We start from the raw sequence: 276726 nt of genomic DNA on the forward strand, positions 1-276726 counted from the left end.
AGAGGGTTGCGGCTAATCAAATAAAATTATTATTATTTATTATTAGCGCCGAAAGGGACAAAATCCAAACTTGGCAAAGAGCCACAGTATACAAAATAATGATAAGAGGCAAAGAGCTGCATTCATTTTGGCCGGGAGTCGCATGCGGCTCGAGAGCCACGTGTTCGCCACCCCTGATATAAGCTGTTCCAAGTAGGGTGTTTTTTTGTAGAGTCAGAATGTTCAAGACAGGTAAATTTAGAATTTCCAAATAGCGAGGTAGCCCTTTAGGTATTGCTCCAAGGGCTCCAATTACAATTGGGACAACACACGATTTCTTTTTCCACAGTCGCTCAACCTCAATTTGCAAGTCCCAGTATTTTGTGATCTTTTTCTTGGTGTTTATCTTCAATTCGTGCATCACCAGGTATTGCAATGTCAATGAACCATACTTTTTTCTTTTCAGTTATTGTTATGTCAGGTGTGTTGTAGGCCAAGTGCCTGTCAGTCTGGATTCTGAAGCCCCACAAGATCTTGCCTTTCTCATTCTCTAAAACCTTCTCAACCTGATGGTCCCAGGGGTTTTTGCTGTGCTCAAATCCAAACTTTTGGCACAATTTCCAGTGAATAATCTTAGCAACGCGGTCATGGCGTTGTAGGTAATCAGTTTGTAAAATTTTGCTGCACCCGCTGATCAAGTGGTCGGCTGTCTCATCTTTCTCATAACAGAGGCGACATTTGCTTTTCAAGTATTGGCTATGCATAGCTTTGCTTTTCTAATTTTCAGCTCGCTTCTCAATTACTTCTTTCTTTTAACTTAGTTGTCTTCAAAAGGCCTCCTTTATTTACTTCCTTAATCATTGGTTCTTCACTTTTCTGGATGTAATCATTCAAGCTGTGTCTTTCTTCTTCCACAGTCTGCTTTACTTGTAGGAGTCCTCAACCAACCTCTTCTATTATTGTTGTTGTTGTTATTATTATTATTGCAGCACTTGTGAAACCTTGATTTAGGAATGTGTTCATGCTCTGATTATTCAATCATGGAATGCCATGCCCTAATTTTGATCCCATTTCTCCTGAATTAATTGCAATAGTTTTGCCTTGTAGTAAACAGCAGCAAAAAAATTACAAGTGTGCCTTGTAACTGTTGAACTGTAGATAATTATAAAGGGCCTGGATGCGAAGAACCAGGGTTGGACTCAGTCCTAGCAAGGGGTCCTGTTTCCTGGCTCCTCCCAAATATGGTTCTCCAACCAACCAGCACTGTTGAGACGACCCAATGTCTTAATGCAAACGTTTATTGAGTACATCATTTCAGCACAGAACGAAAGCAAAACCAGCTGTGGTGACAATGGTGAAGGAATTATTTCTTTAGCTGAGTGATGACATTCGGGGGAAAACTGTCCTTGTGTCTAGTTGTCTTGGTGTGCAGTGCTCTATAGCGTCATTTTGAGGGTAGGAGTTGAAACAATTTGTGTCCAGGATATGAGGAGAGTGTAGATACTTTCACAGCCCTCTTTTTGACTCGTGCAGTGTACAGGTCTTCGATGGAAGGCAGGTTGGCAGTAATTGGCATAATTACAACTGTCCCTCCTGGCAAATGTATTAACTGGTTATTTTAGGGGTATTGTTTTTAACTTATTGTGTGTGTTTTAGGGGTTCAAAATCCTATATTTATATATATTGCTTTGTACAGTTCTTTTAATTCCATTTTTAACCTCCTCCATTCCAACTGTACATATTCAATTTTTATTGTATTTTGATATATTTTGCATGGACTGTACACCGCCCCGAGTCCCTTTTGGGAGAGGGGGCGGTCTAGAAGCATGAATAATAAATAAAATAAAAATAAAAATAAATTGTTTTTTCTGCAGATCTAATTATCCTCTGAAGTCTGTGTTTGTCTTGTTGGGTTGCAGAGCCAAACCAGACAGTTGCAGAGGTACAGATGACAGACTCAGTCATTCCTCTCTAGAACTGAATCAGCAGATCCTTGGGCAGTTTGAGCTTCCTGAGTTGGCGCAGAAAGAACATTCTTGGTGTGCTTTTTTTTTTCAGGACAAACCGAGAAACTCTCCAGGCTGCCTCTCTGGGCCCTGCTGTGCCTTAGCCTAGGGGGAAGTCTCCTTCTTTCTGGCTGCATGGAACTCATTCCCATGGAGAAACCCAGCAAAGGTACCATCCTAAGGAAGCCCTCTGAGAAACCTAACACTTCTTATTTCCTTCTCCTTCTTCCCCAGGTGAGATCATGAGTTATCCAGAGGAACAGGGTGGGATTGCCTTTTACAATAAAAGTAATAGAGAATACTGACACTGGGACTTCTGAATGAATGACCCTCCTCCTTCCCTCCCCTCCTCTCCCATCCTTTTGTCAAACACCAGACTGTTATTCAATTATCACCTGTTTTATGACAGCCAAGAATTCAGGGATGAAGGCTTCATTCCAAATTCCTGACTCTTGTGCTCCTCCCCATGCTAACTTCGGGTCAGTCCAGAAGGACAGCCTGGTCAATGGAATCAAGGCTGGTAAGAGATCTGACAGAAACAGAATAGTTGCACCGCCTTCATCCTGATCCCATCAAAGGTCATTAGCCTGTGGTTGGTGCAATTTCACTCCCATATCAGTCCTGAATCTTGATAGAAAGGGCAACACTGCTTCATACAAGGTTCTGCCTAACTGTGGTCCAGCCTCCATCTCAGCATCTCCAAAGGGATGGAGAGCACCTCTGTAATGAACAATGCATTTACTACCACCACCTCCATCCCTCCAACTAGCACCTGCCTGGTCACTCTGGTCAACCAGTAGGACACAGGGATCTGATCCACAGGTGACTCAGCTAAGACACAATGGGACAACTCACCACAGCTGACTTGTCACAGCCAACTTGCTGTGGGACAACTCACCATGGGACATTTCAACAATCAACGTAATTTTTTAAAATAATTTAAAAATATGTTACTTTTTGTTAATTCACATTTCATTTTGTCCCTCCTCTGGCATCGTTTCTTTAATGATTCTATTCCACCATTTCTTTGTAACTTTTGTTCCATGGTGAGTTATTCTGCGGTGGCAAGTTGGCCGCAGCAAGTTGTCCTAGACCCCGGCTAAGAGTCCAGAGGTTTTCTCAGGATCCACGGGTTGAGATTGATTCCAAGTATTTCCACAACACAAAGCCTCTCTCAGCACAGTCAAATTTGCCCCGCTCAAGACAGAATGTCTGGGGAGAGGCACGAAGAGTGGTTGGCACAAAGTGATCCCACAGGATCAACCTGCGTTTCCACTTTGAGCCCACCTCCTTCGTGAAGGCATTGAAGGACGAGACATGAAGGAAGGAAGGAAGGAAGGAAGGAAGGAAGGAAGGAAGGAAGGAAGGAAGGAAGGAAGATAAATATTGCAGCCAAGTTTCCCCTTCTCCTTTTGCACCTTCCAATCTGCTCTAACTGGTGGCCCCTTGACTTCTGGTATCTTATATCTCCTAAAGCTCAGCCAACACCTTGGTTTTCTTCCCAACAGCTGTAGGAGGAAGACGACTGGCCCAGCCCTATGTTGGACCCACATGAGAGAACTGGCTCTACCTCCTGCCCCTTCGTTCCAGATGCCCATGGAGATTTTGGCAGCTTTGAAGAGGAATCTTTGAGAAAAGGATGCTTTTGTGGACAACCCAATGAAGTCTACTACCAATTTGGCTAGTGGAGGGGAGAAGGTTCAAAGGGTAGTCAATGTTGCTTTTCTGCTACTGCTTTCACTTCTGCCTTGTGTAGCCCCCAAAGAGCCCCTCCCCAGCAAGACATCTACTTCATTATTTAATATTAAAGAATTGAAGGGTGTGACAGAGAAGACAAGCATGGAAAACAGAGAAGCTTTGGCCACAAAAGAATGACGGCTTGAATGTGGCCATCTTTAAGCCACGTGGGAGGATAAGAAAGATAAGGTGGGAGGTTTGAAAGAAAGCAGAGGAAATTTTGTCTTATCGCTTTCCAGTAGTTTATAAACTTTTCAAATCTGAGTGACTCTTTCCTTTAAATGTGTGTCCCTGAGTTTCTGGTGGGCTTTGATGGTGTTATCCATTCAGTTGTCTCCAACTCTTGGCAATTCCATGAGCCAGCGCTCTCTCCACGTCGTCTGATCTTGCACTGCTTCTAATGGGCTTTAGTGGAAATGAAGGGAAATAGGAAAATTACACTTTAGTGTATGATGGTTTTAATGCTTTCACATGTTAATGTTTATATACTTCAAATATTTGAGAACTTGACATTCAACAAAGGCTAGCCAGGTTTCTTCTTCTGTATATTTTTTCAATAAAGAGACATTCGTTTTCCTTTTTGAAAATAGTCGGTATGTTTCTTTGCTAGAAAACAAAACCTAATCCCCGTTTGGAGCAATTGACCTTCCCCTAATACCAGTCAGCTGTTTTACTGGCTGTTTTTAAATTGGTTTGTGTTCAGGCTTAGCAAACTTTCAGAAGATTGTTTTAAGCAATTTGTTTACCTATTTTTGATTTGCTTACTTTCTTATTGTGTATTTGCCAGATCCCTAAAAGTGATACTGCCATTCAATTTGGAGGAGGGGGGCCTTGGAGTTGATGTATTAGCAGTGCCTATGACAACTGATATTTTACAACTGGTTTCCTGGCACCGAAATGCCTGAGATCCCATCACCTTTTGGGGAATGTTTATGATGGCCATGTGGTACACTTCATTTTAATGTCTAACGGAAGGTAGCCATGGGAATGTATGTTTATTCGGCTCTCGGGGCAGTTGATAAAGGAAACATCTTCACACTTGTGTATTGGCTAAAATCTGCATTCTAACAAATGGGAGGGGTCTCTACTGCTTTAATTCTACTTGCATTGCCTAAGGGGATTCAGACATTGCTTTGAACTTAATGGTTTCCCTTCTACTTAATAAAAGCTTCCTTTTGAAATACTTCGTTTCAAGAGTCTTCACTTTCTTAAGATAGGAGAAGCAATCCTTACAGTATTTCTGGCTGAGTAATCTACAACCCACTTCAAGGAGGCTGGTTCATCCTTTCTGGGCCTGTGCAAAGTTAATAGAAAACAGACTTTCCAATGACTAGAAGGAAACTTCTGAGCTCAAATGTCCAATGGAGCAACTCGCCCCTTCAAAGAGGCTGCACAATTTTGTAGCTACAATCTCTTCTTTATGGAAGACGCAGTCCTTGTACATTTTGCAAAAATTAGACTAAGCTTCTCTTCACTTTTTCTGGAATGCCAGTTGCTGACATGTCACACAAGATCATTCTTAGCTTGTGGTTCCCAATCCTTCCCTTAGGGAAGTTGTATGTCAGGGTTCCAAATAGCATCCAAAATTAAATCAGAGTTTGAGGCAAAGTATTGCTCAAAATTCCAATTTATTAATAGAGTCATGTTGGAACATCTGGGAAAACCTGAATCTGAAAGCTTCCCGGTTTTCCCCACCCAGTTGAAAGTTCAAGATCTTGCCCCCCACACCCCCAAGTCCATCACATGGTCCAATCTTCCACTGCCATGCTGGCAGTTGCACTCATCCAGTCCCGGTCAGGTGCAAAGGTGTAGAGACAAAGGATGACCTTGGATTCTAGAAAGGAATTTTATTTTGGGAACATCACATTCTACTCCTTACTATTCCCCCTCCCAATTCCCCACTAATGAAACAGCATAGTAGAATAGAATATTAGTGTGGCAGGCCAAAGATCCCAAAAAGAACCAGGCCTGACATTGTGTTTCTCTTGCTCTATTTCTAGCTTCAGATACAGCATCAAAGCGTGGCTGAAGTTTGGGCCCCAAAACATGATTTGTTTCCTTCACTCCAGGCAGGATCTTTACTAGAATAGATATAAAAGTTTGGAGGAGCTTTCCCCCCACCCCCACCCCACCCCAAAGGAGCTAATTTAGCAACTTAGCCATACTTTGGTCAAATGCCTTTGGATAAGAGAAGGATGATCTACAAAAAATACTACCTTTATTAGGATCACAGGTGAGCATATTGTTCCATTTTGAAAACCTTTTCTGGAAGACTAAGAAGTACTGTAAATAAAATGGTTTAGACTGCTAAGCACTCTAATACAAAAAGTAAAATAGTAAAATATCTGAATACCTGAAACTAATTGACTATATAACAAAACAGTATTAGGAATGAAGTCCTGAATCATGAATATACGAACATAGAAAATTACGAAAGTACTACATCAGAATCAGAGTCTTTTTTCAGAATAACAAAAGGCTTCATCTTTTGTGAGCTTTTGATAGCTTTAACACTCGCAATGGAGCTGCTAGAGCCGACCAAGGTAGGATTTGACCTGGGATGAGAAGGTGGGAAGGGAGGGGAGGACAGGTGGGTTGTGTAGATGCAGGTTACATGTGAAGGAGGTTGCAAGAACTTTATTGGAGATGGTTGTACTGTCAGCCATATTGTTTACACCACATTTGGGGTTTTAATCCACCCATGGAGCAACAAGGATTAGGGGTCTGGGGGCTAAAAACAGATTGAACATTTGAAGGAACTGGGAATGTCTTGTCTAATGAAGAGAAGGACTAGGGATGACATGATTGTAGCATTTGAGAAGTTGTAACAAAGAAGAGGGGGTCATCCTACTTATACCCATGGTACTTATTTGTGTCTTTTCAGGGAATCCATTAATAAGGGCTGGATTTCTCCAGGTTCTGAACTTTCTGGTAACACAAGGACCACAAGGATCATCTAGTCCAACCCCCGGTAAGAAACAAAAAACCTCAGTTAAACTACTCAAAGATGGTTCTAGTCCTTCCCACCTTGCTGCTTCCACCCTGCTTGAGGAGTAAAATTAAATTGGTGGCAGCCAATAACAGCTGCATCAGGTGGGGTCCCAGGTGAAGGGGACCAGCCTGGAGGCAGAGAGAGGATAACCCAAGTGGTTTAGGTGTCCCCCAGGTTAGTCCTTCAGGTGGTCTGGTGAGCCTCAGGCTTGGTGGAGCTTTAGGTCCCTCTGGTGGGGCAGATCTTCATTTTGAGCCCCAAGGGAAGGACTCAACTCCCATATAGGACATTTGAACCCCTCTTGCTACTCTAAGAAACAAGGTCTACCAGCCAGAGAGACCCTACCATGTTCTCCAGCTTGGAATCACTCTGCCTTTCTCAGAAATGGACTTCCTGGAGTTTAAGCATCAGAAATGAGGTTCTGGGAAGGTCTCTTGTGATCCAACCTTGATGACTTCCTCACTCTTCTCTCTGCCCTCACAGAAGCTTCTTTGAGCAGAAGAACTGAATGGAGTTCTGGGGGAGTCTGTCGCTTTCCAAGTGAAGACCTCCACCATATGAGATGATTTCCTGGAGTAAAATTGTAGGCACCAAGTATGGGATTTTTCCTGCAGTGACCTTTGGGGAGCCCTGTGGCCTCCTCGAGTGAGAGTGAACATCTCCAAAGACTGCAGAGAATTACATCTCAGCCAACTAGACTAGAGAAAGAGGAAGCTGGCAGAAATTGTTCTACAAAGCAGAGAGTCTGTGGACGAGTCCTTTCATCTGCCAGTTTTCAGTAAGTCTCCCAGCCATGGAGTAGATTCCTGGCCTCCCTCCTTTGAAGAGGCCTGACCTTTCTGCGGTGGTGAAATCCAAAAATGTTCCCTACCGGTTCTGTGGGCGTGGCTTGTCTTCTCAGTGCTGGTGGGTGTGTTTTTGGTGATTGTTTGATAGGGGTATTGTCCTTTCTCCAAAATTTGAGGATCAGAAATGGGATGTTTGGAAGTTCTCTTGTGAAGCCATGTTGAAAACTTCTTCCCTCTTCTCTTTGTCCTTGCAGAAGCTTCTGGAACAGAAGAAGTGAATGGTGTTCTGGAGGAAGGTGTCACTTTCAAAGTGAGGAAAACGCCACCATATAAAAACGATTTCCTGGAGTAAAATAGACAGCAACAAGACAAAATTGCTGCCGTGCTCTATGTGGAGCCCTGTGGCCTCCTGGCCACCCTCCCAGCCTTTCAAAAGGATGAGTGAGTCCTTTGATCGGCGGGTTTTTAGTGAGTATCCCAGCCGTGGCAGGGAATTCCTGGCCTCCCTCTTTTGCCCTGGGTGATGTGGACAGGTGGGGTTCTTTTGGCAGGTGTCCACTTTCAGAAGAGACACTGAATGGAGCCCAGGGTGGCTCACCTATTCCTCTCACCTTAAGGTCTGTTTAAGCGCACTCAACTCATCTGATGTTTGGGCAGAATTTTGTCAATTTCAGCAATGCAAATTTGTTCCAAGATATTCTGATCGGGCTTGTTTCCTTGCTGTAAACCAAAACCTGACCTACTGAGGATATTAGTCAGGGGTTTTGTGTGTTTGTGTGTGGTTTTTGTGGAGTGTGTGGTTAGCAAGATAGAGACATGGAGTAATTACTGAGGCAACGTTGAAGTGCTCAATTCTCAGTTCACTTTCTCAAAACCTCTACGGCAACACAACCAACGTGTTTCTTTTTATTAAGACAATAATTCTCTCATGAAGACAGGAGCAGGAGAAGGGCGGGAAAGTAACTTTAGGTGCACATTGATTAAATAAATAAGTACTGCGATGAGACTTGATTATTGGGTTTGGGGTCTGGCACTTGATTCCAGAGAGATGGACTTCAGAAGTGAGATTCACAATTTTCTGCCTGCGATTGCTGGATGACTATAGACTGGCTGTTGTAGTGAGTTTGATCCCATTGCTTTCCCGCTGTCGCGTAAGAGCCGCATTTAGGATGTGTGCAAGGCAGCAACCTGTGTTTAAAAATCAGTTTTGGGTAGGGAGGCTTGTTGAATGTGTTTGGCCCCTTTTCATCCCAATTCTCAGCTGCCCCTGTCCTGCTGCCAGCTCAGCTGAGCAGTGACCAAGGGGGGGATTTGGCTTTGGAGGGGAGAGTGTGATCTTTTTGGGTTGAGCAGAGATTGCTCTGTGTTTAGGAAACACCTGTTTGGACCAGGAGCAGTTAAATACATGGAGCATTGGAAAAGCAACTCAGTGGTCACCCTGTGCCCAGTAAGAGGACAAATACGCTGGATGCCCTTCGTGGGAGGAGAGGTAGTTGCAGTGGGTCTCCTTTTGACCAAAGGTCTGGTGCAAAGTGAAAGGCTGGGGGGAAAATCCACTCCTTCCCTTGATCTACCAGCTCCATCCCACTTTCGAAGAAAGAAGGGTGATCTGGTTCCAGGGAGCAGCCATGGGAAAGCAGGGTGGGAGGGCAGGACCTGCAAGCAGGCAGGCGCTTCCACCTGCAAACATTTCACCCATTGGAGAAGGAGCCAAACACAGCTTTGACACACAAATCACATCTTCAGGAAGGAACTTGTCAGTAGGGAGGGGGAGGCAAAGCCACAGTGGTTCTCCACTTTGTGTGAAAATCAGCTGGACTGCAGACAGTGAAATCACACAGGCACAAAACTCAACCCATGAAGAGCCAACAGAACTGAAAGCAGATGACACCACCGCAGAAGCAGTTGGACTGTCCCCTTTCATAGAATATACGATCCTAGGAAGGGACCTCAGAGGTCTTCTAGTCGAACCCCCTGCTCAAGCAGGAGAATCTATCACATTCCAGACAAGTGGTTGTCCAATCTCTTCTTGAAGACCTCTAGCGATGGGGCACCTACAACTTCTGAAGGGAAGCCCTTCCACTGGTTAATTGTTCTCACTGTCAGGAAATTTCTTCTTAGTTCTAGGATGTCCCAAAAGTGCTTTTTTAAGTCCCTTTGGGGAGAGGGGGCGGTATAAAAATCGAAATAAAAGGTAAAGGTAAAGGTAAAGAGGCAGTTAGTTGGACTTTTTGTTTTTTTCTTTGAAGACATTTCGCTTCTCATCCAAGAAGCTTCTTCAGCTCTGAAAAGGCTTCTTGGATGAGAAGCAAAATGTCTTCAAAGAAAAAAACAAAAAGTTCAGTTCCTCTTGAAAAAGCCACCAAGGGTAAACCATGTCCTGGGTGACGGAGAATCTCCACAGACATTTAGTTCTAGGTTACTTCTCTCCTTGATTAGTTTCCATCCGTTGCTTCTTGTTCTGCCTTCAGGTGCTTTGGAGAATACTCCCTCTTCTATGGGGCAGCCCCTCAAATATGGAAGACTGCTATCCTATCATCTCTGGTCCTTTTCCCCCTAGACTAGATATAGCTAGCTTCCCCCAACTGCTCATCATTCAATTCCTATTCTGTCTTCAAATAAATACTTTTATCTTTTAACAATACTTTCAATTCCATATCCTTGGTTTCTAAAATCCTCCCTCTTGTGGCTAATGTTGAAATAATACTTAAATGTTAGTGTTTTGCACCCCCTTATGGCTAAACTTTAAAAAAACTTTAAGTAAACTTTAAATGTAACACTTTGAAGGCAAAGCAGGTCTCCTTCAAGATGTAGTTTATAATCCACGGAGAGATGAAGCAAAAAGAATAAAAGGGGGGAAAGTTTCTCCATTTGAAATTATCGTGGAAAGTACAGAAAAATAGTAAATTCTCAATTGTTTCTAGTAGTTCCAGGCCAGTCTTGTTTTTTTACAGTATTATTTCTAATTATCAGAACTGCCTCGAACTTGGGGTTCTAAGTAAAAATTGATCCTTTGGTGAGAAAGGTTTAGTTTACTAGAAGTCGAGCAAATTGCAAGAGAGCAAAGCTAGAACTAAAAGTCCACGTGCCAATTTCCCCCAGTTAACTCTCCTCCCTTGCTCCCTTCCCATTGTCTGTGTCTCATTGTCCAATCAATTTTAAAAGGGATGTTTTGGGAAAAATCACTCTGTGCCAGCATTCTGCTCCCAGGGAAACGACCTTGGAAACTTTGTGGGTTCTCACAGAGAGCTGCTCTGCTTTCACAGTCCAGTTCCACTCTCCCTCCAAGCCTTCACTCTCCCTTCCAGCCCCCCCCCTCCCCTGGTTCATGGCAGATTGACATTGAGGAGGCAGTTCTGACACCAATTTGGTGTGAAATTTAGAAATCTTTGGATCCTTTCTTTCTTTTAAAATTTAAGGAGCACAACCAACGTGTTTCTTTTTATTAAGACAATAATTCTCTCATGAAGACAGGAGCAGGAGAAGGGCGGGAAAGTAACTTTAGGTGCACATTGATTAAATAAATAAGTACTGCAATGAGACTTGATTATTGGGTTTGGTGTCTGGCAGTTGATTCCAGAGAGATGGACTTCAGAAGTGAGATTCACAATTTTCTGCCTGCAATTGGCGGATGACTGTAGACTGGCTGTTGTAGTGAGTTTGATCACATTGCTTTCCCTCTGTCACGTAAGAGCCGCATTTAGGATGGGTGCAAGGCAGCAACCTGTGTTTAAAAATCAGTTTTGGGTAGGGAGACTTAAAATTTATTTAATTTTTTGTGTTTCTTTTTTTTTAAACAAATTAGTTTTATGAAGCGTTTAATTTTTTATTAATAAATTGGTGGGGGGGAGGGTTAGTATTTGGGTCCCTTTTTTCTTTAATTTTTTAAAAATTCCAAAACCTAAAAAAATTTAAATATTTAACATTTAAAATTTAAATAGGTATCTTGTATTATTGCTCTGTTGTTCTTTTTTCCCAATAACAAATTATTGTACTATTTCTATCAGAACTTCCACAGCTTCAACCTCCTAAGTAAAGATGATCCTTTTTGGGGAAAGGTGTATTTTTTATTCAAATGTAGGAATGCGAAGCCAGAACTAAGATTCTTGTGCCAAAATCACTAAGTTCTACTCCCCCTCCCCTTATCTGCCCCTCGACTAATCCTGTTCATGCAAGAGGTTTTCATAACAGCCAGCCTGAGTGCAGGTTGGTCTGCGTCTCCCTCCTTCCTCCAGTTATGTGACCTTGAAGCAGCTTCCCGAAGGAGCACAGCTTTCAGTTTCCCCAAAACATCCTCCTCCCATCGTTCACCCTCCCTCCAGTTCATGGCAGGCTGTGGAAGCAAAGTACAAGCGAAGCATAAGATGGCAGTTGACAGTTTCTCTTTTTTACTGTAAAAGCTGGTCAAAGACTGTAAAAAAGATAAAGTAACATAAAATAAAAGTCGTGGGTTTGATTTGATGTTCATCTTGCAGCATCTTTTCTCACTCACACTTTTTTCTGCCTTTACATAAAACATATGAATTCAGAATAACAGAGTTGGAAGGGGCCTTGTAGATCATCTAGTCCAACCCTCCAACCAAGAGGAGACCCTACACCATTTCTAACAGATGGCTATGCAGTCTCTTCTTGAAAGCTTCCAGTAATCCACAACTTCTGAAGGCAACTTCTGTTCCATGAGTTGATTTCCACTGTCAGAAAATTTCTCCTTGTTTCCGGATTGAATCTCTCCTTAATCTCCCTAATAACCCCAGAAGTTGTGGGTGCTCCATCACTGGAGGCTTTCAAAAAGAGATTGGGCAACCATCTGTCTGAAATGGTATGGGGTCTCCTTCTCAAGCAGGGAGTTGGACTAGAAGACCTCCAAGGTCCCTGATTTCACATGGACAGAAGAAAAAAATACCGATAAACCATTATTTTTCAATAAAGTCAAGGTTTAATATGTTGATTTTTCTCTGTTTGTATATGTTTACAATGTAAATATTTATATTATCTAGGTATTTTTCTCCCTTTTTCTTAATTTCTTACTTCATTTGTTTGTTTTCCATGATGTTTCAATGTCCTTTGTTCTCTTTTCCTCTTTTGTAGATTAAACACAATTTTTAAAAAGCCTTGAATAATGCCTAAGTGTGATGCTCAGCTGATGAGGATCAAGCAAAGCCAGTCAGATGCCTCCTCCTGTGGATCAGAAGGAAACTCAACTCGTGGACTGAGATTCATCTGTTTGGGAGTGGAATTGTGCACCTCAAAACACGTGTCTGCCTCCATTGAGGGCTCCATTCTTAGAAGTCCTGAATTTGTGGATGGGAGTTGTAGCCGGGTGTGCTTTGGCTGCATGTGCTCTGGTGGTCACCCAACAATGGGCATTTCCATGGGATTCACCCCTTCCTCCGTGTACAACCACAAGAGCATTTGCCAAGCAGAAGCTTCCTTTCCTCTGAAGGGGATCCATCGTACTTCCTCATCTGGCGCAGATATGTAACACAAGTCACTGTGGGAGGGGAGAGATATCTGACGCTGCCTTCAAGCGCCTGCTCTCCTGGCATGACAGTTGGACAGCAGGACTGGACAAAGGAGCCAAAACAGAGAACTAACATGCCAGGAATTATGCTAGGTAATGGAGGCCCAGCTCAGCTCTCTCCAGGTATCCCTTTCCATGGAAAACAGGCTGTGCCCGGACCAGACCAAGTGGGTTCCCACATGGGATGGCAGGAAGAGAGTGGCCGCAGAGGTGGTAATCAGCCAGTTGTGACAGGTTCTGGAGAAGTAACAGAAATTTTGAGTAGTTCGGAGAACCGGCTGGCCCCGCCCCCACTGCCTCCCAGCTGAGCTTCTTCTATTGCCCTGAACAGGAGAACGGAGCTGGAAAGCAGGTTAGTGGGGTGGGGTGGGAATGGGGATTCTGCAGTATCCTTCCCCTGCCATGCCCACCAAGCCACGCCCACAGAACCAGTAGTAAAAAAAATGAATTCCACCATTGAGTGGCAGGTGTGCTTTGAGGCTGGTTCTCCAGAGAGATGGCTTGTGATCACCACAGAATGCCACCATTTTCCTCCCTGTTCCACCCTGCCCACCATCTTCCATGCCAGGAGCTTTGGCACAGCTGAGGATTTGCATTTCTATGATGGGATAGAAAAAGATCTCAAGTCCTGTTAGTCTGCCCACAAGACCCAAAAAGACCAAGTAAAAGGAACAATCAACCTTCGGCACTCCTGCTGACCAAATCCAGGAGAGCCAAGCCAAGCAACACAAAACCAGACAATCCACAACAAAAGAGAAAACATCAATTACTTCTCAATGTCCTACATGAATGATTACTATTATACTTAGTAAGCACTGGATTGTGCTTGATCTGAATTTTCCTTTCCCTGATCCCTTGCACAGCAGAGGAAATTGGAGAGGAAGGGATTAGAAGAGAATAGACAGGCACAAAATACACAGCAAAAGCATTTAAATAAATAAATAAATAAATAAACAAACAAACAAATAAATAAATAAATAAATAAATAATAGCTCCAGCATCCCCAAGCACACTACACAAATACCTCAGTGTGTTCCCTGTTGTGTTACTGTTCTGTTTCAATTTTGCTGATACACAGAGAGATTACCTATATAGAAATCATTTGGGAGGGGGTTCTCTCCCTCCCCCCACCCCCAGACTGTAGAGATTGCTCAACCAAGCAAGGAGAGGGGAAAAGTCACCTCTTTAGTCAATCTCTCCTGTGCCTGACTCTTTTTTTCTCTTCCCCATTGCAGAGTGGAGGGATTGGAGAGGAAGGGATTACAAGAGGCCAGACGAATCCTGTGGGTCAGAAGAGAATTGGACTCAGGGGCTGAGATTCATCTGTTTTGAAGTACAATTGTGCATCCCAAAACACAGGTGGACAACCATGGAGAGGTCCTTCCTTACAAGTCCTGAATTTGCAGGTGGGAGTTGTGATGAGACAGGCCTTGCTCTCAGATCCTGAGCATTACTATAGGGTTGGGCTACCAGTTAGTGGTCACTCAGGCCCAACACTGGGCCTTTCCCATGGAGTAAAACCTCTTCCTCTTTGTACAACGACAAGGCCTTTTGCCAAGAGGGGACTTCCTTTCTGCAGAAGAGAGCCCATCATCCTTCCTCGTGTGGCACACGGAAAACATGTAACACAACACGTTGCTGCTGGGAGGGGCCTTCAAGCACATGCTACAGCAGTCAAAACAGAGAACCAACATGTCAGGAACTATGTTCACCAGATGAAAACAATTGCAGTTTGCTTGTGAGGACGTTGTTTTAAGTACGCAACGGAGTAAGGAAGGCTCTTCATGGAATCTTCAGGTTCAAATCATCTAATCAGTGGTTCTCAACATTGGCAACTCGTGGTCTTCCACCCCCAGAATTCCCCAGTATGTGTCCTCACATCTCAAAGTTGCCAGGTTTGAGAACTACTGACCTAGTCTAGCCCCCTGATCCATGTAGGAGCTATTTAAAGTATTCTCAACAAAGGTCCATGTTCTGTGTGAAGATCTCCAATGAAGGAGAACTCGGGGCTTCCTGTGACAGTCTGTTCCACTGACACACAGCTTGTCCAGTCAGGTAGTTCCTTCTAAGGTCCACCTTTAATCTTCTTTCTTGTAGGTCTGGCCCATCTGTTCTCCTCCTAACCCTGGGCAACAGAGAATAAGTCCACAGTTTTTCTTCAGCTCTTCAGATATTGGAAGATTGCTCTCATAGCTCCTCTTGGTCATCTTTTCCATAAATACTCAGTTCCTCCAGAGCTTTGTTTCTTGAGCCTTCACCATCTTGGCTTCCTCACAGCTTGCTCCAATTGGTTGTTTTCCTTTTGGAATTGGTGTGCCCAGAACTGGACCCTAAACAGGATCTGGAGCCCAATTAATACACCAGAAGATAATTTTGGCCTTGGGGCAGCTGCATCTCACAGTTGGCTTTTCCCTACCACAGTCACACATGCTGAACTGCCTTATGTTGGACCTGCCTTTGTAGACCATTCAGGAGCTTCAGCTGGTCTTCCGAGTGTCAGCAGAAGCAATTGGAGGCACGCTCATAAAGGAGGCCATTTATAGCTCAGGGTTGAAATGATGGGTCCTTGTTGCTCCCCGAGTTTTGTGGTTTTCTTGCAAACGTTTCATTACCCAAACTAGGTAACATCATCAGTGTACTGATTTTGTTACTTAGTTCGGTAATGAAATGCCTGCAAGAAAACAGCCCAACTCAGAGAGCACCAAGGGCCCCTCACTTGCTCTACCCTGGTGACACCTGGTGACACCTTCTCTGGTTGCTGGATAGACTCATGGTTGGGTTACGGGTTCTGTCCTCTGCCTGGGGCTGGTGGCTCTTCTGCAGCAATGCAGCCAGGCACTGGTGGTTCTCCACAGTGGTGCAGTGGCCAGAGGGCAGTACTGCAGGCTCCTTCTGCTGCCTGCCGACTACCTGCAATTTGACAGTTCAAATCTCACCAGGTTCAAGGTTAACTCAGCCTTCCGTCCTTCCGAGGTGGGTAAAATGAGGACCCAGATTGTTGGGGGCAAATATGCTGACCCTGTAAACCATTTAGAGAGGGCTGTGAAGCACTGTGAAGTGGTATATAAGTCTAAGTGCTATTGCTATATATATTCTTTGGGGCCTCCTGAAAGGATTAACAATGGCCACTGCTCTTTTTTCAGGACAGACCGATAACCTCTCTGGGCTGCCTCACTGGGCCAAGGTGTTCCTTAGCATAATGGGAAGTCTTCTCCTTCCTGGCTCCACAGGGTTCATTCTCATGATAAAATTGAGAAAAGGTATGGATGATCTCTGGGGAAACCAACCCTTCCCTTCTCTTTTCTTGCTTCTCCTGCCCTGTGGGAGATTGTGGTGGTGCAGTGGTTCGAATGCCATGCTACGGGCTTCTTTTTTTGCCCCCACCCCAGCTTTCCCCCCTTGGACCTCTGCCTCCTGGCACCTTCTGTCTCCTAAAGCTAAATTGGCTTATTCCCTGCAGGTGGAGGAGGAAATATTTTGGTTTAATTCCTGACTGATAGGCCATTGAGGGATAGACTTCACTGACGGATGCCTGATATGAGTCTTCCTCCTGCCCTGCACTTCCGGATGACTATAGTCTTCCTCGATGGCTTTTAAGAAAGTCCTTTGGGACAAGGGTGCTTCCATGGGCAACACAAGGAAGTAGATTGCCAATTTGGCTAGTGGGAGGGTCCATTTTGCTTCTCTGTAACTGCTTTCACTTCTGCCTTGCCTGGCCCCAAACAACCCCACCCCAGCTCCACATTTGCTTCCCTATTTAATATTCGGGAGTGAGGGTGAAAGCATCACAGCCATCATTAGAAAGGCACAACAAAGATTGTTCTTCCTGAGTCAATTCAGAAAGCTCAGACTGCGCAAGGATCTGCTGACACCGTTTTATAGAGGAATAACTGAGTCTGTCATTTGTACCTCAATAAGAGTCTGGTTTGGCACTGCGACTAAACAAGACAGACAGAGACCTCAACAGATATTTGGAAGTGAAGAAAAAACTATTGCAACCAGCCTGCCTCTGTTGCCTCGCTCCCCCCCCACACACACACACATGTATGGCAAGAGTTCTACAGATGTTTATTAACACCCCCCCAAACAGGTCCTTAGAAAGCACCTCTGTTGCACACTATTGGCTCCTGTTTAACTGGTGGTCCACTAAGACTCCAAGATCCCTTTCAGAGTTCCTGCTATTAAGAAAGGTGTCAGACCTGGAAGCCACCTTTTCATTTTTGGGTTTCAGGCCTGCCACACTTTCTACTGTGGGAAAATGGGAGGGGGGGATTATACAGAGTTGGATGATGTATTGCCATAACAACATTCTTTCTTAGAAAGTCAAGGCCACTTTTGTCCCTGCACCTGGACAGATGTGGATGGAAGAAATCTTTCATTGGGGTGACATACTTTATCAGCTACCCTGAACCTTGGGGTGCTGTCCAGGGTCCTGAGCCCCAGCACCGACCTGAAACCAGGCGGTGGGAAGACTCAGGGAAGAGGGAGGAAGAGAAGACACCCATAGGTGACAGCTCGGTGATTTATGTCGAGACCATCTACTCTCCTTCCCAAGCCATGGTGGAAGCTGAGGAGGCAGCTGAAAAGGAAGGCCAGCTAGGAGCCAGGTGCAAAGAGCCGGCTCCTGGGCGAACCTTGCAACCGGACCTGACCCTGCAAGGTGAAGCGGTGGGATTCCCTCCCCTCAGGAGATGCTGTTTGGAACCACAGACAAGTCCAGGACTAGTCTCGACTCACAAATGGAAAATGCCAAAGCAGACGCACAATAGGTGTATACTTGGACTTCAGTAAGGCATTTGATAAAGTAGACCACAACCTACTTCTTGGTAAGAAAGAACAATGTGGGATAGACAGCATCACCACCAGATGGATTTGTAAGTGCCTGATAAACCACAGTCAACGTGTAGCCCTTAGTGGAACTACTTTTACGTGGAGGGAAGCATGCAATGGGGTACCCCAAAGTCCTGTCTTGGGTCCAAAACCCTTCAACATCTTCATAAATGAGTTAGATTAGGGAATAGGGATATTGGAGGAGTTGTCACAGAGAAACATGACTAACCTATTCTCCACAGCATCAGAGGGAAGGACAAGGAGCAATTAATGGAATATATCCAGGAGAAATCCAACCTAGAACTAAGGAGAAATTCCCTGACAGTGAGAACAGTTCATCAGAGGAATGGCTTCCCTTCAGAAGTTGTGGGGACTCCCATCCCTGGAGGTTTTCAAGAAAAGATTGAATAGCCATCTGCCTGGAGTGATGTAGGGTTTGGACTAGAAGACCTCCAGGGTCCCTTTCAACTCTGTTATTCTGTATCCTTCCCACCCCAGGTGCTCAGGCAGGGGGCACTTCAGCCCAAATAGACCAGAGCAGTAAATACCCCGCCCCAAAGACCACCAAAGGGACCAGGAATTGTGGTCTCTCTTGCAAAAGGTATTGCTTACATTCTTATTTTGTATGCTGAGCACAATATTGCCCTATATCAAGCAAAAAAAATGCAAAAAAAATGCAAATATTGTTTCACGTAGGACTAAGATAGCTGCATAGTTTTGCAGCTGAATCTCTCTCATACCAAAGAGGCAGTCCTTGCGTGTTTGCAGAAGTTGCCCTAAGCTTCTCCTCACTTCTTATTGAAATGCCAACTGCTGCCATGTCACACAAGATCGTTCTCAGCTTGTGGTTCGCGATCCTTCTCTTAGCAGCTGGTAAGTTGTGTTTCTCTTACTGCATTTCTGGCTTCAGAAGGAGTTTCAAAGCAGGATTGAAACTGGGGCTCCCGTATGCCAAGCCAGAAGATTGGGGGCTGCTGAGTTAAACCATTCAGAGCCCCCATCTTTCCTCAGTGCCCTTGCTCCTGCCAGGCTGGTTGAAGGGGAAAATTAAATTGGTGGCAACAAAGAGGAGGGAAAGGTATATATATATATATATATATATATATATATATATATATATAATTTTTATTTTTTCACTTTCATAACATATAATCAACATAATATTATTAAATGTTTACATCAATTCTCCTTACCATCAGCTCCCCAAAACAATTATTGGCTCTTCTGCTCTCCATACACCATATTTGTACCTTATCCATCACTTTCTTCTCCCTCTCTCTCCTCCCTCTCCCTACCTCCTTTCTTCCCTCTGTCACCCTTCTCTTCTCTATTTCCCCTTCCTCCCTCCTTCTCCCCTCTCCCCTTTCCACTCCTTCTTTCTCTCCTCCTCTTCCTCCCCCTTCCCTCTCTCCTATCCCTCTCTTCTTCCCTTACTTCTCTCCTCTACTTCACACCCTTCATCTCCTTTACTTGGTGCATTTCAACTTCTGAGCGAGCTCCATTTTATGTTGATGGTATTTATAAATCCTTTTCAATATACATATTTAATTTTAACATATATTCTCCTTTCTTTAAAACAATAGAACAAAAAAGTAAACATATATAGTCATTGTGCTTTTAAAAAAATCCCTCCCCAGCCTGATTTTGGCCGAGATGTAGACCTGGGTACAATTCCCAGCTATTCTCATCATTATATTTATATAGTTATGCATCCTTACACGCCCCCAATTTGTGATTCTGTCTTTAAATCTCAATAGTTTCCCATTATATGTATATTTCATGTTCCCCCTCCATTTTTCCCTATCTTGGATTAGGTTAATTCCATTGGGTAATGAAATGTTAACAAGAGGAGGGGCAGTTGAAGGGCTGCAGCCTGGTGGCAGGGAGAAGATAACCCAAGTGGTTTAGGTGAATCCTTCAGGTGACCTGAGGCTTGGAGGAGCTTTGGAATCTCTGATGGGGCAGATCCTCCTTTTGAGCTCCAAAGTGAAGAACCTTTGAACCCCTCTTTCTTCTCTAAGAAGGAAAGGCCATTGCCCAGAGCACCCCCCAACATGTTCTCTGGCCTGGAGCCATTTTGTTCCTTCTTGGAAAAGGTTTTCCTGGAATCTGAGGGTCAGAAATGGGATGCTGGGAAGGTCTCTTGTGCCCCAACTCTGATATCCTCCTCTCTCTCTCTCTTCTCTCTGGTCTTTCAGAGACTTCTGGGATAGAAGAACTGACTGGCATTCTGGGGGCATCTATCACTTTCCGGGTGAAGACTTCTTCACCATATGAAAAGATTTCCTGGAGTAAACTGGACGGCAACAAGTCAATCAATATTGCTGAGGTGACCTTTGCACAGCCGTGTGGCCACCGGGTCTTCCTCCCAGCCTTCCAAAGCAGAGTGAACGTCTCCAAGGACTGCAGAGAATGGCATCTCAGCCATCTAAAGCAAGAGGACGCCGGACAGTACTCTGCACAAATGGTTTTACCGAGCAAAGCAGTGATGGTTGAGTCCTTTGACCTGAGAGTTTCTAGTGAGTATCCAAGCCATGCCAGCAAATTCCTGACTTCCTTCCTTTGCCAGGCTGATGAAGGGGGGGGGGAGAGATGTCTGTTGGGGGGCTCCAGGTGTCCAGTTTTGAAGAGACACACTTTCTGGATGGATCCCAGGGCTGCTCACCTGTGGCTCTCACTTTAACATCTCTCAAAGCTTCATCTGCCCATCAGAGGTTTCAGCAGAGTTCTGGCATTTTAGCAATGCTGATTGGTTTCAAAAAAAATATATGATCAGGTCTATCCTGGCTTGTACGCACACACCACATATGCCACCATTTTCCTCTGGGTTCCACCCTGCCCGCCATATTCTTTACCAGGAGGTTTGGCACAGCCCAGAACTTGCATTTCTCTGAGGGGATAGAAGTGGAGCTCAAGCTGTGTGTCTTGTGAAAAGGGAGCAGGTAGGGCCCTATCCCAGATCTCATTGGCCTCCCCTCTCCATTTGGCCGGGCCCAAAGGGGGTTCCCAGATGGGGTGGCAGGAAGACAGACAGGTGGGTTTGCTTTGAGGCTGGGAATCTCCAAAAGACACTTTGGGATCCCCTCTGTGGATCTGGTGGGAGTGGCTGGACCCACAAAGTCTTTGGGAAAGAGTCAGGGGGTCCTTGAGGGTCATCCTCTTGCCCTCAAAGGGAGTAAGGCAGAGGATGCGGGGTCCTGTTGTCCTCTACCATGGTGGGCCTCTCATTCACTCCCTTCATAGGTGAGGTGGGAACTGTTGTGGGATTGCTATTTGTGACCGAAATGAATAACATGTTATTTTCCCTGCTCTAATTTAAGCTAAACCATTCATTGAGCCTCAGCTGTTGCTGCTTTTCCTTCCTCTTTGGCCTTCCTGTGTGTTTGTGGTCTTTCACAAATAGAGTCTCTCCATCTCCTGCTCAGGTTGTTTGCTGGATTCTCAGCTGAGGCTGAATTGCTTGTGAAAATGGGGCTTGGCAGCTGCATTTCCCAAATGGACCTCCTGGGAAAATGGGCTAGAATTCAGCTGGACCTCAGCCGTCCACCACCTGAGGGTTCTGGGATCAAAGCCATCTCCTAAGATCTTGATCTTAATGTCAACCAGCAGAAAACCCCGCTAGGCAGCCCTCCAGGGTGGTTGCCTTAAAGTATATTTGTGCAGGTAGAACATAGTGTTAGATACTTGCTCTAACTACAGTGGTTTCCACCAAGGTCCTCTGTTCCGGCGGGAACAGAGGTTTAATCCTATTGGTCGAAGGGTCTGACAGCTCCCTTGTCAGCCGCAGAGCGGAACTACAGCCAGCTGAACCGTGAACCTTTGGCTGCAGTGGCCAGATGAAAGAGGTGCCATGAGTATCTTTATGGCCGGGACTTTGAACTGGTTACAGACCACAAGCCGTTGTTGAGCTTACTGGCTGGGGACCGACCGACCGCAGTGTCATTATCACCCCACATGACCAGATGGACCATCTTCCTAGCTGCCTACTCCTACCGTCTCATCCACCGACCAGGCTCCACTTTGGGGCACGCTGACGCTCTCAGCCGCTGCCCGCTGCCTGAACTTCTCGCTGACCCTACCCCCGAGACGCCAGTCCTCCTCATTGACTGCCTTGAGACTGGGCGTGTCTTGTCCAGTGACGTTGCCCGTCACTTTGCAAAGGACTCCACCATCAAGCAAATTTTGAACTGGGTGTGGGGTGGGTGGCCCAAGGGGGCCTTTTGGGGATGATTTCAAAACGTATTTTGACAAACGCGATGAGTTATCGGTTGTAAATGGCTGTTTACTGTGGGGGAACCGGGTTGTTGTTCCACCCAAACTGCGCATTGCAGTATTAGAGGCTTTACACGTAGGGCATCCTGGAATTGTCAGGATGAAGTCTTTGGCTAGGAGTTACGTGTGGTGGCCTAACATGGGCAGGGAGATCAAAGAATTGGTGGCTACCTGCACACCGTGCCAGGAGTCCAGACCAGCTCCCCCAGAGGCACCCGCTAAGGAGTGGGCCACAGTGACCTCAAGCACTGTGGTCTAGGGTGCACATTGACTTTGCTGGCCCAATTCATGGCCAGACATTTCTCATAGTTGTGGATGCCTACTCGAAATGGTTAGAGGTAGTCCTGATGACCTCCACAATGGCAGAAGCTGTCATCAAGGTGCTACAGAGACTTTTCTCCACGCACGGCCTGCCCGACATCTTGGTCTCTGACAATGGGCCCCAATTCACGGCCATGCAATTTGAGACCTTCCCAGCAGCTCAGGGAATCAGGCATGCCCTGATCGCGCCATTCCATCCGGCCTCCAATGTGAGGCGGAGAGAATGGTGAGATCTGCCAAAGACGCCCTGTCTAGGATGGGCCCAGGAGATTGACAAACACGGGTTGACCACTATTTGCTAATTCAGCACATCACACCCAGTGCCACTACAAGGAAAAGCCCTTACGAGCTTCTCATGGGTCCAACTTAGACCGGCTACACCCCAAATATTCTGCCTCATCGCCCCCAGACTCCACAAGCAAGATTTCGACTTTTACCATAGGGGATTAAGTATACGCCTACAACTACTCCGAGGGAACTCTGTGGATTCCTGCCACAGTGATAGGCATCACTGGCCCTCGCTCTTACCTCCTAGAGCTCGAGGACGGTAGGAATTGGAGAAGGCATATTGACCAACTCTCCTCTGCCTCTCCAACTCTGCTCTTAGACAACCAGAGGTAACTCCTGCACGAGTTAGCCAAAGCCCTACCCAAATGGAGCAAACACTCACTCCTTCCTTGGCCAGCTCAAGCCCGAGGTACTGGGAAACTTATCTGGCTTTGTTGCAAGCCCGCAACGAGCTCTGAGCGAACCGGCTCTAGAAGCTCCAGCCGTGGCCTGTGAAGGATTCCAGGAGTTTCCACCAAGCAGAGCTGTGGAGCAAACAGATCCATCCGACCTGTCCAAGGAAACCCCTCCTACTGAACTGTGCAGGTCAGGCAGAATTACCGAAAAGCCCGTGTGACTACGTAACTAGTAGGATTGTTCCATCCAAGAGGGGAGGGGTGTTAGATACTTGCTCTAACTACAGTGGTTTCCACCAAGGTCCTCTGTTCTGGTCGAAGGGTCTGACAGCTCCCTATAAAAGGGCTGCTGTCAGACTCAACCTTCCCTGGATTGTTCTCACTTGTTGTACTTAATAAGGAGCTGTTGTTACCGTTGAGCCTGTGTGTGCCTCTCCATTACCCAATCTAACACATAGAATCCTAAGGCTGGAAGGGACTTCAAAGGTCTTCTCACCTATCTCCCTGCTCAAGGCAGGAGACCCTCTACCATCCCAGACAAGAGCCTCTCCAAGTTTCTTCTTAAAAGCCTCCATGGGTTGATTGTTCTCACTGCCAGGAAATTTCTCCTTAGTTCAAGGTTCAAGGTGGTTATAACTCTTCAAGAAGTAGAACACAATCTGTATAAAAGGTAGAAAATATATAAAAAGAAAATCATGAAGTAATACAATCTTTATAACAAAGTAGAAAATATTAAAAAGAGAAAGGGAAAATTATAAAAACACATACAAAAATCACTAAAAATGTAAAAACCACGCATATATGATATTAAAAATGTAAGAATATATATATATATATATATATATATATATATATATATATATATATATATAGAGAGAGAGAGAGAGAGAGAGAGAGAGAGAGAGAGAGAGAGAGAGAGAGAGAGAGAGAGAGGAGGAGAGAGAGAGAGAGAGAGAGAGAGAGAGAGAGAGAGAGAGAGAGAGAGAGAGAGAGAGAGAGAGAGAGAGAGAGAGGCACAGGCAGTTCTTATACTTTACAAGAAATGGGCTGATAAGAGTCTTTTTAAGCAAGTCTTTTTCTCCTTCTCCTCCCTCTCCTCTCTTAGGAAAATCAGCAGGCTCCTTAGGGGGAGAAAGATCCCAGATCACGCTCCCGAATTGATGGGGCTTCAAGCAGGCCGGTTCTTCCAGATCTGGTGGGATGTGGGGGCCCAGTCAGGGAGAGGCATACAAACACAGGAGTGGCAAAAAAGATACGGATTAACTTTACCCAGAACCACTGAGAATGTTCTTAGAATCTATTGTAACTCATGCTGACAAACCCATTAGAATCTCATGCTTAGAATCTCATGTTGACCTTTAGATTCCCTCCGCAGGGGCTTCATGTCAAGCGTTGAAGGAAGGGGCTTAAGGAAAGGATTAACAGGGGATGCTGATCTTTTCCAGACCAGAGTGTCTCCGGGTTGCCTCTCTGGGCCCTGCTGTGCCTTAGCAAAATGGGAAGCCTTCTCCTCCTCGGATGCTTGGGGCTCATCTTGAGAATGAAATCCAGAAAAGGTACCACTTTAAGGATGATCTCTGAGAAACCCACACTTCCCCTTCTCTTTTCCTGCTCCTTCTGCCCCAGAAGAGTTCACGGGTTGCCCAGAGGAACAGGGAGGCACAAGAACCAATGGGCACCATGGATATCTCCTAAAGCCAATGGCCCCTATCTGGTCATCGGAGCTAAGTGCAGAAGTCCATTGGTTCAGATCCTGGTAGAAACTTTTAAGCCCGGAGAACAGGCTCTGGCCATGTATGTTTGACGGTTCCTAAAATGGATAAAACTGATCCCATACTACCTTCTGGTCAATCCAAATATAATCTCACTCTCTCCATCCTGGTCTCACCAAGGACACCAGTGCATGACCGGTGCAGTTTCAGTCTCATACCAAGACCTGAGTGTTGACTCAGAGTCTGATAGCCTTCAACCACCATCTCTGCATCTCCAAAGGGAAGATCTCTTCAATGGACGATGCATTTACCACTGCCTGCATCCAGCCCCCTAGCCCCTCCCTGGTCACTCTGGCCAGCTGGTGGGGGAGAGATCTAATCCACAGGTGGCACAAGTGAGAACGGGACCTCCTGATCTACAGGCTGAGAATGAGCTCATGTACCGCCACAAAAACAAAGCCTCTCGGTGAGGTTTGCCCAGCTTAAGATGTCCAGGGGAGCTAAGAGAGAGAGAGATTGACACAAAGTGATCCCATAGGATTATTGTGGGTTTCCAGTTTGAGCCTACCTCCTTCATGGGAGCAGAAATACAATAGATGGATGGATGGATGGATGGGTGCCCCTTCTCCCTTTGCCCCTTCCCACCCACTTGGACCTCTGTCCTCTGGCACCATCGGTCTCCTAAAGCTCAACCGTGGCCTTGCTTTTCTTCCCAGGAAAAGGAGGAGGGAGTCTGCTGGGCCAATTCCTGCCAGCCTTCCTGAGGAGCCAGCCGCCACCATCTCCGTGGGCCAAAGCTTGCGAACTTCCGAGCTCCATTTCGGACCCTGACCTTCCGCAGCGGCATTTGAGACGGTTCTTCGGGACAAGGTGGCTTCCATTCCACCGGGGGGCAGCCCAGTGAGACCTTTCACCCGTTCGGTTAGAGGGAGGGGCTCCGAGAGCGCTCTGTGTTGCTTCCCTCTGGCTGCCTTCACTGCTGCCTTGCCTGGCCCCCAAAGACCCTCCCCAACAGCCCCACGTTTGCTTCGCTGCAAATAGTCCTCAACTAAAACAGTTCATTTAGTGACCGCTTTTCAGCAGCACTGAAAAAAAGGGACTCTTTTTTCACTCTTATGACCGTCACAGTAACCCCGAGGTCACATGACCAAAATCCAACCGCTTGACCACTGCCCTGTATTCATGATGGTCTCTGTTGTTCCAGGATCCTGTGGTCCTTTTTGGCAAATTCAACTGGGAAGCCGGATTCACTTAGCAGCTATAGGGATTCACTTAACAACTGTGGCCAGAAAAGTCATAAAATGGGACAAACTCACTCACTGTCTTGCTTAGCAACAGAAATTTTGTTGTAGTTGTAAGTTGAGGACTACTTGTCCTTAATATTCAGGAATTGAAGGGCAAGACTGAGAAAACGCCCATCAACAATTCACCATATTTTTCGGAGGATAAGACGCACCAAGATTTTGAAGAGGCAAATAAAAAAAAAGGTTTTGCACTCTGCAGACCTCCCCAAAACAGCCCGTTTTTTGCGAAAACAGGCCCGGTTTTTTTTTTTTTTAAAGGGCATGAATTGCCCTTAGGAGGCTTAGACAGTGCTCATGGGAGCTGCAGGGGGAGGCAAAATTGAGCAAAAAACAGCCCGTTTTTCGCTCTTTTCTGCCCTCCCCAGCCCCCAAGAGCACTCTGAAAGCCTCCTAGAGGCTATGCACGACCGTTTTGGTGACGGGGACGGGCTTTCGGGAGGCCAAAAAAATGCTGTATTCAGTGTATAAGACACACCCTGATTTTCATCCTCTTTTTTGAGGAAAAAGGTGCATCTTATACTCCAAAAAATACGGTACTTTGTTATTGTGTATTTCTGACTGAGTTGCTTGCAATGCACTTCAGCTGCTTCATCCTTTCTGGGCCCGTGCATAGCAAACAAGCTTTGCGGTGACTAGAAGGAAACTCCTGAGCTCAAATCTCCAATGGAGCAACTCAACCCTTCTCAGAGGCCCAGAGACCTCTGCAGTCTTTGTTTCAAATATGGACAGCATTGGAGTAATGAAATGTGTTTAAATCTTTTCTTAAAACAAATGATGGGAAATTCAGATTTACTACTGAATGTATATACACACAAGATATTAAATAAAATATTACATCCTATGGGGCCCTTGGTTGTTTTCTTGCATTTCATTACCCAACTAGGTAACGTTATCAGTGTAGAAGGGAGTGGATTTTCTATCTATATATAAGTCGCTTGCCCTGTCAGTGTTGGTAGGAGCATAGTTTTCTTCTTGGTGGATCCTTGAATAGCCTGTCATTTACTGTTAGCTAGTCTGAGTTAGGAGTTCCTTTACTGGGGTAAAAAAAAAAAGAGCAAATCCCCTTCCCTTTCAGTACTGATGAATCCAACAACATTCAATCATGAGAAAAGGTAGGTCCGAACTTGGGCAGCGAGAGAGTTGGAAGTACCTGGTTCAAGAGGAGGGAGAGGGGTCTTGGAGTCCTAGTGGACAACCATTTAAATAGGAGCCAGCCGTGTGCAGCAGCTGCCAAAAAAGGCAACACAGTTCTAGGCTGCATCAACAGAGGGAGAGAATCAAGATCACGTGAAGGGTTAATACCATTTTATAATAATGCCTTGGTAAGGCCACACTTGGAATACTGCATTCAGTTTTGGACACCACAACCCCACCCCAAAATGATGAGATTCTAGAAAGAGTGCAGAGAAGAGCAACAGAAAGATAAAAGATCTGGGCATTTGCAAAGGAGTCATTCAGAGTCTAAAACAATATTAATTAAAAATGCAACGAAATCATAACTTTAAAAGATAAGGTTATACACTCAGTGTTTCTCTACCTTGACCACTTGAGGGTGTGTGGACTTCAATTCCCCAAATTCCCCAGCTAGCACGATGTCCAGGGAATGCTGGGGAATGAAGTCCACACATCTTCATGTGGTCAAAGTTGAGGAACACTCCTCTAAGCTATCCACCCTTCTAGGTGCCCTGAGATCCTTGAGAGAAGGTGAGGATGCTGAACTCTCATCTTGACCCAGATCCTTCAAAGCTGGACTTTCCTTGGGGACCAATGGCCACTTTTGATGGTCCTTTCGGTTCCTCTTTGGTCTCTTTGAATCCTAACCCTTATCTTTATGCCCAACAATTATCTGGTCTTTATAAAGTCTCATTTAAACTCTTGAACTCTAAAAACCACTTTGGTACTGGAGGAAAATGGTCATACCAGAATATAATATGCTGGAATACTAGAATTAGTAGAAACTTGTTGTTTCCTGTATTTCTTGTAACTGACATTATGCCTTTGGCTTTGTAACACAAATGTATGTTCCTTGCCATTTGAACTCTTATCAATCTCCTGCAATCTATGGGTCCAGAATGGAATGCAGCTGAAAACAAGGCAGTGTTACAACAGCAGGAGGAAGGGATGGTACATAAAGCAACCCAAACTGTACATTATAACCTATTGAATGAAATGATAAATGTATAAGAATGATAAATGTAAAGAAGAAGAACAATTATGTAAATGTATAACTTAAAATGGTATGCAAGAGAACAAAAAATAAAAAATTATTTGGGGGAAAAATGAATGGAATGGAGCTGTAAAAACCCAACCTTTGATCTGTTCCTTGCAACAGGGGGCTAAGCAGCCAATTGTAAAGACAAAGGATCAGGAAGAGGCTCTATCCTGTTCCAGGGGATACACAAATCAGTGATGCCAGAATTGGAGGTTTGACTGATGGTTTTATAACATTTCTATATACAATATATAAGGGCTTACATCTTCTCTGGGGTTTGTAGCATATCCTCTTGTGTGTGTTGGAAATGGCTAACCTATGAACATAGAATAAATACTGCTTCTTTCTCAAGCCTCCGTTTCAGTTTCTTTTTGGCTCTTTTGACCTTAAACATACTGTCGGACCTAACAGTACTTATTTGTGTCTTCAGAGCCCATCATCCAGGAACAAGGCCGGGGCTTCTCCAGATGCTGGACTTTGTAGCAGCATAAAATTGTAGAGTTGGAAAGAGCCACAAGCATCATCCAGGCCAACCCTCTGCAAAATACAGGAAAAACAGTTCGACCATTCTGGGGCTCCTCTCTTTCTCCACTTCTCTTCCAACCTAGTTGAGGGGAGGAAAATAAATTAGTGGCTGCAAATAACAGGGGCAACACGTGGGGTCCCATTTGAAGAAATCAACCTGGTGGCAGAGAGAGGTTAAATTCAAATGACCCCATCAGGTTTCCTCCAGGTGAGTCCTTCAGGTGGACAAGTCAGCCAGAGTGTAAGGACTGCCATCCTTCCCTCCCCCCCCTCAACCTGTCCAGTTTCCACTCAGGAAGCTGTGCCAGGGGGACTGTGTCCAATGGGAAGGTAAGGGCCCACCTTTCGGTGTGCAGATTAGCTGCCGGGATGGCCAACTCCTTCTGCCATACTGGGAATTAGCCAGGGACAAGTATCCACAGCAAATCGCCCCATCTACCACCATTCTCATTCCCCCAAAGTTCCAGTGATCAAAGTCACTTCCCAGGATCCGAATGTCAAAGTCACCTGCAGGGCAGAAAATCTGATTAGCAAGGCATCCAGGAGAGTCTTCCTGAAGGATGTTTGTTCTGGTAAGTTCTTCTCTCCATGAAAAAGGCCTTGGGACTTTTTCTCGGGTTGTTTTGGAAACAGACCCTGCCTTGGGGGCTTTCCCATCTCCGCCTTCCTTTGGCTGACCTTTTGTTTGATTGGTGCTCCTGTCAATCTGGGCTGGCTCTGCTTCAATCCAACCCCCCCCCCCCCCCATTTGTCTCCCTGTCACCGTCTCTCCGGGACGGTTTTGGTCCATATGGACCGTGCAGCTGGCAAAAGAATCAACGGCGGTCTCAGACTACCGAGACCGCACTTTGTGTCATCGCGACAGCTGGTTCGTTCTCCAGAACTGAAGAAGTTTCTTGAATGAGAAGTGAAACATCTTCAAGAAAAACCCAAGAAAGTCCAGCTGTCTTTTGAAGAAGCACCTTTGGGACAACCATTCCAATCCAAATATGGTTGTGGTCTGCTGGCAGCCTGTGGAGCTGGCAGCAGATTCAGACAGTGGGGAGGGTTGGGGAGGAACATGGGCCAGTCCTGGAGTCTGGGGAAAGCTCAGACAAGGGCTCTGCGTCAGAGGCAAAGAGGGGGCCTGGGACATCTGGGAGTTATGTGCTTCCTCCGGAGCCTCCAGTGTCAGCAACGCAGAGGAACAGGCTCCCCCTGTTCCCAGTGCCCACATGGGCAGAGCTGCCAGAAGGCAAGAACAGTTAAAACAGAAGGGACGACTCGGGAGTAAGGCTCCTCCCATAGGATATAAAGGAGAGGCAAAGGCACGTGAGCCTTTGCAAGAAGCAACTTGGTTCATGCTGGTCAGTTTACCTTCTGAAAATACGTTTGGACTCTGTGCTCCGTGTGGCCTTGCCAAGCTAATTGCCAATTATGTCTTTGGCAGCCTTTTCAAAGAAAATAAAGGTTGGTGCCTATCAGCCTTATCCCGACTTTGGCAGCCTGCTGTAGAACTCTTTACTACTATTTGGAACTCATTATGGGCTGTGAATGAATATAATTCACAGCCTTTGAAATGAAAAGAGGGTTTTTGGATTTAATTGTGTGCATTTGACTGTATCAGGAAGCCTAGGTCAGAACAGATATTCCATCCAGGAGGTTTTGTACCAGCTGAAGGAAGAAATTGCCGGAGGGAGGCAGTGCCAGCCCTTCCTGAACAAGAAAGGGTGAGGTTCTACCTTGGAGACATTGGCCTGCAAAATACATTCAGCGTTCTGAGTAACTCACCCACCGAAAGCAGAACTCCAAAGCAGGTAGATTCCTCAAAGAACAATTTCATTGGATATATCATATTGGTACAACTGGTGAAAACCATCTCTGAAAGTTCCCACGGTTTTCACCTAATTAAAAAGTGAAAGTTTTCCCTCCCCCCCTTTCGCCCCCTCCCCCCCCCAGCTCATCAGTCACATTGTCCAATAGAGGTGCTGGCCAGTTGCTTGGTTACTCCCCTCTCCCCCTCTCTCAGGCACCTGCTGGAATGACCTTGGTGCCCACAGGAAAGTTTTTGTTTCGGAGACCAAACCACATGATCTATTTACCCCCACTCCCTGCCCCGTCTTTGGCCTGGTGGCAATCATGAAGCCCCCAAGATGGCCTCAGCCAGGTTCGCTTCAGGGTTGACACAGAGTTTCGAAAGAAGCTAAAACTCCAGGAGCAATATTTGGGGCAGGGAAGCTTAACTTGGTCCCCCTCCAGGTAAGCAATTTGCATACGATGCAGACTGAGTCACCGGATTGTGAGGTCTCAGCCAAGAGGGGCCAGTGGGAGCCACCGGTGGCAGGGAGCTGATCTTTGCTTTGCTTGAACCCAAGCAGGAAAGTGCCTGGCATGCAACACCGGGATGCTTTCTGGGTGACGCTCCTACTTTTTTACTTCCAAGCTGGTAACTTTTGTGATGGTTTCGATTGTGTGTGGGGTGGGGGGAGTTTGGCCCTTCTACGTTCCCTCCCAGTCGAGGCTCAGAACTGGAGCAAGCAGGAGTCCACACTTGGGAGCAATCCTGTACAGCTCGACAATTACTTTACTTTACTTACTTTACTTTATTTCGTATTTCTAGACCGCCCACTCTCCCAAAAGGGACTCGGGGCGGTGTACAGTCAGGCTAAAACACAAATAGGATGCATATAAATAAATACATAAATACATAAATGGAGGAGGCTATATAAAACTGTACCTTCAAGTAGAGTATTAAAAGCAGTATTTAAAAACAACCCCTAAAAATACCCCCAAAAATTAAATTTAAAATAATTACCCATGAAATTCCCCAATTAAATATCTGCCAGGAGGTAAAATAAAACTATAAGTGGGCCAGGCCGGCTAATCGAAACAGGTGAGTCTTTAGTTTTTGTCGGAAGGAGCGGAAGTCGGTGGTAGTTCTGATGTTGGGGGGGAGGTCATTCCAGAGGGTTGGGCCCATCACAGAGAAGGCTCTACTCCTAGGCGCCGCCCGTTGGCATTGCTTGGTGGACGGCACCCGGAGGAGTCCCTCCCTGTGAGAGCGAATTGGTCGCAGGGATGTGTGCGGTAGGATGCGATCCCGCAGGTAGCTAGGTCCTGTGCCATGGAGCGCTTTAAAGATGGTGATCAACACCTTGAAACGCACCCGAAAAACCACAGGCAGCCAGTGCAGCTCGCGCAGGAATTGTGGAAAATAGTTCCTACGTGAATGAAACAAGTCCGAAAAGTTGGATTCCAGTGTCAACCTAGGATATTCAATTTTACCAAATTGTTTATCTCCCCAGATTAGGCAGAATTACCTTTATAGGTGCTAATTGCCTTTTATTAGAAACAACAACAACAACAACAACAACAACAACGCTTAATCCCTTCTATGAATGAATGGAAAATGCTTCTATGTTCCCAAGAATGTCCTGCCTTAAAAGTTAACTGGACATTTCTTAAGCTATAATAGTCTTTGACATAATACCTAACTGGTACCACGTCCAAAATCTGGGCTTACGTGTGCATAGAATCAACATTTTAATGTTACAAGAATCCGTTTGGTCAAATTTATTTATTTATTTATTTATTTATTTATTTATTTATTTATTCACATTTCTAAACCGCCCCCTCTCCCAAAAAGGGACTCGGGGCGGTGTACAGTTCACAATAAATCACAGATAAAATACAAATATAAATAGGGCTATAAATATATGTATGTATGTATGTGGAGGAGGTTAAAATTAAGAGTCCTGTACAGAAGAATAAATAAATATGAGGCTAAAAGCCGTAAAAACAATTAAAACTAAAACATTACCCTTAAAATAACCAGATGAGAATATACTACCAGGAGTTCATAGATGTAACATTTATAATCATGCCAGGCCAGCTAGTCGGAACAGGTGAGTCTTCAATTTTTGACGGAAGGAGCGGAAGTCCGAGGTGGTTCTAATGTCGGGGGGGAGGTCATTCCAGAGGGTTGGGCCCATCACAGAGAAGGCTCTACTCCTCGGCGCCGCCCGCTGGCATTGCCTAGTGGACGGCACCAGGAGAAGTCCCTCCCTGTGAGAGCGGACTGGCCGCAGGGATGTATGTGGGAGGATGCGATCCCGCAAGTAACTAGGTCATGATGATGGAATCAGGCTAGAAAGCAGGAGGTGGGGGTTAGAGTGCAGTACTGCCCACTGCCGGCTGCCTGCAATTTGGCAGTTCGAATCTCACCAGGCTCAAGGTTGACTCAACCTTCCATCCTTCCGAGGTGGGTAAAACGAGGACCCAGATTGTTGGGGGCAAATAGGCTGACCCTGTAAACCACTTAGAGAGGGCTGTAAAAGCACCGTGAAGTTGTATATAAGTCTAAGGGCTTTTGCTATTGCTTTTAATCTTTTTTCATGTTGATCTTTGCATTTGTTTATGCATTTTTTGAAGTGTCCAATAAAAAATAAATAAACCAAGTTGGCTTGGATAGTTGTGTCACTTTTTGCTTCTTTTGTCTTCCCTTGGCTCTGACAGAAACTTTGGCCATACAACTGAATGGCATTCTAGGGGAATCCGTCACTTTCCAGCTCAATGAATCAAAACCATTTGCAACCATTTCCTGGTCCAGGATAGAGAAAAACAGTGGGCTCAGGACTCTCGCCCTGGTGGCCCCCTCGAAGCCCTGCAAACTTTTCATCCCCCTCCAAGCATTTAAAGAGCGCATCAAGTCCACCAGGGACTGCCGTAATCTGCAGTTCAGCCATCTAAAGCAAGAGGACAGTAACAGATACACGGCAAACATCGCTTTAACAAGTTCAGAGTCAATCAACGAGTACTTTGACCTGAAAGTTTACAGTAAGTAACTAACCTTCTGAGTAATCCAGGGGCTTTAACATTTTCTTGTGAGCTCCTTCATTTTGGGCTGAGGGGAGACCTTTCTAAGTTGCCCCATGAAACGTCCACAAGTCGAGAATTTCTTTAATCTCAAAGGGCTCTTCTCCCTCGACCATGATAGGCCGTGGTGCTTGGGGAGCTGCTAGTCTCAGTGGTGAGGTTATTTCTGGCTTCAACAAGCTGCAGTGGGATAGTGGGTGAATTTGCCTTAAGGGTCTTGGGAAGTTGGAATTCTATCCTAACTGGATTTGCATTGCATTGGCATCCATCAGTCTCCAAAGACGATAGTATCATGCTTTGGAAAGAGGTCAAAGAGCTGGAGTGTCCTCTCCAGAGCACGAGGCCTGGGTAGATTAATATGGAGGATAGACTGTGACCCAAGCAGCAGTTCCTCCCTCTCCACGTCACTGAAATACTTCAATGGAACAGCAGAGCTGATACGATGGGTTCCAGCTGCGTCGCAGGAGTTGCCAGAACGTGGTTGTACACAGTCACAAACTGCTTCCGGGACTCCGGATTTTGCCTGGAGGTTGACTCCTGAAGCCTTTTCTAGAAGGGGATGTAGCCACAAGGCAGTGGAGGTTTGTCATCGGAGTTTCCCTTCTCCTAGAAGAGGGTTCTGCCGCTTTATCGGCCGCTGGGGCGTAGAGCCCTCTTCTGCCTTCAAAACCGTTGACCCTCTGCTCCTGTAACCCTGGAAAGGGGCCCTTACGAGGTGCTACCAGCCGGGCCAGCTGGACCAAGGTTTCTTTAGCTGGATTTATGATGCGTGTAATAGGGGAAAGTCCCACAAACCTTGGCCCTAGCCTTTTGGAGGGTTGCAAAGGCTGTAGAAACTGGGTTGAAAGATATACTCGCTCCCCAATGTTAAAGGGTTTAGGTTCTATTCTCTTTTTATCGGCTAGGGCTTTGTAAGTGGCATTGGCTTCATCTAAGGCAGTGTTTCTCAACCTTAACGACTTTAAGTCCTGTGGACTTCAACTCCCAGAATTCCCCAGCCAGCTGAAGTCCACAGGACATAAAGTCGCCAAGGTTGAGGAACACTGAGGCTTCCTGGACTACTCGCCAGGTGATTTTTAATTGGATTCATCCACTCCTTTAAGGAGGGGATGGTGGGTTCTCTAGCAACATTGGGTCTTGTCCTGTGGCCACTTGGAAAGGAGTGGAACCAGTGTCGGTGTGCATAGTATTGTTGTAAGCGACTTCAGCAAATGGCAGAAGGTGGGTCCAATTGTTTTGTTGTTAGTTAATAAAGCATCCAAGGCAGGGGTGTCAAACTCAAGGCCCAGGAGCCACATTCACCCCATGGGGAGCTGAGATCTGGCCCACGGGGCCTTTCTGGAATCAGCAAAGAAACAACCCCCAGTGCCTCTGCCAGTGAAAATGGCGCCCGAGTTCTGTTTTAGCTGGCAGAGGGTTACAGGAAGCCATCAAGTCAAAAACAGAGCTTGGGAGCCTGTTTTCTCTGGCAGAGCGCTTGGGACACCACAGGTGCCCCTACACGAGTGACATTGAGCTGGCCATGCCCACCCCACCCCACCTGAGGTCAAACACAACCCTGATGCACAATGAAATCGAGTTTGACAGCCCTGATCTAAGGTTCTGCTCCAAAACCAGGTTTGTCATTCAATGGTGAAAAGAGTCAGGTTCTACACTTAGGCAAGAAAAACGAAATGCACAGGTACAGTGTAGCTGGTACCTTCCTCAATAGTAGTAACTGTGAGAGGGATCTTGGAGTCCTAGTGGACAACCATTTAAATAGGAGCCAGCCATGTGCAGCAGCTGCCAAAAAAGCCAACACAGTTCTGGGCTGCATCAACAGAGGGAGAGAATCAAGATCACGTGAAGGGTTAATACCACTTTATAATTCCTTGGTAAGGCCACACTTGGAATACGGCATCCAGTTTTGGTCGCCACAATGCAGAAAAGATGTGGAGACTCTGGAAAGAGTGCAGAGAAGAGCAACAAAGAGGATTAGGGGACTAAAACATATGAAGAATGGTTGCAGGAACTGGGTGTGTCTAGTTTAATGAAAAGAAGGACTAGGGGAGACAGGATAGCAATTTTCCAATATCTCAGGGGTTGCCACAAAGAAGAGGGAGTCAAGCTATTCTCCAAGGCACCTGAGGGTAGAACAAGAAGCAATGGGTGGAAACTAATCAAGGAGAGAAGCAACTTAGAACTGAGGAGAAACTTCCTGACAGTTAGAACAATTAATCAGTGGAACAGAAGTTGCTTCCAGAAGTTGTGAATGTTCCAACATTGGAAGTCTTTAAGAAGATGTTGGATAGCCATTTGTCTGAAATAGTGTAGGATTTTTTGCCTAGGCAGGGGGTTGGACTAGAAGACCTCCAAGGTCCCTTCCAACTCTGCTATTGCATTGTATTGTATTGTATCCCCTCATCCGTTTGAGGATGACGACTCAAACACAGAGCCTGATCTGTCCCTAAAAGGTTCAGATATGCCCTCCAGGCCTTTGAGGTGAATTGGGCACCCCTCTTGGAAAGGATGCGTTGCAGGGCACCAGGCAGTCGGTATATGTGATGTAAGAAGAGCTTCACCAAGGGCCCTTCTAGCACTGCTTTGAAAAGAGGACCCGCTTTCCTGGGCAGTTCTTCAATGACCTCCGTGGGCATCTCTGTCCAGGGTGCTGAAGGGCCGGGCGTTTTCCCTTGCCTCCGTTTGGCCGCTGCACACGTGGGCAGCTGGCTACGTAGCTTCCGATGTCCTTCTTGAGGGACGGACTCCAAAACTATCTTTTTAGGCGGGGTTAATCAATCCAGGGTCAAACTATTCTCCAAGGCCCCTGAGGGCAGAACAAGAAGCAATGGGTGGAAACTAATCAAGGAGAGAAACAACTTAGAACTGAGGAGAAACTTCCTGACAGTGAGAACAATAGTGCTCCATCACTGGAGGCTTTTAAGAAGAGACTGGACTTTATCCGGAATGGTAGAGGGCCATGATTGCGAACCTATGACACGTCTGCCACAGGTGGCACATGGAGGAGCCCTCTCTGTGGGCACGAGAGCAGTTACTCAACTCAGCTCCACCTCCCACTGGCCAGCTGATTTTTGGGTCTCTGCCACGCATGCGGTAGATGCAAGCGCATGCACGGAAGGGGAAGGGGAGGTCGCGCGCATATGCACAGGGGGAGCAAGTGGCAGGCATGCATGCACATGGGGGTGGCCGCATTGCATTATGGGCGTGGGCAAACACATTCGCGTGACTTCAGCATGTGAGGAGAAAAGGGTTAGCCATCACTAACCTTTCAGTGGTATAAGGTATTCTGCTTGAGCAGGGAGTTGGACTAGAAGACCTCTAAGATCCCTTCCAGCTCTGTTATTCTGTTATTTTGATTAGGTTGGCCAGGCTGTCTTGCCCACAGTCTACAGGAAGCACAGTAGGTCAGGGCAGAGGAAAAAGCTGCTATGGCTTCCTTCTTCTGGGTTTCAAGGTCTCAAGGGCCCTGGGAAAATCCTCCCTTAAGCCGCTCCTTTAAATCTTTCTTCCAACCATCCTTTCACTTCCTGTCCTTTCTGTCTCCTGCTCAGAACGTTTGCGGAGTGCGGACCTGTCCGTCGACTGCGTCATCCAAAGGGGTCAGACAAAATCGTTGCAGTTGAACTGCTCTGTGGAGCGATGGAAGGACAAGCTGAACGTGCAGTGGTTTGTGGCAGAGGGGGTCGTCTTTTGGGTCATCCAGGAGAGCTTGCTTACCATCAATTACACCAGCAGAGAAATCTTTGACCAGGAGGTCAGCTGCAAGGCGGAAAACCCTGTTAGCAAGGTATCCAAAACCATGATGCTCAAAGAAGCATGTACCAGTAAGTCCATCTCCTTAAGGTCTCTTTATGGGGGCTGGCTGGGAAGAAACCTGACAAGGGTTGGCCTTGGGTGAGGTTTAAGGAAGGAGCAGCTCTCCACGATGACTGTGGAATACAACAGTTGCAGTTGGCCAACAACTCACATCCCCCGAAGCAATGCAACATTTCCTTCTACTCAAGTCATAAATTATGGAGGAGACATTTCCAAGAGGCCCCTGGACTTCCTTTTGTTTTTTTCCCCTTGAAAATTTCCAGTTCTCACCCAAGAACTGGACAACCTTCAGGGACAGCCTGTAGGAAGACTTTGGGAGAACCATGGCCTGGATAATTGGGACTCTCCACAGACACTTGACTTCATGACCTTGCTTGACAACTGTCTATGGAGACGTTCAATCATCCAGGTCACAGTTGCCCTAAAGATGCTTTTTCAAAAGGCAACCGGATTTCCTTCCTTTTTTTCCTTTAAAATGCTTCTCATCCAAGAAGCGTCTTCGGGGGCAACCTGTAGGAAGACCTTTGAGAGAACCATGATCGGAATGACTGAGAATCTCCACAGAGAGATGCAGGGGGCAGCTTCTGGAAGGGGAGGTGGAGCTGGGGACACAGTGGGTCTCATTCCTTCTAAAAGCTTTGCCATCCTGGTCTGGGTAGAGGTGAATGTCAGCACTGCCAAAGACAGGAGAGGAGAGTGATAGACTCCTACCACTGCCTCTTCCCCTAGTGCAGTGAATAATAGAATGGAATGGAAAGGTAGAACAGAACAGAATAGAATTATTTATTGGCCAAGGAACACATCAGGAGGGTCCGCAAAATATTAAAATCAAAGCTGAATGCTGGAAACATAATTAAAGCCATTAATACACAGGCAGTTCCAGTGATATGCTACTCAGCTGGAATCATCAACTGGACTTTGGCTGAACTGGAAAACACACAAACTTTTGAATATTTACCACGCTTTACATCCACGAAGTGACATCAATAGGTTGTACCTGCCACGAAAAATAGGAGGCAGGGGGCTATTATAAACCCATCAAACTGTAGAAGAAGAAAAATGTAGTTTGAATGATTATGTGAACCAAAGTACAGAAAAAATGCTACAGGCTGTGAAAATGGAGAACGATGTAGAAAAGATGCTGAGACTCTAGAAAGAGTGCAGAGAAGAGCAACAAAGAGGATGAGGGGACTGGAGACTAAAACATAGGAAGAACGGTTGCAGGAACTGGGTATGTCTAGTTTAATAGAAAGAAGGACTAGGGGAGACATGATAGCAGTCTTCCAATATCTCAGGGGTTGCCACAAAGAAGAGGGAGTCAAACTATTCTCCAAGGCACCTGAGGACAGAACAAGAAGCAATGGGTGGAAACTAATCAAGGAGAGAAGCAACTTAGAACTGAGGAGAAATTTCCATGACAGTTGGGGCATTCACAACTTCTGGAGCTTGCTAATGGTTGATACCTGCAGTTTCAGCTCCCTCTATCACTTCTTCTCTGTTTGTAAGTATTACGTGTCCCTCTAGTTCCCTTCTCTACCTTTTGGGCAATAAAGTTGTCAGCTAGGTTGGTTAGGAATCTACTTGATTTCTCACTTGGTGCAGAATTGGTTTTCCAATTGATATCAGGGTATTTGAAGTCCCCCATTACTATTATAGTGTGTTTCCCACATATGTTTTTTAGTTGGTTGGCAAAAAGAACAACTATTTTTATGCTTGATTGGGTGGCCTATCGTATACACCTATGGCCATGTCATTCTTTTTTTCTTTTAAGTTGACCCATATGCATTCTAGGAGGTTTTCATCTTTGGTTTCATGCAATTCTGTAGCAATATAGTGATCCTTTGCATACAGTGCAACTCCTCCATCCTATGAATGGCTGCTGGAGGAATGGGGCATCCCAAAGACTTTTAGAACATAGGAAAATAGCATTGGAAAGGACCTTGGAAGTCTTCTAGCCCAACCTCCTACTCAGCCAGACAAATGGCTGTCCAGTCTCTCCTTGAAAACCGCCGGTGTTGGAGCACCCACAACTTCTGGTGGCAAGCTGTTCCACTGGTTAATTGCCCTCCCTGTGAGGAAGTTTCTCCTTAAGTCCAGGTCGCTTCTCTCTTTGATGAGTTTCCACCCGTTGCTTCTTCTCGTGCTGCCTTCAGGGGCTTTGGTGAATCGGTTGGTCCCCTCCTCTTCTCTGTGGCAGCCCCTCAAATACCCTGTTCCCTCCATCGTTCATCCTATAGTTTAGCTCCCCAAACCCTTAATCGTCTTTGTTGATCTTCTCTGCACTCTGTCCTGTTTTTTGTGGTTTGTGGATTTATTACTGTGGCGAGCCACAACAGAGTTGTACTCTAGGAAATCCTTGGAATAAACCAATGGAAGGTTTCGTACAATTATCCTGTTACGTGTGCAAGAATGACGGATGCCCCTTCTGCTTCTTTCACCAGAACAAAAGAGATTCGTGGACAGAAAGGACGCCGGATTCATGATTGCAGGTCTTTCGATGTTGTTTGGCATCATTGCTGTGGTCGTCATATGGCTGATGCCATGCCGCGCAACACGCCCGCAGTTTCCATGCACCACTTCCCCAAGGACCGCTGAAGGAGCCCAGCCGGACCCAGAAGACCCTCTTCCTCTGCCACCGCAGCCACCTGGGTGAGAAAGAGGAGCTGTGAGGAGGGGGCTTCCCGTGTGGACAAAGTAATAAACATTCACACAGGCTCTTCCAAGGATCTCCACCTCCCCTGGTCTCCTAGCCTCAGGTTTCCTTTTCTGAAACACAGCCTGGCCTGATATCAAAAGCAGCAGCTATAGTATCATATATTATTATTATTATTATTATTATTATTATTATTATTATTATTATTATTATTATTATTATTATTCGATTGTATCACAGCGGCCAGTTGATTCGCCGGATTTGGCATTGATTACTAGTCGGGCCCCACCCAGGGGCCTAGGACGTCGTAACGTATTTTCGTAATATACGTGCAGATCCAAGCAGTGCAGCTTTTTGCATTTGACTGATGGTGATTTTGTCAAGTTTTAACCGTTTTAAATGTAATTCCAGTGCTTTTGGAATAGCACCCAGTGTGCCGATTACCACTGGAATTACCACTGCTGGTTTGTGCCATAATCGTTGGATTTCGATTTTTAAGTCCTGGTATTTCGCATTATTATTATATTATAATAATAATCATCATTATATTATTATAATTAATATAATAATATTATAATAATATATTATATTATTATAGTATTATTATAATTATTAATAATTATATTATTATTATTATTATTATTTAATCTTTGGTGAGATTCACAGTCTTTGGGGCTGGTTGATAGCTCAACAGCTCAAGTCCTAACCGAGGCACTAGGAACTGTTAAGGTAACGTCGGAGGATATAAGCTGTTCCAAGGAGGGTGGTTTTTTGTAGAGTCAGAATGTTCACGTCCGATAAATTTAGAATTTACAAATAGCGAGGTAGCCCTTTAGGTATTTCTCCAAGGGCTCCAATTGCAATTGGGACAACACACAATTTCTTTTTCCACAGTCACTCAACTTCAGTTTGCAAGTCCCAGTACTTTGTGATTTTTTCTTGCTGCTTATCTTCAATCCGTGCATCACCAGGTATTGCAATGTCAATGAACCATACTTTTTTCTTTTCAACTATTGTTATATCAGGTCTGTTGCGGGCCAAGTGCCTGTCAGTCTGAATTCTGAAATCCCACAAGATGTTGACTTTTTCATTCTCTAGAACCTTCTCAACCTGATGTTCCCAGTGGTTTTTGCTGATCTCAAATCCAAACTTCTGGCACAGTTTCCAGTGTGTGATTTTAGCAACTCGGTCATGGTGTTGTAGGTAGTCAGTTTGCGAAATAATAATAATAATAATAATAATAATTATTATTATTATTATTATTATTATTATTATTATTATTATTATTATTATTATTATTATTATTATTACTATTGCTATTACTATTACTATTATACTGGGTTTGGCATTTTTGTCTCTCGAGTCCTTACCAAGGTCCTGGGATAGGCAAATTTGGATGTTTGATGGTGTTACAGGTATCGTCTCAGGATGGAAGCTGTTTCAAATAAAGCTACCTTCTGCAATTGACTGATGGAAAGAAGGAGAGAAGCAACTTTAGAACTAAGGAGAAAATTCCTGATAGTTAGAACAATTAACCAGTGGAACAGAAGTTGCCTACAGAAGTTGTGGGGGCACAACTTTAAGAAGAGATTAGGCAACCACCTGTCTGACATGGCATAGGGCCTCCTGCTTGAGGAGGGGGTTGGACTAGAAGACCTCCAAGGTCCTTTCCAATTCTGTTATTCTGTTCTGTTATCTTGGATTTCTGAGTTCCTCTTGTTTAGAAATGTTACTGGTCTAACAGAGGGTCCTCTCTGCACAATTTCCTGTTGCAGCAGAAAAACAGCAAGTCTCCAAGTATTTTGGAAGCCATGATAGGTCAGTTGCCTAATCTCAGTTAAAGCCCAACTGGCAGCGTTTGCAGTCAAAAAGTGAGCAGCGATAGAAAGGACCAGCCTAATTTAGGCTGGGGGGTGGGGGGTGGGGGTTTAAAGGCACAATGAGAATACATGTATACTTTTTTTGTTCTATTTCTTTAAAAAAAGGAGGAAGATAGATGTTAGAATTACATATGTATATTGAAAAAGAACTATAAATTCCATCAACACAAAATGGAGCCTGCTCAGAGGCTGAAATACACCATGTAAATGAGATGAAGGGTGTGAAGTAGAGGAGAGAAGTAAGGGAAGAAGAGAGGGATAAGAGAGAGGGCAAGGGGGGAAGAGGAGGAAAGAAGGAGTGGAAAGGGGAGAGAGGAGAAGGAGAGAGGAAGAGGAAGTAGAGAAGAGAGGATGACAGAGGGAAGAAAGGAGGGAGGGCGGGGGAGGAGAGAGGGAGAAGAAAGTGATGGATAAGGTACAAATATGGTGTATGGCAGGGGTGTCCAAACTTGGGAACTTTAAGACTTGTGGACTTCAACTCCCAGAATTCCCCAGAATTCCCCAGCCAGCCATGCTATGTAATAGGATACGTGTGATTATATGTTGTGAAAATGGAAAAATAAAAAACTTTAAATGAAAAATGAAAGGACCATCCTCTGCTGCAGCCTTCAGTTCCTTCCCCGCTCTTTGTGGAAAAGGTCAAAGCAGTCGGTGGAAGTTGCCTTTTGTCTTACAGTCTGCATCCCTACGGATGAAATGATCTGGTGTTAAGACAGCTTTGCAGGAGGATTCCTCCACCCTTCATCTATCGGGGAACTTCAGCCATCCAAATCCCTGCACAATAACTTCGCCTAACTGGCTCTTGGGTGTTGCTCAGAATCCATCGCAAATGGTCCTTGATTTATAACTGCAATTCAGCCTGGAACTTTGTTGTAAGTCATGCTGGTCATTAAGCGGGTCACCACCTGAGGGCGCCTCATTTTATGACTTTTTTGCAGCAGTTCTTAAGTAAATCGCCATGGTCATTGAGTGAATGCGGCAGTCATTAAGCAAATCCATCGTCTGCAGTAAGCATTTTTTTTTGCCAGAAAGTAAAAGCCAGTTTCCAGGAACAAATGTGGCAAATTGCCGTCATAGGATCAGAGGACACTGTAAAATGGCCATTTCAGGGGGACCAGTTGCCAGTGCCCAAAATGTCATCACATGACCATGGGGGAGGGGGGAGCATATGAATTTGAAATCCAGGTCCTAAGTAGCCTAGGAGAGGTCACTTCCACAACTGGTTATAAGCCAGAACAGAATAACAGAGTTGGAAGGGACCTTGTAGGTCATGTAGTCCAACCCCTCCAAGGACTTCGTGTATTAAATGACTTGGGACTCCATGTGTTCCCTACCTCTGTGCCCCCCCCCCAGATGCCCCCAGCAAACCCCCGGGTGTGGTAGGAAAGTCCTCCAGATGCCAAGCTTTCTTTGTGGGCGGAGGAGGTGGTGGGACCTGAGCACCCCAAATACCCCCTGCCTTCAGGGTGACTGCAGCCCTGAGATCCGGAGGCCTACAGCGCTTGGAAGAAGCAGCTGATAAAAACTTATCAGAGGGGGACCCTACTTAGAACTAAGGAGAAATTTCCCGTCAGTGACAACAGCCCTTCAGAAGTTGTAAGTGCTCCAGCACTTTAAGGAGAGATTTGTCCAGAATGGTCTGGGGTCTCCTGTTTGCGCAGGGGGTTAGTCTAGAAGACCTCCAAGGTCCTTTCCAACTCTGTCATTCTGTTAAAAGCTGCAGTGTCTGGCATGAATAACATCTGGAAGAGCAAAGGCATCAGCTTCACAACCAAATGCAGTTTAATAAATGCCATAATTTTCCCTTCCTCTATTGAACTAAATCAGCAGCTCTTTGGGCAGTTTGAGCTTCCTGAGTTGGCGCAGAAAGAACATAGTTGTGCTTTTTTGATGACATTTTTGATCTTGGGTGTCCATTTCAAGTCCTGAGATTACGATAGAACCTAAAAACGTAAAGGTCTCTACTGTTGATACTGTGTTGTCTAGTATTATAAGAGGTGGTGGTACAGGAGGGTTTCTCCTAAAATCTACCATCATTTCTACAATTTTGAGTGTGTTTAATTCAAGATTGTTCCAGCTGTACCACAAGGTATTATTGAGTCTGTCACCTGCACCGCTATAAAGGTCTGGTTTGGCTTTGCAACCCAACAAGACAGACGGAGACTTCAACAGACAGTTAGGACTGCAGAAAAAACAATTGGTAACCAACCTGCCTTCCACTGAGGACCTGTAAACTGCATGAGTCAAATGAGGGCTGTGGAAATATCTACAGACCCCTCGCATCCTGGACATAAACTGCTTCAACTTCTACCCTCAAAACGAGGCTATAGGGCACTGCACGCCGGAACAACTAGACACAAGGAGAGTTTCCCCCCCATGCAATCCCTCTGCTAAACAACCCCTCTGCCCTCTGGACTAATTCCCACAACACGGTCAAGCTATTTACTATATTACTATTATTCTTCTCATCCTTTCTATTAGCTATCTTCTTTTCTACTTGTGGCTATAACTTTGTTGCTCGTATCTTTATGATTTATATTGTTTTATTTAGTATCCTAGCATAGTTTATGTTGATTGCTTATTTAGCATCCTATGACTATCCCTAAGTGTTGAATCTTTTGATTCATGATTAAAGTATTTAGGATGATTATGATCGTAATTTATCACATGGCTTTTATGTACAATGAGAGCTTATGCACCGAAGAGAAATTCCTTGGGTGTCCAATCACTCTTGGCCAAAGAATTCTATTTCTATTCTATTCTACTTTTATGGCTGGGAAACCTGGACAATGAAAAAGGCCAGAAGAAGGACCTCACCAAAAATATCACTGGGGGCCGAGACCTCTGAACAGGGGCTGTCCTGCTTTGGTCGTGTCATGCAAACCGATCCCCCTGAAAAGTCAATCTTGCCAGGAATGACCAGTGGAAAAAGGAGAAGCCCACCCCCCAGGAGCCACTCTCTTGGCACTGCAAAGGCCAGCACTGCGATGACCCTGGTGGGTCTGAAGGAAGCGGTGTGGGTCAGAGGAGCAGGGAGGGACACGGCCGAATGGCTGATGATGAATGACAGTGGTTGAAAGAAGAAGGCATTTGAGATTTCTTTGGCCGGGTGGGGGAGGGGGGGATTTAGGCTTGTAGGTCTCTGAGGTCTTCATGCTTTCCGCATTGGGGGAGGGGGTGGTAAAGGGCAGAAAATAACTTGCCTAGTGGGGAGCCATTGGGTGACACCCCCTCTCCACCACCTAAAAGTCCGTTGGCTCCATCCTGTGAAATAACCTGCAGCCTTTCCTGGGTTTTTTTTCCCTTTATTTCTTTTTTTCTAGAACATAAAACTACACATTTCCCCAAGTGTCTTACAAAGGGAGCAAAGTTACAAGCAGCTTCAGTTGGGGGGGGAAGGGGAGGGGAGGGGTCCTCTGGGGGCTGCAGAAACGCTGATGGGCTAGACGGGCCCGTAGAACTGACGATAAGCTTCTTGGAAGCCGATGAGGTCGGCCAACTCGTCGCAGGCGGGGCTGAGCTCGCAGACCTCCCGCTGGGCCTCGAGGGGGTTCACGGCCACTTGAGGGGCAGCCCCAGCCGCATCGTAGCCACTGCGAAGGAAGCAACAGGGAGAGGGTGCAGGGGGGGGCTTCGCTGGGTCAGGGCTTGGTCACTCTGTGGTGGAAGGCAGGGAGGTGAGCAAGCGAGTGGGTGGGCCACCAGGGGGGCATGGAGAGGGCTTGGAGCCTATTGATGGGAGTGGGTGTCTCCTCTGCAGCCCCTTTGTGTTACACACACCCCCAACTGCTTCCCCTGCTTAGGGGGCCTGTGATGTGACCCCCTAAGAGCAGAGTTCCTCAAGTTTGGCAATTTTGAGAAGTGTGGAACTCCCAGAATTCCAGAATGCCAAGTCTGAGGAATTTTAGACAAAGAGGTTGGCCTGCTGGATTACTTCTTCCTCGGGGCCAGGAGGCTAGACTAGATGGCCTCAAGGGTCCTTCCAAATCAAGGTTGGACACACACACACATGCCAAGTTGTGGCTTCTCACAGCAATCTGGAAATGCCCATGGAGTCCAATTGCAGGGGGAGGGGAGGGGGACTGGGGATTTAGGGAGTTGCAGACTGACTCCCACCCCCACCCCCACCCGGGGAAATTCAGGGATGGGAGGGGTCAGGCAGCCCAGGTGGAGAGCCCCCACTTGTCCTGTACCTGTTGAAGTTCCTCTTCTGTCGCTTCACCATTTCAGCCCCTTCACGCTTGGAGATGAAAGCTGCAGGGAAAGGGGGGGTGTTTAGGTCAGGGGCCCCTCCCCACCTGTCAGCAAGGGCAACCGGGAAACTTGGAAGTATATTGTAGGATTCTAGTCCTCATGGTTCGAACCGAAAACAGACCTCAGAGGTCTTCAAACTTGGCAACTTTAAGACTTGTGGACTTCAACTCCCAGAATTCTCCAGCCGGCGTAGCTAGTTGAAGTCCACAAGTCTTAAAGTTGCCAAGTTTGGGAAGCCCGGATCTAAACCCTTCCTGCAAAGCAGAGCAAGTAAAGACCCCCAGGCCATCCATCCCCCACCCCTGAGCGGAGACCGCCGCTCTCCCGCCACTCTCTAATTCCCAGCCAGTGCCAAAGGGCACCATCCCGACTTGCGGGGCAGGGACGGGGGTCTCTGCCGCCTCCGCAGCCCCCTTTGGCACGGCTCCAGCGGAGAGGGGCGCTTCGAGTGGGGCAGCGCCAGAGGGGCGCCAGCCTTACGGGAAGATGCCGGGAGCCCCAGAGGCGCCTCGAGGGGGCTCCTCCCCTGGGCTGGGGGCGAGGAGAGGGGCTTGGGGGGCCTCAGAGAAGCCGCTCCACTCACCTGCCGACTTGGGCGACCCGTCGACACTCCGGGACTGAGCGGCGCCTGCAAAGGAGGAGGCGCGGGAGGGGGCTGAGCGAGGGGCTTCCCTCCGCCAGCCTCGTCCTCCTGGGGGGCTCGCTGCCTTTGGGGAAGGGAGGGAGCCCGAGGGGGAGCGGGGAAGGGGGGCAGGCGGGAGGCTGCACACACCCCGCCGCGCCCTTCCCTCCCGGTGGAGCCCAGCGCTTCTCCCCGGGGCCCCGCTGCCCACCGGCCCCTTACCTGCGTGGGCGAGGCCGAGCGCGGCCAGGGCGCAGAGGGCGGCCAGCAGAAGGGCGTTCATGGCGAGGCTGGGATGCTCCGGGCGGTTCTCTCGGTCCGGGCTGCCCGGCGCCCCCTTTATACCCGCCCGAGCCGGCCTTGGCAGCCGAAGGGGCGCGTCGACAACGCCTCCGCCGCCGGCTCCCGGGGGCGTTGCGGGAAGGCTGCCAGGCTCCGGGCCGGGGGAGGCTGGACCAGACGGGGGCTCCTCCGCCAAGCGCCTTTGGGCAGACTCTTCGGGAGTCTGGCGGGGCTCCGAGCACTTTGCGGGCTGCCGTGAGTCGAGCCCCCCTTCAAGGTGGGGTGTAAGGGGAGATGTCAATTTCAGGTAGCTTTCATTGCCGCGTATCTGGAGGGGAATTCAGAGGTCATCTAGTCCAGCCCCTGCTCCGTGCAGGCTCGTTTCTCAACCTTAGTAGTATTTAAGTTGTCTGGACTTCCACTCCCAGAAGTTCACCCATTCTTCAGTTTGCCAAAGTTTGAGAAAAGACTTGGGGACTTCAACTCCCAGAATTCCCCAGCCAGCAGGTCCCCCAGTCTTAACGTTGCCAAGACCAGAGCATCCCCCAAGACGAGGTGCGGGGGGGGGGGGCGACTGAGGCCTCCATCAAATATGTGCTGTGACGGAGCTTCCATTCCGCCCTCTTGACTGTATCCGGTGGTCGCCCTGGGCCAGTTTCCTTGCATGCCCAACTGCCTTGCAAGACCCAGGTTCCCCCTTCAGCTCCCATCGCTTTCCTCCCGAAAGGCAGCCTGGATTGCCCTGCGCTCTGCCCCTCCAGGGACTGGCACCGTCCAGCCACCCGCTCTTGCCAGGGCAGAGGCTGGACTCCAACAGCCACTTCTTTCAAGCAGGGATTTCCACAGAGGGCCAAGAAAGTTGAAGGCTTCAAACTCCCCTCAAAGTGGATCGGCAGGCACTAAGCTGGGAACTTTCTAATGTCGATTATGGCCTTATTTATCAACATTTAACTGTGTGGAGTTAGGCATTGCTATAATTTCATTCTGTGCCCTTGTTTGGTATCATCTTTTTTTTTTTGAAGAATTGGTCTCGTGAAACAAACCAAATTTCCTTTTAAATTGCTGCTTTTATTTTAACATGCATCTGGATGGATGGATGGATGGACGGACGGACGGATGGATGATGTACTATCCAAATGATTTTGCCCATCCTGGTCCTCCAGGCACCCATATTCCTGTAATGCATCTCAAATGGCCATCCAAATTTCCTTCCTTCCTTTTTCTATCTTTCTTTCCCTCTTTCCTTCCTCCCTCCCTCCCTTCCTTTCTTATTAACATTTTGTACCAGACATCTCCTCCCTACAAGGTGACTCTGGGTGGCTTACATTACAAAAGAAATAAAAATAATTAAAACATTAACACCTTAAAACCATGCAGATTAAAATACTGTTTAAAAAAGCTTTACTAGAACCGAAACCCAGAGACAGGCAGCGGTTCTCTCCACCAATGGCTGCGTGTGCAGCTTGTTAGCAAGGCAGGAACCTGGAAGGAAGGTGGGATCACTGAGGCAACCGTGAAGTAAAAGGTTCTCCTTGACTTGCAACCGTCCACTCAGTGGCTGTTCAAAGTTACAACAGCACTGAAAAAGTGACCATGCTTCACACTTGTCACCTTTGCAGAATCCCCGTGTTCGTGTGATCCAAATTCAGCCTTAACAACCGTGTTACTATCTTAACAGCTGTGGTGATTCACTTAACAGCTGCGGTGAGAAAGGTCATAAAATTCTTCACTTAAGAAATGTGCCTCTTAGCAACAGACATTTTGGGCTCCGTTAGGGTCAAGGACTGCTGGGGGTCAGTTCTCAGCCCCCTTCATCCAAACTGTTAAAACTGGTGTGTTTCCATCTTTCCGGCATGCTCCCACCTCCTCCAAAACCTCTTTTTTCTCACACTTGGAAGCAGCTGCAGTTTACCAGCAGACACACAGCGCAGGCCGCAGCTCTCAGCTTCTTTCGCTGTGGCACAAGTGTTTGTGAGTCCCCGGGGAAAGGGGGGCCGGTCCTTGGCCCAAGAGACTGGGCAAGAGTGAGGCCAGGAGGCCCCAGGGCTGCAATTACCCTCAATCCGTGTGGTTTTCCTGCCCGTGCAGATAAGCCGGGACAAAGTGGAGGAAAGCCTGTGATTTACGTCCCGGCTTCCTCCGTCTTTTCCCCGCCAGGCATCCTGTCTGGGGCAGCCGCACTGCTGAACTTGAGCCCTGGGAAGGCTTCCAGATGCGGGGAGAGGAAACTCGGTGGGGCTTCTTCGCATCAGATGCCCCGAGTGCCACGTGTGCCTGTTTTCCTCCGCTTCGAATCTGGGCAGCGCCCGAGATACCAAGAATAATGACAGGCTGGGCTTTGACAGCTGGAAGTTACTCGTTCCCCAAATACAGGGCTGCTCTGGAGGGCCTCCGGTTCACCCCAGGGCTCTGGCCGGGTTGAAAGATGCAAAACACCCAACCTGAGAGGCAGAACTATGAATATCCTGGGCCCGTTTTCTCCTAGCCTGGCAAGTAGAGCCAAGCCGGCCTAATGCAATGCCCGGGCTGCTCCTCCGTCCACCCAACGCGTCTCTCCAGACAGACGTGGCACTTTGACCAGCCTCTCTTCCCCTCCCAGCCTGGAAGGAGGATTCTCAAAACTCAAAAACAACAATTTGGTGCCAGTTCAGCTGTCCTAATGAAGGTGCCGCCTTTGCAGCCAAATGTAAACGGTTCTGAATTAATTGGAAGCAAAAGGTAGCGATTTAAAGAAAGTGTAACCCGATAGTCAAGCTAACACCGGAGAGGCTCCAAGGCGCAACAGAAGGAGCCGGAAATAACCCTAAGCGGCTTGTCCGCTACTGAAGGCTCAACCGGCCAGGCTTCACCCCAAGGGGCCCCGAGTGCAGACTATGGAATGAGAGAGCTGGAAGGGACCTTGGAGGTCCTCTAGCCCACCCCCCTGCTCAGGCAGGAAGCCCTACACCCGTGAGGGGGAACCTATGGCACGTGCGCTTCGGCCGGCTGATTTTTGGCCTTCTGGATGGCAGAGGGAAGCCGTTTTCACCCTCCCGGGGCTTCAGGAAAGTCTCCGGAGCCTAAGGGGGAAGGTCGTGCAGGCATGTGCCGGGGGGGGGGGGGATTGCATTGCTGTGGGCACGCCATGAGAAAAAGGTTCGTCATCAGTGCCCCATGTCATCCCAGATAAAATGGCTGTCCAGTTTCTTCTTGAAAGCCACCAATGATGAACCTCTGGAGGGAAGCCCTTCCACTGATGGTCCTCACTGTGGGAAAGTTGCTTCTCTCCTTGTTTCCAACCGGTGCTTCTGCGAGGTTTGAGAATGCGTTGAGATCCAAAGAAGTTTGAGAACACGTCCAAGTCACAATGAGCCAAACCTGAGACTTAAACGGAGGCTTAAATAGCAATCAGCATTTAATCTTTGATCAAAGTTTAAAGACATGGTGGACAGTTGTTCCCAACATACCCCAAGGTTATGCAGGGAAGAGCTGCCCTTCAGAGAAATTAGATACAGTTAAGAGACATCATAGAATAACATCCTGGCTTTACCATAGTCCTCACTTAAAGCCTTATCAGCATTATCCCTTTCCTCTCTTCCCAGGATCGGCCATTTGGCCCCCTGTTGTGAAGGGCACAGATCAAAGGTGAGATAGTTCTCAGGCAGAAGGGAGGACATATCAAAGGTGTCAGTTTTGCAGCTCTTTACAGCTCCATTCGAGGATAAGTTTTCTATGCCCATAGATTGCAAATTGATAAGAGTTCAAATGGCAAGGATCACACATTTTGACATTTGCCAGATATTCTACAGACCCTAATAACAGGGCCACAGGAAGTCAATTGCAGGGAACAAAAGGCACTTACAGCATGCAAGCTTATATGTTACAAATACAATACAATACAATACAATACAATACAATAGCAGAGTTGGAAGGGACCTTGGAGGTCTTCTAGTCCAAACCCCTGCCTAGCCAGGAAACATGAACTGGAAGAGGTGAGCAACACAACGCATGGCTGTGTGAGGAACGTCAGATGCTGGGGAAGCTCTTCCTTCAGGGGAAGCAGCGCCAACTCCCCTTCTCACCAACCGGCAGAGGTTCAGCCAGGAAGATGGAGGCAGCAAGGTCTTTTTTGGCATCTCCCAACGTCCCCAGGAAGCCCGGCGTGGGCCGGCCAGCAACTCTGCCCTGGCATCTCGTGTTACATTCACCACGGCCTCAAGGCTTTGTGTTTACAGAGTCTGAGCTGGGTCAGCCTCCCTCCCAACCCGGCTTCTCTTTATCAAAAGCAGATGTTTGAACAGAATGAAAAAGGAGAAACAAGATTGGAAAGAAAAAATATAGGAATTTCAAGAAAAAGGGGGAAAAAAACAAGGTAAATGGGTGGAGAGAAGAGAATATGAGAAAAGTGCCTGAGAGACTAAGAGAAAATGGTTGAAAGGAGGAAAGAAAGAAAAGGATTTACTAGTAGAATAGAATAACATCTAGTAAATAGAGCCAATGGTATATATGCAATACAATGCGAGGGAAATAGATTAAAACTATTACTTGTGGATAACTAAATGGAAAGTTTACTTATGTAAAATTAAATCTGAGGATATATGTTATTAACAATAAAATAGACTCATAGATGGAAACGATATGTTAAAATTTGATTAATTTGGAGAGACAATTAATGATATTGTCAATATAGTAAGAAGAAATTAAAATTAAGTGGAAGAATGTGGAACGAAAACAAGATGACTGAAATGTAAAATGGAGATAGGATGTAAAATGTACTATGCATAAATAGAAGATGTAAAGGGGGGGAATCAGGACAACACTTTGTTTATAAAAGAAGTTAAAATATGTAACAAAAAAAAAACTTTGTTAAAAAAAAAAAGGCAGGTGTTTGGTGGGCAGCAGAGTGCCAGTCTCGGGCCACCTTGTCAGGCCTGCAGTCATATTCCTTTTAGGATCTTTGGCCTGCCACACTCTCTATTATTTTACTAGTCTGTTTCATTAGTGGGGAATTGGGAGGGGGAATAGTAAGGAGTAGAATTGTAGAATGTGTTGTAGTCAAAATAATAAAACATTCCTTTCTAGAAGCCCAAGGTCGTCCTTTGTCTCTGCACCTGATCGGAAGTGGATGGGTAGAAATGCCAGCGTGGCAGTGGAAGATTGGGCCATGGGATGGACTTGTGGGTGTGGGAGGGGCAAGATCATGAACTTTCAACTGGGTGGGAAACCCTGGGAAGCTTTCAGATTCGGGTTTCCCACAGATGTACCAACATGTCTCTCTTATTAAACTGGAACTCTGAGGAAAGCTCTGCCTTGGACTCTGATTTAATTCTGGATGACATTTGGAAGGCTTGCTCTCTACGAGGGGCCTAGTTGGGGTCCAAGAGGTCTGCACACATCAAAGCAAAACGGGGGAGACATTCAGGACCCAGACCAGAAGCCCCTGGGAGCTTTGTCTCTGGGAGGGGTTCCTCTGCCATTGGTATACAAGCCACTGAAGTCGCCTGAAATGTGAGCCAGACAGCAGATACATTTGATAGAGAACAAAAGAAACCACCCTGAAGAGCTGCATGAAGGACTCTGCAGAAGAAACAGGCTTTTTTAAAGAAAATCCTAGGCAGCCACTTATCTGACATAGTATAGGTTCTCCTGCTTGAGCAGAGGGGTGGACTAGAAGACCTCCAAGGTCCCTTCCTACTCTACTCTACGAATCCTAAGGTCTTCTCCTAGCAAAATCTCTTCCATGCTTCCCAGACCAAAAAAGTGTCAGTGAAAGCCAGGCCTCCGATTTCAGAGACATGGGAAGAGTTTGGAAAAAGGGGAGAAAGAAGACCAGCCCATCAAGGCCTTGGGAGGAAGACGGCTGAGGGTGAGAGGAAGCTCTTCAGATATCAGAAAAGATGTTGAAGAATGAAAGGAGACCATCTTGTCCAGTATTTTTTTCAACAACTGACAACTTCAAGAGGTCCAGATTTCAACTCCCAGAATTCCTCAGCAAGCATGAATCTAGAGGCAATCTCCAAATGTATATCCGAAGCAAGCACACATCGTCCGACTGCCTTGTTTGGCTCTCCTACGGCCACATTGGTACAAGTCCATGGCTGTCAGACAAGAGAGCTTGCAGAATTAATATTCTGAGTGAAAGAAATGCAAAAGCAGGAGCTGCAATATTTTAATCAAAATAAGTACATAGTCACATGCAACCGCACTCCCAGCCTCCCACCCCATAGTCAAGCCGAGAGGGAGCAGCCTTTTCCCACAGATTGGCTGCTCTGGAAATCTGGCAGAAAATCCTCAGGCTCAGTGCATGGCTCTCTCAGGCCTTTCTCACATCCTCGCCCCCAAAAAGCAGCCAGGCCTAATCAGGAGAGATCATCAAAGGTCTCCATCATCTTCCGGCCTTCGATAGCAACTCCCTAAAAGGAGAGCAGAATAGGTCAGTCCGTTGGCAGAGCAGCCTCTGAGTAAGAGGAAACAGTCTCTCTCATACAGAAATACTCACACAGAAATACTGTGGACATAATATACTTAGACTTCAGCAAGGCATTCGACAAAGTAGACCACAACCTACTTCTTGGCAGCATCACCATCAGATGGATTCGTAACTGGCTGACAACGAGTAGTCCTTAATGGGCCTACGTCCACACGGAGGGAAGTAAGCAGTGGGGTACCACAAGGTTCCATCTTAGGGCCAGTACTCTTCAATATTTTCATAAACGACTTAGAGGATGGAATAGAAGGGGGACTTATCAAATTTGTGAATGATACTAAACTGGCAGGAATAGCCAACACCCTAGAAGACAGGCTCAAGGTCCAAATAGATCTTGACAGACTTGAACACTGGGCCCTATCTAAGAAAATATAATTCAATGTAGTACAGTCCTACGCTTAGGCAGGAAAAACTGAAAGTACGCCTATAGACTGGGAGAAACCAGGCTTCATAGCACAGTGATTGTGAGAGGGATCTTGGAGTCTTAGTGGACAACCAGCTAAATAGGAGCCAAAAAAGCCAACGCAATCGTAAGTTGCATTAACAGAGGGATACAATCAAGATCACGTGAGGTACTAATACCACTCTCTAAAGCCTTAGAGTAAGACCACTAGAGTACGGCATCCAGTTTTGGTCACCCACTATAAAAAAGACGTTGAGATCCCCATGAAGGCAGCACCCACCTGCCACTCTTCCTTCTGCCGGCGGATCTGCTCCTCCAGCTCTGCAATCCGCTGCCGACCGGCCACCACAGCTGCAGCCAGCTGTGAGTTGGTCTCCTGCTTTTCCTTCAGGGATTTTTGGAGGAATTTGCGCTGCTTTAGAAGGTAGGGCACGACCACCCCGCGGACATCTTCCTCAGGGATGCCACTTGGGCGCCTGGATTCAGAGAGAAGGTGCACATCAGGAGCCACCCGGAGGCATCCGCTCTCCTGGTAGGAGAGGGCACCATGAAAGTTCCCACCCAGCATTTGGCAGTGGAGCCACACCTCTGCTGTTAACAGACAACGTTGCTGCCTTCAGAGGCATACCATCAGCTGCTCCAAAGCTCAGAAACAAAGGGCAGCGAGAAGGGGCTGAAGAGAAACGGCAGGCTGCAGAGTCGTTGGGCTGAATCCCGAGAATGCAGCTGCATGCACAGGAGCCTCACCAGGCAGGGCCTTCCTTGTCCTTCGCTTCTTTCTGGAGCTTATCCAGGGACTCCAGGAGCAACGGCAGGTTCCCTTCCTCCTTGAGGGCCTGGGTCTCTTCCTGCGGAGACAGAGGCAGTCTAGTGGCTGTGGCAGAATGATCGCCCGGGGTTGGCTTGCGAAATGTTAACAGCCAGAAAATGGCACCAGGATAGAAAGTGGGAGGGCTGGAGTTCTAGTTCTGCCTTAGGCATGAAAGTCAGCTGGGGCACGTTGGGCCAGTCTCTCTCCTTCAGCCCAGCAGAGGGTTGTGGTGAGAAACAGAGGAGGAAGGAGTTGTTTGTAAACATAGGAGAGGCAGCATACGAGTAAATAAATACATCAAAATTTAAAAGCAGCTTCAAATGAAAGCATTTCTCCACTGCAATCAAATGGCTCCTGGGGGCTCATGAGGCCATCCAGTACACAACAATGCACACACAAAAATAGTACTAAGTAGAAAGAAAGCACACATGGAACAAAATATACTGTATTTTTCGGACTATAAGACGCACCAAGATTTTGAAGAGGTAATTTTTTAAAAAAAGTTTTTGCACTCTGCAGGCTTCCCAAACCCTCTGCACGCACCGTCTTTTGCAAAAAAAGAGATCATGTAGAGGCTTTGGGAGGCTTGCAGAATGCTCCTGAGGGCTGGGGGGAGGCAAAAACGAACAAAAAACATCCCATTTTTCGCTTGTTTTTGCCCCCCCCCCCCTTCCAGCCCCCAGGAGCACTCTACAAGCCTCCCAAAGCCTCTACATGGCCCGTTTTGCGACAAACAGGATGGCGGGGTGGGGTTTTGGGAGGCCAAAAATTATGTATTCAGTATTTAAGACGCACCCAGATTTTCACCCTCTTTGGGGGGGGGGGGTTGAGTGTTATACTCTGAAAAATATAGTAATAAGCATAAACACAAAAGTATAAAAATAAAACCAATAAATACGCGAATAAAAGGGATCAAAACTCAAATGCTTTTCTGAGTAACTCAGTTCTGAGCCATTTAGGAAATGCTACTAAAGGGAGGGCCTGCTATTTCTCAAAGAGAAGGGCAGGCACCTCAAAGCTGAAGAAGCTTCCAGTTCCTTAACCTCAGAAAAATAAGCTTTCAATATTCCCCAAACTGTCCAATATTTTTTTTCCAAAGGGAGAGAGAATGTTGATTTTCTGATTGACAGAATATGCAATTTTCTCAATTTGTGGTATTCCTAGGGTATAAAAATATATTTCTTCAGATCATGGTAAGTTTCAAATAGCTGATAGATAATTTAATACAATACACATGTCTTTAAAAACCAAAGTTTTCCCAATAATTTTTTTAGAATATGATATAACATTGCTCCAAAAGGAACACTGACAATGAGTTGAAGTTCCCTCAATTTTCTTCCAATGCCAACACAAATAATTATCAACCCATCCTTCCCAACATTTTCTAGATGGTGTCCTATAAATATGAAAAACAAACTTTTGGAAGATTAATTTCAACTTTAAATCACAGGATCCAAACTTAATATTCTTCAAGACTCGAGTCTGTTGGTATGGAAGGACTGGAAATTCCAGTTCCCGATTCCAAAATTCTTGCAAATTTGTTTTTGATGTTTTGAACACTTCCTTTAACTTTTTATAAAATGTGCAAGTACGTTTAGATTCTAAAATTGAAGTGTTCTGCATTAATAATCAGGTACTTTAGAAAGTGCTAAAGCATTGGCTCCATATTAAATTGTCAAAGCAGGTTTTAACTGAATTGATGGTTTAAAGAGGGCTGTACTTGCTGAGAACTTTTAAAGTTATAATTAAGCAACAATGGAGGGAGTGTAATTACATCCTTTTGCATCCCTTCTTTCCAGAAAAAAGTTTTAACATCAATTTTAGGAGTAGTGTTATTCTAGATTTAAGTATTTATCAAATTAAATATCTCACTTAATAGGGCCCAAATACATCTTACTGCTGACAAAGGTGGAAACCCTAAATTAGTCGTGGTAAATTCTATACCTAAGAATGCCATGATTTAAATGGGTAACTAAAATAGCTTTCCAAACTAGCCTGTTTGTAAAAAAAAATTTACAAACACTTTACAAAAAATAAAACACTTCCTAAAATATAAAGAAAAAAAATCAGAATCCCCCATTCTAAAATACATCTGTCTGTAATGGAGGAAGGAATTGACTTCTCCTTCATTGTCCTGGAGGGAAACAGAAGAACTGATAGGTTGAAATTGTTGGTAAAGGTTGAGGTTAGATATTAAGAGGAACATCTGTCAACCAGCGGAACGGATTGCCTCATGAAGGGACATGATCCTCTTCACTGGAGGTTTGAAATGTTTTAGATAAATCTCTTATTTAGCAGCAATTCAATTAGATTACTTCTTCCCATTTTTATAATGCTGTCTTTATTGCCAATTGCTTTGGGAACAGGGAGTATAATCACCAAAATAATACAGTTCGTAATTACACAGTAGTTTTTAACAAAATAACAGAATACCAGAGTTGGAAGGAACCTACTCTAACCTCCTGCTCAGGCAGAAATTGTTGTTAGTTGCAAAGTCATGTCCAACCCATCGCAACCCCATGGACAATGTTCCTCCAGGCCTTCCTGTCCTCTACCATCCTCTGGAATCCATTTAAGCTCACGCCGATGGCTTCAATGACTCCATCCAGCCACCTCATTCTCGGTCGGGCAGAAAACCCTACACCATTTCAGACAAGTGGCTGTCCAATCTCTTCTTGAAGACCTCCAGTATTACAGCACCCACAACCTCTGGAGGCAAGTCGTTCCACTGGTTAATAGTTCTGTCAGGAAATGTTCTCCTTAATTCTAGGCTCCTTCTCTCTTTGATAAGCTCTCACTCAATGCTTCTTGCCTTACCTTCAGCTTCGGAGATTAGGCTGACACCCAACCACCCTTCTTTGTGGCAGCCCCTGAGATATTGGAACACTGCTATTATGTCACTCTGGTCCTTCCATTCATCAAACTAGACCCCCAATTCCTGCAACCGTTCTTTGTATATTTTAGTCTTCAGTTCCCTAATCATTTTTTTCAAATTGAGAATCTTTGCTTCCAACTAACAACTGTCGGGTGCTTTGAAAAAAAGAAGGAAATTGTCCCTGTTCTGGCACTTACCCGTACAGAATTTTGCAGATGGGATATGAACTGATTATAAATACATTTTGTGAATTCAGGATGGGCTTTGTAGAGGCTGCTGTAGCACTTGGAGAACAGGCGACATCTAGGGACAAAAAAGGGAAGCTGCCAATCAGGTTATGAAACACAAAATATTCTTTTTCAGAAGGACCCCTGTAATGCTAAACCTCATTTGCTGGATGAAGTTTACAACATCCCCTCTACCTTTCTCGTATGCCGAGCCTACTCATAGTTGAAAACCTCCTGAAGACAAAACTTGTTTGGGACTCACCAATATCTACTCTGGTAGCACCTTTTCCAAATGACACACCTGAGTCAAAGGTGCAGGTTTTCTGTGAGCTGCTGATAACCATCTGATACATGGAGCAGATGAGCCAAAGATCGGCAAATTCTTCAGCTCACCGGCCAAATCCAGGCCAAATCCGTTCTAAACATCTGGCCGACTGTACAACCAACCCAAATAATAACAAAATTCATTCTAATATCCCAAAGGTGCTTTTTCAGGAGGCAACTGGACAGTTTTTTTTCTTTGAAGACGTTTCGCTTCGCATCCAAGAAGCTTCTTCAGCTCTGACTAGGATGGAGGGGAATGGAAGGATTTACACTCCTTGCAGACCGCTGGTCATTTGCATCCTTTTTAGAGGGTCGTTGAGGCCACTAGGAGGTTTTTCTGTGTCCTCAGGGTCACCTGAGTGGTGCAAATGGTTCCTGCAGTCTGCAATTTTTCCTCTGGAAATCCACTCCAAGGGGGGTCATCCCAAATTGTATAGCTAAAAGTCTGTAGAGTTTCTCACTCATCATCCAGTCCTGGTTGTCCCAAGGGTGCTTTTTCAGGAAGCAACTGGACTTTCTGGTTTTTTTCTTTGAAGACATTTCGCTTCTCATCCAAGAAAAGAAACCCCAGTTGCCTCCTGAAAAAGCACCTTTGGGACAACCAGGACTGGATGATGATGGAGAACCTCTGCAGACTCACACTCTAATAACGTTTATTAATAAACCCAAACTCCAGTAATATTAACTCAGCTCCACCATCTCTGGGCGGCTTTTGCTGGCTGCTGACCACCCAACCCTGGACCCCTGACTATCTCTCTCAGTACGAGGAGCAGACCCCAAAAGGTGATGCCAATTGACCCTCCCTCGGGGTTTTTTTGCCAAAAGCTTTATTTTTTAACATACACATAATATAATCAAAAGTATATCATTACATCTTAACAAACATGTTTTAAATATTCAATAATATATCCGTTCCTCTTGCCATTAAGCCTCTTCAATTTTTATTTGCTCTTCTGCTTTCCATACACCATATTATGGTCTATTTCATCTTCCACTCTTCTCCTCTCCCTCTCTCCTCTTCCCTACCTCCTTTCTTCCCTCTGCCCTCTTCACTACTTCCCCTTGCTCTCCTCTTTCCACACCTTCCCTCTCTCCTTCTCTTTTCCTCCCTTCTGCTTCCCTCTCTCCTGTTCTCCTCTCTCTCTCTCTCTCTCTCTCTCTTTCCCTCTCTTTATCTCCCTTCCATTCTCTATTTTACGTGGCGTATTTCCACCTTTTAGCAAACCCCATTTATTATCAGTGGCATTAATAATTATATCCCCAAAGGGAAAAAAAGATTATTTTGCACATGGCTAGTTTTTCTTCTCAAGGTACACCTTTATACGAATCCCATTTGTTCCTCCCTCATTTATTGACCCCCAGCCCACCTACCCAGAGGTTGACTGGCCCCCTGGATACTCCCACTGACGCTTGGGGGGTCGATAGGGACCCCTTGGGGAGCCCTGGCTGGACTGAGCTGAAGGGGGAATTCTGGGGGTTGAAGTCCACGCAGCTTCATAATCCCACAGTTATTTTAATTATTAAATAATCCCAGTTACGTCATTCCTTTAGAGCAGGGGTGGGTAACTATGGCAACTTGAGGGCCTGTGGACTACAACTCCCAGAATTCCTGACCCAGCAAAGCTGCCTCAGGAATTCTGGGAGTTGCAGTCCACAGGCCCTCCAGTTCCCCTCCGCCGGCCCAAGCCCATCCTCCCCGTCCGTCTCGCCGCTCTCACCCGCCGGCGTCCAACGCCTCCAGGAACTGATTGATCACGTTGTCCAGGATCTGCTCGCGGCCGATTTTACCCTGAGGATCCGCGGCAGGATCGCCGCATTCTTCCTCCTTCTCCGGCGCCGGCGCCGGCGCCGCCATCTTCTTCCCGCCAAAAGCAACGGATCCAAACTGGAGAGCCCCGCCCAGTTGCGGCCACGCGGACTCTTATTGGTGTCCGCCGCCCGGCTCGCCCGCGTGCGGCGATCACGTGGCTCGGGAAGGCGCCGCCCCTCGAGAAAAGCTGACAGGACCGCTGAGGAATTGTGGGAGTTGAAGTCTTCAAGCGGCCATGATTGGGAAACACTGATGCAAACTAGGATACCTTGCAGGCCAACATACCATCCCTGCCCACGTGTTCACCAGTTAATGCAGTGCGCTGCCGCACTCAGGAATTCTCATTTCTTTTATTAACAAGAGGGTTGCATGAGCAAGAGGCTGTAGCATTATTACTGATTATTGTATTATCTTCTTTACCTCCCCTTTTCATAGATATTATTCTTTCTCTTACTTTGCATTGAGTGGTTTTGTGTACCAGAGACAAATTCCTTGTGTGTCTCATCCCTTTTGGCAAAATAAAATATTCAATTCAACTTAAAACTTCATTTCTTTTTCTATTGGGGATACGACCGTATTTCAAGAATATATCACCAAAACGTTTTCCAGAATATCTGGTCTGGAATAGAGATTACCCTAAAACATTCTTTGCAAAATCAAAACTTTTCCTCATCAGCTACAACAACATGGTCAGAACTGCCTCTCATGTGTGGAAATAGTTGCTGCTGGTGCTAGGAGAACATTTTGTTCTCCAGATGTTCTGGATAACTCAACAATGAGACAGCAATGAAGCAAGCACTGCATTTTCTGTGTCACATAGAACAATTGACCAGTGGAAAAACTTGCCTCCAGAAGTGCTCCAACGCTGGAATTTTTAAAGAAGAGATTGGACAACCATTTGTCTGAAGTGGTGTAGGGTTTCCTGCCTAAGCAGGGGTTGGACTAGAAGACCTCCAAGGCCCCTTCCAACTCTGTTATTCTATTCTACGTGAGAAAAGTATATCTGCCTTCTCCGGCCCTTACCACTTTCTAAAGAGCATCCTGTCGTATGGCATTACTTACAACAACTTTTGTCACTTTGGATGTATGCTAATCGACATACATAAAAATGAAATTTCATTGCATACAGCTCTCAAAGGATCACTACCTCCAATAGACACTACGTAAACATGACAAAATAAATAAATACAGAAGTACGCATATACCCACATATACGGTCTGGATTGGAAGCATTGCTGCTTTGGACAAGGCGGCTGTGAAGAACAGCGAGGATGGCAAAGAAGATCATTGGGAGTTCACTTCCTTCTCTTCAGGACGTGGCATGTAAGCGACACTCGAGCAGCCTCCACAGTTTTGCCCAGGATGCTCCCCATCCTCTTCATGACCTGTTTTCCTTGTTACCTTCTGGGAGGAGGCCGCCTGATCTCCGAAGCAGAACATGTAGACTCAGCTTAATATCAACCTTGTGGACTCTCAAGTCTCTTCTTTCCGCAATGTATTCAAAATGGACAGTGTTATATGTACTTTCTTTTGAGAGCAGGCAACAGAATTTCATTTTTAATGTGTACCAGTGTCCTCACAGTGAAAAAACAACAGCAATAAAGGTTATCTTAATCGCTCCCAGCAGCACAATCATTGCTTATGACCAGGGATGATGGATATGATAATGGAAGACACGGAGGTGGCCAGGCTTAGTTTGCGTTGGCTGCAATAGCTCAACCATCATTTCAGAGGTGCTATTAGGCCCAAAAAAAACAGTTGTAAGAAAATGGCTTAAAATGAATGGATTTAATGGTCAATAATTTGAACCAGCACATCTGTATTGTTTATACAATACAATACAATAGCAGAGTTGGAAGGGACCTTGGAGGTCTTCTAGTCCAACCCCCTGCCTAGGCAGGAAACCCTATACCATTTCAGACAAATGGCTATCCAACATATTCTTAAAGACTTCCAGTGTTGGGGCATTCACAACTTCTGGAGGAAAGTTGTTCCACTGATTAATTGTTCTAACTGTCAGGAAGTTTCTCCTCAGTTCTAAGTTGCTTCTCTCCTTGATTAGTTTCCACCCATTGCTTCTTGTTCTACCCTCAGGTGCCTTGGAGAATAGCTTGACTCCCTCTTCTTTGTGGCAACCCCTGAGATATTGGAAGATGCTATCATGTCTCCCCTAGTCCTTCTTTTCATTAAACTAATTATACCCAGTTCCTGCAACCGTTCTTCATGTTTTAGTCTCCAGTCCCCAATCCTCTTTGTTGCTCTTCTCTGCACTCTTTCTAGAGTCTCCACATCTTTTCTACATCATGGCGACCAAAACTGGATGCAGTATTTCAAGTGTGGCCTTACCAAGGAATTATAAAATGGTATTAACCCTTCACATGATCTTGATTCTATCCCTCTGTTGATGCAGCCTAGAACTGTGTTGGCTGTTTTGGCACCTGCTGCACACGGCTGGCTCCCATTTAAGTGACTGTCCACCAGGACTCCAAGATCCCTCTCAGTTACTACTATTGAGCAAGGTACCACCTATTCCTGCCATCTTGGTGTCATCTGCAAATTTGATGAGTTCCCCATTTATTCCCTCATCCAAATCATTGATGAAGATGTTGAAGAGTCCTGGACCTAAAACAGAGCCTTGGGGTACTCCACTGCATGCTTCCCTCCCTCCATGTAGATGCAGTTCCATTGAGGACTACACGTTGAGTGCGGTTGGTCAGCCAGTTACGGATCCATCTGGTGGTGATGCTGTCTAACCCACAATACCTTGGAATCACCGTGAATTCCATCACCGGGAGGAGAAATTGCTAATATGGCCACCCCAGAATGTGGAAGAGGGATCATTGTGTTTTGTAAATAGTGATTGTGAGGGAGAAACAGGGTGTGTTCTAAATTTAGCAGTTTATCATATTGTGTGGCCCAACACACAATATGATAAACTGCTAAATTCTATTCAGGAATTCTCTTCAAGTATACGCGGGTTGAGACTCATCCATGTGTCACCCCTGAGCATTTTATTTTATTCATTAAATAAATTTATATAGCTGCCCAACTCACACATAGGTGACTCCAGGCGGCTTACAAAATGTTAAAAATCCATCAGATAATAAAATTCCACAAACTTCCTTTTTGATAACCAAAAAGGGTTTCCTCCTTTAGACAAAAGGATGAAGGCTGTGTGTGCAACAAAGCCTAGTTTTAAATTATTTGTGTCTGCAGTTTCGGAATCACCTGCTCTGGTTTCTTTCCAGCTATGTTACAAATAGTGAAACAATGCTTTTTCTTTCCTTAAACTCCGTCTCCATTCATTCTCCTGAATGATGGTTCCCCTCACTACCATTTTGTGAATGGGGTCTCTGGAGGTCTCTGGGTGGGGAAATCCTGAGGACATCCTAGGACGAGGCCTGCTCTTCGCCTTAACCACACAAACGAAACCCCTCCACCAAATAAATAATAAAAAACTTTTAATTATACTTTTAAAGACTTTTTACAGTGCAAAATTGAAACCAGCTTTAATGTACTATACCAAATACATTCAAACTCCATATTGAAAGGCGGGCACCAATAATAGAGACCCTCAGAATTAAGTGTTAGCTGGACAATAAAATAACCCTTATTTTAGGATGCTCTATGTGGTTTCCTCTCAGCCTTATTCCACCACCACCACCCTCCCATCCATCCATCCCCCCTCCCCACTGGCATAAAGAGTCTATGTGGCATTGTTTAGGTCAGGAGTCTCCAAACGTGGCAACTTTAAGGCTTGTGGACTCCCTGAATCGCCCAGCCTGTGTAGCCAGACGGGGAATTCTGGGAGTTGAAGGCCGCAGGTTTTAAAGTTGCCACGTCTGGTGGAGCCCTTCAGCTTCCTGAGAAGTTCACAGCAGTGCTCCCCACAGACAATTTGGATCAGAAACATATTAATTCAGAGTACCGTTACATCAAAGAAAGAGGTCCAAAACAGTGTTTCTCAAGCTTGGCCAGCTTAACCTGGGCAGAGTTCAATCCCCATAATCCCCAGCCGGCTGTGCTTTCTCCCCCCTCCCTCTCTCTGTCTGGGAGCCGAGATCCACCCAGCCGGAACCTGACACGCCTGAGAAACAATTGTCCTGGCTAAAGAATGGAATGAAATCTCAGTTCAGTAGTTATGCTTGGAATAGTGCTAAAGGTCCAGTAGGCTCACCAGGAAAAGCCCATCCGCTGCGGGCAAAGCATTTTTCACGATTTGGCTGCAAGGGGAGGGGGCGGCCACTGACCTCCAGCCCCTCTTCTCACCAGCCATTTCGTTTGGCAGAGAGCCTTGTGCATCAACACTCGAGGTAGCCCATCCTCACAATCTTGGTATTTTCAGGAAAACAGGGGGGGACGGGGGCAGCCTGGATCAGATTTACAGATTCTTTTTCAGCAGCTCAAAGGAGGTTGCCGTTTTCTTGGGGGAGAGGGAGGGTGTTTCACTTCACATTCGACCAAATTTACACTATTTTTCTTGGCTATGGCACAACTGCACTTGGGATAGAGTTGTGAGGTCCTCCGTGGAGAGGGAGGGGGTCTCTTCTGGCCACCCAACAACCTACTTCCACCAAAGGCCACCAGCAACCCCCGAGTACCTTCATCCAGGCTGAGCTTGAAGCACCCATTCAAGTTGCAGATGTGGCACCTCTGGAGAAAATGAACGAAGACCGAGAAATCTTAGGACCTCCAAAAGAAACTGAGCTGGGCCAATCTAGGAAGGACTAAAAATTGTGCAGGCCCCGGTTGCTTCTGCTGAGGGCTGATTTGGGGGCCATGAGATATACACTTAAGAGGAACATTTTCCCCCAAATTCCCAGCCCTCCAGGAACTGCCAACAGCCTCTCCTTCTCCAGGACTCACTTCCCATCACCCTTTCCCAGTGTTTCTCAATGTCAGCAACTTTGAAATGGGTGGGCTTCGACTCCCAGAATTCCTCAGCCAGCTGGGGGGTTGAAGCCCACCCGTCTCAATGAGGTTGAGAAACTCTGCTTCAGGTGAGAGAGAGTGCTTGAATTTGGGGAGGGGGTTGTTTCCATAGAAGTCAGTCTGGTGGAGTGGCCGGCAGGTAGCTTTGGCGCGCTGACCGTGTGCTCCACAACATACATTTTCTCTACCTGGGACAGGGGTCCTACCTAGAACAGCTGGGGAATTCTGGGAGTTGGAAGTGTCTTAAATTGCCCAGTCTGCAAACCGTTAACCTAGAAGGGCCGTTCAAGGACTGGACAACTTTTAAAACATGCAGACTTCAACTCCCAGCATTCCCCGGGCAGCTTAACGTTCCCTGTCTTTAAGTGTTTATAGAGGTCCCTATGCAGCCCACGGTTAGGCCAGCTATAAACCCTGTGTGACGTTAAAAAGCTGCTGGCTTGGAGAAAAGTAAGTGCAGAGAATAACACCTCACACCAGCATTGCTTCAAGCCTCCCTCACCCCCCACCAAATACTTCATTTTAAAGCAGGAGAGTTTACTTGCAGCAACTGCAGCCCCTCCCTCTGCCTTATAAGGTCTTCCTACCGGCATTTGGGGCAAAGATCAGCTCAGGGAAGAATCCCCCAAACCAGCACCAGCAAATCAGCAGTAGAAAAATGGTGGCCAGGCGGCAGGATGGAGTCCACCAACGCTGCTGGGCCTGGGAAGAGGCTTGCCTGCCGGGGGCCCTGCTTTGCCATCGGCTGCACGGTTTTAGGCTGGGTTTAGGAGCCCAGCTGTCTTAGTCCAATGCTCTGCATTAGAATTAGCCTTCAAAGGACTTCTCCCCCCAAGAAAATCCGATCCCTTCCTTCCTCCCTTCCTCCCTTCCTCCCTTCCTTCCCCCGTCCTCCACGTTAATGAACGATTCAGTGATTCAGACAGTCCCACTTACACGAAGATCAAAAATAGCATTATCCTCATTTTTTTCCAGCCTTGCCTTTCAACTGAAGCCCCCCCAAATAAACAACCATCCCACTTCTCTGTGTGCGCAGGGTACGGAGGAGACGAGGGATCTGATTATTATTATTATTATTTTGTCTACGCTCACATGGGGGAAACCCTGGAGAATAAAGTGCACCTTTCTCTCTTCTCCCTGGGTGGGGTGTAATCCCCCTGCCCAGGTTTCTCTCTCTCTCTCTCTCTCTCTCTCTCTCACACACACACACACACACACACACACACACACATGCAGTTGGGCACCACAGCTGTACAGAACAAGAAGGGCGCTTCCCTTCAATCACCGTTGACACAATTAGAAACATATAAACAAAAATCCTACACTTCGGAGAGGGAAGATCAGAAAGACGGCTTCCAAGTTTATACAAAGTAAGAGGAGGGAAATCTCTATGTACAGATCACGTTGAGTTCTGAAAGAAAGGCTATAAAAAATAACTCCGGGGGTTCGGTGCATCCCCTCGTCCCCAAATATTCGGTTAAAAAAAAAAACACCTTTTCAGAAGCACCAGAAGGCGAAGGGTTTTCTGGACTGCTTTCCAACACAGAGGGTGTGTGTGTGTGTGTGTGTGTGTGTGTGTGTGTGTGTGTGTTGTGTGGCTGCGCCCGGAGGATCCTTTCCAAGCAGCAGGGAAAGTGAGGGAAAAGCGAGTCTCCCAATAATGCAGAAATTCTGGCAAAATACAAAAAAAATAAAATAAAAAATCCAAATCCCTTGGAGAAGAAAAAACGGCTTTGCTTCAACCAACATCTTTCTTTTTTTTTCAAAGGGACACTAAGCAGTGCCAAGTTTAGTAGCCAGGAAGTCTTACGCCATTTTTCGGGACACGCAGAAGTCCCAGGCTAACCCTGGGCCAGGGCGGTTGGGGGGCGGGGGGGGGGGGTTTGGGAGTCGGTGGCAGGGATCGGCCACTCACGTCCTGCTTTCCGGTGATTCTTCCCAACCATCCAGGGGGTCCCCGAAACCGAAGCCTCTCTCCTCCGGGCACCCTACCAGTGCCGGGAGTCCACCAGCTCCGGACGCAGGCTGATCTTCTTCAGGGTCTCGTAGCCCACCACGATGACGATGGTGGAGGGGGTGGCCGAGATGATGCGAGCGGAAAGGCCCTTGGTGAGCCCCCAGGGACCCTCCTCAGCCATCAGCTGCTTGAAGGTCAGGATGATGGAGCTCTTGCCCCCCACCTGGAGGGAGGGAGGACAGGACACACTTCTGAGGTTCAGGAATCCCGGGAGAGACACTCCTTGACTGACAACCGTCCAAAGTCGCAAACACAACCGAAAAAAGTGACCCACGGCCGCTTCAGCATCCCCGAGGTCACGTGATCAAAATTGGGGCAACCAGCTCCTATTTATGACCCTCGCAGTGTCCCGGGGTCATGGGATCCCCTTCGGTGGAGATCCACTGATTCCCTTTCTGGCAATCAGTGGAGAAGCCGGGACAACAACCCTGTGACTAACTTAACAACTGCGGCAAGAAAGGTGGTAAAATGGGCACAAGTTCACTTAACAACAGTCTTGCTCAGCAACGGAAATTTGGGGCTCAATTGGGATCGTAAGCTGGGGGCCCCCTCTGGGCCGGTGCTTCTCCCTTGGAAGATGGGTGGATCCCCAGAGTCACGAGTTCTGGAAGTTCACCATCTCCAAGTACTCCAACAAGACCCAGGTTGGAGAAAGGAGCGAGATTAACAGGGAGCCCTCCCCGCCCCCCAACTCCACCTGCCAAATGTCTTAGTGGCTTCCGCCCCCCCCCCTTTGCCCACGGGGGAGGGGGAGGCAAAGCCAGGACCTGCGTGGAGGGGGAAGGGAGTCACGCAAAGAAGCCACTCAGAGGCATCACCGCACCCAATCAGTCTCCAGGCCTCCCTGCAGGGCCCGGGTAGCTGCTGGAGCAGGCTCAGGCAGAAGAGGCACTTACCTGCACCCGTGCCCGGATGACGTCCATGGGGTTAGTGAGGGTGGAAGCGGTGGCAGCCGCCATGGGGCCAGAGATGGCCTGGAGGAGCAGGTGGGGGCAGTCCTTGGGGGTCATGCTGGAGAGCTGTTCTGCAAACAGGCAGGGAAACCAGGTCAGGGGCTGAAAAGCTGATGAGGAGCCACACTGGGGACGGAGGGGGGGGCTGTAAGTGTCCACCTAGGGAGCCGCTGGGGCTCCAGTGTTAAAGGCCCTGGGCACCTGAGGAAAGTGGGGCCTCCCTCCCAGGTAAGGTGGATAGGGCTGCAGAGAAAGAGGCGTTTCTGCAGACAGCAGGACTTCACTTGAGCTTGCAATAAATCCTTGTGTTCATTTGAACTGCCCGGATTTCCTACCCTGGACAGTGATTGATCTGAGTAACATCGCTGGCTTCCATGCCCTGGGCAGGAGGCCTCTCTCTCTCACCTCTTCCCCCTCCCTGCAAACCCTGCCCCCTTCTAGCACTGACGAGCACTGATGATCTAGTTTGGGTCATAAAATGTCTGCAAGAAAACTAACAAGCTCAGAGAGCACCTCACAGTCACAGTCCAATCTGCAAACCCTGCCTCCTTCTAGCACTGACGAGGTTACCTACTGTATTTTTCGGAGTATAAGATGCACCTTTTTCACCAGTAAGAGAGGGTGGAAATTTGGCTGCGTCTTATACACTGAATGTAACCCCACCCACCCACCAGCCCCCACGCTTTGGCCTCTGCCTCCCACCAAATTAACTCCTTGCAGCAAACGGGGAAAATGGGGCTTGCAGAGGCTGCAATAGGCTATAGCAATCCCTGCAGCCTGAAACAGCTGATGATCGGGATGTCGACTTAAACTGAAAGTGAAACTTGCTGTTTGCTCCACATGGCAAATTGCTGGGAGGCAGGTTTTTTCTTCCTTGTGCTAATCAGTCTGTTTGCTGCAAGGAGGTGAGTCAAGAACTATGAATGCCTCTAGAATGTTCAAATTATTAGACTTATTTTTTAAAGACTGCTTTATTATTGTTCTAAACAGCTTAACAAAATGAAGAAGCTTTTTGAAATAAATGCTCGATCTGAAGAGGCCCAGTGCTATTGTATCTTCTTTTCAATAGCAGAGAATAACTATACTTCCAGAAAGCACATCAATTTTAACAGCATCTGTACAAGTATAGTCTGAAATGTAACACTACAAACAGCGTATATCGTCTGTACTGTTTGCCGTTTGTTGCAAAGAGGCAAATTGCTGGGAGGCAGAAGCAGATTTCCTCCCCAAAATCTAGGTGTGCCTTATACTTTGGAGCGTCTTATACTCTGAAAAATACGGTAGCCTGGTTCGCGAAACGCCTGCAGAAAAACCACCTACCTGCGTAGAAGTGGTAGAAGGGCCACCAGGCGGCGCTGTTGGGAATGTAGGTCAGGAGGGAGGCCACGTAGCCCCTGTAGAAGCCCCTCAGCCCGTCGGCCTTGAAGATCTGGGCGATGATGTCCCGGGTCTGGCCGAAGACGGGGAACCGCCTGTCCTGGTGGGGCTGCACGCGGAAGCGGCCCATGCTGTTGCCCATGCGCTGCATCATCAGGTGCTGGGAGACCACGTCGATGGGCACCGTGATGCTCTGGGCCACCAGGGAGGCCGAGCCGCCGGCCACCAGCGACTTGATGGTGTTGCTGCTGCTGTACTGGGAGACGTACTTGCGGGTCAGCTCGTAGGTGGTCACGTAGCACTGGCCGGAGATGAGGGTGAAGGTGTTGACCAGGAAGCCCCGGTAGAGCCCGGCCGCCCCTTCGGCCCGCAGGATCTTGACGAAGGCGTCGAAGGTCCCGTTGTAGAGGCTCTTCCCCAGCTGGACCTGCAGCCGCGTCCGTATGAGGGTGAACGGGTAGACGCTGATACGAATCATCATAGTCATGCAGACCCCGAAGACGTAGAACTTCTTCTTGTCCAGGTGCTCCCACTCGATGATCTGGATGTTGCGCTTGTCCTCCATGGTGGGGGGCGCCCTGCGGAGGAGCAAGGGGGAGGGAGGTGGGGGGGGGTGAGCTTCTCAACGTACCCGGGGTCTGCCAGAAGGCCTCTCAGACCCTCCAACTTGCGTCTGGTTGGACTACGTGGGAGACGGTGGGACTTCCAGAATTCGGAACCTGGGAATCTGTGGCACCACAGCCGGCCTGGATGGATGGTGGGATGTAGCCTGGGTTCCTTGGGGGGGGGAACGGGGACTGCACCCCAGAGGGCAAAGAGGCAGCGGAGCTTAGAATGCCTGGTGGGCAGGAAGAGGGTCAAGATGGCTCTTCCCTAGTGATTCCCAGAGTACATTTAGGGCAGGGGTCTCCAACTCCCAGAATTCCCCAGACCCCTGATCCAGAGCAGGGGTGTCAAACTGGTGGCCCATGGGCCAGGTGCATCATGGGCAGGCAACGCCCACCCAGCTCCGCAAAGGGGGAAAACGTCGCGGTACGTCACATGACACAAATACTTGCTTTAGTTTTGCAAGAGGCCGTCTACAGGCAAGGAACAATAAAGGAAACTACTCCTAAGTAACTCCCTGAGGGCCTGACCCCCCCCCCCAGACTGCTCAAGCAGAGGCTAAGATTCCCAGGCTCTCAGAGAAGGGGGGGGGCTCTGGGGGGGGGCTCTGAATTTGGTTGTTTCCTGGCTGACGTTTCGTTACCCAAACGAGGAAACATCATGGGTGCAAAAGAATGACGCTCTCAACCCTCCGCTGCAAACATTCTCCTCTGTCAGATGGGTCATTTCAATTACAGATAGTCCTTGCTTAATAACCACATTTGGGACTGGCAACTCTGCCGCTAAGAGGGAAATCACGTGAGCACCAATGTGCTTACTGGCTGGGGAATTCTGGGAGCTGAAGTCCACCTATCTGAAAGGAAGCCCTGCCCTCTGGGCAGCAGCTCCGTGGCCCATCGCAGAAGATGCATTCGACACTCTGAAAGCCCTGAAAAACTCTGATCAGCTCAGAGAGCGTGGCAAGGCAGGAATAAACAGAACCCCTGAAGCAAAACCATCTCCGACTGAGCCCTCCCTAAACTGAGCCTCAGCAGTACCTTCAGTGAACATGCGGTGGGAGAAGATCTGGGGATTTCTGGTGGATCCAGTTGATCTTCCTCATGCTGGCTTCCGACTCCTTCTCAGCCTTGCAGATCCTTCCTTTCAAGGCATCGCCTTCCTTCAAAAGAAGGGTGTAGATTGTATTTCAAGATGCTCCTCAAGGTCTCATCCTGCTTCATAGTCTGACCCTTCCCAGCTACTGGTATATGATTACTAAATACACCAGACTTACAACAGTTCAGGCACCTGGCTAGAAAGCGGGAGGTGGTGAATTCTAGTCCCGCCTTAGCCATGAAATGGAGCCGGGAGAGTTTGGGCCTGTCTCTCCTCCTCAGCCCAGCCCACCTCACAGGGCTGCTGTCGTGGGGAAGGTAGGAGGAGGAAGGTATGTTGGGTACATTGGCTGCCCCGAGCTATTTGTAAAACTAATACAGGAAATAAACAAACACAAACACACCAGGCAAGGAAGTGTCTCAGGCGGTCCTATCAGATAGATTAGATTAGTTTAGATTTAGGATGGATTAGATAGATTAGATAGAAAGATTCGATAGGTTAGAGATTAGATTGGATTGAAAGACTAGATAGATAGATAGATAGATAGATAGATAGATAGATAGATAGATAGATAGATAGATAGATAGATAGATAGATAGATAGATAGATAGATAGATAGATAGATAGATATAGATATAGACAGACAGACAGACAGACAGACAGACAGACAGATAAAGAGAGTAAGATGATATAGATGATATATGTATGTTTTCGTAGATTTTCACGGGTGTAAGTATGTTGGTCTTGTTGTATTCAGGTCTTTTCCCGTGTAAAATCTTACACGGGAAAGACCCGAATACAACAAGACCAGTGTATGTATGTATATATATGTATGTATGTATGTAGGCAGGCAGGCAGGCAGGCACATAGAGGATAACAGATAGAAAGATGATATATGTATGTTTTCGTAGATTTTCACGGGTGTAAGTATGTTGGTCTTGTTGTATTCGGGTCTTTTCCCGTGTAAAATCTTACACGGGAAAGACCCGAATACAACAAGACCAGTGTGTGTGTCTGTGTGTGTGTGTGTGTGTGTGTGTGTGTGTGTGTATGCATGTAGGTAGGCAGGCAGGCACATAGAGGATAACAGATAGAGAGTAAGATGATATAGATGATAGATAAATAGATAGATAGATAGATAGATAGATTGATAGATAGATAGATAGATAGAAAGATGATAATGAGATAGATAAAGATAGATAGACAAGATTAGATGGATGGATAGACAGACAGACATATATAGAGACAGACAGACTACCATGCAAGAAAGTGGCTCTTTAGTTGGAAGTCAACCCTTCTGCAGGTGGCTGGGTGCATTTCTAAGGACAAAAGGGACAAGCCCCTAAAGGGGTGGGGGTGGGTGGGTGTCTTGAACCTGATCCATGGGTTTATACCCTGGGTCAGATGAAACGTGAGTGTCGCAGGGACATTTCCACCAGTCCCTCCCTGGGGATGGTCTTTTCCTCATGGCGGTGGGGATGACTGGCCCCACCAGCGTCCACAAGGAGGATGAGGCGACTCAGGGGAGCAAATCCTCAGGCCTGATGAACTGACCATACTAAGAGGTCTTAAGAGGACAACCCGGAGCTGCCCAGAATCAATCACTGAGATGAAATATAGAATATTAAACAAACAAACAAAGAGGGAAGAGAAAGAGCCAAAAGTGAGCATTCACAGGGGGGGGGGGGGGCTGTCGTCTCCACTGGGACAGCTTGTTTCCCCTGGCAACGGGAGTTCCCCCACATCTTGAGGCTGTAAAAGTCAGGTTTTCCTCTTTGGGATCCGAGCGCTGCATTATTTATTTACACTTGCTTATTGAAAATTATACATTGTGTTTCTGTCTGTATATTATTATTATATACTTTATTCATTAAACATGAAACGCAGCCAACTGAACATTCAAAAATGCATCACAAATACCAGTGACTGGTGCTGATGGTTGATACGGACTGCTGCCGGCGTCCTAGGGATCAACCAAGGACCTTCTTAAAATATAAGGTGTTCCGAGCAGCGCAGTTTTTTGCAGTTCCGCTGGTTTTATTGCAGGAAGCTGCAATTTGTTGATGTAGCTTGTAAAATTCTTGGCCATGGTGCCAAGTGCCCTGATGACCATGGGTATGCCTGTGACATGCTTCATCCAGAGCCATGTTGTTGTTGTTGTTGTTGCTATCCCTTTTGCTTTTGTATAATGCCTGGCCCAGGGTGTCCAATTGTGGCAACTTTAAGACTTGTGGACTTCAACTCCCAGAATTCTCCAGCCAGCAGAGCTGGGAGTCTTAAAGTTGCCAAGTTTGAAGACTTCTGGTTTAGAGGCTCTTTTTGGCCCTTTCGACTCTACTCTCCCCCCCTCCCCCCACCCTTTAATATTATTAAATTAGATTAATATGCCTCCAATGGGGCCCTCCAGCAACCCCCCTGCCTAAGATTAGCAGAGAAATCTTCCCGCAATCTATTTCCCCCATTGCTTGTGGATTTATGTAAGTATCAGATGTTAAATCATCACATTAGTACCCTCCTATTCCCTTTTGTGGGATGGGGGAGGGGCATCCGTAAGCGATATCTCCTACTCGATTTACAACCATCCATTTAGTGACTGTTCAAAGTTTTACAACGGCGTTGGAAAAAAGGGGCTTTGGGCCATTTTTTTACCCTTATGCCCGTTGATCTCATTGCCACGTGATCACATGGGCAGCTGACTCGTACTTACGACGGTCACAGCGTCCGGAGCCCTGCGATTCCCCGACAAGCAAAGTCAATGCGGGGGGGGGGGCAGATTCACGTTATTAACGGCCACAGAGATTCACTTAACAACTGTGGCAAGAGGGGGGGCAAAATTCACTTAACGACGGTCTCATTCAGCGACAGAAAAGTTCGGGCTCCACTGTGGCTGGAAGTGGAAAACCGCCTCCATCGGTTGGCTGAATATTTGAAGGGAATCTGACCTCCGCAGAGGATGAATGAAGGACGTAAAGCGGGAAACGAATGGGGGGGGGGGGGTTTCCTGGGAAGAGAGGCCCGCTTCCCTCGGCCTTCGCCCGGGGTTCTTCGCCCCAGGAGCCTTGTGTCCGCCTCAGCAGGGGGAGCCCAGGGCGGAGGAGGCGGAGGAAGAGGAGGGGGGGATGTCCGGAGCCTGGTCCGCTCAGCACCGGACGGAGAGCGGCCGAAGCACCGGAGGGGAAGCCGCCAGCAGTAAATAGCAGCAGCAGCAGCCGCTCCCGGGCTCCGACCTGGGCCTGAAGACGCCGCGGGAGGAAGCGCCGCTCCAACGAGCCATGCGGGGCTCCCCACGTGACGGCGGAGACACGTGTCGCCCTCCGTGTCGAGGGTCTCGTGACTCCCCCTGCTCCTCCGCCCTCCCCTCCCCTGGGGGGCTCCGTCCCGCGCTCACCTGCCCGGAGGCTGCCTTCTCTTTCCGGGCCGCCCAGCGCTCCGGCTCAGCACGCCCTGCGGGGCCCCGAAAGCCTCCGCCGCTGCCACTTTAGATCGGGGCAACCGCGCTCCTGCCCTGCTTCCCGCTCTGCTGCCCTGGAGAAAGATGGCCGGCGGAAAGAGAGCGGCGCTTCCGGCGCGCGGATGGCGTCACTGAAGGCAGCTGGGCGGGGCGGGCGCTTGCGGCCTCGCGGGAGGGGAAACGGGGGAAGGGGGGGGAATGAGGGAGGTTCTTGGTCCCCTCGCTGGACTACCGCTCCCATCAGCCCCGGCAGCCTCTGCTTTAAACAGGAAGACTAAGTGTCACGCCTCAAATTCACACCTGCCGCACCTGTTCAGTTAAAGTTCAGTCAACCCCAAATACTTCATTGGAAACTTTAGAGGCTTCTTTGCAAGTCAACTGTGACCTCGATCTATAAGAGGGAAACAAGATGTTTATCTGCTTCTTGCACAGTAATAGTAGTTTATAGATTATGTGACCAATTAACGCAGACATAGTACATTTCCGTGTTTGGCTGCTTTTCAGGAACATATAAGAACTTGCTTCTCCATAAAAAGGCTGTTCGGATGTATAGATGTTGCTCTGAACTTTGGTACCAAAATAAAGCTGCTACTTTTGATCCCGAAGTCTGAGTCCCTTAATTTTCTGCAACAACATGATAGCAGCCTTCCAGTTCTTGAGGGGCTGCCCCAAAGAAGGGGAAGGGGTCAAGCTATTCTCCAAAGCAGCAGAAGGCAAGACAAGAAACCATGGGTGGAAACTAATCCCGAGAGAGAGAGGGAGGGAGGGAGGGAGGGAGGGAGGGAGGGAGGGAGGGAGGGAGGGAGAGGGAGGGAGGGAGGGAGGGAGGGAGGGAGGGAGGGAGAGAGAGAGAGAGAGAGAGAGAGAGAGAGAGAGAGAGAGAGAGAGAGAGAGAGAGAGAGAGAGAGAGAGAGAGAGAGAGAATATCAACCTGGAATTAAGGAGAAACTTCCTAACAGGGAGGACAATCTAACCAGTGGGACAGAAGTTGCCTTCAGACGTTGTGGGTGCTTCATCAGCGGATGTTTTTAAGAAGAGACTGGACAGCCACCTGTCTGAAATGGTATAGGTCTCCTGCTTGAGCAGGGGGCTCGATTAGAAGACCCCCCAAGGTCCCTTCCTGCTCTATTCTGATACGAATTGCATTTCAACAGGGCCAGGTTACCCTGCTCTCTGGAGAAACATGACTGCTGCAGAGGGAGTGGGGACACCGCACACACACACAGAGTGCCAAGGGGCACCCATGAAATAATCCAGCCCCAAGTAAATCCTCCCCCAAGATAAACAGGAAATTGCCTGTCCAAAGCCAGGAACCCCTCTGGGTGCCTCAGGTGGCCTTTTCCAGCCCAGCTCAGCGGCTTAAAGGGTTGAGGGGGGAACAGGAGAGGAGCTGCTTTCAGTTCAGCAAAAAGTGTGGGAGAAGTGCAGCTAGTCCTCAACTTGCAACCACTCGTTTAAGGACCGTTTGAAGTTACTGAAAAAAGAGAGCGATGGCCATTTTTCCCATTTATGACTCTTGTGGCATCCCCAAAGTCACATGATCAAAACTCAACATACTTGGCAACCGACTCGTATTTATGACCGTTGCAGTGTCCTGGGGTTACGTGATCCCCTTTTGCAACCTTCTAACAAGCAATGTCCATGGGGAAGCTGGATTCACTTAACAACCACACTAGTAACTTAACAAGTGCAGCGATTCACTTAAGGGTAGCAAGAAAGGCCGTAAAATGGAGCAAAATCCCCTTAACAACTGTCTCACTTAGCAACTCAGGTTTTGAGCTCCGTTGTGGTTGTAAGTCCATTTACTGCCTGTAAATGGAAAAAATATTTCACGGCAGGACTGGATAACTAGCATCCTTCTAAGAAACCAGCATTGTTTTCTGCTGTTTGGGCAAGAAAGAAAAGGAGACCACACAGAGAGAATGTTGGCACCTAAAGCCTGTAAAATGCCCCTCTCTTATTTGCAGAAGCCCCGCCCACTAAGTTCCAGTTTACTGTAAACTGCCCAGTCGCTGTAACAGTGAGGTGAGCAGCAAATAGATTTAATTAATAGATAAATAAGAAATGTCGGTGAGTTTTCTCCCCATCCCGCTATGAAGCGCCTCCTTGGGAGGCCATCCTGGTTTTTAACTTGCTTCTCTTCTGCTTGCCTTGCGGAGAGCATTTTGTGCCAGCTGGGCCCCAAAGGAGCAACCGTCATGCCACAAGAAGCCAGTGGACAATCGCACAACACTTTTTAATAAAAATAGTTTGTATAAACACAATGATTTACATCTTTTTTTCTTTTAGGAAAAGAAAAAAAAACAAGGTTAGGAACAACATTGCAACAAACAGCCAGTCATGAATGAAGGTGCCCTTCTTTCCATGGAATTGAGCCGAAAATGGGCACTTTTTAAAAACCCTGCAAATACTTTGACCAAGGAGCCACGGTACAACTGCTCTTCCTTCCTTCTCTGACCAAGAGAGTCACGGAGGTGTTTATACTTCAAATACCCAAGCAGACTATTTTCAGCTCCTTGCAAAATCCTTTCCCCTCTTCAGCTCACAAAGGGCCAGTGAGATCTTCCAACTTCTTGCACCCAAACATTTGAGGGGCGGGAGAAGAACCGGCCACCTTCTAGTTTTAAATATATATATTTTTTAGTTTTACATCTGCCGGTTGAGATTGAGCCTCTCTCTGCCACCAGGTGACCCCCTTCTCAGGTTGCCCTTCCTTGGCAAACAGGGGTAAAGGAGAAGCTCTCCGCCCCCCCCCCTTCTCTAGATCCCTTCTCTGACCCCTTCTTAAAAGTCCCTTTTTCCCTCTATGTATTCTTTCTCCTTCTCAAAATGGGTGGCAAACAAGCTGGGTGGCAATACGGATAATTTCTTGAACTGGAACGGAGTACCGACTTTGTTCTTCAGAAGAGACATGCTGCTCCAATACCACAATTAAACACACCACTCTCTTGCACAAACACACACACACACACACACATACACACACATGCACACACCAAGTGTTTAATAAGGATCCGGGGTAGCCGATCTACCTGTTTTTTTTTTGCTTTTGCAACCCAGGTCCTCTTCACACCTCACATTTTTAAGGGTAGCTCTTTAAACAGACGAGATACAAACTGGTTTTTTTTTTTTTTTTTTGCAACAATCCTTGCATGGCACTGAAGGGCAGACCCAGATTTTTGGCAGAATATTGTCTGAAACAGCTTTCGGGAGTGAGAGGGTCTTCCCCAGCTCCCTTCCCTCCCTCCCACTCATTCTGCAACCTTGAAGCTGCTCCCAAGGGCCTTCCGCTCAACTAACACTTAAGTGAAACCAACAACAAGTGGTGTGGATCATAAACATTAGAAATTAATACATTCTGCGTGCCCTCGGTGGGGACCAAGCAGTAAAATTCTCCAGTGCCCGGCAGGGAACAAATACCTGCTCAGGTGCAGTTCTCGTTTTATTCACCAGAGGGCAGCAGCTGCAACCATTAGAAATAGAAACTCAACCTCTGGCTTTAAAATGGGTAGACTTCAACTCCCAGAATTCCCCTGCCAGCTGACTAGGGAAATCTGGGAGTTGAAGCCCCCCCCCCCATCTTACGAAGTCGCAGAGGTTGAAAAACGCTGATCTAGGCACACATAAAATCCCAGCTCCCAGAGTAATGCCCTCAAAAACGTCCCCATGCAGCTGTGCCGTCTCCTCCCCAGCCGGGACAGGCATTTTGGAGAAACAATGAAAGGAAAGGGAGGAGAAAGAGGGAGGGAACAAGCAAGGAGTGCACCTGCCTGTCGAAAGTCAAGCCCCGCCCCACCCCCGGTGCCCCCTCCCCTAAAGCACTGGGCAAAGCTCAGATTAAAAGGGGGGCAGGAGACCCCCACTGACAGGCTGGAGGGGAGCCTAACCTTCGACTGGCACAACCGGTGCGAAGGAAACCTTTGAAAAACTGAATTCTTAAAATGATAAAAACACATTATTGGGGGGTGGAGAGGGGGGGGCTGTGGGAGTTGCAGAGGGAGAGAACCAGCTTTCATCTGGGAAGTGTCAAGGCTCTGATCTTGGCAGCTGCCAAGGTCATGTGTGAATGCAGTGTGAGAGGCCGGGGGGGCCATACGGCACTTCTAGGGCAAGGGAAGCTGGAGGGAGGGGGGTGAGAGATCACTTAGGACCTTGCATAGCTGCTTCTTTGGCCCCAAAACCATTTAACAAAAGACAGAACGTGGCAGCGAGAGGGAGGAGGACAAAAGTGAAGCAGGAGACCCTGTGGCAAATGTTCCCTTCTGGCTGCAGCCAAGAGGGACTCCGAGTGGTTCTCACAATCCCTGGAGGGGCTGAAATGACCCCAGAGCAGCGTTTCTCAGCCTCAGCAACCAGAAGGTGGGGGGACTTCGATTGGCAGGGGAATTCTGGGAGTTGAAGTCCACCCACCTCCCAGTTGACAGATTTGAGCAACGTTGCTCCAGAGAAACAAAGGCAGCCCAGTTTCTGGAGATGGGCAGAGGGTCAGTCAGTCATCCACCGATTCCCCTTCAGCCCTCCCCTCCCTCGTCCCCGCGGAGCTCCCCAAGCGAGAAGCCTCCGAGGGCCAGCTTTGCTTTTCCTCCAGTTGCTGCAAATCTCTGCCGATTGGGCTGGGGGGAAACAGGTGGAGCTGCTGCTGCTGCTTCGCAGGGGAAGACAGAAACGAAGGAGGTGGGGAAGAAAGAGCCATCCGGATCCCCAGCATCGCTTCTGCAGCTGGCGGGGCGTCATACGAAACACAACCGAGAACGAACGACGTTTAAAAAGGGGCCCCAGAGGTAACCTCGCCCTGCTTGGGAGCCACGCTGCAAATCATGCAAGGCGTTTTATGCTCATCAGTGAGTCCACAAAATCCTCCGGTCGAAACTGAGTTAAATGGCTTCCACGGCTCGGGCCTCCTCCCCGTTCATCAAGGGGCAGTTCAGGCGGTTGTTGTCCGTATCCACCGCTCGGCTCCCACCTTCCACCTGGACGCAGCAGGACTTGGTCCCGTCGGTGGCCTCCTGCGACTGGTAGTTCCTGTCTCCGGGGGGGTTCTGGCTGCCGTTGAGGGGGGCCTTCTCCTGCAGGAGAGTCCTGGTGGGCTCGGGAACGCTACAACCCTGCACTTTGGTCTTGGCCTTCAGCTTGTCGTGGTAGGAGAAGAAGCCCAGCGCCATGGCCACCGCCAAGGTCATGGAGAGCAGCACCGTCACAGTCACAAACTGGACCCAGTAAGAGCGCCATTCCCCCACGGGCACCGCCTGGTGCTCCGGGCTGCCGTTGGCGCTGCTGGCGCCGCCCATGGGCAGGTCGCTGCGCACGTCGTACCAGGCCACACGATGGCGGTAGCCGTTCTCGCTGGCCCAGCAGGCGTACTCGCCCAGCGTGCGGCTGTGGACGAAGACAAGCAGGCCAGTGTGGTCTCGGACGGTCAGCCCCTCCTGGGATGGTAGGCTGCCTTCCGGGTAGGTCCAGGAGTAGTTGGCCAGGGCAGAGACCGGCGGGCAGGGCAGATGCACCATGGAGTTGAAGGGGCCGGTCAGCACTGCAAGGAAGGAAGGAAAGCAAGAGTGAGGGTGTAATTCTGCTCCCCGAGGGAGAAAAACCACTCCGTGGAGGCCTCTCGGTGGGTGGTGCGAAGGCTTGCAACTTTAAAAACCTCCCTGTGGCTCTACGGCCGGAGAGGTTGGCCCTCAGGCCACAGGTTCTGCCAGAGGGGCAGACGGGGGCCCAGCTCCCTTCCCTGCCGCTGCACCCCTTGGCCACAACAGTCAGGTGCCAAGGGAACTTGCGCAAAGTGAGTCAGACACGGTCTTTCTTTTGGAGAGTAAAAGAGAAGGAAGGCAAACACGTTGACCTTGGGGCCAAGCCCTCCTCCCTCCTCTGCCCAGGGGGAGGCATGCCAGGGCCTCGTGGCACCCGCTGGGGCAGCCTTGGTGCATGAGGCTGATTGGACCGGCCTGAGCTAAACGCCATTCCTCGGCTGCTCTGCTGCTGCTCTACCTTTCAGTGAGACTCCATCAGAGTCGTTCCTCGACCTTGGCATGGCTCGCCCCTTCCCAGTCTGGCGCTGGCACGTGGCCTCGGCCTTCCCCTGCTCAACGTCCTGCAACCAGTCAGTCCTGGAAGGAAAAAAGGAAAGGGGGGGGAGTCACAGCAGGGCCTCCTCCGCACAACTGCGAATTGTGAGCAAGCCACACTTGGGGCAGTCCCACAATGAGCCTGGACTACCTGCCCTGTGGCTTGCCCCATAGCCTGGCACGGAGGCCACCCCCCAGCCATTTGAGCCACAGCGGCACGGTGGTGAGAAGGCAGTACTGCAGGCTGCCTGTGATTTGGCAGTTCGAATCTCACCAGCCTCAAGGTCGACTCAGCCTCCCGTCCTTCCGAGGTGGGTAAAATGAGGATTGTTGGGGGCAAACAGGCTGACTCTGTAAACCGCTTGGAGAGGGCTGTAAAAGCACTGGGGAAGCGGGATATAAGTCTAGGGGCTATGGCTATTTTCAGACTGAGCCCACACAACTGTTATCCCCACAAAGTACAGATAGCATAGAATACTGAACACAGAATGGAAGGGACCTTGGAGGTCCTCTAGTCCAACCCCCTGCTCAAGCAGGAAACCCTATATATCACTTCAGACCGTTGGCTGCCCAGCCTCTTCTTGAAAGCCTCCCGCGGTGGAGTACCCACAACCTCTGGAGGCAAGTCCTCAACTTACAGCTGTAAGTGAGCCCACAATTACAGCCATTAAGCAGGTCACCAAGTGACTGCACCCAGTTCTTTGACTTTTGTGTGGAGTCCATTGTCTGGGTTTCTTTTGCCTGAAACCGGAAATAAATGCCAGTTTCCAGGGGGAAAAAAAACATTGCTAATTGTGGTCAGGTGAGTGTAAATGATTGCACAATTGTCTTCTGGGCCTTCAGCAGCCAGCCTGCACCTGAGCCCCCCCAGCCGGGGTCTCCCTTCCAGGCCAGTGGGCGGGTTCTAAACATACAAGATAAAGAACGCAAAATCCCACTGAAAAAAAGGACATTCTCCAGTCAGCATCTCCACTGCCCAGCAGGTTCAAGGTCAGGGGACTCCACAAACCATGGGAATCCTGTAGAACAGGGGTCTCCACCCATGCTGGCTGAGGAATTCTGGGAGTTGAAGTCCACAAGGTTGGAGACCCCTGCTGTGGAACCCACACACACACACACACACACACGGGCCTCCCTTCTGCTCTCTCGTAGGTGGTGCTTCCCTCCCGCCCTTGCTCACCTATTTCTGGTGTCCTCCCAAACCGCTCGGCACAACCGGCCGTCCCAGGCGCAGTACGGGTCGCGTGCCAACAGGCAGCTGGCACAGGTGGCATAGACACTGCAGTTGGCCACCAGGACCTCCAAAATCCCTTCGGAGTAGCCCACGTACAGGACGCCCTAGGAAAGAAGGGAGAAGCACTTGGCATTTTTCAGGAAAATCCATTCTGGCAAAAAATGGAAACGTTCCTCAGTTTAGGAAATCGGTAACTTAAATTCATTTCTTTCTATCCTTCATTATAATTATTCGGCTTGAAGGTTTATAGAAGGGGGAAAATTAGCCACCGTTTTATCCCATGAATTCAGGAACATTTAAATGAACTTTCGTACAAGTAGCCCTTGACTTACGACCACAATTGAGTCCAAAATTTCTGCTGCTAAGTAAGGCAGTTGTTAAGTGAATTTGCCCCATTATACGACCTTCCTTGCCACCGCTGCTAAGTGAATCACTGCAATTGTTCAGTTAGTAACATGGTTGTTAAGTGATTCTTCCCCATTGACCTGGCTCGTCAGAGGATCGCAAAAGGGGATCCACGTAACGCTGGAACCGTCATAAATATGAGCCAGTTGCCAAACGTCTGAAACTTGGCCATGTGACCAAGGGGTTGGTGCAACGGTCACAAGTGTGAAAAACAGTCGTAGGTCGCTCCTTTCAGTACTTCAAACCGTCATGAAACAATCTGTTGTTAAGTTGAAGGTTGCCTGCATTATGCAAACCTCTTTCTGAAGGCTTCTTGGATAGAAGAAATAAAGAAAAAGAGGAAAAAAACCCGAAAGAGGCACAAAAACACCGGCTATTTTTAACGGTCCCCTTTTTGGGAAAAAGACAACCGTTTTGTTCTGGGTCGGTGGCTTTGTTTCCAGGCTCCTTTGGCGCGTAGGAGCGTCACGTCAACAACGGCTGTGAGGCTGCCTGTGAGGGCCGCCCCCCCTGCACGTCTCCGTCTGAGCTGGGGGTGGGGGGGGGGGGCGCCCAGGAAACCTCCAAGCCAGCCCAGCCCTCCCGTGGCTGAAACTGTTGGGGCAGCAGGGGGGGAAGACGTCCTGCAGGTTCACAAGGAATGCCGGGGAGGGGGGGAAGCGAGAGAGCTCAGAGCGAGCAGAGGACGCCGGGGTCTCCCAGGAGAAGGGAGGGGAAGGAATCGGGGCGCAGCGGCTCCGCCCAGATCTCCAAAGGCCATTTTTTAAATTTCCCCCCTTGTGGTTGAGGAGGAAAAGCCCCCCCGGGTTCCTCTGGGAAAGCGTGAGGAGCAACGGGAACGAAAGGAGGTGCAAGCTGGGGAGATCAGAGACCCATTTAGGGGAGCCTTGCAGAGAAATGGGCCTCACGCTTGATTCGTGGCCCCTGGGCCAACCTCCTCCAAGCCCATCAATCTCCCATCAGAGCAGAATTCGACACCTTTGGCCCGGGTGATTTTCCACCCATTTTGGGGAGAAACCCACGAAGTTGGTGTGGCAAGAGTTGGCACTTTCCAGGACTCTTAATTTTGCTCCGACTGATGAGGTCGCGTGGATGAGCAAAGAAATGTCTCCGTTTTGAGAAAAGTTTGGTCCAGTTGCCCTGAATCGGCCTTTAGACACCTTTGTCGCAATATGATGTTGGGTTTGCAGGACGCTCCCACAACCACAGTCAGCCGCCATTTATCTCCGATGCTGGTTTAAAGTTACACACCAGCCAGCTGCTCTTCTCCCATTTTTTCTGACCAAAAGCCCTTGGAGCAGGGGTGGGTTTAAACTGGTACGGACCGGTACGACTGTACCGGATGGTGAAATTTAGCGTGCCTTGCCATACCTGTTGGTCAGGAGGCCCCGTACCGCAACGCTCCCTCCCATTGTTTGCTCTTTCACTCGCCCCGCCTACCGCACCATGTGCAGAAAAGTTCTCAGCAGAAGAACCAGAAGAAGAAAGAAATGGTGAGTGGCTGGGGGCCGGGGAGGATGTTGGGGAAGAGGGAAGAGGCAGAGGGGCTGGAAGTGTGTGTGTGTGTGTGTGTGTACGCACGCGCACACACGCAGGCTGTGAATTTTAAAAACATCTGAGTGAATCCTGGAAGAGGGAAGAGGCAGAGGGGCTGGAAGTGTGTGTATAAGGTGGCCAGTAATGTTGAAGACCAGCAAGGACAGCCATATTTCCTCTGTAAGTCACTGTTTTATTGTTTTGTGTACTTATTTTATTCTTATTTAAGTAGTAAGTGCAGAAGATAATAAATGTCCTTTTCTTATATCTTCTTTTTGTAGGTCATTATTTGGGGCAAAGACTTCAGTGACATTGACTTGGCCACTCCCACCCAGTCACATGACTGCCAAGTCACTCCCACTCAGTCACATGACTGCCAAGTCACTCCCACCCAGTCACATGATCACCAAGCCACTCCCACCCAGTCACATGACTGCCAAGCTACTCCCACCCGGGAACATGATCACCAAGCCACTCCCATCCAGTCACATGACTGCCAAGCTACTCCCACCCGGTCACATGATCACCAAGCCACTCCCACAAAACAGGCCACACCTACAGAATAGGTTCTAAAAAAAATTGAAACCCACCACTGCCTTGGAGGGAGAGTTGGGGCAGAAAAGGGGGTCCCAGCAGAGCTTCCTCTCCCCCCCCATTAACACAGGACCCTCCCCAGCTGATGATGAGTGCCCACCCGAGGCCCACCTTCTCGGGAACCAGCAGCAGGTTCTGGACAGCTTCCGGCTTCTCGAACAGCTGGATCTCCTCAATGATGTGGGCTCTGTGGCCGACCACCACCGCCTTGTGCAGGGACCCTCTGTCTGCGGGGGACAAGCAGAGGTTGGGGCCGCCCGTCAGAGGAGGGGGGCTCCCACTCAGCCTCCCCCCAACCCAATGATGGGGGTCAGGTTTTGAAAGAAAAGGCAGCACAGGAGGGAGAGGTGAACTCCCCAAAACAAGCCATGGCCGAATGCCGAGCAAAGAAGAGTTAACTAAACAGAACAACAGTTTTCCAACAACAGTTTGCAAAGCAAGAGTTGGAGAACAATTCAGCTAGTCCTCGACTTACGACCACAATTGAGCCCAAATTTTCTGTTGATAAATAAGCGTTGTTACGTGAGTTTTTGCCCACTTGACAACCTAGTCCAACCCCCCCTCCCCCCCCGTGCCCATGGCAGAGATATCTGTTTCTCGCTTTAGCTTTTTTTCCCCCCCTGCTTTTACAATTCTGTTTTATTCTTTTTCTTATTTTGAATTTTCAGTTGATTTTTTTAAAGGTGCAAAAGAAACCCCAACTCCGAGCTCTTGTCCCCCAAAGGGGCATGACTCAAACCACGCTTCAGCATTGGACCAGGGTTCGACATGACAGCAGTCCTCCAATATTTGGGGGGGGGGGGGGAAATCAACCTATTCCCCGAAGCATCAGAAGGCAGGGTGGAAATTGGTGAAGGAGAGAAGCAACCGAGAACTAAGGAGAAGAAAAACTTCCTAACGGTGGGAACAATGAACCGGGGTAATGGCTCTGGGGCAGCTCCACCACTGGAGATTTTGAAGAAAAGACTGGGCAGCCACTGGTCACAGATTGGGTAGGGTCTCCTGCTTGAGCAGGGGGACAGTCTAGAAGACCTCCAAGGTCCCCTCCGACTCGGTTATTCTGGGCGGAGGGAGCCCTACCTGTGCCCAGGAACAGGACGGTGCAGGCAGCCCCACAGGCCTTCTGCGCTTGGTGCACTGCGATGCGGGTGTACTTCACGTCCTCCTTCACCAGCAGGGGCTGGTTGTGGACGGGAGCCACCTTCTCGTCCATCAGGAAATGGTCCTTCATGAAGGTCAGGGCCTTATCGGAAGAGGGGCCCACCAAGCACTGAAGGAAAGATCATCAGGAGGTGAGACCAGGTCCCCCCATTCCTCCCCTGCAGAGATGGTCCAAAATGTTGCTCCCAACCTTCGCTGGGTCTGCCTTTGCCAGCAGCGTTGCCAAGGGGGGAGGGGGGCACTCACGCTGCCAGGCCGGGGGTCCATGGCGGGGCCACTGTAGGTCATCCACCGGGAGCAGTCCTTGTTGAGCTCCTTGTACTTCCCGTCGAAGGCCTTCTGGATGGCGTCCAGGCTGAAGGCACAGACGGCTGAGCTGCCGGAGCTCCCGGTCTGCCTGCGGGGAATGGACAGGCGAAATGCACCTCAGCCATCCGAAGCCCTCTGCACACGCTCGGGGGTCTTTATCGCAGGGGTCTCCAAGCAACTTGATGGCTCCTGGAATTCCTCAACCGGCAAGCCATAAAGTTGCCCCGTTTGGAGACAACCGGCCCCTGCTTTATGCCCCCCCCCTCTGTGCAAAGCGCCCCCCCCCCCTCTTACCACTGAGAAGCGAAGATCCCATAAAAGAGGGTGCCGCCCCTCGGCTGCGGGAGAGCGAAGACGTGCTGGAGGACGGTGTGGGGCAAGAGCCCTGCCTGGCTGCAAGAGAGCTGAGCTTTGAGGAAGGTTGTCCATTTCTTCTGCAGGACCTTGTCCCCCCCGACGTCATTCTGCGGAGAGAGAGAGGGGGCGGAAAAGACCCACTCAGGAAGGGGCCCATGCTCCACGGCAGGAATAAGACGGGCCGTTTGGGGCGCAAGGTCTGGTGGGAGCCCTGGCCTCCTCTTAGCCCTTTCTGGAGGCCACCATCTTCAGCCAACAGAAGAGGCGTTTGAGCCGAAGAGACGATGGTTTTAAAGCTGGACTGAAGTCCGCAGGATGGACTCTCTTTCTCAGCCTTGGCCACGTGAAAACGGGAGGACTTCAACTCCCAGAATTCCCCCCGGCTGCCGTGTTTGACCTAAAGGTGCTTTTGCTTTTCCCGATGGTGCCTCTCAAACCTTCAGCCTCAGCCTCCTCTGCAGAGATGCCCGGCTGAGCCTGGGCGCCAACTGGGGACGGGGGGGAGCCTCTCACCTTGCAGACCCGGGCGACACGGGAGACGGTCAGCTTCTCCACGAAATCGAACTCCTTTGCCGTCTCTTCAAAGAAGAAATAGATCTTCTCCTCACCCGGAGGCCCCGGGACGTTGAACGAGGCCACGAAGGCAGCATCGTCTATGGCAGAAACAGGGAGTCAAGAATCCTCCATCCTCTCCCCCTCTCTCCCTTCCTTCCTTCCTTCCTTCCTTCCTTCCTTCCTTCCTTCCTTCCTTCCTTCCTTCCTTCCTTCCCCCGTCCTCCACGTTAATGAACGATTCATTCAGTGATTCAGACAGTCCCACTTACACGAAGATCAAAAATAGCATTATCCTCATTTTTTTCCAGCCTTGCCTTTCAACTGAAGCCCCCCCAAATAAACAACCATCCCACTTCTCTGTCTGCACAGGGTCCGAAGGAGACGAGGGATCTGATGATGATGATGATTATTATTATTATTTTGTCTACGCTCACATGGGGGAAACCCTGGAGAATAAAGTGCACTTTTCTCTCTTCTCCCTGGGTGGGGTTTAATCCCCCTGCCCAGGTTTCTCTCTTTCTCTCTTTCTCTCTTTCTTTCTTTCTTTCTTTCTTTCTTTCTTTCTTTCTTTCTCTTTCTCTTTCTCTTTCTCTTTCTCTCTCTCTTTCTCTCTCTCTCTCTCTCTCTCTCTCTCACACACACACACACACACACACACACGGACGTGCTCTTCCAAAAGGCAACTGGATTTTCTAGGTTTTCCTTGTTTTTTTCCAATTCTTCAAAACTGAAGAAGCTTCTCGGATAAGAGGTGAAATGTTTTCAAGGAAAAAGAAAAACCAGTTGCCTTTTGGAAAAAGCACCTTTGGGACAACCATGACCTGGGTGATTGAGAATCTACACACACACACACACACACACACACACACAGGGGGCCTTGGGCCCCCAACAGCAGCATCCGTTGCTTAGGAGATGCATTTCTCCTTGTACCCACCAGGCCTTGGTTGCCAAGACAACAGCCAGTCCCCAAACGATGGAGGCAGCCATGGGAGGGGCTAAGACCCTTCCCCCTCTTCCCCTCCCCCCCTCCCTCCGCCACTCCCCCCTCCCTCCGCCACTGCCCTCACCGTGCAGCCAAGAGAGAAAGCTGTCCGTCTTCAGAACGGTCCGGCTGCCCAGAGTTCGAGAGATGACCGGCTCATTCCCCTGGAAGTTATTCATGGTGCCCGTATACAGCTCTCCACCTGGGGGGGGGAGGGGAAGCAGAACATGAGTTGGGGGTCCCTGCAAACCTCTCGCCTGCTTTTCATCACTGCAAAACTTCACCGGGGGGGGGGGGGGGCATCCCTCTGAATGCAAGCAGGACAAAGTCTTTCAAGAACAAAAGCCTCTTTTGCAAAGGATAAACTCCCCAGGGACGCTCAGAAAGTGAGAGGGAGGGGCATATAAATTTAGTAAATGAATAAATAAAATAATGGCAAAAACTTGCAAAGGAAACCCATTGCTAGGTGACTGAGCGAAAGAGTACGTAGAAGCCCATGAAACGGACAATAAAGAATTATAAATAACAGTAAGAGACAAAAAAGAGCAGTGGCTGATAAAAGAAGCTCTACCAACAGGGGATTAGGGGACTGGAGGCTAAAACATTGGAGGAACTGGGAACATCTGGTCTAACCAAGAGAAGGACCAGGGGAGACAGGATAGCAGCCTTCCAATATCTCAGGGGTTGCCACAAAGACTTTAACATATACATTTAATAATGCATGTTTTGATGGCCAGTGAGAATTGTATTTGCTCAATATTGGAAAAATGAGGAAAGTCAGATGAAAATATAATCAAAAAAATATTAGACTGTGCGGAAATGTATAGGTAATTTAAATTAAAGGTAATTTACCAAAGGCTAGATAATAAAAATAGAAATGGGAAATTGGAAGAATAAAACAAGCAAAGAATATTACCATCACTATTATTATGTATGTGTTAAATGACGCAGACACTACACTGTTTATTAAATACTTACATTTGTTAAAGTAAAATGTAAAAATTAAAGTAAAAATTAAAAAAAAATGAAATGAGAGCCTCCCCATTCTACTGGGCTGGACTACACAACCCAGAATCCCCAGCACTGCAGCCTTGGGATCTGAGGAGTGAAGGAGCGATGCAGGGCAAGGGGGCCTGGGATGCTGTTTGAAAGGATGCAGCCTTCGTAAGAACCAGGCTGCAGCCCAAACGCTTCCCTGCTTCCACCTGGCCTCCTTCCTAGGTGTAAGTAGTGAGAATCAGAACAGAGCTGGAAGGGACCTTGGAGGCCTTCTAGTCCAGCCCCCTGCTCAAGCAGGAGACTCTCTAGGGCTAAAAACCTCCAGTGATGGAGCCCTCAAACACTTCTGGCTACTTCTTCTCCTCACTGTTAGGAAGTTTCTCCTTAGTTCCAGGCTGCTTCTCTCCTTGGTTAGTTTCCCTCCATTGTTCCTTGTCCTGCCTTCTGGTGCTCTGGAGAATAACTTGACCCCTTCCCCTTCTTTGGGACAGCCCTTCAAGTACTGGAAGGCTGCTATCATATCCCCCTCTTAGTCCTTCTTTTCTCTAGACTGGCCAGACCCAAATCCTGCAGCCGTTCTTCGTATGTTTTAGTCCCCAGGCCTTTGATCCTCTTAGTTGCTCTTCTCTGCACTTTTCCCAAAGTCTCAGCCTCTTTTCCGTCAAGTGGCGATCTCCCCAGGACCCCCACACCCCCCTCCCCCCAGGTGCCCAGCTCTGCTCACCCACGATGAGAGCCGTGCTCTGGTGCTGGGGGTCGAAGGGGCAGAGCCCTTTGCCTTCCTGCAGGAGGGGCTCCCCCTTGGCATCGGTCACCAGGGTGAAATTCTCCAGGTCCTGGCAAGAGAAGAAAGGATGAGGAGGTGGAGGAGAACCTCCCCCACGGGACCCTCCCTGCCTCCCACGGGCCCCCTCCTCCTCACCCACGCTCACAGAGAGAGCAATCCTTCCTTTCGCGACCATTCCAAGTTACAATGCAGGACTGCCCGTATTTTATTTTATTTTTTTTCAGGATTAACTTGCAAGAGACAGCCTAAAGATGAGGGAAGGGGGGCGAAGGAGGGGAGGCCCTCGAAATCACACCCTGGGACCCTCTTGAAACTCGGATCTCCTGATCACAAATCCCCCCCCCGACCCCCCCTGCATCTGGTGGCATCTGCTCTAAGGACCCCCCATTGACTGAAAGGGCTAATCCGGAGACGGAGAAGAGCAGGGAAGTCTCTGCAGAGAATTGCTGGCCTGGCAGCTCAGCTTCTCGGACCTGGGTGCAAAATCCGAGCTCCCCCACAACCCCAAATCCTTCCACTGGGCCTCCAGAGGCTGCTACCCCATTGTCACCCCTGAGGGGGACAGAAAGGAAACTGTGGAACCCATGGGCCTCAATTGAACTGGGCTCTCCCACACCCCCATCCTGCAGCAAAACCCCTTGGCATGCCACTTGACTCTAGAGGCGAAGACGCTGGCCCAGAGACCAGGCACCGGTGAGTTCTAGTCCCGCTTCAGACACGAAAGCCGGCTGGGTGACTTTGGGCCGGTCTCTCTCACAGTCCAATCCACCTCGCAGGTGGGGAAAACAGGAGGAGGAGGAGGAGGAGGGAGGAATATGAGCTATGCTTGCTGCCTCGAGTTATTTACAAAATAATAAAGGCAGGATAAAAATCTAGTAAAGGAAAATAAATAAAAAGGCCAGGAGTATGCCACAGAAGTGCGCATTCCTGGCCTGGAATTCCTGCCCTGCTTTCAAGGCTCTCTGCCAAGGAATGCAACGAATTCGGGCTCATAATTAGTAATACTGAATAGGAATGCGAGGCCAAGCAACAAAACCATCACCTGAAACCCCCCCCCTTTTTTTTTGCACTTCAGGGGTCTCCCATTTGGGGAGAGGGTGTGTGTGTGGGGTAAGAGAGAGGACCCCGCTCCACCAAAACAGCCCCCCCCGGCCTTCCCCCCAGGAGCCGCTATGTACTTATAGGTGGGGGGGAACAATGAGAAAGAATAATAAAGGGCTTGGTAAGCGTGAGGGACCCCCCCTGCAAGATCCATTCTGCTGCTCCCCAGAGACTCACGATGAAGGCACAGGTGGGGCTGAAGGCGTAGGTGCCACAGGTGTACAGGTGGGTCTTGTTCAGCTGAACCAGGATGCGGATGAAGTTGAAGCATTCCGTCTGCGGAAGGAGAAGAGGGGGGGGGGTGTCAGTTCCCAGTTCAATTTTGCTCAGCACACCCCCACACACCAGAAACGGCACTTAAGAAGCAGAACTGAGCCGGAGGGTAGGAAATTGAGGGGGGAATCAGAACTGGCATTTTACTTCTCAGTTTGATCATTTCCTGAATTTATCTTCCCTTTATTTGTTGAATCATTTTCCTGGCAGTCTGCAGTCCCAAAGCCTCTTTCTGAGCATCTCTGGGTGGCCCCGAATTCCCCAATTTCCTAAGATAGCAATTCAGGGGAGGGGGTAGGGTACTATGTTAAATGCTTTATTGAGGAGGGGGGAGGTTTGCAAACCAGTCTACAACTGGTCCTCAATTTGCAGCCGGTTGCTTAGCAATTGTTCAAAGTTTTACAAGGGGATTTGCTACCTAGATCTGAAATTCTGATGGCCGCCCCTCCCCCCCCAATCCATCTTATGACCCCGTTTTATGACAGTTTAGCTGCAGATTGGCACAGCCAACGGTCGAAAGCAACAGGTTCATTTATACAACCATATTTTAAACCTACAGATGTCACATTCGCTCAACGACTGCTGTAAAAAGGTCGTAAAATCAAGGTAATCCTCAAGTTACAACCATTCTTTTAGGGACTGTTTGAAATTACAACAGCACTGAAAAGAGACAGGATCATTTGTGACAATTACAACCATTTTCGCATCCCCTTGGTCATGGGATCAAAATTCGGACACTTGGCTATTGACTCATAGTTATGACGGTTGCAGCGTCCCTGGGTCACGTGATCACTTTTTGAGACTTTCCGACAGGCAAAGACCAGGGGGAAGCCAGATTCACTTAACAACCATGTTACTTAAGAACTGCAGAAAGGAAAGGTTATAAAACAGGGCAAAACTCACTTAACAACCGTCTCGCTTAGCAATGCAAATTGTGGTCCTATGTCGAAGACTACTTATAACTATAGCTTATGACCATAATGGGCAGGGTCGTAACTTGAGGTCTACCCGTGCTTATAAGTGTACAAGACAACCTACCAGGGGAACTCAAATAAACGGGTTGTCACAGTAGCTGGGTTGAGATGAATGAGACTATTGGGTAACGTGATTTATGACACAGACCGAAGGGAGGACAGGAACACGGGCAAAGTTCAGAAGCAGATAAAGAAAGCAAAAAAGATGGTTGCGAATAAGAATGCCTAATGAAGCTGTTAATAAATCACTGCTTTTTGTATTACAATATGGGGTCGCTTATTATGAAGCAGGCATCATTAGGTACTTTACAGACAGCCATCTTTTTTGCTTTCTTTATCTGCTTCTGAACTTTGCCCGTGTTCCTGTCCTCCCTTTGGTCTGTGTCATAAATCACATTATCCAATAGTTTCATTCATCTCAACCCAGCTGCTGTAATCTGAGATCCGGCTCCGCCGACGCTCTGCAGGGAATGTCAACACAGAGAGTTGACATGGGTTTTATTTCAGGAGCCAGGCGGAGGCGTGCCTCTCCTCACCTCGTTGCTTTTCTTCTTGAAGACGCACTCCCTCCTTTTGCCCGGGCTGGGGCTCCAGGGGATCTGGGGGAGGAAGAGGTGAAGAAGCAGAACATGAGAAAAAGGGGAAGGAAGCAGAGAGCAAAAGCTGGCAGCCTTCGACTTCCTCATCAGCAACCAACATCATTTATGAGAGAGAGCTGTATGTGCTTAAAGTCCAGTGTTTCTCAACCTTGGAGGCTTTAAGTCCTGTGGACTTCAACTCCCAGAATCCCCCAGCCAGCTGGGAGTTGGAAGTCCACAGGACTTAAAGCCTCCAAGGAACACTGGCTTTGACAGTAGCTGCATATAAACAAGGCTGCACTTCCATGGTTAGATGGCCCAGGCGTTGGTATTGGAACACAGCTCTTAACATTCGTATTTCATTACGTGTTTTTTTTTTAATCTTTGACAGGGGTGTCAAACTCAAGGCCCGCAGAGTGCTGCTGGAGGCTGAAAATGGGCCGGGGGGGAGGGGAGGGGAGCCTTGGGAGGCACCATGCAGAGTCCATCCTGTCTCCAACCCCCCCACATCGGACCGCAGAGGAGAACCGCGGTGCTGATCCAGCCCTGGAAGAAACCCAGTTTCACAGCCCCTTTCATCTAGGTGAAATGTGAATCTATCTTGCAACCCCACGTGGGCTAAGTAAATGAAGGCGAGAGCTTGGTCTCAGAGAGGGCTGGATAAGAGAGGGTGAACGGCAGCCTTGGGGAGCTTGGGGCAGAATAACGGACACTACCTCCGGCTTCATTTCAGGTTACATTGGCAGAATCTTGCAATGCTGAAGGCATTTAATGGGACAGCAGAGTGGGAAGGGACCTTGGAGGCCTTCCAGTCCAACCCGCTGCTCAAAAAGAAAGGAAAAGTCTCCTTATAGTCCTTTTAAATCTCCGGGAAGTGTAGGGAGGGTCCCTGCCGAAATGCATCCCACGCCCCCTTTTCCTCAGGAAGGAAGCCCTGGGGACATTATCGGAGGGAGGTGACATGGGAGACAGCAGAGATCTTCCTTTCCCTTCAACCAGGCGCCTGCTGCAGAAAAAACGGGGCGGTTTTCCAGAGAAAAACTGGCTGGAAAAGAGACACGGAATGGCGAGTCCGCACAGCTCCCTCATACCCGATCTCCCCAAAAGATTTGGAGCACTCACAAATTCAGCTTCCCTTCTGAAGTCCTGGGTGCTCCGTCCCTGGAGGCTTTCAAGAAGAGACTGGACATCCAATTGTCCGGAATGGTAGAGACCAGTGATGGCGAACCTTTTTCGCCTCGGGTGCCAAAAACACGGGGGGGGGAGGTGTGCGCTCGCAGGCCCACCTCCATAATTTAATGCCCACCCCTGTGCCATCCCCCCCCCACTGCCCCTCGCAAGCGCGCATGGCTTTCTTGGAGCCTAGGGAGGGAGAAAACTGCCTCCCCTGCCCCCCCCCCCCCGGAGACCCTCCAGAGGCCGGAAACGGACTATTTTCTGACTTCCGGTGGACCTGATGGGTCCGTTTTTCACCCTCCCCAGGCTCCAGAGACTTTCTAGGAGCCTGGGGAGGGCGAAAAACATTCCAACATGGAAACCGGAAGTTCAGGAATGGTTTTTCAGGCAGTTTTTCTCCCTCCGGAGGCTTCAGGGAAGCCTCCGGAGGGCGAAAAACAGCCGAAAATCAAGGCTGAAAATCAAGGGCGAAAATCAGCTGGCCAGCCTGCAGATGCGCACTGGAGCTGAAACACCTCGTGTGCCCTCAGAAATGGCTCCGTGTGGCACCTGTGGCAGGCATGCCATAGGTTCGCCATCACCGGTATAGAGTCTCCTGCTTGATCAGGGGGTTGGACTAGATGACCTCCAAGGTCCCTTCCAACTCTGTTATTCTTTTATTCTGTTAAAAGTTTTTTTTTAGAAAGGAAGCCACTGTTTCTCAGCCTCTGCAACACTGAGGCAGCTGGACTTCAATTCCCAGAATTCCCCAGCCTTCGGCTATTCTGGGAGTTGAAGTCCACCCATTTTGAAGCATCTCCTGGGCACGTAATTTTCTCTACCAAGTTATATTTGGCAGCCCTCAGCCGCTTTCCACAACAGGATGTCAGCAGCTTCACTTTGAGGCAAAGAAAAACCCCAAGGAAGCAGAAGACCCATTTCAGTTTCTGAAAGAATGGAAGAAAAACCAGAGGTGGGTTTGAGGCTCCTGGAGGAGGAGGGGGGGGGACTCGGGGACCCCGGCCCTTCCTGGCTCACTGGGTCTGCCACTTAAGGAAGCATTTTAACACTGCCCGGATTCATCCCAGGGCAAGAGGGGGGTGGCCAATGCATTTAATTAATGAATAATGAATAGGACTGTCTTTCTCCATCCAGATGTGAGAACAGCAGCTTCCATTTGGTCTTTGAACCCGTGGCCTTCCCGGGGTGTAATTAAGGAGGAAAAAAAGGCGTGTTTATTGGTGTGTTTATTTGGACCCTGCCTTTACTGTTTTTATAAACAACTCATAGTGGCAAACATGTCTAATACCTCCGATTTTCTCCACAAAAACAACCCTGTGAGGTGGGCTGGGCTGAGGGGGGGGAGGCTGGCTGAAGGTCATCCAACCGGCTCTCATCTGTAAGGCAGGACTAGAACTCACCATCTCCTAGTGACTGGCCCAGGGTCACCCAGCTGGCTTTCAGGACTAAGGTGGGACTAGAACTCCCAATCTCCCGGTTTCAAGTCTGGCGGCTTAACCCCTAGGCCAGGATCTCCTCCCCTCTCCCCCCTCTTCCAAAGGGGAAACGGACTCCGCCCCCACCTTGCATAACCTCCTGGTCTCCCCCTCCCCAAATCCCCCCCTGCTTCCACTCACCTTCCCCTTCAGCCTGATGGGGGAGCTGCTGATATTGAGGGCCAGGATGGCGTCCCTCCCTCCCACGTAGAGGGTCCCACCGTCTGCACTCAAGAGGAAAGTGTCATAGTTGAGGATTCCCTCCTGGCTGAAGGCGCCGACCTCGCGGCTGGGGTCTCCTGGAGGAGGAAGGAATACATACATACAGATTAACAGAGTTTGTAGCGACAGAAGGGACCTTGTAGGTCATCTAGTCCAACCCCCCACCCAAGCAGGAGACCCTAGGCCATTTCTGACAGATGGCGGCAGTCCAGTCTCTTCTTGAATGATGAAGCTCCCACAACTTCTGGATAACAGAATAATAACAGGATAACAGAGTTGGAAGGGGCCTTGGAGGTCATCTAGTCCAGCCCCTGCCCAAGCAGGAGACCTTACACCATTTCTGACAAATGGGCAGTCCAGTCTCTTCTTGAAAGCCTCCAGGGCTGAAGCTCCCACAACTTCCAAAGGCAACTTCTGTTCCACGGGTTGATGGTTCTCCCTGTTGGAAAATTCCTCCTTATTTCCAGGTTGAATCTCTCCTTAGTCAGTTTGCATCCATTGTTCCTTCTCTGGCCTTCGGGGGCTTTGGAGAATAGCTTCACCCCCTCCTCTCTGTGGAGGCCCCTCAAATATTGGAAAATGTCATGTCTCCCCATGTCCTTCTTTTCATTAAACTAGACATACCCACTTCCTGCAACCATTCTTCCTGTGTTTTAGTCTCCAGTCCCCCAATCCTCTTGGTTGCTCTTCTCTGCACTCTTTCCAGAGTCTCAGCCTCTTTTTTATAGTGTGGTGGAGGCATCCTCGGAGCAGAGGCAGGCAAATGTGGGGGCCATCAAACCCCCCTCCCCCAGGAGGCAGCCTGCTTTGCTCAACCTGAGCAAGACCTGGGCGCCTATTTCTTCTCTTGCAAAATCTGGGGCTCCTGGTTCCCCCATTTTGGGGCATCCCCTTTCGTATGGCACTGGTGTCTTGCTCAGCCAGATGTTAACAGCTGTCAAATTTTCCAGCAGCTTTAAGAGAAAAACATCAGGAATCTCAACTGGCCGTGAGTGGGTGCAAAAGTGGAATCCCAGGCTTAGAAAATTGCAAGCCGCCAAGAGAGAGGAATGAAGAAAATCACCCCCAAAGAAAGGCCAAAACAGGGTGTGCGTGTGTGGGTGTGGGTGTGGGTGTGTAAGACACAACCAAGCACTTGCTCCAAAGAAGTCCCCCAACCAGAATAACCAAGAGGGATATTTCCTGAGTTTCTCTCGTAAGGTCAAGCCCAGCCTCTTTGAGATGGCTAAAATTCCCAGAATTCCCCAGCCGGCGCTGATGAGCCAGAGGCGGCCTTCGTCCAACCAGACACTTCAACCAGCCGTGTGAAGGATTCTCTTGACCAGGGATGTCCAATCTTGGGAACTTTAGGACTTCCACTCCCAGAATTGCCCAGCTGGCTCTGCCACCGGCAAGATGGGTGGCAAATAAATGTAACAATGAAACGTGATATAGATCAACTCAACATACAAACCCTGCAAAAAACCATTTTTTTTCATCCACCAGTAAACAAAACGAATCAGGCCCCCGTGTCAGCCAAGATCCCCAGTATTATGATTCATCACACCGTCAGCCAGATGTTCAAACTGGAGTTGGTATTTTTACCCACCTTCAAGTCTTTCCCAAGAACCTGGGATAGGCAGATATAGAATACCAAATAGAGTTGGAAGGGATCTTGGAGGTCTTCTAGCCTGACACCCTGCTCAAGCAAGAGACCCTATACTCTTGTAGACAAATGATTAGGGGACTGGAGGCTAAAACATGAAGAACGGTTGCAGGAACTGGATATGTTTCAATTTCAATTTCAATTTATTTGTGCTTCTAGACCGCCCCCTCTCCCAGAAGGGACTCGGGGCGGTGTACAGTCCATAGAGAATATCACAAAAATACAATAAAAAATTAAATATGTACAGTTTGGAGGAGGTTAAAATGCAATTAAAAGAACTGTACAAAGCTGAATAAATATAATTTTTTAAAATCCCTAAAACAGACACAACAGATTAAAAAAACCCTAAAATAACCAGATAATAATACATTTGCCAGGAGGGACAGTTGTAATTATGCCATGTCTAGTTTAATAAAAAGAAGGACTAGGGGGGACAGGATACCAGTCTTCCAATTTCTCGGGGCTGCCACAAAGAAGAGGGAGTCAAACTATTCTCCAAGGCACCTGAGGGTAGGACAAGAAGCAATGGGTGGAAACTAATCAAGGAGAGAAGCAACTTAGAACTGAGGAGAAATTTCCTGACAGTTAGAACAATTAATCAGTGGAAAAGAAGTTGCCTCCAGAAGTTGTGAATGCCCCAACACTGGAAGTCTTTAAGAAGATGTTGGATAGCCATCTGTCTGAAAGGGTATAGGGTTTCCTGCCTAGGCAGGAGGTTGGACTAGAAGACCTCCAGGGTCCCTTCCAACTCTGCTATTGTATTGTAGATGTTGGTGTTTAGCCCCTCTACATGGGGCTCCCCTTGAGATGCACCCGAAGACTACAGCTAGTTCAGAATGCGGCCGGGCGGGCTATCATGGGGAGTACTAGGTACTCCCACATAACACCTCTCCTGCACGAGCTGCACTGGCTGCCTATGGTTTTTCGGGTGCGTTTCAAGGTGTTGATTACCATCTTCAAAGCGCTCCATGGCACAGGACCTAGTTACCTGCGGGATCGCATCCTACTGCATACATCCCTGCGACCAATTCGCTCTCACAGGGAGGGACTCCTCCAGGTGCCGTCCACCAAGCAATGCCAACGGGCGGCGCCTAGGAGTAGAGCCTTCTCTGTGATGGGCCCAACCCTCTGGAATGACCTCCCCCCCGATATTAGAACTACTACCGACCTCTGCTCCTTCCGACAGAAACTTAAGACCCACCTGTTCCAATTAGCTGGCCTGACCCATTTATAGTCCCATTTATACCTCCTGGCAAATATTTTTATTCTGGGAAAGTTTTTAGGGGTGTTTTTAATGTATTTTTAAATTCTTAAATTTTAATCTAACTTTAACTATTGTACAGTAAATTACTGCTACCTCCTCCAGCCACACCTATATTTATTTATGTATATTTATTGTTTTAATATGACTGTACACCGCCCCGAGTCCCTTCTGGGAGAGGGGCGGTCTAGAAATCAAATAAAAGTTAAAGTTAAGTTAAAGTGTTTGATGGTGTTAAAGGTCTCATCGCAGGACTTAAGCTGCCCCTAATGAAACTGACTTCTGCAATTGTCTGGTGGGGATTTTGTCAATGTCGACGATGTTCAGGTGGTGGTCCAGATGTTTTGGGATTGCACCCAAGGCATCTATTGTTACTGTTAATATTGTTGTTGTTGTTATGTTAAAGTCTCCCTTATTTTGGCCATGCCGTGTGGGGAAATTCACTGGAGAAAGAAATTAGGACTATGGTTAGCGGTGAAAGGAAACCAGGCCGCCGATGACCACAGTGGCTGGACAGCCTCAAAGCTGACCCTGGCCAGAGCGGAAAAGACTGGACGGAGCAACAGTGCGAGATGGGAAGAGCGGGAGGGGCCCAGAGAATCGCCCAGAGCCGGACTCAGCTCAACGGACCACTTCATGATTTCTTTGAATGTCACGTCCACTTAATGACTGCCACAAAAAAGGCTGTAAAATACAGTGTCCGACGTACCACCAGTTCATTTAGAGACCGTTCAAAGTTATAACAGCCCTGAAAAGAGTGACCTATGACCCCTTTTCACACATGGCAGCATCCCCATTGTCATGTGATCAAAATTCTTAGCAACTGACTCGTCTTTATGACTGTCACAGCGTCCGGGGAGGGGGGAGGGGCACATTTTCCACCTTCTGACAAGCAGCGTCGATGGGGGAGCCAGGTTCACTTAACAGCCGTGTTCCTCACAACAACTGCAGTGATTCACTTAACAACTGCGGCAAGAAAGGTTGTAAAATGGGGCAACGCTCACTTTACGAACGTCTCACTTATAGCAAGGCAAAATTTGGACAGGCTGCCTATGGAAATGAAGGAGAGGGGAGAAACCGAGTATTTGGAATAGCTGGTCTTCCTGGCTTGAGAGTAAACGTAAAACTTAAGGTACAAACAGTAAAAGTATAATATGTGGAGTGTATTTAAATAAGCATATAACTTAGATCAGGGGTGTCCAAACTTGGGAACTTTAAGACTTGTGGACTTCAACTCCCAGAATTCCCCAGCCAGCATAGCTGGCTGGGGAATTCTAGGAGTTGAAGTCCACAAGTCTTAAAGTTCCCAAGTTTGGACACCCCTGACTTAGGATGATGACGATATAGAGATAGAACTTTTTGTAAATAAGATTGTTACGAAAGATATGGACACTGATATGGAAAAGCTGTTGTAAGTGTACATTGGTGTTTTGTCTTTTAATATGTTGGACAATTCGATAAATGCTAATTTTTTAAAGACAAATTTTGGGCTTCCATAACTCGAGGAGGGCTGCCTGCGCTTCAGAATGGAGGCAGAGAACTTTTCCCCCTGGATTGACCGGCTTTGCTCTTTTTTCCCTGGGCAGCAGAAGGGAGGAGAGGAGCGAAGGAGAGGAGCTTGCTCAGTTCCGCCTGTCAGCCTCTGCTCGGAGGAAGGAGGGCAGAAGGAGCTCTGACTCCATCAAGCCTTGAAGGGCAGGAAGCCAAGGAGGGGCAAAGGAGGGGAATGCCCAGCTCCGGCCCAGGAAGGAAGCAGAGCCCGATTAAGCCTCCCAGGGCAGCCTCAACGCCAGCCTTTTCTATCGCCTGGCAAGCGCCAGGGAAGATGCCGGGAATTAATCGGTAGAGGCGGCCCAGGGCGCCCCTTCTCTCCTTACCCCCACCTGCCCAGGGAGGTGCCAATGCTGGCAGGCGGCAGGACCAACCTTGGGGCTGGCACCTACAGGAGCTGCGTTCGAAAGCTCCTGCAAGCGGCTGGATTAATTCACTTCCATTTTGACAGAAGGAATCCATGGCTGGGGGCAAAGCAAGGCTGGCTGGCCGACCATCAGCGTGCGAGGCAGTGCAAAACTTCTCACCGGGGATCGTTTCTGCAAACATTGCCCGGATTCTAAGTTTAAGCAGCGGTGATGCCGGTCAGTGGGTGGCAAGGAAGGGCGACTCAGAGCCTCCCCCCCACTGCACCGGCCTTTCTCCGTTCTCTTGGAGGGGCTGCATGGACTGGGGAGGGAGGTCAGGAGAGGGATCCATGCATCCGTGCCAAGAAAGGTTTCAGCAGACGGAGGGCACGAGGGAAAGGTCCTCCCTCATGGGCCAGAGGAGGGCAAAGGGACGAGGGCTTCTAAGCCACCTCTGCCCACCGTTAGGGGCCCTAGGGCAGGCAGCGACCCTGTAGAGCAGGGGTGTCAAACTCATCCAGCCCAGGAAGTGCTTAAATTGAGACTATGGGGCTGGCCTGGAAATACCAAAGGACCGGCCCTCGGTGCCTTTGCCAGCTAAGGCGCCCCCAATTTTGGCCTCCCTGGCCCCCAGCACCACTCAGCTGCCCCAAAAACCAGCCACACGGACAACCTGCGAGGCCCCCACGTGGCCAGTTTCTGGCCCGTTTTCAGCAGGCAGAGTGCTGCAGGAGGCCACGGAGGGCGAAAACAAGGTGTGGGGTGGGAGGGGGGCTGTTTTGACCGGTGAAGTGCTGCAGGAGGCCGTTCAGGAGGGAAACAAGCAGAGGGCCGGTTGCGACAGCCCCCACGCCCCGTTTTGGCCAGCAGAATGCTGCAGGAGGCCTCCGTCCCATCGTTCCCCACTGCCCCCACGCACACACAGAGGAGAACTACAATGCTGACCGAAGAAACCCAGTTTAAGACCCCTGCTTGAGAGAGAGAGAGAGAGAGAGAGAGAGAGAGAGAGAGAGAGAGAGAGAGAGAGAGAGGGGAGTGGCATGTAGGAAGAGGTTTAGGAGACGGGTGGAGAGATGCTGCCCAGGGAGTTATGAGATAACAGACAGTGGAGCCCACAGCTGCAAAATGGGTGGAGGAAAAGGCGAAGAAAAGGAAACATCCACCCACCCCAAACAAAGAATTGGAGCTGTAAGTGAGAAGGTGGGAGATTTGTCCTTTCAGACTCTCAGGATTCTGTTCATGATGCCTTAGAATTAGCTCCTCTGGTCATGTCTCCCCTCCGGCCTCCTTGGAAAGCCTGATGGAGCCCTACAAAGCAGGGTATCCCCCCTGGGGTCCCCTGGCACATTGGCAAACCCCAAACTTCAGGGCCTTTTGAAAGAGTGTCAAGGTGGGGCCAATGCTGTCTCCGCAAGGATGATGTTCCACAGGGAGGGAGCCACCACCGAGAAGGCCCTTCTTCTGGGTCCCTCCAGGGGGGTCTCCATCCTTGCCCTGCTGGGTTGGGTGGATCTAATGGGAAAAGATGGTCCTTTGAGTAACCGGGCCTTGAGCCACAGAAGCTTTGAGGGGCACAATCAGCATGTAGAAATGCCACGTAAAGGCTGAAAATACAGCAACACCTCTTGGGAAACGGGGCCTCTGATTCAGGAGTTGGCAGGGAGGAGTGTGGGGCTCCTGAAATGAACCCTGCGAAGCTCTGATGCTTCCCCTGAAGAAGGACATTGTGGGAGACGTGGTGGTGTCGGCTGGGCACCCCAACTTCTAATCATTTCAGTGTGATTTTTTTCCAGTGTGTCTCCGGAAAAGGAAAGGTTTGTCATTTTACAATCAAACCAACACGCTGCAGGAGATGCTGTTTAAGGAGGTCTCACCCACTTGCAAGGGGTCCAAATATCCTACTGGCCTTAAACAGGTTTCCGGGTTTCCTGAGAGAAACACAAGTGGAGCCCAGGTGCCCTTCATTCAATGTGGCTGATTTTTGGCATATTCTGCATTGATTCATTCCAATTAGATGCACCTGAATTAACAGAGGCTTCCTACAGCTTACAAAACAACAACAACAACAACAACAACAACAACAAACATCCACACCAGTAAAGAGGTGGATAAACATCAATTTAAAAAAGCAACCCTTAGCTAATCAAAGTCACAACACTACGGGGATAAATTATGACAGTGGCAATGAAAAGTGAATAAGACCGCGGAAGCGATTCAAAGGGAAATGATTTAAGGAGGGGAGACCCTGACCAACCACAGGCTCTTGGGAAGAGCTTCCCCCTCGCAGAGCCCATTCCAGGGGGGCTGGAGAGGGTCTGAGTCCCCTCCTTTTCCCCAGCTGAGTAGAATTTGCATCCTTGATTTATAACCATTTGTGTGGCTGTTCAAACTTATGATAACTAGGGAAAAAATGATTTATGGCCAATCCTCGCATTTATGACCATTGCAGCCTATTCTACAGCAAAGTTTTGCAGATTGGGGGGGTGGGGTGGAAGGGGGGTAGGGGCTTTGCACAAATGGAGTGCACAGGCACACGCTTGCCCGCCTCTTCCGTGACCCGGTTCCAAAAAGCTGAAGGCCTGGGGGAGGGGGGGGGGCTCTGGCCCAGGGTTGGGGGCTCCTGTCCTACAGTAACATGATCAAAAGTTGGGCACTTGTCAACCAGCATGCCCGGGGGGGTCATGTGATCTTCATTTGAGACCATCCCTCTCGAATTCTGAGAAGCAAAGTCACTGGGGGAAGCTGGGTTCATTGAATGACCCCATGGTTCACTTAATAACTGCAGTGGTTTGCCTAACAGCAGGGGTGTCCAAACTTGAGAACTTGAAGACTTGTGGACTTCAACTCCCAGAATTCTGGGAATTGAAGTCCACAAGTCTTATAAGTTCTCAAGTTTGGACACCCCTGCCTAACAGCCACGGCAAACTCTCTGCAACCGCCTGAGTTAGCAACCGAAATCTCGGGTCCCAATTCTGACCATTATTTAATTGTTACAAGATCATAAAACCGTGTGGGACTCACTTTGCCACCGCCTTGCTTAGCATCAGAAATCCCGGGTCCCAATTCTGTTCCTTATTTAATTGTTACAATTAAATATATCTTGTTCAATCTCTGTCCATTTTAACAAATGTTTCATGCTTTGCTTTCTTATTTTAATGAAAGTCACCCAGAGTCCCTTGCTAGTGAAATGGGTTATAAATCAATAGCAAACAAACAGCTTGCCCACTGCCCCACTCTCGTGCAAACGGCTTTGTCGCCTTTAATGAGATGCTCCGTAACGTACTTTGAATTGTGAAGGTGCAACCGGAGGGTGGGAAGAGCCGTTCTCGGCACCCGTTTCTGCCTGCCTGGGGCCCTCCGTCCCCCTTCCTGGCCCTCCCAGGGAAGACTTCCCCAGGGACCATCCTGCGCTGTGGCTCCTTACCTCTCTGAAAGGTCACTCTGGGCACCACCTTGCCAGCCGCGGTGGCTGCAGCCGCCAGAAAGCATCCCAGGAGGAGGCAGGGCAGCTGGCCAGGTTTCATGGCTGGTTAGCAGACGTCCGTCACCGAGAAGCCTGAAGGAGACGGAAGGGGGCCAGTCCTGACTCGGCAGCTGTTAAGAAACGGAGAAGGAGGAAAAGGAGGAGGAAACGGATGTTAGAAGTTGCCCACTTTGGCAATCCAGGGCCTCCCTCTTGCTTGGAGCAGAAGTGGCTGAGACAATCCGCCCGAACTCTTGGGCCGGCCCTTCTTGTGGCTTCTTGTGAGATTCTTCGGAGAAATGAGGAAGGGGAAGATGTGGGTTCAGGTTGAGGGCAGAGGCTTGAGCAGGAGAAGGTGGCATGGGACAACACCTGCCGGAAGGCGTCTCCGCCCTCTGAAGCCAGCCCGCAAGGGGTGAGGGCCCCTTTCTCAGGGGTGGGGGGGATCTGAGCCAAGCCCAGGGGCTTGCAAGCTCTTCCTCGGGGGCATTCGGGGAGGGGGCTACCCCTGCAGGCTTTGCAAACCCTTCTCTGCCTCGCCAGATGGAAAACATCTGTACAAGAACCACTGCGTTGTTGTTGTTGTTTCAACGGTGTTCAGCTCCACCGTTTTTTTGGGCCAAGTTGCCGGTGACACCTGTCTCTCCTTCTCAAAGCCTCTGAAACAGCCTTGGAACAAAGCTTATTTTTGTTTCACATCAGACAAAGAAAAAAGGAGAGGCGAGGTCTTGTTTGAAGCAACAGTGCAAAACGAGGTGAGGATTGGAAACTGCTTTTTTGGGGGGGGGATAATTAAATAAAATAAAAAGCTCGGTCCTCCCTGCCCACCAACCCTTGGATGCCTCTGTGTGGTAGAAGGGGGGAATCGGGAGATGGGAAGTAAAAGCGAATTGGAATTACCAATTCCAAAAATTCCACGTTAGGCGTGCTTTGTTTTAGGTTGAAAGGAGTGAGAATGCAGAAGGTGATGGGGGGAAATTCACTCCTCAGTGTTGAAAGTTCAGGGATGCAGGAGCTCCCTGCAAAACTGCAGACCTTGCCGTGTGTAGGGCAGGAGTGGGCAACTACGACCCCTTTACCACCTGTGGATGACCTCTCTACTCCCTTTTGGCTCTTCAAGGGATCTATGGAGAGCTGCCAATTGAGGAGGAGTAAATGGAGGGTCGGCCTTCATTCAGAGTAGCTTCCTTTGATCCGAGGTTATTGCAACTTGTTTTCAACCACCTGCCCGTTGTCTAGTCCAGTGGTTCTCAACCTGTGGTCCATGGGCCCCTGGGGAGGGGGGGGCTGCGATGTCACAGGGGATCCAGAAAGTCTTGGGAAAAATGCTAAGACTGAAACGTTGCCTTACGTCTGGCATGTCCGTGGCCATGACCGTGAAGGGGGCCTCTGTGGTGAAGAAACGGTTGGGACCCCCCTGGCCTAGGCTGTCTATGCAGGTCACCCCAAAGATGCCTTCCCAAGGGGCAACTGGAGTTCCTGGTTCTTCTTGGGCGACGTTCCCCTTCACATCCAAAAAGTAAGAAGCTTTTTGGACGAGAAGCAAAACGTCTTCCAAGGAAACCCAGAAAATCCAGGGACCCTTTGGGTCTAGTCCAATGTTTCTCAAACTCAGAAATTTTAAGATATGAGGAGGACTTCAACTCCCAGAATTCCCCATTACACATCTAGATTCATGCTGGCTGTGGAATTATGGGAGTTGAAGTCCTCATATCTTAAAATTGCCACGGTTGAGAAGTGCTGGTTGAGTTGACTCCATGGCTTGAGCTGATCTCTCATCAGGCCATTTCCTCTTTACACGCACTCCGAAGTGACCCTCCCCCCAGTGCAGCCCTCACATCTGTATCCCTTGGGAGAGCCTGACCCATGGTCCTCCTTTGGCATCTGCCACAGAGACACAAACCACACCACACCCAACTTAGGAGTAATTTCACAAACTGATCTACAGAACGCTGAAAGTCTTGCAGTCTGTGAGATTCTGCAGGTCCGCCTGCTAATTGATTGACCAGAGTTTGCAAATGCTTAGAAAGGAACAAAGCACCACACCTAACAAGGAAGTTGTGAAAAGGAAGAGGTGCTCAAGAACGCAGCAGGAGCCCCACCAGACCTAAAAAGACAATACGAAACCAGTTGGGGATCTGCTGTCTCGAAATCTCGCTATAGCCCAGCAAACATGACATGGTTGACATTACTGAAGCCTGATAAGATGGAACTCACCCCTGGAGTAAAATACTAGAAAGATACAGTCTGTAACTGCATAATAAGATCCTTTGCCCTGAGCAGGGGGTTGGACTAGAAGACCTCCAAGGTCCGGTCCAGCCCTAGGATTCTATGCGGAAAACGATTCACGAACATCAAAACTGTGGAAATTAAGACGGGGGAAACCCAACAACAACACTGTTTTGAATGCCCACCACAGGTCACCTGACCAAGCGGAGGCTCTGGATGAAACCGTCCCAACCGCTCTGGAAAGATACCAGCATGGAAATGGGAAGCTAACATCAAACTAGGAATCGGTTGTATAAAAAGCGTCCTGATAAACTGAGAAACAGAAAGCAGAAGCTTCTTAAATGCGGGAGCACTAACAGATATCTGGAAATACTCCAGGATGGGACCAGGAAAGCTAAGCCAACTTGAGTTGTGGCTCGCAACAAACACAAACACAACAGAGAAGGCCTCCTGGGGACAGTATGTGCTGAGCAAAAGGAAAGTCAAGGAAACACCAGTCTACTAGCTGCAGAAGAGGGCAAAATGGTGGCAGCCAGCGTGAGAAGGCAGAGCTGCATCTGTCTGGCTGCACTGCCTTCATTCAAAGCCTGGTCAAAGAAGGTCACATCACACAGAGCTAAAAGGGTCCTGGAAGCCAACAGCTGCAATTTTGGGGATTCAATTCAGTTCAATGGAAGCCACAGAAGACGAGACAAACAACTTCCTTCCTATCTTTCTAAAGGGAACCCAGGAAACTCCAGACTGGCACAAGTGACGCCAGTGCCTGGGGAAATCCGGGGAGAAGATGCTCAATCAGTCGGCCTGGAAACACTTAGAAGAGCCGGCATGGGGTTGTTAAAAATAACACATGCCACATTAATCTCGTCGCTTCCTTTGACAGTGATTAGATTTGCAAGATGAAGGCATGTGGTGAAGATTGTGAACTTGGACTTCAGAAAGGCATTTGATAAGGTCGACTGAGCCTCTTCCTTGCTAAGATGGAGCGAGATGGGTGGATGGTGCCACCAGCGATACACAGTGGGTTGAAGACCCATATCCAGTACACGAGGTATGCCATAGATCTCTCTGAGCATGGGCAGAAATGGAAAGACACGTCAATCCCCAGCACGGGAGAATGGATGGGAACCAAGGGACGGAGGTAGCAGAAAGGGCCACATTGACTGTTTCAGTTAGAGAAAGGAATAGACTCCCTTCTGTTTCTCCTTGGAAACCACTTCTGCACTTTGTGCTTGAGAGAGAAGAAAACCAAGAAAACTCTTGACTTTGGGTTTTGCTGATTAATAGTGATTGCTGCTATAGAAAGGACTATGTCAAATTGGTAAACTTGTCATAGTTGTCCACCTTGCTCTAAAGCAGGGGTGTCCAAACTTGGGAACTTTAAGACTTGTGGACTTCAACTCCCAGAATTCCCCAGTCCACAAGTCTTAAAGTTCCCAAGTTTGGACACCCCTGCTCTAAATGCATGCTTTAATTCTGGATTTCCTCCCCCCATGGACCAACACCGCCATAATTGCTATTGATTGCTCTTTTATAAAGCCAACTGCGTGTCACCAGTCGGTCCACACAGCTTGATTTCCATCTGGCTCCCGATCTGAAATTTATGGGCATAAAAACACCCCCATTTTGAGCCTCACAAGTATTTCAGTTGACACTTTCTTGTTTCCTCTTTGTCCCCGTGTTGCTTTCATTCTTGCAACGGCCACTTTTTTCCTCTGCCGCAGAACAAGAAAGACACACCACAACTCCAGAAACTGCCAGCTTTTGCTAAGCATCACACAACAGCCTCTTTTCTAGCGCTTTGCTGCACCACAGGCAGAGCCAGGCATCCGTTCCCTCCCCGCTTGGTTGTTGCTGACACCAACCTCAGGAGGAGAGAGCCCACGACGGGCGATTAGGCGGTCATCTCCACTTCCCGGCCTGGCCGACACGTCAGCAGGCGTGGAGATGACCACAGAAACCCCCGCTGAAAAGCTGGCAGCTGGCGGTAAACCCCCTACAGACCGAGGGGGACTCTAATTGCTCGGGCTGATTTCCAAAGAGGCACAAATGTTTGCAAGGACACTCACTGCGTTGCTTTCTCTTGCCAAAGTTTGCCCACACGTGCAAAGCGATTCACAACGAGCTTCCCACGGCCACACGTCTTTTGCGACTCTCATCAACTGTCGAGTTGGAAGACAATTCAAAAGTCCCAGAGCAGAAAATCCCATGGCTTCTGAATCTGCAGACGCGTCTCTCCAATCAAGCAAATATTTCAAGGTGGCCCAGTGGTTAGAATGCAGAACTGTGGGCTACTTCTGCCGACTGCCGACTGCCAGCATTTGGGCAGTTCGATCCTGACCGGTTCAAGGTTGATTCAGCCTTCCGAGGACCCAGATTTGTTGGGGGCAACGTGCTGACTCTGTAAACCGCCCAGAGAGGGCTGTAAAGCACTCTAAAGTGGTATATAAGCCTAAGTGCTATTGCTATTCTGTATTTAGGGACTTCAGTGACAGGTGGGCCTTGATTTTGTGTAATGACCGTTCAAAGTGGCTGGGGAAATCTGGGAGTTGAAGTTCCTGCATTTTAAAGCAGCCAAAGTTGAGGAACCCTGATCTCGATTGATCCCCGGAGCGCTTCAAACAAAAAGGGCCTGGAGGCTAAAACATCCAATGAACGGTGGTGGGAACTGGGTATATCTAGTCCAGCAAGGAGAAGGACCAGGGGTGACGTGATATCAGTCTTCCAATGTCTAAGCGGCTGCCACAAGGAAGAGGGGAGGGTCAGCCTATTCTCCAAAGCACCAGAAGGCAGGAGGAGGAGGAGGACGGAGTGGAAACTTATCAAGGAGAGAAGCAACCTGGAATTAAGGAGACTGAAGAGACTGAGAACAACTTATCAGTGGAACAGCTTCCCTCTAGAACAGTCTTTCTCAACCTTGGCGACTTTAAGTCCTGTGGACTTCAACTCCCAGAATCCCCCAGCCAGAGCTGGCTGGGGAATTCTGGGAGTTGAAGTCCACAGGACTTAAAGTCGCCAAGGTTGAGAAAGACTGCTCTAGAAGTTATGGGTGCTCCATCACTGGAGGCTTTCAAAGAGAGACTGGACAGCCACTTATCTGGAGTGGTATAGAGGCAAAGGTGTCAAACTCAAGGCCCGGGGGGGCTGGATTCAGCCCGTGGGGTGCTTAGATCTGACCCACGGGGACAGCCTGGAAACAGCGAAGGACTGGCCTGCAGTGCCTCTGCCAGGGGAAACAGAGGCTGCACACGGCTCTCCCCAGCTCTGCTTTTCCTGGCAGAGGCTTGTAGGAGGACGTCACAGCCTAAAACAGAGCTCAGGAGCCCCTTTCTGCTGGCAGAGCGCTCGAGCCACCACAGGCGCCCCACATGAGTGACATCGAGCTGGCCAAGCCCACATGGCCACGCCCACCCCAGAACGCTGAGGTCAAACATAACCCTGGCGCGTCCCTCAATAAAATTGGGTTTGATCCCCCCCCTGATATAGAGTCTCCTGCTTGAGCAGGGGGCTGGACTAGGAGACCCCCGGGGCCCCTTCCAACTCTGTTATTCCACTTTCTCTGTTCCTAGCCCTGCATTGATACCCATGGCCCATTCCTGGGGGTCCTTCTCTCCCCTCCGCCGGCACTTTAGCAAAGACTGTCCAGCCCAGAGACCTCGCTTTGGGCTGCACTGTTGACTTCCGACCCACTAAATCGGGAATGGGTTGACTGGGAAAGAAATCGTTTTGGCCTCCGTTGCAGGGAGGCGCGTGGCCGTCCATGAGCCAGAAGGATTCTCCCCAGACCCTCCCTGGCTGATTCCTTCCTCAGGCGTGTTATCCTGGGTCTGCAACCCTGGTGGCCCTGGTCCAAATCCTCCTCACTAGCAAAGGAAGAGAGTTTTTTTGCAGAGAGAGCATGGCAGCCGGGCTGCTTCCGCCCGCTCAGAAATTCATCTTGTGATCTCCACTTTATTGCAGCTCAAAGTTCACCCCAGCAGCAGATCCAGAACAGGCCGAGGCAGAAGGCAGAAGAGCCGTCAGGAGGAAGCAGAAGTGAAAAGCTTCTCGGAGCCATTTCCGGTCGGGAAAAACCAGGTGCTTTCTGGAGTTTGGTACTGCAACTCCCACGACGCCTGAGCCAGACTTCCATGATGGCTGGGGCTTATGGGGGTTGGCATCTGTGACCTTTAGAGCATTGTTTCTCAATTTCAGCCATTTTCAGATGGGTGGACTTCAACTCCCAGAATTCCCCAGCCAGCTGGGGAATTCTGGGAGTTGAAGTCCACCCATCTGCAAATGGCTGAAATTGAGAAACATTGCTTTAAAGGCATTTGGATGTCTGTTTAAAGACACTGAACAGGGACAAAACTGGGGTTTTTTAAGGTACCCCAAATCTTTATTTGAAGGGGGGGGAAAGCCCAGGCACAAAATCCTTTCCAAGAACAGAGAGCACAGCAGGTGAATGTTTGTGTCTGATTTGGCATCTCTGGAGCATCCACACGGTGAGAGCTAAGCATGGAGACAGGTGGAAGCCAATTTCCCCATATTTTCCCACCATCTGTTTAGCAAACCACCACGCAGATGGGCCGCAATGGCAGGTTCTGAGAAAAGGCACGTAGGACGGCTGGTGGGGGGGAGGGCTGCAAACTAGGCTTGTGGCTTGCAGATGGTTAGGAAGAGAAGTGGAAGAAACAGATGCCTGATGCAGAAGATCACACCTGCATTCCCCAGGAATCTGGGATCTGTTAAATGTTCCAGCTCTACTCACGGTTCTTTAATTGCATTCTTCACCAGTTGCTCAAGTGGAGCAGATGCAAGAGGATGAAGGGAGTTAGGAAGGATCTTGGAGGCCATCAGAAAGGCAGGAGTTCAAATATCTGGCGTCAAATCCAAAATGAAGGCGTTTGGCCATGTGATGGACAGCATCTGGATTGAAATAAATGGAGGGACACCACGGTGTCTCTTCTCACCCGCCCGGCCCAGGAGAAGACCTGGTTGATGACTTCCTACGGTCTTCTTGAAGCCACAGTGACTTTATTAATTACTCAGATTCTTGATCTCCTTCAGAAAAAGGCTCATGAACAGGAAGAGGTGAGAGGAGTAAGGTGGTTTTGGCGTGCAGCAGGTCTTGACTTTAAGAGAAACTGAAACTGAAGTTCCTTGCCTACCTTGGACTTTCAACAAACAGGTTTACTCAGCTCGGAGAAGCAACAATGAGGAGGCAGGGGAAGGGAAAGGAATTCAAGAGCAACGGAAGTTGACAAAGAAGGACTTGCTAAAAAGGGAACAGCAGACAAGTGAGAAAAAACAGAGGCCGGGAGACGGGCCAAGGTTGGATGGAGCTGCAGAAGGGAAGAGGCCACCCAGGGATACTACCAGGAGGAGCTCTTCTCAATCTCTGCTCAAAGGGAAGAGGATCGGCGTTTCTGGCTGGTCAGAGAAGAAGGCAAAATGCTGATGGGGAACACAGAAAGAGAACTAAGAGACGAGACAGAGGAGCTCCGCTCTTCTTTGCGTTCAGGCTCTCCGACAAACGTAATTCCACCAGGAGATGGCCAAAAGTCAGGAGAAGGACCTAACAGAAGTTTAGACCAACACGGCCAAGAAATGAATTTAAATCTCGAGGTGAGGACGACTCCATCGTGTGGACCTGAAGATCACCTGGTCTACTCCTATATTCCCAGAGGAGAAAGCAGACCCCCCCACCCTTTCTTTTGTACCCTCCCCACTCAAGAAGACTTCACACCCAGAGACTGTCTTCAGGGGGTGGGCGATTATTTATAGTTTTGGGAGTGGCTTGGTGTTGACTTTTTTAGCCTCTGAAATGGAGATGGGATGCTCTACCTGTTTTCGCCTTCAATTAGCTGAGGTGGGGACCCCCATCCCACCCAGGGAGGCGGAGGTCCGGTGGATGCCTATGTGGGGGAGGGGCGGGTTTCGTGCTTTTTCCCTCTTCTTCAATTGCCCTGGTCCCTTCCAGCAGTTTCTCCAGTCTTCCTGCATTCTCCCAATCAATCCCTCACCAAGATACAGTACAAGAATCTCGTACGGGCAGCCATGTCAAGGTCCACCTCAGTGGGGTTGGGTGGAGGAGGCCTCTGAGTTGTCCTAGAGTGGGGCTACCAGACCTCCTCAGATCCCTGAAGAGCAGAATAGAATAACAGAGTTGCAAGGGACCTCGGAGGTCTTCTAGTCCAACCCCCTGCTCAAGCAGGAAACCCTAGACCATTTCAGACAAACGTTTGCAAACCTCCCGGGTCTTTCCCGGATGCCTGATAAAGTTTTAGAACAGGCCATCATAACTTGATAGCAATGCAGTCACGGCCAGAAGTCAGCATGAAGTTTTGAGGAAGTCTTGCCAACTTAACCTGATGTTGCTTTTTGCTGGACAATTTCCTTTACTGATAGCAGAGCTGCTTCAGACTTGGTTTCTGTTTTGCTGGGGAAATGATTTCAACAAAATATCCCATGACATTCTGAGTAATAAGCTATTTAAGTGTGGGCTGAATCAATAATTAGGTAAATACACAGCTGCCTTAAAAATTGTGCTCAAGGGGAGACCGTCAATGGTGCCACATCAGGCACTGAGTCAGACCCCCAGCAGCTCCGTCCCAGACCCCCCTACTCAGCAATATCAATATCAAGGGATTGGACGAAGAGGTAGGGAAATGCTTGTCAAGTTTGCGGGTGACTAAAAGGAGGGAGTTATTCAACTGGAAGACAGAAGTAAAGTTCAAAACAATCTCATTAGGTTGGAGGGAGGGGCAAAACAAAGGAATTACGACTTATGACTATTCATTTACTCACGGTTCAAAGTTACATTCAAAGCGCTGAAAGAATTGACTTACGATCAGTCCTTGCACTTACAACCATCACGGTATCTCTGTGATGCCATGATCAATTCCGTTGTATTTATTTTGTACAATGACAATAAAGACTACACTAAATCACAATTCTACTATTTAGAATGGAGAAAGAAAAGAAAAATGAGGAGAAAAAGGAAAAAGACAAAGACGAAAGAAAAGAAAGAAAAGAAAAAAGAAGGAAGGGAGGGAGGGAGCAAAGACAATTGTGCAGAAATCAAAGAAAAAAGAAAAGAAAAAGAAGCAACTTTTAGAGCACTTATAAGTATAAATATAACATAAACACTCCATGGTTATTTACATTTTCCCAATAATCTATTATTTTGTTCCAGTCCCGTCAGACCCTTTTCTCCGTTGCCTGCAAGGAGCCTGTGAGGGGCTCCATCAAACCATCAGCCAATGTCCTGCCCCTATTTAAAGGGGCCCCTCCAGCCGCCCCCTCAACCTTCCCTCACCTCCAGTGGAGTTCTCTAGTTGTCCTGATGCAATTCGCCATAATAAATAATACATGTCAAGAGAGAAATTGTACTCAAAAACACGTCAAAGCCACGTCCAAAATGCTCTCCACTGGGAGACACGCTCTGCAAAACCTACGCAGGTTAGGCAAAGTTAAAGTGCTGGGTATAAAAATACACACAGCTCCCGTGGCAAAAGAATGGTCCGGTGGGCTTGAAAGACTCAGGAAAGTGAGCGAGGGGGAGGGAGGACACAGATCAGGTCCCGGGGGGGCCTCTTTTCCTTGCCTTGCTTGAAGCCCCCCTTCAAAAGATCAACACCCACCATTCCTCCCACAGCTGCCCGTCCGGTGCCCGCAGGAGGAAGCCCTACCTTTCTGGCATCGGGGGCATCTTTCTGAGTGAGCAGGGAGGGCTCCTGGTGGGGAGGGTGGGAGCTGAGACCTCCCCCAGCCCTGTAGCCCACCGCCGAGCAGCTCCCTGGGCTCCGGGCCCCGAAGCCGCCTGTCAGAGAGAGCAGGCTGCCACTTGCTGCGCAGCAAACCTGAAATTCCAGCCAGCCTCCCTGCCGCTCTCGCCCGGGTGAAGCGAGGCAGGCGGCAAGTACAGGCACACCCAGGCCGCCTTGAGCAGCCTCTGGTCTCCCCAGTGGGGAGGGAGGGCCAGGCAGCCCCTCGCCTAGAGCCTCCGGGGAGAAGGAACCCACCTGGGCCTCCTGGGTCCCCTCGGGATGCCCTGGGCTCTGCCAGGGAGACCGGAGCTCCCCGCTTAAGGTCTGGGTGGACGGAGCAAAGGGGGCGATAAAAGGTCCAGCCCAGGAAGCTCATCCTTGCAGACCTGAGTAATCCTGCCTCATACAGGCATCGTGGTTCACATCCGCTTCGTCAGGACGACGTTTAAGAACTATGCAAAGCTCTTTTCTTTTTACATACATGCACGCATCTATTATATGTAGGTGGACTCCAATTCAAAGTCATTTGTTTAGTGACCGAAGTTACAACAGCACCGAAAAACGGGACCATTAGCATCCCCGTGGTCACATGATCAAAATTCAGACACACACCCCTCAGCAGCTAATTCATACTTATGACGGTCGCAGCGTCATGGGAATCCCATTTTGGGACGTTCTGACAAGCAAAGTCGATGGGGAAGCCGGATTCACTTAACAACCGGGCTGCTAACGTCACAAATGCGGTGGTTCCGCTCGGCAACTCTGGCAAGGAAGGTTGCAAAAGGCGGGAAAACTCACTTAACAACTGTCTCGCTTAGCAACAGAAATGTTGGGCTCAATTGTGGCCGTGAGTCGAGAACGACTTGCTGTGTCGTCGTTGTCCCCCCCCCTCAGAAGGGAAAGTGAAAGTGGGGCTTATCCTTTAGTTCAGGGGTCTTCAACCTTGGCGACTTTAAGCCTGGCGGACTTCAACTCCCAGAATTCCCCAGCCAACCAAGCTCCCATTCTGGGAGTTGAAGTCGGCCATGGCTTAAAGTCGCCAAGGTTGGAGACCCCTGATTTGGTTCTTTTGCAGCCAAATGTGAAGACAAGGACCCCCCACCCACCCCACAAAGCCACATCAGCCCCTCTTCTCCCCCCCACCCCCATTTTATTTACCTCTTAAAGCCAGTTCATCCAGGTCAAAGGCCAAGCGGGACCAAGACAAGACCAAGCAAGGGAGCCCCCCAGGCGCCTCCGTGGGATCTGCGAGAGAGAAAGAGGCTTCTTTTAGTCTCCAAAGCTTTCATGGTTTTGCTTCGGTCAAAAAAAGAGAATTACGGCCCCCGACTTTCAGCCCTTCATTTAGTGACTTTTCAAAGTTACCACTGCAGTGGGGGAAGTGGTTTTATGATAGGTCCTCCCGGTTACAACCGTTGTAGTAAACCCCCCCCCCCCCGTGGTCACGTGATCGGAATCTGGGCAGGTGTGCAGGACAGGTGCAGTCTCCTGGGGTCCCGTGATCCCCGCCCTCCAACCTCCCAGGGGCTTCCCAGAAGTAACGGCAAGGGTGGGGAAGGGCTTTGCAAAAAAGGTCATGAAATTCACTCTGCTTTCACTCAGCAACAAAAATTCTGGTCCCCTTTGTGGTCATAAATCAAGGACTAATTCTAACAGGAAGTAACGCTTTGAAATGGGATGGACAGCAAATAAATCCAAGAAAGAAATGAAAGAAATCAAGAAATGACTGCCTGTTCCTTGAGAGACCCTTTGCGCCCTGAGATTTCCCTTGTCCCTCGCCTCGTGGGGAAGACCCTGGGACCCATGGGACGGTGTCAGAGAAAGGGGCAGGGAGACAGGAGCCCCCTCCCCCTGCAGGGAGCCCCCTCCCCAGGCCACCCGTCCGTTTCCTCTTTCCCCTGGTTCTCAGAGGGAGGGGCTACCCAGATCCCACACTCGACCTTACGTTCTTTCAAGCCCACCAACCAGGCAAATGCAGAGGTCGCTCTCTAGAAAGCCCCAGGCCCCAAGGGCGGGAGGGTCTTCCCAAAGTAGGCTGCAGGCATGCAGTGTCGTTCCCCCCTTCCCCACAGCTGGAGGGAGCTGGGTTGGTGGGGGGGGTCAGGCCAGCCCCAAAGGCAGAAACTACCCTCTTCTGTCCTGAAGGAGCCCCCCCTCCCAAGTCTCTCTTGGTAGGACCAAGGACTCGGCCACTTCCTTCTCTGCCCCCCCAGGTTAGGCCAGCTCCTTCCTCTCTCCCTGCCCTCAATCAAGAACTGAGGGTCCCCCACACCCTGGATGCCCCCCCTCCCAGCCCTGCCCAGGTGACCAAGCCCCCCCATCTGTGACATCAGCACCCACCATCAAGAGCAGCAGCAAAGGAGGGGGGGTGGTTTTCAGAGAGGACCCTCCTGGTGCTGCCTCTGTCTTCTCCTGCCTGAGATGCAGCCTCTCCAGGGCAGGAAATGAGAAGATCCAGGCGGTTCAAATGATTATAAATATTGATCCCTAGCTCAAGCTCTCGACAAGAACCTGGCCAACCAACGGTCAAAGGAAACCGGTGGCAGGTAAGAGTCAACGGAACTCTCAAGGTGGGCCGGACTTGGATCTCTTGTGGGCATGAAGGGACTCGAGACTGGTGACTAGCTTGACTCCTCCCTCCCTCCGGCTCAGCCCGTTCCTCTCCCACACAGCCTCCTTCATGGGCGAGGTGACCGGGGATTTGGGCAGGACAGGAGGGGCCTAGCCCAACCTCACCAGTCAAGTGGCCGCAGGCACATCTGCTTCTCGGTCCCTTTCCCTGGCTCAAGCCTTAGGGGCCCCACGATCTAGGGGTGCCCTCCATCCTCTGCTACCCAGAAGGTCAACTTCAATAGGAGAGGTCAACAGGCTCGGCCCGCTGGCCAGTAAACCACTGGACGAATGACAGCTTTTCTGCTTCTGCCAACAAGGAGCTTCACACACAAGGATGTTTTTTACTGTGCTCAGATTTCAGGAGAATTTTAAATTTCAAAGCAAATTCAAATTTCAGGAGGAATTTCCCAACAGTGAGAACAGTTAATCAATAGAATAGGTTGCCTCCCAAAGTTGTGGGAATTCCATCATTGGAGGTTTTCCAGAAGAGACCGGACAGCAGGGGGTTGATCTAGAAGACCTCTAGGATCCCTTCCAGTCCTAGAATCCTGTTTCTATGTTTCCGTAAGTTGGATTGGAGGGCAACGCCATCCGCAGGCGAGGAATCAAGTCTCCAGTCCTCAAGTACCATTGCAGGGAAACACCATCCGTGACTAAAACTTGCCATTTCACACATTCAAACCCCTGCCACGTGTTTGGTTACTACTGACAGAGTCTTCCGCTTTTCCTTGTAAAGATCACCCCACTCGTGGCTTTCCAAACACGGAGCAGGCAGAGAATGGCCCACAGACCACAGCAGGCCACGCCAGCTCACAAGCACCGATGGTGCCTGGTATGAGAAGCAGGGGGCATCGGGTGCAGCACCCCGGTTTCCCAGCAGAGCTTGCAGAAAGGAGACCCGGAGACCTGAAACACGGTTGGGCCGGAGCCCCCCCCCCCCCGAGTCTGCTGCAGACCTCCTCCAGATGTTCCAAAACAGCAGCCCAGCCTCCAGCAGCCACACAATCCAGGCAGCGGTAATTGTCCTTCTGGAGCTCGGCTTGAAATGAGAGACCCAGCCAGACTCCTGCAACCGATGGGGAGAGGACCTGTGAGGGGGAAGGATTACTTCTTGCTTGGGGAACCGGCTCAGACGGCAAGGCCGGACGTCTCTCGAGGGAAGGTAAAGAAGCAGGAGGACCACTGATCAGGGCCACGGAAAATGCGGCTTGTCACAAAAGGGGTGAAAATTCAAACCAAATTTCTTAAATTGGTTTTGTTCCTACGCGGCTGATGCTTGAGAGCAGGCAGCCTAAGGCTGAGGTCTCCAAACAGATTTTGCACCCTGGATCTTCCCGTATCTGTCTGTCATCCATCTTCTATCCACCCGTCTTCTCTTTTCCTTTCCATGCTCACCTGGCTGGCTGTCCGTCCATCTTTCATGTCCATCCATCCATCTATCGTTTTACTCATCCATCCACCTTCCATCTGTTTACCTATCCATCCTCTCTCTCTCTCTCTCTCTCCTTATGACCTTGGTGGTCTCTGATTTTCTACGTTTCATGATCCAAACGAGGCAGCAGCATCCGTGCTAGTACCTCATCTGGCACTGATGATGTTACCTAGTTGGGTCATGAAAAACACCTGCAAGAAAACAACCATGCTCAGAGAGCACTGAGGACCCTCATTTCAAGACGGAGCTACAAATGTTCTCCCGTCTCTGCCTTTCTGTCCGGCTGCCTCGCTGTTTCATTCATCTGTCTACCTACCTGTCAAATTTACCTAGCACCAAGCACCTCGCTCCTCTGGCCATCATGCACAGCAGCAGGCAGCCTTATCCATTCAGGAGGCCCAAGGGTAAGGCTGCTTCCTTGTGGGGAGGGGGCACAAAACAACTTTTCCAGACTAAGCTGGGACCGGGGGGAGGGGGTGACGAGCCAGGGCATTTTTTGGAAATAAAAAAAGCATTTTAAAAAAAGAAAAACCCCTGAAGCTCAGCCAGGGCATTTCATGCCCTCCGCCCCCGGTGGCAATTCCACTCTGGCCCCCTTGCAGACGTCTTGGGGTTTCTCAAAGTTGGAATTCTTCTCGTCACGCGACGGCTCCCTTCTGCCTTTCCTGCTCCTTAAGCTCCCCTCCCTTTGCAAACAATGGGGAGTCCCTGAGTCCTCTGGCGCTGCAAGCCGCTCCTTTGTTAGTGCCCAGCGGATAAGTAGATTAAATAAAAACGGCTGGAAAGGAAGAAAAGGAGGAGGGAGAAAGAAGGCGGCTCTCCACTCCGAGAGCTCCCAGGCCCTTTTCTCCCTTGCCCCAAACTGCAACAGCAGGTCAAGGCGCATAGGAGGCCCCTTTCACTGCTTTGTCCAGCCCAGAAAGAGTTTGCTGCTCCACCCACCCACCCCAGACCCAGAGGAGCAGCATGGTCTCTTTGAGAATGTAATGGCTGCAGCCCCACACACCTCCTCCATCCACTGGGGGGAAAGGCAGGAGGCCTCACACCCAGGCTAACAAAGGAGACGATTTGTAGCTCAGGCCGTCCTTGGTGCTCTCCGAGCTTGGTGGCTTTCTTGCAGGCGTTTTGTGACCTGACAAGGTAACATCATCAGTGCTGACTGTTAGATACTTGCTCTAACTACAGTGGTTTCCACCCAGGTCCTCCGTTCAGGCGGGAACAGAGGCTTAATCCTATTGGCCGAAGGGTCTGACAGCTCCCTATTAAAGGGCTGCCGTCGGACTCAACCTTCGCTGGATGGTTCTCACTTGTTGTACTTAATAAAGAGCGGTTGTTACCGTTAAGCCTGTGTGTGCCTCTCCATCACCCGATCTAAGACTGGCGATGAACCAGCCCTGATGATGTTACCCAGTTTGGGTAATGAAACTTCTGGAAGAAAGCCACCACGGATCCCACCACCAATTCTGAAACTGCAGAACAACAGAGTTGAAAAGGACCTTGGGGGGTCTTCTAGTCCAGGGGCCGGCAACCTTAAACACTCAAAGAGCCAAAAAAAGTCCTAAATTCTGGAGCCGACTGGAAGTCCTGCTCCCCCACCAGGGAGTCTCCTCCTAGCGTGACGTCCTTTTTCCTCTACCTGTCCTAACTGAAAGCCCTATCAATTGTGGAGCCAACTGGCGACAGGGAGCCACAGCAGAGGGAGGAAAGAGCCACATGTGGCTCCAGAGCAGTGGGTTGCCGACCCCTGTTCTAGTGCAACCCTCTGCTCAAGCAGGAGACTTGCCGTCCCAGATAAATGGCTGTCCAATCTCTTCTTGAAAGCCTTCAGTGACTTAGCACCCATCTTACACCCAGCATGTTTGGGCCAGAGCAGTCTGATAACTTATATCCCCTTCTTTCTTTTATCCTGGCATGGAATGCGGAAAGAAATTGAGATTCAGCTATGGGGCTTCCGCAGTAAATCATAGTTTCTTGCCTACCCAAGAACTACACGCCCGAGATCCCATTAGTTTAAGTGCACCTTCTATTTCTGTTTTCCATAAAAAGGCTCCAAAGTGCTAATTAAAAGGCCTAATGGGACATTAACTGCAAATGACGGTCGGGAGGTCAATACAGAGAGTTCCAGGAAGCAAGGAGGGTCATTTCTTGCCAACCTGCTGGCACCAGACATGATCCTCAGAAACATCCCTGCACGACTTGGACCTTCTCCTGCCATGCACACCATCTGGGAATAGCCATTTGTGTGTGCGCACACTTTTCATAAATTACAGTATTGTTTACTTGCAGTTCTTAGCCACGCCGTGCCCATTAGAGGGAGGACGGGAGAGAGGGAGGAATGAACGTGATGGTGGCTTGGGGGTCAGCCAGATTTCCCAACTGCTCCTCCCCCTCCACATTCCAGGGTCTTGATCTGACTTGGAAGGTTTCTCAAATGAATTCCAGATTTAAAGGCAAGAGGGCTTTGCTCCCGCTTTCCACTCCTTTGCACGGAAGAGAAAACTGTAGCAGGAAGAGCTGCTAGAATTCCAGGGGAAATCCGATTAACAATAATTTCAGGATCAAGTATCAAGCAGAGCATTAAGTCCAGTGTTCTTCATCAGTGCTGTTGGATCTTCTAATTCTATATTTTTTGTTAACGCCTTTGTCTGCTGGTTATTAATCGTGAAGCCTGCTTTTCTTCTGTTTTGCCCATTAATCTTTCAAGTCCCTTTAAAGCAGAATATCCCAGCCTTGGCAACTTGAAGATGTGTGAACTTCAATTCCCAGAATTCCCCAACCAGCACAGGATTTCCCAAACCCAGCACTGTCATCTGCAAAAGTCCTTAACTTATTATAAATTTACTCCACATAAACTGTCTCAATGTCTCTGTAATTCTCAGCAATTTTTCTTTTGTTAGATATTCATCTGTTTTTCACTAGACAGGGGTCATTTCCTTTACACAAACTGGAATATCCATGAAAAGTTCTTTCGATGGCTGCGTTTTGTTGGAGACCAGCTAAGCCAGGGGAAAGAGTCAAGTGGGGAATTAGCCTGGAATCATGACGAAGGCACAAGAGAGCAAGAAGTTTCCACCCCCTGAGTATTTTATCTAGTCTGGCCCAGATGCAAACCACCAATCTGGAAGATTCCTGTGAAATAGGCATAAAACAATAAAGTAGCTGGTTTGAACTCTACAAGTATGGGACTGGTTGTTTGCACCTGACAATCATCCATTTCGTAACTTCAATATTCTTTTCTTTTCTTTTTTTGTAATTTATATGCTAGCCACTTCCCTGGTTTATTTACAAAATCAAACATTGTCCCTTTACATAATCGATTCTTTCCATTATCTTCCCTGGAAACACCTTTAATTTTTCTTCTTTTCTCTTGATCTCTTAAAATTGTTTGTGTCTTTTCTTGACTCTTCTTTTTAAGTTCACTATTATGTTGTATAATAATGTCTAATAAAAGCTTTACTTGCATCGCAAACCATTTTTAAATCAATGCCTTTACCTTATTTATCTTCAAAAGATTATTTTCCTTTTACAATCCACTGTTGCTTCTTTTCCTAGCAACTTTTCGTTTAGTTTCCATCTAAATGAATTATATTTCCTTTTATGAAGCAAAGTTACAGGACCCCCTTGGATAATGTGTATCTACCTTAGAGAGCTGAGTAGCCAAGGCCTTTGTAAATCACACCAGGTCTCTTTTTGAAAGGGATCTCTTTCAGAAAAGGAGGTTTTGAATCTTTGAATTGCCATTTTTTTTGGTCTCCATGTATCAAACGGTTCTAAATTGCCCACCAAATCAAAGACTTTTTTTAAAAAATTGCCTTGGGTGATTTTAATATTTTCCTCAGAAGTTCTGTTCAGTTGTGGGGAGATCACTCCACTCCATCAAATGCCAATTTTCATGAGCAAAACCCATTAAACATAAGACATTTATAAAACAATATTTTGTTCTTATTTGGGGCACACATTCCAGTATCAAAGTCTTAGGCAAATTAACTATCGAGCATCCAGACTGTGTAACCAAGAAAGTGATGCGACAGTCATAACTTTGAGGATAGGTCACCACCGTAACGCCACTGTTAAAGAATAGTCATAAGTTGAGAGAGTCTTCTATTCAAATTTACAATCCCTGGATTCTTGTTGTTCTTGGATAATGAGCTAGAAAAGATTTGTGGAAGGTAAGGAAGATGACTGTTTGCACAAAAATGGAAAGATGAAGCATGACCCACAACCGAGGGAGGGTTGATGAAGGCTTGCCGAGATGGCTAAATTGACTTTTTTGATCAGAGGAAAGAAAGACAATATCTATGTTCATGGCTGACTAGCAACCCCTTATAGACTTTTAGCAAGAAACAGGGAAAAAATGAAATTATGATGTATGTTTCTGATGACTAGTCAGGCTAAATTAGAAAAGAGGGATGTTTTTATAACCATAGAGTAAGTGGTAAATATATAACTATAATTATAACTGCGGTGAGGAAGATCAGAAACTATTTCTTTGTGTTTTTTTCTTTTGTTGCATTTTTAGCTTTCTCTTTGATTTCTTTTCTTTCTTTATGTTAGTTGGTCTTAGTTTTTAATCTTCCTTTTGGAAAAATATTATATGTGTGTGTGTGTGTGTGTGTGTGTGTGTGTGTGTGTATATATATATATATATATATATATATATATATATATATATATATATATATATATATATATATATATATATATATATATGTATATATATATATATATATGCATGCTGGTTTTGTTGTATTCGGGTCTTTTCCCGTGTAAGATTGAAATTGTCTTTGCAACGTTTTGGCAAAGACAATCTCAATCCTACACGGGAAAAGACCCGAATACAACAAAACCAGCATACCTACACCCATTAAAATCTACAAAAACAAATATGTTGTATTTGTGCTGATAAATAAATAAAGGGAGACTATTTATCAGCACAAATACAACACAAATATAATATATATATAATGTTATAGGAGAGATTCTGGTCAACCAAGCAAAAAAGGTGGAAAGGAAGAAGGGGAAAGGGGAAAAGCAGGAATTCCGCTCTGGCCTGGATCCATCCGCTCGGCCCCTCTCGCATTTCGTCCCGCACGGATGTGGCTGGCCGAGCGCATTGTCCCAACAGGGAACACCATGCCCTGCAGGGGGGAGCTTTGAGGAGCCCCAGAACAGAGACAGAAAGTTCCTTGTAACGGTGCAGGGAAACTAGGTTATCCCAGGCAGATTTCACAGTCCGCTCTTTGCCGTTGGCTGAGAAACGGTGTCTGCACAAAGGCAGCCATTGTTGCCTCTTGGAACGCTGCCACCACGGAAGGAATTAAAGTCCCCGTTACCTCTCTGGCTAACCAAGACCATCCCTTCTTCTTCAAAGCTTCGGCCTTCTGACTTTCCAGGATCCGGGAGAGGTTTGGCAAACTCCAGCCCTCCAGGCAACGTGGCCGACAGGACCGAGGTTCACACCACACGCTGGTCTCCAAAACCTGGGTTTACTGAAACAGGCAGCCCTCGGTTTACAACGGTTCGTTTAGCGATTCTTCCACACTTACAACCGTGGCACATGATCAAAATTCAGACGTTTGCAAGTGACTCATATTTACGACGGTCGCAAGGGTCACGGGATCTCCTTTTGCAACCTCCTGACAAGCGAAGTCAACGGGGGGCCCACATTTGCTTAACACAACCGCTACCTTAACCTCTGCGGCAGTGACTCACCTAACAAGTGTGGCAAGAAAGGTTGTAAAATGGGGCCAAACTCACTTAACACCTGTCCCGCTTAGCAACTGGGACCTACCTTCCCATTACGACCCCAAACCTGGTTTAACGAAAGTCTTTGTCTTGGCATGAAGACCCCCCCCCCCAAGCCTGTTAGGGTTAGTGAAACACCACGGCTGCCTCCACATTCACACCTTTCCCGACTCAGGGTCATGCAAGACCCCCAGCCTTGGCCTCTCTAAGCCACGGGGACTTCAACTCCCAGAATTCCCCCAGCCACCCCCTCTAAACCTCCCTTCTACTTAGGGCTGCTAATTATTGCTTCAACCCCCAAATAACTTAAGCCTTTTATGTCTTTCAAAGAAGCACTCATCAAATAAAATAGCAGCGTCTGCAAAAAGGTAACAACCCAGCTGGGCCTTTTGAGAGCTCTTCTTCCAGAGCCCCTACCCCCCCCCAGTTTCTTCCCAGCTGCAGCGCAAATACGTCCCCCCCACCCATCCATCCATGCCAGCCCCCCCCCCTCAACGCCACACTGACGCCTCCCATCTCGGCTGAAGCCATCCTGAACAGGTGAGGAAGTTGGGGCCAGAATTTCCATTCGTAAGTAAGGCGGTTGTTAAGTGAGTCAGGCCCGATTTTACAAGTTACTGCCACCGTTGTTAAGTGAATCGTGTGGATGTTAAGCAATACCGGATTGCAACTTTCCCAGGTGGGCAGGTCACAAATGGCGATCCCGTGGCTGCAGGACGCTGCAACCATCATAAATATTGGGAATTTTGATCATGTGACTGGGGACGCTGCCATGGTCGTAAGTCTGAGGATGGGTCATAAGTCACTTTTACCAGAACTATTGTAACTCTGAACAGCAGAGTTTTAACTAGCAGGGACCGATCTAGAAAAACTGATTCAGAAAGAGAGTAAAAGACAAAACGGTGCAAAAGAAGATTAAATAGGTCTGGCATTTAAGCCAAACCTGCAAAGGTTGTTTGAAAAATCTGAGTATTGCAGTGAAAATGCCAAAGACTCACCACTGCTGACATTCTGTGATGGGATTTGTAGTCCAGCCTTTCTGGGACATGCCTGGATGGAAAAGGCTACTATCCCGGGGAGCCTTGTGTATTTCACATCTTGTGATACATTATGAGCTGTTTGTAACATCCGTAAATCACACATAATAGATGGCCGTGGTGGCAAAAAGAAAATCTCATGATAGATGCGTGTAGAGAGCGCGCAAAGGGAGGCGATCCCGGCCGAAGAGACCGAGAAGAATTCAGTCGGAGATGCAAAATGAAATTGAGGAAGCAACGGCGGCTGCCCCCTCTGGCCCACACAACAGCAGAGGAAGGGGGAAGCCTTTGGGGAGGGGACTCAGGGGAGGGGAGGGGGGAGGAGCTGCTGACCGACCTCATTTCTCCAGCCCTCCCATCTCAATGCCTGGAGCAGCCCCTAATCAGAGGCAGCCAAAGGGGGACCAGCAGTAGCTCCATCAAGGATGGATGCAACACTTTTCTCTCTCTCTCCCTCCCTCCCTCTTTCCTTCATCCCTCCCTCCTTTCCTCCTTATTCCCTTATCCCTACCTTCTCTCCTTCCTTCCTTCCTCCCTCCCTCCCTCTATCCTCCTTCCTTCCTTCCCTACTTTCCTCCTCATTCCCTCATCTCTTCCTTCTCTTTCTCCTTCCTTTGTTCCTCCCTCCTTTCCATTCTTCCTTCCTTCCTCCCTCCCTCCCTCTATCCTCCTTCCTTCCTTCCCTACTTTCCTCCTCATTCCCTCATCTCTTCCTTCTATTTCTCCTTCCTTTGTTCCTCCCTCCTTTCCATTCTTCCTTCCTTCCTCCCTCTATCCTCTTTCCTTCCTTCCCTACTTTCCCCCTCATTCCCTCATCTCTTCCTTCTATTTCTCCTTCCTTCCTTTTGTCCCTCCCTCCCTTTCCATTTTTATTTCCTTCCTCCTTCCTTCCCTTCTTCCTCCTACTTTCCTTCCATTTCTTTTTTTCTTCCTCTCCCCTTTAACCATCTGACTGCTTGGGCTTAAGACCTTGACCACTTGACCCAGACCCCATTTCATTGGCCCCTGCCCACTTCAGCCTGCCTCTAGGCCAGCCCCTCCCCTGCATCCTTGACCACTCACCCACCTAAAGCAGTGGCTTCTCAATAAATCAAGGTAGCCCTTCCCTGCCTGCCCCCCCCTCCTCCATTCCCAACTGGACAAAGCTTCTGGCTGAGCAGGACATGCCCCCTCCCCACAACCCCCCTCCCCCAGCTCTCAGAGAGGAGGGGGCTGCTGAGATGAGACAGAAGACCAACGACCTGTCCCCAAATTTAGGGAGAGGCGCCCTGTTGCATCACTGCATTTCATTAACCGTCTCTGTCCTGCAACACTCTCTCTCTCACGCGTGCTCACAATCACCCCACCCCACCCGGTGGGTTTTTATGCCCAATTCAGTGGCTCCTCACCTCTCCCTTTATCCCCCAGCTCCAGACTCAGCTCTGGGCGCCCCACGGAGGGTGCACCCCCAAAAGACACGAGAGTCTTAATTAAAAGCCAAACTAACGGCTGGGGAAACTCCCCGGTGCGGGAGAGAAACACGTGCGTTTAAATTCCTGCAACCCCTTTCTAAAGCGCCAGGTATGCCCCGCAAAACAAAAAAACCCCGCATACATTTAAGGTGCATCTCATGGCTGGGAAAACCCTTCAGAACAGCAGCAGCAGCAGCAAAATCAATTTCTCTCTGCCTCCAGAGCAGCTGCTGAAACGCAACCACCCGAATTCCTTTCCCCGTTCATTGCCACTATTTAAAAGCAGAGACGGGAGCCGTACCTGGCAGCCGGCAGGGATGCAGACCCGGGCTGGTGGGGTGGGGTGGGGGTGGGGGCAGGAGGCAGCGGTGGGGGCAACCGTCTCCCCGGGGCGAGAGGGAAGCCAGCCGGCTCTCGACAGCCCTGCAAAGGAAACTCCCTCCGTTGTCCGAGGAGCCCATCCCTGTCCCCACCGCTGAAGGAACATCCCGGGGTTGCCATGGCGACGCTTTACCTCCAGCAGTGGTCCAGCCTCTGCCTCCCAGATCATCCCGGGCATCCGTCGGGCGGCTGGGGATCACCTGGCTCCTGTCCAGATGTGGCGTCCAGCAGGAGGACAGAGAGGGGCTCCTCCTCCTCCCCCTCCTCCTCCTCCAATGTTCCTTGAATTCCAGGCCCCCGGAGGACGCCGCCCTCCTCCCTCCCTCCCTCCCTCCCTCCGAGTCTGGGCTGATGAGCAAGGCAGAAACCCACCTCAGGTCTTCTGAGGCAAAGGAAACCGTCTCAAGGTGGTCTCGGCTTCCTCATTTTCTGCCGTGTTTGTGGTGAAAATGGCTCCCTGCTTCTTCATAGAAGAGAGGAACTGCAAGCCCTCAAATGACGGCCACAATCGGGGCCAAAATCCCTGTGGCTGAGCAAGGGGGTTGCAGAGGGAGTTGTGCCTCTTTTTACAACTTTCCTTCGCCTGGGTTGTGAAGCAAATGACTGCCGTTGTTAAGTGAATCACATGGTCGTTAAGCAAATCCAGCTCCACCCCCTTTGACGCTGCTTGTGGGAAGGTCCTAAACGGCCCTCCCAACGACAGACGTGTCCCTGGGATGCTGCAACCGTCCTAAGTGCTTGCCATATATGAAATAAACAAGTGCCTAGATTTTGATCACGTGACCACGGGGAACACTGCAATGGCCATAAGTGCGAGGACTGGTTGTAAGCCACCTATTTCAGCGACATAACTGCTAACAGTCACTAAATGAATGGTTTTACGTAGAAGATTACCTGCCTGTTTTGATCACTGCAGTGAGAATCTGGACATTCTCTTCCTCCAAACTGACCCCTTGGACTACAATACCCAGCATCCACTGGAGCGTCAGGAAGCTCTCTGCTCGCTCAGAGTCCAAGCAAGGCTACCCCCCCAAGAAACCTGGGGCAACCAAGACGTTCCTATGTCATGAGAAGTAGGAGGGCTTAAATGCAGCCCCACAACAGACTAAAATGGTGAAAATGGAGCCATTTCTCTCCATGGGACAAACACCGGTGTTTGTTTGCCTCTGCAGTCCTCCAAGAAAAAGAGATGAAGAGGAAGAGAGGCCCTCCTGTGCAGAATGAAGGCAGCTGCAGAGGACAGCCTCTGATTGGTTGACATAGCCCACTTATTGTGGCCTGACTGGCCAATCAGGGAGGAACAGATCAGGGAGGTCAGGAAGCCTCTCCTCTCAATTGATGATGATTTAATTAACCATGGTTAGACAAACCGTAATACAGCATTTCTCAATCTCAGATACTTTACGTTGTATGGACTTCAACTCCCAGAATTCCCCAGCAAGCATGGAGAATGGGGGGGGGAGCGCTGACTAGTGAATTGTGGGAGTTGAAGTCCATCTTAAGGTGGCCATACTGCCCTTTTGCATCACAATCTGTGATCCTTGGCAGTACAGGATGGAGTGCTGACTGGCTCTAACTGGCGATTACGTCAGAGAATTATGTTGCTACAAGAAAAAAAAAAAATCCCTATTTTTGTTCCTAACCACCTTCATTCGGTCTGGTGAAAGTGAACGCTTTAGTTGAGAACACAGTAAGGCTGGAAGGGACCTCGGAGGTCTTCTAGTCCAACCCCTGCTCAAGGCAGGAGGCCTACCCGTCAGGTGCCCAGTCTATTTTTGAAACCAATTTTCAAAATTAATTTTGAAAAGTTTCCAAGAGGCTTTCCAAGGAGAAGAGAGTTTCAGAGATGTTTCCATGGGTGGCCACTAGTGAGGAGGCAACCGAGGTGTTTAGTGCACATGCAAAGGCCGGTCTCCATTGTGCACAACCAGCCCTCCATTCAATCCTGGGGGCTCCTCCAGACACCCCAAACTCCTTTCGCATCCTTATATCTTCACTATATTCTTCCCCTTTTTTCCTGTAAAGCTACCTTGCACAGAGCATAGAAACAAAAATGCAAAGAAAGCCCACTTCAAAAACAGAAAAGGAAACCTTGCAAACCTTTCCTAATTTCCACAAGGAAAAAGCTTCCTCCACTGAGGCACAAGAGAGATTCATTAGCAAACTGTGAACAACAGAGAAAAGCAGAAACCTTCGGGGCAAGGATAATTAACCCAATTATCTATGTAAATGTGGGCGTGGCTGTGGCCAGAGGAAAGCCAAATTAGTAAACTGTGAGGCCTGAATTCACAAGGCAGATAGGAAAATACCCACAAGCACAGCCAGATCCTTTCAATTCAGTCATGATAGGTCAATTGCCCCCAACCGCAGGAAGAGGCCACGGAAGAGGCTTCAACCTGCAGAGCACCTGTAATTGAGGCAAAAACATTCACTCCTGTCACACCAGCCACATCTTTGTGCTTTAAAGGAGCTGCACAGAGAGTGTAGCCACATCAACTGCTTGGGTTAAGTAAGAATCCCACGGGGTCTGTTTATTTAATGCTTCTCCTTCCTGGAGACAGACCCCCAAGGGCAGGAGAACAAGACAAGCGTCCTTCTCACCCCCTTCTTGAACAAGGAAAGAAAAGCTCCAAAAAGATTCCTTGCAAAGAGAAAGCGAAGTCTGTCTCTGCGGAGAGGCCCACCCCCCCTCCTGGTTGGCTCCTTTGCACAAAGGCAGGTGTTTCACTTCAGGGGCAGCTTTTACCCCTCCCCAAGAATGGGGCAGGGTTGAATCTTCCTCCATAAGCCCTTCTTCTTCGTCAGGAAGGCCACCCCATTCAGCCCAGCCTTCCACTTTGCCTCCCCCGCATCTCTCTCTCTCTCCATCCTTCCTGGATGGTCCCTCAGTCCCACTGCCCGAGTTCCTGCGAGCTCCAGGCATGTCCAGCCCCCTTGCCTTCTGCCTGCCCTCTCCAGCCTTGGCATCCCTCCCCAGAACACCCAAGCCCAAGCTTCCTTCTGGGACTTCCAGGGAGCAGCTGATTCTCCTCCCTCTGCTATTGGAGGAGCTCCCCTACTTGAGGTCCAGGTTCTTCTCAACCACGTTCCTCAGCATTCTCCACCACGTTCCTCCAATTCGGAAGCCTCCTTGCTTCCTCCTTCAGCCTTTCGTGCAGCCCACCTTCCAAGCCACAGATTGCAAGTGGAAGACCTTACATGGTCTGGAGGAGAAAGACTTCCAGGGAAGGGTGAGGCCTCTGCTCTGCCTGTCAGTTTAGATCTTCTGCCATGGAGCAGATATGGCTCCCCTCCACCCTTCGGTCCCATCTCTAGGCTGAAACTCCTTCAACTTCTCCCTCTATTTGCACTGAGTTGGCATTGCCTCTTGCTCTGCCTCCATCTATCCATCCATCCATCCATCCCAGTTCTTTCACCTTCAACCAGTTTCCTTAAGTGTGTCTGAGGGCAGAAGTAACAGTAACTGATGGAAGCTAATCAAAGAGAGAAGCAACCTAAAACTAAGGAGAAATTCCCCAACAGAACCATTAAAGGCAGAGGAACATCTGGCCTCCAGAGGTTGTGGGTGCTCCAACTCTGGAGGTTTTCAAGAAGAGGCTGGACTGATATATGATATATACAGTCTCCTACTGGAGGAGGGGGCTGGACTAGAGGACCTCCACGGTCCCTTCCAACTCTATTATTCTGTAATTTCCAGGACCGTTCTCACATCCGAGATGGCTGATGCATTTCCCAGCAACTTTAATTCCAATTTCTACTTCTTCTAGTCCAGCATTTATGATTATTCATTGTGCCTACTATAGCAAGGAAATCAGCAGATAACACGCAATGCCAGGAATCCCCCCCCTCCCAGTTCTGAACGATTTAGTGGTTTATTCTTCCATTTCAGCGGCTGCTTCCTACTCGGCCCTGAAACTTAAAACAGGCAGCAAAGCTTAGGGGGAAACCTTGCAGAATCTGTCCCTTCTTGCCAAGGGCCGTTTCCCGGGAAGCCCCAGAAGGGGAGGCTGGTGCTCCTCCCCAAATCCACCAGGGCCCCCTTGGGGTGCAGGAATCCTGGGGGGGGGGCATGTTCTCTGCCTTCCTTCTCTCTTTGAAGCTCTAGTTGAGGAAAAGAGGGAGGGAGGGAGGGAGGGAAGGAGGGGGCAGAGGGGAGCAGATGTGGTGATGGGGGGGGGGAAGCAGAGGGAGGAGGGAAAACCTGGCTGCTGCTGCCAAGAACCCAGGCCAGGCGTCTCTGCTCCGTGTTTTACAACTTCCCCCACAAGCTCTTCCTTCCCAGAAGTGGCCCCAGAATTTCTGCAAACCATTAAATGCCCCCCAGTCGAGGACGATGGGCAGGTCAGCATCTGGGCAAAGAGGGGGCTCAGCTCCTCTGAGACACGTGACCCCGGGGGTGGCTGTCAGAACTTCAGAACCGGCTCATAAACACCTGAGGTGGGGGTCCGTCAAAACTTTGAGTGGTTGCTAAGCAACCGGTCGTAAGTCCAGACTTTCTGTATTGCAAGATGAGGATTTGGCAACTGTCCCCCTGGGGCTTTGATGGCAGCAAGGTGAATTCTGATGAATTCAGAACCTCCCTGGGGCCTGGGTGCAGATTCAGCCAGTAGGGATACATCGTATGCATTAAGTACCTTGGCCAAGCGGCCGGTTGCCAGGGTGCCAACTGCCAGAAGGGTGAAGGGGGGGTCCCTGCCTCTTCTTGTCAGAAAACCTCACGAGAACCATCCACAAAGCCCCTCTTCACAAGAACTCCCAAGCCCAAGGGATGCTGCGTGGCGCTGGTTAAGAGGCAGGCCTAGAAACCCGGAGGTGGTGAGTTCTAGTCCTGCCTGAGCCCTGAAAGGCAGCTGGGTGACCTTGGACCACTCCCTCACTCTGTTGTGATGGGGAGAAGAGGCGGAGGAAGGAGCAACAGGTGCCTTCCCTACTTTAAGTTATTCATCAAGTAATAAGGGGGAGTCCAATAAATGCAGGCACTCCTTGACTTATAACCAGCCATTCGCTTAGTGACGGTTTGAAGTTAGGAGCGTTTTTTCAGAGCCCAGATTCTGGGAGGGGGACTCCCCCCATCTGAAAGGCACCAAACTCGAGGCAGGCTGGCCTGAGGGGTTTTCCTGGGAAAACTCGCCCCCAAACTGCCCTCCTGGGCAAGGAAGGGCCTCGGGGGGCTTCGCTGGGCAGTCCCGGAGCTGCGCGGAGGCTTCTCCGCTGGGAAAGCCGACCCGCCGCTGCCCCGAGAGGCTCAGCCCGGGTCTGCCGGGGCTTTTAGGCGCGGACCTCGCCCGCCGGGCAGCCTTTTCTGGAGCCTCGCGCTTCAGCCTCCCCTCGCCCGGCTCCCTTCGGGAGTGAGGAAGCGGCGCTTCGGCCCCGGGATGCCGCGGAAGCCCAGGTGGGGCGCTTTGGGCGGGCTTGGCGGCAGGAGGAGCCCCGGCGCCCCTTCCTTCAAGCGGGGCCCGAAGTGGGCAGGGGGCGGGCGGGGGGCCTCCCACCTCCCACCCCGGGCAACTGCGGCGTCCCGTTACAGGCGCCCAGGGCGACCTCCACCCCCGCCAGACTCCCCGCCGCCTCACCGACCTGGGGACGCTCCGCTGGGCGGTCGCTCCTTGGCGCACCGTGGCCGGCTGCAGTTGCCCTTCGGCGGCCCCGCTTTCTCCTGGCGCCCCTTCCCGGCCGGGAGACACTCCGGGACAGCCCTGTTGCTCTGGCCGCCTCCGGGCGGGCGTTGGGTCGGTTAGCAGCTCCGGTCAGGCGGGGAGGGGGGAGCGAGAAGGCGCCTGGCGGGCGGGGGGCGCCGCTTCCCTTGCAGCCTGCGAAGCCGCGCTCGGTCCCCGGGGGCGCTGCTGTGGGGGCGGAGGGGCTTCCCGGGGCTCCGCTGTACAACCTGCAGAGAGCAGCGCTGGACGCCCCGCGACAACCCTCTGGCCCGGCCCTGCAGCTGCCCCCCCCCCCGAGTCTGGAGTCTCCGGCCAGCCCCCTGCGCCCGCTGCGCCCCCGGCCCGTCCGGCGAAAGATGGGCTCGGGCAGCGCTGGGGAAGCGTGGTGGTCTCGCAAAGGGGCGCGTCCGCACTGCCCCCCCCCGCCCTGGCCGGACCCCGGGGGTTGCGAGGCTCTTTTCCAGACTTGCCCCCTTCCCGATGGGTGGACTTCAACTCCCAGGATTCCCAGGATTCCCCCGGCAGCCGCTTCCAGATTTGGGGGCCTCCCGGACTCCCCCCCCTTCCCCCCGGTCTTTGAAGGCAGAACGGGCAGCGCCTGACCTCTAGTGGCCGCCTGTGGGAAATACCCGGGAGACCCTCCCAACACTCCGGCTGCTTGAAATGGGGAGCAAGGCGGGCGGGGCGGGGAGCGGGGGCGGCAGCACTTCTTGCCCTCCACGGAGCCCCCTTTCCCTTCCCCCGTGCGGGGGGGGGGCTTTGTAAATGCTGCGCTTTCTGTATTGGTAGAGGCCGTTTGGTATCCTACATCGTTTGTCCAAACCTCGGTTGATAGATAATGCAGGTTGCACAATATCTTAACAATCCCGGGCTTTGTGTAGTTGTGTGTCGGGGTGTGTGTGTGGAAATGGCAAAATTGACTAAAGCGTGTATCTAATTTTGTTTCAAGTTGGAAATCGCTGCTGGACTTTTTGCTGGAAGCTGGAAGAAAATATGAAACTGATTTTATTTTGGATAATTAGAAGATTTTGTAAGTAGAGAAACAGCTTGAAATGTTGTCAAATGTAAAGCAAAAGGTCGGGAGGATTTTTCGTGTCATCTATCACACCAAAGAAAGTCAGAAGTCATTAAAGTTGTTGAAAAGAGCCAAGAACTGAATTGCTTTTACACAACGCTCAGTGACTCTCCTGTCCCATCTGGAACCTCTCATGAGCCCTGGACTTACAAGAGTTCATTTAGTTCATTTAGTGACCAAAGTTACAGCAGCAGTGAAAAAGTGATGTTTCCATTTTTCCACTTCTGACCACTTCAGCATCCCAGGGTCACGCGATAAAACTCCAGATGCTGGGTAACTGGTTCATATTTATGACGGTTGCATTGTCCCGGGGTCACGTGAATCCCCTTTTGACACCTTCTGACAAGCAGATTCAATGGGGAAGCCGGGTTCACTTAACAACCACGTTTGCAATGATTCACTTAACAACCGTGGCAAGAAAAGTCAGCAGTGGGGCTGGTGGGGGGGGAGGGAGGTCTGGGTCTTCCCCACCTTCCTTCCCCCTCCAAAGGTCTTTTTCTATGGGTCGCCTCCTCCAGCCTGGACTGCAGCCCAACAGGTGAGGTTGTGTGTGCAGAGGCAGGGTGATGACTTTAAACGCCAGAGTGATCCCCCTCCCTTCCTCCCTGGGGAGCCCCACGTGGGGTGGGGACCTCAAGCCATGCAGCCCACACACACACCAACAGCCCCCCCCCCAAGAGACCCCCCCCATTCCCAATGAAAGAAACACAACAGCCGTAGTTTTAGATGACTATATTGCTTTAAGAAAATACAAATACTGCACAGTTGCCATCAGAGCACAAAGCATCCCTTGGCAGACCCCTCCCCCGACAGAACCCCAAATGAACAGCACAATGAAAAAGGGAGGGGCTGCTGGGGGGGAGAGCTTTCCGAGAAGGATGGAGAAAGAGCCTTGCAAGCAGAGGACGAGGCCTCGGGGCCCAGCTGGAGCAAAGACCCCTCCTCAATCAGTAAGCATCTGCACCAGGCAGGAACAAGCAGTGGGCTGGTTTAGTTGGTGCCCCCTCCTCCTTTCCCACCCCCCAATTTAAAGACAGGCTTGCTCTCCCCACGAAGGAGGCAGGGCACCTCTCAGCAGCCGCGGGGGCTCCCTCCCACCAGGGCTCCTGAGGAAAGAGCTTTCAAAAGGCCCCTCTCTCCAAGTGCAAACGAGATCAATGGCAGGAGAAAAGGGGGGCTGGGGGGGGGACCCTCATGGGACGCAGAAGTCAGAGGAATCACAGCTGGAAGCAGAGCGGCAAAGAACCATCTACTCTGGGCCAACAGGGCAGGGCAGGTGAGGGGGTGGGCGTGAGGCTCAGGATTGGCTCCCTCCAGGCACAGGTGAAGGGGGGCAGAAGATGGGGCTGCCTTCTAGAGGAACTCTGCAGCTCTTCCTCCTTCCCGGGAAGCCGTGCAGAGTCGGGGAAACCGTCATCCGTGGTGAGAAGCCAAGTCCTTCCCCACAAGAGGGCTCACCGTTTCCCAGCAAATTCTCAACGGGGGAGAAGGGCCCAGAAGAGCCCATCCCAAGGGACTCAGGGGGCAGGGATCCCATCCATGGATCCTCTGGGGTGGGAGGTGTCCAAGGAAGAGATCCATGGGTCAGGAAGCCAGCTAGCCATCCCAAAGGCTGAGGAGCATCAGGTTGAAGAACATTACCTTAAACCCATGTTTCTCCATCTGGCCAACTTTCAGACTGGTGGACATCTCCTGCCAGAATTCCCCAGCCAGCAAAGGTTTAAGGTAAGGCTTCCAGTCCCAAACCTCATACAAGAACTACGTTTCCCAAACTTAACCAGACCTCAAGGCACCACACGAGGCTGCAGATCTCTGCTCCAAGCCCAGGAGAAGACATGGTCCTGGTCCTCCTGGTGGAGCAGAGCGGGGCCCATTTTGGAAACCCTAACCCTAACACACACACACACCCGCCAAAAGGCATCAGCTCTGCCTCAGAGGAGGAGCTGGAGGCCAAAGACCCACATTCCCCCCCCCCTTGACTAGAAACTCAGCTGATTCCACAGCAGGCAGTTGAAGGCACTTTTCCCAAGTCCATCCTCACCATTCCGGCAGCCTGGAAGGCGGCCTGAAGCCCAGGCGTTCCCCCGACAGACACAGGGAGCCCACTTCTGCACCCCCCACCGTGGCAAGGCACTCTAGACAGGCTCAGGCACCGTGTGCCATTCGTAGGGTTGGGCAAGGGGGGGCCGGGCAGAGAGGTCAGCATTGCTGCTGAAGCAAAGCAGGCCAAGAAGGATCTGAGGCTGCTTCTCTTCTTCCAAAGGGAGGCGCCACATTCGAAAACAAGGCTCTTCCCAACGTCTCTACTCAGCATCCCTTGAAGCAAAAGTGTGGCAGTAAACTTAATTCCCCCCCACACTTAAAACTGTGAAGCGGGGCGTCAGGAGGATGGATTTGGACAATGGACCAGCTTTTTTGCAGGGGGAGTGAAATCAAATTTCGTTTAAAAAGTAGAAAGTCATCCTCAATGGAGCCAGAGGGGGGATTCCTGGAACACCTGGGTTTTTTGAACAGAGGACAATGTAGAGCAGACATTCTAGAAGTTCTAAAATAAGGGCAATTTGGGTTTTAATTGGAGAATCCCTGAATGTCCACCTCCTAAAGTGTTTTAATGCAGGGGTTAAAACAACCTGATTTGGGCCGGAGTGGACTGACGTGAGGTTAAAGTCACGTTTCTCAACCGTGACAATTTTAAAACTCGACTCCCAGGATCCCACAGTCCCCCATAATGGCTGGGGAATTCTGGGAGTTGAAGTTCCTTAAACCTGCCAGGGCTGAGAACCCTAGGTTCAATAGGGGGCATCCCTCTCAAGTATCATTGCAACCCAAAAGGGGTTCCGTATGAAAGTCTCCCTCCCATTTTCAAAATGTAAACAAAGGTTAACTCTTGGCTTGTAGTGTCTTCAAAAGAGTTGGACTCTTTTGCTCAAGTGCACGAATCGCCCGGAAGCAAGGCAGGAGTTAACCATGGTTAGTTAGTGGTCGACACCCCTCACAGGGAGAAGGTTAAGTGCAACAAATGTTAAAGAGATTACCCTGGAACAGTGTTTCACAACCCCGCCAACTTTAAGATGGGGGGGGGGGGGAGAGGGACTGGCTGGGGAATTTTTGGAGTTGAAGTCCACCTCTCTTAAAGTTGATGAAGTTGACAAGCACTGGCCCAGAAGGAGGAGAAAAACGTTTGTGATTTTGCTTTCGTTTTTCAAAGAAAACTTTGGTATTCAAACACACACACACACACACACACACACGGATCGTGTCCTTTTGCATGCTCCCCCTCACCAGAAGACAAATATTAAAATTCTGAAACTTCTTTTCTTTTTGGCAGTAATAGATTCACCTCTTTGGCAGGGCTCCTTTTAAACTTTTGAGATAGAAAAAAGACTTTCCCCCACCCCCTTAAAAAACCCTGAAGCATCTTTAGCATATTTATATAGAGATATATATAGATATAGATATATATAATAAAGTATAAATTCTTGCATAGAAAATAACTTTTTTAAAAAACGGTTTCCTCTTTTTCTGAGCACGTAAAGGACAGAGAGCTCCATAAAGCAGATTTGAGTGCATGTCGGGAATATCGGACGATTACATGATGCTGCAGTTTGAAGGACCCTAAGGGGGGAGAGAGAGAGAAAAGACTGACTTAGAGTCGGAAGGGACCTCAGGGGTCATCTAGCCCAACCCCCTCCTCAAGCGAGAGACCCTCTTCCGTGCCACACAAATGGCCCTCCAATCTCTTCTTAAAAGCCTCCATTGATGAAGAACTGATTAATTGTCCTCACAATCAGGAAATTTCTCCTTAATTCGAGATTCAGGGCCCATCCAGAATTGGGCCTCCCTCAAAATGCCAGCAAGCGAGTTGTGGGAGACGCAGATATGGCTGCCGGTCCAAAAGGCTTATGGGGAGGGGCGCATGGACCCCCCTGTCCCAGAGGAAGAACAGGCCCCTCCCCAGCCAAGGCTCTCTTTGTGTGACCAAACCTCAGGGGAGACAATCGCCAAAACCATTTTCCAAAAGGCAAAGTTTTCTGCATAAAAAGTCCCCCACCTCAGGGGGGTCTTTGACAGCCACACAACGCCCCCCCTCCCCCAGTGCAGCCCACTGAGCAGTCCCAGCGACCGCCACTTCCATTTGCTTGGCGGAGGGAAGGGTGGGGGTCTGTGGGCTGGCTCTGCCCACTGCGTGCACACACAGGCACAAACGGCTGTCCTCATGCTTTAGGCCCCCGAGGGCTAACCATTTGTCTGAAACGGTATCGGGTTTCCTGCCTGGGCAGGGGGTTGGACTAGAAGACCTCCAAGGTCCCTTCCAACTCTGCTCTTGTATTGTATTGCAACCTGTGGCATGCAGCGCCCTCTTGTGGCCAAGCCCCAGCTCAGCTCCGCCACGCTTGCGCATGCACCTCCAGCCGGCCGACTGGTCTCTGGGTTCTGCCGTGAATGCGCAGGGGTGGGATGTGCAGGGGGGCAGGGCACACGCAGAGGGGGGTTGCACATGCGCGGGGCAAATATGTGCAGGAGATGTGTGCATGCATGCGCGGGGGCCACATTGCATTTGGGGGCTTTGGGGGCACACAGGTGCATTGCATTCTTGCGTTCGCATGGTTTGGGCACTCAGTCTGGAAAACGTTTGCCATCCCTGCTCCAGGCTGAACCTCAACACGGGAGTTTCCAGCATAAAGGAGCTGCTCCCCCCCCCCCCCCATCCCAAGCCATGCAATTCCACAGGGGAATTGAGTCATGATACCCAAACCTGTCCCCCCCCTCCCCAAGAAGGTTTCATAGAAACATAGGGCTGGAAGGGGGCTCAGAGGTCTTCTAGTCCAACCCCTGTTCAAGCCGGAGAGCGGATTCCATGCCAGACCTAACGCATACACTAAGCCTGGGCACAAAGCCAAATGGAGTTGACCTTTCTCATGTGAGCGTTGCAGACCCAGGACGCAGCCTATCAGGGTTTTCAGCCCACCCCACCCCTGCTGTTCAGTGGGGACCATCCCAGCCTTTCCAAAATGCCCTGGCTGAGGAGCCCCGGGTGGCACAGAAGGTGCCAGGAAGCCCTGGGATGCCCACAGCCATCTCTCTGCCTCCCTGGAAGGACTGGCACAGAGTGATCTGCCTCATGAGCTCCCCAGCAAGGGGAGGGGGGGGCACTCAGAATCGGAGGGCTCCCACCACAAAGCCCCCTCCCTCCGGCCCAGGATCACACATGCCCGCTGGGGCGCCCCCAGACTGACCTGCTGGCGTGGGGCGGAGCTGCCCAGGATGTAGGAGCGGGGCAGGAGGCTCTCCCCGAGGTTGGTGCCTCCACTGCGGTAGCCGCGCGTGATGGTCAAGCTGGAGGAGGAGGAGCCGGTAGACATGGTGCTGGTGCCCACATTCGTGCCCCCGGATGACTTCTCTGCCGGCTGCCCACATGTGCCACACAACACTGTGCGAGAACGCAGGTTGTACTCGCCCGGATCTCCGCTGGCACTGCAGTGGCTCTGGAGGAGGAAGGAAGAGGGGAAGAAGCAGAGCTTGGCGCCACCCGGACCGAGACCCCACCTGGGGCTGGAGATGCTGGGTTCGTATCTGGGGGCTCCTTGGTGCTCTGTGAACTTGGACGTTTCATTACCAAACTAGGTAACTTCATCAGCTCACTTCTCTTTACTTGTTAAATTTACAAGCCTGTTAAATGGAAGCAGGTTAACCAGCCGAATGCTAAACTGGATTTGCAACGAGGTCTGAAGTGTCCAATGGACACAAAGGCAAACCCCTTCCGTTCTTCTCATTTCAGGTTTTGATTCAGAGATGTTTGTTTTGTATCATTTTTTCCCAGTGGCCGTGAATGCTGGGGAAGGAGATTCCATCCTGCGATTCCCGAGATCACCTCACTTCACCTTTCCATCCACTCCACCCCAAAGGGGAAAGTTTGTCCAGAGTTGGCTGAGTCTGTGACACGGATGGCATGTCGATTTAATTGAGATGAAACAAACAATAAATAAGTAAGTACTGGCTTTCCTAAACTTATTTTGTCATTTTCTTTAAAACGAGGAGAGGCATATAAATATTTCAGGGGTCCTTGGTGCTGCCTGAGCTCGCTTGAAACGCCTGCAAGAGAACAAGGGAACTCAGAGAGCACCAAGGATCCCCCCCCCTTCAACTCTGAGCTACAACTATTCTCCTGTGTTGGTATAAATATTTCAATTTGTACCCCTGAGAATAATTAAAATCATGGTTAAAACGGGGATTATTTCAGCTGTAGGCTTGCTTTCCTTGTCATTGGGGGCCTCTGAGTGGACTCTCCCTTGCAGACCATCAAACAAAAGGAAATCTGGGCAGAACATGGGGGGGAAAATCCAAACGGCTTGAGAGGAAGAATTTCTCCCAGGGGACTCCTGGCCCCACAGACAAAGCCCTTTGCAATTTGGAGACACCCCCCCCCATTGAACCCAGCCCCCAGGAGGCCCCTCCGCCTCCCCCCAAAACTTACGTGGTGGTGGTGGCCGTGGGCGCCATCCTCATCATCTTCATCCTCATCATTGACAACAACCGTGCGCACCAGCTTGCGCATGGCCACCTCCTGCAGGGAGGGAGAAATGAGGGGGCGGATTCTGGTCCAGCCCGGCTCAGCAGGATTTGGGAGGGAAAGGGCCAGGAAAGCAGGCGGGCAGAAGAGGGGCTCCGGCCTCCGACCCAGGACCCCCCTCAGCCAAGCCCTGAGCCACACCAGGAGGGGAAAGGGCCGGAACGCCTCCCTTGGCACCCCACCCCCACCTCCTTCATCCCTGGGGTCCCAGGTGACACACACACACACACACACACACACCGCTGCAATTGCTTTTGCACGCTCTGAATTGTTTCAAAATGAAATGGGAATTGAAAGCGTCACCAAGGCCCCGTCTTGATTTCCAGAATTGATTTAGGGGGAAGGGGCATTTGTAGGCAACAAAATTAGGGGGCAGCCTGAATCCCCCCGATCAGGAGAAGAGGAAACGGAGAGGGGCAAAGAGGAGCGCAGCCCCCCCCCCCAGCCCTTTTACAATTATGCAGCCAGAATTATAACTCCTCCTCCTATCTTTCTCACTGTTTTTCTGTCTCCGTTTTTATTGCATTTATAAGCCACCCAGAGTTTCTCTGGACCGGAGGATTAATTACGCAATCCAGAGTTAGGTTAATTGAATTAATTAATTCTATAACGCTCCGTCCCCTTTCCAGCGGCAAGGCTGACCCCTTTGCCCACCCCCAGGGTAATCCTCGCCATGAGCCGCCCTGGGGCTGGGCGTCCAATCAGCCCCCCGAATCCCAGCCGCCTTACCTCCCCGCTGGAGGTGAGCAGGGCTGTGCGCAAGCTGTCGCCGGAGCCCCAGGAGCTTTGGTTCTTCCAGACCATGTCCGTGGGGGGGTTGTGGGAGACCCCTGCACCAGCAGCCCAGATCTTGCAGGAGAAGGAAGAGAAGAGGTTGACGACCCTCGCAGAGTAACCTCCCCACGGCTGGCATGGGCACCAGAGGGACGGGGGGGGGGCTCCTCCTGGCATCTCGCCTCTCCCGTCCCGGGACCCCAACCGTTCCTGCCCACCAAGTCCACCGTTGCTGCTCACCGTAACCAGCTGGCCGGCCTTCAAGGTGAATTTGGGAGGGAACCTGTAGCAGATGGGTGCTTCTTCTCCATTCTGGCGCTTGATCTGCCAATTTCCCAGCGACTGGTCCTAAGGGGGCACGAAGGAGGAGGCATGTCAGGCATCTCCCGGGGGGCTTAGGTGGCCCAAGAGATTCCAGGCAGGCTGGGGGCAGGAGGGGGCTGTGCCAACCGAAAGGAAGGCAGTTCTGAGGGTTTCCTAAGCTGGCCCCCATTTCACCTCCACCAATACCTGGGACCCAAAGACCCTGCTCCAGAGGTGGGGACTCAGCAGGTTCTGACAGCAGCGGAGATTCTGAGGAGTTTGGAGAACTGGCAAATACCGCCTCTGGCTGGCCCCGCGCCCATCGGTTCTCTGCCTGCCGAGTCCCAGCTGACGGGGAGGGAACGGGGACTTTGCCGTAGCCTTCCCCTGCCACGCCCACCAAGCCACGCCCACAGAACCGGTAGTGAAAATGTTTGCATCCCACCACTGTCCTGCTGACCCGGAACCTGCCTTCGGTCGGAAGGTTTATGGGGAGCAAAGATTTTTGTTAAAACGGCAAATGGACTTTCTTGCTTTTTTCCCCTTGAATCCAAGAAGTTTCAGAACTGAAGAAGCTTCTGGGATGAGAAGCAAATGTTTTCAAAGGAAAAATGTTAGGAAAGTCCAGTTGCCGTTGGAACAAGCCCCGTTGGGAGATTTGGGGGGAATCTGTTTCTCAAAATTACAACCCTTTTGTTCCAGGGAGAATGTCTCCAAAGACTGTGAAATTTCACTCCCGCAGGACGTGCGTTTAGGAGAAAAGTGGCCGCAGCTCCATATTTGCAGGCTGGCGTTTACAAACACTGCAGACAATTGCAGGAACAGGTCCAAAGAATCATAAAATCCCCCCACCCCAAAAAAGGCTTAAAGTGGGAGAATTTCTCCAGACTGGTCCCCATCCCTAAGAGCTGGAGCAGCTTCTCCTCCTCTGAATTGTCCCTCCCTGGCTTTGAGGATGGGAAAAGAAACAGAAGGTAGAAGCAGGTTAAGGAGGGCTGCAACCAGAGAGTGAGAGGTCAATTTAGGTTTGTCCTTAATAACCCTTGTCAAAGAAAATCCGAAGTTTATATTTATTTTATCTTTTCTTTTCTGCACTCCTGCCTTTGTCTTTTCCTTCTCTTCTTTTTTCCTTCTCTCTTTACTCCGGCAGTTCTTGTTAGTTTTTATCTGGCTTCTTCAAAAGTTTAATAAAGTTATATATAAACAGATTCTCCATTCCTCTTGACCAGAAGCCAGAGAGAGACTCCACTGGTGGGGGCCACAAAGCAAGGCCAGCTCTCCGTGATGCAGGGAAGGCAGCCGGGAATCTGCCAGCTACGTCGGCTACAGTCAAAATCCAACCATCCCAGGTGACCGTTGCAAACTCAAGGAAACTCTCCATGGGCTCAGAGGGAAGCCCCCTCCTTTCCCAGCTTCTAGGTCAGCGATGGCGAACATTTTTTGGCTCGCGTGCCACAAGTGGGGGGAGCGCAGGGGGGTTGTGTGCGGGCGTGCCGCACTCATAATGCAATGCGCGACACCCCCCCAGTGGGCATGCGCACACAACGCGCGACACCCCCATTTTTACATGCCTTTTCTCCCTCCCCAGGCTCCAGAGGCTTTATAGGAGCCTGGGGAGGGCGAAAAGAGCCTCCCCCGCCCCCCCGGAGGCCCTCCAGAGACTTCAGGGACCATCCGGAGGCTTCCCTGAAGCCTTCGGAACGCTTAAAATGACCCTCCGAGCAAACCGGTACTTCCGGTTTGCTCGGAGGGTCATTTTAAACATTCCGAAGGCTTCAGGGACCGTCCGGACAATCCCTGAAGCCTTCGGAGCGCTCGGAGGGTCGTTTTAAGCGCTCTGAAGGCCCTCTGGGAGGACGGGGGAGGCTCTTTTCGCCTTCCCCAGGCTCCTATAAAGCCTCTGGAGCCTGGGGAGGGCGAAAAATGGCTTTTAAAAAGGTGAACTCAGCTGGCCAGTGCGCGCATGCACGCTGGCCAGCTGACAGGACAACGCCTCGTGTGCCCTGACAAATGGCTCTGCGTGCCACCTGCGGTGGCACGCGTGCCATTGGTTCACCATCACTGTTCTAGGTGGCTGCCCTGGGGGGGTGCACAGCTCTAAAAAGTAGCCATGAAGCCACAACAAAACCCGATTTGCGGGGTCCTTGGTGCTCTCTGAGCTTGGCGGTTTTCTTGCAGATGTTCCATGACCCACCTAGGTGACCATCATCAGACCAAAGACGTCCCCTCTGGCAGGCAACACCCAGATAAGCAGGGATTGACCCCAAAGAAGCAGAAAACAATACTTCACTCAAGGAACCGCCAAGGAGACACACACACACACCCTCCCCAGCATCACTGGCAGGGCAGGCTGCTGTTCATAAACAGAGACCAAACCCCCCTTCCTTCCAGCACTGATGATGTTACCTACTTGAGTCATGAAACGTCTGCAAGAAAACAACTAAGCTCACATTCAACTCACAGTTCAACTCTTGAGCGGCAGAGATTCTCTGCTATTAAACCCTAAATTGGGCTTCCTTCCATCTATCTATCTTGGGTGGGCAACACATTTAAACAAATAAGCACCATCTTCAAACTAGATTAGAATTAGCTGTTCCTAGCCCAGCTGCTGCTTCGCTTCCCTTTTCCATCCCATCCGACACTTAGGGGGCAAAAGAGGCAGAGGCTGCCCAAGGGGCTCTTGGGGGGGGTCCACCCTACAAAGACACGGCTGCCTCTTGCAGCTCCAAAGGTCAACTGGGGCCCCCCCTAAGCCCACCCCGGAAGCAAATGGCTTCCTCAGCCCTCCTTGCCCAGGGCCTCTGGACCTCCGGGCACCAGCACCCACCTCGCTGGACTTGTTCCTCAGCCGGACAAACTTGCCCTCCAGGTCCACCTCCTCCACAGCCACGCGGCCGCTGGTCCGGGCATGCTGGGAGAAGCTGGTGCGGCTCTCGCCGTCCTCCAGCTTCCTTTTCTTGCTGGAGCCTTGTGCGGACGAAGAGACACGGGTGCGCGAGCCGCTCTTCTGGGAGGAGGGGCTGGGGGAGAGGCGCAACCTGTGGGGAGAAAGAGAGGCCGGGGGCTGAGGCAGAGGATGCTTCCCCAGGGATGCCCCTGCGCTCCCCACAGCAGGCAGGAGGGATGCAGTGCCCACCCTCGGTGCCAGGGGAAGAAGCGCTCAGGACAAGCGGACCTTGCTGCCCAAAGGGTCTCTGCCCCACCCGTCCCAGAAGGGCCCCAAAACGCTCCCCCCAAAGGAGGGGCAGCCGGGCAAACCCCAGATCTGGACCTGAAGGCTTTCCCTCTCCTGGAACCTCAATGAGGGGGGGGGGGCGACCTTTTCCCAGCAGAAGATCCCAGGCTGCCTGTGGTGGGGGGCCCTGCACAGCTTAGTGAAGCCCCCCCCCCCCCCAGGCCAAGGTGGTCTGCCTAGCTTGCAAAGGGTGCCCAGGCCCCCACCTCTCCTCCTCGCCCTCCAGGAGTTTGCGGTAGGCGTTGATCTCCATGTCCAGGGCCAGCTTGATGTCCAGCAGCTCCTGGTACTCGTCCAGCTGCCGCTGCATGCGGGCTCTCATCTCGGCCATCTCCCGCTCCTTTTCCGCCAGGATGCGACGGCTGGTATCCCGCTCCCGGGCCAGGGAGTCCTCCAGGTCCCGCAGCTTCGCCTCCTTGGCTGCCAACTGGGGGGGGACAAAGGCAAGAGAGGGGTGGGGGCTTGGACAGAGGTGGGGGGGCAGACCCCTTCCCCAGATCCCCAATCCCTTTGCATCCCAACCCAAAAGGGTGGAGGGCACGCAGGGTCTCCTCCTGCGGCAGGGCTGCCCCAGAGATACACCCCGTCCTTGACCCCAAAGATTGCAGGGGGGCTCAGGGGGAAGCCCCCCCCGCTTGCTAGCTTGCAAGGCTGTGATGTCCTCTCCCAGGGAGGGAAGAGGGGAGGCCTCCCAGAGGGAGGGGGGCCTGTAAGGTGGCCGACGGGACGTTGCTCCCCAGAGGCAGTCCTCCACATAGGGCCCTACTGCAAATCGCCACGGTCATTAAGTGAATCATGAAGTCATTAAGTGAATTGGGCTTTCCCCATTGACTCTGCTTGTTGGAAGCCGGCCAGGAAGGTCCCAAATGGTGATCAGGTGATACCAGGAAGCTGCAACCGTCGTAAATCCATTCCGGTTGCCAAGGGCCCCCATTTTGATCATGTGACTGTACGGACACCGTGACAGTCGTAAGTGTGAGGACTGCTCTTAAGCCACTTTTTTTTCAGGGCCACCATAACATTGAACGGTCACTAACAAAAGGTTGTAAGTTGAGGACCACCAGCACCCCCAAACCTTCAAAGGGGGGCCCAGAACCGGGTGCCACAAAGGGAGGTGAAGCACGTGGACGGGCCTTCCTGTGGATGGAGCCGAAGGGGCTGGAGACCGAGCGGCCGTGGGAGCAGCCCCCCCCCGCCCCCCCTCCTGCGCGAGGCCCCTACCTGCTTCTGCAGCTGGCTGAGCTGGGCGGACATGCTGTCGATGCGAATCCGTGTCTGCTGAAGCTCCTCGTGAGCCGCCCCGGCCAGGCTGCTGTTCCTCTCGGCCGACTGCTTGGCGTTTTCCATCTGCAAAAGTCAGAAAGAGGCAGCCGAGGTTGCCTGATTGCAAAGGGGCCAGTCCTCAAGGCTGCTCAGGCTGCTCTGCAGGGCAGGAGTGGGGACCCCCCCCCCCAGGCTAAGAGCTTGGCCAGGCCGCCCCCCAGGCCCCCCGTCCTCTCAAGGCTGCAGGGAGGGAGGGTGGGAGGGAGGACAGGGGGCCTTCGCTGGACTCCGGAGCCTCTGAAGGGGAGCGGGCAGCCGAAGGGGGCCGGCTTGGGGAGGATGGGAGCGGGAGTCCGACCCCAGGTGTGCTACCTTGGCCGCATAGGTCTTCTCCAGCTCCTGCTTGTAGAGGTTGACCTGGTCCTCGTGCTGGCCACGGAGGTCCTGCAGCGCATCGGCCAGCTTGTTCTCGAACTCCCGCTGGCGCCCGTTGTCGATCTCCACCAGGCGCGTCTCGTGGCGGCGTTTGCTCTCACGGAGCTCCTGCCGGGGGGAGAGGGTGAGCAGGGCATCCCAGGACTGGCAGGGAGGCACAACCCCCCCCCCAACCGCAGCCCCATCCTGCAGCCCCCAGGATCCAGCAGCCCCAGCTCCTCCGTGGGGCCGTTCCCAGATGTGGGGAGGAAAGGCTGCAGGACCTGGGCTGACTGCCTGGCCCAAGGCAGGGTGGCGAGTTCAAGTCTCCCAGCCCATGGAGATGGACTCTCTGTCGCTTGGTTCGAACGATTAGGGATTGTTACTGAAATGGCTCGACATATTGGGGAATGTAAAGCAGGGGGGATTCTTTGCCACTGTACAGGTAGTCCTCAACTTACGGCCACAATTCAGCCCAACATTTCTGTTGCTAAGTGAAAGATTTGTTAAGTGAATTTTGCCCCATTTTATGAGCTTTCTCCCCACAGTTGCTAAGTGAATTGCTTCAGTTGTTAACAACATAGGTTGTTAAGTGAGTCCGGCTTTGGCTTTGATTGTCAGCAGGTCGCAAAAGGGGATCAGGAAAGGCCGTGGGGTGAATGCCACCGTCATGCAAGGGAAGGACAGTCACACATCACGTTTTTCAGTGCCGTTGTAACTTTGAACGGCCACTAAATGAACTGCTGTAACTCAAGGACTACCTGTATTGAAAAAGTTTGAAGCCTCCGCTTTTTCCTCCCCATCTCCGTCTCTTCGTTTTCTAACTTTTGCTTTTTCTCTGTTCTTATTTTATAATGAAACTTAATAATAAACTTTATTTTAGAATGGGTGGGTCTTTTACGGAGGGAGACCCCAACTCAAAGTAAGGGGGAATTCCTGGCTACGAGAGCCATGAAGCAGCAGGGTCCCCTTTCAAGCCGAGGTGGAGTAGGATTCCTGCCCTAGACAGGGGAGGGTTGGGCTAGATGACCTCTAAGGGACGCTTCTGGATCCTGGGACTCACCTCGCTGTAGATGTTTTTCTGGAAGTCCAGCTCCTCCTTCAGGGTCTGCAGCCTGTTCTCCGCATCCACCCGGCGCAGCATTTCATCCTGAAGCTGCTTCTTGACGTCGGCCAAGGCTGCCTCCACCTGCAGGGGGACAAAGGAGGGACCCCCGTCACGCCCGGAAGGGAGAGCCTGCGTAGCCTCTTCAGGTACCTCCCCCCTAGTCAAGAGCTGGGATTCACAAGCCATCCGTCCCGATTTAGCTTCTCTCCCTCAAGGCCTTCCGTCCTCTTAGAGCAGTGCTTCTCAATTATTTTCTGTCATGCCCCCCCTAGGAAGAAGAAAACATTTCGCCCCCCCCCGCGCGACTGTAAATAGTATAATTTGTCTATAAAATTGTTATAAGTACACCTCTGCATAACATAGCACACCGGTCTTTCCTCGTCTCCCACCGTAGTCACATGCTTTCTTTCCTCTTTCCCTCTTGCTTGTCTATCCTTCCTTCCACCCTCCCTTCCTCCTTCCCTTCCTTCCTGCCTCCCTTCCAGTTCCCTCCTTCCTCTTTCCCCCTGCCTGCCTGCCTTCTTTCCTCTTTCCCTATCCTCCTATCCTTCCTTTCTCCCTCCCTCCTTCCCTGCCTCCCTTCCAGTTCCATTCTTCCCTCCTTCCTTCTGCCTCCTTCCTGCCTGCTTGCCTTCTTTCCTCTTTCCCTCTTGCTTGTCTATCCTTACTCCCTCCTCCCTTTCTTCCCTCCCTCCCTGCCAGCAGCTCCTCCAGCATCCCAGCTGGAAGCAGCAGCACAACAGTCGCCGTTACCAGGGGCGAAGGGGTGGCGGTGGCAAGATCGGGCGACCGCCGCCCCTTTGTCCCTTCCCCAACAGCGGCTGTTGCGCTTCCGCTTCCAGACGGAATGCTTGCGGGTGAGCTGCTGGCGGGGAGGCGAGCTACCTGCATAAAGACGCCGCCGAGGGCATGGCAGAATATATCCCGGCTTGAAGTGGCAGCGCTGGGGACTGCTCAGAGACTCATCAGAGCCGCGGGCTGGAGCTGTGCAAAAAGTCTGCTTGGGCTGGGGGGGGGGGGGGGAGGGAAGCCTGGGACAGCCATGCTTCCCTCCCTCCCACCCCCGCCCGAGCAGGCTTCTTGCACAGCTCCAGCCCGCGGCTCCAATGAAAATCCACAGTCCGAAGTGCTGCCACTTCCAGGCGGGATATATTATGCCTCGCCCACGCCGCTGCCGTTGCACCCAGATGGAAAGGGAGCCTTCGCGCCCCCCTTTATGGAGCCTCACGCCCCCCCAGGGGGGCGCGCCCCACTATTTGAGAACCGCTGTCTTAGAGGGAGAGAAAAACGCCAGGGAGTCTGAAGCAGCAGGAAAGCCAGGAGGCACCAGACTAGCAGGAGACTGGGAGTTCTAGTCCCGCCTTAGGCACAGAAGCCCCTGGGTCACTTTGGCCCAATCCCCAGGAGACTGGGAGTTCTAGTCCCGCCTTAGGCACAGAAGCCCCTGGGTGACTTTGGTCCAATCCCCAGGAGACTGGGAGTTCTAGTCCTGCCTTACGCACAGAAGCCCCTGGGTGACTTTGGCCCAATCCCCAGGAGACTGGGAGTTCTAGTCCCGCCTTAGGCACAGAAGCCCCTGGGTGACTTTGGCCCAATCCCCAGGAGACTGGGAGTTCTAGTCCCGCCTTACGCACAGAAGCCCCTGGGTGACTTTGGCCCAATCCCCAGGAGACTGGGAGTTCTAGTCCCGCCTTAGGCACAGAAGCCCCTGGGTGACTTTGGCCCAATCCCCAGGAGACTGGGAGTTCTAGTCCCGCCTTACGCACAGAAGCCCCTGGGTGACTTTGGCCCAATCCCCAGGAGACTGGGAGTTCTAGTCCCGCCTTAGGCACAGAAGCCCCTGGGTCACTTTGGCCCAATCCCCAGGAGACTGGGAGTTCTAGTCCCGCCTTACGCACAGAAGCCCCTGGGTGACTTTGGTCCAATCCCCAGGAGACTGGGAGTTCTAGTCCTGCCTTACGCACAGAAGCCCCTGGGTGACTTTGGCCCAATCCCCAGGAGACTGGGAGTTCTAGTCCCGCCTTAGGCACAGAAGCCCCTGGGTGACTTTGGCCCAATCCCCAGGAGACTGGGAGTTCTAGTCCCGCCTTACGCACAGAAGCCCCTGGGTGACTTTGGCCCAATCCCCAGGAGACTGGGAGTTCTAGTCCCGCCTTAGGCACAGAAGCCCCTGGGTGACTTTGGTCCAATCCCCAGGAGACTGGGAGTTCTAGTCCTGCCTTACGCACAGAAGCCCCTGGGTGACTTTGGCCCAATCCCCAGGAGACTGGGAGTTCTAGTCCCGCCTTAGGCACAGAAGCCCCTGGGTGACTTTGGCCCAATCCCCAGGAGACTGGGAGTTCTAGTCCCGCCTTACGCACAGAAGCCCCTGGGTGACTTTGGCCCAATCCCCAGGAGACTGGGAGTTCTAGTCCCGCCTTAGGCACAGAAGCCCCTGGGTGACTTTGGCCCAATCCCCAGGAGACTGGGAGTTCTAGTCCCGCCTTACGCACAGAAGCCCCTGGGTGACTTTGGCCCAATCCCCAGGAGACTGGGAGTTCTAGTCCCGCCTTAGGCACAGAAGCCCCTGGGTCACTTTGGCCCAATCCCCAGGAGACTGGGAGTTCTAGTCCCGCCTTACGCACAGAAGCCCCTGGGTGACTTTGGTCCAATCCCCAGGAGACTGGGAGTTCTAGTCCTGCCTTACGCACAGAAGCCCCTGGGTGACTTTGGCCCAATCCCCAGGAGACTGGGAGTTCTAGTCCCGCCTTAGGCACAGAAGCCCCTGGGTGACTTTGGCCCAATCCCCAGGAGACTGGGAGTTCTAGTCCCGCCTTAGGCACAGAAGCCCCTGGGTGACTTTGGCCCAATCCCCAGGAGACTGGGAGTTCTAGTCCCGCCTTAGGCACAGAAGCCCCTGGGTCACTTTGGCCCAATCCCCAGGAGACTGGGAGTTCTAGTCCCGCCTTACGCACAGAAGCCCCTGGGTGACTTTGGTCCAATCCCCAGGAGACTGGGAGTTCTAGTCCTGCCTTACGCACAGAAGCCCCTGGGTGACTTTGGCCCAATCCCCAGGAGACTGGGAGTTCTAGTCCCGCCTTAGGCACAGAAGCCCCTGGGTGACTTTGGCCCAATCCCCAGGAGACTGGGAGTTCTAGTCCCGCCTTACGCACAGAAGCCCCTGGGTGACTTTGGCCCAATCCCCAGGAGACTGGGAGTTCTAGTCCCGCCTTAGGCACAGAAGCCCCTGGGTGACTTTGGCCCAATCCCCAGGAGACTGGGAGTTCTAGTCCCGCCTTACGCACAGAAGCCCCTGGGTGACTTTGGTCCAATCCCCAGGAGACTGGGAGTTCTAGTCCCGCCTTACGCACAGAAGCCCCTGGGTGACTTTGGTCCAATCCCCAGGAGACTGGGAGTTCTAGTCCCGCCTTAGGCACAGAAGCCCCTGGGTGACTTTGGTCCAATCCCCAGGAGACTGGGAGTTCTAGTCCCGCCTTAGGCACAGAAGCCCCTGGGTGACTTTGGTCCAATCCCCAGGAGACTGGGAGTTCTAGTCCCGCCTTGGATGTGAAAGCCGACCGTGTGACTTTGGGGCCACTCCTTCTCTCTCAGCCCAGCCCACCTCACAGGGTTGTTGTGCTGGGAAAAACAGGAAGGAGGACTAATTTGGTATCATGGCCAATTTGAGTTTTTTATAAAAATAAGAAAGGCAGGATATAAATAAATAAACTATAGAAACAAACAAACAAGTGGAAAATGCCCCTGGGCAGGGAGGCAGATCCCTGGCTGGGGATGATGGGAGCAAGAGTCCACACAGCCAGATCCTCTGAAAGGTCAGTGAATGGAAGAGTCATCTGTCCATTCCTCCTCTCTGCCTTGGCAAATGGTGGGCTCTGTCGCCCCCTGCTGGCCTCATCTGGTTCCTGCAGACATGAGCTTTTCCAGCCTCCCCAGCCAGTTTTGGAGGGAGAGGGGGGGGGAAGTGAAGCTGTTCATAAAATCCAGACTACTCTAGACTGCAGCCCAGAGAGGGTGCAGGACGGACATAAAGTGGGGAAAGCAGAGGGAAGGAGGGGCTTTCTCCCCCTTAGTGACGGAGCTTGGGGTCACTTGAGCCTGGGAGTGTCTGAGCAACGTAACTTCAAAGACGAAGGAGCTAAATTCAGGACAGTCGGTGGCACCTCTGTGGGCAGGAGCAGTCTACCTTTGAAGGGCCACCGCTGAGCACAGTCAACAGCTCTGTTGGTCCTCACAGACCAAGGAAACTCTCAACCTTGGCAGCGGAATGATGGGTGGACTTCAACTCCCAGAATTCCCCAGTCAGCTGCCAAGCTGGAGAAATATTCTTCTATATGGTGCTGCTGTTTTGGCCTCCTTCCGGCACACATTAAACCCACAATCACAAAAGTCACCGAAAGATAAAAGCATGGCCAAATAAAACGCATGACAGGAGCCCAGCGACCCATTGTCCGGGAGGGGGGAGAAACTCAAAGACCACCAGCCTGCCTTCAGTCCTGGAAGCCTAAGAAGGTCGGCCAGCCTAGGAAGGACCTGGAAGGCTGGGGGTCTGCTAGCAGAAGGACCCTTCCCCTCCCGCACAAGAGGCATTTACAGGCATAGTCTACCTGAGCCTACAAACTCCTTCCTCCTGGCACATTTTGGGACCGGTCGTCCAAAGATGGACGCGGGAGGGAGGCCCAGAAGGAGGAACAGGCCCCCTCCCATCTCAAGCGCAGGGACCCTTGGGGTTCTTTCACAGGTGTGCCTGCTCTACCTTGGCCAGCTGGCCTCTGAGGTCACGGACTTCAGCCTCCAGGTTGCGATTCTCCCCCAAGGCGGTGGTGAGCGCAGCCTCCTTGGAGTTGAGCAGGGCCTCCACATCCTTCAGGCGCCCCTGGGCAGCGAGCAGGTCTCCTTCCTTCTTGGCGTTCCTTAAAGGGAAAGAAGCAGCGATGGGTCAGGAGGAAAGAGCCTTCCCATCAGCCCCGCCGGAAGACAAGATGGACTTCGGCACCGGCCCACAAGATCCCCACGGGAAGAAGACTTGGGAGCATGAGAACATGAACCCAATTTAAACCCAGGCCCAGAGATAAAGAGAACGACTCCATTCACACATGTCAGCAAGCTTTCCCCTAAGGAAACCCCCAGATGTTTCACTGAAGTTAAAGTCGGCACATCTTAGGCTTTGCCAAGGAACACCGGAGTCTTATCCTGTCGGGCGTTTTTCAGGCGGACCCTCCGTGTATTTAGAGTGGCATGAAAGTTACTCAGCGTCGTATCGCATCAAATGCCCGGAGATGTGAAAAGCCAAGCAGGATAGAAACCCAGCCATACATGAAGGCCAGGGGGTGCAGCCCTCCAGAACAGGCGTTTCCAACCTTGGACTTCATCTCCCAGAACTGCTTTGCTGGCTGAGGAACTCTGGGAGTTGAAGTCCACAAGTCTGAGAGGCGCCAAGGTTGGAGCGCCCTGCTCCAGAATGCCAAGCTCAGCCCCGGATGCCGGAGGAGGGGGGGGGGGGTCAGCGCTTGGTAAGGTCACCCACGGAAAACCCTTGAAGCCGGAGGGGAGTTTGTTGCGTGGCTCTGCTTGCGAGAAGGACACTGGCCACGTTTTGCGGAGCACAAGGGAGGGGAATGTCCACATTGCGGCAGCACCAAAGGCCGCTTTCTCCGCCGGGCGGAGGCCATCCGGTTGCCAGGCTTTGGGACCAATGGCTGGGGGGGGGGGGGGGGCTCCGTGGGTGGCATCCAGTGAAGGCAGCAGGGAAGTGGGTGGGGCTCCTAAATAGCCCCTCCTACGCTTTCCATCCAAGCCCAAAGGCCGGGGGGGGGGGTGCCAGCAACGGAGGCAAAGCAGGGGAAACGGGGCCTCGTTGTTTAAGAAACTTTCATTTGGCTTTAATTTAGGAAGGAGAGAGAATAAATATAGGCAAGGGGAGGAAAAAGCCAGCTCTGATCCAAGTTTCCACTCCTCGGCTGCCTCCCTTCCCTCCATGGAGCAGAGGAGAAGAAGCTCCCCCCAAAGCAGCCGCTTCAAAGCTTCAGAACTCGGGGGGGGGGGGGCTGAGTGGAGGGAAGGAACACGGGGGGCTCCTCCACTCGCAGCCATTCCATTGGGGGGCTCTTCAAAGTCGCAACAGCACTGAAAAAAGGGGACGCAGTTTTCCCCCCGTGTGGCCCCTGCAGCATCCCCTGGGTGGCAGGGTGGGGGTTCAGACGCTTGGCAGCTGTCTCACGTTTGTGGCGGTCGCAGTGTCCGGGGGTCGCGTGATCCCCTTTTGCAACCTTCTGACAAGCAAAGTCAAAGGGGGAAGCCGGATTCACTTAACAACCGTGTGACTAATGTGACAACGGCAAGGATTCACTTAACAGCCACTGCAGAACAGGTCATCAAATGGGGCAAAACCACTGTCTCACTTAGCAACAGAAATTCTGGGCTCAGTCGTGGTCATAAGTTGAGGACTATCTATAGTTGGCCACGTGCAACCAGCCTCTGCTTTTCAGAAACCGCTTTGCCTCTTTCGACCCTCAGCAACTGCCCTGCGGACGCGAGCAGGTTTCTTTCCCCCCCCCCCCCTCTTTGGCTCCACAGAGTTTGACTGAAGGGCTTCGGTTTGGACTTGGTTTTGGGCAAAGTCTGCAGCAGGAGGGCCAGAGACAGGCAGCCCCTACGTTGATGCCAGCTGAGCCGAGGCCAAGCAGCCCAGAGGGGTGGGCCAAGGGGGGTTTCAGCAGCACAGACTGCCCAGGAAGGAAGAGGGATGGCACTCGGCCACTTGGGGAGGGGGAGCTGGTGGGTCCGTTCAATGCACGGATTTGTGGTCCTGGGAGCCGATCGGTGGCCAAAAGCAGCTGAGCTGCAGCTGCTGGCGAGGCGAGGATGGAGGCTGTGCCAGTCTCTTCCATCCAAGAGGTGGAAACGTTAAGGGCGCGGCTTAAGTGGGCGGGCCCAGTCGTTGAAACGGGTGGTGTGAGAGCGCCCGGGTGTTTCTGATTTTATGTTGGCCTCGTAAGATGCAGCTGAATGTGAAACTCAGGGTTACAAATTACACTCACCACAACAAATTACTAGGATGACAAATCTGAAAGCAACACACAAACACACACGCACAGCCATTCCTTGTGTGCTGAGTTTCCTCCCACTTCTCACAAGCAGCAACTGCAAGGAAAAGATGCTGGCAGGGGCAGCGAAGGGCCAAAAGGACACCGGGCATCCTTGAAGGTGTATCTATTCCTCCTTTTTATCCTTCCACGCAATGCAAATCCAGATGAAGACAGTGAGAAATCAGGGGAGGAGAAACCGGAGGATAAAAGGGGGAAAAGGAAGAAAAAGCATGGACTCCGGACTCTTTTTAAGGCAGCCGAAGAAGATGATAACACGCAGCCTCAACCTTCTCCTTTGAGCGTATCTATTTTGCAAGGGAGGACTGTGCAGTCATTCTGCCCACATCTTCGGCTCTGGGTCGCAAAAGCAAAGCGGCACTTCTAGTCCTCATGACCATTCCTCCTCAGACAGAGCTTCTTTGCCAGAAACGGAGACGGGGACCTCGAGATGCCAACAAAGAGGTTGCCAAGGAGACCTTTGGGCTGTTTCTCAAAAACAACACTACAGCCCCCCCTCGGCCACAATCGGGATTCCCCCCCCCCCCGCCCAAGGAAGTGGAATCTCAGAGTCATTCGTTTTTTATGTCACGAGGCTTTTCAAAGAAGTTGGGAAAAAGGGACTTTCTATTTTGGGTTTGGGAACTTCCTTTGCTGCCGAGTTTGCAAAGCTGGCCCAGAACCAGAATGGAAAGAAAGCCCTCTTCCCACAACACCCAGATTACGAAAGAAAAGAGCCACCAAAGGGAACAACAGAGTATCAGAGTTGGAAGGGACCTTGGAGGTCATCTAGCCCAACCCCCTGCCCATTCCAGACAAATAGCTGTCCAATCAATCCTTGAAAGCCTCCAGAGTGAGGGAGCCCCCAGAACCTCTGAACCTTTCCGCTGATCAATTGTTCTGTCAGGAAGTTTCTCCTTAATTCCAGGTTCCTTCTCTCCTTGGTTTCCATCGTCTGGCCTTCGGGGGCTTTGGAGAATAGCTTGACCCCCTTCCTCCTCTCTGGGGCAGCCCCTCAAATACTGGAATACAGCTCTCGTGTCACCCCAAGTCCTTCTCTCCATTAAACTAGCCAGGCCCAGTTCCTGCAACCGTTCCTCCTGTGTTTTAGCCTCCATAGTCCCCTCAATCATCTCCGTGGCTCTTCTCTGCACGCTTTCCATAAGCTTTCAGCATCTTTTCGGTATTGTGGGGACAAAAACTGGACAGGCAGCAGAAACGACCAGTTCTCTGGGGGAGAAAGGGAGCTCCACTGCCTGTCATCCTATGACTCATCTGCTCCGCTCCCAAAAGCCAGGAGGAAACGTGGGGAAAACATGCCCATTGCCGCCGCCACCCTTGCAAGTCGGAGCAAAATGCCAGGCTTCTCTTTCCAGGGAGAGTTTTCCCGGAATGCCAGAGCAGAGTTTTGTGGGCGCTGAGGGCCCCCCCCCACCCGGATCCTCCCACAGAAACAAGGGCTGCCCAAGAGAGCTGCGGGAAGGAATCATCAAGCACTGCACAGCCCAAGGGCCCCCGTCAGACTTCAGAGTTGCAAAATGCAAGCTGGTCTTTGCACTTACACACACACACACACACACACAGTGCCCAGCAGTTATTCCGTAAATGAGCCTGAATAAACCTAGTAACAAATTTTCTAAAGCCTGTGAAATGGATGGAACAGGAAGAATTGTGCATTTATTGAATATTAATAGTAACATCTGGTCTCCATTAACCTTGTTGGAGCCACCAGCCAGTGGCAATTTGAGCAGGCCTCCTCCTCCTCCTCCTCCTCCTGTCGCCTTCTCCGCTTCCAACTCAAAGGCAACTTTGCCACGACTGGTTTGGTTTCCCTTTCAGGTTACAGGTCGTCCCCAATTTACAGAATAACAGTATAACCGTGTTGGAAGGGAACTTAGAGGTCTTCTAGCCCAACCCCTTCCTTAAGACAGGAACCCTTACAATTCCAGTCAAATGGCTATCCAGTCTGTTCATAAAAGGCCTCCCATGATGGAGCCCCCACCACTTCTGGAAGGAAGCTGCTCCTGACTGTCAGGAAAGTCCTCCTTAGTCTCTCTCTGGCGTCTTCCTTCCACCCGTTGCTTCCTGCTCTGCCCTCAGGTGCCCCATCCCTTCTTCTCAACGAGAGCCCCTCAAATATGGGAGGCCTGCTCCCAGGCCACCCTCCATCCTTCTCTTGGTTGGAATGCAGAATGAGCCAGTGGTGGAATCGAGACCTTTTCCCTACCAGGTCTGTGGGTGTGGCTTGGTGGTCATGGCCATGTGACGGGTGAGCTCAAAAGCCAACTTTCACACTTCGCACACAAGCAACACAAAAGCCACACAAGTGACTCTCACACAATGCAGAAGCAGCTGGACTTCACACAAAAGGGCTCCGGCAACAAGCAGGAACCTCGCGGAGTCACGGTTAGGACTAATAAGCAGTAAAAATGCTTTAAAAAAGCAAAAAAAAAAGAAGGGGGGGGAGTAACATTCTCCAGCACAGCTAAATGTCAAACAGCTGATAATCAGAACCTTTTTTTTTCCTTTTTAAGGCATTTTTTACTACTGTTTGGGGGAATTGGAAGCATTTGTTGCTACCAGTTCCAGTGAACTGATCCGGTAGCATTTCACCCCTAGAATGAGCTGGAAGGGACTTTAGAGGTCTTCTAGTCCAGCCCCCTCCTCAAGCAGGAGAACCTCCTATACCAAGTGGCTTGTCTAGTCTCTTCTTAAAAACCTCCAGTGGTGGAGCAGCCACACTTTCTGGTGGGAAGCTGTTCCACTGGTTAATTGCAACCATTCATCCTATGTTACCACAACAGGGACTGGAAATGCATTGTTAAGCAGTGCAGTTGTTAAGGGAGACAGTGCGTGATTACACACAGTTTTATGCAAAGGTCGTTGAGCAAATTACCCACAGCCATTAAGACATCACTTGACTGTGACTTATGACCTTTCCTAACAACTTCCCCATGGATTGTCAGAAGCTGCCTGGGGGGGGGGGGGTCACAAGTGGCAATCAGAGGACTGCGGGATACGGCAACCGTCATAAGTGCGAGCCAATTGCCGAGGGTCTGGATCACAATCACAGGACCGCCGGTGGCTGCAGGGAGTGCCAGAACTGGCTGCAATTACCTTTTTTCAGGACTGCCATAACTCTGAACAATCGCTAAACAGGTGGTCGTAAGTAGAGGACTGCCGATACAGGCCCCACACTTTCCCAGCAGCAGCAGCTAAACTCTCTAGGCATAAATGCATTTGTATGTGACTAAGTTTCCAGCTGACCAGATGCAGGAAACAAGATATTCAATATTGCATTAAGGAGGAACAGAAACTACAACGTATAAGCTGCCTCCCGCCTGACTTTCCCTCCCCATCACCGTCTCCCGATGCGCTCAAAGCCCAGGCTCTGGGCATTTCCTCCAATAAGAAGGAGTTCAGAAGTTTTTGACCCTTTTCGGTTCTCCTTGTCTAGTTTTAAGACCTCTGTGAGAATTAGATCCCCTTTCAGGTCATAGTTAGGCAAAAACACACCCTTTTTTTCACTGGTGGCTCCTAGGAAGAGAAGCCTTCGCACCTGTGGGTGGCTGCAGGTGCCCCACACCACTAAGGGGGCAATCCTGAAGCTGCTCACCTGGGAAAGGTACCTGGCAGGCAGCTCACAACTGGCATTCCTCTGGGCTGAGGAAAGGCCTGGCATCCACCTAGGGGCTCTGCCTGTACCCACCCCCACCTCCACGAGAGCCCAGGAAACCGAACAACGTCCCTCCACAACTTCTCTTGGGAAGGGGCAGGGCCCCCACCAAAGGGCACGAGAGGGGGGTGGCGTGAGCAGGGAGAGAGAGCCAGCCGCTGCTCCAGCTGACGGGAAGCGCTGCAGGGCCGAAGCAGCCAAGAGAAGGCAGAAAGCTAAGGGGGGGGGGTCTTGCTGGAAGGCAGGTGGAGGCTGCAGTGGCAGACCCAGCCCTGCACAGACCTGGGGACTGGGGTTCAAACCTCAGTGCTCAGAAGCCACAACAAGCGGGGCACACAGTGGCTCCCTTGGCAAAGTGCCCCTCCAGCCGACTGGGGCATGGCCACTTCAGAGGGCTGGAAGGGGATGCAGCAAAGGGCTTCTTTTGGGTAAAATACTTAGTTGTGATTTTTAATGCCGAGTGTTCTAAGGTTTTTAACATTGTTTTGGGGATGACAATGTGGCCTCTGGGCGATTCTCTGGGCCAGGACTCTCCCCCTCTTCTGACCTGGCACTGCTGCTCCCTCTAGTCCTTCTCGGCTCTGGCCGAGAGGGTGTCCAGCCCCCGTGTTCCTTGGTGGCTGGGTTTCCTTTCACTGCTAACCGTAATAATGATTTCTTTGTCCAGTGAATTCCCCCGCATGCCACGGCCAAAATAAGTGAGAAGCAGTTTTGTGGTTTTCAGAATCACATTGTTTTATATTGCCACAGTATTTATGACATTGGGACTAGCCACCCAGAGCTGCTTGATAGGGAGATGGGCAGCACATAAAGTTAATAAAAAAATTATTTCCCTATCCTCTCGGGGAGCAAGTGGCTCCCTCGTTCCCCAAATGGGCCTTTTCCCTCCTTTTCTCTCTGTGATTGAGCAGGTGGACAGGACAGGCCCTTTAACAACACGGCTTTAGCAAGTCCCAACAACGTAGGAAAGCAGAGGAGAGGAGGGCAAGCTGGTACTGTGACTAATTCATCAACCACGCAAGTGGCGTTCCTTTCCCCAATTCCACCTTCTCCGGCACTGAGGTCATCTTCCTCCTAACTAAAGCATTCGATCCTCTCTAAGGCCCCAGCATCCTTGCCCCACATTCCAAGGGGGCCTTGGAGTGGCCTTAGGAGGGTCTCTGGCCACAAAAAGATCCACGCAGGAGACCCATGGCACAGTCTGCCTCGCCTGCAACCCTGGTCTGCGGTGCAGGCAGGTAGGCAGGCAGGCGAACCTGCAGCCCCTCCACCTGGAAGGACCTCAGTCCCCGGTGTTGGGAAAGGCCCAGGCCCCGGGCGTTCCTCAGGGAGGAGGAAGCAGCAGCTGCTGCCTGCCACTTGGGAGAAGCTTTGCAACTGACTCCCTTCGCAGCTGAAGCCTGTTCTGGAGACAGAAGCCCAGAAGGATTGTGTGAACAGAATACTACTCACAACACACACACACCAACTTTCCTCGCTGGATTTCAGCTCACTGACAAAACCCAGGAGAATTTTTTGTTTGACAGAAACAGCTGGTCTTTCACGGAGGATGAGGAAGAGGAAGGGGGAGGAAAGAAAGGGGGGAGGAAGAAAAAGAAAAAAAAATCCACCAATGGGGTAGAAGGTGAAGTGGGCCCACTGAAGGGGGGGTGGAGGAGAAGGGGGGGAGGATGCACTGCCAAGACTGCCAGCTGTACAGAAACAGGAATGCTGAAAGGGCCCAAATGTCTGATGGGAGGTTATCAGAAGGTGCAGCTGCAGGTTTTAAAGGCAACATGGAAAAACGGTTTCATAGACCCCGTTTCCAAACTGGCACCTCTAAACGAGCAACAGGCAGGCTCAGGGCATCAAAACAGAGCCTTCCTCCTCTAAAGCAGTCTACCTTTGAATTCCAGATCCCCAGGATCAGGGAAGCCTGAGAGTCGCCCAGGATCTGCTCCCCCCAAGAGTGCAATCCAATCCAGGAAGTCCTTTTTTATTTTAATCTGGGGAAATAGCAACATCACTAAGAAAAGATGCCGAATAATGTATCTTGGGGGGATACTGTAACTATTAGACCTGAAGAAATAAAAATAAAAAGCAAGCAAAATCGTAGCCAGAAGAATAAAAACATCTGCCTTGATGCAAAAAAAAGTTTTTAAAAAACTGTCACGGGAATTTAGCTAAAAAGGGGGAGGAGGCATTTTTATTTATATTAAGAAAATCCATAGGGCTGCCTGACTCCTCTTGGAAAACTCTGGGCATCTTTCCTAAAAGTTCAGGGTAGAAAACCTGAGTTGCCTAACGCGAAGGCTTGAAGAGATTGGATAGCCATTTGGCTGGAAGAGCACAGGGTCTCCTGCGTGAACAGGGGGTTGGACTAGAAGACCTCCAAGATCCCTTCCTCCCCTCTTCTACTGCTTTTCTGAAAAGGTTATGAATCCAGGCTTAAAGGAGCCATGCGGGTCCCTTGGTAAGGGAAAACAAAAGGAGGAAGGATTTGTCCGATTGTCTGTTTTCTAAGTTGGAGGCAATTTCAGGGAGTGTTCCCCTCCAAACAGTTTTTGTCCACTGACTCAGCCCCCAATCCTGGCAAGGAAGCTGGGCGTGGACTGACCCCGTGCCAGCTTCTAAAGCTCAGAGGAGGCCCAAGACCCACCAGGCGATTCCGATGCCTTGTTTTCCAAGAACAGCCCAGCTCTCTCCCAAAAGAGAATGGTCACGTTCTCCTTGCCCCCCCCGCCACTTCCCAGGGAGACCCCCATCCAGCTTTCTGTCCCTGCCGTGTGATGCAACCCCTCTGGGTGGGTGGGAAAGGGGCCAGAGCGTGGCAGGCATCATGCCACCACGCAAGAATTCAGGGCAGAGCTCCTGCCGAAGATGGCAAACAAAGCAGGGTTTTCTTCCCAGCCATGGCTGACGTCAAGGGCCACCCTCTGCCGAAGGGGAGGGAGAAACAGATCCGGTTGGGTGGGTGTGGGAGGCCGGCAGCTGCTGCTCTGGCTTGAGCCTTCACAAGGCTTCGGTTGGCCCTCCAAGCCAGAAAGGGTGCCCGGGAGGTCCACTGGGGGGGCTCCTTTCTCCCCCCGCCAATTTGTTTCGGAGCCTGTTGCTTGCAAGGGCTTAAGAACCAAACCAGATCCAGCAAACAGGCAGCTGCTTCCTTGCCAGGCAAATCCATTGAAGGGGAATGAGTGAATTCATTGCCAACGTTCAACATTTATCTGTCCTTTCAGGCACTGAAGAAAAACATGGAGAGGCTCTGTTCCTTTACATCATCAGTCGGTGTTTACTTAGAACGGTGTTTCCCAAGCACGGCAACTTTAAGGCTTCAGGGCAGGTGGGGAATTCTGGGAGTTGTAGTCCTTACAGTTGCCAGGATTCGGGAACCCTGATTTTGAGGAATAGTCTATTTAAATATTTTGGGTTCCCATCCATGCACCTCAAGCAGAAGGATTAAACCTTCAGATTATTTCTTTAAAAAAAACTGTTTGCACGGTAAACAGTCACGCCCAAGTGCTCCACCTAATAAACTACCATTTATTCAGCACTGCAAACAAACAGAATCTCTCCATTCTTCTCCCCAACTTGAAAGAGCAAGAGGTTAATTATTAGAAGGTGCAAAAAGTACTTGGGAAAACTCTCCCCAGGTCCTGGCACCAGCCGGCAGCTCCCTCCACGTGGCCAAGGCAGCTGCCGTCTGCTGCCAAAACCCTCGGCTCCTTCAAAAGCTACGCCTGGCTGTCTGCGCATGCTGGGGCTGGCGCAAGGTTGCCTGCCTGCCCGGGAGCAGCCCTGAAGCCACAACGGGGCTCCGAGATGGCGGTTTAACACTTAGAGGCCAACACGCCTCTTTCGTGGGCTTTGCACAGCCTCTGCAAAGCGCACACATCCTTCACCTTCTAGCATCTCACAAGGTTTTAAAAGAACCCAGCCACCTCTGCACAGACCAGGATGCAGATGTTCCAACTCTAGAGAGAGTGCAGAGAGCAACAGAGTTAATTCAGGGTCTGGAGGCTAAACCATACTTGTAGGAACTGGGTAAGTGTAGTATAATAAAGAGAAGGATTAGGGAAGACACCATAGCAGTATTCCAGTATTTGTGGGGCTGCCCCGAAGAAAAGGGGGAGTCAACCTACTTTCTAAAGCACCAGAAGACAAAAAAACAACAACAGAAGGAAACTAATCAAGGAGAGAAGCAATCTAAACTAAGGAGAAATTTCCTAAGAGGACAATTAACAAGTGGAACTAGTTACCATATTTTTTGGAGTATAAGATGCACCGGTAAGACGAACCAAGATTTTGAAGAGGTAATATTTTTAAAAAAGTTTTTGCACTCTGCAGATCTCCCAAACTCTCTGCACGTGTCATTTTTTGTGAAAAACAGGGCATGCAGAGAGTTTGAGAGGCCTGCAAAGGGTTCCTGGGGGCAGGGGGGGGGAACAAGTAAAAAACAGCCCGTTTTTCACTTGTTTCTGCCCTCCCCAGCCCCCAGGAGCACTTTGTAGGCTTCCAAAGCCTCTGCACATCCATTTTTGTGAAGGGGGCGGGGTTTCAGGAGGCCAAAAATGTTGTATTCAGTGTATAAGATGCACCCAGATTTTCCTCCCTCTTTTTTGGGGGGGGGGAAGGTGTGTCTTATACTCTGAAAAATATGGTAACTAGTGGAATTTGTGGATCTTTTAAGAAGAGACTGGAATGCTACTTGTCTGGAATGGTATATAAGGTCTGCTGCTTGAGCAGAGGATTGGACTAGATGACCTCCAAAGTCCCTTCCAAAACTCTTGTTAGTCTGTCAAATATCAAGGCGACCTAGAATCCTGTCAGTTATAGTGGCTAGGCATGGAAACAAAGAGCAACTTTTTGTTAGCTCAGATTTACGAAGCCCCTCCTAGCCTGGCTTGGAGGATAAAGAGTCCCTGATGGGTTCAGGCAAACCTTAGGATTAGGGATGGACTTTGAAAAAGGCTCCAGCCGCAAGGACTTGGCCTAGGAGCCAAACCAGCACAAGGAACAGCCAGAGGTTGAAGCCACAGGGAAGGAACAGCTCAGGAGCTGGGTGGTCCTTGGGGGTCTCTGAGTTTGGGGAATTCTGGGAGTTGAAATCCATCCATCTTCAAGCAGCCATGGCTGAGAAACTCTGCTCTAGAAAAAAAAAACCGCTGCTGGTTTTGGATTATTTCCATGGGAAAAAAATGACCCCGTTTTAAATTATTTTTAGCCACCTCAGCTATAAAATCCATGTGCTTTTTTCCCACTTAGTACAGAAGATGCATGCAACCGTACTTGGAAGGGTGTGAGAGCATGTAATTTTTTTACACATGACGACTCCACCGCCCCCCCCCCCCCGGATTTCCATTTTAGACCTTATTTTGCCTATTAAGACTCTAATTTAAAAGAGTGCTTCATTCAACCAAAATCTGGTTGTTGATCAGATTAATGGCTCCACACCTCTCTGTGCAAAGGCAGCAAAATGGCAGGTGTCAAGTGTCCTCGTTTCCAGGGGACCATCCGAGACGGATCCTGGAGACCCACAACAGCCGCCCCTAAACCTTGGGAGCAAAAGTCCAGGAAGAACAGGCGGCCCTCTTCCCTCCCCCCCCCACCATTTAACACGATGCCTGCAGGAAGCGCCCAGAACGGCCCCGACTGAAGAACCAAACGGGGACAAAGCCAGGCTTAGTTTCATGTTTCCTTCCATCTCAGCCTCCAGCGAAGGACAGGCAGGAGGACTGCAAAGCACCAGTTGCTCCCTGCAGACAATGCAGCCCCCTGAATGCGCAGAGGGGAGCAACCGCTTGTGCTGACAGGTGGGCTGCAGCTCTAAACTGACCCGGTTGCAGGGAAGAGGTGACAACATCCTCAACCAGGATGCCTTTTTCTCATAAAAAGAGGGGGAACAAGAAGGTAGAAGCACCTTTGGGATGGGGTAGTCCTCCTAATTTCAGACTCACATATTTAATTTTTTCTTCTTCCTCCTCCTCTTCTTCCTTCTTCCCTCCCCCTCCCCCTATTGTTGTTGTTATTGTCATTTCATTCAGTTTTTCTTCCATGGAGGGGTAATAAAATAAAGCAAATTGTGGAAGTCAAATGCCAGGTTTCTGGACGGGGGCTTATATCAGACAAGGGCCAAGCTGCCAGTTATGGGATGCAGCTAAAGTTGCCTTGGTCAGTCCGTCCAGTAGAAAGGCCGTTGGCTTCCACAGGCCAGCAAATACACAGAGGAGAGATATCCTTTTACCACTAATAAGTGCCAGGACTAATAGGTTAAGTTGCAATTCAGAAAATCTATTGCTCAAGAATCTTATCAAGTAAGGTTCAGGGCTAAACTGGTGCCAAGAGAAGAGCCAATGGAATTCCAGAGGGTTGAACTGAGTCTTTTGTGGCAGGGGTGAAATCAACCTACCTTCGCTACCGGCTCCCGAATGTGAGCGTGGGCACCCTCTTCTCTTCATTTGCACACGCAGGACCTTCCCTGCATGCACAGACAGTCAAAAACAGGACGTGATGATGTCCAGGTGGGTGGGCGGAGCCTCCCACCGTCACCGCTACCGGTTCGCCCAAACAGTTATAGAACCGCCTGAATGGCAGCCCTGATTTGTGGGAACGTAAGGACTCTGCGTTGATGACTCCCTTAACTCCGCCCCTGTTTCTACCTGCTGTTCTCCGATATAGGGAGACATTTCATGCCTTCAGGGCTCCAGTGAATGAGACTGTACCCAACAGAGAGCATTGGCATTCTATCCCTCTGATGCAAACAGAAACCGACTTGTTCCAAGATCGTTGAGCAAGCCAACTTGTTCAAGAAGTGGCAGTTACCCAATTTCCAGACGTCCCTGGCAAAGATGGGCATCGGGGATTTCATCCTGCCTCTGCAAGGGAGCCTAAGTCCCTGGCATCGGCTCAGGCCACCCATTTCTTTGCCCCCGAGCCCCCCGTGCTATAAGCCTGCCGAATGGTGCCCACCCTTCCTTCCAGGCAAGGAGGGAAATTTTCTCTTTTGACGCACATCCTGTTGATCAGAGACCAGCGATGGAGAAGTGACCCCAGCCCACCCCAAGAGCCTTGGTCAACAGGCTCAGGTGGACAGTCCGGCCTCCCCTCCGCATCCTGAATGGAGCCCAGGAGACCGGAGCTGGCCAGCAGGGGAGGGCAGCAGCTGCCGTTAGGAAAGCTGCCTGCTTGCACCAAGAAAGGCGGCCTGGACTCTCGGCCCTGACGGGTCAGTTGAGGAAGGGGAAGAAACTCAGAGCTTTTGCAGGTGGAAGTGCAGCCCCTCGCCAAAGCCTCACCATCAGGTTCCCAGGGTGGGCGACATAGACTAAGGTCAGCTCTCCTCCCACAGCATTGTTGCGTGTTTACAAGGCCTGCAAGCATTTAGCAAGAAAAACACGCCGTTTGCCTGCTCCTTTGCGATCCTGATCAGATTCTCAGCTCGGTGCATTTTGTCTAGCAATGCTTGAAAAACCTGTTTCAGCCACAGATGGTCACCAAACACGAGGTGATCCAGGCCTCACAAACAAGCTGGACTTCTTTACCTGGCCCAGACTTTGGGGAGCTGCAGGCACACTCGCTGGGTGGGGGCCCTCTGAATCGGAATCCGAACCCATGTCCCTCTGTCAGCACGAGAGGAAGGCCGTGTGGGTGCATGCTGGAATTCTCTTCCCCGGCCTAAGCTCAGCTTCCTTGGGAGGCCAGCAGGCAGCCTCGTCTCTCCGCTTGGTCCAGGCCCCTGCAGGGCTTCCCAAGCCCCCCCCCGCTGTCTCCGTCTTGCTCCCTTCCTTCATCCCAAGTCTGTGGAGGAGGCCTGACTCCCCCTCCCCACCACGCAGCAGCATTCCCACTGCTTCCACAGGGACCCCCGCCTGCCTCCCGCTGACCCTCTCCCAAGGAAGAACCTGCTGCCCCAAATGCTGTTGGGATGGTCAGTATAGAGCAGTTTGGGCCTTGGTCACCCTTGGCCCCTTCCACTCCCAGAATCCCCCAGTAGCACAGCGGCCACGCAGTATGCACACACACGCACACGGCGTCCCTGCTTTCACACCGGCTGAGCCGAGTCCAGAGGAGGCAGCTTCTTTCTGTCAGACACCAGGAGGTTTCTGCCCAAACAGCCGCTGGGAGGAGGAAGAGTCTCCAGGGATGAAACCCTTCAGGGGAGCCCAAGGGCCGGAAGCCCTTCCTGTGGCCGACTGGATCAGACAAAAGCCAGCAGGGGTAGGTGTCTCGTGCGAACCCAGACACGGGCAAGCCAGGTAAGCACCCCTTCCTAGGCGTTCTTCCTCCGCTTCCCATCCGGGAGGTGGGTTTGCCCTTCAGCCCCTCACCTGCCCACAGAGACCTAAGCAAAGGGTCCACCTCTCTTCACTAAGACGACGGGAGTTGGGCAGCGCCAAGGAGGAAGCGCCTGGTCGCAAGAATCAGGTTAAGCCGCATAATTCAGAAAGCAGCTCAGCTGGAGAAGGGGCAGGAGGAGGGCAGGCGGCTCTCTGCCTTCATCCCAGGGAAGGGAAGGCAGCTTGCGAAACAGAGAGGCTCGTTTCCGAGACGGGAAAGCAAGACCTCCAGAGGGGGCTGAGGAGGAAAGCCCCAGACATCAAAGGGAATTGCTCCCCAGCCCACCCGCTCACCCTCAGCACTATTAGCAGAAAAGGCATGGGTCTAGCACTGATGACGTTACCTAGTTGGGTCATGAAACATCTGCAAGGAAACCCCCAAGCTCAGAGAGCACCAAAGAACCCCACGGTCCTCCTCCTCCTCCTCCTCCTCCTCCTCCTCCTCCTCTTTCTCTTCTGCTCCTTCTCTTCCTTTCTGAATACTCCGTTCTAACACTGATGGTGTTACCTAGTTGGGTCATGAAACGTCTGCAAGGAATCCCCCAAGCTCAGAGAGCACCAAGGACCCCACAGGTCAACTCTGAGCTACAAAGATTCTCCTTTATCGGTACCATGGATCCAACAGGAGAAACTGCCCAGGATGGTGGGGGTGCCAGCTGTCCTTGGCTCCCAGTTTCCAGGGGTCCATCCCTGTTGCCCCAAATGAAGGGCACCCAGATCTCACCCCAATGGTGGGACCCAGTCAGGAAAGGCACTTTTGCTAAGCCCTCCAGAGTGGACTCAGATGAGGAGAAAGGAGCAGGACTCCCCCTCCGTTTGCCACTCGTCAAAGAGGCCACCTCCATGGCCAGCACCGTGCAGGCGTCCTGGACGTCGGTGGCAGCTGCTCCGAAACCCTGAAAAGAACAGCACAATTGCTACAGACAACTGTTGTTCCAGAGGCGCTTCTGCATGAAACCCAAGGCTCTGGGGTTTGTCTTGCTCATGCATTCCTTAAATTTAACGGCTCCTTTTAGTCTGTTTTTAATAGCTGCTCTAACGTGTTTTGTAAGCCACCTGGGGAGACTTTATTCCGAGTAGCTTAAGACGGTGTGTGCCTGCACATGTACACACAGACACAAACAAACAGAGACCTTTCCCAAGCCTGAAAAACTTCCTGGGCAGCAATGCAGAAAAAAGGACGACCAATAAGGAAGACAAGAATGTAAAGAGTGGGATTGTTTTTAGAAGCGCTCAAGAGCCACACGAAGCTGGATCTATGCTGCTGTTGTGCGATTGGGGAGATAATTGCCACGAAGGCTCTGGAACTGAGGAATTAAAGACATATGTGGGCTCGATTCAAGGCCATCCAAGGCCAAATAGCAGAAAAACACATTGCCACCCTCGACAGAAGTTTCCACTCTAAAGCAAGCATGCTGGCAAGGCAGAGCACGGGACCCTCCTCCTCCTCCTCCTCCTCCTCCTCCTCCTCCTCCTCCTCCTCCTCCTCCTCCTCCTCTCTCTGGTTGCGATGTAACCCTGGCGAAGAACTGGTTGTTCCTCCTTGTGGTTTGGGATCCAAGGGAAACGGCAAAAGGAGTCGATTAGAGGAAAGGAACCTCCTGAGCAGGGACTGAGCCTCCTTCCCTGGCACTGACCCATTTGCACAATGGTCCCAGCTTCCTGCTGAACGCTTTGGGGGCAGGCTACATGTTACACTTCGGTTTCAGCACATGGAGAGAAGCTGCTCATTTCATTTCGACACATCATGGAGTCTGAAGCTGCCCAGATCACTGGTCTGCCTCTGGGTCTGAATTCAAAGGCTGGTGACCACCTTTAAGCTGTTTTCTTGCACACATTTCTTTTGGGTTGGGGGTCCTAACTATGTTCCCTCTAGGGTAGCATTTCGTAAACGTGGTTACTTAAAGATGGGTGGACTTCAATTGCCAGAATTCCCCAGCTGGGAGTTGAAATCCATGGATTTTCAATGGTCCATTGAATTCAATTCCGAGAGTTGAAGACTCTCAATGAACTCCATTGAAAAAGACTACTATCATAGGGGTTGGTCCCCGGAGTTTGGGCCCTTCTTTTCCTGTATACGTCAGGAAAGCTCTTGACCTGGCATTTCCATGGGGTGCTTCTTTCTGGGGGGGTGTTATTAAGGCCCTCTCTTATTTGGCGAATGTAGGCATTTGATGGCAAGGACGTCAACATAAAAGCCGCGGTGGCTTTCCCATCAAGGCTGCAGCCGCAGGAGAAGGCAGCCTGCCAGGACAGGGGCCCCAGGCAGTTGTGAGGGAGGCTGCCTCGGTCCCACCACGGCTGCACTTGTACCTGCCTGATCCCAGGTATGTCCTTAAAAGGTGAAGGGGAGGGACAGCCAGCAGGGTTGGGGGAAATCAGTTTTCAGGCGAAGTGGGGCTGGAAACTGATTTTGCCCACATTCAGCTCCCTCTGGATCCTCCTGGGCAGCAGTCACGGAAATTTACAGGATCCTGCTTTGTGCCCAAGCAAATGACAACTTGGAAAGTGTGGGTCCCTTGGGAAAGCACAGCTAAAAGTAGCCATTTTTTTTAAAAAAAGGCAGGCAGCTCCAGCAGGCAGAGAGGGGTCTTTCCCCAGCATTTGGGGAGGCCTCCTTCCTGCCTCCTCCCTCCAAGTAGGCACCTTGCCCATTTCGGCTCTTCCCCTTCCCACTTGGCAGTGACCCATGCTTGGAAAGATCCAGCAGCCCATGAATCATAGGAATAATTGCTCCTGCAGGAGTGGCCGCCATGAGTCAGAAACGGTCCTGCTTGGCGCTTCCTCTGCTGTTCAAATCAAAACTAACGGCTGGTTTCCATGGGGACAGCCGATCTGGACTAGGCAGGGCAGCCTGCCACTGCCACGTGGCCTATTCAAGGTCCTCCCCTTCAACATGGAGGAGGCCCAGAGCCTCTCTGCCAAGTTGGCAACCCAGAGGTCGGCCGGCAGGCAGGCGAACCTTGCTACTCATTTATTTATTATTTATTATTATTTTATTTGACTTCTAGACCGCCCCCTCTCCCCGGAGGGGCCAGCTCCTGCCTTGCTTGGCACAGTTGGCACGAAGGGAGGGCCAAGCAGCGAATTCGGGAATCTTTCTAGAGTTTCCCAAAAGCAGAGAAGCAGGAGCTGCAGCTGAGAGGGGAAAATGAAGGACCTTTGAACATCTGAATGAACACAACACCCAGGTCAAGTTTGTCTCGTGGGATGGGATCCCTCCTGCCCTGCTAATGATTTTGGGAAGCATCTTCTAAGTGACCTCCAGAAAACAGGGCCCTGGGCTGGAAGCAATTCTGGAAGGGACTCAAGAATGAAGCCGACGGTTATAGCCCTGGATGGAAGCTCAGGCTCTCCTTTGAGCAGTAAGCTTAGAAAGATTATTTGGGGGGCTCGGCAAAGCAAGTTCTCTCCTCGCTGAGGAATGCAGAATCCCCCACTTGGAAGGGAGTTCATGGAACACGGAATCACAGGGCTGGGAGGCACCTCGGAGGTCTTCTAGTCCAATCGTTGCTCTGCTCAAGGTTTCGGGCTTCTCGGCACCCAAACCAACCCCCCCACCTTTGTCCTACACGGCTCCCGCCAGGCACTGCCCAGCCCTCTGTCCTGCCATCTGCACGAATGCTGTGAGCCGGCAGAGGCAATCCAGGATGCCAGCTGCAAATGGCTTGCCAAGATAAAAGGGGAGCAACCCTCTCCAGCAGCCCCTCCCCAAAGCCTCGGCCTGCAGCTGTCACTTCTAAAACTGGCCAGAAACTCACACAGAAAACATGGGCAACGAGGTGGCAGCCACTCAGCTGGGGACAGACAGAGGGGGTCTTATCGGCTGCAGGGGACGGACTTAGGAAAGAGCAAAGGGCAGGAAGCGGGAGAAAAACTGATCAGAGGTGGAGGGGCCAAGCTGAAGAGACACTTGCAAGAAGGCAGCTCTTCCCCCAACTGACCTGGAATAACAGATCAAGACCTTGGAGTTGAAATTTCCCACAGCAAAGTGGTATTTATACCAGTCTTTTTAAATCTTGGCAACTGTAAGTTCAATTCCCAGAATTCCTGTCAGCAAAGCTGGCTGGGGAATTCTGGGAGCTGAAGTCGACGCATCTTACAGTTGCCAAGGTCCAAAAAGATTGATTTATACCCTAACTGTGGAATAAGCCCCTAATGCCTATGGACCACAAAAACAAACTGGGAAGCCCTAGAAACACACACTAAGGACTAGAAACACGGCACGTGCTCCAGCCTCAGCCAAACCTGCTGGCTCCCGAGGAGCGCATTTTCCAGACTTCAGCACTGGATGACTTCCGAAGAAGGGAGCGGGCATCACGAAAGGAGGAAGCTGCCACTGCGCCAGATAATCACTTTGTAGGTCCCTGGACCCAGTCTGGGGAACAGAGGTAAAAGTCCCTGGGCAACAAGTTTGATGCTCCCCAAGAAATGCCACGGGGAAGCCAGCAAAGGTCCCAGAAGTCTTACCCAGGCCAAGACTCTCACCCGGAGACTCTGATGCAGCTCTGGGCCACAAATTTGGCACCTCCACAGGATACAGAATACCCGAGTTGGAAGGGAACTTGGAGGCCTTGTAGTCCAACCCTCCCACTCAAGCAGGAGACCCCGGCCTATACACAAGTGACGGTCCAGTCTCCCTTTGAAAGCCTCCAGCGACGGAGGGAAACCGTTCCACTGATTGGTTGTTTCTCACTGTCAGGAACTCCCTCCTTACTTCTGGGCTGGACTCTTTGAAGATCCTGGTGGCCAAAAGGGGAAGAAGAGGACCACAAGAGTCGGTTCACCAATCGGCCCCAAAGCTTGGGAGAGGCCGAGTTTCTATCCAGACATTCAGCCCAAATGAATACATGGAATTCCTTCTCTCTCTCTCTCCCGGCGTATCTACTCACAGTCTGAAGTCAATGAGTTACTACTGCGGGCTTACTGACTCATGGGCAATTTTTTGGAAGGAGGAAAGCCGTGCAATGACCAATAACCAGGTTTACGCAACTTAACTCTAACCCGGGCTGCATCTTCCCCAGTCAATTTCATTAAGAGGCAATCAGCCTTTTTTTGCCTTGGATGGAGCGAGCTTCAGCTTAGCAACTTCCCTGCCTTTGTCAGCCTGGAAAGACGCTGCTTAACTCACAAAAGTTAAAGTTAACTTGCACTTTTAGGTCTGTGCTGAAAGCAGCCCAGCAATATTTATTTATTGTTCTGGAAAATCCATTCCACAAAGTCTCTCTCTCTCTCTCTCTCTAGGTAAAGACACAAATGTAACTGGCCCAACAACAAGAAACAGTAGCTGATCTACTGGGGGTGCATACACACATGTGCAGAGGGGAAAGGGAGACACACAACTGGGTTTGTTTACAGCACACGCAGGCCATCTGGAAAAGTCACAACCTGGTGTGTCCTGCAAAGCTCAGGTCCTTCTGGGACACCCCCAAGCCAGGATGGCTGAGGAAAGACCCCTCCCATCCCTGGACGTGACCTTTCCCTTAAATACATTTGTGGCTGCTCATAGTCCTCAACTTACAACCATAATTGGGATGGTCAAAAGTCATTGCTGTGGTAAGTCGAGGCACCCCATGACCAGTTATTTTTACCCATTTTTATAGTAGTCATTAAGCAAGTCACACGGCCATTAAGTGAAACATGCAGTCAGGAAGCAAATTAAGGGTTGTAATTCCAAATCCACTTTCCCAGGCAACGTTTTTGGGCAGAAATCATGGTCATGGTTGTAAATGCAGGGGGTCCTCAAAGCACCCCAAATGTGGTCACGTGGCAACAGGGGAGGGGCAAATCAACATTTCACAACATCTGGAATTGCTTTACAAGCCCATAAAGCTCCTTTCTGAGGCATAACTTTGGGTCTCCTGCCTGAGTAGGGGGTCGGACTAGAAGACCTCCAAGGCCCCTTCCAATTCTGTTATCCTGTATCCTAACCCATCATTTGTAAGTTGAGGATTACCCCTAGGCATAAAAATCAGCCCTTCCCCCTCCCCCAATATGGAAAATTACAGGACACATTTTTGTGGGAGTGGGGCTGGCTGAGCAGGGGAGACCTTCCTCTGTCTTAGCAGACAGGAACGAGATTTAGCTGAGCCAGCCAGGTGAGTTCTGTAGTCCAGAGTCAAGGCAAAGTCAGCCCCAACCGACGCATACCAAAGCCCATGTGTCACCATCGCCCAGCCAGGAGGGAACAGGGCTCTGGCACACCTACAACATTGCAGGATGATTAATTTACAGGTGCCAAAAGAACACAGCCACACCCAGCACCACAACCACCAGAGAGATCCAGGCAGCACCAGGCAGGAGGAGGGTCGCCTCCTGGGGTGAATTCATTTGCACACTTCCCATTAGCCCACTTATCCCTAGCAACGTCCTTGTGGGACCTTCACGCTCATTTCTCAGAAACCTTTGCAAGAAATGTGAAAATGAAGCCAGGAAGGTCCAGCTGAAGACACAACACGCAGGATTAATCCACACCTCAACCATCAGAAAGCAGACAAAACCAGAACTGCCAAACCTGCTAGAGCAGTGTTTCTCAAACTTGGCGACTTTAAGTCCTGTGGACTTCAACTCCCAGAATTCCCCAGCCAGCTATGCTGGCTGGGGGATTCTGGGAGTTGAAGTCCACAGGACTTAAAGTCGCCAAGTTTGAGAAACACTGTGCTAGAGCATCAGATTGGCAAGTGGGAAGCCCAAATCAGGAGGTCCTTGAAGGTCAGGAATGTTAAGAGTCTAAACTGGAATCTAATTTTATCGCTTCCCCACATGTCCTCAACTGTATGTTCCATGTTTTGGGGGGGTTCAATGCTCTACACGGCAGTTTGGGGGTCATTAGCTGAGCTCTCCTGACCAGCGGTGAAAGCCAACTTTTTTTTACTACGTGTTCTGGCAGGGGAAGGATACTGCAACATCCCCATGCTCTCCCTACTCCTGGGGCCAGTCAGAGGTGGGATTTGCCGGTTCTCCGAGCTACCCAAAATTTCCGCTACCGGTTCTCCAGAACCTGTCAGAACCTGCTGAATTTCACCCCTGCTCCTCACCCCCATTGGTGCAGATCAGGAGTGGGGAACTGTGGCCCCTTTGCAACCTGTGGACTTCAACTCCCAGAATCCCTGAGCCAGCTGTGGAATTCTGGGAGCTGAAGTCCACAGGTCGTAGCTCCATTACCGGAAAGCAACAGATCCCGTCAGGAAGACCTCTGCAGCCAACCCACGGAGGACCCTCTCCTCCAAACAAGGTCAGGCGTGCTGCTGATGGGGAAGGCCCCTCAGAACACCCAACCACTTAGAAGCCGCTTTTCCAGGAGGCCTTTGGGGGTTCTGCTGGATTACGAGCTGCAGCCAGGGTGGGTCTTTGGATGGGGACCAGCCCCTGCCCACGGTGCCTCTGCCCTACCCATTACTGGCACTGAGGGGCACACTTGGCACACTGAAGATGGAGATGAGGCCCCTCCCCCAACTCCCTCCTCTCCCTATGCCAGGAAGACCACATCCAACTCTGGACTGGTGAGGACTTCTCACCACCAGCAGCTCTGCCATGATAGTCTGAGGGGGTTGCGTTTCAGACTGAAAATCGTAACTCCCCCCCACACACACAAAAAGTAAATCAAAGACAAAGCAAGACATTAAAGATTGCATTTAAGAAAACTAAGACACAAATATCAAGCCCAGCTAAGTACTGATTAATACAATATTAATTTCCCCTCCCTTGCAAAAAACAGGCCCCAAAAAGTTTTAAACTACTAAATCTATTGGCAAATTGTTAATGCCATTTTTATACTATATTAATGACAAAACAATTAAAAAGAAGAATAAAAGGAAACATTAAAGGTTTAAAACTCTTTAGGTATGAAAGCTTCTAGTCACCAGGGTGAAGGAGTAAAAAGCTAATCCTCCACAACACACATCTCCTCCGCCAGCTCCACAAGCAAGAGGGGAGAATCCGTCTAACACACACACACACAGTTTTTCCGCTGCTGTCGCCAACTACAGCGGAGCATTTGGGGCGTTTGCAGCCAAGGAATCCCTTCGTCCCAAATCCCATCCCAGAAGCGCCTTCAGGACAACTGGCCATCTTGAGCGGCCCCGTTTCTCTCCTCGGAAGCCTCGTCCTCTGTCCCGGGAGCCCCGGCCTTGGCCCTGCGCTTCCCACCCCAAGGGCAGCCACACGCAGCCCCGTCCTGGGCGCGGCGCAGTTGGCCCCAAGGGCCCCGTTGGCAAGATTTGGGCTGGGACGGGCTGGGGGTTCGACCCGCTCAGCGTCACGCCCGGCCGCCAGAGGGGAGCTCACGCGGGACCGGCCGGCCAGGCCCCCCAGCGGAAAGCGGGAGGAAAGGGGGGGCTGTCAGGGGCTCCTCCGCTCCCAATGAGGCGTCCGCGGCCTTCGGGCAGAGGAGCGTCGGGCGGGGCCAAGTCCAGAGCGGCTGCCGTGCCGGCCGGCTGCCATTTTACGGCCGCTTGACGGGCGGGCGGGCGGGGGCCTCACCTGGCCTTGAGCTCCTTGAACTCCTCGCGGACCTTGGTGAGCTCCAGCTGGAGCCGCGCGCGCTCCTTGGCCACCGAGTCCAGCGTCTTGCGCGCGTCGCCCAGCTCGGCCTCGTAGGCCGCCTTGATGCCGACCACCTCGCGGCTGACCTCCTCCTCCGATTCGGTGATGCGCAGCCGCAGCCCCGCGTTCTCCGACTCCAGCGACCGCACCTTGTCGATGTAGACTGCCAGGCGGTCGTTCAGCTCCTGGAGGTCCTCCTTCTCCTGCAGGCGGGTGATGCGCGCGGGCGAGATTGGCGTCGAGGTGGCCCCGCTGCGAGGGCCGCGCTTCTGCCCGGCGGGGGTCTCCATGGCGGCGGGCGAGGCGGGTCTGGCGCGGCTCTCCGTCTGACGGCGGCGCGTCTGAGTCACTCCCGGCCTGGCCGCCTCCTCAAATACCCCCGGGAGGAGCGCGGGGCGGGCTGGAGAGCGCCGGCTCCGCCCTCCGGAGGAGGCTGCCCAACCGAGCGCCCCCGAGCCCTGGAATCTCCGGGCCGCCTGCGGAAGAGCCCCGGGGCGTCCCGGGAGAGGCGGAGGGGGCGCCGGGCTGGAGAACGCTCTGCCCCCCCCCGGAGCCCCCGGAGACGGCTGGCAAATCAATGTAACAAATGCCTCAATCAACAAAGTGCCCTTTTGGCAAGATGAAGAGAGTGGCAGGCAGAGCTGCCAATCGGCTTGGGTTCCTTCTGCCCTCCCGCCTTCTTCCTTGCCAGCGTTTTTTCCAAACTCCCGCGGGAGGGGATGCAATGGGGGCCCTCCTCCCTGGGAGGCGGGGGGGGCTCCTGGCTGCGTCTCCCGCTCCTCCTCCTCCTCCGGCTGGGATGGGCCAGGCCGGTTCTCAAGGAGACCAAACACCCCCACAACCTCCGGGAGAAAAAAGCCAGGAGAGGCTTCCCAGCACCAGAAGGGTGACTCACTCGGTGGCCATGGCAATACGCACGCACATGCAAACACAGACAGACACGCATGCGCACACCCAGAGCCTCCGGAGGCCAGCAGGCATGCCTCGGCCAGGGTGAGTCACCCTGCTTCTCTCCCCTCAGCTGCAGCCCCCTTCAAGGTGCCCCCTCCTCTTTTCCCCCAAACCCTCCCGATGCACAGAGCCACGCAGCAGCCGCGGCGCCCCTTCAAGCCAGCGTAGCCGCTGAGCCGCAGCTTCCTTCGATTCACGGGAGAGGCGGCGGAGGTGCGGCTCCAGAAAGAAACTCTCACCCTCCAGGTAGTCCTCGACTTACGACCACAGTGGGCTCAGAATTTCCGTTGCTAATTCAGGCCGGTCGTAAGTGAGTTTTATGACCTTGTTTGCCATAGTTGTTAAGTGAATCACTGCATTGTTAAGTGAACCACACAGTCGTGATTCATTGGTCCTCATTAGAGATGAAAAAAAGACCAAATCTTCTGGCCCGCTGAACAAAGTCTAAGCCAGCCCCGTTGTTTGCCTTTCTGTTTCGCCTATTCGTAGCTTTTAATTTAACGCTGACATGTTGTAGTGACGTGAGAGTTACTGTTGCAAAGCAAGTAAACCAAAGAAGATGGAAAGCCTTTGGATCCCTGCCACCCTTCTTCCCTTCAAACAAGTTGGAAGATTCAGGGAACGAGCTCTGGTGCTCCTCTCTGTACTGGAAAGAGGCAGAGAAGAGCAACCAAGAGGATTAAGGGGACTGGAGGCTCAAACAGATGACAGACGGTTGCAGGAACTGGGCCTGGCTACTCTAGGGAAGAGAAGGACCAAGGGAGACAGGAGAGCATCTCCCAATATTTGAGGGGCTGCCACAGAGGAGGGGGTCAAGCTATTCTCCAAGGCACCTGAAGGCCAGACTAGGAATAATGGATGGAAGCTGATCCAGGACAGATTCAGTCTACAAATAAGGAGGAATTTCCTGAGTGCAATGGCTTGTCTCCAGACATTATAGATGCTCCATCACTGGAGGTTTTAAAAAAGATATTGGACAACCATTTGTCTGAATGGTATAGGGCATCGTGCTTGAGCAGGGGTTGGACTAGATGACCTCCAAGGTCCAGAGAATAGAGAATAGTTTGACTCCCTCTTCCTTGTGGCATATCAGAACACCGCTATCATGTCTCCCCTAGTCCTTCTTTCTTTTAAGCTAGACATACCCTGTTCCTGCAACCGTTCTTCATGTTTTAGTCTCCAGTCCCCTAATCATCTTTGTTGCTCTTCTCTGCACTCTTTCTAGAGTTGCCACATCTTTTCTACATTGTGGCGACCAAAACTGAATGCCGTATCCCAAGTGTGGCCTTACCAAGGCATTATAAAGTGTTATTAACTTGATCTTGATTCTGTCCCTCTGTTTATGCAGCCTAGAACTGTGTTGGCTTTTTTGGCAGCTGCTGCACACGGCTGGCTCATATTTAAATGGTTGTCCACTAGGACTCCAAGATCCCTCTCACAGTTACTACTACTGAGCAAGGTATCACTATACTGTACCTGTGCATTTTGTTTTTCTTGCCTAAATGTAGAGCCTGACTCTTTTCACCATTGAATTTCATTTTATTAGATAGTGCCCAATGTTCAAGTTTGTCAAGATCCTTCTGTATCTTTAGCCTATCTTCTGGAGTGTTTGCTAATCCTGTCAGCTTGGTGTCATCTGCAAATTTGATGAGTTCCCCATCTATTCCCTCGTCCAAATCATTGATGAAGATGTTGAAGAGTCCTGGGCCCAAAACAGAGCCTTGGGGTACTCCACTGCATACTTCCCTCCATGTAGATGCAGTTCCATTGAGGACTACACGTTGAGTGCGGTTGGTCAGCCAGTTACGAATCCATCTGGTGGTGATGCTGTCTAACCTATATTTTTCTATTTTGTCTAGTAGTAGGTTATGATCTATTTTATCAAATGCCTTGCTGAAGTCCAAGTAAACTATATCGACGGCATTCCTCGGGTCCACTAATTTTGTCACATTATCAAAGAATGCAATAAGATTAGTCTGACATGATCTGTTTTTGACAAATCCATGTTGGCTTTTGGCTATTACTTTGTTTGTTTCTAGGTGTTCGCAAATTCGTTGCTTGATTATTTTTTTCTAGAATCTTTCCTGGTATTGAGGTCAGGCTGATAGATCTGTAGTTTCCTGGATCTATTTTTTTCCCTTATTTGAAGGTGGGAACCACATCAGCTCTTTTCCAGTCTTCTGGTAGTTCCCTGGTGTTCCAGGATCTCTGAAAGATATAATTCAGTGGTTCTGAGATCTCGTCTGCTAGTTCCTTCAGAACTCTGGGGTGTAATCCATCCGGTCCTGGTGATTTGAACTCGTCTAGGGTAGACAGGTGCTCACTTACCATTTTCTTCCCTATTTCAACTTGTGTTCCTAATCTGATTTTTATGGTGCTGTTTTTGGTAGGTTGCACTGTTTTTTCCCTTTGTGTAAAGACAGATGCAAAACATGAGTTAAGTAGTTCTGCTTTCTCCCTGTTGCTTGTCACCTTCTTGCCATTTTCTCCCAGCAATGGACCAATTGTTTCCTTTTTTCTTGTTTTTAACATGTTGGAAGAAGCTTTTTTTTGTTATTTTTTACTTTTGTGGCAAGCCTTTATTCATTGTGAGCCTTAGCTTTCCTCACTTCATCTTTACAGGCTCAGGCTATTTGCTGATATTCTGCCTTAGTTATGTCCCCCTCTTTCCACTTTTTATACTTATCTTTTTTCTCTTTCAATTTGTCAGAGAGTTCTTTATGCAGCCATACTGGTTTCTTTTGGGAGCTGTTATTTTTCTTCTTCATTGGTATTGTGCTAGACTGGGCTTTTTTAATCTCATTTTTCAAAATTTCCCAAGCTTCTTGAGTTGTTTTCCCCTTGAGGATTCTCATCCATGGAATCCTTCCCAAGCTCTCTCTTAAATTTATTGAAATTAGCTCTCTTAAAAGTCCAATACTCTAGTTTGACTATGTTATACTACTTGTGTTTGCATAATGCTTGCCACCAAGGTTCCTGTAGCTTCAACACTTTCTATCATTTCCTCTTTGTTAGTGAGAATTAAGTCCAATATGGCTGATCCCCTGGTTCCCTTCTCTACCTTTTGGGAAACAAAGTTGTCTGCTAGGTTTGTTAGGAACCTGATGGATCTTCCACTTGGTGCAGAGTTTGTTTCCCAGTTGATGTCAGGGTAGTTAAAATCTCCCATTACTATTGTGGTGTGTTTCCTACATAACTTAGTTAGCTGAGTAGCAAAACGTTCATCTACTTCCTCTGCTTGGTTGGGTGGCCTGTAGTATAGACCTATGGCAATGTCATTTCCCCCACTTTAATATTGACCCAAATGCCTGGGTCAAGCCCCAATCTCTTTTTCCACACCATTGAGAGCTCTTCTTCCTTCAGCCGAAGAGAGCAGGAGAAGCCTCCATTGGCAATCTCCAAAGAGGACATGGGTGACTGAAGTTGGCCCTCACTCTTGCAAGGGAGACAGACGGGGAAAGAAGGTCCCTTTTGTCCCTGATGAATCCCAGGTCTCGGCCCTGGAAAAGGCCCAGACACCGGCCCGGTTCTCATAGGGCTTCAAGGTGTAGCATGTAGCCGCCATCTTGACTTTTTTGACCCCTTTCTGGACACCCCCGGGTGGCAGTTTTTTCCCATGGGCCAAGATGTGTGCATTTGCCTTTGTGTGTCTGTGTGGTGAAGTGTCAGCTTTGGGAGGTGCTCCCCACCTGTAGAACTCTTGGCTCTCGTTTTATTTCCTTTTATGGCATTAACGGACTCTTGCACAACTCAAAGTCCGTCTCTCCTCCACCGCCTTTATAGCCCAATAAATTAGGGAAGGTCCCTTCAGAGACTTCTGTGTTTCCTTATGCAAACTCAAACGGCCACTTATCTCGCCACCTGTCAAGGTCATCTCTGCAAAGCACTCCAGGAAATACACACGTGCGCGCATGCACGCACACACACACACACACACACACACACACACGGAAGAGCTTTCCCTGCATAAATTACCAGGGAGCTTCAGTGGTATCAGGTGAGCAGCTGATTTTCCCGCCCTGCCTGTCTGTGGTGGGCTGGTGCAAATAACACAAACACTTGTGCTGGAAGTTCAAGAGCGCGAGATGCCCCTGTGATGCCCTGGTTACCTCCCTGCTCATCCGCCTCCATGGCTCGCCTCTTCACGCCTGCCAAACGGAAGCGCCCAGCAGCGACACTGGCAAAAGTAGAAGGGAGTCCTTGACTTACAACAGATCCTTTAGTTTGAAGTTGCAACGGCACTGAAAAAAGTGACAAGACCATTTTTCACACTTGTGACGGTTGCAGCGTCCCGGGTGATGTGATCTCCTTTTGCGACCTTCTGACACGCAAAGTCAGTGGGGAAGCTGGACTCGCTTAACAACCATGTTGCTAATTTTACAACTGCCGTGATCCACTTAACAACTGTGGCAAGAAAAGTTGTAAAATCAGGTAAAAGTCACAAAACAACTGTCTCGCTTAGCAACAGAAAATGTTGGTTCAGTAGTTGTGGTCATAAAGGGAGGACTGCCTGTATAATGTTAACAGTTCTAAACAGGGAGTGGAAGCCTTGCTCCCAGAGAGCAGTGGGGGGCCTGGAGCTGGGCTTTCCCTTGCAGGTCTCCCCCTCCAGGGGTCCCCTCAGCTCTGGCTCTCCTGACGTGGCTCTCTTCTCAGAGTAAGATCCCTACTGGATCCCTTGGCCACTAAAGAGCAACACTGGATCCCTTCTGATCCAAGAGAGTGGGAAAGTCTTCTAGGACTGAATCCCAGAAGCTGTTGAGCAGATCGGAAGGCCAGGTTTGGCCCGGGGGCTTCCCTGGTCTTCTTTTCAGGAGAAAACCAGCCCACCACAAGCCCCCTCGTCCAGGGATGGGAGCGGGGTGTGTAAAGAGCTCCATACTAACCTGGCCACGTGGTGTGGATGCACCGTGGTGTGTTTTGAGACCATGTTTTACATGAACACTGCCTATCGTGGCTTATTTGGCCAGTTACGGTTTAAGCAAGTCATGGTTTAATGATATATAAGCCCAGGTATAGCACAGAGTAAATTAGCTGCACTTCTGGGGGGGGGGGGAGGAGGAAGAGAAGGAATCATGTTCCCTAGCTGGACAATGGAATGTGTGCAACAAAACAACCACAGTTCCACGGAGCCCTTCTCCTCCCGCATCTCCACTCTGCAAACCCTCCTCCCCTTTAGCACAGGTGGCATTACCTAGTTGGGTCAGGAAACAAGGAAACAAGCTCAGAGAGCACCAAGGACCCCACAGTCTTCCACCACCACCCCTCCCTCTTCTAGCACTGATGATGTTATCTAGCTGGGTAGATGAACTGTCTGCAAGAAAAGCAGAGAGCACAGGGGACCCCTCGTTCCAACCCTGAACTCTTCTATGGGGAACAGACTCTTGGATGTTAAAACACCCCCATTGCCAGGTACGGGCCCCGCAGTTTCCTCCTGCAACTTTCTCCTGTCTGGATGATGCAATGGTGTAAAATTGTAGGTTGTGCAGTTGAAGCAAAGGAGGCTTGTTGCAACTTGTGCAAGAATTTTGAGGGCCTGAAGCCTCACTTGGAAGGGACACGGGGAACAAAACGAGGGAGCCCGAGAGCTGGAAGAGTTGTTGAGATCAGAAACACTCAAGGAATCGGTAAGATAGGATAAACGCTGGGAGGGGGAGGGGAGGGGAGGGATCTGAGCTGTGGCTAGCCTTCCCCAAAGCCCCCAGCCAAATTCCCAGGCTGCTTAACATGAAACAGCCTTCAGCCCTGGGATTCTGGTTTCCAGCTTTTAACCATGCAAGAAGGAACCCCAGGATGGTTATTCTTGGACAATAACAAAAGCCGGAGAAGAAGTAAAAAAAGGGGAAGGAAAGGAGCAGCACAGTTGTAGGAGAAGAAGAAGACCTGTACTGTCCCTCCAGATATCTTAACAGCTGCTTTCCAACTTCCTTCCATTTAAATTGACCTCACTTTGGAAAAACATGGACTCCTCTCTGCATCCCGAGTGCGTCAGACTATTGCAAACAGCTCCAGGTTGTGAGATGTGGGAAGAGGATGCTGGGCGGCTTCTAGACTGGCGCTTGCAAAGAGCCATCATTTGCATCGGTTGGAAACACTGACCACAATGTGGCCACACTCTCCAATTGTGTGTTTGTGAGTGTAAGAGGGAGGGGGGGAGGGAGGTAGTTTGAGGTGAAGCGCAAGGAGTCCTGGTACCAGTACTGGCCTGTGGCCTGTTAGGAACCGTGAAGCTTCATCTGCACAGCATGGCTGGCTGGGGAATTCTGGGAGTTGAAGTCCACAAGTCTTAAAGTTCCCAAGTTTGGACACCCCTGCGGTAGTGGAATCCAGGCCTGAGTCGCAGAACCGGCAGCAGCCCAGCCCTGCACGCACCTGAACTGGTTCCCTTGCTTGGCCGCAAGGAATCCCATTTTGGATTTGAGTGACTGCGTGTGCGCAGTTCACTGTAAATTGTTCTGCGCATGCGAACAGAACAATTTACATTGAACAGCACGCATGTTGCACACAGGTTGCAAACTGGCAGTAACGTTGGCAGCAACCCCCCCCCCCCCCGTTCCCCCGTTTTCCCCTAACAGCCCCGTGAAATGGGTTTGTCAAGCGCCGGGGAAAGGAGAAGGTCCAGGCGGTTCAAATGGCTGTAAAAATTGATTCCTAGCTCAAGTTCTCGACAAGAATCTGGCCAACCAACAGTCGAAGCAAACCGGTGGCAGGTAAGAGTCAACGGAACTCAAGGTGGGCCGGACTTGGATCTCTTGTGGAGGCGAAGGGACTCCAGACTGGTGACTTGCTTGGCCCCTCCCTCCCTCCGGCTCAGCCTGGTCCTCTCCTACAGGGTTGGGCTGAGAGAGAGCAACTGACCCAAAGTCACCTAGCTGGCTTTCCCGCCCCAGGCAGGACTAGAACTCACTGCCTCCTGGTTTCTTGCCTGACGCCTTCCCTCCCTGCGCCAAACTAGCTCTTAGGGCAAGGTGTGAATAAGGGCCCTACTTGAGGGATGGGGGGGGAGAAACTTTGAAACTGGGCACTGTTTTTTTATAGAGTGGCAAGTAGATGGTGGGGAAAACGACATGGAAGAAGGAAAGGAACACAATAAGATTGAAAGCGGAATAAGCGCATGGCTGGCTATGGAATCCAATTCAGTTCAAAGATGGGATCTTCTGCTAACTATGGATGAGGAAGAGCCTCGCGTTCCCAAAAGCAGCAGGTCAGTACTGATTCTCTGGCCAGAAGGGAGCGGCTTCCAAGGAAAGAAGAGGACGCCTTGCTTGGAAACTGTTTCTAGACTTTGCACTTAAAACAGAAGGAAATGAAAATGTGACTTTGGGCATTGCTGATTAGATAAGTCTGTTGTTGCAGGACTGGCTAATATGTTTAGTACATAAAAGTAAAAAGTGGAGGCTTTACCTTACTATTTTTATTCTACTGCACTGAAAAACAAAATAATAATGCTTCCCACCCCATCCCCCACTTTTTCTTTTCTTTCCTTCTTTTCTCTTCCCCCTTTTCTCTGCTGTTTTATTGTCATTTGCAGTTTACAACGTGTTTCCAGGCAGGCAATGCTGGAGGTGCCACAATGGCTGCCTTGAGACGTTTTGGGACCCTCCTGCCAAAAACAAAGCCCAAACCCAAAATTACACAGTATTTCATATGGCTTTCTTAATTTTCTTCACATTTTTGTAGGGAGTAGTACATAACATATTGTATGCATTCTTTTGTAGTAATAATCAGTATTTGCTGATTAACTATAATGCCTGTCAGACATATCAAAGTTACTAACTGTGAGTATCCATGCTACACCTATGCCCGTCCATTACAAATAAGATGGTCAATTTAACGTTTAAACGTTGTATCCCGCCTTGCCTGTTTTTTTATTAGAAGGCAGGAAAATAACTAACTTCTAATTCATTATTCTTTTTGATAAATACACATATACCTAGAATTAAAGAGAAATTTCGTGACAGTGAGAACAAATAACCAGTGGAACAGCTTGCCTCTGGAAGTTGTTGGTGTTCCAGCCAGGGAAGTTTTTAGGAAGAGACTGGACAGCCAATTGTCCGGAATGGCATATAAGGTCTCCTGCTTGAGCAGGGGGTTAGACTAGAAGACCTCCCCGTTCCCTTCCAACCCTGTTATTCTGTTTTATGTGCGTGCATGGGCATACATATATACATATCAAATATATTATATTCTCATTATATTATATTGAATTGTGTATTATACACAAAAACACACACGGGCCCCTTGCACTATGTATCTTGTGCCTAACAAAAGGTAGGGGCTGAACACCAGACTGATATTTAAAAAAATGGTTGCATTCAGAGGCAGAAACTGTTAACAGCAGCAACTGAAATTGTGGAAGAGTAGAAAGGGCCTGAGAGTGGATAGAGACGGGCTGCCCATCCCCCAATACACAGAATACACACACGCACACACAGAGAGGGATGGTGCAGGGGTGAAATTCAGCAGGTTCTGACAGGTTCTGGAGAACCAGTAGTGGGAATTTTGAGTAGTTCGGAGAACCGGCAAATACCACCTCTGGCTGGCCCCCAAGTGGGGAGGGAATAGAGATTTTGCTGTATCCCTCCCCTGCCACACCCACCAAGCCACGCCCAGTAGTAAAAAAAATGTGTGGACCAGGTTTCCCCAACTGGCGGTATTAGTTTGTGTCCGTTTGTTTTTTGCAAGTTACAATACAATAATACAATACAATAGCAGAGTCGGAAGGGACCTTGGAGGTCTTCTAGACCAACCCCCTGCCTAGGCAGGAAACCCTATACTGTTTCAGACAAATGGCTATCCAACATCTTCTTAAAGACTTCCAGTGTTGAGGACGACTTCTGCTGGCTGAAGGCGACGGACGTGCACGTCCGCCTTCTCGCTGCTTCGGTGGGCTCCCCTGAACCGTAGAGGAGCACAGGGTGCCTTGGAGGGGTGCCCTACCGTAGGGGCGGCTTGCTGGGACCCTCTGGAGCGGCGGCGGCCACGGGGGGGTCTCCAGCTTTGCCCCAGGAGCCGGTGAGCGTGGGGAGCACGCGGAATGCCACCGCACGCTTCGCCGATGCAGCCTGGAAGAGCTGGGATGAGAGATGACCTGAAGACGGTCCAGAGGGGGAATGTAGAATTTGAGAATCATATGATAAAAATGGAATTTGAAACGATGTCTTTTTTCCTTAGGTTTCAAAACTTGCCAGAAGTTGAAAATGAAGATTTTAAGGAGATTATGACTACAGTGTTAGCAGAATATATTAACAGAGACAAACAACAGCTTGGGTGCGGTATTGACCTGTTTTATAGGATTAATTCAGTCTATGCTAGAACACACAATATCCCAAGGGAAGTTCATGTTAAATTTCTTAGAAAAACCACAAGAGATGAGGTTCTAGGAGCTCAAAGGGGAGGACCGTTAAAATATAAGGATAAAGAAATAACCATTCTTAAGCAGATCCCAAAGAAAGTAAGAGATAAGAGAAGGAAACTTTCCTTCTTAGCAAAAAAATTATACAATAATGGGGTTTGGTTCAGGTGGTTGTTACCAGAAGGCATGTTGATTTTTTGGGAGGGTAGTAGAATTAGAATCAACACAGTTGAGGAAGCAGAGGCTTTCATTAAAAAACACAGTGTCCTCTTAGGAGACATGGGGGAGGCTGCACAAGAAACAAAGCAGGGAGGGGCGGAGGCTCTGCCAGTGGACGGGTGTGTGTGTTTGTGTGTGTTAAACTTAAAACTGCTAATATCTATGTAAATGTTCATAATTTTCTACTTTTCTTTTTTGTAAAAGTTGCAAGACCTGGGGGGGCTTCTCCCCCCCCCGCACGATGTAGCTGTCAAAATGTTCCATAACCTTTTAACCCCTTTTTTCCTCTAAAACTTTCAAAACTAATAAAATTTGGGAAGTTTTTAAATTTTAAATTTTTAAAAATTACAAAATCCACTGAAGTCACTGCAAATACCATTAAAAATCATAACCGTATTAAAACCACTAAGAAAGATAATTTGTCTTTCTAAAAAGTGCAAAATTTTAGCAGGCTCCCCAGCAACCTCACCCGTCAATCTCACGGGAGGGGTGGGGGCTGGAGCATCTGATGTTCCACAGGGTGGAGGGACTGGGGCGTCTGGCCCTCCCATCACCACAGTGCCAACCCGGTGGTCTCTGGGCATCCTCTCTCCCAAGACAGAGCTGGCAAGGCCAAGGGAGCCGGGATGCTTGACGCGGCTCTCACCTCCTGGGTCCAATTTGTCCTCAGCCAGAGCCACCTCCCAGGGTCGCTGGGATGGGCTCGAAGGGAGGGGAGGGGGAGGAAAGGGGGACCAGACACAGGAGCCCTGAGGAGGGGGCTTAACCCATACGCGTCGGGAACATGAGGGATCCCCTGCCCAGCCCTGGGGGCGCCGCCTCTGCTCCCTTCGGCCCGGCCTGGCTTGCAGCAGACCCCGGGAGGACTGCAGCCCTCCCCAGGCTCCCCCAGACCGCGCATTGAAACGGTGCCCCCTTTCACGGGGAGCCCTCGGTCGGGGCACGACCACCCGGTGACTGTGACCGATGCCAGAACTGCCCCGTCCCCGCCAGGGGCTGCCCTGCTTGGCTTAAGGCGACCGAGGCTTCCCCGGCTTCCCCCGGGCGTGGGGCGCAATCCCCCCCCTCCATTAGCTGTTCGGGTCACCGAAAGAAGTGAAGCTGAAACGAATTCAGTTGAAGCCAGAAACCTCCGAGATGCTGATTTCTAGTAGGGCTTTTTAAAAAGGGGGGGGGGGGGCAATGAAGGATCCAGCTGCAAGAATCTTCCTTTTATTTAGTGCCAATCCTTCTGGAAACAGAAACAAACATGAAACTTTGGTTTTGGCTTTTGATGATTAGATGAGATTGTTGTTATAGAAATCGCTAGTATTTGCTATACAGATAAAGCAAAACATTGAGGCTTTATTTTGTATTTTATTGCACCCAAAAGTTGGAAGTCACCGGGTTTTTTTTGTTTCTTTCCTTCTTATTTTACTCCTCCTTCCCCTTTCGGTTTCCCCTTTTTATCCCCCCATTATCTATTTGCATTTTAAATTATACGTCAATGTCAACAAATTATAAATTTAAATTTATATAATTTAAAATTCAATAAAATGAATTATAAGAAGCTTTAATAACAACTAGAAAATGTTTTACAAAATGGCAAGACTGAAGTTGTGGTGGTGTGTGTGATGAACTTTGCCTTGTGTGAGCCACACAACAGACCCCAGAATCGAACTGGCGACCACGACCACGCCCCCTTTTGACCTGCTCCCTGTGGGGAGGCCCATAAAAGAGGCGGAGCTTGGATCAGGGGTGGAATTCATTTTTTTTAAACTACAGGTTCTGTGGGCGTGGCTTGGTGGGCGTGGCAGGTGAAGGATGTTGCAAAATCCCCATTCCCATCCCCACTTGGGGGCTAGCCAGAGGTGGGATTTGCCGGTTCTCCGAACTACTCAAAATTCCCACTACCGGTTCTCCAGAACCTGCTGAATTTCACCCCTGGCTTGGATGGTGAGAGGGTGGCCACCATCTTGACTTTGTGGACCCTTTCCCTGCAAAGGACCCTCCCCCAAATACACCCATGTTACTTGCTAATCATTGCTTTGTGGTTCAAACACAGAAGACACCTGGGCAGACTGTGAAAAACAGTCTTCAAAACCGGACTTTGGAAACACAGTGGCTGCAGAGTGTGGTTTCCCCCCCCCCCCACCCCCACCCCGGAAGTTGAGCAGCCCAAGTGGAATTCTGGGGGATCCAAAAAGGCCCAGTAGGAAGGATGGGAAACAAACAGTCACGCCCTCTTTGGCATACAAACCGCACCTGAATGCAAAACAAAGGTAGACAAAAGGAAACCCAATATGCCTTTGCATCCGTTTTAGGCAAAGCACTCCAAGGTTGCAGTTTCTCAGGGAGGGGGGGTGGCGTCCCCTGCCTGGCCTGTTGCCAGCCCCTGCAGAGGAAGACCTGCCCTTTTGGCGAGGGGAGGGGCGTTGGGGGGCAAAGAGGTCAAAGCTGTTTGCTGCAACTAGTTTCCTCTCTGCGGGTGCCGTGTGGGGCTGGCAGAGGGGCAGAGAGAAGCTGCCCAAGGAAGGGAGAGCCAAGAGGGGCCAGGTCCGGCAGCTGCACGGTGGGCCGAGCTTCAGGAGGAACCTTCTCTTAAGTTCTTGGGCTGTAAAGGAGCCGGCCGGAGAACTGGACTTTCAGATGGGCAGGATTCTGTCAGTGCCCCTCAGTCACCAAATGGCTTATCTGGACATGCCGTGTCCGTCTGGTCCGCTTGGAAAGGCTGCCGGGGGTTGGCCGGGGGTTTTATATCAATTGGGCAGTGGTGAAATTCAGCATTTTTTACTACCGGTTCTGCAGGGATGGCTCGGTGGGCGTGGCAGGGAAAAGATATTGCAAAATCCCCATTCCCTCCCCACTCTGGGACTTGCCGGTTCTCCAAAGTACTCAGAATTTCTGCTACTGAAAATTGCTTCGTAACCTGCTGAATTTCACCCCTGGACCTGGGGCCGCAGGGACGGTCCCTGCTGCTGCCCCACAGCAGACCTCCCTGGGTTTCTTTGCAGGGCTGGCTGTGGGGTCTCCAGGCTTTCATGCTTTGGGAGAGAAACCCAAAGAGGTTCAGCTGTTCCTGGCTGCCAAGCCATCCTGGGCTTAATCCCTGGGCATCTCAGCCCCTGGCAGAGAGCGGGTGGTCTGAAGATGTGTTGAAAGAAATCTCCTGCCACGGTCAGATCACTTGCTGTGACCCCCATCCCCATCCCCCTCTTAACATGGCCTGAGCCAGGATCTCCCCCAAGGCAGGTGATTTCCCCAGGGATCTTCCAGGCAGCTCTGCAAAACCTCTGGCCAGCCTCTGGAAGGTACGGGTGGATGAAGCTGCTTCTGAGTGGCCTTTCTCCAGCCGCCAGTCCTGAGTCCAAAGAAGCACATTTGCAGGTAGTCCTTTCGGCCTCGTGGTTCGGCCTGAGCATGGGTCAGCCAAGGGAAGCCTTGAGAATAAGATGGCAATGGAGAGGGAGGCCCACGAAGACCTACCTAAAAATCGAGCTGGATGCTCCGGTCAGCAGAAAATGCCGGCCAAGCCCTCTCTACATGTTTGAAGCATCTCCTGGAGAGCCATGTTCCCCACCGGGCATGAGGTGGGGGCTCAGTCAGGCACAAACGCCGTTTGTTTCAGCGCAGGGCATTCAAGCGTCCTGGCTCTCTTCCGCCTGACTTCTGCATGGCAGGGTGTGGTCCTGAGGGGCTGGACCTGTGGAAAAATCTGGTAAAGCAGAGCCGACTTGGGACGGGTCCCTCTTCCTAAAGTTTGCCTCCCAGGGTGGTGGGTGCTCCCTCACTGGAGGCTTCCAAGAATAGTCTGGACAAACATTCGGGTAGAATGGCATCTCCTGCCTTGAGCAGAGGGCTGGACTAGAACGGGGGAGTCAAACGTCAAGGCCCACGGGCCGGGTTCGGCCCACAAGGTGCTTAGATTTGTCCCGCAGGGCCAGCCTGGAAATAGCAAACGACCAGCCCCCGGTGCCTCTGCTAGCAAAAACGGGACCGTGTGTGTGTGTGTGGCCCACCCATGCCCCATTTCTGCCCTGGACGGCTTCCTGCAGCACTTTGCCAGCCAAAATGGGGCACAGGGGCCTCTAGAGGCCTCCCTCGACCCATTGCTGTCTGAAATTGAGCCCCTATGTGGGCCAGATTTGGCCCTCCAAGGCTCCATTTGGAACCCCCCCCCCGGCTGTTACAGGCCGAAATGGAGCCCTCCGTGGTCAAACGCAACCCTGATGCAGCCCTCAACAAAAGTTTGACACCCGTGGACTAGAATGCCTCCGAAGTCCCTTCCAGCCCTGTAATTCCCTGTTCTGCGAGGGGCTCCGGGTGCTCTCTGAGCATTGATGTTACCTATTTGAGTCAGGAATTGTCCGCATGGAAACAAGCGAGCTCAGAGAGCACCAAGGAGCCTTAGCTACAGATATTACCCTCGTGCTCTGTGAAAGAAGCCTTTTCAAGCAATGGGACCGGGGGGGCAGGGAGGGGGCCCCACAGAGCCCTGGCTTGGCGGTCCAGTGTCTGCAAAGGGGATCTCCTCCTCCTGTTCAATTTCCATGGATCAGCACTGGGTTAAAAATAAAGAAGCATGCACTCATACACACACACACTCGCACACACACACACGATCTTCCTCCCCCCCCCCCCCCCGGCAGCTGAGGTGGCTCTTTGACATGGTTTCCGTAGAGACATCAAGGAAACCCCAAAGCCTCTGTGGTCGGACAACCACATCACATGCTTCCCCCCCAGCGGCAGCATCAGCAGCATCATGCGCTGGGGAAGCAGCGAACCCTTGTCCAAAGGGGAACACACACACACACACACACCCTTAGAGATGTTGGAGCCCTGTCCAAACAGCACCCACCCTTCCACAACGGGGGAAATCCATCAGGATAAGGGAATCCCCGGGAGAGGTTAAAATGCCATCTTGACCTTTTTAACCTCCCTCTCCCCCAAATGCCCCTGCTCTGGGACGTGAACTTGAGCAGGCTTCCAGGGGGGAAAGAGCTTCCTCGTTGGGCCCTCTCACCACCCCCAACTCCCAAATCTCTCAGTGGTTTGGCTGTGTGGCTGGGAAACTGGAGGAGCTTCTCCTGGAACCAGGGTCTCAAAGTCAAGTTCATTGAGGGCCCCGTCAGGGTTGTTTTTGACCTCAAGGGGGGCAGCAGTGTGTGTGTGTGTGCGTGTGTGTGTGTGTGTGTGTGTGTGTCCCAACTCATCATCCCTTGGTGTCCAGGGCACCCGTGATGGCCTGGGCAAGGCTGGAGGGGATCCTTCCTTCCTTCCCTTTTGCCTTCCATCTTCATACTCCTTTCTCCTTCCTTCCCCTCTTTCCTTCTTTTTCCTCCCTTGCTCTTTCCATCCTTCCTTCCTTCTCTTTGTCTTTCCTCTTTCCCTTTCTCCTTTCCTGACCGCTCTTGGATGCTCAAATGGAAAAGGAGAAACATTTCTCTTTTTGTATTGCTTTGCTTTTAGCCCTCTGCCAACGAAACACAGAGCTCAGTCAGGGGGCCACACACAGCCCCCTCCGGGCCTCCTTTTCGGCTGTGGCGGCCTCCTGCAGCCCTCTGCCAGGGAAAGCGGAGGCTGTCTGCACTGGCAGAGGGCTGCAGGGGGCTGTCGCAACTGAAAACGGAGAGCGGGGGGGGGCACATGCGCCCCTCCCAGGCTCTGTTTTGGCTGGCAGAGGCACCGTGGGCTGGTCCTCCTCTGTTTCCAGATCCGGCCCTGGGCCTTGAGTTCGACAGCCAGGAAGGTTTCAGGGAGGGGAGGGGAGATGCTGAAGGGGGAATTCTGGAAGTTGAAGTCCACACAGCTTAAAATTGCTGAGCTTGAGAAATGCTGCTCTCAGGCCTCGAGTCCCCCTTGGTGGGTCTGGACCAGCTATTAACCTAATGAGCTCTGTCAACCCCCACCATATGATTGTTTATAAGATGCGGTGACTCCTGCAAACTCAAAAACTAGCCAGGTTCAATTCATACGCTAGGCCAAGACAGCTTAGCTCTATTTCACACACACACCCTCTCCTGTGGAAGTCCCGCATTAAGGTGCAAACCAGGAATGTCTCCCTTCTCCGCCTCACAGCCCTCTCAGGCCAGGCGGGGGTCGATGGGCCAGCTTTGGGAGGGGGGGGGCTTGGGAAAAAAGAGCTGGACTGGAGAAATCCAGCTGCAGAGAATTCCTTGAGCGAATGGTTCTTTTTCAAGATGAGAATCCCGTTTTTCTCATTTGCACTGGGTTTTACTAAGACTCCAGTCCCCGCCTTCTCAAGGGCGCCCCACATCCATGAAGCCAAGTTTGACATTCCTTCACAACGACCCTGTGAGGGGAGCCACCCTTATTTCTGCAGTAATTTCTGGAACAAAGAGAGGGGCCGGGTGAGCTTTCAGACACGGCCTCCCAGCTGCTTTGAGACCCCTGCCCCATCCACCTCCGAGTCTGGCCCCCTGGGAGACAAACACCCCCCCCCCCTCCCGTTCAGCTCTGCCACAAAGCCCAGGCAGTCAGAGCAGGAGCCCATCTGGGCAAGGGGTCTCCTCTCCTCTCCTCTGTGGCTCTTTATCAGACAAACACATTTAATTACAAGGCAGAAGCGGCTCTCCGCCCCCCCCCCCTTTGAATGCTCTTTTAATCACTCACTGTAATTTCCCTACATGCTGATCGGTTCGTCTCCTTATTAGCATATGCAAATAGTATGCAAAGCACTTTGGACGCCTCCAAGTGCAAAGGAGAGTGAGGCTGCCCTCTAGTGGTGAAATGTGCTTTTTAGGCCATCCTGGTGCCTCCACACACCCCAAATCAAAGGATCTCCAAGCAGGCAGAATGTGATTTGGTGAGTTGTGTGAACCCCTCGCTCTGGATGAGGGACTGCGAGCAAGAGACAGAGTTGTCTATAAGTAACACAAAGGAGAATGGTTGGATTAATTGACTGACTGATTGACTGATTGCAGTTAGCAGGCTTACTCTTTATGTACTGAATAACTTTCTGTCCTAGCTGGGACTCACCTTGTGCAGCCCTGAATGACTTTAGGTTCCTTCAAAAAGTTTTCAAAGTGGCAGTTTAGCGTCATTTCACCCCCCCCCCCCCGCCAACACTCTTCCGGGAGGCCCCTGGTTTTGCCAACAGTCCTGGGGAACCCGGAGTGGGATGGAGCCTGACAAGTGACTGATCGATTGAGTGATTGATTTGTTGTTCCCAGGAGGGGGAGAGCCATTGCTTTTATATATTGCTTTTATATATATCTATAGGGTTTTAATCTTTGTAAGCCACCCAGATTCACTGGGAGTGAGTTTTCCTAAATAAATAAAATGATTCGATGGATGGTTTTTCTTGGCTCCCTGTTATAATTTTACTTCTTGAACTGTTCATTCACCCACTTTCTAGGCCCTGATGCCAAGTTCCCGGGGAGCCCTACTTCCTTCTTGGAGGATCACCTGGGGGCTTTGCTTTCTGCAGGAAGGCTGAGCCCCCAGAGGTGGGGAGCCGGATGGGGAGGCTCTGCAGGGGTGTTTTCCAGCTCAAGGGTCTTTTGGCCTGCCTGGGGCTTCGGCAGAATCCAGGGAGCAGCTTCCAGCCTCTCCTCTGCCCCCCCCCCACAGGAGCCCCTTGGTGCAGCCTCTGGAAGCCTGGGATGAGGACACAGAGCCTCCCCAGATGGTGTTACCAAGGTGTACAGGTGGTCCTCGACTTACGACCATAATTGTTGAAGCCAAAATTCACGTTGCTGAGATATTTGTTCATTCAGTTTTGCCCCATTTTCTTTTCTTTCTTACCACAGTTGCTAAGCTTCGAATCACTGCAGTCGTTAAATTAGCAGCATGGTTGCTAAGTGAGTCCTGGCTTCTGCATTTGCTTTGCTTTGTTAGAAGGTCACAAAGGGGATCGTGTGACTCTGGGACACTGACAGCCTCATATTTATCAGTTGCCAATCATCTGGATTTTGATCAGGTGACCATAAGGATGCTGCATCGGTCATAAGTGGGAAAAATGGTCACAAGTCACTTTTTCAGTACCGTTGTAACTTTGAACGGTCACTAAACCAGCCATTGTAAGTCGAGGACCACCCGTAGTTGTTATTGTGCAGAAGGTGCAGTGGTGCCTGAGAAAGACTTTGGGAGAAGAGGGAAGGAGGCGCTGCCTAAAGAGGAGTCCAAGAAGAGGCTCCGCAGGGGGTGGGAGAAGGGGGGAGGGGTGAACTTGCAGGATTGTGTTGATGTAGAATTGGCTCTTCACAAGAGGTTGTGTGTTTCCCCTTTGCTCTGCCCCGGAGGGCCGACAGAAGAAGAAACAACCAAAGGCCCAGAGAAGAAGCATACATTCATTTTCATTCCAAATGAAGGGGGAGCCTGGTCTTACCTGCCCTTTGACACCTGGGCCACCCCGGGCTATTAAAGGCCAAGCGTGCCAGGGGAACATGGGGAACATGGGACACCAGGTGGGCTGAGGTGGCCCCTGCCTCGTTCCTTCTCTTGGCTTCCAGGCCACCACCCTGGAGCTCAGTTAAGGTGTCGTGCCCCCTTCAGCCCACTCCCCTCCAGCGTGGGCTTCACTGCCTGGGGAGCAGCTTCAGGAGTTTCCAGTCTATCTGCCTGCCAGTCAGTTTAGCCCCATTAAAACACCCAGAAATGCCAAGAACTCCCCATGGGACCTCTGGGGCTGAGAAGGGAGATGCCAACAGCTTTCTTGTGCTCACAACTCAGCCATCGATGAGCTGAGGACAGACCTCGACTCCTTCGCCCATTTACTGCCGTGACCGGGACTGCCTCCTTCTGCCTGCTAGGCCCCCAGGAGCTGATGTGGCACCTCGTATGGTGTTGTTCACAAGGGGGGGGGTGCAGAGAGCCCCCAAAGAGGCTTTTCTGCAGGACTCCCTTCCTTGGGACCTTTGTGGCTTTCTCTTAGGCACCAGGGCCAAGTGGCTGAATTCACACAATATGCTTATTCAGGGTTAAGTTAACTATTGTTTTCTGAGTTGGCACAATATGCTGGAACAAAAATTGATCACACCCTAGGGGAGGGGTGCCCAGCCTTGACAACTTTAAGACTTTTTAACTACAACTCCCAGAATTCCGGGAGTATTACCCAGCTTGGACACCTAGAGGATAAGAGTATGTGATGCAAACAAAGCTGCCACCCACAGCTATCAATGCCTCCTTTAGGTTTAATTCCTGGCGATTTGGGTCCTGTGGATTTTCCTCTGCTTTGTGGTTTCCCAAACCCTGCTCCACAGTCCTCCAGTTAGCCCCTTGGCCTGCCCTCCAGAGCCGAACGGGCTCCACCAAAGCACACGTGCAATAACCAGCATGCCCAATTTGCCCCCCCTCCCCGTGTGCCAGTTGCCCACTCTTTGTTTCCAAGGGCTGCTCTGTGTCCCCAGCTGGCATCGCCCTGGCGGCTGTCTTCCGGCCACCTGGGCCTGGTATTGAATGTCTCTCTTGCCACGTGGCTGGGAGTCTGAGCCACCCTGGCGCTGTCCCCAAGGAGGCCAGACGGCGCTCTGCTTCACGGGGTAATCCCCATTCAGAGTCGGGTCCGGCACAAAGCAGCTCCCAGAGTGTGTCCCCCCCACCCCCACCCCCAGGAAAGCTCTGGCTCTGCCTGAGGCAGGGGGGAAAAGGAGGGCAGGATGGTGCCCCCAGCAGAGGCCGTCCAGCTGGTGAAGATTCACCCTCCCTTCGACATCCTAGGCAGTGTGAAATTTATACCCACAGAAATATCCTCCAGCTCTCACAGTTAAATGTCCCCCCTCCGAGGAAGAAGAAGCCCACAGGAATCCCCTCCACACTGGCTCTCTTTCAGAAGAAGCTTCTCCCTGTTTTGGTGGCAGCCAGAAGTTCAGTGGAACTCCTAGCAACATGGAGCAAAGACCCGGTTTGCCAGGAGTTCTCCCTCTTCCCAGGGGGTGGGAAACCTGTGGCACTCTGGATTTATTTATGGATTATTGATCAAACCTGCACACGGCACAACTCCCAGCAACTCTGGGAACCTGCTGAAGTTAACACACACACACACACACACACACACACACACACACACACACACAGAGCGAGAGAGCAATAAAACCTTGTTGTAGGATGGAGCAGGACTACAACTCCTGACATCCCCCAGGATTCCTGACCAGCAGCATTGCATGCTGGGAGTTGTGGTTCAGTGGAGTCTAGCAGGAGTACATCTGCTGGAGGAGATAAGAAGCTTGTAGCCTGAGTTGGCTTTCACTCCAAGCCACAGTTGATGGGTTTAGGGGGGGAGTGGAAGGAGCCAGCTGTTGGCTTTCTGCCCATCAAGTCAGCCTGAAATGTTTTCACAGAACTGGGAGAGAGAGGGGGGGTTCTTGGTTTATTAAATTAAATTATTAAGCTCAATTATCGCAACACATTAAGCCATGAATCATGGTTTCCAATCTCAGATTCACATAACATTAAAACCAAACCAAATACTTTTGGGGATTGTGCCTCCAAATCGATATTCCCATCCTCTGCCCAAATTCAAGGAAATTGCACTGAACTAGGTGGTACACCCCTTGAGTGAAAATGATATATAAAAATAAGAAGAATTCTATGCTCTGCCTGGAGGGCCACATTAAGAAAGGCAATGCCCAAGAACCAGAAATGTCCGGGGTTTATTATTTACAGGAATGGGTAAAATAATCCATCTGGAAATCAAAATTCAGAGTCTCCTCATGGCAAGATTGGCAGCAAATAAATTATAATACAGAAAAAATAAAATAGAGTTAGCTTTGTTCAGAAAAATGCATTGAAGATGACAAGATGATAAAACGCACAAACATTATTGTGAGTAGCAAAAACAGAATAATAGAATGCCAGAGTTAGAAGGGACCTTGGAGGTCTTCTAGTCCAACCCCCTGCACAAGCAGGAGACCTTCTATCATTTCAGACAAATGGTTGTCCAATCTCTTTTTGAAAGCCTCCAGTAACGGAGCACCCACAACTTCTGGTTGCAAGCTGTTCCGCTGGTTAATTGTTCTTAATTCCTGGCTGCTTCTCTCCTTTCCATCTGTTCGGTTGCTGCTTCTCCTGCCTTGAGGTGCTTTGGAGAATAGGCCGACCCCCTCCCTCTTCTCTGTGGCAGCCCCTCAAATACTGGAAGGCTGCTATCATGTCCCCCTTCCCCCCCCCCCCCGGGTCTTTCTTTTCTGTTGTTGTGCACTACTGTTTGTACTACTCTGTACTGTTACTACTGCGATAACAAAACTCTGGGTGGATATGGTGAATTTTATCCTCAGGTGAGTGGGACATTCACTTTGGTACATTGTATATTGATAGCAAAAGTATAATTAAATAAATGAAATTGTTACACAGCAATGGCTACAATAAGATAACCCAAACTTTTTTTTCTGAGATGTTTCTGGATTTTGCTACTTTCTGCCAGTCCAAACCTTGTAGCCAGAAGTGGCTGCAAACTTCAAAAGGGGAAGATGAGTGCTAATTAAAAGAATTACAATCCACAATGCATTAGTAAGAGTTCAGATTTTACTGTTACATAGGATCGTAGACGTTGTGAAGTGATCATTTATTTTTTATATGCTGCAAAGCCACTGCACGTTGTTTGGGGTTTCAGATCATTATTTAGAAATAGAGAATAGAATGAGCTGGAAGGGACCTTGGAGGTCTTCTAGTCCAACCCCCTGATCAACCAGGAGATCCTATAACGTTTCAGACAAGTGACTGTTAGACCAGGGGTATCAAACTGGATTCCATTGAGGGCTGCATCAGGGTTGCGTTTGAGTTCTGGGGGCCGGGGTGGGGGGCGGGCGGGGTGGGGGGCGGGCGGGGTGGGGGGGGCCAGCTCGACCTCACTCATGTCGTGGGGGCCCGAGTGCTTTGCCATCGAAAGTGGCCTCCCAAGCTCCGTTTTCGGCTGTGACTGCCTCCTGTCCTCCCAAGCCCCATTTTGGTCGGCAGAGGCACTGCAGGTCCTTTGTTGTTTCCAGATCTGAGCACCCCATGCCCCTGATCCGGCCCTCAGGCCTTCCGCTTGGCGTCCCTCGTCTAGGCTCTTCTTAAAAACATCCAGGGAGTTTTAAATGGATTGTTTTTAAAGGCAAAGAGCAAGAGGGTCTAGGACCGTGATGGCAAACCTATGGCGCACCTGCCAGAGGTGGCACGAACAGCACTCTCTGTGGGGCATGCGCACCGTCTCCGGCTGCTGTTCTGGTCTTCATAGGTGCCGGAAAACGGACTGAAAACGGCCAAAGAAACAGGCCGTTTTGGGGGCCATTTTCCTGGCCATATTTGGGGTAAAAACAGCCCGAAAAAAGGATTTGAAAATGGTCTGAGAAGTGGCCAACTGACAGGCCTGGATGGGCTGGCCGGCTGGCCTTCGTGTTTCCAGAGCTCCCGTGCATGCACCGTCCAGTTCGGGCACTCAGGGCCGAAAAGGTTTGCCCCCCCTGGTCTAGGACAACTCAGCACAGCCAGGTCGGCACAATCAGGCGGGTGTGGGTGGGTTGTGGGCCAATGGGCACGGATGGCTTGGCATGGCCAGGTTGGGGCAGATGGGTGGGCGCTGAGGGTTGGGTGGGCACCTCAGACTCAGAATGAGGCGATGCTTCTTCTAGTGGTGGTGGGGGCAGTGCCTCCTTCCCTCCCTCCTTGGTCCGAATTATCTCACCGCACAGCTGGTCCCCCTCCTGCATCTCATCTGCCGGCACATCAGGAGGAACTGTTGTCTCTTCTGGTGGCTTGTCCTCCCATCCTTGGCTGGGGTGACTTGCCAGGATGGCCACACCTACCCCTCTGTGCCCACCTGGCCTCACTAACTCGTCTGCACCCAACCTCTTGTGCCCACATAGCCAAGCCCATCCATCCGTGCCAGGCTGGCACACCTGATTGTGCCAGCCTGGGCGCACTGAATGGTCCCGTTATGAAGGAAATGCACCATGCAGGCTTTGTGCACCGGACCACACCTCCCTCCCTCCCTCCCCCCCTCCCTACTCCTTCCTGGATGTTCAAGCAATTCCCTGCTCAAGGAATCCCCCCCCCCCATCCTGGGCCTGAGAGAGGCTTGGCATAGCATGAAGGCCACTTCTGCCTCCTGCCTCACCAACCTGGATGGTTGTTTTAGGGTCCATCAGAAAGGGGCAAAGGACTTTCAGCCCTTAAGATGGATGGATAAAATCAGAAGAATCTTAACTGAAATAGATGGAAGCTTATCAAAGAGGCATCCAACCCAGAACTAAAGAGAAATTTCCGGACAGGCAGAACAATTCAGATCAATGGAAGGGCTTCTCTCCAGTGGTTGTATATGCTCCATCACTGGAGGCCTTTAAGAAGAGACTGGAGGGCCATTTGTCTGAAGTGGTCTGGGGTCTCCTGCTCCTGCAGGGGGTTGGACTAGAAGACCTCCGTGGTCCCCTCCAACAATGGTATTCTGTGAATCTGTTAAGAAGGAATGCACTTCAGTGAAATAAATGTCCTAACCTGCAAACGATGCAGAATTCCCAGTGGCTTCCCTGCAGCTGAGAAGGTTTTTCTAGCTCACTCAATGGGCCCCATTAAGCCGTGGCCTGTTTGTTCACCCTGGATTTCTCTGGTGCATCACAGTTTTGAAGATGCCCAGCCCAAAGTTGATAGGCAGGTGGGCCACCCATTCACCCAGGGACCCTGCCTCGCCTGTGATCTACTGCAGGGATTAAGATTTTTGCCAATAAAACCCCAAAGGAAAGAAAGAGGGGAACCTCTGCCCCATCTAGCCAATTTCTCCAGAAGGTTCGGCTCGGTGGGGTTCAGCAGGGCCCCCCGGAGGGGTGGTATTTTATGCCCAGGGCAGGGTCTCTGTGCCCCCAAAGAGACAAATGGCCCAACCCACTTTCCTTTCTCCCTGGCTCAGTCCGCCCCTCCCTCCAGGTCACTCGCTCAAACTCTCTGGCAGAGCCTCCTCCCTCTTTCTTCCCCCTGCCCCTCCTTCCCCTCCTTCCTTCCTTTCCTTCTGCCCTGGGAGAGGTTGGAGACCTGAGACCCCCTTGTGCTCACACAGAGGCAGACCGGGGGGGCCCTCCGGGGAATCTCTCCTACCTGGCCTCAAATGGCAGATCCTTCTCGGGAGGTCAAATGAGGGGGGGCTGCTTTCTTCTGGGCAAGTGTGCTCCCCCCCCCGCCTTTGTTCCCTGCCTCCTCCCACCCAGTGCCTGCCTCAAGCACAGTGGCCCTCCCAGCAGCTGGGCCCAAAAGGCCAAGCAGATCAAATGGATCAGATTCACCAAAGGTGTCCAGCCGTGTCCAGCAACCAGGACGTCCCACTTGGTGGCCTCCTCACCAGCTCTGCACGACCTCTTTGGGGTACATCCCTCTCTCCCTCCCTCTGGATTTGCCCGCTCTTCTCCAGAGCCCTATGCCCAGCAGACCCCACCTCAACAGTCAAGGGATGGGGGGAAGACAAAGCCTCACCACCACCCCACTGCCAATCCCGCTTAGGAAATAAGCCCCTCCGAGGCCAGTTCTAGGGCTCCAAAGGAGGGCAACATCCCTTGAGAGAACACCTTGGAGGCCACCTGGATTTCCCAAGCGACCAGCCGTGCTCCGCTTGGGTGAGACCCCTCCCCCAGGCCTAGTGTGAGTGGCAGAGGCTTTCTTTGCCCCTCAGCACCCAAAGACTTACAATGGCATTGCTTCCATTTGGAAGGCAGCTGTTCTTTTCTTGCAATTGATGCACGTGTGTGTGTATGCCTGCCTTTGCCCCTTCACGGCCCTATTGGCGCAGCCCATCCCATCCATCCCAGGTTCTCATGTGGCCCCTTGGAAAAATGAAAGTCACCCCCCCCTCCTGCTGTGGATGATTGAAATTGTCTCACGTGCATTACCACATTGTCAATTTCATAAAGGCATTTTGGGAGTCTACATTGTACCCCTAACAAATGAATTCCTGGAGAGTCCAGGTAAATTTTACATGAACTTTCTCTGGATCTGTGTGCAGTAGCTAAATTTCGTGTTGCTGCAATGAAAGCAAAGTAGAATTGGTCAAAGACATGTTTACCTTTGTTTTAAAACACTACTTGATTTGATATATCTCAACTGTTAACTCTGGGTGATATATAGTTTTTGTTTTTATTTTATACCTGTTAGTATTTTACATTTATCACCTGTGTAAATAACTGTATTAATTAATACATGTAAATAAATGTTGTGAATATTATATTCCAATATATATTCTACTAGTTGTAACTATTTCATTGTATTTATTTACGTCACTCTGGACTTTGGTCTCCTTTCAAGGAAAGTCCATTTTATTTGATCAGTGACTGTATTCATACAACAATCAAAGATGGTGGTTTGTTTGGTGCCGCTCCATCAACAGAGTCTGCAAATCTTGGTTTATAGGTTATCTGCTGTGTCAGCTGTGGTTTATTCCCTTGGTTAAGCAAAACAAAGATCAACTAGGAGGTTGCGTGAACGCTACCACTAACTACCTTTCAGAAGCTGGGGAAGACAATCTCTCCAGAGAAAAGTTTCGGTGCAAAATGCTCCTCAGTCAACAAGCCTCTTCAAAACGTTTGAAGCCATGTTTATGCTGCTGATGGTTTTTTTTCCTGATGATTGTGTTTTATACTTTTTAAGTTTTAGCCTTCATTTTACAGGTATCCCTCAACTTACAACCACAACTGTACCCAAAATCTCTGTTGCTAAGTGAAACATTAGTTGTGAATTTTGCCCCATTAACGTCCTTTCTTACCACTGTTCTTAAGTGAATCACCGGAGTTGTTAAGTTAATAACATGGTTGTTAAGTGAACCTGGCTTCCCCATTGACTCTGCTTGTTAGAAAATCGCAAAAGGCGATCACATGACCCCGGGACAATGCAACCGTCATAAATATGAGTCAGTTGCCAAGCATCTGAATTTTGATCATGTGACCATGGGGATACTGCAGCAGTCATAAGTGTGAAAAAAATGGACATAAGTTACTTTTTCCAGTGCTGTTGTAACTTTTATCAGTCACTGCATGAATTCTTAGTCAAGGACTATCTGTGATAGCTATTTGTTGTAGCTGCCTTCAACATCTTGGACAACAAATCAGACACAAACCTCTACATCACGGGTGTCAAACTCGGAGTGTCACATTGCTGTCACATGAAGTTATATAGCACACACACACACACACACGCACACACACACACACACACACACACGTTCAGGGAGCTGAGGTGGGCGTGGCTTGGGGGGGTGACTCAAGTAGACCCCTTGCTCTCCATCGACACCTGAAGCAGCAGCAACCTCTCACAAACTAGGCTTGGTCAACAACAAAACCAGCCACGATCCCCCACTGGAAGTTGATTTGCCAATCCCAGCTTCAGCAAACGGTGCTTTGCTTTATATGTTGATGTTTCCTTTCCAGATTGAGCCGCATGGGAGAGCCGAGTTTCAAAACCCGGCAATTCAGCTCAGGATCTGCAGGGGCTGCAGGACAAGTCAGGGAAGTGCCTGATGCGGGAGGCTCAGGTGCCTCCCTCCCCCCCCCCCGGTGGCTCTTCAAAGCAGCCATGTTCAAAGTCAGGTCGAGAGAAAGGCTCCAAAGCCCTGCCTGCCCCCCAATGCAAAGGGGCCCTGTAGTGAGGCACCTTCTGCACTCAGACATTTCAGAAGGAAGAGTGACCAAAATGACAAAATGTAAGATTGGGAGATCAAACAGGGCAGCCTCTGCCCAGGAGACGGCTTTCACCTGGCTTCTGTTTGCAAGCATGCACAGGTCCAAAGATGGCTTCTTCCTTCGGATGCGTTCAGCATTTCCCACCATCCCTTTGGAGTGGGAGAGGAGGACTCTGGATACCCTTTGGCCCTCCCTCCCTCCCCCCTCCCTTTTCACTGTTTCTATTAGAAAATTCCCATCTATTTGATAGTCAATTTCACAATGCTCACGGCTGCAGAATTTTGGGCATCTTCCTAGCAAGACCCCGTTTTTCAGTTCTGGTGATTTTACAGCATCAGCAGAGTTCTTCTACCCGTTATTCTTTCAACACGCGTGGAGCCTGTCTGGTGTTTCCTCTTTGTTTTCTCTACCTGGTTCCACCCCTGGCACCATGCAACCCTCGGGGGTGCCCTGGCGTTGGTCTCTTAATAAGCTGTCTCTGCGCCAGACTCCCAGGAGGGCACCGTCTGTCTGTGAGTATGCAAAGGGCTCCTGAGACCCTCAGATGAGGTCAGGAAGGAAGCGGCTCATTTGCTTCTAATGGCAAAAACATGAGCCCCAAAGCCCTTCTCTAGCCTCCAGCCCCTCCCCCTTCCCTTTCTGAGGCTCTGGCCCCCTCCCCTGGGCCCCCACCGGCCCCTCAGCATCCCATGCGTTCTCCCTGGCACCAGGAGGGTCCCACAAGCCAGGCCTGGTGCCTGAATCCTCTGCACCTGTGCCCAGTCCTGCTGGGCACACACCACAAGCCTGATGCCCCCCTGATGCCGCTCTTTTTGTTGCCCTAAGCACCACCGGTGACCAGTCCTGGCCACTGCATCCCTGCTGGACTCGTCTTCCTGCCTGGCTCCATTGGGATGAGAGAATTAGAGAGCTGGGGTTTGAAACTTCCCACAATGCTCTGCCAGCTGCAGCTGAGCGTTACTCCCAGCTCCAGGGCCTTCTGGGGAAGGTGAGAGGTGGGTGGTCTTCCTTTGGCACTCCAGCAGACCTGGCTGAGCAGGGGAGCAGGCCAGGCAGCCTGGCATGGTGGCTTTACAGCCAGTCCTGCAGGGACACAGCTGTGGCCTTCCCACTGGCAGGGGGCAGAGGAGAGAGACGCTCCGTGATGACAGAGGGAAGGGGAGGAGGCCACACCTTGCTCTGGGTCCTGGGGAAGTGGGTCCTATTTGGTGCCAGGGATCCACTTCCCCTCCTTCCCAGGGCAGCAAGCTAAGGGGCAAAGCTGGCTCTCTGGCCCAGGACTACCCCTACTCCCCTGCTGCCCACAGGCGGAGAACCCGGGAACTCGGTGTCCGATGGGAAGTGGCACAGTAGCCTTGGGCAGCCAGTAGGGGGAGGGCAACCCTTGTCCATAAACCTACCCTGGATCGATTTGCAGCAGGCTTGGCCCAACGCTTGGCCCAACCTGCTCCAGCAAGAATAGAGAACTACTCTTGAGTCGGAACTAGAAAACCAACCCAAGGCTTCCCTTGCCATGACCTTGGACTAGAAGAGAATCTCTGTCACTCCCCACTCTGAGGTCCTTGGTGCTCTCTGAGCTTGGTTGTTGCAGACATTTCATTACCCAACTAGGTAACATCATCCATGGTCCTGGGTGTGGGTTTTCCTCCCTGTTTACCTACAGTGTAGGGTTAGGGTTAGGGTTAGGGTTAGGTCCTACACTAATCCTGCCCAGTGTGGGTGGTATGTTTTCTGCGTGATAATTCCTTGATTAGGGCATTGTTTTTCCCCCCCCCCTGGTGTTTGTCTGGTGTGAATCCCAGCTTATTTGGGTGTTGCCTGCTGAAGGCAGAATGGCACATCAATGGCAACATCATTATTTTAAATAATTATAAAAATATTTTAATTTTTGTTATCATATTTCATTTGTTCCCCCTTTGGCATCCTTTCTTTAATGATTCTATCCCACCATTTCTTCGATATTAATGTGTCTCTTGTCCTGTGGCGAGTTATCATAGACCCTGCTGAGGGGATGCGTTCCTTTTGCTTCCTTCTTAGCTGCTTATTGTCTTTCGATTTTATCGTCTGTTTTATATTATTGCCGTTTTCTTTGTTTTAGTCTCAAAATGTTGCTGAACTCTGGCTTTAGCTGCTAGTAAGTACCGTAGCTACGAGAGTCTTCCCGTTTCATAAGTAGAATTGACAAAGGGCAGATTCACGACCCGTTCAGCTTGCAATGCCTCGAGACCCTTTCCCCACCAACTTGGGGTGTCTGCAGGAAGTGGGCCAGAGAGATGGTGGCCACCACCCTGCAGCTGAAGCCCCCCCCTTTCAAAGACAGCCACGACTCTCGCCCCCCCTTCCCCCATCCTCCCCGGCCTCATCGGTGTCCTGTGAAGAAGGCCAGAGGGGTGACTTGTCTGGGTCATGGCGAAAAGCTGAGATCCCATGGCTGGACGTGCTGGCACGACTTCCCAGGCCCACCCAGCCCTTGCGACCAGTCCTGAAGGCTCACAGTTCCCAGTTGTTCACAATGATAACGTTGGGATTTTTCAGTGCAAGCAGGAAAAGGAAGGGAAGAGCCGGTGGGGGAGGGGGGCAGTGTTGGGCTGTCTGGAATTTCAGCCACCTTCTGCCCACCCCCCATTTCTCAAAGGGGGGGGGGCTTGCCTGAGGCCACCAAGAACATGTGGGCGGTGGCCACAAGAGCAGAGGCTTTGCCAAATTCAAGTCAAAACTGAATTCCTGTCAAAATCTGTGGAGCTGAAGGGAAGGAAAGAAACTTGTTCAAGTCTGCAGGGCAATTGGTGAGGATTGGAACAGGCAAAGGTGATTCTGAAAACCCAGCTGGAAGCAGAGACTGCACGTGGCCAACTCTAAGGAGTTACGACCACTATTGAGCTCAACATTTCCGTTGTTAAGCGAGACAGTTAAGTGAATTATGTCCCATTTTACAACCTTTCTTGCCACAGTTGTTAAAGGAGTAATGTGGTTGTTAAGTGGATCAGGTTTCCAATTGACTTTGCTTGTCAGGAGGTTGCAAAATCTGGGGTCACAAGATCTCAGGACACTGTGACCATCATAAGTATGAATCAGTTGCCAAGTATATGGACAATGGGGCAAGGCTGCCACGGTCGTTAAGTGTGACAGGCAATTCCCCCTCCCTTTGAGACATTTCTTTCTCTGTCTTTCTTTCTTTCTTTCTTTCTTTCTTTCTTTCTTTCTTTCTTTCTTTCTTTCTTTCTTTCTTTCTTTCTTTCTTTCTTTCTTTCTTTCTTCCCAGTTAAGAGTGCAAGGTCAACTTCTTCCCTTGTCCACTTCTAAGTAGCCCCTGAAATACCCTCCCTCCCTCCCTCTTTCGCAAGGTCAGGCATGAATGTGGACGGCCTTATTTTAAGTCTCTGCCTTTACTTTCTTTCCCTTCATCCTGTGCCAGTTGACCGCAATTCTCAAATTAACACCCAGGGTCTCTACTAACCCTGGGCTCAAATTAGAAACTCATTGGTTCAGGAAGCCCCCCCCCCCCCCGTTGCTCTCCAAGCCACTCCTAAACCGTTGCGCATTTGAACGGTCTTGTGAACAGCCAACTATGTGGTAGCCGAAAGGCCTGTGCGAATGCGAGAGAAATTGTTTCCAGAGAGGTGGGAAATCACAACCAACTGCCAGAAGTTCCACATTGTTCCAGCCAAAGTGCCAGGGCAGAACCCACCTTTAGGATGGCAGGGGAGATGGCTGGCTTCATGGACGGCTGGTGCTAAGGGTGCTGGGGTGGGGAGCATTTTTCTCCTACCCCCCCCCCCCCAAGTTCTTGGTAGGTCTCCAGGACCTGCTGTGGCCCTGCCCAGCCCTCCCGGATGGCCAGGAAATCCTTGCGAGGGCGACATAAGAGACTTACTGGGCAGGGGGCAGAGAGAGGAGTCCCAGGGCTGCGCCTGGCTTCCCCCCTGCCTTTCCTTCCCCCCCCCCCCGCCCCTTGCAGAGGAAGAAGCCTGCAGCCCCCTGAACATCTCCCCAGGGCTCTTCCTCCTCCCCTCTGCCCCTCCCTCCTGATCCCCTTGCCCCTCCCCTCCCCTCCCTTCCATGAGCTCATGCAATGGATGGCGGTGGTGGGAGAGACATCTGTTTTGATTCAAAGTGGGGCTGGAGCCTTCCAAGAACAAAAGCCATCCCAGCTCTCACTCACCCCTCCCCCCATTTCAGAGAGAAGAAAAGGCATTCCTCACCACTCTCCCCCCCCCCCCCCAAGATTTGGGAAGAGGACTCAGTCCAGCACAGCTTCCTTTCTTCTCCCCTTGCCGTCCTGCCCCCCTTGCTGATGATAAAAGGGCAAGAGGAGGGGCCCAGAGTCTGGGGTCCCTGCCTTTGTGGCCTTCAGCACTTCCAGCCCAGAGCAGCACCTGGGGTCCCTCCCTGGCACAGAGAGCCGGCCGTGTCTGCCCAGGTCTGTTTTGCTCACCTCTGCGCCTTTGCTGCTGAGAACTGGGCTGCCATGGAACAGTGATCAGACTTGGTCAGAGCTGAGTGGAGGGAAGGGTCTCGGCTAGGAATGAAGGGGAGGGGGACTAGCTTTCTTTCCAGGGGGCAACCGCCTCTTCCTTCTTCTTGTGGGCAGAAGGCAGAGCATGAAAGAGTCTCCCTTTGTTAAATCAAATCACAGAGTTGTCGAAAGGCATGGCAACTTTGAAGCTCTGCCATCACCAGGGCAGAGTCTTGGAGAGGCTGGTGACAGGTTGGAGTTGACCTTGTCTGACGTCTTCAGCCAGTGCTTCTCAACAACTTTAAGCTGTTTGGACCTCAAGGCCTAGAATTCCTCAGCCAGCATGGGAGTTGGAGTCTCTGCCTATAAAGCATGCTGGCTGGGGAATTCTGGGAGCTGGACTCCACGTGAGGCTGTTGAGGTTGAGAAACTCTGCTGCTTGTGTCCATGTCTGACCCTCTTCTTTCTTTTTGGAAGAATTGATCAATTCCTTTGGAGACTAAACTACCATGGTTAAGTCAGGGTTACCCTAAAGAACGCTTTTCCAACCTGATTGGTCTGGGATTTCAGGCCCACCATTCCTGGAGGACACCAGTTGCTGGAAGATGGCTTAGAGTGAAACCATCTCTGCTCCCAATTCCCAGGCCCCAGGTAGAGGAGGGTCCTTCCCAGCCAGAAGACAGCAAGGGGGCTCCAGCCTTGGACTGGCAGTGGGTGCTGGGCCAGAGTATTGGAGCTTCAGAATCGCAGTGGGAGCAAGAAGGGGAGGATCCTTAGAAAAATCATGAATCTGGACTGGGAGATCCAGAGGACAGCAGGAAGGCCCATATCCCCAATGAAGGAGAGGTGATCCAAGGGAATCCCCACACAAACGGAGAGGGGTGCCTGGGCTAAAACTACATTTTATTTCATGGATATTTCACAAGTAGGTGAACTCCTTTTTCACAAGCTTAGTCACTTCTGTCACATTAAACAAAAACAGCAGTTGAAACAAACGAAGTAGAGAAAGTCCTACATGAAGCTAATGCTGATCCCCATCAGACTCAAGAAAACCCCAGGTGTGGATCTCTCTCTCTCTCTCTCTTTCTCTCTGTAGTCCCTGGGTTCATTTCTACAATGCTAAGTTGGGGCCGGGGACCCTCAGATGACAGGACCAGCCGGGGGCAATCCAGTTTCAAGTCACAAGGCCACAGGGAGAAGTTGGTGGGGGGGAGGCAGATTTTAGTCAACTGGAGGGCCTGGGAGGGGGCAAAGGGCCTCCCACAGACATTGATGGCATCATGGTGCACCCTCACCACTCCGTCCAGAATCCAAAGCAGCCTCCTGGCCCCTTTGCTGATCCACGGGGTTTATGACAGGCCATGGGTCAGACATGGGTCAGACTACGCAACAATCCAACCCAGGATTGATTATTTATTCATTAAACAAATATACACCCCTCCCCAACTCCTGCACAGGTGACGCTGGGCAGCTGAACTACGTAGAACAGAGACTTTGTGGCACCTGAAACCCTCCCAAAGTCTTATTGCAGCCTTTGGTGGGCCACTGCCCCGTTCGTACCCCAAGTGACAAGGAAAGGTCTGCCTGGTGGCAGGAATGAGGGTGGCAGAGAGTGGCAAGGCAGAACGGTGCTAATCACTTTATGAATGCTCTCCATTCACAAAGCAAAGGCTGCTAGATAAAAGTCTCTGATCTTTCCGCTTTCTTTCTCTGCTGCTGAACCCACGATGGGCCTCTCTTTCCTAAGACGAATGTCATGGGCATTGCTAGTAAATGATGCCCCCCCTCCCGTCTCTCTCTCTCTCACACACAGACACACCCACACCCACACGAGAGTGACAGATGATCAGGTGGAGGAGCTCCTGATGCTGAGTGGATCTACCTATCTGAGTCAGATCTTTAACGGTGTTGTCCTGTAGACATGGGATAAAATTAGCATTCTGGGTCCTGAATGGCTGAGCTTTTGACTCAGAATAACAAATGGTCACGAAGGGCAACCACCGAAACCTGACGGAGCAGGGACTGCCCTTAAGTGGTGGTGGTTGAACAGAAGGAGAGATTTCAGGGCAAAGTCCCAGACCACTCAAAATAACTGCCGGGTCAGTTTTACTTAGCAATTGGCTTCTGGTCCAAGAATATTCGCTCCACGCCTTCATTAACAACTAGACAAGTTTATCAGAGGCCTCCACATTGTTTCCAAATTGCCCTGTTAGTAAGTTAAACAGGGTTGCTTCCACCAAGGGCCCTCTGGGGTCAGGTCAGCCTTAGGGACCCTCCAGGGGGCAAAGTAGGGTCGCCCTGTTCAGGGCCCTGGACTCCCGGCCCGGAGAGGCTGCCGACCCCTGTTGGGCAGAGCCCAAGCGCCACGGGGCCACCGCAGGGGCCAGCCTTCTCTTCCCCCGGGGCTCTGGATGCCAAGAAACCCCAGCCAGGCCAGGAGCCCCCGCCCTCCCCGCTCCGGCGGCTTTTCCTCCCCCAGCAACCCGCCCCGAGGCTCCGCTCCCGTCCACCGCCTTCCAGGCCGGAGCAGCCGAAGCCTTCCCGGGATTTCTCGGCGAAGCGTGTGAGCCCCGAGCCAAGCAGGGCACCGCCACGCCCGGGACGCGGCTGGCTGCAACGGCCCCGCACTGCCCCGCACGCCCGGGGGGTCTCGGAGGGAGGGGGGCAGGGGCCGCTGCCGGAGAGAGGCTCGCAGCCCCGCCTGCCCCTGGCCGCCTTCCGCAGCGCTGCCCACCCGCCCCGCCCGCCGCCGCCGCCGCCGCCGCTCGCGCCCGGAGAGCGAAAAGGGGGTGTGTGAGCCGCCCGGGAAACTACATCCCCCATCAGCCTCCGGGCCTCTCCGCCAGCGGCGGCTTCGGGCAGCGGCCAGGGAATTGGAAACAAAAGAAGCTCCGGCATCGCCCGCCCGCCCCTCACGCGGCCGGAGCCCTCCCGCGCACCGGACTCCGGCTCGGCGGGCCTCGGCGGCTGGCTGGCTGGCTGGCTGGTGGCGGTCCAAGGCGGGCGGACTCAGGCGCTCCTCGGTTCTGCCGGGTCTCCCCGCCCCTCCGCGCTTCTGCTGCGCGCTCCCGCTCGCCTCTCTCCCGGTCTCCATCTCCACACCCCCTTCGCTGCCAGGCGGGATCTGGGAGAGCAGCGAGAGCAGAAAGCAGGAAAGGGAAGAAGGGAAGAAGGAAGAAAAGAAAGAAGGCGAAGGAAGGAAGGAAGGAAGGAGACAGAGGGAGAGAGAACGAGAGAGAGAGAGAGACAAAGAAAGAAAAAGAAAGAAAGAAAAAGAAAGCGGGCGGACGCGCGGGACAGCTTTGTGCGGCTGGATCCACGTCGGGCAGGAAGATCAGGTTTCAGCGCAGGCAGCACCGGGCGAGGAGGCGAGCCGAGCCGCGCCGCCAGAGGCGAAAGGAGCGGGCAGCTGGGGCTCGTCCAGCAGGGAAAGAAGGGAGGTGGGCGGGGGTCTCCGGCTCTCCCCCTCTTTGTGCCTCCCCCTCCCTCCTCGCAGGCTCTTTGTTCCCCTCCTCCTCCTCCCCCACCGCCCAGCCTCCTCCCCTCCCAGCCCACCAGCAGCAGCGGCGGCGGCAGCAGCAGCAGCCGCCCCAGCGAAAGCAGGAGCAGCCCCATCATCGCCATCCCGCCGCCGCGCCCCCCCACCCCCCTCTCTCCCCAGCCTTTGTTAGCCATGCCTAGCCTGGTCGTGTCAGGGATAATGGAAAGGAACGGGGGCTTCGGGGACCTGGGCTGCTTCCCGGGGAGCAGCAAGGACAGGGCGCTGCTGGAGGACGAGCGGGCGCTGCAGCTGGCCCTCGACCAGCTCTGCCTGCTGGGCTTGGGGGAGCCTTCGGCCGCCGCGGCCACCGCGCCCTCCGCCGCCGCCGCCTCGGCCTTGGGGGGCGGCGGGGCGGTGGACGACAGCAGCGGCGGCCAGCAGGCGCAGCCCCCGCCGCCGCCGCCGCCCCAGCAGCCCGCGCCCCCACCGCCGCCCCCACCGCCGCCGGCCTCGGCCCAGCAGCCGCAGCAGCCCCCGCCGCCCGCCGCCCCCAAAGGCTCCTCGGGGGCCGCCATCCCGCCGCCGCCCCCGCCGCCTCCGCCGCCGCCGCCCGGAGTCCCCGAGGCCGGCAAGCTCTGCGTGCTCTACAAGGAAGCCGACCTGCGGCTGAAGAGCAGCTCCAACACCACCGAGTGCGTCCCGGTGCCCAGCTCCGAGCACGTGGCCGAGATCGTGGGCAGGCAAGGTGAGCCGGGGCGCCGGGGGGGAGGGAGGGAGGGGGCGCCCCCGCCAGGGCCATTGTCTCCGCCGCCCCGCGCCCGCTCGCCCGCCCGCCTGCCCGCCCGCTCCCCTTCCCGGCGCTGCCTCGGCCGAGGACCACTCCCCCTCGGCCGCCGCGCTCGCGCCTACGCCGCCCGCCCGGTCCCGCGGCGCCCGCTCCCCTCCGCCGAGCTCCCGCCTCCTGCCTTTGTGCTCCGGCCGGCCGGCGGCGGCAGCTGCACTTGTATTCTGGGCGCTCCCGCCCGCCCGGCCCTTTCGTCCTCCAAGCCGGCCCGGCCCCTTGTCCGACCCTCCCGGCGCCCCCCCCCCCTGCTTGGTCGGATGCGCTTTGGGGCTCCCTGGGTTAGTGCCGGGGCGGTGGCGGCCAGGGAAGGCTTCCTCCCAAGTTCAGCGGCCCCCGGCGCCCCCGCTCGGGCCCTCGGCGCAGGTGACGGACGGGCACTGCAGGGGGGCGGCGCTGGGGCCCTTCGGAGCGAGGCCCGCGGGGGCCCCTCTTCCCGGCCGGGCGCGGAGGCGCGGAGGGTTAGGCGGGGGTCCCTCTCCTGCCGCTGGAGATGCCGGAAAGTTGCGCTCTCTTTGTCTGCCTGGCGGTGCCCAGATGCGGCTCCGGAAGCGGCTGCCCAGCCACGGCGGGCGCCGAGCTTGGCGGGAGGGAAGGGGGGGGGATGCGCGGCTTCGGCGCTCAGCCTGCCCAGAAACACGCCGCTTACTTTTAATTGTGTGCAGCCCCCTCCCCCCCCCCTTTGTTCCCGTGAACCTCCGTTCGGAGCCGTGAGAATGCGCGGCGCTTGTCAATGGGCGGCTGCTGGGGAGCCGGGGGGGAGGCTGAGAAAATCCCTTCTTTTGTTGGGAGCCTTTCTGGGAGCGAAAGGGGGTGTGGTTCTCCGACTCTCTCGCGGCGGCGGCGGCTGAAGAGTGGGGGGGAGCCGGGAAGGAGGCGAGCGCTGGACCCGGCGGAGGCTTCGGGAGCAGCCGAAGGGAGTGGAACTTGGGCAGGGGGACCTCGGAGCCTCCGGACTGCCCGCCTCGGCCTTCCCCCGTCCCCGGCGCTGCGTTCTGGCGGCGGCTGAGGGGCTGCCGAGGCTGCCTCCATCCCAGGGTCTTCAAGCTCGGCTTTGTCATCCGACGTAGAGCAACCTGAGGCGGGGAAGGGGGACTCGGGGTGCCCCACCCTCCCGGAAAGAATGCCACCGCTGCTGAGGTCCCGTTCTTTGAAGAGGCGGGGGGGGGGAGGCAATGGCTGTGGAAAAGAAAGATGGTCCCCCCCCCCCACCCTGCGAGGCTAGGAAGGGCTTGGAAAGAGAATGCAGCTCCATATTGATAGGCGCCAGGAAGAAAGGGGGGGAGGGTCTTTGCTGGGGCTCCGGGCAGAAGGGGGAAACTGGGGTTCAGGATGGGGGTCTTGCTGTGGTGGAAACGGAACTTGGGTGAAGTTGGAAAGGTCTGACTTTGGAACCCAGAAGCCCCGGTTAGAACAATGGAAGTATCGGTGGGTAGGGAGGATTTGAGGCCCACCAGCTGTGCTCCTGCAGCAGAGAGGACCCTTCCCGTCCCCTCTCAGGAGCACCTTTCTCAGGCCTCCCGACAAATCTGGTTATAAATCCTTCAGGAAGGGGAAGGGGGGTTAAAAAGATCTCCCTGTGCCCTAAAATCACTCAGAGTTCATCCACAAGCTCTGAGAAAGAAAGGAAGAAAAGGTACAGAGAAGATCCCATGACATTCTGCTCTGTGGGAGGGGGGTGTGTGTTTGTGTGTGTGTGTGTGTGTGTGTGCTTGTGTGCACGCGCACTCGGGTGCCTCCTCCCCCTCCCCTTGTTTTCCCTGCTGTCCAGACTGGCCCACCAACCCAAATCCCCCTCTGCCCAAGCCCTCCACCGCCACGGCAGTGGTGCAGGCAAAGCCCTGGGAAGGTGCATTGCAGCGGAAGCCACACGGCGGCTCTTTGTTTAATTAGGCTGGGTCCTTGCGAGGGGCTGGAAGGGTCTCTGCTTGTCTTACTTTCTCGGCATTTTCAAAAGGAAGTGGCCTTTTAAGCCCCCTCCCAAATGGGATTGTATGCCTGACTACAAAAGAGCCTTCTTTTCCGCAGGCAGGGTCACCTGCTGACCCAAAGGGGCTCTTTTTGACCCACATGTCAGACAGTGGGGCTGGCAGGAAAGAATAGATTCTTTGTGGGGGGGGCACACAGAAATCCCTCCCACCGTTTGCAACTCACATAAATACGTCTGGGCTGCCTTCTTAGTGCGACTGCGTCCTCATCGCTGCTTCTTTGCTTTTTTCATTTTCCCTGGAATGAGGGGGGCTGTTTTGCATGACCCCCAAAGCAGAGAAGCCCTGACAAGGCCTAGCATCTCCTTGGCTGCTTCTGAAAGGGCCTCCCGCTGCCTCCAGGCAACAAAGAGGCTTCTCTGCCCCATTGTTCCCCAAGGGGCCTGCCGGTGGGGCTTTGGGGGAAGGGCCTCCTCTGGAAGGCAGGCAGGCAGCCTGGCTTCCGTTTGGGCCCCACTTCATTTACCTGCCTTGAGTTTTGGGGAATGGCAGAAAACGGTCCTCCTTCGTGGCCTTTGCAAACACATAAAAGGATCTGCTGAGAGTCTCAGCTTTGCAAACGTCTTGTGGTCTAAGCCAGTGAGATAAGTGACATTCGGTTCTGCTTGCCCTTTTTCCATACGTGGCTGTAACTACATGTGCCTCGCCCCCACTCCGGTGTGATTCATGGGGGTCCCTCCTGGGGAACCAAGTCCTGTGTCCCAGTTGGCTTTCTCCAGATGTTGAAGGGATCCAGAGAAGGGGGAGGGAGGGAGGGAGGGAGGGGTGGGGATGAGACTTAACTTGAGTGCAAGAAAACCTAGGAAGCAATAAAGGCAGAAGCTTTGCGCTTGCTTACAAGCAGGCTTTTGTGAAGGCAGCCCCAGTTTAAATCTGACCGCCTTCTTCTCGGGGGCCAGTTCTTTCCTCCACCAGCAAGGCAAAGACGGTGACAAGGTGGGCTATGAGAGAGGTCAGCTGCCTGTGCCCATTAAAGAGCCCATTGAAGACTCCCAGAAGGCTTGTGAGCGGGCATTCTCTCCTGACACCCCCCCCCCCTGGGCTGGAGGAACAAAACGGAGGGCCTCCAACCCCAACAGCCAAAAACTGAGCCCAGCTTCCAAAAAGTGGGAAACACCTGTCATTTTCTCATGCAACTGGATTTATGTGGAGAGGTGTGGAAGAGTGGATCCGGTTGACAGGGAAGGTAGCCTGAGAATGGCTGGTTTGCACCCTGTGCCTCTGCAAAGCCATTTAGGGTGGAGGGGAACGATCCAGGCTCTTCAGCTGCAGGATAGCTGTGTGTGCGAAGTGCCAGCATCTGCCCAGCTCTCCATTTCTTCCATTATTATTTAATTATTAATCTTTCTTCTACTTTGCTCCATCCCAACGGCTCGCCAACAGAGCAGGAAATTCCCTACCAGAAGAAGAAGAAGAAGGGAAAAAGGGAAAAATAGCAGCCAATGGAGACAGGCAACGTTTCAACCTTGGTTTCCTGCCTGAGCCAATGGCTGACTTCAGGATACGGCGTGGTGATGAGGATTTTGCGCTGGTCCCTGGGGATCCAGGTTCAGATCCTCGGGAGCCTCCCTGGGCAAATCGAAGCCCCACACTTCCTCTGCTGCTGTGGGCCAAATATGGGAGGTGGGAGGGCTGGGTGTACCCCTTGGGGGTCACGGAGGAAAAGAGGGGCAGATACCTGCCAGCCAATTCAATGAATAAAACATGGAGCCCCCAAACTCTTTGGGCTGAGCCTGTCACATGGCCTTTTGTTAACCTGCATTCGGGGCCGAGCGTGTTGTGTGAACCCAGCTGCATCTGGTCAGTGGCTGCTATGAAGGGGCAACTGGCAATGCTCCTGGGAACAGGAACAGGCCCAGCCTTGGGGGGCTTTCTTGGGTGGAAATCCCCCCCCCTACTTTCTGGGACTTTGCATAATCTTTCCTTGCAATTCTCCCACCTTCCTTCTTTTTGGGAAACAAAATGTGTTGAGGAAGAAAAGAAGGCCCACAATGCCTTTTGATGAGTGGCTGCAGGAGCCGCCTGGCTGGGAACCCCCTTGGCTGGGTCTCCAGGGGGGAATAATGAGTGTGGCAACCCTCCCTTCACACCCTTCTCTTCGGGCTGGGGCTGGGGATGATGGGTGCTGCAGAGTGGCCTTCAGATGGTGACGGAAGGGCAGCTGGCACTTGCATTTCCAAAAGCTCCTTCTGGCTCTCCCTGGACTGTCTGGATCCCCTTGTGTTGAACCCAGAGGAGATCCCACCGAGGACAGGCATGGTGCCTCTTTGATGGCAGGGTCTGCTCTCAGGTGAGGCCCGTTGTGGGGCCTTCACCTGCATATGGGAGGGGCTTCCCAATAGCCACTAAAGCTTTAACCTGGCAGGAGAACAAACCACCATGGAACCACAGATGCATCCACAGTACCTTCTGTACAGCAGGCTGGAGTTGAGGGGCCTCACCTGATGGGGAGAATCCTCTGTGCAGCAGCTGCCTTCCTGGCTGGGGTGGGGGATATGACGGAGGTGAAGATGAGGTTGGGGACAGAGATGAAGATGAGAGGGTGGAGATGAAGATGACGGAGAAGATGGAGATAAAGATGGATGGAGATTATGGAAATGGAGACGGAGAGTTATTACGATAGAGAAGATTGAGATGGAGGGGCATGGGGACAGAAAGGAAGATGAGATGGAAGAGATGAAGATGATGGAGATGGAGTTGATGGAGAGATGGAGACAAATGGAGATAATAGAGATGGAGATGGTGGGGGGGGGGGACAGGTCTGCCAATTGTCCTGCAGGGCTGCAAATTAGCACAAAAGATTCTTTGTCAGCCCCCCCCCCCCTTAATAGTCCAGGCCTGAAGGTGACAATGCGGTTCATATACAGTTTTCTCATGGAATAATGAAATTAAATGGGAGTCACCAGAGGATTGTCTGCCTGGCAGGCCAATTCCAAGGAAACTGGGTGGCTTAGCCGAAGCTCTTAGGCTCCTGGATGCCCTTTCATTCCGGATGGGTTTTAGATCCCCTCACAGCCTGCGATGAAGGCCTAATTTTGCTCCTGGGAAACCCCCCCCCCCACTCTTGCCTCCTATTCCCCAGATGCACAGGCTGCTTCTGAGCAGCTGCAGAGTGCGATTGTCGTACCATTAAGGGGCTGCGGAGGCTGTTCCAGCACAGGGAGGACTGATGGCCACTGAACAGGAGGGCACCCTGGGCTCTTTTCCAGAGGTTGAGGGGCTGGACTCGAACCAGCATCCACCCCCTGGCATTTGTAGCTCCTGAGCGAGTGGATGAGGTAGTCTCCATAATCACAAAATGGAAGAAGCGGTGAGTCAGATGTTCAGATAATTTCCCCAAACCCAGGTGATGACTTTATTCATGAGATCAGAATCTTTTTCAACCTTGGCAACCTCAAGATGCTTGGACTTCACCTCCCAGAATCCCCTCCGCCTTTCTGGCCTTTTCTCCAAGGGCTCCAAGCCCCTCTTGCTCCCACGTCTTTGGGGCAGCCTTCCCTTCCCGCCTTTTCCCTTGAAAGAGAAGTCTTACAGGCAAACTGGGCCCGCAAACAACCTTCGCACAACCAGCTAACCCAGAGTCCCAGTTTCCCCAAAGGCAGCATGAACAAGTGATACGCAGATGGTCCTCGACATACAACTTTCTTTAGTGACCGTTCAAAGTTACAACACCACTGCAAAAAGTGACTTGTGACCAGTTTTCACACTTACGACCATTGCAGCCTCCTCATGGTCACGTGATCAAAATGTACACACTTAGCAATTGACCCGTATTTATGGGTGGCCGTGTCCCGGGGACACCTGATCCCCTTTCGCGACCTTTGGACAAGCAAAGGCAATAGGGAAGCCAGATTCACTTAGCAGCTGTGACAAGAAAGGTCGACAAATGGGGCAAAATTCAGTTGACAAATGTCTCACTTAGCAACAGAAATTTTGAGCTGGTTCCTTTATGACCAAACGGATCTAATGTACAAAGCACCTGCTATTGCTCAGCCCCTGTTTGGCCTCGTCCTTGAGATCCACAAAGAAGTTGGGCCAACTTGGGTGATATCTTGGTTTCCTCCTTCCCGCGTCCAGCCGGTGTTCAAGGCTTGCCAAGGCTTCCTGGCCACCTGGGAGGAAAAGGGAAGAGCTGAGAAAGGCTGTTCAGGGTCAACCCCGAGAGAGGAGGAGGAGGAGGAGGAGGAGGAGGAGGAGGAGGAGAACGTGGGGTGAACATGGCTGTCTCCCTCAGTGGCTGGAGCGAAGGCCGGTTCCCTGCGGGCGGGTGGGCCAGCCTGTCGGGAGGGGCACTGTGACCAGGAAAGGATTCAGAATTTCAAGATTGGTGCCACAAGGACTACCGAGGCTCCTTCCACATCTGTATGTGCCAAGAACGTCCTTCCCTGGAGCCTGCGCTGAGGGCCCCCTTGGAGCAAGGCAGGGTGACCAAGCAGGGTCTCTGAGCCACTCTGGTTGCCACACCTCTCCATGAACTCTTCCAGGCCTTTCTTCCGCCCACCATGCCTCCCCCCCCCCCCGCATTCGGTAGTGCCAGCTGCTCCGGGGCTGCCTTCAACCCAGTCTGGAGTTCAGTCCCTCTTCTGACTCTGCAGGTGGGGTTTTCGTCCTGGGGCCCAACTCCCAGGCCTCCCTCGGCCAGGAACTGCTGCGTTCACACGAGTTGCTCTCCTCAAACAAGGAGGCTAAAGGAGGCTGGCACTCTTCACACGAGCGGATGAAGCCCACCTGCCAGCCTTGGTAGGGCCCATCCTGTGAACTGGGTCCTGCAGTCTCTTGCCCGGTTGCCCTCCCTGCAACGGAGACATGGTTACTCATGCGCTGGTGACGTCCTGCCTGGATTACTGCAACGCTCTCTACATGGGGCTGCCCTTGGGACGCGCCCGGAGACTGCAGTTAGTTCAGAACGCAGCCGCGCGGGCTGTGATGGGGAGTACGAGGTACTCCCACGTAACACCTCTCCTGCGTGAGCTGCACTGGCTGCCTGTGGTTTTCCGGGTGCGTTTCAAGGTGCTGATTACCATCTTTAAAGCGCTCCATGGCACGGGACCTAGTTACTTGCGGGATCGCATCCTCCCACATACATCCCTGCGGCCAATACGCTCACACAGGGAGGGACTTCTCCTGGTGCCGTCCACTAGGCAATGCCAGCGGGCGACACCGAGGAGTAGGGCCTTCTCTGTGATGGGCCCAACCCTCTGGAATGACCTCCCCCCCCGACATTAGAACCACTTCTGACCTCCGCTCCTTCCGGCAAAAACTGAAGACCCACCTGTTCCGATTAGCAGGCCTGGCATAATTCAACTGTCCCTCCTGGCAAATGTATTATATCTGGTTATTTTAGGGGCTTTTTAATTTACTGTATTTGTTTTTAGGGGTTTGAATTTATTTTATATCTGCTTTGTACAGTTCTTTTAACTACATTTTAACCTCCTCCATGTCAATTGTCAACTGTACATATTTAATTTAATTTTATTGTATCCTGTTATATTTTGTATGAACTGTACACCGCCCCGAGTCCCTTGCGGGAGAGGGGGTGGTCTAGAAGCATTAAATATTATTATTATTATTATTATTATGGATCCAGCTTCAATCGCAGCAGAAGCAGCCCTGGAAGCCCGAATGGCAGAGTGGAGCTGTCCCAGGGGCTGGTTCAGGCCCGAGATTGGGGCAGGGTGGGAGGTGGGGGCCTTGTCTGTGGAGCCTGTGCCTGCTTCCCCTGCCTCATCTGCCTTTCCTTGGCAGCAGAGTTGGCAGCCGCCATCGGCCCAGCGTTCCCCATGGATTGGGGTGAGGGGGGTGAGCTGGCAATGATTTCTTAGGGCCGTGGAAGAACTAAGGAGGAATTTCCTGACAGGGAGAACAATCAACCAGTGGGACTGGGCAGCCACTTGTCCAGAATGGTACAGTGCAGTGATGGCGAACCTATGGCACGCGCCCGCTGGCTAGCTGAGTTCACCCCTTTTAAAGCCATTTTTCGCCTTCCCCAGGCTCCAGAGGCTTTATAGGAGCCTGGGGAGGGCGAAAAGAGTCTCCCCAGCCCCCCACCCTCCCTGGAGGCCCTCTGGAAGCTTCATGAGCTTCCCTGAAGCTTCCGGAGCGCAAAAAACCAGCCCTACGGGCAAACCGGAAGTTCGGGAATGGACTTCCGGTTTGCTCAGAGGTTCATTTTGACTGCTCCGGAGGCTTCAGGGAAGCCTCCTGAAGGTCCCTCAAGCCTCCGAGGGGCTTCCAGAGTCTGTTTTTGCCCTCCCCATGCTCCTATAAAGCCTCTGGAGCCCGGGGAGGGTGAAAAAAGCATGCAAAAAATGGGGTGTCGTGCCTGTAGTGCGCGCATGCGCACTGGGGGGGTGTCGTGCATTGCATTATGGGTGCGGCACGCCTGCACACGACCCCCCTGCGCTCCGCCCACTTATGGCACGCGAGCCAAAAAAGGTTCGCCATTGCTGGTCTAGTGTGTCCTGCTTGAGCAGAAAGTTGGACCAGAAGGCCTCCGGTGGCCCTTCCGACTCTGTTATTCTGCAGTCTGCAGACAGAAGAGCTCTTTAAACAGGGAAGAGAAGTTCAGGATTGGGACCCAGAGCAGGAAGGCTGGGGGGGTGGGGTAGCTGCCCAGTGCGAATGGATCCTCCTGCCCAGGCCAGGAAGGCAGATGCCCCGTGGGGAGCAAGGGCCAGGCTGAGGCTGCAATGCTGCTGAGGGGGGCTATTGGTAACAACTGGGGGGGGGGGGCGTAGGGGGCCCTGAGGATCAGTCCTGCAGAGTCTGCAGCCCCGCCCCTTTCCTGCAGTCTCCGGATGCTGAAAGTTGGGAGCTAAAGTTTGGTGGGGAAGCTTTGAGCTCCTGGATGGTATGGGAGGTGGTAGATGACCTGCCCTCCCCCAACATCAGCATGGCCCTGTGACCTGCCTGAAAGGAAAGGCAAAGGCAATGCAACTGCAGCTGAGATTGGGGGCAAAGAACAATGGCGCTGCGAGAGTCTTGGCTCCTGGGACCCCTGGAAGGAAATACTTTTAGGGCCTTCCGTGGAGGGACGGTTGGAAGCAGCTGCTGGGCTGAGTCAATAGCCTCTCAGAGGCCCCCATTTTTATCATGCAAATGTTTTACAAATTGGCTGCTCTGCCCCCTGAGACCGTTGGCTTCTTTCAGAGGTGAAGGGCCGGATTCTGCATAGATCCGGACGTGCCCTCGGAATGGCCTTTCCCTATCTCAAAGAGCCCCTTCTGCAGTCTGGCAGCATGAAGGCCACAGGAAGAGGACTCGCTAGTTCCATTTTGTCCGTGTTCGGGGTCCATTTCTGCAGACGGGGAGACCATTGGCCACTACTGGTTCCTGGCAACAGCCCTGTGGCTCTTGCCACCTCACGCATGTTGAAGTGAAGCACCAGGGCCAGGAGGAGTGTGGCTGTTCACAGGGAAGATGCAGAAATGTAGGAGCCCAATTCTGCCTCCAAAGCTCCAGAATTGAAGCCTTCCGACATACAAAAGGTTTTGTGTTTTAGGACCAGTGGGAGCCGAACTTGCTGAAGGGGTGCCACCACCGGCTGGTTTTCCTTGCTATCTGCCCAGGGTATCTTGGTCAAGGCACACAAAGGGCTCCAGCACAGCACTGTGTCTGCCATGGAGAGTTCCAGCTGCGAATTTGGGGCACCGGGTCTGTTGGCCTCCCTTGCCTGCTGGTACCTGTCTCAGGACACCTTCCGCTGCTTCTGCCCCCTGTGTGAGCCTCCTTCCCTGCCTCCCATCTCACCCCCTGCCTCCTGAAAAGATCTCTCAAAGCCCAGCTGGGTGGGGCAGCCCCCAATTGCCCCCAATTCTTGGAGAGAGCCCACCAACCCCTCCTGCTAGGGTGATGGTGCCAATTTTAGGTGGGGAAGGCAGCAGGGTGGGGGCACACTTAAGATGGCTGGCTGGCCCACTCCAGGACACGGGGTTTTGGAAAATAAATCTTTACTTTTGTTTTTAAAAAGGTTGCATTTCATATTGCAATTGTCATTCCCCAGCACAAAGGGACTCTTTTCTGCACAGATATCAGAAAAGAATATCAATGATTAATCCAATCCGATCTGCATTGTGAGCCAGGTTTAAGAGACATCAGATTCGTAGCTGCATTGGACCCAATAGAGAAAGTCTGATTCCTCGGGAGTAAAGTTCCTGGAAAGGGGGGGCCAGGGAGCCCCCTCAGGACCTCCCTGGGGCTACCTCTGTTCCAGGGTTTGTTGCACGGTGATGTACAAAAGTTCTCAGGGCAAAATTGTAGGACTAAAATAAAAATAAATAAATGTCTTTGTGACTGTAGTCTTTACAGTACACACTTATCAGCTCAGGTTTTCTGGTCATTATTTAGAGATCCAGGATATATGGGCTCCAACTGCCAGCATTCCATTGGCCAGGGGGAAACTGGGATTGGAGTTCACGCATTTTAAAGTTGCTGAGGCTGGGAAATCCTGAATTAGATCATAATTAGTTGGTTGGTGAACGGACAGTTTTAGCGTGTTTGGCCCTGAGACCTCCGTGCCATTCCCTCCCCCCCGCCCCCCTTCCCTTCCCACTTTGCAAGAGAGCCTCTCACGCCCACTTCAGTCTCTTCTTGCCTCTAGTCTCGTGGGGTCCTTGGTGCTCTCCAAGCTTGGTTGTTTTCGTGCAGACGTTTCATTCCAAACTAGGCAACCTCATCAGTGCTACTGATGCGTTGATGTTCCCCAGCTGGGTATTGAAACATCTGCAAGAAAACAGCGAAGCTTGGAGAGCACCAAGGACTCCACAACTTCTTTCTCCTCCTCTCTACAAACCCCCTCTCCCTTCTAGCACTGATAATGTTACATAGTTGGGTCAGGAGAGAAGGGATCTTTTCTGTTAGGACACCCAAATTTTGGATCTCTTTGAATAAGAAAACCTTTTCTCTTCGTTCTGTCTCACTGAGCGGCCCATCTGGGTATAAATGTCGACTTGGGCTCTTGTCGCGCAGATGCACTTTTAAAACGAGGTTTAGGAATATCGTTGTGCATTTTCCACAAATCATGGATTACAGGTGGGGTGTAAAGATTTCTGTTCTTACAATCAGGATCACCCACCACTTTACACAGTTCCATCACTTTCTGTACTACTCCCACAATCGCAGCCTCCTTAAAGGAGTAAGGAAACGCAACGGAAGGCTTCCTGGCCAGATGGATTGGAGCCAGTGGGTAAAATAGTTGTAGCTCCTGCCTGGTGTGTTTGTCAGTGTCTGGCTTAGCTGCACCTGGGAGAACTTCAACTCCGAGGCTCCGTGTGTTCTTAAGGGTGATAAACATGGATTATGGTAGCCGGAACCAGAGGAAATTAGGGCTCCTGAGGCTGTGCAGAGATCCTACAAGGGGCATTTTGTGAAAGGTCACGTGGGGAGGTTGTCTCCTCTCCAGGTTCTGATCTGCGGAAGAGCTTGTCTTTTTTGTGGGGGGGGGGGTTGGGGCATCTGTGTCCAAGACCTCCTAAGTCTCCCCTTTGGTGAGTTAAGATGAAGCCCCTCCCCCGTCCTTTTGCACCTTCAGCCAAAGGAAAGTGGGAGAAATCCTGAGCATGGAGGATTTGCAGAGATGGGCGCCTGCTCTTCTGGCCTCTGAGGGGCTTCTCCCTTTGTTGTGGTGCTTGATGAGGATGGGTCTTGACTTACGGCCTTGACTTGCTTAACAACTGTTCAAAGTTAGGATGGATTCTCCCTCTCAAAGGTCTTTATAGCCTTAACTTTCACCAGGTTCCAAATTTCGAAGGCCCTACACCCCCCACCCCCACCCCGTCACTTGAATGCATTTTGCAGGCTTGGTAAACAGCATTTAGACATTTGCAGCCCCCACCCCCTCCCCGTGGTCATTTGCCCATGATCCATGACGGTTTTTGTCAAAAATTGTCCTTCTAGTTTTCAGCAAAAACGTCCCAGGGTGAACAATGGCTGACTTACCAATCACCACAAAAATGGTTGTAAAATCAGATGAGTTGCATGCATGACCTGCTTTACAACTGTCGCAGCTTCTGCTGTCCTGGGCAGCCTCCCTTGGTTCCTGTACAAGCAGTGTAAGGCTCCCTGCCCTGCTGGAGAAGGTGCCCGCCGGAATGATGCCCTCCCAGGCAGCCCCTGGCAGAACGGCCTCACCTGGCTCACCTGGCTCCGGCAGGCGGGCTGTGCGGTTGGTCCCTGGTAGCCTGGCTGGCCGGGCAAGGTGGGCCGACTTCCCTTTAGTGGAGACTGAAAACTGGGAATGAAGCCTTGGGGCTCTTGAGCCTGGATGCAGCATCCTTGCTGAGAACGGGGAACCCCACAAAGCAGAGGCTGCCGCTGGGGATCCCCCCCCAGCCCTTTCTCCAACTTTCTCCAGCTCCCCTGAGCTGCAGGATGGGGGTGGGGGGAGAGATGGAGCCCCTCCTGCCGAAAAGCAGATCCCCCTCAAGAGTCTTGCAGGGCAGATGCCATTCCCCCCCCCCCCAACCTGCCCAGCCAGTCCTCCTGCTGCTCCTTCCACTCGGCTCTTAGGGGTCCGCCTGCAGGCATAGCACCCCCCCCCCAACCAAATCTGACTCCCGTTCTCACTGGTTCTCCCCTCTGCAGACGCCCCCCCCCCACCTCCACCCCAAGGCTGGTGCAAATGCCATTTGTTCTTGGTTAAGCTTCTGGCTTGATTTAGATTCCCTCCATCTGCTGCCTGCCTGGGCTCCCCCTTCCTTTGTCTCGGCATGACCCCTTTGTTGCCGTCAGCTCCATCTTTGCGCGGCTCCTGCCAACACCGCTACGACCCTCTTCTCCCAGGTGGGAGGGGGGACTTTGCGGAACCAGCCAGCTAGGAAAGGCAGCATCCCCAGGGGGATTTTGCCTCAAAAATGGTCCCCAGATGCTGGCAAATTGCAAAAGCCAGTTGAAGAAGGAGGGCTGGACCAATCCGTGAGAAAGAGAATGCAGGGACCCCTCTGTTTGAGGCCTTAAAGCAGCCACCTTTTCTCTCTTTACGCCCCTTTTGAGATGCAAAGGAGCTGTAAGTGCTCTCCTGCATGGAGGCGGCCCAAGGCAGCTGGGCTACACCAGAGGGGGGGGGGGCAAAGGAAGCAGCCTGGGGGTGGTGGTAGTGGATGGTGGATCCCATTCAGCCCTGCTGCAAATACACAGCCAAGCGTTCTCTGCAACACACACACACACACACACCAGTGAAGTCCTTCTGGCTACCCCTGAGTTGGGATCCCAGCCGAGAATCTCCATGCTGGGGGGGTGAGTGTGGAGTGTTTGGGGGTCTTCTAGGGCTGGGGGGGCACTGCAGTGGGAAGGGGGGGAATTGATGAGTGGGGTGAGAAGGCAGGAATTCCACCATGGCTGGGACCAGTGGAGGAAGACGGGATGGGGAAGCTATTTAGGAGGAAGATGGGGTCCTCAGCCCTCATCCTGGAGGCCACGGTGTCCGATCCTGAATGGCCCTCAATTTCCCCTGTTGCCTTAGGATGCCAAAATGGAATGAGCCTCCTCATTGGCTACTTAAGGTGAATGAGGCAGCCAACCTGATGGGCATAAGTGAGACCTTATGGCGGAGTGGCAGGGAAGAAGGTGCCCAGTTGTGCTGCTTATATAAATTGCAACACCCCCCCCCCCCACACACACACAGACAGTCAGAACTGGTGGACAATTTAGGTTCATGGAGGTTTCATTAAGAAGAATTTTGCACAAATCTGTCCTCCAGAAACTTTTCCAACGATCACTCCTGCCCTGGTCACCTTGGGCTACAGCCATAATTCTGCTCCTCCTGTTGCGTTGCCATCCAAAGCTTGCCAGAGCAATCCAAGCTCCCGATGGTCACCTCCAAAACCTTAATGGCAGGAAGCCTGCTTACCCAAGGGATCCTTGGTCTTCCCTGGTTTCTCCTCAGCCTGGGCACAATTGGCACAGTCCCGGCACCTTCCCTTGGGCCAGTGATTCTCCACCCAAGCAACTTCAAGATGGGTGAGGAACTCTGGGAATTGAAATCCAGCTGTCTTAAAATTGCTGGGGTTGAGGAACACTGCCTTAGGCCCTAGGAAGTAGGCCCCCTTTGTGCCAGCCCCCACCCTCTGAAATGCTTCCCCCCCCCAAAGGTACCCCTGGCTCCTGCCCTGCCCCCCCCAAACCTTTACAAAGGATGTTTTTTTTTCTCAGAATTTTGTTTTTGTTTTCTTACGTACCATTTTAAGTATACATTCGCATAATTGTTATTCTTCTTTACATTTATCATTCTTATACATTTATTATTTCATTTAATAGGTTATAATATACAGTTTGGGTTGCTTTATACCATCTCTTCCTCATGTTGTAACACCACTTTATTTTCCCTTTCCTTTCTCCCTCCCTCTCTACTTCCTTCCTTCCTCCTCTCTTTCCCCTTCCTTACCTTTCTACTCTTCCTCTTCTTCTTCCTACCCTCTCTCCTTCTCTTCCTCTCCCTTCCATCCTCCTCTCCTTACCTCTTTCTTCTTTCCCCCATCTTCCTTTCATTCTCTCCTCCTCTCTCTCTCTCTCTTTTCTATTATTATAAGTGTCTCCTTCAGATCTCAGTTTATGTTTCCTTGGGATGGCATTTCCACAAACCCAAATATAATTTGATATCATTTCTTATTCCCTTACCTTCGCTAATCTATCCTTATATTTCCCCCCCCCCCTTTATATCTCGCTTTTGGATATATACTTATATATTTAATATTTTCTTTTCTGTTTTCCCCTTCTCCCCCCCCCCCATTTCCATTTAACAGTGCATCGTCTGGGTTCTATATCTTCTCCCTACTTTGTTTTCTAGTCTCCTTTCTCTAGCCAATCATAAAATCATCCCTATGTCTTGAAGTACTCCGATTCCTCTTTATCCTTTATTTTCACTGTCAACCTATTCATCTCTGCACAATCTAATATCTTTTTTATTATCTCTTCATCTGTTGGTAGCTTATTTAATTTCCAATTTTGGGGAAATGCAATTCTTGCTGCTGTAGTTACATGTATAATCAAATAAGTATCCTCTTTCTTGAATTTCTCTGGGATAATACCTAGTAAAAATGTCTCTGGTCTAAATTCTATTTCTTGTTGTAACATTTTCTTTAACCATACTCTTATTTCCTTGCTTCTGCACATGTCCACCACATGTGATAATAGGGAGCCTATTATTTGTTGACACTTCCAACATTTCGCTGATTTCTCTTTAAACACCTTTGCTAATTTTTTCGGTGACATGTGCCATCTATAAAACATTTTGTGTAAGTTTTCTTTGTAAGCTGTTGACATGGTTAATTTATAGTTCCTTTCCCAAGGTTGTTGCCACTTTTCTAGCTCAATCGTATGGCCAAAATTCTTTGCCCAATTTGACATTGTATCTTTAATCACTTCTTCTCCTAAGCTAGTTCTTAATAGGTAGCTATATAGTTTCTTAATTATTTCTCCAACTCTGAACTTCCTAAGGTAAAACCGTATTCCCTTTTATCTTTTACGTATCTTGATTGTATTTGCAATTGTGAAAACCATCCTATGTTACTCCCTTGTTTTTCTAATTCTTGTTTTTGTTTTAGTTCCACCCTTTCTGTTAAGATATCTTTGTATCTAATGATATTTTCCATACTACTAATATCTGGATGTGTCAATGCTTCCATTGTTGAAAGCCACATTGGTATTTCTAAATAGTGTTTCCCTTTCACTCTTTCCCATATTGTTAACAATCCATTCCTTACACAATGTCTTTGAAAATAGCCATGTGCCTTAGTTTTACCACACAACAAAAAAGCATGCCAACCTAGTTGCAAATCATGACCTTCCAATGTCAATAATCTTGTATTACTCAGTAAGATCCATTATTTCATCCAAGCTAATCCTGCCGCTTGATAATACAATTCCCAGTTTGGTAATCCAAATCCACCTCGAACTCTTGCATCTTGCAACATTTTTATATTAATTCTTGCTTCCCCCCCCCGCTATATATATTTCCCCACTATTTTATTCATACTTTAAAAGTATTTTTTCTCTAATTTTATTGGTATTGTTTGGAATAGGTATAGCAATCTTGGTAGTATATTCATCTTTACTACTGCTACTCTTCCCATCAATGATAAGTGTAGGCTTTTCCATCTTTCCAGATCTATTTCTATTTGTTTTATCACCTTATAATAGTTATCCTCCTTTAGTGTTGCACACCTTGATGTCAATTGAATACCCAAATATTTCATTTTTTCACCACCTGTATGTCCAGTTTCCCCATCAACTCTCTTTTCTGTTTTTCTGTCATATTTTTCACCAGCATTTTTGTTTCACCTTTATTAATCTTCAAGCCTGCTACTTCTCCATATTTTTCTATTATTTCAGCTAGTTTTGGCCCTTTTTCTATTGGATCTTCCATAATAAACATCAAATCATCTGCAAATGCTTGTAATTTATATTCTTCTTTCTTGACCATCATCCCTACAAAGGATGCTTGATTCATTTTCAATAATGCTTTCCTTCCAAACATTTGGATCCTTAATTGTGTTTTATGATTATTTTTACTGTGTATCACCCAGAGTCAGAGTTGCAGAGTTAGGCATTGTTATAAATGGAATGGAACAGAAAAATAGGAAGAAAATAAAAAAAGAATAAAAAATAAAAAATAGGAGAATAGAATTGAATATAATAGAGACGCCTTTGAAGAGGTAGGGAACATACAACTTTGATAAAAAAGAATAGAATAGAATAGAATAGAATATGGAACATAGGAGAACAGAATAGAAAAGAACATAAAATATAGAACAAAATAGAACTTAGAACAGAACAGAAGAGAATAGGAGGTAGTCCTCACAATTTTTCACATTTACAACCATTTCCAGCATCTCATGGGTAGGTGACAGCAATCCATGATGATTTTGCAGAAAACTGGCATTTACTTCTGGTTTCTAGCATGGCTGGCTAGAGTTGAAGTCCACCCATCTTAAAGTGGCCAAGTTTGAGAAACAGTCTCCTAGGTGAATGGTATCCAGGGTGAGCTTGAGCACATTCAGAGAATGTGTGTGTGTGTGTGTGTGTGTTGTCAAACTGCTCTTAATATTAGGAGGAGGAGGAGGAGGAGCTGCTGCCTTCCCATTTCATCCCCCTTCGGTGCCATTTTTCCTCAGTGGTCCAAGTGTCATAAGACCCCTGGGTCCTCTGCATCCTTCAGATCTGGGTTCAGCTACTAAGTTTTCTTTCTCCTTTGTTTCTTCTCTCCTCCCAAAGGTTGCAAAATCAAAGCTCTGAGAGCCAAGACCAACACTTACATCAAGACCCCCGTCCGCGGCGAAGAGCCCGTCTTCATGGTGACTGGGCGACGGGAGGACGTCGCCATGGCCAGGAGGGAAATCATTTCGGCCGCTGAGCATTTCTCCATGATCCGAGCTTCCCGCAACAAGGCCGGCCCCGCCTTTGGCAGCGCCCCCACCTTGCCCGGCCAGGTCACCATCCGGGTCCGGGTCCCCTACCGTGTGGTGGGCTTAGTTGTGGGCCCCAAAGGAGCCACCATCAAGCGGATCCAGCAGCAGACCAACACCTACATCATCACGCCCAGCCGCGACCGAGACCCTGTCTTTGAGATCACAGGGGCCCCCGGCAACGTGGAGAGAGCCCGCGAGGAAATTGAAACCCACATTGCTGTCCGGACAGGCAAAATCCTAGAGTACAACAACGAGAATGACTTCCTGTCCAGCAGTCCTGACTCAGGCATGGAAAACCGCTACTCGGAGGCCTGGCGGGTGCACACTCCAGCCCCGGGTTGCAAACCCCTCTCTACCTTCCGCCAGAACAGCCTCGGGTGCATCGGCGACTGCTCCTTGGACCCTGCCTATGAGACGCCCCGGCTGAACGACCAAAATGATTTCAATTACAGTTACCTCTTCCCTAACTACGGGGTCAACAAGCAAGATCTATATTACGGGGTCCCTGAGTCGGGAGCCCCTCTGTGGGCCGGCCAGGAAAACACCAATCCAGTTTCCGTGCTCTTCTCCAAACAGCGCTCAGGCAATGCCGGCACCCTCCACCCCAATTCGCACCGCTCCCCCTCGTCATCCATCCAAGAGCCCCCCCTCTCCGGGCTTCCGAGACGGTCTCAGGGGGAGCCCCTGCAAGGGTTCTCCAAACTGGGTGCTTCCGCGACCAGCCGGACATCCCTCTCAAGCAGCCGGGAGTGCATGGTGTGCTTCGAAAGCGAGGTAACGGCGGCCCTGGTGCCCTGCGGCCACAACCTCTTCTGCATGGAGTGTGCCGTGCGGATCTGCGAGCGGACCGACCCCGAGTGTCCCGTCTGTCACGCGGCAGCGACTCAGGCCATTAGGATATTTTCTTAAAACCAGCAGCATCCGTGGAAACCCTGACAAACAGGAAGAGAGGCAAGGTAGAGACAAGACGAATGGAAGGACACCTGAAGCAGGAGAGGAATGAACATTAATTTAAAGTGGAAAGAAACTATTTTAGGAGCAATGTATGTTATTTTTAAAGAAAATAATGATAGTGGTGATGATGATGATGAAGATGACGGATACGATTTAACTGGAGAACCTATAAATATTTGGGCAGGAGATTTGATACACAGTGGTTGGCGGTGCTGATTTTTGGTGGTGAATTCTTTCTCAAGATGGTCTGGGGGGGCTGGAGGGCAGGCTGACCGTCCGGTGGATCTGTGGTACCTCCTGGTGACCGAGAAACTTCTCCTTGGGGGCTGCTGCTCCTCTTCTCCCCAGCAACCCAGATCTGGTGGCGCTCACGACATGGCCAGAAGGTCTTGGCTGGCCTGGCGGACAACAGCTTTGGAAGGAACTCAATCAGAAGGACAGGAGAAACGAATGAATGAGAGAGAGAAGCCTCTGGGAAGATGATCAAACGAGGGCACAACTGGATTACCTCAACATATAAAAAGAAAAAAAGAAGAAGCAGCTAAAGATCTTTATATTCTGTTTCCTGTATTTTTTTTCTAAGAAAAAAAGTTTAATGAAAATGAACAATATTTGGGCCAGGGAAATGAGGAAAGGGGTCGGAAGAAGCCCTGGGTGAATCCTCCTGGCTACTTTAAGCTTTTCATTTGGAGTCTTCTGAGCCACCGCAAAAGGTTTTGAACATTGATCTTTCTTTTTCTATTCCAGCAGGGATTCATCCAATAAGAATCAGGAGTCACTAACAGGGTATTTCCAAAAAAGAACAAAGATCCCGCATGCCAATCAACCCTTCCAAATTTCGGGTGAGGGTTGACCTCCATAAGCGTGCATTCCGTGATGCAATTTCAAAGACACATCCATGCAGAAGAGAAGTATTTTCCCCCCTTTTTTTCCTCACTTGATTTTAACAACAGTTTCACATGGAAACGTAAGAAAACGATCACGCAATACTGGCAACAAAGCCCCATTTTAATCCACAACCCAACACAATGCAAAAACAAAAACCACACAACAGTAACTATTCAAATTAACATGTTCATATATAATTTTGTTATCTAAGTGGACCAAAACTTTTGTTACTCAAAATCAAGTAAAAAGATTTTAAAAAAGAAAGTATTTCCTTATGGACCGAAACCTCTTTTCACTGTCCTCATCTGGATCTTCCTGAGGTTATCTAGTTTTATATATTCTATTTTTTTCAGAATGAAGCAGACACATGCTCAAAAAAAAAAAGGAAAAAAAAGAGAAAAAACCCTAATATTGAATTGCCTTGCAGAACATCCTCGATCATTTCAAGACTTTTGACTGCTGATTTTTCCATCTCAGATACTTGGTCCAGCTGCTGCACTGGCCTCCCTGTGAATTCACATCCAGCCACGTCACTTGGGTAGATTTATTCAACTTGCTACCTGGATGCCAAACTGCAAAGGGGTGGAACAAAATGACACACACACACACAAACACACATACATATTCCTTTTCTGCCCATTTCCTTTGCTTAAACTTATTTGCAGAAGGAAACTTTGCAAGCTCAGAGATGGTTTGAGAAGACAAAAGATTCTGGTTTGGGTTTTGCTTTGTGCGTTTTATGGAAGACTTGTTTCATCACCCTGTATTGTTCTTGGGGAAAATTTCTTCTTTTTCTCTGTCCCCAAATATCACCCTCTGACCTCTGTTGATTTGTCCCAGGCCCTCCCGGACGGTGCCAGGTCCACCACCTGCAGCTATGGCCACCCCTTCCTGACGTAGCCGATCCCTGCCTTGGGAAGATGCTCACAGCTATGCATGTACCCCACGCTTTCTCCCTTGGCCACAGAAGAAGCCCCACTGTGACCCACGGGATGCCTGCCCCCTCCAGCGACAGAGAGATTCTGACACCTGCCCCGATTTCTCACGATGCCAAATCCCATCTCAAGCCATGCTTTCTCAGCACAGAGAACGCCCACAGCCCTGACCTTTGGCCAACCTTGGGCCAACCTGGTGTCATCTGGCCAGGATCCCTTTTTGTGGGGAGGACATGGGGGAGGAAGGGCCATGGTGGCGGCGGCAGCTGCTGTTCTTCTTTATGATGGGAACGTCCAGGTCTTGTCCAGGAGTGGAAGGAACGGGGCCGAGCTGAGGCATGCCCGCTCACTCGCTCTGAGGCTCTGCATGCAAAGACAATGTTGAGTGAACGGGGACCTGCCAGCTTCACCTGGGCCTTTGCCCCTGCCCTGCACTGCAGCTTCATCTGAACGCCACGACATCCCAGTGAGTGGCATTTCATCCCCATGCCACTCATGCCAGTTCCATTCCCGGAGCGGCCTCCTTGCGTACGACTCCCCCCCTTGTGTGCACCGAAGTCTCTAGGGAGGCTCCCCTCCTCACCCGGCCGGAACCAAGCAGCCCCACCCAGCCATTCAGCAGCACAAAAATGTTTTCTGGCCCACCAGGGAATCTGAGGAGGACCACAAGGGGGTCCCTTGGCCCCGAGTCAGCTCCCTGTCCATCTGCAGCTGCCCGGATCCCCTGCCCGCCCTGCAGGGGAGGGTCCCAGCACACCAGCCAAGCAACTTTCTATGCATTCCTTTCGGGAGCCAGAAAGCCTGAGCGATTCCCTGGCTTCATGGGGTGTTTTTTTTTCCACCGCAAACCCCTCATGGATGGTTTTGTTGTATTCGGGTCTTTTCCCGTGTAAGGTTTATATATACACACACACACGTTCAGATATGTCTATTCCAGGAGAAGACGAAGCAAAGGTGGGGCAGGGTCTTCGAGCAGGGAAACTCTGTCCTTTCTGGGGGCAGGGGATGGGGGGGGAGGCAGGTCCCCACTTCGGCTGATGTAGATAAGGGGGGGGGGGTTGAGGTTTGGGGGCAAGGCAGGAAGTGACGCTGGGGCCCCCCAGGGGTTCCTGGGGGTTAGGTGTTCTTGTCAGAGTACAGTCTGTTTCGTAATTCACGTGAGAACATTTTGGGTCAATGTTGGGTTACTTTATGCCAGGCGAGGGAGGTTTTGCTGGCAGCCAGCCGTATGTTGGGCTGGGGGCCGAATAGATACCTGGCCCTTATGCAGGGCTCAGGGGAGCATGGAAGGACCCGTGTACCCAGAGGGGCAGATGAATTAGCCCCCTGTTCCCCCCTGTTCCCTCCTGAGTCAGATGGGAAGTTGAATCAGCCTTTCCGCCATATTCACCCATGATGAATATATTAAAATATTTCCCCTTTTAAAGAATAGATGTGAATATAAAATCCACCTGATTAAAACTGGAGGGGTAAGGAACCAGGCTGGTCTTACCCCTCTCAATGTTTAAAAAAGAATAACATTTTTTTCATTCCAATAATCTTTTATCATTCATATATTATGTGTGTGTGTGTGTATATATATATACACCCTGTTTCCCCCAAAATAATCCCTCCCTGAAAATATTGCAACACAGCAGCAGCCATGAGGTGACTACGCTCGCCCCCTCCTGCACCTCAAAAATAATAGGACCTCCCTGAAAATAAGGCCAAGTGCTTATTGGGGGGGGGGGGGAGTCAAAAGAAAATAAGAACCTGTCTTATTTTGGGGAAAACACAATTATATATATTCTGCCCACCTGTCCTTGTTATTTTTAATGTTGAGAAAGAGAAAGAAGAAAGGAAAGAAAGAAAGAAAGAAAGAAAGAAAGAAAGAAAGAAAGAAAGAAAGAAAGAAAGAAAGAAAGAAAAAGAGAAATTGACCAGAGTTGCAGACTTTCTCTTGCAAAACCATGATCAATCTTTGATGGGGGGTGGGGGGTGGGGGTCTCCTGCATTCTGCTGAAAAGGAGGGCCCTGTGAAAGGCATCCACACATTGAAATCCCTTGCGCTTCTTATAGGAAGGGCGTGAGAATAATTTATATATCTACACACAAAACAGATTTTAAAATGCCCATGACCTTAAATGTTTTGCTCTTGACCTGTATCTTCCTTGATAGGTAGGCCAAGATCTCTTGTTGGTCTGAGTCACCAGCAATAAAGGGGAGAAAAATGGATGAGATCTTTTTTCTCCAGATGATCCTTCCAGTAGGAGGATCAGGGGAGATCATGGAAGCCTGGGAAATGGTCAGTTCAGCCCCTCCACCAAAATGTCTTGCCTCCCAACTACTGCCCCCCCCTACAGAAAGACTGAGCTGCAGCAGAGATGGCACCAGAGGGTCCACCTGGGCACCAGGTGAAAGGATGCCAGTCCCCAGGAATGGCATCAACCGACCCTCCACTCGTCTTTGAGTGAGCGGGCAAAAGTTTTTCCCTGCCCCCATCACTGCTGCCAGCTTGGCAGCATTAAGAGGACCTAGCGAGAGTTTGGCCCCTTCCTGTGTGATGGGAGCCTGTTTTCTGGAGAACCAAAACGGGAGATTTGGGAATCAAGACCGTGTCTGTTGCCGGCCGACCTCAAGGACACTTCCCAGAATTCCTCGGAGGAAGCCATTATTGTTGCTTCACCGGCGCAAGGGGGTGGGTGGGTGGGGGGTGTTGATGCCATCTGAGCAGACCATCAACCTCCCAAGTGCCAGCCTGCCCAGCGCCTGAGGAAGCTTGGTCACTCACCAACCCTGCCTTGGCAGCACCACGCGGGCCTCGGCCAAGCATGTGCCAAGCTGTGATTGGGGGGGAGATCCTAGGCACCCAAAAAAGCCAGTGGTGATTACCCCAAGTTCTGGCTGGTTCTACAGTGTAGGGACGGTGACATCCAGAGCCCCCTTGCAGAAGGTCCCAGTGCTGAGGCTCGAAAGGGGAGCTAAGTGTATTTCCTGTGCCTTTCGTGGCATCCTTTTTAAAGAAAGGCCAGAGTAGATTTCAGTCGATTCAGTAGGGCTCAGATCTCTTGCCAAACCATAAAACAGAACAACTGAAGTTATTGCATTTTATAATAACTGAATCAGAAGTACTGAAATGAAGTCTCCTGCCTTGGACAGGTTGGGCTAGATGGTCTCCATGGTCCCTTCCAACCTTGGGAAGTCCAGATTTTCAAAGGAACTCAGGCCTGGCTGGCATTGCCCCAAGCCCCAAACTCACCCTCAGGAGACAAAGGGGAGTGGGGTAGAAATTGATTTCAAGTCGGAAAGCAGGACGTTTCAAATAAAAATCCAGTTTTTTGGAATTTATTCACCTTTCATGGGGAATTTACAAACTATAGAATGACAAGAGTTAGAAGGGACCTTGGTGGTCTTCTAGTCCAAACTCCTGCCCAAGCGGGAGGCCCTATATCGTCATTCTGGACTATCCAACCTCTTCTTAGATGGGGAATTTAAAATTCAGGAAACCACTAAGGTTGTCGCTTTAAGAACTGAAATTCATAATTTGGCATTTAGATTTTTGAGAATGTTTTTTTCAGATTTTCACAGATTGGTACTTTATCAGCAATTTATCAACAGAAGAAGAAAAAACCTTTGGGATATTTATTGTTTGCTTTTCATTCTTGTCAAATAACTAGCAACTTAAAAAAACAGTGTCTCATCCAGTTGAAGGAATATTCATTGATTTTTTTAAAAAATTGAATGATCAATCCATTGCATCTGCAGAAATGATTATCTGAGAGAAAAGTAGCACCAGGGCTATTTTTTTAATATATATTCTACAAAATGCCTTATGCCAGCAATACTCTAAAGCAGTGTTTCTCCATCTTGGTCACTTTAAGATAGGTGGACTTCAACCCCCAGAATTCCCCAGCCAGCTGTGCTGTGCTGACTGGGGAATTTGGGGAGTTGAAGTCCACCTATCTTAAAGTGACCAAGATGAAGAAACCCTGCCTTAAGCAGAGGTGCTTTATGCTATGTTCTCTCCAATATAGACCAGAAAAACCTTGTTAGTTTTTTAAACTCTTGTATACAAACCACTTAAAAACGTCTCAGGACTCCTGTGAGTCAAAGCTTGTTTTCTGATGGTTGCATGGGACAGTTACCTGCTGGTTGAAGAAGAATGTGGAAGTGGCCATATTTTTTTCCTGCTCTCCTGCTCTCCCATCCCCAAAGCCATCCAGGGCTGGACAGTCCAGGCTAACCAGCAGCTGCCACCGCTTGCCGTGGCCAAAAAGAACGCAAGTCCTGTCCAATTGGTTGAATTCGTTTTTTTAGAAAAATGTTGCCCTAGCTCTGCCGTACAGGTGGTCCTTGACTTACGACCTCAACTGGGACCAGAATTTTGGTTGCTAAATAATAGTGGTTGCAGCTGATTTCACAAACTTGTTTTGCCACAATTATTAGGTGAATAACTGCAGTCATTAAGCAAGAAAATGCTAAAACGGTTTTTAGGCGAATCTGATTCCCTCCGTTGACTTCCTTTTGTCAGAAGCTGGTGGGGGAAGGTCTCAGGTAATTATCACACATGACCCTGGGACATTGCAAATGGCGCAAATACACACTGGCTATCAAGTGCCCAAATTTTGATCACGTTCATAAGTGCAAGGATCTGTTGTAAGTAACTTTTTTCAGTGCTGTTGTAAATTTGGTCACTAAATGAATAGTTGTAAGTCGAGGACTGCCTGTGCCACCATTTGCTCAACTTTAATGTGACTCTTAATGTGATTGGAGCTTTCAATCTTCAGCAGTTTTCCTACCATTTAAAATGTTGGGTTCCTTTCCATCTCTCTCTGAAAGGTTTTTCAGCCTTGACCGTCTGCATTGGTTTGGGATTGAAAATAATGCCAAGTTGTGTAAGGTTTGAAATCAGAGGAATCGGTGTGTTTCTATAAAAGGGAGAGGTATTTCCAATTGTTATACTGTGATAAGGGTTTCACTGATATTAAATATATAGAAATAGTATTATTATAATGCATTTAATGTTAAGAAATAAATTCGGTTTTATATTTTAACAAGGGGATATGATCAAAATTACTGTCCTGTCCATAATCTAGTTGCAGAAATATTTTTTTGCTAAGGGGAAATACTTACATTGTCTCTGCCCCCCCCTCACTCATTCTCAGATGCAATTTTAAAATATCCAACAATACAAAGGCTCTGACTGTTAATTCTCTTGAATCAAATCAACAGCCACAAATATTACCAATTTTTGTTCCATTCATTTTTTCCCTTGATGATGTTCATTTACATGCTTAATCGTTTGAGTTTTTTTTCCTAATAGAGAGGTGGGGGGAGATGAAAAAAATTAAATCATTTCTTTATAATTTAATATTCTATTTTAATAAATGCATTTATTACATATAAATGTAGTAAGGAACTGGGCTAAATAAAAATACTTTTTATTAGGTAATTTATTATAAGGGAAAAGGATATTTTATTTTATGATAAAGTGATCCTTAAAAAGACTAGAAAGTTTAGAATATATGTAGGTTAAAAATACATTTGTATCCAGAGTATTGCTTAAAAAAAGTGTTTTTAATATATGTTTCTTTTCTCCCCTTCCTTTTGTGCGTGCGCGTGTGTATGTATCTGTATAAGTGAATAGTTATGATAAAAATAGCCGTTCCCAGAAATTAAAACGCTATCGCAAAAGTTGTATGTTAAAATAATTAAAAATGGCAAACATTAGAATTGGACAAAGGCGGGGGCCACTTTTAGCAATGCAAGTTGTTGTTTCTGACTTAGGATGCTCTGACTGCAATTGGACTGGGGGTGGGGGTGGGGGTGGGGGTGGGGCGTCCCAACGAATCCTCCGTCCTGGGGTTGAATGCTCTTCAGTCCTGCACGAGCCGACACTGAGGAGGGAGCCCACCTCCAGCAAGCAGGGGGAGCCAAAGGCAGAGCCCAAGGACCACTGGCCAGCCTCCTCCTGCACGGATCGCCAGGAGGCTCCCGGTTGTCCTGGGGTGGACAATTGTGGTGTCTCCACAAACAAAGCCGTCCAGAGAAGTTCCTCCCCGGGAGGGGGGGGGCTCCAGACTCTCAGCCTAGCAGTGACTAGAAGGGGATAGCTAGAAGCCCATTCGTTCTTCAGGAGTTTAACAACATCAGCAGTTCTTTCCTTTTTTTCCCAGGACAGATACGAGTCTTGTTTGACTTACGATTAAAGATTTCCTTTGGCATTGGCTCTCCGGCCCTGCTTAGGAGAGATTCTGTCCCCAAGCTTGGGCCAGGAAGAGCCAGGCTGGGGAGCCGCCTTCCCAGCAGACTGGCGAGGATGCCCAGGATCTGGGTTTGGGCTGGGCAGACAGGCACGGGCATTAAGCCAGGGTGTGTGTACGTCGTAGGAGAGAGGGGGTCTTGCCCCCTCAGAGACACTCCAGATGAGGCTTTGTGGGGCAGGTTTCATCAAGGAGATTGGCTCCCATCTAAAGTTCTCCTGTTTTCCGATTCTTTCCTCCCTCTTTTTTTGAAATCAAGAGGGAAGAGAAGGAATGGCATACAGAACTCTCTGGATGGAAGCGTCTCTCAATCTCATCATGGCAATTCCAAGTTCCTCATTGTTTTAGGACAGGAATATTTCTGGCTCTTTCTGCTTGTAGTGTCCCAGCTGAACTCCAGCAGCCTTTTTTTTAACCAAAAAGAGAGAGAAAGAGAAAAGGAATAGCTAAGTATATATAAAAAAGAAGAATCTTTCTAAAAGTATAAGCTTTCTAATGTATTTCTTATAATCCTATAGAAAATGATAATAATGAATAGTAGATGCTATCCATATAAAATATAAGAAAATTGATAATCCCAGACTGAGTGGAATGTAAAATAAACTCATAATCACAGCAAGCTTTTTTCTTTCTTTCTTTGGCTCGGTTTAATTTCCCAACTGATCTTTTACTCTTTGGCTGAAATTTGATCCCCACTATTTCAACTTTCTGTCAGTCTAAGCTATAATGTTATTTTTTTACAGAATGGGAAAATTATGAGATCCGATAATATGTATTTTTTAAAAAGAAGAAACTTTTTTTTAATTGTTGATCTTTTAAAGTGTATCCATGGAACACAATACCAGACAAATACTAGTCTTTGTACTTTTAAATTTAGGCTTCCTGTACTATGCTAGGAAGGTGTCTTTTTTTAAAAAGAAAATGCAACTGAAATAGGAGAATGAGACTTTTAAAGGTTTCTTGAAAGATGAATCATTGTTTTCCTTGGAAGAAAAAAGAAAAAGTTAAGGAAGAATATTCTCGAAAGTACCGAAAGAAGTTTGGAAGATTTATGAAAACAATTTCAACATGTAAATCAAAGAAATAACCGTAAACAACGTTTATAGATAGAAAGCACTTGGGAAGCCAGTTTTTGGACAGGGCTGTCTCTGGAATATGGTGAAAGAAATCGAGTTGGTGGCCGTTAACACCTCAAAGCCCACCTGTTTTGTATATGTGAAACGGAAGGACCTTTGATCATCCCAGCTTGCACACCAGCAGGTGGACCTTTGTTATACCACCTTGGCTTTTTTGCCTGTATCCTGTAGATTCCTTGCCTCTAAAGGAAAGTTTGGGCCTGTGTTCTCCACCCGCTCCCACCTGTTTCCATTCTTCCTGAATATGCAGCAACCCAAACAAATTTCCCTGGAATAATCTGGAATAAAACTGGCTCATCCCAAGGTGAAACTACCAAGAAACCCTGGAGGACAGAGACCTTTGGGGTCTCTGTGCAGGAGGCCAAGGCACCCAGCTCGGTCAGCTTGCTTAGCGTTCCTTCCCCTGTGCAGCAAGGGGTCTTGAATGGGCATCCGGTCCTTCTGGTCACTCTCTCTCCCAGCCACTCTTCCATCCTCAGCCAGGCCTCCAGAGCAAAACCCTGATCCTCCTCTAGAGAAATAAAGCGGGATCTCCACCTGCAGAAACCCAGCCGTCTCTTCCCTCTGATCCCATCCGCCTTTTGTGCCAGGCCTTTGGTCATCCACATCCTCGGGGAAGGAAGCCACTCTAGCCAGCCAACGGAAGGCCAACTTGCAGAGAGAGAGAGAGAGAGGAAGAGGCAGCATTCGTAGATGTTTAAGGGATTAGGGAGAAGTGGAGGGTCAGCCTGGCGGTTTCTGATGAAGCTCCTGCCCTGCAAAGGAGCGTATATTAAATATTCCAGAAAGGGAGGGCTGGGGGGCATGGCCCTTTCCCCATTCCCTCCACCTTTCTGACCTGGAAAACCATAGAGTGGCTGGATCTGCTGCCTCTGCACCACAAAAGGAGGAATAAGAATTCATCACTGTCTTAGATTGCGTATTACAACAAATGATAACGCAGATAAAACAAATAGGTGTTGTTCTTATTAGAATAATTTTGACTGAAAACTTCTATGTCCTTTTCTCATTCTGCTGTAAAAGAACCCTTCCAAAACTGAGGGCGGCCCCCTGCACATCAAGGGGGGGGGATGTCCATTTCCAAGTCTTTCTCACCCTGGATGTGGTGAGTCCATCTGAGCTGGAACCATCCGATCCGTGCTTCTTTTACCTTTGAGGTCGCTGTTTGGTTAGCGGTTCTTCCTTTCTTGCCGGTTGGATCCCTTTTCTCCAACTTCAAGCCAGCCATGAGCCAATGCGAACCTTGCTGGCCCCGTGTGAAGGATGCCTGCCCTGGTACCCCACGGTATATCCCCCCCCTTCTCTTAACACCAAGAGTCCCTGGCCCCTCCGCTCCTCTCTCTCTTCTGGAGGCATGCAGAGAAGCCTTCCCTCTTAAAAGGGGCTTGCAAGATCAGCAAGCCCCCTCCCCTCCAAGCCACCATTTATTTCCATTTATTCTTACCTCATTTTGTTATTTCTGTTTGATACTTGAACTCTAATAACAATATTTCCAGGACTGACTTTCAGGTGCACTTTATAGTTACCTCACAAATCTTCACTGGTTTTGAGCCACTGGCATTTTCCTTCAAAGGAGTCTTTTTACAAGGGTGCTGAGGATTCTTTTTCAAATCTTGAATGGTGCTTCTAAAGCTGCCAAAATTGCACTTGAGGAAAAGTCATGTTACAGGAAACCAGTTCATCCGTGTAGAGTAGATTTATTTCTAACAGCAATCCTTGCTTTGGATCAAGGCAACATGGAAGGTTTTCCTCTCCATCCTTAGAAGCAGACAGAATATTTGCTTTTCAAGAAGCAGATCATAGTTCTTGGGGAAGACTTGGGCATTGATTTCATTGTTTAATACCCTTAGAAAGCCAGGATCCGTTTCCTTTGAGCGCTTGTAGAGAATCTTGCTGGCTTTTGTTCAGTTCCGACATGCAGCTATGTGGACCTTTCTCCAGCTGTGGAACAAAAAGAGGTTCTGAAAATCTCAAAGCAATATTTCACCTTCCCGATCACTAGGGAAAACTCAGATTCTGTTGGGATCTGTGTGTGTTGCAAACTGACCAGGTCCAGATTCAGTGGAGGACATAGAAGTTGAGGCAAGGCAGTTTCTGAACCAAACTGAAACAGACAGGTTTTGCTCGGGGCATTAAGAGATCAAAGTAGAAAGATTCAAAGTTATTCTGCTTGAGATAAAGCTGAATAACTGAGATTTGGAAGTTACTTTTGATATGATAGCAACATTCAGTTCCTAGGTTAGAGGAAAGCAAGCAACTTCTTCCTGGTGACCAAGGAGAAGAAATCTATCTGATAGATGTAGAGATGGCTTTGTAGTGTTCCTTCAGGTACAGGTTGACCGCACAAACGGAGAGCCCTCACTACCTCTTGTCTTCTGGAGCAGCTGATCCAACACACTTGGAGGGCAGGAAGGCGAATCTGCACTCCGAGTGTCCTGGAACCCTTGGAGTGGAGATATAGTTCTCCTTCCAAATGGAAGGATGATTTAACTTATAGAGTTCTTCCATGATCTTTCAGAAAGAATCTTCACAAAACATTTCTCATGACATTTTGCTGAGAGCTACACAAGAGGGACACAAACCCATCATCTTTGGTGCCCTGGAAAACAGCCATGGTCTCTCTAGTCCAGACTGGAGTCAGTCCTTTCTGAGACTTGAGATCTTGCAGGAAAAGCCATCCAGATCTCTTCAACAGATCTGGAGCACACGAGGTAGGGAAGGAAGCAGCCTAACAGAGTAAATCAGTTTTCCACACTCCTCCCCTTAAATACCTAATTGTAAGTAGAAAACCTAATACTGCCATAAAAATAGAATTCTTACCAATCTCCTGAGGGGGGAGGGCCTCTAGGTTTCAGGTAAACCATCTTCTCTAGGTGTCCAAGGAGGAAAGTCCTCTGCACCTGAAATCACATTTTCATTGGACAAATAGGGAAGTTTGCTGTCCAGTTTAGGATGTCCAATTCACTGGTTAGGAATGGGCTGAAATCTTGAAATTCTTCAGATTATGGGGTTTAGGCATTGATTCCATCCAGTATGATGGAAGGTATTTCCCATAGTTCCCAGCCAGCAGTTGGTTGGCTGTGGATTTTGGGAGTAGTAGCCCAACATCTGAAGAACCAGAGTTGTTGTAGGTTAAATAAGGACTATTGTGGACTTAAACATTTTTTCTGTTAATATGATGTTGAAATGTTTTTCTAATTCACATATGTATTTAATATTCATGGTTCACTTTGTATTCCTATGATACTGGGTGTTTCTAGCCCATTCTTTGTTAAAATATTGGAATTTCTTTAACATCGGAAACTTGTAGTCAATTTTGGACGCTGATCATACATTCCTGGCAGGATTCAGATTTTATTTTGTTTTTGATTCCATCTCTCCTCTCTCTCTATAAAATTCCAAAAGAAAAAAGATAGAACAAGGAGAAGAAGAAGAGGAGGAGGAGGAGGAGGAGGAAGAAGAAGAAGATTGTTGTTGAGGCATATAGTGAAAAAAGATTTTTAAAAAGTTAAAATTTTAAAGAGAGAATAATGATGTTGCACAACTTGTAGGAAAACAAAGAAGGGAAAAGGTTATTGTATTAAATGTGCTAAATTACATTAAGAACTTAATTTTATTAAAGTATTGTTACTTAAGAAACACACAGCTGTGGACTCGATTCATTCCTGGAGGAACTGGACATGTTTGTAAAAATAAAGCCAATTTCTGACTTTCCCTCCTGTGAGGGACAAACACCCCCCCCCCCATTTGTACAGTTGACCCAATGCAATAATAGCTCCTTCAAGTGAGATGATTGACATGCTAAACAGACCCATCTTGTTAGATTGGGTAATGGATAGGCACACACAGGCTTAACGGTAACAACAGCTCTTTATTAACCCATCTGCTAGCTGTATTCATGTTGGCCTCATCACCACTCCTGTCCTGGGCCGAAGCATAGAACCCTGGGGCTGGGAGGGACCTTGGGACCCTCTGGTCCAACTCCCTCCCTGTTCTCTCCCTATGGAACCTCTGAGTGAAATGTACTTATTATTATTTTATCTGTGTGCTTTATCACCACCTGAAAGTGACCGGTTTGCAGGATTTTTAAAGAGAGTACCAATTATGCTGCAAAAACAGATAACAATAAAGCTCTGTGGCTGATGATCTTTCTTCCAGAAAATCCAGGTTTCACCAGCTGGGTTTCCTCGAAGAGAGCTGAAGGCCCAGGAGATTTCTCAAAATGTGAGCCTGTAGGAAGAGCCCCATTGAGGGTCCAATTAATAACCATTCTATTTTGGTTTGGTTGTGTCTGTTTTTAACCCATGCAGACATTAAACTTCTGGCTGCTCCTTAATTGGGCGGCTAGACACCTGACCACTCCACCAGTAGCTCCCAACTTCTCAGGCGGGAATAGAGACACTGGAGTGGTGACCCCCGACTCCTAACACTAGCAGAGACACAAAAGGCTCTTCAACCACCCTCTACCACCCTCTTCAGAGCTGCTGATAGATGAAGGAGGACAAGGATGGTGACTCTAGGACAGGAGTCTTGAAACTTGGCAACTTTAAAGCATGTGGACTTTAACCACCAGAATTCTCCAGCTCACATGGTTGAAGTGCACAAGTCTTAAAGTTGCCAGTTTGGAGAGCCCTGCTCTAAGGCATTCTGTTTGACTTGTTCAATTGTTCTCTCAAATCCTTCTGCAATGTGCAGAATCCCTAGGCAGCCATTTAAATTGCTTAAATAAATTATCATCCTTCTCTCCAGATCAGAATGCCAAGCTGGTATGGGTTGTATCCACTACAATCTTATCTGTCTGAAGCCCCATCATTTTCTCAACAATCTTCACCCCAAAAAGGGGTGTTTTGATTGTTGTTGCCCAAGATCCAAGAGAGTTGGTGGACCAGCGCCTGATTCAGGCTTCTAGAACCTTCCCTCTCATCACAAAAGCACTCTCGTCACTCTTACAGGTATTTGAGGAGTGGAATTTCCTCCTCCTCCTCCTCGGCCATCTCTTCCCAATGCTAAACATCCCGGCTCTCTTTGGGCAAAATGTCCTCAGCTAAAGCTACTCCGTCCTCTTCTAATGATTGCAGGTTTCTCCTCAGGTTCTGCTCACCACAGCAGGTAGATGCTTCCCTCACTGTGGCCGAAGCTCATTCCAGCAGAAGGTTGACTAGTCTCATCCCCTGCTCTTTGGAGAGGCCACTTAAATGGCCTTTTCTGGTTCTATGCTTATAGCCGTGTTTCCCTCATAATATAGTATTTAATAGTAGGGCGGAGAATTTGCCATGCCTCATTGACAGCAATGGTTCCCGCTGACTACTTGAGAGGCCTACAGTGATGGAATCCTACCTTTTGGGTACTACAAACTGCTGCCAGTGTTTCTTGCGCTTGGGCTGCCCAAGAAAGGTCTTCCCAGCCTAATCCAACACCCCCTCCTCATATCTGCCAGCTGGAATATTTGGAGTTTTAGACTACGCTCAGACACCAGCATGAGGCACTTCAGTTCTGGTGGCTGCTCATTTGGTCTTGCAGCTGGGTCTTTCTTCCACCCTTACTCAACCCTATTTGGAATATAGGCCAGCCATGGGGACACCTGAAAGTTATCCCAGCATGCTGTTCTGCCTGCTCCAAGACTAAAGCAGAGGCCATTAACAGACTGGAGAGGAAGAGCCCTCAGTTTCTAGTTCCTGTTAACCTCCTTGTCCTTCCTGGACCGGTTCTTCTTTGGCCTGGATCAATTCCAAAGACAGAGAAGGTGATACTCAGTTTCCGAAAAGTGACCTCCTGAAGGTTTTAGGCATCAAAGGTGACCCCAATTAGTACAAGGCAGAGCTTCATGACAAGGAGACCCTGGTTCCCCAAAATTGTATTCAATTGAAGTCCCATCCGTGGTATTTTTGGAAAAGGTTGAGGAGATTTATGGAGGAACAGTTGGGCTGACAGGCCCTTTCTCATCCAAGAAAGCAAGGACACCTCTCAGGGTTTCTGTCCCTTGGTCAGAAACAACACAAAGCACTGGAAGGTTTTTCAAGACCTGGCCAGCAAGCATTTCCTCCGGATGGACAAGTTCAGTTCCTTGAAGAAGCTGGATCACCAATCCAGCTCTGTCTCCATGACCCAAGAAGCATCCTTCTGCAACCCAGATATGTCCCGGTTTTCTTTGACTTTGTCCCTCAAGAGGAAAGGGACATGCAGCTGCAGTTGGCTGGGGAATTATGGGAGTGGAAGTCCACACATCTTAAACCTGCCAGAGTTGGGAAACATGGTTTTTAAAGCACTGCAGAATTGGGCACAATACTCAGTGTGCGATCTGGCCAAAACACAAACAAATATCAAATATTTGGAAGTTCTCCTTCTGCTAATGCTGGCTAAAATTGCCTTTCCTTATTTTATATTACATTGCTGACTCATATTTGTGTGGCACTCAATGTCAGGCAAAATTCCCAGAATGATGTAGAATTTCTGCAAGACGGATTGCAAAGTTATTTGTAAAGTAAAAATAAAATGAGGGGCTCTCCAAATATTTTCCCAAAACGTTCTGAAATGACCCTTAAGGTATACCTGCAGGACACCAGGCTTGAGAAGGCTGCCTCAGCAGTGGGATCAGGCGTAGGGGTGCCTTTAAAAAAAATAAAGATGGTGACCACAGCCCTGGAATTGGACCCCCACCCATCATTTTTACATAGTAGCCACTATCTTTTTTAAAATCTCTTTTCTGCAGACACCCCCCCACCCCACCCCTCAGGAATCTTCTGCAACTTTCTGAATAATTCATCCACCAAGTTAGATTTTGGACTGGAAAAGCAGAATTACCTGCCAACATAATGGCTCAATGAATTACTTTTCCTTGGCTAACTGAGGAAGATCTGATGGAGGAGTGTCCAGTTTTCCCAAAATCTCTTCTGCCCTGGCATGGCTTGGCTTGGCTTGGGAGAAGCCTCAACAAGACAGTTGGGCTAAAGAAGAATCACCATGCAGGCAAGAGCCAAGCCACGCACAGTGGTCACGGCTGTTTACGCTCACCATTTCTACCTCCAGCCCCTTCTCTCCACAAATCAGCAGACACTTAGTGGTCTTGAAACCGAGCAACTGATGTCTGCTTAGAAATCTGACACCGTTGACTTCTATCTCAAAACCTACACAAAGAAACCTCAAAGCGACAGAGGAGAACTCTTGACAAGATCCACTTGGAGACATTTCATGACAAAAAGAAGTAGCAAGGAGGGCTGATTTTCTGCTGAAAATTCACTTATGAAATCTGGTCTCTGTTTCTGCCTGCAGGAGGCGTGAGAAGATCACTTGATGGCCCAAGTGATCATCTTCGAAGTCTTAGAGATCTGTTCCAGGCTTGATGATGTTATATTGCAATTGTTATAAAGCCTCGAGGGGCAGTTTGATTAACAGCTTGATCTACAGTTGTGATGGCTGCTGCTCAGTTTTCCTGCAGCGTATCCTTTTTGGCAAGACCAGCTGATCAAGCCAGCCTGAGAAGGAAGTGGCTGCCCGTCTCCTTCTGTAAGGAAGTCTCCTAGTAGTTGAACAACGACCCCATCGATTCTACTGATCTCTGTGGCCTCGAACTTGAGCTCAAGGGCCGTTCCAACAGGTAAAATGTCTAATTTACTTTGTAGAATGGTTAAACCACCCGTCCCCAAATGAGTAGTTTAACCATTCTAAAAAGTAAATTAGACATTTTACCTGTTGGAATGGCCCTTGACCTTGAGGACCATCCCTACGATCCTGATCCCATCACATCATCAAGAGTGATCAACATAATATCGCTCCCAAATCCAACCTTGAATCATCCCATCTTCCTTTCAAACATCTTATCTGGAAACAGAAGGTGGGAGGCAGGTCAATTATTATTCAAGGCGAGCGATAATTTCTTGATGTGGAAGAAAAACCTTCCTCACCACCAACAGCACCCAACCTCACCTACTCCCCTTCTAGCCAAGTACTAAACTAGAGGGTCCAATCTGCAGAGAGCACAGCTAACAACAGAGCAGCGGCCCATTTCTCCAGGATCCACAAGTTCAAACTAATGCCAGGGAATATTGCAAGATGCGACTTCTGTCACCTTAACTGGATTTGACAGCTGGCTTTTCACTCCAGGTGATTCTTATCCTCCAGAAACCGGCAGCTTCAGCTATGCAGGAGTTCGTCTGGCCCAGATTTTTCCAAAAAGGATCATGGGACTTTAAACAAATTGTTAGATAGCTATTCATTGATTCAAGAGGAGCAGGGAAGTAAGCCTCCTCATCGGCCTTACTACTTGTTGTAGCTTCAACTTAAGCTCTTAGCAAAGTCTGCTCATGTTCCTCCTTTGTTTTACACCAACGTGGCTGCAAGTGTTTTGCCTGCTGCATCTTCCCCCTGACCAGCTTTCAGTGCCCCTGGGCAGGTCCCTCTAGGAGCTCCCTTGGAGCAGCTGCTTGGGACAGCAGCTCCGAGGTGGACACCAGATCTAGAGTGCAGCCTCTGCATAAGGCAGGTCAGTGATCCCCTGGGACAAGGCCAGAGGTGCCATAAGCACGGGAGGAGCTGCTGCTTCTCCCCTGTGTCTGGCAGCTCCAGGGCAGGGAAACCAAAAGGCTATCAACGCCAGGTGATGGAGGAGGAGGGGCTGGAACACAAGACCAAAAGGGTGTGTGCTCTTCATGAACACCCCCCCCCCAGACTCCCATGTCTCCTACTGCCCATCACCCCAAGAATTTTCTTCCCTGCCCCTAATGCCTGCTTATTCTCTGCCAGGGGCACTCCCACATTCTCTCTCAGCCTCAGGGTGCTTCTGACACCAAGGCCAGCTGCACCCTCCTCCCCTCTCCCAAAACCACCCACGCCACCTTTCCCAATCTCTTGCTCTGATTCCTGTTTCCTAATTCTGCAATGTTGACTCTCCTTCCCGCTCAGAATTTTAAGCATGGCTCAGTTTAGTGGCTTTCCTATCCTCTTTGAAAGTCAAGGTTATCTTCTTCTCTTGACTTAAGAATAGTATTTCCTTAATATGTGAATAATGTAGTTTCTGGTTTAATATGTGTGAATTCAGTCACTGTGATTTATAAACAGTGGCTTACAACTTAATACAATCTCTGAAATTTCAACAAACTACAATAAAAAAGGTGGAAAAAACAGAATGAAGGGTCTGGAAACTAAATTGTATGATGAACTAGGGATGTCTAGCATAGCCTATTGAAAAGAAGGACTAGCTGTGACACGACAGTTGTCTTCCAATATTTGAAGGACTATCCCAAGAGAAGAGGGAGTCAACTAATCCTCCAAAGCACCCGAGGGCAGGACACGAAGCAATGGATGGAAGCTTATCAAAGAGAGGTCCAACCTAGAATTAAGGAGAACTTTTCTGAGCGAGAACAATGAACTAGTGGAAGAGCTTGCCTCCAGGGTTAGCTGTGGGTGCTCCTTCACCGGTTTTTCAGAATAATAGACCCTTTGGCTGGGATGACATAAGACGCCTGCCTTGAGCAGAAGATCTCTCAGGTCCCTTCTAGCCCTAGGACTCTATGGCGTGAGACTCATGGTGGAGGTCTCTTTCCAGCTGCAGGATTCCCAAGTCCCCATTCCATCTTGAGAGGCTGCCGTGCAAAGCTGAGGTTCAATCGTGGTTCAAAAAGTTTTCAAGGGCTGCTTTTCTCCAGAGACCCCCCCCCCCCCACACTCCCCTTCTTCTTCTTTTGGTTCTGCTGCAAGACTCTGCTGATACCACTTTCCTGCTCAACTCTTTAGGACAGGGGTCTCCAACCTTGGCAACTTTAATCCGTGTGGACTTCAACTCCCAGAATTCCCCAGCCAGCTGTTCCAATCTGGAATTCTGGGAGTTGAAGTCCACACGTCTTAAAGTTATCAAGGTTGGAGAACTACGATTTAGAATGGTGGGAACAATAAAATGCCTTTAATGCCCAGACTTAATTTTCTTTATTTTTGTCACTATGGAAACCAAGTTTATTTAAATTCCCCACCCATCAGCAACTAAAGTAGGACCAGCCAGGGGTGGAGGAGGGCAGCTGCTGGGGGTGACTGGGGATATTACTTGACCTCATAAGTAAATGCAGGTTTTGGGCAAAACTGTTGTAAAATGTGGTCAATGTGACTGCAGGATGCCACAAACAGCTGTAAATGCAGCCTGGTTACCACACCAGGGGTGGTCACATGACCCAGAGGGGGAATGACCGTTGGAACTTTGAACCCCTCAGGTACTTGTGTAGTAACTTCAAATGGTCACTAGGCAACCAGTCATAAGTCGAGGACTGCCCCAGAGGTGTTTCTTCTGAGGATCCAGGATCATCAGAACACCAGGACAAGTGTTTGCCTCAAAAGTGAGACCAGGGAAGCCTGATTCAATTATCACCAGAACATCCTTATTAGACATCTTTTATTTAAACACTCAAAATCCCAAAGATGACATTAAACACAAATTCCAGACCACCACATGGCACACATTAAAATTCCCCCGTTTTATTATTTACACAACTGGAGCAAAACCACAATAAAACTCTGCTGGGAAGGCTTCGGAGAACATCCAGAAAATACCCTTGGAGGTTCATCCCCCCCCCCCCAATTTGTGGGTTTTCAAAAGGCAGCCATCGAAATGGGGTCTCCACTGGACCCTGCAAGAATCTGTTTGTCCAGGCACAAATAGCGTAAGAATTCCAGAAAAGTAACACTCCCTTTCCAGAACTGCCTCGGAAAATATTTGCAAGACACAAAGGTAAGAAGGACCCAATTCTGGCAGAGGGGAAAGAGGGAGGAAGGAGAGAGGTAGATTGCTGGGGATGTCAGATAGTGAGACTCAAGTCCACCTCAGTGACTGGCAACGAGGACCTGATCTCCTGGGAGAGTCCTGTGGCCAACAGGGTCTTCCTCAACCTCAAACGGAGGTCAAGCTGGACCAGCAAGTTGCATTTTTGCGACAGGCACACAGACACAATCACCAAGGAAACCCCACTCCTTACAGACTCAGGGGGGTGTCCAGCTGAGACAGATGTGCAGGCCAGGCTCCAGCGTGGTTTGCAAGGTTTGCCCTGGGAATCAGTCACGGGGCTCCCTGGCAGCCCAGGGACTTCTAAAGTCATCCAAAGAACTTGGGGTCATGTGGGGAAAGTGGCCTGTTGTAAAGATGCATCCCGTCCCCAAAAATAGCCTTGGAAGAAGCCATGAGCGGAGAGCTTTTCATCTGCTGGTGGCCACCCAGGAGGGTGGACCCTCAAGGGCCAAAATGTCTGTGGCTCTCCCTCAAGTTGTCTCAAGACCAGGGCAGCTGCTGCCTACCAACCAGAGGGGCAAAGAGTTGGCAAACCACAAGAGTCTGTTCAGCAGCCTCCTTCATGCTTCCCTCCCTCCCCCAAATCTGTCAGCGGCTTCCTGGGAGGCCGAAGAGCAGCCTCTCAGGAGAATCCAGGGCTGGGCAGTCTCTGGGGGCCTCAGCTGCAACCGAGGGGTAGCTTCAAGTAGTGTGGAGAAATGGGTCTGCAGGACGCAGAGCAAGTAGGCCGGGCCTTAGGGGAGCTGGCCCCTCTCCTTCCCCAGGGAAAGACCTGGTGGTTTCTGGGAGGCCTCCTCACTTTGTTTCCCACCACAGGTTAGATGTTCTGGCAACAAGGGGTCTGTCTCGCTTCCTGTTGGGTGGGCAAGACTTTGATGGGCTCGATGGTGGTCCCGTGGCTGAACTCTGTCTCAGGCTGCCCTCCTGCAAGTTGTCGCTGGGACACAATCCGGTAGATTTCTGGAAGAGAAGAAAACAGAGAGGAGGCCAAATGGAGTTGGAAGTCCATCTCAGTATTGAGCAGAAGCAGCCATGGTAGGAGAAGACAATCCAAGTTAAAAAAAAATAACTTGGGTCCAGAGATCGACTTGCCCACCGCTGCTGCTCTCCCTTCTAAAGTACATGCATTGTGCTGCATTGTTATAATGAGCTTCTCCGAAGGCCCTGCACTATTGTCCTACTCTCAATGCAAGGAGGGTCCTTATGCACACACGTGTCCTGCCGAAGTGGTTCCTTCCCACTCCAGGGTTTACACACTGAGCAGTCAGGAGGTGGGCATTTCCCAAGGCTCTGATCTGGCATCTCTCAAAGGGTGACTTCCTCACCTGCTGGGCTATAAAGCTTCCCAGGTATTGCGATGGCCTTCCTGAAGGGAAAGTCTGAGTGCTGCAGAATTAGGGAAGAGACCACCTTCTCCTGATGCCTGCAAAGGTTATGGGACCCTCTACACGGCAGGAAGAGAAGCTGCGGACCCAGAGGCATCTTCCGTCATTCTTGCATGGCATTTCGAAGCATATCACAGCCTAATGGAATGCAGTCATGGAAGACACACAAAGGCCGAAGATACAAACCGACCTGTACAGAGTTAGAATAAGCCCAGCTTCACGTGACCTGCTGGGTAAACGCATCCTGGGTCAAAGACCGACCAGGCGTTCCCAAAACCATTCTTGCCCTAACGTTAGGCACAATGTTTCTTGACCTCAGGAGCTTTAGGATGGGTAAGGACTTCAACTCCCAGAATTCCCCCCAACCAGCATGCTGACTGGGGGGATCCAAAGAATTAAAATCCATCCATCCTAAAGCTCCTGAGATCAAGGAACACTTTTCGAGTGAAGCCTTTGTGTCTGGCCAGGCTTTCCTAGGGGGTGGGGGGTCCTGAGGTTTGCTTTGTTTGGACTCTGCCCCCACAGATTGGCCTTGACTTCAATATCCCCCCTGCAGAGAACCTTCAGTGAACGGTTCCTGGTGCTGATGACCTCCACGGTGCAATGTAGGCCCCAGTCAGCAAGGTCCGGGGGTCCGCCTGCATTTGCCGCTCCCAAATCTGAGCCAATCTGAGCATGTGTCCACCCAGGTAGGTGTGAAGGGAAATCAGACATACCTGCCAGGATGTTGTGAAAGGCCGTCTCCACGTTGGTGGAATCCAGAGCTGACGTCTCAATGAAGGACAAGCCATTCTTCTCTACGGCAGGTGGACACATAGAAAAGGATACCACCAGTCACGCGTAATGGTCCACAGGTAATCTCTGTGAGAAGCTCCATCCAACCCTCATGCGCTCCTCAGACCTCACCACCAGAAGTGCTGAGGGCCACATCATTTACGTTGGAGCTCATCTCCCACCTGTCTAGAGGGTGCCCTCCTTGAGTGGCACCAACCTCAGAGCATTGGCAGGTGGCACCCGAGGGACGCCTCTTCCCAGAGCCCCTCAACCCGATTTTGTCCCTTTTAGTTAAATACTTTTTTTAATGCTTTTCAGATCCACGTTATGCTTTAATGTATATCATTCATCTTCTGGTTTTAAAATGTTGGTAAGTCCCTTTGGGAAAATCTCTTTTTAGCTGTAGATTACAAATTCATAAATAAATAAAATTAGGCTGAATGTTCTAAAATAGTCCTTCGTTTTTAAAAGATAGGGAGTGTTGTGTGTCCAGAAGACACAGCCCAAGTTCAGAACGAAGATCCGGGAATCTTAGGTGTCTTTTTTTTAATTTAAAAATGCATATTTTTAGTCCTCAAAGTTATAAATCTCCTTGAATCGTGTTGCTGGAAACAAGGGTTTTTAAGTGAATTAATCTTGCCCCTCACCCTAATTTAAAAATGAATGAAAAAAATCAGCGACCCCGGGTTCCCCGCGTGCTTCCAATGGCCAATGGAGAAGGCCCTCAAGCACAATGCTCCTTCTGTACAGCAGTAACACAAAAGGCAAGGGAGGAGCTGTGGCCCTCTGGCTGAGTCCCTGTCCCTGCACTGACCGCTGCAGGGCGACCGCCTTGCTCCAGGCCCAGGAAACGCCTGGCCAAAACCCTTGAAGACCCAGCGGGGAGCCCAACCACGTGGGCCAACGTGACCCAGCCACCCTCTGAGGCTCTCCTCCTTCCCCAAAGGATGCCAAGGGCTTCGCTAATGAGCGCATTTAACAGCACGAATGAGTCATGTGCTTAAGTCGCTTCCTGTGGCGAAGAGGAACAGGGGAAGGGTTCTGGGCCAGCCAGAATCCCCTCTGGGGAAGGAGAGGCTCCTCCGTGGGCTGGGAGCCTCACCTGCAAAGCTCTTGGCCTCGTCAGTGGGCACAGCCCGTAGATGTCGCAGGTCACTCTTGTTGCCCACAAGCATGATGACGATGTTGGCGTCTGCGTGGTCCTGCAGCTCCTTCAGCCAGCGCTCGGCGTTTTCATAGGTCAGGTACTTGGCAATGTCATAAACAAGGAGGGCACCGACTGCCCCTCGGTAGTAGCTACAGGGGGGAGGGGAGGGTAGAGTCACTTGCCAGCAGAACCAGACCTTCGGCAAGGTCTCCATCCCACCACCAACGGGAGCCCCCCATCCCAACAGGGCCTCCGTTCCTCTCCGTTCCTACAGGGGGCTGCAAGGCTTGGCAGAGAGGCGGGGGCCATTGGCCCGAACAAACCTTGCAGGACCATCTTGCTAAGCCCACAGAACTGGATCAGATTGAACTGCCATTTCCAGCATCTCGTGGTCGGGTGACCGCAATTTATTATGTTTTTGCGAAAGAAACTGGCATTTACGTCCAGTTTCTAGCATGGCTGGTTGGGGAATTCTGGGAGTTGGAGTCCAGCCGGATTAAAGTTGTCAAGGTTGAGAAATACAAGGTTGAGCAGAGATGGATCTCTGTGAAGCTCGCCTGAGCTCCCGAGCAGAAGGACGGAGCTCCAGGGAACCTTCGCCAGCCAATGCAGATCAAGGAACCAGATTAGAGGGCGAGGAGAGGAGACCCTGCCTAGCCAAGGCGCCCTCTCCCCTTCCCTCTTGGGCCCCCAAAGGCAGCAACCGAGTCTCTTACGCAGAAGTGATGGCCCGGTAGCGCTCCTGCCCAGCCGTGTCCCAGATCTGGGCCTTCACAGTCTTGTTGTCCACCTGGATGCTGCGCGTGGCAAACTCCACCCCGATGGTGCTCTTGCTCTCCAGGTTGAACTCATTCCGGGTGAAGCGTGAAAGCAGGTTGCTCTTCCCAACGCCCGAGTCCCCAATGAGGACAACTGCAAAGAGGCAGGGGGACTCCGTGGTTAATTAAAATACTCAAGAACCCCACGAAAATGACGATTCGTGCTTGCTTGGCTTTTGTTTTCGTTAAGAGGCTTATCCCATCCACACTTCTGAATTGTTTTCAGCCAAAGAACCGGCTTGGCACCAAGCAATTTGACCTCAGATTTGACAGTCCAACAATAACAAAGCCTGGGCATTTGAACCAAGGGTGGGGCTCCTGCCGGCATTACTAACGGTTTGGCACCCAAAAAACTTTGCTCCCCGTGCGTGCGCATTTGCACTCAAAAGAGCCTGCGCATGTGCACAACATTAAAAAAGGGGGAAATTTCATTTTTTTCAATGAAAATTGTTCTGTGTGTGTGCAGAACAGAAAATCAAGATGGCGCTGAACTGGTCCGAACTGGGAGGAACCCACCCCTGATATAAACCTCCCAGAATATGGTGAGGGAGATGGAGGTTTCTACGGATGGATGGATGGATGGATGGATGGATGGATGGATGGTAGAGAGATGCTTCACATAGATCCACAGATGGAAGATATAGAATATGGATAGGCTATAAATGACATTCTTTTATTGATCTCAAAATGGCCACCTGAGAACAACATAATTCCCCATCCCAACAGAATAGAGGGCAGCTGGGGTTTATATTCATCAATAAGTTTCAGGCTGGGTTCTTAACACCTCACTATTGTTAAATTAATTCACCGATTCCCTCTGGACAGATCCACCCCTTTGAAGAACCTGCCTTCCCTTCATCCAACACCTGTTGAGCCAAAAGAAAAAATTGCAGCTCACAACAGCTCTACAGTAAAATGCCCTGCACTTAAAGGAAGCTAACCGGCTCCTTCTGAAAAAGAATGGGAGGCCGAATAGTAGAGGCAGCTTCACAAAGGAACTCCAGGCCTCTTTAAGTAGAGAGGACACTCTGCTTTTCCTTTTTATAATTGTTGTTTCATTATAAAATAAAAATGCAGACTTTTCCAACTTTTTTTTAGTGCAGTAAAATACAAAAAAAGTCAGCTTAACCTTCTGTTTTCCACTGCACAACATTTCAAGCCATTTCTCTAACTCCAAAATCATCCTCGTCCTTGCAATCTAAAATCCAATCATTTGTTTTTAATATTTCGAGCAAAAAGTCCAGAAGTGGTTTCCAAGGAGAAACAAAACTAGACAAATTCTTCTCTTTCATTAAAACTCTCTCCATATCACTTTTACAGCCCACTCTTCCATTGTGTGAAGTAGTCTTTCTATTTCTGTGCGTATAAGACCTGCATAAGTGATACACACTCTGCTCTTCCCAGAGATCCCCTCACCAAAATCCCCCCCCCCCGCTCCTGAACCACTGGCAGCAGGTCCCTCATCCTGGCCTCTGACAAACCTGCAACGTGACATGTGTGTGGGTCACGTGGCCCATCCCCACACCTGTCCTGCTAGTTGAGAGCAGAGCTCCAGCAAGGAGCCGCCCCGAGAGCCAGTCCTCCTGACTCACCCGCCGGAAAGCTCTCTTTGGCAACGCCAAGCCCAGCCCCCAAAAGCAAATGCCCTGCTGGGGAATTCTAGGACTTGAAATCTGCCTATGCTAAAGTTGTCAAGTTTGAGAAACCCTGACAGAAGCAGACAAATGGGTACCAAACCCTTTTAAACCTCAGGATAGCCGGCTGTGTCAAACCAGCATCTAAATTCAGGGGTGTCCAATCTTGGGAACTTGAAGACCTGTGGACTCCCAAGTCCCAGAATTCCCCAGCTAAAAAAAACTTAATTCTAGTTGTTTTCCTTCCTCCTTTCCACTCCACATTGAATGAAAGCTGAAAGTTGATTGAAAGCTGGCTGGAGAATTCACAAGTCTTAAAAGTTCCCAAGGTTGGACACCCTTTTGCTGAGTAAAGGTCTCAGGTGGGGATTCCACATTGTCAGGTCGAGGAAAAGATTTAGGATCTGGGAAATCCTGGCCTGGGATGAGACCTGCTGCCAAGGGAGTGAAACGGGGGAGAGGGGTGGGGGGCAGCTTACAGGTCTATAACCCTCAGCCTTCCTCCCTGTGGGTCCTCCTACCTCGGGTATAGAGGGGGGGGACATACCAGAATTAAGCTACCCCTGGAGGACTGTCCTCTCCGTTTCCCTAACTGCAATTCCCAGAATCCTAAGTTGGCTCGGGATTTGGGGAGGGGGTCCCCTCCCAGCCCACCTGGAGCAGTCAGGGAAGCGCCCCGCGAAGCCCCTGCGCGGAAGCTTTGGAGGGCTGGTTCAGTCCAGGGTGGGAAATGGAAGGAAGGAGGATTCCCATCAACCGGGAGCCACCGGCGAAAGTTCACCGGCTCTGCGGAACTGCCGTGGCGAAACCGGGGATTCGGTTCCAAGCCTCTTACGGCCCCGGAACCGGCCAACGAGAAAGGAGCCCCCGAGGGGAGAAGGGCCGCTCCGGCGCCGCCCCTGCAAGCGACTTTGCAAGTCCTCACTCACTCTTGAAGAGGTAGTCGTACTCGTCGTCCTTGCCCCGCATCGCGCCCGGACTTCTGCGCTGGCTCCCGTCGGAGCGTCTCAGCCACACCTGCGCGTCTCTCCTCGCCCGGAAGAGCTGCCGGTGATCTCACGGGCCGGCGATTTCCTGCGTCTGGCCGGCTTCAGGCTTTCCGGGCTGGGTTGGTGCCTCTCCGGTGGCGCTGATTGGCTCGGCCTCGCCCCTGCAGCTTTATTGACTGCCGGCAGGTTCTTCGGCTGCTCACCTGGGCAGGTAGGAGGAGGGGAGGTGCGCGCGCTCCCTCCGGCTCTTTAAAGGGGCCGCCTCGCTCCACCTGAAGGGGAGAAAACAAGGGCGCGCCCCAAATGGTGAGTTTCTGCCCGCTTGTAGTCCGTCCACTTCCGAACTGACCCCACCCTAGTGAAATAAATGGGGGGGGGTGCAGCTGCTGTTTCCCAGCACCCCCAGATTCTGCAGCCCCCAAAGTTATGCAAAGTTATGCAAATAGAGACCACCTGCTGCTTCTGAGGGATGCAGGGAGAAACTTCCCCCTAAGTCTGAATCCTCCCACATCAGCCCCAGTCCGGGGCCGCCTGCCTGCCTGCCTGCCTACCAACCAGATGCCCTTGAAAAAGTTTTCATTGAGATTTGCTGGCAGCAAACTTTGCCTTTTATGTATTTCCAGATTTGGGCATCACAGGTAAAATGTCCTTGAAGGTGGTAGTCCTCAACCGTTTGTTTAGCAATGTTTGAAGTTACAGCAACATTGTAAATGGGTTTATGACCTGTCCTCACACTTATGACGGATGCAGCATCCCAGTGGTCACACCAAATTCAAGCGCTTGGCAATAAGGGTGTACTTCCAACAGTTGCCACGTGATCCCAGGGTCACCAGATAACCATTTGGCAACCTTCCCAGCCAGCTTCCAAAAAGCAGAATCAACCAGGAACGTGGATACATTTAATGACCATGTGACTCACTTAACAACTGCTTGATTCGCTTCACACCTGTGGCAAAAAAGTCATAAAATCAGGAGTGACTCACTTAACCACCTTGCTTAGATGTGGAAATTCTGTTCCCAATTGTGGGTGTAAGTGGAGGACTGTCTGTACTGCGGGGGTCAGCTGGAACAGACCACTAGCAGCATCTGTGACTTTGCCCCCCCCTTTAATAATACGTTTAATCTGTGCTTAAGTCTGAATTAAGGAAGCACAGCTGTTTGGGGCCTGGAAAAATCATTTTTATCATTTTTCTGTTGCTCTGATAATTACACGTCAATTTTTTTTAAAATGGCTATTGATATTCACTCCTTGGGGAGTGCCTGGCTACATTCATGGCAATCCATGGATCTTGCTGGGAGGAGGATGGATTCCCAGTTAACCAATCCTTTGAAGGTCTGAAACAGATTAAAAGTCAGCGCTTGACCGTTTAATATTCTTTTCATTGCTGGGGAAATGCCTGCCTGAATAACCTGGATTTTCCTTTGGGGGGGGGCGCTGGGTGAGCCTGTTCTCCTGGCCCCTTGCAGGATGCACAACTGAAAACGGAGGACTTAAAAGTGCCTGCTAATTATACTGTCGTGGGGCACTTTGTCAGAAGCATTCACAGCCTTCCCACCATTTAATAAGGAACTTCTTTGAGGTCAGTTGATCAGTGAGATTTCTTATTAATATGATTCCATGTTCTGCTTTTTAATTTTATTGATTTGATTAAATTTGCTGCAAAGCGATGATCTTCTGGCCATCTCCATGCTGACTCCTGGTGGTAACCTGCAGTGATTGTTTCTCCTCAAGTAGGAAGGAGCCCCACCTGGCAGAGAGAGAGGTCGCCATCCCTGAAGAAAAAGCCAAAGGAGGGGAGCATTGCATGGTCAACCTTCAGCTAATTGGGCAGGAAGAGGGATTGGCAATCATGGTTGACAGAGAAACATACTTTCCATAAGGGAGAGGATGAGATGAAGAGCCAGGAAACCCAGTGGCCAAAAATGACTACTAGGACATACATTGCACAGCTGGAACTCAAGACATCTTTCCAACCACCTCTGAACCTTCAAAGCACAAGAAATAGGATGATGGATGGGGAAGAAGTTGCAGAGTGAGTGATGCTGGCCTCTTCTACCTATCTTTCTGCACTGAGCAAGATGCGGTCCCCCTTTAAATGGAGGTCACCTGGATCTGGTGGCCTGTCTGGGAGAGTCCCATTCTTCTCATCTTGTTGAGTGGGGTCCAAGATGCCTTACACGCTCCTCCCAGTTCCCTTCCCTTTGCAAGTCCCTCTTTTTCCAAAATATACAAAACCTACTTTCTCCTAAGAGGACCATCATATTAAGCCACGTGATAAAAAATATGCACTCCATCATCCAGAACAATTTATTTAGAAATATGTTTATATATACATATTTATAAATGTACACACACAATATGAGGGACTCCTATCCCACGGTCAGGTGTCTCGTGGGTGGAAGATTGAGAAAAAGAATTGAGCGATGCCCACAGGCGAAAGGAATCACTGCAAGTTAGAACTGTGTGCCTGATGCCACCAAAGGAGGGCATAAGAAGCGCCTAGCAAGCCCAGCCTGGCTCCCAAGGTCTCCGATGGGAGGGCTGCCTGTGACTTTCAGCTTCATTTCTCTGCAAGCAAGAAAGCAATCTAAGCTTCTGAGGAGGCTGATTGGTTCAGCTGCAGCTCCCTAAGCCAGGAAGAAAGACGAAAGTCTCCAGGAAGGTCACCAAAGGCCTTTTGGTCCTCTGGTGCTCCATCCACCCTGGCCCCACGGGGCCAATTATTCCCAAGGAAAGACATCGCTCAACATCAAAGAAGAGGCACGAGGAACCAGCTTCCTTTGTTCCCCCTCCCCACAATTCAACTTCCATATACGTACATGCAGGATAAGGCACAATTCTCTCAACCAATGGTTGTGAAAACCAACCACCATTTGGTGCAGGTGTGCTGTGCAGTAAGCCACAACTCCTGTTTCTTTGACCCGGTAGTTGGGCTCACACACTGCCCTTAGTTAGAACCTTTGTTAACCTCTTTGTATTCATTTCCTAAATTGATACGGCTGCCCATCTGATCTGCATGACTCAAAGTAGCTAACAAAACATTGTTTAGCATTTCCTTTGAACTCAGTTACTGTAGCTTGTAACCATGGTGTCAGGTGTAAATATGACCTCTGGTGGTTTGTGTGTGTCTTGGCCAAGTTCTCTTTTGCCAGTTCCTCAGAGGGGCTCATCCACCCACCCCTCACCACTTCCTAGGAGTCCAGTTTCACCAATGAACAATACTTCTGTCCAGCTCAGTTACAGCTTCTACTTCCAGACCAATTAAATCCCTTTATTCCTTCCAGAGGAATAAAATCTTTTGTCTTTCATTGGGATATTAGCAGATTCAACATATAGTAGGGAATTTCTCTGCAAGGCAACCCTTTCCAGATTTCAACCCTCTCTCTAGGGTGGCCAGAGTGGTGGGTGGAGTTCTGCCTGGACCACCTTCCCAAGATGGAGTCCCGTGTATCTTTACTCCTGGTTCAGGTGGGAAGAGCATTTTTTAATCATCTTTCTGCCAGAAATGGCAGAACTCTTTCCGATCTCATACAGGTTTTCTTTTTTAAAAACCCTCTTAATTTCACTCTTTCACTGGTGAGAAGGAAATGGCTGTGGAGAGCTCTGAGGACCGGGAGAGAAGGGCCTTCCTGCTCCAGCACCGAGTAGCCAAGCAAGCAAGAGTGTATGTGTGTGTGTGTGTGTGTGTGTGTGGTTTGTGTGTTGCCTACAATGGAGTCAAGCTCTGCTTGAGTTTCAAGGGGAGAAAAAGCCCTCGCAGCAACCCAGGTCAGAAAACAATTTTAAGCACCATCCGAAAGACAAATAGAGGTTCAGACCGGGTTCTCTTTGAAGAATCATGGTTAAGATCGGATGGGAAGCCCCTTCCCATCAACTCCTCTCCTGGCACCGGTTCTGCCCTGATGCTTCCAGGATCAAAAGGCACTTTCCCTTGCCAAGTCACAACCAGACATGAGAACTGGCCTCTTGGCTTCAGCAAATCTGTTCTGTGTGTGGGTGAATCTGGATCCAATCTAGAACCAGCTTTGGAACGATTTCCTACGTTGCTCCAACACAAGACCAAATTCCCGAACTTGAGGTAGGCAAACAGATCAAGAAATTCTGGTCCATCTATGGCTAAACTGCAGTACAACAGGCTTTTAGCCTATCGTGGCTTAATTTTGGCTTAATGCGAACCCAGCCACTAGCTCATTGGGCAAACCAGGATTAAGCTGTCCTCTTGGCTTAATGCAGTGCATGAACCCAGCTGGTGACTCCCACCCCCCCGGCCCCCTCAGAGGTTCATGCAGCAGGACTTCCTCCCCTCAGCAGCCGCTGAGGTGGATGCCGTGTTGTCGTTTTCGGTAGAGAGCGAGATTTTGTTGTCCAGGGGACTCCTCTGCTTCTGCTTCTGCACCTTGTTGAAAATGTCTAGAAACAGGAAAAGAAAAGAAAAAAGGCGTTTTCCATCTTTTCCATCTGCAGTGAAGAGACACCGCCAATCTTACATATTGTGTGTCCCGTATTGTATTAAATATCATATAATAAATACAATTTAGAATATACTTAATATGTTACGATAAGATTTGATATGATGTATAATAATACAATAATATAAATTCTGGGAGTTGAAGTCCACGCAGCTGAAAGTTGCCAACGCTGGGGGATCTGGTTCAGGGGATCCGGAGGGGCCTTTGCCTTCAGAGGGGCCTTTGCAGATGGGAGGGGTAATCAAAGGAGGAGGAAGAAGAAGAGGGGCTTGTGATGACGCTCCTCTTTCCCCCTTCCTTTGCTACATCCATGCTGATGGTTTGGCCTGAGCTGTGAACCTAATCTCTTTCCTGGACTATGGAATGGATGCTTCTCCAAATGCATCTGACTGGAGGGGCATTTAAGAAACAAACACAAACACCCAACCCCCTTAGAGCAGCCTTGCAACAGGCCTGGCAGGTGAACCCCTGGCGTGCTGAGGGCTGGAAGCAGCTCTGCAGCTGAAGCTCTGGACGGCCTTTGCCAATCTGACTCTGATCCGGAAGAAGTCCGGATACCTCCAAGTTCTGTTGAATAGCTGACCCCGTTTGTCTCGGCTGAGGCAACTGGGAACAGGCGTCTGCTGTGGACCAAACTCAAAACTAAGGAACGTCTTCAATTTTCAAACTGGTGAATTTAGGAAATATTCAGAACCCCCCCACCCCCACCCCAAAGAAAATGGCAGTTACAATATCTACTACTTCTTGCTGGATAATCAGGTAGAAGTCTATCCAGCTCCACGTTCTTCTTTCTGGCCCCAAATAAGCAAGAGGTTAAAGGCTTCCTCCCTGTGTAGTGGAAAGCAAACTGGTCGTCCCCGGGAGCCCCTGCCCCCGAACCACCCCCACCTACCTCTCAAAATGGTCTCGAATGCCAGTTCCACATTGGTGGAGTCCAAGGCAGAGGTCTCCACAAAGAGCAGCCCGTTGTTTTCTGTGGCAAGGAAGACAGAAAAAAACCCTTCAACGGCCAAAGACGCAAAGGAGTTTAACTGGGAAAAGGTGTGAAAAAGCCACCAAAATGAAGTGGATTCTATTTGCAGGAAGACCCTCTTGAGGGGAACCGTCTCCTCCTTCAGGGAGCAGCCGCCCTCTTAGAGAAGAAACGTTGACCTCAAAGGAGGACGGTGCTGCAGTGCCCACATCTCCCTTAAAAAAAGGATTTGCCTGCCCTTTTCTTTGGACCTATTTGTTTTTCTTCTTCTTAGATGCCCATCTTAAATGGGTTTTATTAAGACCATTAAATCGGGGTGAATAAATTGCCGGGGCCACCACTTCCTTCCTCTTGCGGCTTCTAGCTGAAAACCAAGTCAACTAATTACCTCCAAACTATTTTGGACTGCAGATCCCATCAATGTGAACCACTGGGGCTGATGGGGATTGTCACTTCCCGCCTGGTTTCTCATCCAGGGGGAAAGCCATGGGCCACATCCTACCTTGAGCTGCGTGCTGCACCCGCAGCCACTCAAGTCCCTCCCCTCTGGGGAAGGGCAGCCGCCCCTTCTTACCTGCATACATCTTGGCCTCTTCTGTGGGCACCTCCCGGGCCTGGGCCAGATCCGTCTTGTTGCCCACCAGCATCACAACGATGGTGGCCTCTGCATGGTCATACAGCTCCTTCAGCCAGCGCTCCACCACATCATACGTCTGATGCTTGGTGATGTCGAACACCAAGAGGGCCCCCACTGCTCCGCGATAGTATCTATGGCAGGCAATGAGGAGAGAAAAGTGTGTGGGGGGGGGAAGCAAGAAGGGAAGAGGGAAAACTTTGCCATGGTGACCATCCCTCTGTTGGGAAGCTCATCCCTGATGGAGCTCATGATGATTCTGAGCTTCTGCTTCTAATTCTGCTTGGTACCTCCAGCAACTGACCACTCCCCAGAGCAGGCCCCCAGGGGGACGTGCTGGCCAAGGGGATTGGTGGCCCTTTTTTAGCTTTCCTCAGAGGGACCAACGTCTTCAGCTGACAGCGTCTCCTCCTCCAGTGTTGTCAACAAGGCAGCCAAGGGTTTGTGGACAGCACTGAGCACGGCCAACGTTTCTATGCATTTCTGCTGTCACAAATGCGCAACAGAAACTGAAGTACTGGATTTATTGGGTTTATATGCCGCCCTTCTCCCAAAGTAGCTGCCTTGTCTTACCAGGCTATTCCCGTTCAGCTAAGGCACAGAAGAAGAGCGAACGCACTGACAGGGGAGGCATCTTTGCTGCCAATTTGCTGCCAATCAAGGAGAACCTTTGGAGGTTCTCCTTCAACTACGAGGTCCTTGGTGCCCAATGAACTTGGTTGTTTTCTTCCAGCCGTTTCATTACCCAACTGGGTAACATCATCAGTGCTAGATAAGACTGATGATATTATCCAGTCGGGTAATGAAACATCTGCAAGATAACGACCAAACTCCCCACAGTTGTCTTTCTCCTCCACGCTGCAAACCCTGCTCTCTTCTAGCACTGATGATGTTACCTAGATGGGTAGTGAAATGTCTGCAAGAAAACAATTAAACTCAGAGAGCACCAAGGACCCCACGTGTGCTGCCTTTACGGCAGTACATGGACCGAGTGTGCACCTTGTTGTGCTTAGGCAGCAGCAAAAGGCCCAAGAATGGCATGGATGTCATCCATCAAACCACTTTGTTTAGAAAGTTTAGTATGAGATGATGATGTAAACTCAGCTGCTTCAGTCTACGTTGAACCTAGAAAACGGACGATTCCAGTCGCCCTGCATGACGGGAAGAGTTTCCCCTTCACGCCTACGAGATGTTCCTCCAGGACACGTCTAGATGCGCTCTGACTGCATCCACATCCGGGCTGATTCTCCTATGACTCATTAATCTACCCAGCAGGTTCTGTGGGAATCACCTGTAAACACCTGACCAGGTCAGCCAAAGCACCAATAAAATCTATTGACTGAGAAAGGTGGGAGGGAGGAGACTTTTGACCAGGTGGAGACCTTCCCAGCTTGCAGCCCACTGCCCGCCTTGGCCAGCCACACTTTGCCTCTACTTACGCCGATGTGATGGCCCGGTAGCGCTCCAGCCCGGCCGTGTCCCAGATCTGGGCTTTCACCAGGGCGTCTCCCACCAGGATGGTGCGCGTGGAGAACTCCACCCCAATCGTGGTACGGCTGTCGTGGTTGAACTCGTTGCGGGTGAAGCGCGAGAGCAGATTGGTCTTTCCCACCCCGGATTCTCCAATCAGAACCACTGGGGGAAGGAAGAAGAGGGGGCTGCTTAGGGGCCTCTCTCCACAGGACGCGTACCAGGCATCGTACTAAGCCACGCTTGGTTTCATCATGGGGTTGGGGTGGGTGGGGGGAGGGATTAGCTGACGCAGAGGCTGAGCTCAACCAAACCATCCCACTCCCCACAATTTGGCCAGCTGTGATTTGCACCTTCTGCAGCACCGTGGTCAAATCCAGGAGAGGGCTGAGCCCAGGGAATGCGTAGTTCTGATTTGGACGGTGAGGGGAGGAGATGCAAGGAATTCCCCAGAGGCAAACCGAGGTTTGGCCTTGCAAGGAAACCCCCCCACACACAGGACCCTTTGCCCAGCAAGGCAAGCTCTTCCCCACCCACCACACTGGGACTGAGGTTGTGCAAGAGGCTAACCACACTTTAGCACAGGGTGTGCAAATCCGGTGGATGTGGTCAGTCTGTGGTCCCTGAATTGCACTATTCTGCTTCCTCAGGAAATGGGGTTGAGTAAACCGAGGCTCAGTTAACCATGGCGAAGGCATTTGCGAAAGTGTGTCTTTGTTGCCTCAGCCGCTGCTTGCCCTACAGGACACACACACACACACACACACGCACGCACAAAACACCCCACTCAAATATTTATGTCTCTAGTTTACAAGAGAATCTTCTGCAGGCTCCTGAACAGGCCTGGGTGACTCTGAAGTTATGCCTGAAGTTATTCTGCAGCCTCTCAAGATTTCTCTTCTAGCACCTGGGCAGGGAGGGTGTGCTGAAATCTGAAGAGCCCCCGCCCTCCAACACGCATGCTAATTAGGGAGAACCAAATCTTCCCCATCTCTTTGCCAAAGCAGGGATGCAAAATGGGGGAAGCAACCTTCCTCAACTGAGCCCCTGTTGGAGATGCTGGACTCCTGACCTTCCCAGCCTCCCTGGAAGCGTCAGGCCGAGAGAACTGGTGACTGGGATTCCCCCCCCCCCATTGCTCCACTGCCAATGGCCTGATCTGCACCCTCCGTGGGAAAGGAGCATGTCCCGGAGGGTGAGCCTCAGAGGCAGCCCAGAGACCAGATCCTCCTCCCTGGCTTTCTCCAGAAACAGGGCCGGGGCTTCTGCTCTGGCCACAGCTCTCATTTCACAGCGGTGATTTCACGCCCCGAAGGTTTTGCAACTTAATTGTGGCAGGAAGGGCAAATGCAACAGGCCGTAACCGGGCGAAGGGCGCTACCAGGCAGGGCAATCAAGGACTGGCAGCCGAAGGAAATTCCCTGAAATGAAAGCAGCCAAAGGAGATAGGATCCTCTGGTCATCCCGGGGCTCATGGGTGGGGGTTTCTGTATCCCATGGGAGGCCTCATCCAGCAGAGCCGATGCCAGCTTCATCAGCAGGGGTGAGGCCAGCAGGGGTGAGGCCTTCCTGCAGGGACACAGCAGGAAGCAGGGGTAGGGGCTCTTATTCAGTTGCTCCTCCAACTCTTTATAGGGCCCCAGGCAGGAGAGCCACCTTGTTGAATCAACCAGTCTCTCTCTCTCTCACACACACACACTCATTCTCACACTCATGTGTACCCAAAGACGGGAGAAAGAGGGAGAAAGAGAAAGAGCAGCACCTGGGAGGAAGACAACCTACAGGACAGCCACCCTCTTCCTCCCCAGCCCTGAGGGCCAATAAAGGTTCCCCCCTTGAATCAGGAGGCCGGGGAAGCCAGGTAGGAGTAGCCCAAAGCAGGGAGTGGCCACCAAGGGAGGGGGCAAAGCTCTTGGGCGGTAGGCCGGCTCGACTGGCCGGAACCCAGGTCTGCATTAAGCAGGGTGCGATGGCCATCAGAGCTCAGGGCTTTCAGAGCTCAGGGCTTCCTTCCAAGCAAGGCGAGCCCTGGGCTGGGTCAGCAGCCGCACCCCAGGCGGGAGGGCCCTGCACAGAGCAGGCACTTCCTGGAGGAACCAGCTGCAGGGCCCCTCCCTGGGCCTTGGCTTCTCTTTCTGGCAGTTTGTTTGCTTGCCTGTCCACCCGCCCAGCCTCCCCTGCGGCCCTGGGCTCACTGCCCTCCTGCCGAAGGGGGAGGTGGGCCCTCTTCCCCTCAGACGCTGCCTGTGGCCTCAGGGTTCATACGGGGGGGGGCTGCCACTTGCCAGCCAGGTGAGCGGTTTTCCTTGCCCTAATGTCTGTCTGATTTAAGCCCTAATGTCTGTCTGAGTCCTATCAGCTCTAAAAATCTCCATTTGTCAATAAACCAGTCAAGGAAGTTTGCCAGTCACAAAAGAGAGAAATGTCCCCCTGAAATGTCAGCACTTAAGGGACCTGAGTTACCGAAATACAATTGTAAAATGTGAAATGGAACCCGGCTCTGAATTGATTGTCCGTTTGGGTCTAAAGACACTTCGAATACACCTTGGCACTGCATGGGCAACAATTGTAGCCTGGGATTTCCTTGCCAAGAGCTGAATTGCCCTGAGCCAGAAACACGGAAGACAAGGAAGAAAATCATCAAATGAACAGCCAGATTAAAGGAAAATGTATCCAGATTGAAGTTGATGAAAGCACGTATCTAGGCTGCTCCTAGAAGAAAATCTTCTTTGACACACGTTATTGCTTTTCTGTTTGCATTATTATATTTATATACACCTTTCCGCTTATGGTATCTAAGCACTCAAGGCCGTGAGCAACAGTCATAGTTGAGGAAACTCAATCTGGCGCCCGCATAAGCTATTTCTTCTCAAGCTGGTTTCTGTTTTCATAATGGAAAGGACTACTTTTTTCTTCACACCAGGAAGCAGAGGGAGAAACTCTTGACTTCTGGAGTTCTCTCGTTTGGCCCTGCTTGTTTCTCTCTCTCTCTCTCTCTCTCTCTCTCTCTCTCTCTCTCCTTTCCCCTTGTCACTCCCTTGAACACAATCAAGATTGCGACAGTGTGTGTGTGTGAGGCGGGGTGTTATACACCAATATCCAGATCTCCTTTTTAATGCTTCACAAAAGCTGAGGCTTCTATCGTATCGCTGGTGTGTTCTGCATTTAATAGCACATTTTATGGGATCAGGGGAGCCCAGTTAATGCAATCAGAAACTATCTACAGAGAGCAAAAGCCCAGATCGACCAGGTTAATAAGGCTGCAGTCCTTGACTTCTAATCCTTAGATCAGTCGCGTGTTTCTCTCCCCCTCCCCTCCCCCCCCCCGTGTGTAGGGTGTCAGAAGGCTCCTTGCAGGGAAATGCCCCTGTGCACCCAGAGGAAAAGTTCCTGTTGCTGTGAAGGGAGAAGGCGAAGGCCAGGCAGGCCGAGGACCTTCAGGGCACATTGAAGCCCCTGGCCCTGCACTCCCTAGGAAAGGACTTGTAAGAGCCCAAGTGGGGCAAGGAGGCAGGGAGAGGGAGGGCTCACACAGGAGCCGCATCTTCCAAAATGTTGTGAGTGAAGCTTTCCAGAACATTCACACCTTTGGAGAGCAACACTTCTATTCTGGGCGTTTTATCTAAAAAAATAAACACAACTCTTCAAAAAGAAGTAGGCCAAGTCTCAGAGGCTGTGACAATGCGAATGGGGACATTTGGGGCCCCCAGAAGCTGCAAGGAGAGAGGGAGGCTGGTCCCTGGCAAAGGCAGGGCCCTTACTGGAGGTGCAGGTGGAGGAGAGACAGGGGCCCCAACCAGGTCCATCCTGGGACCCCAGAGCTGCAAGCTTTCTGCCTTCCCTGAGCACCCTCACCCTGGCCAAGTCCACCTTTTGTCACCCACTTGATTGGCAAACAGGTCAGCTAAACGGGAGCTAAACGCCTACTTTCGCTGCGGAGCAGGAAGTCCGAAAGAGCCTGTCCTGGCAAGCCTCGCAGTCCATGGAACCTGCGGGGGGGGGGAGTGGGGCGGGGGGGGGGCGCGACAGGTGCGGCCGCAAACGGAAGTGGCTCTTTTGCCTCGCAGGGATCGGGAGGCTGAACTCCTGCAGGGGCATCGAGCGGATCCCGCCTCGGGGACCGATTCTTGGCAGCCGGCGGAGGGCAGAGCCGAGCCCGGAACGGGCAGCGCAGGCGGGCAGCAGGGCAAACGCCCCCGAAGCCCCAGGCAGCCTTTCCTCAGCGCGTCCCCCGACCGCCCCGCTTCCCCCCAACTTCCTCCCGAGCCGCGGCCGGTGGTGCCCTGCAGGGGAGAGCCCGGCCCGCCCGAAGGCCCCGCCCGCCGCCCCCGGGCGCCCCCCCCCCCGCGCCGCTCGCCGCCCCTCGCCTTTGAAGACGAAGTTGTAGTCGTCGTCCGATGCCGCCGCCTTCGCCATGGCTGGACGCGCCGCCGCTGCTGCTGCTCTGCGGGCGAGGCGGCGGCGGCGGCGGCGGCGAGCAGGGCGGGGCGCGGCTCACCTGGGAGGGCGGGGCGGGCGGGCGGCAGGTGAGGCGAGCGTTTGCTCCGCCGGCCCTTGCCTGGGCTCCCGGGGGGGGGGGGCAGCGGGAGTCGCCGCTTCCTTGGCTCCGCCGACAGCGGCTCGGGCGCTCCTTTCCGAAGTTTGCGGCCGCCAAGCGGAGCTAGGCTCCTCGGCGGCGCCTCGGTCGCTCCGGCGCTCTCCGTGCCCGAGCCCCATTTTCAGCCCGGCCAAAACGGCCGGCGCCAGTCGGAGAGCAGTCCCGGCTGCCGATTCGCTTCGAGCGCCTTGGCCGCAGACGGCGAGTGCGGTTCTTGGGTGGGACGGCGGCGGCGGCCGGCGCGAGTGCCGAGCGGCCCCGGATGGCCGTGGCGCCGCAGCTGACCACCTCCTGCGACCCTCGCCGTGGGGCTGGCTGACGCCCGGGGGGGGATCCAGTCCGGAGGGGATGCGCCTACGGCCGTCGTTACAACGAGCCTGCCCGGTAGGCCGGTGGGGCTGACTCGCCTGCCGGACCTTGGCTCGGCTGACCTCCCGCGGGGTGGAAAGGAGGCTCTTTGCTGCCTCCTCCGCTTGGCTGGGCGTCCTCCCGCGGGATCGTTTTCCTGATTACCTCAGGAGCCCCCAAACTTGGCACTTTTAAGACTTGTGGACTTCAACTCCCAGAATTCCCCAGCCAGCTATGCTTGTTGTACAGATCATTGAACTGATGGGAAAATGTTACTGGCAAAACTATTAAAAGAGGGAGGATTGGAAAACTCCCAAATAATTGATCAAATTATCTCTTTTCATGCTCCTTGGCTGATAAAATCACCAATCGCCTTTCATCTCTGCCAAGCTCATATCAGTTTCTCGACCTTGGCAACTTTAAGACTTGTGGACTTCAACTCCCAGAATTCCCCCGGCGAGCCATGTTGGCGGAGAACATTCACTGACATCCTACTGGTGCAAAGAAAGTGTGGTCATATCCTCCCTGTGCCTGGGGCAAATCATTTGTGTGAAACTCTGGATGATGGCATTTCCTCTGGGCAGCAGGAATGTGCTCCTTTGCCCCAGTGGCCCTTGGCGTTTGTAGGCCACAGGAAGCTGACTCTGAAGGGACTCCTTTGGCAGTGATGCCACAGGCCTCCCGTCCATCTGGTCAGACCAGAAGGGAGGAATGTGGAGGTGGTGACCTCAGCTCAGCTGCAATGTGGAAAGGCAAGCTGTGGCAAACCTCCAGGGTCACCTTGTTTACTTTTAGGATCAAAACACCTGCAGACGCTTAAGAGTGTCCACAAGGTGTTGGTCGAAAAACTTGAGAAGGCGGCCAGGATGGCAGGATTAAAATGTGACCTGTTTTTTTAATGTACAGCCTGTGGCAAAATGCATTTAAAAAAAACAAGTGCAACTTTGATTACACCGTCGTCAACATCTTCTTTCAGAACTGAGAGGGGAGTCGCCCCAAGAAGATCCCCAAATGGGAACCGAGAGAGGATTGGCACTCTGGGCAAGCAAAGCTGCCACCCTCTTCCCCAGTTGATGCTCTCCCTGCTGGCTTAGAGCTCTCACAGCCCCTGGCCGGCAGTGACTCTCCTCACCTATTTCCCTGCTTTGTTCTCTTCCGTTCCCAGGCCTCGTCTTCATCCAGATTGCTGGTGGTGAATGAAAGACAATGAAAGCATCCGTGGTAACTTATATAAAAGCAGGACATTCAAATTCATATTCAGTGATAAGATAAACCCCAGGTCCTCATTCTGCCCAGTTGGTGCCTTCTCAGTGGGAAATACTCATTTCAAGAGCTGTGGTGGCGCAGTGGTGAGAATGCAGTATTGCGGTATTCTGCTGCCTGTAATTTGGCAGTTCGAATCTCACCAGGCTCAAGGTTGACGCAGCCTTCCGTCCTTCCAAGGACCGTAAAATGAGCCAGATTGTTGGGGACAAGAGGCTGACTCTGTAAACCACTCAGAAAGGGCTGTAAAGTCTATTGCTATTTTATCACTTTTGGGCTAAGAACAAGCATGGTTTTTCCCAAGTCTGAGTGGGATTTTTTGAGACGACATCAAGGAGAGAACAGTTTGAATTTTCCCCGGAAAGTGGCTTGAACATGCAAGGTGAGAGGATTCAGCTGCTACTGGAGAAGCTGTGACTGGTTGCACGCAGGGCCTCTCCTGGGACAGCCCTCCCACACCCAGGAAATCCTTGGAGGATGAGCCCAGGTTACAATCCTCTGGGAAGTCAAAGAGGCAACACCCAAACTTTGAGGGATTTAAAGGTCAAAACATGCGCCCTGGATTTAATCTGGAAGTCTCTGGGTAGATGGCGCAGTTTGCCCAAACAGGGGCCACATGTGGCCTTTTAGAAAGCTTTGGCGCATGGTGGACAGTTGGGGTTCTTTGCCCCTCCAAACTAAGGAACCGTTGGCTACTTTGATTTGTTCCCCTCAGCCTGAAATGAAGGATTGGTACTTGTGTGATTGGTAAAGAGAGAGCAGGCCAGCACCTCCTATAATTCCCAGTGTTTTTGGCCACAGCTCAGGCCACCCATGGCGGATGGGAACTGAGGTCTAAGACCCCAAGTGGTGGGAGGTTTGGTGTATCCTGGTGAGGGGAAGTGACCCCCGGTGTCATAGGTGGCCAACCCGAAGCACCCTCTTTGGAGACCAGGGGTTCCCAAGGATGCCATCTAGTTAAGCTAAGCTTCACTGTGTGGTCCAAAGGCCCATTTAGGACCCCAGGAGGAGACTCTCGGAGATCTGCAGGGGGCCTGGAGTTGGGACACAGAGTCAACCCTGCTTGCTGTTAGGGGTGATGTGTGCCACGCCTCCCTCCCCTGCAGCCGGTTTCCTTCAACTGAGTTGTGTTGAAGCCTCTGCACTGAGAGCGTCTCACAAACGCCAGTCCTTTGCAGAGGTGCTCTGGGGAACCAAACGCAGCCCGTTGCCAGTCTGTGCCCAGTTCTATCACCCTTAGGGAACTGGGAACATCACAAGCAAGCTGGGGACGCTCAGGCATGTCACCACTGAACTAGGTGTGGCTGTGCTTGAGTGACCAAGGCTGGAGGAGAGCCAGCTGACTTGAGAAGCTGCAAGGCTTTTGAATGGGCAGGTCCCAGTTCCAGGACTGAGCATCATGTGCTAGGGGAAGGGGGGGGGCTTGCATATAATAGGCACCCGGGCAGAGCCATTTCTCTGAAAAGCTGGGAGCCATTGCTGACCAAGAACATCAATGAGCAGCTTCAGCTGGAGTGACAGCCAGTCTCCCGATCAGCTCCTCCACCCACTTCCAAGGCCAGGCTGAGCATGGAGAAGGGGGGCCAGGCTGTTCCCGAGTTTCTGCAGATGTCTGTAGGAGATGCTTCTTGGCTTTCATTTTCCACTGTTATTGTCTTATCTTTCCTAGCATTTTTTAATGTGTATAGTTTTATTAGTTTATAATATAACATACAAAGAAAATACAAAAGCAAATATTAGGGAAATTGGGGAAGGAAAAAAGGAATGAGTAATGGGGAAAAGGAAGGGAAAAAGGGAAAAAAAGACATTGACTTCCGACTCTTTTGTTGCAGTTGAATAAGGCGTTAAGATCCACGCTCAAAGTTTTACTTTTTCATAATAATAACAGTGGAAACTAGCCATTTCTGTAACAACATATCCATCTAATCAGTAAAAGTTTCATCTTCTTCCACCTCAAGCACAAAGGCCTCTCTCTCCCTGGCATTATTGCAAAGCACTTGGAGATGCTCTGTGGAAGCAGAAGGCTGGTCACCCCCCCTCCCCCCCCCCGTTTTAGGAAACTCTACAGATAATCTTACATTGGGAAGTTTGAAAACTTTCATTGCCAACAGATAAGAAGGACAATTCCCTCTTCCTCATCTCCTTGATGTTTTAAGGGCTTCTCTGAATTAACTGAATTACCTCAATTCTTTCCTTCGGGTCCCTACAATGATTTAATTGCTTTGCTTTGCGCTTCAGGGGCTGGGAGGAGTTTCTGGGCAGTGCAGGAGAGACGGCCTGGAAAGCTCTTCCAATGTCTCGGGTCAGTCAGAAGCTCCAGCCCAGACCTTTTGCATGCCCAGAAGCCTTTCCCAGCTTCGAGAATTGGCAGCTGAGGCTTCCGAGTGAAAGGAAGGGCCCCCGTGAGGTGACTCAGGGCTGCCTCGCGCCTGAAGAGTAGCACAATAGACCTACGAGGGGGAAGGCGTGGCAGGTGTGGCTTCCCACCCAAAGTCTTGGCACTCAAAGGCTCCTGAAACTCCCTCCCACCTGGGCCTCTCCCTGCAACAGACCGAAGCCAACCTGATACCCCAGGAGGGGAGCCCCGGGGAGGGGCCGTTCAGGAGGAGGTCTGCAGAGGATGGGAGAATTCAGCCCCTCCTTCTAGCGATCTCAGCTCCTGTCGGTTGAGGGAAGTGGTCCAATCTGCAAGTACAACTTTAGGAAAGGCCAACCCCCCCCCCCCCCAATCACACACGTTGGACAACTCCCTTCTGGTCTTTCCCAAGGCACGGCATCAGCCCCTCCCTTGGAAAAGGGTCACTTGACCCGAGAGACGCCCAGCACCAGCAGGGAAGACGCCTGGCAGGTCTGAAATCAAGCAAGACCGGCCAGGGGTGGCATTCTCTTCCTGAGCCTTGGGTGACACCAAGCGGACGCCTTCAGTACTGCCTTCCAACTCAGGAAGCCCAGCGAGAGGGGCTCCTGCCCTTCCCCCCGGATTTAGTCCTTGACTTATGACCTTAATGGGGACCAGAATCCCCGTTGCTAAGCAAGGTGGTTGTTAAGTGAGTCACGCCTGAGTTTAATGACTTTTTTTGCCAGGGCTGTTAAGCAAAGCTCTGCAGTTCTTAAGTGAATCGTTTATTTGTATTTCGTATTTCTTAACCACCCAACTCTCTCAGACTGGAGCTCACGGGGCTGTTAAGGGAATCCTTCTTTGCCCATTGACTTTGCACGTCAGAGGCCGGCTGGGAAAGTGGCAAATGATGGATCAGGTGGGGATCCGGCAAAGACCCTGCCTCCTTTCCAGTACTGTTGTAACACTGGCTGAATGAATAGCTGTACGTCTAGGACTATCTGTGATCCCAGGAGGGTAAATGTACTTGGCCGATTCCCTGCATGCGTTATTCCCTCCTGCCATGGGAGGCTCCCCTTCCTCCTTTCTGGAGCGAGGGCTCGTGTTATTTCTAACTGCCCAAGTCTCCCTTCGGACAGCAGGGCCGCCCTTGGGATCATCCCAGCCCTTTCCATCCATCCATCCAACAGGCAGAGAAAGGCTGCTAAGAACTTCCTTTATTCTCTTCCCCGTATCCCCACCCCACCCCCACCCCCGTGCCTGAAAGAAGCACATGGTGCTCAGCGTCCTTCATGGTCTGCTGGGAGGCAGGGCTCCCAGACTCAGTCAGGTCCCATCAGGAAGCAGCCACCTGGGTCAGGGGTTCTTCAAGGTACTGCACCAAGGCTTGAGCCTGCAGAGAGAGAGAAGGGGAAACGTTGGACCGGTCAAGAAAGCCCTGCAGCCAGGCCTGGCCTCACCTCAGCTGCCAAAGTAGCCCCAAGGCAGCCCCTCTGCTATCCTAAGCGGCCCTCTTTCCGCTGGGAAGAGAGAGAGAACACAAACTACTCTAAGGTTTCCTGCAGGGAATTTTAAACCATGGAATGGCTAACCGTATTTTAGTCTAATACGGTGTAGGCCATGGCAGTGCAGTGTGATTTTTGACGTGTGTCATGAGAATCCATAAAATAGGATTAATTTCATAATCCAGTACTTAGGTAGATAACCATGTCTAAGCATGTGATGAAATATTACTGAAAATATTATTCCAAAGACTGTTTGAAGTCCGATTCTACATGCAGGAATAGGATATTGGTCCAATTTATTGGGTAGAAAGCTTCTTACGGACTTTTTGTGTAGAAATGAACAAAATGAATCTTTCTACAATTATGATGATTATAGAAAGAAGAGCAATAAGATATAACTTCCTTTGTACTTATAAGTGGAGTGAAGAATATCAGAATCCATCCTTTTCTATTTTTCTTCCCCCTTACCTTTGCTTTCAACATGCCAAAGCCCACCGTCTCCTTCGCATACATGCACAACAGCAGGTTAGCCACTCTGGTGATTGCCACACGGCCCTCCTGGATTTTGGAAAAGAATAGAAAGGGAGGCTAGGAGAAGCGATTCCCAAATGGAGATCTCTTGGCTTGGCCCCCAGCACCCCTCCACTCTGGCCCCCCGGAGGGACAACCGCCTGGGACAGCTTTCACCAATCTCTCTTTTATAAGGAAAGTTATAGAGAAAGTGGCCGTTGCTGCAACTTGAGATAACTTTGCAGGAACCAGATTACTGGATCCCTTCCTGCTGCATGGGTGAAACAGCTCTGATCATCCTCTCGCCTTCCAGAGGAGGGGTGGGCAAATGTAGATGCCCTGTGGACTTCTACTCCCAGAATTTTGGGAAGTCCACAGATCGTTAAGGGGCCATAGCTGCCCAGCCCTGTTGCGAAGGCTTCTAAAAACAGTGTCCAAGCAGGCCAGAGCGGAAATAAAATCTTAGTGCGCATACCATGCAGTCCATCAGAATGAACTTCAGATTGTCCTCATTGAACGCTTGATGCCCATTCTTGTCGTAGGCCACCCATATATTGCTGGCGATGGCAGCCGTGACTCTGGCATCTGTGTCTCCATAACCGGAATAAGCAAGAAGAGAACCCTCGTTGTTCAGGAGCCTGGAGGAGAAAAGAATGGCAAAACAAACGGGTGAGGTTGGGGTCTCGGGGGACTTGCGCAAAAGCCCTTTGAGATGAAACTGCTGCAGTCCGATAACCGTTTGACCATAAGGAACTATCTTGCTAAAACAGACCGTGGTCCTGAACAGACCAGGAACATTCAGGAGACGAAACAACTCCCTTCCCTCTGCAGTCACTGCCTGTCTTTCCAGCAATTGACAGTTTACATGTATGCTGCTATAGAAATGCCATACATCGCTGCATAACTTTAAACCAGCATGCACTGCAAGAGTGTTATACATCTGGGAGGGGGGGGATTCTGGGAGTTGAAATCCACACAAGTTGCCAAGATTGAGAAACGACGGTCCAGAGAAAAAAATGCCAATGATGAAATCTTTTCCAGAGTTACAGGTAGTCCTCGACTTACAACAGTTCGTTTAGTGACCATTTGAAGTGACAATGGTGGTGAAAAAAGTGACTTATGACCGTTTTTCACACATATGACCACTGCAGCATCTCCACGGCCACCTGACACTTGGCAACTGACTCTTACTTGGGACAGTCGCAGAGTCCCAGGGTCATTTGGTCACCTTTGGCGACCCTGACAAGCAAACTCAATGGAGAAGGAAGGTTTACTTAAGGCTGTCACCCACTCAGCAACGGTGGCAAGAGAGGTCGTAAAATGGGGCAAAACTCACTTAGCAAATGTCTCACTAGCCAGGGAAACTCTGGGCTTCGTTGTGGTCGTAAGTCGGGGACTGACTACCCGTTCAGCGTTTTTAAAAACTGTCCGAAGGGGAAAAAAAAAACATTTATAGAAAAACTCCGCCCTGCAGCCGCTTCCGCATCCCTCGAACTTGCTCTCCTCCGCCGCAGCGGCTACGCTTGTATTCCGGCTCCCTCCTCGCACACCGGCGCAGCGCACCTCGCCCTCGCCACCCCAACTGCCAGGCGGCGGGAGCCTCCGTGGGCCTCGGAGCCCCTTCCAGGCGCGGCTTTCGGGCCCGGGGGGAGGCAGGGACGCCGGGCAGGGGACTCACAGGGTGCTCTGGACGCCTCCCGTGTTGGCCTGGCTCAGCACCTGCGTCAAGGCCTTGGGGCGCAGCATGGCCGCCTCTCCGCGCTCAGGTGGGGAGACCGGGAAGACTCCAGCGCCCGGCTTGCTCAGCTGATCGGGCCCGCGCCCTCGGTGCACGCTGGGAGTGGTAGTCTCCGGCTCTTCCTGCCTTTCCCCAGCGCCGCTCTATCCCCGCGCCTCTATCCACTGAGGCCCTTGGGGCACTCTGGGAGCTCGCCTCGCTGCGCCGCCCGTCCCTCAGGCGACAGCGGGACCTAGCCCGTAGGAGCCCGGGCGCCGTTCTTTGGGTCGAGGAGGGACGCTGCGCTTCTCTGTCGCTTCAGGCTTCCCGGAATAACCCCACCCGTGAACTCTGAACTCGGCAGGCGGCCCTCCGAAAGAACCGGAACTACGGCCAGACCGCCGGAAGTACCCTGCCGGCACCTCTCTGCGCACCCTCTTCTCGCTCGCCGGCGGCCAAGATGGCGGAGCTGAGCAGCGGCGGCGGAGGCAGCGGCGCCTCGTCCTCCTCGCAGCCGGGCGGCGGGGGCGAAGGAGGCGAGCCTGGAGCGACCACCGGCGCCCTGATCCGCGTGACGGTGAAGACGCCGAAGGACAAGGAGGAGATCCTGACCGGCGAGCGCATCTCCGTTAGAGAGGTCCGGCGGGCGGGGCTGCTGGGGGGGAGGGGGAGGGGAGGGGGGTCTCCGCGGTCAGCCTGACCCCTCTGCCCCCCCTCTGCCCCCCCCTCAGTTCAAGGAGGAGATCTCGCGGCGGTTCAAGGCCAAGCAGGAGCAGCTGGTGCTGATCTTCGCGGGGAAGATCCTGAAGGACGGCGACTCCCTGCTCCAGCACGGCGTGAAGGACGGCCTGACGGTCCACCTGGTCATCAAGACCCCCCAGAAGTGAGGGGGGAGGGGCTCCCCTCGGGGACACCACTGGGCGGGGGGGGGGCGGGGGAGGGGGGACCCGGCTTCGTCTGGCCGCGTGTTCGGCTCCCACACATGGGGGTGGGGGGTTGAAGGGGGGGGGGGTCCTTGCCTTTCAGGGGCTTCTGAGCCGGAGCTTCAACGGGAGCGTTAAAGGGGCTGCGGCTCCTTTGCAGGGAGGGCCAGTCTGGGCGGAAGGTCCCATGCAGCCATAAGGGCTTCCCGAAGGGCTGAGACAGGATTCTTTATTGCTGATCGGCGGTTCGCCAGAACAGCGGAAGAACAAGAGGGCTGGAAGGGACCTGGGAGGTGGTCTAGTCCAACCCTCTACTCTAGCAGGGGACCCCCACCATTCCAGACAAGCGGCTGTCCTTCAAAGCCCTGCATGATGGAGCAGCCCCTTCCATTGATTTAATTGTCCTCCCTGCCAGGAAATCCCTCCTTAGTTCCAGGTTGCTTCTCTCCTTGGTTAGTTTCCATCCCTTGCTTCACAGATTGCCAGCTTTCAAAGCTGATGTTACCTAGTTTGGGCAATGAAACCCCTGCAAGAAAAGAACCAAGCTCAGAGAGCAGCAAAGACGCCTCCCAAGCCTAAGAGTTCGACCCTTAACTCCCCAGTTGGAATATCTTCCCCCCACCCCCCACCCCTGCCCCCATTTGGGACCTGCTCACCTTCAGGCAGTGGTTGCCTCCCCAATGGCGATGTTCATGTCTTGCTTGATTTGTAGGGTGCAAGAACCTCCCGGGGTGACGGCGGCTTCCCTTCCTGTA

General features: G+C 50.5%; 13 protein-coding genes across 22 annotated transcripts in view; 5 read left to right on the top strand and 8 right to left on the bottom strand.

Annotated features, from left to right (window-relative positions):
- The window catches only part of LOC309399731 (uncharacterized protein), a 17332-nt gene extending 13309 nt beyond the window's left edge, over positions 1-4023 (top strand). The window contains exons 5-6 of the mRNA XM_081967805.1: positions 2038-2154; positions 3494-4023. Of these exons, the coding sequence (XP_081823931.1) occupies positions 2038-2154; positions 3494-3540 (164 nt within the window). The 3' untranslated portion in view covers positions 3541-4023. The remainder of the gene's footprint in view (positions 1-2037; positions 2155-3493) is intronic.
- Positions 4024-18646: 14623 nt separating this feature from the next.
- SLAMF9 (SLAM family member 9) lies at positions 18647-26462 on the top strand. Its single transcript, XM_081968402.1, has 4 exons — positions 18647-18726; positions 20052-20372; positions 24575-24685; positions 25558-26462. The coding sequence occupies exons 1-4, from the start codon at positions 18657-18659 to the stop codon at positions 25743-25745; spliced, it is 690 nt and encodes a 229-aa protein (XP_081824528.1). The 5' UTR covers positions 18647-18656; the 3' UTR covers positions 25746-26462.
- Positions 26463-45369: 18907 nt separating this feature from the next.
- On the bottom strand, positions 45370-47291 carry BGLAP (bone gamma-carboxyglutamate protein). The gene is made up of 4 exons (XM_081967767.1): positions 47184-47291; positions 46923-46967; positions 46279-46339; positions 45370-45678 (listed from the first exon to the last, which is right to left on the bottom strand). The coding sequence occupies exons 1-4, from the start codon at positions 47242-47244 to the stop codon at positions 45528-45530; spliced, it is 318 nt and encodes a 105-aa protein (XP_081823893.1). The 5' UTR covers positions 47245-47291; the 3' UTR covers positions 45370-45527.
- Positions 47292-53372: 6081 nt separating this feature from the next.
- On the bottom strand, positions 53373-60273 carry PMF1 (polyamine modulated factor 1). Its single transcript, XM_081968397.1, has 5 exons — positions 60068-60273; positions 57996-58101; positions 54860-54960; positions 54393-54588; positions 53373-53635 (listed from the first exon to the last, which is right to left on the bottom strand). Exons 1-5 carry the CDS (start codon positions 60202-60204, stop codon positions 53582-53584), a joined length of 594 nt encoding a protein of 197 aa, XP_081824523.1. The 5' UTR covers positions 60205-60273; the 3' UTR covers positions 53373-53581.
- Positions 60274-63603: 3330 nt separating this feature from the next.
- Positions 63604-74691, bottom strand: SLC25A44 (solute carrier family 25 member 44). 2 transcript variants are annotated; one of them, XM_081968601.1, is made up of 5 exons: positions 74528-74691; positions 71082-71203; positions 69382-70016; positions 68005-68132; positions 63604-67271 (listed from the first exon to the last, which is right to left on the bottom strand). In XM_081968601.1, exons 3-5 carry the CDS (start codon positions 70001-70003, stop codon positions 67080-67082), a joined length of 942 nt encoding a protein of 313 aa, XP_081824727.1. In that variant the 5' UTR covers positions 70004-70016; positions 71082-71203; positions 74528-74691; the 3' UTR covers positions 63604-67079. The 2 variants fall into 2 exon arrangements, with proteins under 2 accessions (XP_081824727.1, XP_081824728.1); XM_081968602.1 differs by having other exon boundaries at positions 67134-67271; positions 68005-68127.
- A 2114-nt stretch (positions 74692-76805) lies between these two features.
- On the bottom strand, positions 76806-132409 carry SEMA4A (semaphorin 4A). 5 transcript variants are annotated; one of them, XM_081968008.1, is made up of 16 exons: positions 131854-132409; positions 114776-114862; positions 103602-103771; positions 95293-95450; positions 92459-92521; positions 90853-90951; positions 89512-89623; positions 87874-87990; positions 86765-86904; positions 86189-86358; positions 85832-85982; positions 85505-85694; positions 84536-84651; positions 81836-81993; positions 80579-80697; positions 76806-80120 (listed from the first exon to the last, which is right to left on the bottom strand). In XM_081968008.1, the coding sequence occupies exons 3-16, from the start codon at positions 103699-103701 to the stop codon at positions 79465-79467; spliced, it is 2349 nt and encodes a 782-aa protein (XP_081824134.1). In that variant the 5' UTR covers positions 103702-103771; positions 114776-114862; positions 131854-132409; the 3' UTR covers positions 76806-79464. The 5 variants fall into 5 exon arrangements, with proteins under 5 accessions (XP_081824134.1, XP_081824133.1, XP_081824135.1 ...); XM_081968007.1 differs by lacking the exon at positions 131854-132409 and adding an exon at positions 128377-128455; XM_081968009.1 differs by lacking the exon at positions 131854-132409 and adding an exon at positions 126649-126681.
- Positions 132410-133725: 1316 nt separating this feature from the next.
- LMNA (lamin A/C) lies at positions 133726-174866 on the bottom strand. Its single transcript, XM_081968046.1, has 12 exons — positions 174228-174866; positions 151430-151586; positions 146632-146757; positions 145527-145697; positions 145113-145238; positions 144098-144318; positions 143484-143694; positions 140594-140701; positions 140309-140428; positions 139484-139573; positions 138246-138494; positions 133726-136623 (listed from the first exon to the last, which is right to left on the bottom strand). The coding sequence occupies exons 1-12, from the start codon at positions 174578-174580 to the stop codon at positions 136597-136599; spliced, it is 1959 nt and encodes a 652-aa protein (XP_081824172.1). The 5' UTR covers positions 174581-174866; the 3' UTR covers positions 133726-136596.
- Positions 174867-175253: 387 nt separating this feature from the next.
- On the top strand, positions 175254-185321 carry LOC309399722 (uncharacterized protein). Of its 4 annotated transcripts, none has more exons than XR_014176563.1 (3): positions 180582-180653; positions 181817-181951; positions 182280-184390. XR_014176563.1 is itself a non-coding variant. In XM_081967795.1 (3 exons), exons 1-3 carry the CDS (start codon positions 180697-180699, stop codon positions 184981-184983), a joined length of 906 nt encoding a protein of 301 aa, XP_081823921.1. In that variant the 5' UTR covers positions 180688-180696; the 3' UTR covers positions 184984-185321. The 4 variants fall into 4 exon arrangements, 1 of the variants encoding a protein (XP_081823921.1); XM_081967795.1 differs by lacking the exons at positions 180582-180653; positions 181817-181951 and adding exons at positions 180688-180868; positions 184416-185321 and having other exon boundaries at positions 182280-182445; XR_014176564.1 differs by lacking the exon at positions 180582-180653 and adding an exon at positions 180689-180868.
- Positions 185322-208946: 23625 nt separating this feature from the next.
- Positions 208947-229605, top strand: MEX3A (mex-3 RNA binding family member A). Its single transcript, XM_081967971.1, has 2 exons — positions 208947-210071; positions 227363-229605. The coding sequence occupies exons 1-2, from the start codon at positions 209519-209521 to the stop codon at positions 228463-228465; spliced, it is 1656 nt and encodes a 551-aa protein (XP_081824097.1). The 5' UTR covers positions 208947-209518; the 3' UTR covers positions 228466-229605.
- An 18467-nt stretch (positions 229606-248072) lies between these two features.
- Positions 248073-255423, bottom strand: LOC309400088 (ras-related protein Rab-11A-like). The gene is made up of 5 exons (XM_081968407.1): positions 255164-255423; positions 252499-252694; positions 251738-251931; positions 250578-250658; positions 248073-249436 (listed from the first exon to the last, which is right to left on the bottom strand). The coding sequence occupies exons 1-5, from the start codon at positions 255201-255203 to the stop codon at positions 249294-249296; spliced, it is 654 nt and encodes a 217-aa protein (XP_081824533.1). The 5' UTR covers positions 255204-255423; the 3' UTR covers positions 248073-249293.
- A 1537-nt stretch (positions 255424-256960) lies between these two features.
- On the bottom strand, positions 256961-267228 carry RAB25 (RAB25, member RAS oncogene family). The gene is made up of 5 exons (XM_081968406.1): positions 267138-267228; positions 262740-262935; positions 261241-261434; positions 260586-260666; positions 256961-259634 (listed from the first exon to the last, which is right to left on the bottom strand). Exons 1-5 carry the CDS (start codon positions 267184-267186, stop codon positions 259498-259500), a joined length of 657 nt encoding a protein of 218 aa, XP_081824532.1. The 5' UTR covers positions 267187-267228; the 3' UTR covers positions 256961-259497.
- Positions 267229-272546: 5318 nt separating this feature from the next.
- On the bottom strand, positions 272547-275142 carry LAMTOR2 (late endosomal/lysosomal adaptor, MAPK and MTOR activator 2). The gene is made up of 4 exons (XM_081967788.1): positions 275010-275142; positions 273807-273969; positions 273290-273379; positions 272547-272709 (listed from the first exon to the last, which is right to left on the bottom strand). Exons 1-4 carry the CDS (start codon positions 275075-275077, stop codon positions 272653-272655), a joined length of 378 nt encoding a protein of 125 aa, XP_081823914.1. The 5' UTR covers positions 275078-275142; the 3' UTR covers positions 272547-272652.
- Positions 275143-275376: 234 nt separating this feature from the next.
- The window catches only part of UBQLN4 (ubiquilin 4), an 8916-nt gene continuing 7566 nt past the window's right edge, over positions 275377-276726 (top strand). The window contains exons 1-3 of one of the 2 annotated variants that reach the window (XM_081967785.1): positions 275377-275685; positions 275780-275931; positions 276684-276726. The exon at positions 276684-276726 is cut by the window's right edge and continues 202 nt beyond it. In XM_081967785.1, the coding sequence (XP_081823911.1) occupies positions 275509-275685; positions 275780-275931; positions 276684-276726 (372 nt within the window). In that variant the 5' untranslated portion in view covers positions 275377-275508. The remainder of the gene's footprint in view (positions 275686-275779; positions 275932-276683) is intronic. The other variant, XM_081967786.1, reaches the window with a different exon arrangement.

The sequence above is a fragment of the Natrix helvetica genome, assembly GCF_964273705.1.
Source record: "Natrix helvetica genome assembly, chromosome: 16".
Classification (NCBI taxonomy): domain Eukaryota; kingdom Metazoa; phylum Chordata; class Lepidosauria; order Squamata; family Natricidae; genus Natrix; species Natrix helvetica.

What these genes read in the sequence shown, in the direction of transcription:
- LOC309399722 (XM_081967795.1), top strand. Translation starts at nt 180,697, where the DNA reads ATGATGCAATGGTGTAAAATTGTAGGTTGTGCAGTTGAAGCAAAGGAG. An exon ending in CAGAAACACTCAAGGAATCG is followed by an intron (nt 180,869 to 182,279) that starts GTAAGATAGGAT and finishes GTTTTTTTATAG; the next exon opens with AGTGGCAAGTAGATGGTGGG. An exon ending in CGCGTTCCCAAAAGCAGCAG is followed by an intron (nt 182,446 to 184,415) that starts GTCAGTACTGAT and finishes TTTTTTCCTTAG; the next exon opens with GTTTCAAAACTTGCCAGAAG.
- BGLAP (XM_081967767.1), bottom strand. Translation starts at nt 47,244, where the DNA reads ATGAACGCCCTTCTGCTGGCCGCCCTCTGCGCCCTGGCCGCGCTCGGC. An exon ending in CGGGTCGCCCAAGTCGGCAG is followed by an intron (nt 46,340 to 46,922) that starts GTGAGTGGAGCG and finishes CTTTCCCTGCAG; the next exon opens with CTTTCATCTCCAAGCGTGAA. An exon ending in CAGAAGAGGAACTTCAACAG is followed by an intron (nt 45,679 to 46,278) that starts GTACAGGACAAG and finishes CTTCCTTCGCAG; the next exon opens with TGGCTACGATGCGGCTGGGG.
- PMF1 (XM_081968397.1), bottom strand. Translation starts at nt 60,204, where the DNA reads ATGGCGGCGCCGGCGCCGGCGCCGGAGAAGGAGGAAGAATGCGGCGAT. An exon ending in GAGGCGTTGGACGCCGGCGG is followed by an intron (nt 58,102 to 60,067) that starts GTGAGAGCGGCG and finishes TTTTGTCCCTAG; the next exon opens with ATGTCGCCTGTTCTCCAAGT. An exon ending in GACAAGGAAGGCCCTGCCTG is followed by an intron (nt 54,589 to 54,859) that starts GTGAGGCTCCTG and finishes CTCTGAATCCAG; the next exon opens with GCGCCCAAGTGGCATCCCTG.
- SEMA4A (XM_081968008.1), bottom strand. Translation starts at nt 103,701, where the DNA reads ATGAAACCTGGCCAGCTGCCCTGCCTCCTCCTGGGATGCTTTCTGGCG. An exon ending in GAGCACGGCTCTCATCGTGG is followed by an intron (nt 87,991 to 89,511) that starts GTGAGCAGAGCT and finishes TCCCCCCCCCAG; the next exon opens with GTGGAGAGCTGTATACGGGC. An exon ending in GTGTCGCCCGGGTCTGCAAG is followed by an intron (nt 86,359 to 86,764) that starts GTGAGAGGCTCC and finishes CTCTCTCCGCAG; the next exon opens with AATGACGTCGGGGGGGACAA.
- SLAMF9 (XM_081968402.1), top strand. Translation starts at nt 18,657, where the DNA reads ATGCCAACTGCTGCCATGTCACACAAGATCGTTCTCAGCTTGTGGTTC. An exon ending in GATCCTTCTCTTAGCAGCTG is followed by an intron (nt 18,727 to 20,051) that starts GTAAGTTGTGTT and finishes CTGGTCTTTCAG; the next exon opens with AGACTTCTGGGATAGAAGAA. An exon ending in GAGAATGAAATCCAGAAAAG is followed by an intron (nt 24,686 to 25,557) that starts GTACCACTTTAA and finishes TTTTCTTCCCAG; the next exon opens with GAAAAGGAGGAGGGAGTCTG.
- LOC309400088 (XM_081968407.1), bottom strand. Translation starts at nt 255,203, where the DNA reads ATGCGGGGCAAGGACGACGAGTACGACTACCTCTTCAAGA. An exon ending in GTACGACTACCTCTTCAAGA is followed by an intron (nt 252,695 to 255,163) that starts GTGAGTGAGGAC and finishes GCCTCTTTGCAG; the next exon opens with TTGTCCTCATTGGGGACTCG. An exon ending in TACCGGGCCATCACTTCTGC is followed by an intron (nt 251,932 to 252,498) that starts GTAAGAGACTCG and finishes TCCCCCCTGTAG; the next exon opens with CTACTACCGAGGGGCAGTCG.
- LAMTOR2 (XM_081967788.1), bottom strand. Translation starts at nt 275,077, where the DNA reads ATGCTGCGCCCCAAGGCCTTGACGCAGGTGCTGAGCCAGGCCAACACG. An exon ending in GGAGGCGTCCAGAGCACCCT is followed by an intron (nt 273,970 to 275,009) that starts GTGAGTCCCCTG and finishes TTTCTCCTCCAG; the next exon opens with GCTCCTGAACAACGAGGGTT. An exon ending in TCATTCTGATGGACTGCATG is followed by an intron (nt 273,380 to 273,806) that starts GTATGCGCACTA and finishes TCCAAAATCCAG; the next exon opens with GAGGGCCGTGTGGCAATCAC.
- LMNA (XM_081968046.1), bottom strand. Translation starts at nt 174,580, where the DNA reads ATGGAGACCCCCGCCGGGCAGAAGCGCGGCCCTCGCAGCGGGGCCACC. An exon ending in CTGGAGGGCGAGGAGGAGAG is followed by an intron (nt 143,695 to 144,097) that starts GTGGGGGCCTGG and finishes TTCTCCCCACAG; the next exon opens with GTTGCGCCTCTCCCCCAGCC. An exon ending in GCTCCGCCCCACGCCAGCAG is followed by an intron (nt 136,624 to 138,245) that starts GTCAGTCTGGGG and finishes CTCCCCCCTTAG; the next exon opens with GGTCCTTCAAACTGCAGCAT.
- MEX3A (XM_081967971.1), top strand. Translation starts at nt 209,519, where the DNA reads ATGCCTAGCCTGGTCGTGTCAGGGATAATGGAAAGGAACGGGGGCTTC. An exon ending in CGAGATCGTGGGCAGGCAAG is followed by an intron (nt 210,072 to 227,362) that starts GTGAGCCGGGGC and finishes CTCCTCCCAAAG; the next exon opens with GTTGCAAAATCAAAGCTCTG.
- RAB25 (XM_081968406.1), bottom strand. Translation starts at nt 267,186, where the DNA reads ATGGCGAAGGCGGCGGCATCGGACGACGACTACAACTTCGTCTTCAAA. An exon ending in AGAGGCCAAGATGTATGCAG is followed by an intron (nt 260,667 to 261,240) that starts GTAAGAAGGGGC and finishes TCCTTGCCACAG; the next exon opens with AAAACAACGGGCTGCTCTTT. An exon ending in ATTCGAGACCATTTTGAGAG is followed by an intron (nt 259,635 to 260,585) that starts GTAGGTGGGGGT and finishes TCCTGTTTCTAG; the next exon opens with ACATTTTCAACAAGGTGCAG.
- SLC25A44 (XM_081968601.1), bottom strand. Translation starts at nt 70,003, where the DNA reads ATGGAGGACAAGCGCAACATCCAGATCATCGAGTGGGAGCACCTGGAC. An exon ending in CTTCTACCACTTCTACGCAG is followed by an intron (nt 68,133 to 69,381) that starts GTAGGTGGTTTT and finishes GCCTGTTTGCAG; the next exon opens with AACAGCTCTCCAGCATGACC. An exon ending in TCATCCGGGCACGGGTGCAG is followed by an intron (nt 67,272 to 68,004) that starts GTAAGTGCCTCT and finishes CCCTCCCTCCAG; the next exon opens with GTGGGGGGCAAGAGCTCCAT.